This window comes from Carcharodon carcharias, chromosome 3 (genome assembly GCF_017639515.1).
Source record: "Carcharodon carcharias isolate sCarCar2 chromosome 3, sCarCar2.pri, whole genome shotgun sequence".
Taxonomy (NCBI): Eukaryota; Metazoa; Chordata; class Chondrichthyes; order Lamniformes; family Lamnidae; genus Carcharodon; species Carcharodon carcharias.
In genome coordinates, this window is record NC_054469.1 from 105,164,431 (window position 1) to 105,452,788 (window position 288,358).

The 288,358-nt window shown below is 43.9% G+C and overlaps 2 protein-coding genes across 11 annotated transcripts; one reads left to right on the forward strand and one right to left on the reverse strand.

The window, feature by feature from the left end:
* Positions 1–697: 697 nt before the first annotated feature.
* On the forward strand, positions 698–54,993 carry LOC121276571. Of its 5 annotated transcripts, none has more exons than XM_041185140.1 (15): positions 698–764; positions 1,219–1,308; positions 10,812–11,474; positions 14,518–14,743; positions 15,496–15,626; positions 16,167–16,326; positions 18,851–18,990; positions 27,158–27,292; positions 29,782–29,939; positions 32,957–33,083; positions 34,841–35,026; positions 49,129–49,278; positions 51,224–51,378; positions 51,977–52,103; positions 53,727–54,993. In XM_041185140.1, the coding sequence occupies exons 2-15, from the start codon at positions 1,221–1,223 to the stop codon at positions 53,942–53,944; spliced, it is 2,664 nt and encodes an 887-aa protein (XP_041041074.1). In that variant the 5' UTR covers positions 698–764; positions 1,219–1,220; the 3' UTR covers positions 53,945–54,993. The 5 variants fall into 5 exon arrangements, 4 of the variants coding, with proteins under 4 accessions (XP_041041074.1, XP_041041073.1, XP_041041071.1 ...); XM_041185139.1 differs by having other exon boundaries at positions 760–1,062; XR_005942686.1 differs by lacking the exons at positions 698–764; positions 1,219–1,308; positions 10,812–11,474 and adding an exon at positions 12,089–14,015 and having other exon boundaries at positions 34,945–35,026; positions 53,727–53,793.
* A 16,794-nt stretch (positions 54,994–71,787) lies between these two features.
* Positions 71,788–209,581, reverse strand: nfx1 (nuclear transcription factor, X-box binding 1). 6 transcript variants are annotated; one of them, XM_041184281.1, is made up of 24 exons: positions 209,561–209,581; positions 167,348–168,418; positions 163,761–163,922; positions 157,897–157,974; positions 152,205–152,310; positions 139,748–139,819; positions 132,240–132,379; positions 126,107–126,206; positions 122,160–122,377; positions 119,577–119,674; positions 118,687–118,717; positions 117,305–117,387; positions 107,178–107,286; positions 106,237–106,356; positions 100,912–100,991; positions 98,377–98,607; positions 97,507–97,580; positions 96,466–96,567; positions 96,062–96,103; positions 92,719–92,817; positions 90,973–91,039; positions 79,295–79,440; positions 78,290–78,394; positions 71,788–72,285 (listed from the first exon to the last, which is right to left on the reverse strand). In XM_041184281.1, the coding sequence occupies exons 2-24, from the start codon at positions 168,369–168,371 to the stop codon at positions 72,207–72,209; spliced, it is 3,366 nt and encodes a 1,121-aa protein (XP_041040215.1). In that variant the 5' UTR covers positions 168,372–168,418; positions 209,561–209,581; the 3' UTR covers positions 71,788–72,206. The 6 variants fall into 6 exon arrangements, with proteins under 6 accessions (XP_041040215.1, XP_041040211.1, XP_041040209.1 ...); XM_041184277.1 differs by lacking the exon at positions 209,561–209,581 and adding an exon at positions 176,134–176,345 and having other exon boundaries at positions 92,719–92,760; XM_041184275.1 differs by lacking the exon at positions 209,561–209,581 and adding an exon at positions 176,134–176,345.
* Positions 209,582–288,358: the final 78,777 nt, after the last annotated feature.

A 288,358-nucleotide genomic window follows, 5' to 3' on the forward strand; every position in this document is an offset into this window, starting at 1 on the left:
TGCTTCAGTTGTACAGGGCATTCGTGATACCACATCTAGAGTATTCTGTATAGTATTGGTCTCCTTATTTAAAGAAAGATGTAAATGCGTTGGAAGCAGTTCAAAGGTTTACTAGGCTAATACCAGGAATGGGCGGGTTGTCTTGTGAGGAAAGGCTGGACAGGTTAGGCTTGTATCCACTGGAATTTAGAAGAGTAAAAGGCGACTTGATTGAAACCTTTAAGATCCTGAGGGTCTTGACAGGGTGGATGTGGAGAGGATGTTTCCTCTTGTGGGAGAACCTGGAACTAGGGGTCACTGTTTAAAAATAAGGAGTCACTCATTTAAGACAGAGATGAGGCAAATTTTTTCTCTCTCAGAGGTGAGTCTTTGGAACTCGCTCCCTGAACAGGTGGTGAAAGCAGAGTCTTTGAATATTTTTCAGGCAGAAGTGGATAGATTCTTGATTAACAAGGGGGTGAAAGTTTATTGGGGATAGGCAGGAATGTGGGGTTGAAGTTACAATTAGATCAGCCATGATCTTATTGAATGGCGGAGCAAGCTCGAGGGACCGAGTGGCCTACTCCTGCTCCCAATTCGGATGTTAACAATCTGTGAAACAAAGCTTAATAACCAAAACATGTAAAGGAAGTGGCTCTGGATTTGGCTGCTGGAACCGTGCTCCATTTTTAGATTAGGGTTAGGAGGGATTGCCTTTAGGCTTAGAGTTTACAGGAAGCTGCAACTAACAGGAACCATGTCCACAGTTTCACTTTGTTAAACAAGTAAGTACAATTCATAAGGAATTTACTATTTTTTTCTGCTGGGATCGTTTTATATCCCCCTGCTCTCCCTTGTGTCATGTTTGAGTCTGTGCAACGAATGAGTGTCAATTTAAGTTGGGGGCTGTTTCCTGCTCTCAGAATACAGCTCATTAACTCCCGAGTTCATATCAGGATGATGATCCTGCAAGGGGCCGGGGATTCTTCAATCTGCCGCTTCCTTCCTTCACTTCAGCACGACTGTGAATGAGCAAAGCCGGAGTTTCTTCTGGGATTTACCTTTCGCACAGTAATTGTTCAGGTCAGTGCTATTTCAGGATTCTCTGTTTGCCCATTCACATTTCTGAAAGAAAGGGCATCTGTGCAAGATACAGACGATAAAAAGAATTATTTTTGATGCGGTGATGTTCCGCACGTTGTACCAACCCGATCATTAATTCATGTTTTTCCCCATTAGAAATGTCCTTTTTTCTGGCCGTATTGGTGCTGCCGTTCGTCATTGGCTGTGTTTCCTCTCAGAAGTTGAATTGTACTTTCTACCTCAGCAGTAAGTAGTTTAAACACACGCCCGTTTTCTGGACAAACGATGGCTTCTCAGACGGAAGAGATTTTTTCAAATCTACATTCCCCCTACAATATACACTTTAAATGCGTTACTGTTACAATTATAGGCATGAATTAATTGCAAAGCAGTGCTAGTAAGAAAAATTACGACTAAAGACTTTAAAATCTTAAGCAGTTTTTAAACTTGGAAATGAAGGGTACCAGTGAAACTTGTCCGAACTGGTCTTGTAGAACTCCAATATTACTGGTACCGGTATTACTGATTTTTATTGGGATTTGACAATTTTGAACTGATTTTTCCTTCTGACATGACATCATAAAAACGGATAGCTTTTAAAAAGTCCCCTCGATTCATGTGTATAATGAGTGAGGAACAAGTAATCTCCTGTGAAAAGGAAAAGTAATTTCCTGTGAAAGAATCAGATACTCTGAAATCTCACATTGTTTTGATATTCAGGGAGGCCTTGCGTCATTTCGGCCCAACTCTTAATAAAAGCGTTAAAATATATAAAATACATGAAAATAATAATCGTACACCAAACATCACACTGTTAGAGATAATTATTTAAAACAGCAACCATTGACCTGGGCGCGTTTAATTTCTAGTTTATTAGTGCTGTAGCTGTAACTATTTGGTTTGAGCTATCTAGAACCGTTGTCAAGCGAGGCACCAACCAATTTAGCTGCTAATGCTACAATCATAATCTGGACCTGAGACTACCTCTAAAGTTTGCATTTATTTAATCCCTTTAATGTAGAAAAAATGTCCATAGCTGCTTCATAGAAGCATAATGAGGCATAATTGCAACATAACTGGATATACACTGCTTAAAAAAACCTGTATTTTTTGCAAAAGATTAGCCAGCCTTGACTGACAAACTGGCCTTGTGGCTTGGTGACGTCGCCTGAACCTCTAATGGATTTCCACTTTGTATTTCATTTTCAACGGCCCAAGGGCACAGTTGTAATGTTACTTCAGTGTTGCTGTATAGTAGTTTCTGCATTGCCATGACAGTAAGTTGTAGCATGTCACTGAAATGCAGCAGGGTCTCTCCATGAGGCCAACTCCCAAGATGTTTACCTTCAGTGTGTTATCAGGGTTCATCCAAGTTGAACTTTCCTGTATGTTAGTGTGCCGGAAATAGCAAAAATATTCACCCACACTGCATCTAGTTTCCTTCTTTTGATTCTTTGTAACAAAGCAAACATATCTTTACCAATGCTGTGATGATTTTAGCTTCTTAAACTGACTATGCAAATACTCCAAATAGGATGCAGGAATGGGAGTACGTGAAATGGAAGGATTATTGATTGTGGGAATGCTTTGTGTTGGGAGGGTGCCCAGTGATTTCAGCATTGGTAGGCCATATGGTTTCAGAGACTCAGGTTTGTTGAATTGTACCTGTATGAACCTATTGCAAGCGTTTGTGATAATTGAGTGAATGGTTGCAAACACCCTGGTCAAATCAGGCTCCTCTTGCTATCCCTGCTCCTCCTCCTTTGAAGATGCAGCCCAAACCTTTCTCTTCCTACTGTTCCAGTTCCCTCTGCTTTGCAATGATGTACAAGGTACAGCAAACCACTATCCTTTGAGACACCCTTACTAAAGGGTGCTCCAGATCCACGCAGGCACCTGAATCACATCTTCAGCAACCCAATGGCTTCCCCTATTACTGCTTTTGTGCTCATGTGACTCTGATTGCACCTTTCCCCTTCATTGGTTATAGGGTTTCTCACAGGTGTCATCAGTCACATCCTTAGAGGGCAGCCCTTGTTTCCAAAGAGTCATCAGTTGACTGAAAGTGTGAAGATCTGTAGGAGACGTGGCTGGAGCAGAATGAAAGAATCACGTTCACTTCCAATATATCTTTCACAGACATGCATGAATACCTAGAGGCCGCACACCAGCTGAACATTGATGGAGTTGATTCCTTTCGATTGAGGAAAACGCCTGGATGTTCTGCAGGCACCTTGATTGCCACATATTTGCAGCCTATGACGCCCTGGACCTGTGGAAATTCAGCCATTGCAGCAAATCTGAGTGCCCTCGCACTCTGATTGGCGTCATCAGTTGCAAAGTGGTCATAAATGGTGGCTCTGGCAAACATGGCATCAGTAAGCTAGGAGATCGTGAAACCCTATGGATATCAGCAGCAGATCCTTGGATGAGCCGGAGGTGAAGAAATTCAGAGCATGGTGCTCATTCATGTCCATTGGCAATACATGTCTACCTGGTCCGCTTGGAAAGATGTCTTGTCCCAAGAGGCTGCAGGTGTGAGCAGTGACGTGCTGTGAAAGTTTGAGCCCCCTGAGGCGCTGTTGCATTGTCATATGGAGAAAGCTGATTCTCTGTCCATATCCCCTGTGTTGGGGGTATCGTATCCACCGAGCTGGAGGCCTGTGTCCAATCCCCTCTGTCCTGTGGAGAGGTAGTTGGCTGTGGAGAAGTGAGCTGGCGTTGCTCCTGCTACTCCCCTTATTCCTCGGCAGAGATCCAAGGTAGAACTACACAAGCTGCTCGCATGCTGCTGACAAGGCTGACAGCAGGGGAGTGCAGAACAACAGGAAAAAAATGTCCCCAGTAGCAGAAGTGATCTCTCAGGATAAGCCCTGTGAGCAAAAGTCTTCCACTTAGGCAAGGGAGTAGCTGTCATAGTTCAGTATTTAAAGGTATTACAGTCTTTCAATTTCACAGCCCTGTCAGTCCGGCTGTGCTCTCACCTTGTTGACCCTGGCGAGTTTCAGACCGCTCACGAAATTCACGCACTGGCAGTTAAATCCAGAATATAAGGTTAAATCTTTATCATTTGCCACTTTGCATATTATAATCATGACCCGCCAGCCCCACAGAGGCTCCCCGTGTATCTCCAAGTGTGCATTAGATAAATGTAAATGCATTTACGTCAGAATTTTCCAGCCCCTCATGCGGCAGGATCTTCCTGTTCCAGCTGATGTGAATGGAGATTTCAGTGGCTCGCCAGCCCTACTGCAGGGTTGATGTTTAAACCCCGCACACACTGAGAACCATCTTCTGCACTGTAGGTTAAAATTCCCTTCATGCCCATGTAAACAAAGCCAAGGATTTTGTGTGCTTTTTTAGCAGTCTTTTCAACTTGTCCTGCTACCTTCAAAGACTTGTGCACGTACACTCTGCAGTCTCTCTGGGAAGAATTTTACATCCCGCAGATGGGCGCATGCCTGACCTGATCGGGTATAAAATAGCGCGTGATGATGTCAGGCGATCGTCCCGATGTCACCGCGCACTCGTGCAATATTTTGGTCAGTGGGCGCGAGTGGGTGTCAGAGCCGTGCCCGCCATCAATTAACAGGCCACTTAAGGCCATTAAAAAGCCAATTGATGGCGATTTTTCATTGACCGTGCAATTTCTGCTCTTTGCAAGGGCAAAACAGGCAGACGGGCTGCCAACAATTTCAAAAACCTCATCCATGCATGGTCAGCAGCAATGCCAGTGTGAGTAGTGAGCAGTTTGGTAGATAGTTTGCTACTGATGACTTATTGGTACTAGGCTGTTTCATCTCTGTTTGGGTCTTCATTCTTAGCATTTTCAGGCTTCATTTCAGGACTCCTTGGTGCCTCCCAAGGCCTCTGGGGGATTTAGACAATGTGGACCCTTCCAGGTACCAGACTGCCTTCTGTTACCATGGTAATGGAAATTATGGTCTCTGCTGGCGGCACCTCCTCTGAGGAGGAAGAGAGGGGCAGAAGGGAGAGGAGGCCAGGTGTCACAATACAGTTTCCAAGGGAGGCACCTGTGGGAGGAGAGGCGCAGGCACAAGGTGTCCAGGGCCACCAGGTAGTCCAAGGTGGAAGGGGCCGCAGAAGATGTCACTATCCTGCTGCCAGGGTTTACAGGCGGTGATGCAGCTACCTCAATATGCCTGAGGTGCAATGCTGAAGGAGGCTCCTCCTCTCTAGGGGGACTGTGACCTCCATTAGTCCGATGATTGGGCCTGAGATAGCTCCAATTGTGTGGGTAGACACCCCATGCCAGTGGCTCTGAAGGTCACAGTGGCCCTCAACTTCTATGCCTCCAGCTCTTTCCATGGGTCAGTGGGGGATCTTTGTGGAGTCTCCCAATTAGCTGTCCAAAGTTGCATCCAGCTGATGACAGAAGCTCTATTCAGGCAGGTTCTGACCTTCATTCTTTACCATATGGACAAGGCCAGCCAGGCTGAGTGAGCCAGAGGGTTTGCAGCACCGGGTCGGTTCCCCCACGTCCAGGGTGCAATCGACTGCACACATGTGGCCTTCACGGCGCCAGTGGGTCAGCCAAGTGCCTTCGTCAACTGAAAGGGTTTCCACTCCTTGAACATGCAGATAGTGTGTGATCACAGGATGCAGATTCTGCATCTGCAAGGTAACCAGGCAGCTTCCACGATGCTTACATCCTCAGACACTCCCACGTGCTAAGGCTCTTCAGTGCTCCAGCCCAAATGGATGGATGACTGCTGGGTGACAAGGGCTATCCCTTGAAATGGTGGCTCATGACACCTCTCCGCCATTTAAGAGCAGAGGCAGTGCAGGACTCATGCCTCTGCAAGGATGCTGATAGAGAAGACTAAAGGTCTTCTCAAGATTTGTTTCCAATGCCTGGACCATTCAGGGGGTGCACTACAATACCCCCCAGAGCGGGTGTCACTGATACTGTTTACATGTTGTGCTCTCCACAATCTGGCACTGGCAAGAGGGTCCCACTGGAGGAAGAGGATCTTGACACAGCTGAACAGGCCACAGATGATGAATCCAGTAATGAGTCAGAAGAGGAGCACAATGAAGAGAACGCTGAGGGCATGGAGGCAGACCTCGGTAACCTCCAGGGCAGCAGGCACACCAGGGACGCCTTGGTCTAACGCTCCTTCATCTAGGCTGCCAAAGATCAGCTTCATCCTCAAGCCAGGGCTGCTGCTTCCAACCCGGATTTCTGAAATGACCCTTACATTTGAACCCAAAGTCCACTCAGTGCCTGTGCAATAAAATTTAGAGCCACTCACATCCAGCATTACATACTGGCGTACCCTGCACCAAAAAAATAAAAAAGTTGAAGCACACTCAGGCCATGACGACACAAGAAAATTTACCTCATGTTAACACTCAAAACAACTTAACAGAACCTTCACTGGTCTTTAATACCAGACCAGTTAAAATAAACAAAATATTGAACAACAGAAGGTCACCCGTGACCAGTCCCTCTTGTGCTTATGGTGCCTTAAACTTACAGTTGTGGGTGCTACGTCTAGGTGCTCCCCTCTCGCTGGCACTGGCATTGGAGACACCTGCTGACCCTGTTGTCCTGTTGGCCTTGATGACCTCGGCTGTTGCCCTTTGGCCAGTGGAGCCTGTGCTGACCCCGCCTGGGAGGGAGCAGCCAGTGCCATGGCTGGCATTTCCCCAGTCACCACAGCCTCATCAGATGCCATGGTAACTGGCAGCTCCCACCATCCGGAGCACCCTGAGAGGAGCCTGCAGAGATGACAGGCAGTTCGTGCACCAATGTGAGGCCACTTATGGTCGCACTGGTGCCTGGTTCAGAGAGTGGGTGTGAAACAGGTGCTTCTTAAGCCTGGTGGGCCTCTGGCATCAGGGGTGTGTCTTCAGGGTCCTGCGATTGGGTGTGTGGAGGCAAACCTAAGGGAGAACAAGGACATGTCATTAGTTTAAACCATCACACTGACACTGTGCATGCCAGGCACCGTGGTGAGACCATGGAGATCTGCATCATGGTGCCATCGTCTTTCAATGATCAATGTGGAAAGTAGTTTCGAGGTTTCCATCAATGATGAGACTAGACAAGAATGTTTGCAACATCTAAAACTCTCACCTCTGTGCACTGCACTTTTACCTTCGTCTGACACTCCAGCCTCTCCGCAGCCAGTTGACTGAGGTGCGTGGTGCCTCTCCAGCTCCACGCCATCCTGCCTGCATCTGGAAAGGATTAGGAGGTTAACGGGGCCTCCGCTAGCCCATGACCTTTCAATGTTGTTATGGGCCATCCTCTCCCGAAAGGACAGAGGAGCATAGATTAGTCACCTCTCTACCTGCAGCAGTATTGCAGCCTGGCCAACCCTATCTGAGGATCACCTTGCAGGGCACACCTGAGTTGTGGCCCTCGAGCCGCAAGGCACTTAGCCCAAGCAGCCAGGGCTCACCCCTTGGCCAGCGCCAGCATCATTGCCAGTTGGCACTCAGACTCTAATAGCCCTGAGCTCCACGGTGGGACGGCCAGACCATAACACTTCATCACACTGATCCATGCTAACACGGTACTCGCCCTTCCTAAGCGCAGCAGGTTATTAAACCTCTGCAGCACTGGACCCAGGTGCGCTGCACAACATCATGGCTGCTGACCAGCACTGCCACCTCCTCCCAAACTCCTTTCGTTAGGTGCAGTGGCCTCCTCCTTCCATCCCTGTGGACAAGGGTGTCCCTCCTGGCAGCCACCTCCCCTAGGAGGACCACAAGGCACTCATCAGAAAACTGAAGGGCCGAGTGTCCACCCAACCTGCCCCATAGCCTGGCGTCTGCAGCTGCATTACTCTTTATAATTTATACTGGCCTGCTTACAGAGCTGGAGTTCTCCTTACTGCTGCAGCCTGCCAGGGCTTGACTATGTTGGTTTTAAACCAGCTGCCGTGTCACCTTTGGATCCAGCAGCCAACAGGCCCCCGTCCCCGCTTGCCAACCAGTGAAGAGCCGTGTTTCACGCTGGGTGGGCCTTAAGTGTGAAATTGTGGTTGAGGGCCGATCACGGGCTGCAGACCGTTTCTCGCCCACTCCCAGGCCCGCATGCCATGCCCACCCAATGGCCTCAAAATTCTGCCCTCTGTTTATACAGTCCATTTAAAAGCAGCAGTGGCTCTATTACTGACCTCTGGGGTCATCACAGTATAACTTCATTCAGTCTGAAAAACAATCGTTCACCAGTACTCTCAGCTTTCTGTCTCTGAACCCATTTCGTATCCAAATTGCCACTTCCCCTTTAATGCCCCCATAGACTTCAATTTTGTGAACAAAATCTATAATTTAGGTACTTCATCAAGTGCCTTTTGAAAGCCCAGTTACACAACATCTACTGCTCTAGCTTTATGACTCCTCTGTTACTTCAGCAAAGAACAACAATGATGGGATTAAAACAATTCAGTGACTTGTGCTCCCTGTGAATGTGGTTTCCCTGTAGGAATTAGGATCAATTCACAACCCTGAGAAAATCTAAGGCTGAGATCTTCCGGTTCTGGCCGTGGCAGATGCGATGAGGCAGCCAAAAGTCCACTGACTTTGGTGGCACTGCTAAATCGCGCACCAGAAGATGCCGCCATTAGTGATACACTCAATCTTGTGAACAGCTAAACTATTGAATGACACCATTGATTATTTTGTGTTGAAATCCTTGTACTGCCCTCTTGGAAGAGTGGAAAACTGTGCAATTTCAAACTATTGCAATGACTTATATTTGGAAACTAGAGATTGAATCGATGTTATATGATACATGAAGGAGGGGAGGTAATGGCATAATGGTGTTGTCACTGGGCTAGTAATCTAGAGATCCAGAATAATGCTTTTGGGATCTGGGTTCAAATCCTACCATAGAAGATGAAGGAATTTAAACTCAATTAAAAAAATCTGGTATTAAAAGTCTAATGATAATTATGAAATGATTGTTGTAAAAACCCATCTGGTTCACTGTTGTCCTTTAGGGAAGGAAATCTGCTGTCCTTACCTGGTCTGGCCTACATGTGACTCCAGACCTACAGTAATGTGATTGACTCTTAAATGCCCTTTGAACTTGGGTAATAAATGTTGGCCTGGATAGTGATACCCACATCAAACAAATGTTGACCTCTAAGTCTTTTTGCTTAAATGTTTTCTTTTCCATATTGGACCTGTTACTATGTAATTCAAAAGTTCCAAACATAACATGCCTTCATAAAAATAAAACCCTTTGATGTCTGCAGAACAGCAAGCAGTAAAATCAAAATTATAATTGCATTGTGCTTCTTTAGCCTATAATGGAATAGTAATTTCTCAGATTCTACTTTGAAATTAGAATTGGTCAAAAACTACTGTAAATAGATACTATTTGTTAGTGAAAGATTTGTGTATTTTTAGGGTTGTGGAAGTCTCATACTAACAATTAAATTAAAGAAAATAAAAAAGACCATTAATTCATCCTTTAATTCTAAACAAATCTTTCCTTGAAAATGTCTCACTTAAGAATTACACTGCCACCCGTGACAATCTAATTTCAGCATTTTGTTTTTTCAATTTTTAAATTATTAATTTACTAGTAATTTATTTGACAATGCAATTACTACTTTCCTACCAATAAATGCATTACTCATATGGATTCAAATATTTTTATGTGTAAGTGTGTGTCAGACTTTAGTCAGAATTTACAGAACTTTTCGGGGATGGAGGCGAGAAGGCTGCGAAAATGGCTTTGGAAGGTGTTGGCGTTGTAAGGGCAGCTGCCCAACAGCTTATCACCACCATACCATATTGCCAGCGGTGGAAAAGTTGGCACAGCGACCCCCTTGCTGGGAGCCTAATTGAGCCACTTAAGTGGCCAATTAAGGGCCACTTCCCACTTCTCCGGGCATTTTGCCCATGTCAGTATGCTGCCGCTGTGTTGGGCCACCATCCAGTGAAACCAGGTGGCCTCCCTGCAGACTCCTGGGGTGGATTGGGGCAATGCCTCCTTTATGGGCATCTCATTGCCCATGGAAAGGACCCCAGTGGCAATGCTCATCTCCATACCTAACTCTGTGCCACCAGCACAGCGGGGTTGCCTCCTGCTTTCAGCCTAACATTGGACTCCTGCCTTTTAGCAAAATCCAGCCTTTTGTGTGAACTTGCTTATTTTGCAATTTATGTATTCTTGGGTTGATGTGATAAAAGCAGAAGTAGGACAAGAATTCCCAGGTCTCATCTGAACACAACACACCCTGACACCCTATGGAGTTTTAACATATTCTATTTTTGAAAAGCAAAGGCAGGTCCATAGGGAATTAAATACTGAAAAATGTTACCATTGTGTAATATAAACTGAACACTTTATGCTTAACACTGCCATCTCATACTGGAACAAAATCTTCATAAGCTGCTTTACAACTGTGCAACTCATGAGTATTTAAGCTGTTGCCTACTCGTGGGATAAATACAATAACATGACATCCTATATGTGTTTTACATGAGTATGAAACTGTAAGAAGAACAGGGTTTCTAACTGTGTGTCCATTATTTAAAGATGTCTATTTAGTACACATCATTTTATTTTTTTCTTGGTTTCCTCATAGTTAATATTGAAAGCCAATAATGTATATAACCAGACATCCAGGACCTTGACAAGAATTAACTGCAGAACAGTATCATGAAAATCTGGTGACAGTAAATGTCCCCTAGAGATGAATCAAACTAGAACATTTTACTCAGCCTTAATATTTTTAAACCAGATGCTTTCTTTTCTGTAGGGCGTCTAAGTGGTGTTTTTCATTATGATCAACGGATTCGATATTCACTTACTTTCCCTGCTGCTAAACTAGCATGTGAGCAAGACTTTGGCGCTGCGGTGGCAACTAGGGACCAGCTTCACACCGCCTACCTTGCTGGGCTAGAGGGATGCAGAGCAGGTTGGATTTCATCAGGAGAAGTAGCTTATCCCAGGATACACCGAAACTGGAATTGTGGCCAAAACAGAGTCGGCATTATATCATATGGAGTCAAGAAGAACCTTCTGGAAAAGTGGGATGTGTATTGTTACAAACTTGATGATGACTGTCCTGCTTATAATAAATCACAACAATTGGAAGACAAATCTTCTAACAGCAAATCAGTGAATCTGTTATTGGAAGCAGTAATACCTTCCCCTTGGAACAATTTTTCCAAGACACAAGAAATTGCTGAAGCAGACCTGACCCAGATCCAAAACAAAACAACTCAGTTCCCAAATGCAGTAATGCCCAGTTTTCATAGCAAACATACTAATGATCTATATGGCTCAGAAATATTAACTTCAGCTAATGTCACTTTTGGAGAAACTTCAACTGCCTCCTCCACCAACAGTTCAGAAAAAGACAATGTTAAGGAATTAGTGAAACCATTTATGACTGAGAACAATGATAAAAATTCAAATAGTAAGTATCCATTACAAGCAGAAGGAAGAGATAAAATTATTACAGCTACTCAGTTAAGTGCAAGTTGGTCAAAATTTGAAATAATGAACAACTTGACCAATGAGACCAATAAAGGATACTATTCAAACGAGGCAAACAATTCAACTGTGAGTTCCTCTGAAATAACTGCAGAGATGTTACAAATTTGGAATGTGACTATCGATGAACCTAAAACCTATAAAAAAGACAATGATTCAGAACATAAAGATTTCAAATCCCCTCAAGCTTCACTTAAATACAAAAGCAGCCCTGATAGAGGAGGTATTCCCTACATGAATACACCATATCAGTATGAAATGACAACTGTCACACAACAACTCCCTAAACAAACTGTCCTTAGTAAAGTTAATATGACAGAAGCAGATCAAGGAAGTCCAGATCTTTCAAACAAATTTCAAAGCAATACTTATTCAGACTTAACAAATTCATTTTTACTCACTGACCAGAATAAGAAATTTGCATTTGAAGGCAAATATGGTAGTTTGAATGAACTGACATCCACAGAATTTGCCAAACAAATATTAAAACAGCCTTCATCAGTTTATGAAGATCAGCAAGAGTTTATGGTGGGTAATATCTCATTAGTGACTCTTGAATCTGCTAAATATATAGCCAACCCTGTGATTACAAGTCAAACTGTACAACCAAACATGCATTTGGTGACAGGAAAACAAAAGTTTTCATCTCAAATATCATCAGTTACAAAAGGCTCATCAGAAGCTGATGATAAGTTAAGAAGACCGGTAACAAATACATTTGAAACTGAGACATCTTCATCTGTCATAAGCACTGTAACACCAGGGCTAACTTTAGAGTATGCTATCAATGACACAAAAGATCCACATCATCACTCTGTCTTAAAACCCAATGGGAACTCTTTGAACACATTAGGACAGTTCTCTTCATCAGATTCAAGAGATATGGAGTGGGTAAATCAGCATGTTGATGTAATTAACAATACACATTCACTGTTGAACCTGAGGAAGTACGTTACAGAAATGAGGAAAAATAACAAATCAGGTTTACCTTTTCAAATAGAGGGATATTATACTGAAGGGAACATAGATCAACTAGATACAGTTAATATAAAAGAGAAAAAACTTTTGGGAAAGGTTGCTAAGGATATTACAACCCACCAACTGACACCCACTACGCATCTGCCAACTTCACTAAGTATAGTGTCAAGATTAGACAATGCTGCATTGGTAGAGATGACCTCTATAGAGAATAATTTTCATCCTAAAACACTTAAAGTAGATGACATTTCACATCCTACAGAAAAGAAACAGGACCATCTGCTGGATTCACCCAGAAGAGGTGAAACAACCCTTTCAGGAACAAAGAGTAATTATGAGGCAGTGCTGAACCATCTGCAGATACCTGATACAGGTCTTCCACAAAGTGTAGATAAAACAACACAGCTAGCTACACCTAGTCTAGATGTAGCAACTTTTCCAGAGACATCCGCTACCGGCTTAAATGTAGAACCTATAACATTCAAAGCACAAATCTTTTCACAAGCAGCAGAGCCCAACATTGACCAACTGGGGAAAATAAATATAAAATCAAACATTATTTTAAATAATGTTGAAAAAAAATCATTTGTATCCCGAGTCAATGATGGGATTAAGCTAAATATTCCTGTTACACACAATCCAGAATCACAAGCAACAGTCAATACAGAAAGAAATGAGCATGTAGATGCAACCAGTGAAATAAATACAGTTCAACCAATTGCATACAGTATAGATCACACATTTGAACCAGTGCAATCCACAGACAGTGAAAGAATGGAATCTATCGTATCCACTGGAGAAAGAACATTTCAACCAACCATTTCCACTGGAGATGCAAGAAAAATGCAAAAGAATCCGGCCCCTCAAAAAGAAAACAACAATAGCCTTCTTCAGACACTGATACACTCCCTTAGTAATGTACAACAGACCATCACCTCTAAAGCAGAATATAAAGCTCCTGTAAATGTAACAACTACTAAGAATTATTTACGGATGACCAGAAAAGATGGCAAAGTTCAGCCTTCAGTAGACAAAGGTACAAGTACACTCCAGGAAGTTACAACTATTACTAACATCTTTAAGCCATCTTTCAGGCTTAGTGAGAAGAGTGTAGTGCAGCCAAACTCTGCTGGAGGTGTCAGGGAAGCCATTTCACACACATCCACTGGAACACATAGAGATCCGGTGGTAAAAGGCACAGAAGGGGCTCCATTATCAAAAGAAGAAACTAGTCATTATTATGTGACACATTTGACTGATGTGGAGATCTTTTCCTCATTGGATGTAAAAGATGTTTCCAACATCACAGATATTGTCCCTGAGTTTTCATCCTCAGCTGCATCATCTATAAGTCCTGTAGCTGTACAAACACCTGCAGCATATGGGCTGCATCTCCTGTCTACATTAGTCTCTCCTGTTGTCACCACAGAAACACTACCAAAACAAGATAAGGTACATCCATCTACTTCCTCATTTGTAACTTCAGGTAAGTGAAGGTTTATTTAAAAAAAATAAATGAAGTAAATATCTTTTTTTAATTGTAAAGTACCTGATGAAGCAATCAGATTCCACAGCACATATAAACTTCTTTTGATTTATAATTGATCCTGCAGGGTTACAAATTATTCAGTGAGTGTGGAATTCTAATAGGCAACTTGCCACCCATAATATCCAAAATGCCATCAGTTATGTTGCTTATTCTTCACCTTTTCCATAGAATCTTTTTACAAATTCCATCAAAATATTTTGGATTCATTAATTCATAAAGATTATGCTCCTGAGGTAAAATATGTAAGTTCTGTCTCACAAAAGTTTTAATAAGAAAGTGCAGGACAAATTTGAAATCCTGTTATTTGGCATGGCATTAAATATGTCATTGTTAAATGATAATTACTTTCAGTATATCATTTTGAGTGTTATGTGCAATGTGATGGGTTGAATCCAGAAAGCAAGCTGCAAATCTCCTAATGCACTATGCTTCATGTTAGATTCGTGTGGTGGTGTGATGAGACAAACCAAAGGAAGATTTCAGACACCACACTATCCAGAATCCTACCCAAGTAACATGGATTGCACCTGGGTGATTGAAGCTTCTGCCGGATATCTCATCCGTTTGGATTTTATTTCCTTGTTTATTGAAGAACACAGAACATGCAAGTATGATTATGTGGTTGTTTATGATGGCAAAGGACCCGGCAAAGTCGAAATGGGCAGGTAACCGCTGATAATTATTAATTATAAACAAGGAGGGCTATGAGATACCTAAGGGGTGTTCTAAAAACAAATTAAGATATGTAAGAAGATAAGTAATTTCTGTAAAAGAAATGTTGGTTATAAGATTGTGTACTGCCTAATTGCAATGTGTGTAAGGTGTAATTGATTTTCATGAATTATTTATAAATTTGTTAATAACTTCTACTGTATTGGACAATTTTATAAAGCTTAAGAATTCTCGAGCAAAATCATTCACAGCTGTAGTTACAGCAACATTTTGTGCAGCAATCTAATGGTTATGGTGCTTGTGATTAGCAACTCAGAGGCTGTGAACTCTAAATGACAGTGTAGCAAGATATGGAATTGAAATCAATAATCTAGCAATTTGTGAATTGGCACCTGAAAGTGATCATAACATCTGTTTAATTGTTGTAAAAACACAACTTGGTTCTAACGTTTTCAAGAATGGCTTGGCCTACATATAACACTAGTCCTGTGCAACATGCTTGCTGTTTAGGACCTCAGAGCAATTAAGGGTGGGTAATAAATGTGATATTATCAGTGATGCCCACCTCATAAGATCATTTTTTAAAAAAAGCTGGAACCAGGAATTTTTACATTGTATGATGAAGGTTAAAAATGAAACTTTGCAAAATGTGCTACAACTTTTATTAAGTACCACTGTTTACTTGTGCTAAAGTATTAGCTGCAAATAAAAACTCTTCCTTTCCCGTTCAACCTCACTGAATCAGATTCTGTGGATCTGAAGTGCCACCACAGCTCCAGGGGTCTTCCAATACAATGAGCATCACAATGAAATCGGACTCCTCGATGGAACTAGAGGGATTTTCAGCTCAGTTTAGCACTTTTCAAATTCCAGCAGGTAAATGTTATTTTAGTGGACTTCAATTTTTTTATTTGTTTGCTGAAGTAAAAATGATAGAATTTGAGGTTAATCTTTTTATTCAAGACCTAGAAGCTGCCAACTAATTTAGCAATTGCCTGGTGGGGAGATGGTGGTGTAGTGGTAATCTTACTGGACCAGCAGCCCAGGCTAAGAGCATGGATTCAAATCCCACCACGGTAGCTAGTGGAATTAAAATTCAATCAATAAATCTGGAAAATAAAGCTGGTCTCAGTAATGGTTTCATGAAGCTATCATTGATTATCATAAAAGCCCATCTGGATCACTACTGTCCTTTAGGGAAGGAAATCTGTCATCTTTACCTGGTCTGGCCTATAATATGTGACTTCAGACCCCCACAGCAATGTGATTGACTCTGAAATGGCCTAACAAACCACTCAGTTCATGGACAATTAGGGATAGGCAACAGTGACTCACATGTCCCATTACTGAAAAATGAAAAAACTGAAGCTGCTGACCTGTTCATTTTCTTGATCTCTCTGTCTCTGATTCCTCTAGGTTATATCCATCTGGTTGGAGGAAAGAATAAATATAATGGTAGAATAGAAATTGTGTCTGATGGACACTGGGAAGGAATATGTGCTAAACAGTGGACCAATAGAGATGCCATGGTGGTGTGCCGCCAACTTGGCTTCAGTGGACCAGCATTAGCCACAAGGTAAATAAGACATGGGAGCTGAATGGTGAATGTTGTACATGAAAGATCTGTTTCATTGTTTGCATTTACAGAAATAATACGGCAGACCTTGTCATGGAATTTTGGGAGATGCTAGCTCAGAATTAGTTGCTTCACATTCATATGTTCACCTCCAAACACACAGGCCAGAATTTTACATTGAACATGCGGGTGCGTGCCCGACCTGGAATCCCATGAAATCATGCTAGAAGACGCCGGGTGCGCGTTCTGATGTCATTGTGCTCGCATTGCAACATTATGTTTGGCAGGTGTGGTTTGAAGTTGGAAGTGCGCCCACCGAAAATTCAGTGGGCAATTAAGCCTATTAAGGAGCCAATTGGCAGTGATTTTACCTGGCCCGTCCACTTTGTGATTGGTGGACAGGCCAATGGGCCAGGTGACCTTCACGTTTTCATTACAAACTCCATGCAGGGTGGGATGAGATGTCCAAGGTTAAATAAAATAAAATAAGACATTTGAGGGATGATCTGCTATGTAATCTGCTGTCAGGCGCTTGAATTTGTAGCCTTGACACAGCTTGTAGCATTTCATTGAGACCATTTCATTTTAAATTACTGCAGCTCCCTGAGGCAGCTCCACAGCAGCTGTCAACCTTCAGGGAGTGCCTGCCCGCACCCTCACTTCTCTCGCGCCGGCCATCTTCTCACAACCCCAGGCAGCGCTGAGCCTTTCTCAGCACGCATTTCACACTGTCTGCAAGTTAATTGGCCAGCCGGTGTGAAATCGCAGTTGGGGGCGGAATGCGGCCAGGAGCACATATCGCGTCCTCTCCTGGGCCCACCAATCGCATGTGCCCGACAAGCGTAAGATTCAGGCCATAGGAACCAATAGACCCACCTCTCCCACTCCCAGAGCTGTTATCTCAAAAATATGTGGGACACATTAAAATAGGTTTTGCAGGCTCTTTGGGTGGAATTGTCCATGCCCGCTGGCGTACTTGGTGGCGGGGCTGGACAATATGATGAAAAGGCCAAAAATCATTTTCACAATGTTGTGAAACCATTGATGGCAGGGTGTGTTTCCAGCCATCGAATGTCGGAAGCCTCATTGTAATATACCTGCATCTCGTTATAAAGCTAGCCTGATGGACTCACCCCCCCACACTGGATCCCCTGCCCATGCCAACGTGTTTCACAACTACACACGGTGAACACTCCCCTCGGGACTTTGAGGTTTGTTTGCCTACCTTGCTTCGGTCAGCACTCACGGTCATCAGCGCCAGGCTTTACAGACAGCACCACAGCACTTTTAGGGGTTCTCATGGGCAGGTCTCTACCTACCAGACCAGCCATAAGGCAAGGGTGGCTTTTCAATGTTTGCAGGGCTGGGGCTTGCTTGGGGCAGAGGGAGAAGTGGCCTCAGGCAAGGGAAGAGGCTGCAGGGCGAGGGATGTACTGAGGAAGGGGGTATTTCAGGGTTTGTGTGGGGGCACAAGTTGATCTGTGTAAGTGGCCTCAAGATGGTGAGGGCTGAGGAGGCAGTCTCCAAAGGAGATGAGGCAAGATGGAGATATGAGGGTATGTGTGAGAGAATAGGTGGTGATGTCTCTTGAGTTGGCAGCAAATGAGGTGCCAGTGAATGTTTGATGGGCTTACGTGTGTGAGTTTAGAGTGATGAGATGGTTGCCTTACCCTCGTGTCCTGGATGAGGTCATTCATCCTCTTTCTACATTGGATGGCTAACCTCTTCTGTGCAGCGCTGGCACTGACCACCACTGCCATCACCTCCCAAGCTGGATTGATGATGTTGCTGTCCCTCCTGCGGCCAGAGCGGGGGTAGAGGACATCATGGTGGGCCTTCACAGCTCCCAAAAGGTGCTTGAGAAAAGCGTCACTAAACCTGGGGGCTGCAGTCTTCTTGCTTTTCATGGCCATGTCTTATTTGCAGCAGTCCTGGGCTGGAAGCACTGAGAGGTGCACGTGGCTGTACTTTAAATGTGGAGCCCGGCCTGATGAAGCAGCGAGGTGACAGTGTGGTGGGCAAATTGGAGCCCGCCCGCCATGGAAATGGTGTGTTTCCCAAGAATGCATAATTTAAGTGACGGGTTTGGGACGATACGACATGAGAAGCCGCCATTGCGGCCAGTGGGTAAAACATCGTTTTACCCACCCACTATCGCACTTAGTGCAAATCTGGGATGATTCCGCCCTTTGCATCCTCCTCACAGCTTACTTTCCCACCCAACTTTGTTTTATCAGCAAACTTGGATATATTACACTGGGTCCCAGCCTCTAATTCATTGAAAAAGATTGCAAATAGCTGATGCCTAAGAACCCTTGCTTGCTGTACCTGACTCGTTACTGCCTGACAACCTAAAAATCGACCCATTTATTCCTACTCCTTGTTTGCTGTCTATTAACCAATCCTCAAGTCATGCTAATATATATTACCTACAATCACATGAGCTCTAATTTTGTGTAGTAAAGCGGTTTGTGATGGGCAGTTTATGATACTGGGAATAAATTGTGCCTTCTTTTTTTCTCAGATTTAATGTGAGTCGGCAAGATATTCAACAAGCAATTCCATACATTAAATGCAAGGGAGATGAAATGACACTGCAGGACTGTGATATCAGAAGGACTGGTAAATGTACAACCAGTGAACATGCAGCAGTGATCTGCCAGGGTAAGCCATTCTATCCAGCTGCACTCATACCCTACTGGCAACTTCTGAGGTTTGATACTCCAACCTTATTATTGGGATAGAGGATGGGCCTATAAAAACATGTTTAGAAACAACTGTTATCTATTGTTCTATGATGAACAAATAGAACATAGATAATGCTTGAATTAATCATTGCATGACACAGAAACTGATTTTTTAAGAAGTGGAACAGACACATATCTTTTGTCTTATTCAGTGAGTATTTCAGTGCATGAATACAGACTTCTTACTGAGGTTTCTTCCCAATTGTCTATCCATGTTTTCCATAAAAATGAAAGTCTATAGATAAGATTGAACTTGCTATGAGCCAAAACATGTACAGGGTGAACAACCTACACTTATGTTGGGTTATGCAACAAAACTAGAATGGGATAGCACTCTTGCACTCACTGAATTGATGAAGAAAAATGCACATTGCAGACCATATTGTTCTGGCTAAACCAATAAATACATTTATGTGGCAAATAAATGTTTGTAGAAAGAATAAATCTGCAGATTAAATGGCAATATATCAATTATGTTTACTGGTACATGAAATAATTTTTTGCACTCAGTATAACAATACAGTTCAGGTTTCTTAGTCCCTTTGTAGAGTTCTTTAACTCTACATATAACTAAAGTTATATGGCATACATGAGCAATCGTACCATGGAGTTTCCATTCATGGCGGTGATGTGCAGCTAAGTGGATGAGTCCCTTGAATTAAAACAATTGCCATCTGTTGTCATACTTTTTCCTAACCTGAGCTGTCTCAGTCAAATATCAGTCAAAATCAGCACAAGCACAAGGGTAGAAGCTGGCCAAATGAATAGTTAATACCTTATAACGGTATGATAAATTTTCATATTGGGAATTCAGCTGTGCACTTTGTATGATTTTCCGTCCCTTGAAACTAAAATTGTGAGTTCACAACCTACCATTGAAAGTCACGAAATTGAATTCAATAAATCTGGTAATTTGTGGACCAGAATCAGAAAAAATGGCCACTAAAATAGTTGATTGTGGTAAAAGCCTGACTAGCTTCATTCTTTCACAGGCAAGGACAATGACCACCCTTACCAGGTCTGGCTCTTGTTTACATCAAGCGATCTGATTCTTGTTTAAACTTCCAATCAACTCACTTATAAAATAAAATCCCTAAGAAGCCCCACTATTTCCTTCACAAGGCAACTAAAATTGGGCAATAAATGCCATACAGGCCAGTATCACGTCATGAGAACAAACAAAAATGAACTTTTGATGCATTCAGTTCAGCCTTGAAAATGGAAATATACCCCTCCATTACTAAGGAAATGATAATCTGTTCCTTCATACAAATTGTCTGCCCTTATCTAAATGGTTATCAAATCAACAACCCGGCCTGCTTTTCCACAGACATCTGATGGTCTGATGAGGACAGTTTTTAATTTAAACTTAAAGGGTTCAAACATACATATACACCAAAACTTTCAATGAAAAGCAGGGAGGATCCTAAATACGTCTCTCCGACTTTCAAGTTGTTACTTTGGAGATCAGTAGGAATTAATAACAAGGGGTGTTTGAGATGGTAAAATGACAATGAGGAAACTATTATTTTTACGTTCTGTAGTGAATGAACTGTTTGTGTTCAAATGCTGCATTCTGTTACCACGTCACCAAATGCATTCAGAGCAGAACTATGATGGTTTTATAACAAAAGGCATTGATTGAGCTGAATGCAAACTGAATTTGCTAATTTTATTAGTAAAGATAGGAGTTTGGACACCTCAAACCTGTGCATGCACTCAGAAGGGTTAACACTGTTTCCTAAGCAAGGATCACGTTCAGAAACTGTCAGAACTTTTCTAGCTTCCCTCTAACTGCTAAGTGCACATTTATTTAGAAAACTCCCTTTATCAAAACTGTGAAAAAGCTCTTTGATTTATTTGTCTTAAAATCTTATTTCCTCTTTTCCCCTTCCTGGGTATTACCATGCAATGCTCCATTCCCCAGCTGAGAAGATACGTACGTAAGTTACTTGTTGCCAAGATTCGACCATCATCACTATGAAATCAAACGTTGTGGAACAGTAAGCTTAATAACTCACTGCACCATTTGCTCTCCTTCTTGAGCTGTTTTGTTTTCAGTGCTTCCCACAGGAAGCAGAGAAAATTGGAGACTGAATCTAAATGTGTAGAAGGTAGAGAGTGCGTGTTCATATTGCACCACACTGCAGCATTCAGTATTGCGATTCCAACACACTACGCCCTTTTTTGTTTATTCTTTCATGGGATGTAGGCATCGCTGGCTAGGCCAGTATTTACTGTCCATCCCTAGTTGCCCTTGAGAAGGTGGTGGTGAGCTGCCTTCTTGAATCGCTGCAACCCATATGGTGTAGGTACACGCACAGTGCTGTTAGGGTGGGAGTTCCAGGATTTTGACCCAGCAACAGTAAAGGAACGATGATATATTTCCAAGTTGGTGGTAGAGGGAGTGAATGTTTGTGAATGGGGTGCCCACCAAGCGGGCTGCTTTGTGCTGGATAGTGTCAAGCTTTTTTAGTATTGTTTGAGCTGCACTCATCCAGGCAAATGGAGAGTATTCCATCACACTCCTGACTTGTGCCTTGTAGATGGTGGACAGGCTTTGGGGAGTCAGGAGGTGAGTTACTCACTGCAGGATTCCTAGCCTCTGACCTGCTTTTATAGCCACAGTATTTATATGGCTAGTCCAGTTCAGTTTCTGGTCAGTGATAACCCCCAGGATGTTGATCTTTTGATAATTCAGTGTAAAAATTTAAGAAAAGATTAATGAAGAATTGAAATTTGTGTTCCAGTATATGCTTGTGGCATGCTTAGTTTTACGAAACTTGGATTGGTAAACCCTGTGGTTTGGGTGCTATGGGTGTCCTTTGAAGTCCAAAATGGCGACCAAGGTGTGCACAATACTTCTGGGGCAAGTCACGCAGGATGTCATATTGATGGGGGCTTTAGCGCATGTGAAGTGAAAGTCCTGTGGAAGTAAGCACAGTAGGAGCTCATTGTGGAGCTCAAAGCCTCAGCTAACACCATCTGTTAATCATGCATGGCAAATAACATGTTCAGCAGCAGGAAGGACACCCACCCTCATCAATGCTATTTAAGTAAATGATGATCCCTTTAAATAGTATTGGTGGTCCTTTTTGTTGCTGAATGTGTATTCAGCCATGCATGATTAAGAGACGGTTTTAGCTAGAGCTGCAATGATTGCCTTCATTCTGCAGCAGTCTGTTGTGCCATCTACATCTGAGCCAACAAGGCAAACAAATGGCTGGCTACTGGGCAATGAGGGCTATCTGCTGACAACATGACTGATGATTTCCATATGCAACCTGGGCATGTGTGCAGTATGCATACAATGAAAGTAAGCTGCCACATGAAATGCGATAAGGGTGACCATTGACATGCTGAAATGGCCCTTTTGCTGCCTGGACCACTCTAGAGGAGTCCTGCAGTACTCGGAGGAGTGGGTGTCAATATCATCATGATCTGCTGTGTGCTGCATAGCCTGACCATTAGGAGGGGACAGACATTCCCACCAGCTATGTGGTGAGCAGCTCATGAACAGGAGCATGAGGAAGAGAAACATGAGGAGCTGGAAGGGAGGAGGCAAGCTAGAGAGCTCCTTTCTGCCTGGGCATTTGTATATGATACCAGTAACCACAATCCCAATTCCCCATTCACCAACTGTCCCACACCTTCCCTTCCCTCCCTTCGTCACTGACCATCACAGCGTTTGCTTGGCCACAATGCAAAAATAAAAGCCACCATAAAATAAATTTTTCAAACTAAATTTCTAAATCAAATCATTCCATATTGTGTAAAAAATTAATTACCCTTCTGAATGCCCTTAATGCATGTCTTCCATGTGCCCTTGTCATCCTAGTGTTACTGCACGGGTTGCAGCATGGCTGGTGTAAGGCTGCTGACTTGCAGGTGGGGAGATTACTGATGGCCTTGCAGGCCAACTTTGAGCAGATCCAGGACTAGGAGACATGGCTTCCGACTGCATAAGCCCAGTAAGGGCAGCAGCAGTCGGGGATGCATGGCTGAAAGGTAAGGGCAAGAGCACTGGCAAAGTGGGAGAATGAATGGTGTCAACCTGAGAAAAGACAGCAGGTTCACACTTCATGGAGTCACTGCCACTCCCTAGGGGCAACATTTCAGCAACATGTGTAATATGTTAGAGGACAGGTGGCTAGATTCCTGAGGTACTCTGCAAGCCCCTTTACACGCTGGTGTCCCCAGTCAGGATCATAACACTCTGAACTTGTGCGGCAGCAGGCTACCTTGTATGTCTCAGTCTGAACTTCCTCTGTAACATACAGATGTTGAGTGGCTTCTGCTTGTGGAAGCTTAAACTTTGGCAGTTAGATGCTCATTATGGCTGGGTCGCCAAGTGTGCTAATGGAGTTTGCCACCACTTTTACACTCGAAGGTATGGCTCGAATCTCAGAGCAACCTGTGCTATTCGGGGCTAAGCTCCCCCATGCTTCCTGACGTTGCACACAGACTTTCTGGCAAGTCTGTCAATGCACCAAACCTTTTGTTGTGCATACACATCAGCCTCTTTCTAAACCCTGCCCCATTGAATGCTGATCTGTGTCCTTTGCAGCAAAATCCGTGAGTGATTTTGCCCCTGACTTGTGCCTGATGTCTCACCATGTACAGATCTCGCCTCTGTGCTATCCTTTAAATTACTCATAGTTTCAGTATTTGAGCCGGTGGCTGTGAGAGTGGAATCAAGTGACACTGAATCTTGATCATCACTCTGTTCTTGGTGTTCATCCACTGCCTGGCCTAGTTGCACTTCTTAGATATCTGAAAGGAAAAAGGATAAGGTTACAGTGCAGGGAGGGGAAAGTAAGAGGCGTATTTGTAAATCAGAAGAAATTGCGGGGTGAGGGGGAAGAGGGTTGTGAGGAAGAGGATTAGGGAAGAGGATTCGATGCCTCCGTTGGCAATGACCTCAGCAGTAACTGTCCCAATAACGACCAGCACCATCCCCTCCATATATGGTTGGGATAAGCTGGCTCACCTGTTCCCCTTCGATTAGCTCCTGCTGCCTCCAGTTGTGTGCCACCTTCTTCTGCAAGACAAAGAGAAGTGTATAAGTGAGTGTTATGCAATTTGTTTGGCTGATGTGGCAGTCATGGTTGAATAGCTGACAGTGTGAACAAGCTGTGAGAAGTGGGTATGAGGCTTACATCAGTGCTAAGTGTGAGAGACTGCAGTGTAGCATATGAATGTTAGGAGTGAGTCCTGATTGATGGAGGCTGATGGGGGGTGAGTGATGGGGCTGTGGCGAATTGAGCAATATCTGATGCTAGTGGTGCAATTGGTGGAATATAGAATGTGAAGATGCATCCAATAACCATTTGAAATCAATGAACTTGTGGCCTGGGCCTCAGGCTTGACTCTTGGCATTGACCTACATAGTTATCTGCTCCCACTGCCATCTGAGCTTATGTCTGGAGGGTTATGTCTCCTGGATACTTAAGGATAAAAGGCATCTCTCCTTCTTTGCACCTTCTTGACCAAGGCCTCTAGTGCCCTGTCCGAAAACTTTGGAGCCATCTTTCTCCCATGTTGTGCCATTCTTGTATCTTTCCCAGGTCAGAATAAGTTGTAGAATGACTTCCAGCTCCTGCTCCAGCGACAATACACCATCCCTTTAAGAGGCGCAGGCTGATTTTAAGTAGTGAGGTCCAGCTCTAACGTGCTAGCCTCTCATGAATTTGGGTCGTCTTGAGGCATGCAACCACTCAAAAGCACAATGAGCACTGGCTGCACCCTACAATCATATTATTCAGCAGGCACGCTCCAAGTTGGCATGTTGCCTACATCTGTTGAACAGTTACGGATTAACCATGCATTGCAGTTCTTATGCCCGTTTTCAGGAGCTATCAAATTTAGTCTCCTTGGTGCCCAAATCTGATTTTTTAAACCCGTATTTAACCTTGAACTCATTGTGACTTTTGTACTTGGCTTGTCAAAATTGCTGTGTGGAGGAAAGTTTTGCTTTATATTAACATCACAAATATGGTAGGAAGATTTCCTCAAAATTATAATTGAAGGGGTGACAAAGAGTTATGTTCACCATAGTAACTTATAGGAAAAACACAAAACTATATTAATTTCAGGTAAACTTTTGAGGAAATTATGTGGCTGTACAATATAAAGATAGAATTTTTGCACACAAAGTTCAGTTGAAAGTCATTGTTTCAGTCTCTCATACAATGATTGAAGCTATGTGATTTTTCCAAGTTTTTATTCTCAGAATGATTCTTCAGAAAAGGCCATGAAAATCAGCTGTAGTCTGAAGTGGACTTGACCAACAGCTGTTAAAATATCAAAAACAAAATGCTGCAGATGTTGAAAATCTGAAATAAAAACTGAAAATGCTGGAAAATCTTCAGCATGCCCAGCAGACCTGAAACGTTAACTCTGGCTGGAATTTTCCAGCCCCCTTGGTGTTGGGCGTCAAGGTGGGTGGGGAGAGGAAATAGCGAGAAGGCCAAAAATCAATTTCACGCCATCGTGAAATCAGTTTGGAACCGCCTGCTCCACCTGTCAATGGTGGGCTGCGCTTCCCACCGCCATCAGAAACCTAATTTCAATACTTTAGCATCTCATTATAAGCCCTGTTCTCCAGAATCACCCCACCCCCCCACCCCAACCCCACACTGGATCATCCGAACACGCCAGCGTCATTGCACACCGACCTGTTTCACAATGGCACATAAGTAACATGCACCTGGCGAGCTGCAATTCGCTCAGGTTTTCAAGGTTTGTTTGCTCACCTTACTTCGGTCAGCACTCGCAGTCATCAGCACCAGGCTTCACAGACAGCACCATCACTTTTAGGGGGGCTCATGGGCATGTCTTTACTCACCAGACCAGCTATAAGGCAGGAGCGGCTTTTCAATGTCTGCAGGGCTAGCACTTGCTTGGGGAAGGGAGAGGTCACCTCAGACAAGGGAAGCAGCTGCAGGGTGAGGGCTTTGCTGGGGAAGGGGATAAGGGGCGTATCCCAGGGTGTGTGTGGGGGCACATGTCGAACTGTGCAAGTGGCCTCATGTTGAGGGCTGAGGAGGCAGATGAGGCCAGATGGAGATGTGCGGCTGTGTGTGAGAGAGTGAGTTGTAATGTCCCTTGAACTGGCAGTGAGTGAGATGCCAGTGAATGTCTGATGGGCTTGTGAGTGTCTGAGCTTAGAAATCATTCATCCATTTTCTGCACTGGATGGCCGACCTCTTGTGTGCAGCATTGGATCTAACTGCCTCTGCCACCACCTCCCAAACAGGAGTGGAGAGACTGATGGGCCTCCTGTGGCCAGAGCTGGGGTAGAGGACATCACGGCGGGCCTCCATGATATCCAGAAAGCATCCCAGGGATGCGCCATTGATTCAGGGGGCTGCATACTTCTTGGCTTTTGGGGCCATGTCTTCACTGGAGCAGTCGTGGGCTGCAAGCATTGAGAAGTGTGCGCGCGGCTGCAGTTTAAATATGGCGCCCTGCATGAGGAAGTGGCGTGGTAATGGAATGGCAGGCAAATCGGAGGCTGCCCACCATGGAAACGGCGTATTTCCCAGGAATGCACAATTAATGCGGCGAGTTTGGGACGATATGGCGTGAAAAGCTGCCATTACAGCTGGTGGGTAAAATGACGTCCCCCCCCCCACCCCTCCCCACCCCCTGTTACCACACTTTGTGCAGATTTGGGACGATTCCACCTCCTGTTTCTTTCCGCACAGATGCTGCCAGACCTGCTGAGTATTTTCAGCATTTTCTGCTGTTCAAATGTCATTGTATTTTGAAAACAGCAATGTAACAAAAATTTACTTTTTCTCTCGGTGCTGGAAGCCACACATAAGGGATTAGTACTTAATGTCTCACAAAGGATTCTTTAATAGAAAAAGGTACAAGCTTATTGTAGGGAACATAAAGATGGCCTGCAACAGTGATAAGTGACACTGAATCTTAGAAATTATCTTGTGTTAAAAACCCCAAAACATGATAATCACAAATAGACCCTAGTTGAATGCTAAATGATAATGTTAGATTATATTTTTAGAGAAAGCACTAGGATGAAAACATATTCCTCACCTCTTACTTTGAACTTATCACAGTTATGGAGTCGTGTGCAGCTTTAAAGAGTGCCGGCATTCTCGAGTCAGGGGTCTTCACCATAGATCCTGATGGTTTGGAGGATGGAGTAGATCCTTTTCCTGTGGAGTGTGACATGGTCTCTGACTCTGCAACAGGTTAGTAGTCCAGTATAACCAGCTTTTAATTAATATTTTAAATATTTGTAACAAACATGTGGAGCATTCTTCAACAAAAACATAGCTTCTATGTGTTTCCTAGATATTATTTTAAAATGATTATGTGTTGTTGAAGTGGAGTAAAATTTCACTTTACATAGAATTAGTTTGTTGATCAGATTAATTTTATGTCCTTTTTAGCAATAAAATTATTGTTCGAGCTTTGCAACTTTTTTTGGTGGTTTCTGGAAGTAGGCACAACTAAAAGATCAAATGTCACTTTTTTGACACAGAGCGGAGAGTTGTCCAAGTGTTAGGACAATGTTCAACTCTCAACTAACACCAACAAGACAGACTAGCTAGGCTTCCATCTCCTTGTTGTTTGTGGAACATTGCCATGTATAAATTGGCTGTTACATTTCAGTACCTAATAATCATGACTATAGATTTTTATTGAGAGTCAGCCTTGAGTTACATGATGAACAGAACTGACCTCAGACATACCAATTTAGGAGCCAAAACAGAATACAAATACCGTTTCAGCACCTGACTTTTGGGGCAAAATTTTTACCTTGGTGGGCGGGCTCGTGCCTGACCTGCTTGAGTGTAAAATGAGGTACGTTGACATCAGGCGAGCGTCCTGATGTCAGTGCACAATTGTGCGATATTTCGGTCAGTGGGCGCAAGCCGGAGTCAGCAGCGTGCCCGGCGACAATTAAAAGGCCTGTTAAGGTCATTAAAAAAGTACTTCAACGAAATTTTTCACTGTCTGTCCAACCTTTACACTTTTTAGGCAATCACATCCATGGACGGGATGAGGTTTCCAACAGCAAAGAAAAATAAAATAAAAAATTAATAAATTTCATTTATAACATGTCCCTGCTCATGTGACAGAGTCATCTCCCTGAGGCACAGAGCTACCTCAGGGAGATGAAGAATTCTGAAAAACAAAAAGAAAGAATTTTTAAATGTTAAAAAACATGTCCCCTCATGTGACCCTGTTATGAATGAGATGTAAATTTTTTAATTTTATTTTTATTTGCCATTGGAAACCTCATCCCACCTGTGGATGAGCTTTCCTAAGAAGTGCAAAGGCCCCTTGGCCTTTTCGCCTGTCCGCCAACTGCGACTGCGCATTGACATCAGGACTCTCGCCTGAAGTCATCGTACGTCATTTCATGCTTGAGCAGGTTGGGCGCGTGCCCGCCTGCTGAGGTGAAAACTCTTCCCATTAAGTTTAAAGATTTAAAGTATTTTAGCTATTCCTGTCTTATATAGATATAGAAGAGATGTTCATGCAAATTTAAGGATGATTCTTGAGATAGTTCTAAAAATGTGAAACAAATGATGATTAGATTTCTCAAATCTGCTATGTTTTGTCTCTAGATAAATTTGGTAGCAGGCCAGATATATTTAGTTTACTGCAAATCGTAAACTGATTTTGTTTAAGTCAGTACTTTCTTTGTAATTTTTGAAATTTTATCTTGTTGCGTTTTTGGGTCTGCCATTCCTAGCTGATAAAGTAAATAGATGATTTACACATTGTTCAGTTATAATGTGGTGTATCCATGTGGACCAAGGCATTTCTGATCAAAGATTATACTTTATCAGAATTTCTATACTAAGAAAGTGAAGTGGTTTGGAATATTATAGAACTGTTTGGACAAAAATAATGTAGCAGATGTTTTTGTGAAAAGAAGAGCAACACAAGCTAGTTGTTAAGAATTAATTCAGTAGTGAAAACAAACTCAAAGGCCAGGATTTTCCCATTGGTGAGAGGGAGACGGGGCCTGCCCGCCGACGTATAAAATGACGCGAGATGACATTGGGCGGAAATCCCAACGTCACCGCACCCCATTTAAATTTTCAGGTCGGCAGGGGCTCAGCAAAATTAGTTGAGGCCATTGACAGAGTCATTTAAGCAATTAATGGACCTGCCTGTCCAACCTTAAGGTTGGCGGGCAGGCCAGGAGCCCCAGCGGGCATTAGAAAAAGCATGAAACCTCATCCAATGGTTGGGATGAGATTTCATGTAGGTTTTAAAAAATTTAATTAAAGTGTTTTTAAAAGTTATGGACATGTCCCAACTCATGTGACAGTGTCACATGAGGGGACATGTCAGGGATTTTTTTCTATTTTTAATATTTTTTACATTCGAGCCGATCTCCCTGAGGCCACACTTAGCCTCAGGGAGGTGAGTGCACTCTTCCGTGCGCATGCGCAAGAGAGCACTCTTGGGTTTAGGGATTCCCCCTGCCCACACATGGAGCCCATAGCGCTTCCATGCGGATGTCACACTGGGCAGGCCTTAACTGGAGGCGTGTCCCCGACTGGGGGCGCCAACCAGAGGCATGCATCCACGCGCCCGCTCTTCAACTTCCCTCCCGACGGGGGGAAAGTTCTGCCCATACTAACCTTAAAACCAATAGACTATTAAGTTGTCTTTTAAATGAACAGTCTATTGAAAATTACAATCTCTGTTTTTTAAGGCATTACTGTGATAGGTCATGATACAGAGGACCGAATGCGTGTGCCTCCCTGTGAAGATGCAGGGTGCTATTCTCGAACCATTAATTACAATCAGGCATCCTTAGATCAACTTAAGGCTTTAACGGAGACCTCAAAGTACTGTGAACAGTATGTCAGTGTAAGTAACTCATACATCCTACAACCATTTCATAGTAATTGCTATTGCAAAAATAAACGAACAATGTGTGTTAAATAAAAACAGAATTACCTGGAAAAACTCAGCAGGTCTGGCAGCATTGGCAGAGAAGAAAAGAGTTGACGTTTCGAGTCCTCACGACCCTTCAACAGACCCTTCAATCAATGTGTGCTAAATTCCTGTTTCATTTAAGGGTTGTAATTGTTCTACAAAATGAAAGAGAAAAAGATGAAATTATATTTAAAAAGCAATTATTGTCATGACTCACTGGGGACAGTGCGCTGAAATATCAAGCCTCACTGCTTCCTGAGCCCCAACAAATGTGATAAGTTTGATCAAACCACCTAATTGTTTAATTTAGATTAATAGAAAACGAGCACCAGGTTTGTAAACTTAATAAGTAAATAATTGTTTATTGAACAAATTGTCTATAACCAGTATCAAAGTACAAAACATACGTTCTCACACTCAGCTGTAAGACAAGGCCGTGCTTCGGAATAATTCTGTAGAGCCACAGTGTACACTTCCAACAAAGGCAAAGGATCGTCAGAGATTTTCCACGTCCCAGCATACTGTAATAGAGTCTGACAGAAGCGCTGGCAGTAATCTCCGGATGACTGCACAAATGACTGCTAATTTCTAGCTCTATAACCTAAACCTGACCCCTTCTTAAATCCCTATTCACACATATACAAGACACATAATGCAGACACAAAAACATGGATTTTAAGATCGGGATAAAACAATTCAATAGCACCAATTCCAGGGCTAGAATCTTCGGGTCGGCGTGCGGGGCGGGGTCAGGGTGGGGGGGTGGGGGGTGGTGGGGCCCCGCTCGCCGATGCGTAAAATGAGACGTGGGTGATGTCGGGCGTGTTTCCTGATGTCACCACACGTTATTCAGATCTTCTGTTCGGTGGGTGCGCAGCCGACTCCACTGCGCGCCTGCCAAAATGTCAAAGGCCCATTGAGGCCATTTAAAAACTAATTAAAGTAATTATCTGAGCTGTCTGTGTAACCTTAAGGTTGGAAGGCAGGTGAAGAGCCCAGGCGGCCTTCGCATTTATCATGAAACCTCATCCACAGGTGGGATGAGATTTCACAAAGGATTTATAATTCAAATAATTTTTTTTATTAAGGTTCATTGACATGTCCCAGATCATGTGTCACTGCCACATTAGGGGACATGTCTTAAAAATTATTTTTTCTTCATTAACATTTTTAATAATCAAGCTAATCTCCCTGAGGCAGCTCTGCGCCTCAGGGAGATTTCTGCTCCCTTTCGTGCACATGCACGAAATAGCGTAGGCTCCGACTCTCCCTCCTCCCCCCGCCCACATAGGGAGCGCTGAGTGCTTCCAGGTGCGCATCACGCTGGGCGGGACTTAATTGGCCAGCCCACATAAAATGGCTGCACGCCCGCCTGCTCCCACCCAGCACCACCCCCCCCGCCCACCACCCCCCCCACCCCACCCCCCGATGGGGAGAAAATTCTCCCCCAGAGTACAGGATTTGATGGGTTGATTTTGATTGATGTCTTCCAAATTCCTTTCAGTTCTTTGTTGATGACATAAAGTCGTCTTCCCAGCACTTTCAGTCTTTAGTTCACTGGTTGGTTGAGCACTTGCTTTTCAATGGCTCTAATGGTGATTTTTCCCTTTTGCCATTGATAAGGGTTTTTCAGAGAGAGAGCAGGTTATAGAGATATGAGGGAAAAAACCAGCTAGCTATCATTGTAGAATTACTAGAAACTTACACACACATGAGAAAGAGGTTTTAGGTCTTCTCTCTTTTCAGTCTAGGAGCTTCTTCTCTGCACTGCCCTCACACAAGCCCTGGTCACCTGGTTAGGAGCCAATTAAAATGTTGTTGCCAGACAGTTTTCCATTAGACTAGACTCCCACTTGGCACCATCCTGTCTTTCATGGTACACTCTGTTCCAGGACAACAACATTATATATATACCCCTCACACTGTTCCAGTAAACATGTCTTTCAAACTGCAACCATTGTAATTTTATTCCACAGTCCAACAGGAATAAAAATATATGTTCTTTACAACAGTCCAATAGAAATAATATGTGTTCTTTACATTATTGTAGGGATAGTTTAGAAGCATAGGCCCGAAAAGGAAGAATCTCCCCCGGGCCCAAAGGTTTACCTGATAGCCTCGTCATCATTAATAGGCCCCCATCAATCGACCCAAGGCCGGGCAGGCTGCCTGACACCTACTACACTACTGGTAAAATAGCAGAAGCGAATAAGTGACAGGCCGCGCCCACACCCCCCCCCCCCCCCCTCCACACCCACCACCCACTCCACCATCCCACCTGATTTTATGTGCCCCATGACCCCATCTGCCAGGCTGCTCTGGGGTGGGAGGGTGGTGGGGGTTTGTGGGGAGGGTGTCAAATGCCAGCCATCAACACTAAGTTTTGCCAGTTAAAAAATTCTTTATTTGTACTGTTTTCCATTTCTATCTGTTCAAGCCATTTTTCACCTGTTTTTTTTTTAAAAATCTTTCATTTATATTTACTCCTCTGTTTCTCTGGTACCACTCCATTTTAGAGGTGGAAGCAGAAGCTATTTGATTAACTTTAAATTGATGCCAAATGGCAGAGATATCAATGATTGACAGGCTCAGAACATAGATGAGCCAACTTTTGATGTATGAAAACCATTAAGAGGAATGCCTACATGTGTACCTGCTGCAGTCCTGATTGTCCCTTTTAGTAAACTCGACCATGGTACTTGAAGGGTTAAAGTACCTTCAGTACCATTGTGCAGTCCTGCTTACATGATTTGACTCTTGATAGGACTGTTATGTATCAGGGGACAGTATAATGTAAACAGTATAACAGCACAGATAGGAAATGTAACAAATAACAATGGCTCATGTTATCTGCCACACCGCGGTGCAGGCAGGTAGAAATGTGCTGGACTATTTATCCCCATAGGAATATAACCATTAATCAACATTTTATGTTTTGTATTGTTTAGTTGGAATGTCGCCATATCCGCTTCCTTAAGCAGCACTGGGGTTGGTGGGTGTCTCGTGATGGGCGAAAAATAAATTCCTGGGGTGGAGCCTCAACTGACAGTGGAAAATGTGCTTGTGGAGAGAATGGTAAGAGGGTCTATAATTAAAAACAGATAACTTTATCACCTTGTAAATGAATCTGAAACACCCCATTCTTTGTGGAAATGCAAATCACTCTTTCTTTCCTTCTTGCTTCCTCCAATTAAATATTGGGAAAACTGAAACCATTGTCCTCAGCCCCCTGCTCCAAACTCAGTTCCCTACCAGCTCCATCTCTCTCCCTGGCAACAGTCTGAGGCTAATCCAGGCTATTTGCAACTTTGGTGTCATATTTAACCCCGAGATAAGCTTCCCACCAAATATTAATACTATCTCTAAGACCATCACTTTCCATGTGTGTAACATCAGCCCACTTTAGCTCAGTTTTAGTGTATCTGCTGTTGGTACCCTCATTTGTGCATATGTTACCTCGAGACTTGCCTATTCCAATGCACTCATAACTGGTTTCCCACATTCTACCTTCTGTAACTTGAGGTCATCCAAAACTCTGCTGCATGTCTTAATTTCGCACCAAGTCCCATTCCCCTATCACCCCTGTGCTTGGTGACCTACATTGTCTCCCAGTCAAGCAACATCTTTATTTTAAAATTCTTAACTTATTGTCAAATCCCTCCATGGCCTTGCCCCTCCCTATCTCTGCCGTCTCACCTGTCATGATATTAGCTGATTGTGGTTGTAAACTCCAGTATTAAATACTATATGGTACTCTGTACTATACATGGGGTCACCTGACCTGGGGGTTGAAGGTCAGATAGCCCATGTTGGAGCCTGTCTTGATAGAGTGCAGATATGTGGTCATGTTAGGAAAATGTGTTATCAATAAAGTTAGCTCAGCTACAATGTCGATGGCTTGTCTGCATCATTAAGAAACAAGACATCACCCAGCTCCACAATCCTCTGAGGTTTCTGTGCCCATCTACTTCTGGACTCTTGGGTATCCCAATTTTAATTGTTCCCATCAGCTGCCTCGGCCCTTAGCTCTGAAATACCCTTCCTATATTTCCCTGGCTCTTTACCTCACTTTCCTCCTTTAAGAGGTTCCTTTAAACCTACCTCTTTGACCAAACTTTTGGTCAACTGACAATATCTCCATTTGTGGCTCCATGTCAAGTTTTTTTTCAGAGCACTTAAGGCATATTATATGAAAGGTATGATTATAATATAAATTGTTGTTTTTTTATAACTTGTTCATCAATTATAAATGAATTTAATACACCACTTCCCAATGCTTCTTTATTCAATTCCCAGATGATGCTAAAAAACAGAGATGATGTTGAATGTATTCTTGACAATTGGTCACAATTTAAATCTATAATTGGAGAGCTTCTCTAAGTGTTCAGTTTATAAATTTTGATTATTTTAAGTTTGCCTTTCCCTGCTGCATTTATGTTTCAGTGCTGCTCCCAGTAGCCAAAACTTCACATTGCTGATCTATGCAGATCTTTCCCAACTTCCTTGGAAGGTCTGCAGGCAGAAGTGAAAGTTATGATTCTATCTGTATGCTGGATTCCAACCTGCAATATAACTGGAACAGCCTTCAAGCACCAGCAGCATAAAACAAGCAAACACTTCTATTTAAAAAAGTTCTAAACAGTGGAAAAGCTTAATTAGACTGGTTGTATTATTTTAAGAAGTTTTTTTGTATGAATATCCCAGTAGTTAATTGTTAATACACGTACTATATGTTTAGGATTCATATATCTAAAAATGGTAAATCTTACTAATTGGAGAATTGTTTCATTATAGTGAGGCATTAAAAAAATCTAGCATAACTTTCTTCACAGGCAACTGTGCCCTGGGTCTTTCCACATGCAACTGTGATGCAAATGACGATGTTTGGAGACAGGATAAAGGATATCTGACAGACAAATCCATTCTTCCTGCACAGGAGGTGAGATTTGGAGATACGAGAGATGTGCCTGTAGAGATGGCATTTCACAAGATTGGCCCACTTCGTTGTTATGGACAGGGTAAGGCCATCTTAAAAGACAAATGGGAAATGCTGAAGCTGTTTGAAATTCATCATAAAGTAACAAACAGTATAACTGGATAAATATCTGATTAGTAAAGGAACTAGAGGTAACGAAATAGCACAGGTATTGATAACCGACTGACCAGAATCTCTGCGACCACAATCCTGTTAAAATTACTGTAATATCATGTCTGGAATGCAAGTGGTCAGGTTGGATAACATCAGTTGCTACAAGGTCTGAGAAATTCCAACTGAAAACATACGTGTGCACCAAGATTACGTCTCTAAAGATGATTCAGAAAATTGATTGTGTTGTCTGGTTGGAATCAAAGTCAACTTTAGATTGCAAACAGTGTAAAGTTCAGGAACTGCAATTTCAAAGTTGCTATATCAAAATGCTTGATATAGAAATGAGCTACGTGGTGTTCTGTTTCCCGCTTCAGTCATTTGCAGATTTGTTAAACGGGGTGGAGTTTTACAAGCTAATAATTGAACAAAAAGCAAAGCTGCCATGAGCTCCCCTAACAGCTCAGCAAGTTGATCAAGTTATTAGCTGAACTGTATCTGGTAGGAAGGCTCAATCTCCAGTTTGCATTGTATTAGCTGACCTCAGTCAATATTTGCAACAATTGGCTACACTGTGCCTGGCTTAGGGAGGGAGAAATTCAGTCAGATAACATGTTTCTGGTCACTGTACAGTGACCATTGCTGCAAGTTTATGGCCTGAATTTTTCCCTCGTCTGGCATGCTCCATCAGTGGGCCGGAGAGCGGCCGGAAAACAGGCCCCTGACCGCAATTTCACACTGGCTGGCCAATTAACAGCCAGCAAGCATGAAACGCGTGCTGAAAAGTTCAGCGCTGCCGGGGTGGAGGTGGGAGGAGGGCGGGCGACAACATCACTGTGGGCGCGGTGAGCGCTTTGAGAGAGCTCCCTGAAGGCAGACAGCTGCCTCAGGGAGCTGCAGAACTGCAAATTATAAAATTAAGCATGAAAAAGCGGGAAAAATGTCCATACAACACAATCAAGCACCTGAAAGCATACCTCATAAAAATGCTGTCCCCAGATATTTATTTTTATTTTACTTCCTAAGGGAGATTTCATCCTTTGGATGAGGTTTCATGAAAAATGTAAAGGCCGATTGGCTGGTCCGCCAACTGTAAGGTTGGACTGGCCATGAAAAATTGCGTTCAATTGCATTCAATTGCATCATTAATGGGCTAATTGCCCATTTAATTGTCAGCGAGGGCGCTTCCAACTGCCACGCATGCCTGCCAAGTGAAATATCGTGCGAGTGCATGATGATATCAGGACACTTGCCAGACATCATTTCACGTGATTTTACACCTGATCGGGTCGGGTAGACGCCCGCCCACAGGATGTTAAATTATGTCCCATGTGTGAGGAAAGAATGGGATCAGGTGATGTCTGTGTGATAGAATGACCTACCAACACAAACTGTTCAGGTGACCCATGAATATTGTATGCTGGGTGAAACAGATTCGTACAGCACAAAAGAAGACAATCTGGCCCGTTATGCCTGTACCATCTCTTTGTAAAAGCTATCCAATCAGTCTTCCCCCATAGCCCTGCAAATGATTGCTTTTCCCGTATTTATCTCATTTTCTTTTGAACCTTATGATTGAATCTGCTTCTACCACCCATTCAGGCAGTGCATACCAAATCATAACTAAATAGCTTAGATTATGGAATTCATGTTAGGAGTCCATACTGTTGGCGGGGATCCCTTCCTCTGACAGCGCACACCTGAGGTTCAGAACCATACCATGCATAATTTTGTGACCATAATTATGCAACCTTAATGGCTTGAGAACAATAGGTGTTATGTGTCCAAATTTAGAATTTGTCTTGGTGACGGGTGAAGCTCCCACTAATAGGGCAAATTTGGCAAATTATCCTTATGTGCTCAAACTCTTAAAACCAACTGAGTCAAAGTGCCACCATAATAATAGTGTGTGTTGAATGGTATGATAATTATGATATAAAAGTGCACTCTACCTTCTGAAAGCTGCAATATTTCTGTATCCTTAAGGCTGGATTTTTCTCTGGGGTGCATTTATCACAGAGAAGGGTTAAGATGGGTGTTCAGATTGGCACCATGACCCTGTTTACCATGGTCAGGGCTGATTAAAAATCCTAGGTTTTTTCAAAAAGTACCTCTGGCATACATAATGCCAGGCAGCAATCTGGCTGTGTTGCGATGCCCAGAAAAGGAGGTGCAATTATCAAAGACTGTGGATTGGTATGGTTGACATGAGGACCTCGGGATGAGCCAAGAGCCACTTTGATAAAGTTATGGGAATAGGAGAGGAGAAGAGCCCCCACCCTCCCCCACTCCACACCTTCCCTCCAACAGAATTGTTAGCAGGCTTCCTGCTGCTGCTGCTGTGTGCGCTTCCGCCCTCTTCTGGTATTACCTGGAGTTGGCAGTAATCAGTGGGGAAGCAAGGAAATTGGTCGGTTTCCCTAGATCCACCCGCACTGCATCCTCTCCATATCATTTCAACATGATGTGGTGAACTAAGGCTGGTACCAAGATCTTAGTGGGGCGGGACGGGGTGGGGAGTGGTAGGAAGATGCAGCACTGCAAAGCCACATGAGCTTACCACTGGTAGCTCCCCTCAATAAGGTGCAGCTCTACATGTGATTCACAAGGGTTCAAAGCGCTGATCACAAGTAAAAATTGGATCAGACAATTCCAGGGGCTTCCAGGCAATGACGTTAGCCTGGACATTCCAGTAGGCCCCATTTTCACTTCCATTCCCACAAGGACCTATAAGTTGGTTTCTTCCCAAGGCCCAAATTCTGTCCAGGGTAGAAAGGAGGTTGGACCTATGAAAATGGGCAAAGTGATTGCGTTAGTGCGGTATCTTTATGGCACCAGGTATCTTGTATGGGGTGGTCGTATACTCTACCCAGCTTGGATCTATCTCAGTGACTGATCTCCAATGCTCTTCTGTGCAGAGATTTTTGCATCTGGATCCTGCCCAACTTTCTTCCTCCTATTCTGCATTTCTGGCCAGTTTACAGTGGAATGTGTTCAGTTTCATGACCAGCAGAGCAACACTTACATCACAATAGAAAAGGTGCAGTAAGAGGAAGAAAGTTGTGATGTTTAAATGTTTTGAAGTACTCAAGGCAAAAAGCCAGTTTAAAGGATTTATACAACCAATGTTTGATTTTAACTTAGGCCTGAATCTCATGCTTGGCATGCGCACCAAGTTGGGGGGGGCCTGCAAGCAGACATATAAGCTGTTCCCGTGCGAGATTGTGTTTCTAATGCGATTTCAGACTGGGTGACCAATGAAGGGTCACCCATTGTGAAACGCGTCTGCTTAATGGTCATAAGTTCTGGGCGGGGGCAGGAGCCTGTCGAGCGCCGGGTCCAATGGCAACCCAGTGGGGGATTTAAAAACAGCAGAGGCAGCTCCCTGGGCTATCAGGAGACACTTTGTAGCTTTGGAGTTCTTTGATGAAACTTTTTTTTTCAGCTGCAATGGCATCTGCACATGCTTGGCATGCCAGGCAGGAGGGCAAGTCCTGTGAGCATGCAGCCCCCTCCCCGGTTCTCAAATGAGTGCCTAAGAATCCTCATGGAGGAGGTCAGTGCCAGGCAGGACATCATCATCCCCAGGAATGGCAAGAGGAGGACACCACATCTGACCAAGAAAGCATGGGCAAAGGTGGCAGCCCAGGTCAGCAGCCACGCTGTTGTGTGGCACTCATGGGTGCAGTGCTGCAAAACGTTCAACGATCTGCTGTGTTCATCAAGAGTGAGTACCAAGTTGGTATGGATCTGTGTGGAGAAGTGTTAACCCCGTGGTGCTCAGATGTGTAAGAGTCTGAGTGCCAACTGTCAATGACATCGGCGCCAGCCAAGGCGGTGATCTCTGGCTGCTTAGCCTGATTGCTTTGCAGGTTGAGGCCCACGACTCCGATGTACCATGCAAATTATTCCTCAGGTGGGGTTGCCCAGGCTGCAATGGCGCTGCAGGTAGAGAGTGGAATAATCAATGCTCCGCTGTCCTTTCAGGAGAAGATAAGCAATAACAACATTGAGAGGTCAAGGACAGGTGGAGGCCACCCAAACCTGCTCATATTGATGAGGTACAACATGGGACAACAGAAATCAAAGGTCTGTGCGTGATAGAAATGTTCTCAAGTGCATCTATTTCAATGCAAGGAGTATTGTCGGAAAGGTAGATTAGCTTAGGGCGTGGATTGGCACGTGGGATTACGACATTATTGTTATTAGTGAGGCTTGGTTGCAGGAGGGGAAGGACTGGCAACTCAATGTTCCGGAGTTCCGTTGTTTTAGACGTGATAGAGGGGGAGGGATGAAAGGGGGAGGAGTGACATTACTATTCAGGGAAAATAACAGCTGTGCATAAGCAGGACAGCCCGGAGGGCTCGTCTCCAGAGGCCATATGGGTGGAACTGAGGAATGGGAAAGGTGTGACCACACTAATAGGGTTGTATTATAGACCGCCCAATAGAGAGAATTGGAGGAGCAAATCTGTAGAGAGATAGCAGACCGATGTAAGAAACAGAAAGTTGTGATAGTAGGAGATTTTAACTATCCACATATTGACTGGGACTCCCATACTGTAAAAGGGCTGAATGGCTTGGAGTTTGTCAAATGTGTTCAGGAAAGTTTTCTAAATCGATATATAGGGGAACCATCGAGAGAGGATGCAATACTTGATCTCCCATTAGGGAACCAGACAGGTCAGGTGACAGAAGTATGTGTAGGCGAACATTTTGGGTCCAGTGACCACAATGTCATTAGTTTTAAGCTAATTATGGATAAGGATAGGTCTGGTCCTCGAGTTGAAATTCTAAATTGGAGAAAGGCCAATTTTGTGGAAATGAGAAAGGATCTAGGAAGAGTGGATGGGGATAAATTTTTTTCTGGCAAGGATGTTTTCAGTAAGTTGATGTATTCAAAGGTGAAATTTTGAGAGTGCAGAGTTCGCATGTTCCTGTCAGGATTAAAGGCAACATTAACAGGCGTAGGGAACCTTGGTTTTCAAGGGATATTGGCAATCTGGTTAAGAAGAAGAGAGAGGTGTATAGCAGGTGTAGGTAACAAGGAGCAAATGAGGTACGTGTAGAGTATAGAAAATGTAAAAAAATACTAAAAAAGGAAATCAAGAAGGCAAAAAGAAGACATGAGGTTGCTTTGGCAGATAATGTGAAGGTAAACCCGAAGGGTTTCTACAAGTATATTAAGAGTAAAAGGATAGTAATGGACACAATTGGTCCCCTTGAAGATCAGAGTGGTCGTCTATGTGTGGAGCCTCACGAGATGGGGGAGATCTTAAACAGTTTTTTTGCATCAGTATTTACTCAGGAAACTGGCATAGTGTATAAGGAAGGAAGGGAAACAAGCAGTAGTGTCATGGAACATATAGAGATTAAAGAGGAGGAGGTGCTTGCTGCCTTACAGCGAATAAAGGTAGATAAATCCCCCGGGCCTGACATGATATTCCCTTGGACCTTGAGGGTGACTAGTGTAGAAATTGCAGGGGCCCTGGCAGAAATATTTAAAATGTCCTTAGCCACGGGTGAGGTGCCGGAGGATTGGAGGGTAGCTCATGTTGTTCCGTTGTTTAAAAAAGGCTCCAAAAGTAAACCAGGTAATTGCAGGCCAGTGAGGCTGACGTCAGTAGTAGGTAAATTATTGGAAGGTGTTCTGAGAGATCGGATATATAATTATTTGGACAGCCAAGGGCTGATTAAGGATAGTCAGCATGGCTTTGCACGTGGTAGGTCATGTTTAACGAACCTTGTAGAGTTTTTCGAGGAGGTTACCAAGAAAGTAGATGAAGGAAAGACAGTGGATGTTGTCTACATGGACTTTAGTAAGGCCTTTGACAAGGTCCCACATGGGAGGTTAGTTCAGAAGGTTCAGACACTTGGTATCCATGGAGAGGTTGTAAACTGGATTGGCTGTGTGGGAGAAGACAGAGAGTGGTAGTGGATGATTGCTTCTCAGACTGGAGGTCTGTGACTAGTGGTGTGCCTCAGGGATCTGTGCTGGGACCATTGTTGTTTGTTGTCTATATCAATGATTTGGATGATAATGTGGTGAATTGTATCAGCAAGTTTGCTGATGACACTAAGATTGGAGATGTTGTGGACAGCGAGGAAGGCTTTCAAAGCTTGCAGAGAGATCTGGACCAACCGGAAAAATGGGCCAAAAAATGGCAGATGGAATTTAATGCAGGAAAGTGTGAGGTATTGCATTTTGGAAGGTCAAACCAAGGTAGGACATACACAGTAAATGGTAGGGCACTGAGGAGTGCGGAGGGACAAAGGGATCTGGGAGTTCAGATACATAATTCCCTGAAAGTGGCGTCACAGGTAGACAGGGTTGTAAAGAAAGCTTTTGGCATACTGGCCTTCATAAATCAAAGTATTGAGTATAGGAGTTGGGATGTTATAGTGAGGTTGTATAAGACATTGGTGAGGCCAACTTTGGAGTATTGTGTTCAGTTCTGGTCGCCTAACTACAGGAAGGATATCAGTAAGGTTGAGAGAGTGCAGAGAAGATTTACTAGGATGTTGCTGGGTCTTAAGGAGTTGAGTTACAGGGAAAGATTAAACAGGTTAGGACTATATTCCTTGGAGCGTAGAAGAATGAGGGGAGATTTGATAGAAGTTTACAAAGTTATGAGGGTACGGACAGAGTAAATGCGAGTAGGCTCTTTCCACTTAGATTAGGAGAGATAAACACGAGAGCACATGGCTTTAGGGTGAAAGGGGTTTAGGGGGAACATTAGGGGGAGCTTCTTCACTCAGAGAGTGGTGAGAGTGTGGGACGAGCTGCCATCTGACGTGGTAAATGCGGGCTCGCTCTTAAGTTTTAAGAATAAATTGGATGGATACATGGATGGGAGAGGTCTGGAGGGTTATGGACTAGGTGCAGGTCAATAGGACTAGCGGAATAATATTTCGGCACAGACTAGAGGGGCCGAATGGCCTGTTTTCTGTCCTGTAGTGTTCTATGGTTCTATGGATGCGCTGGACATGGAGTGCCAACGCCCAGCTTGGTCCACTGGTTGTGGCAGGGGTCTCTGACGAAGGTAAGAGTGCAGTTCACAGATGCGAGAGCGTTGGAGTGTGTAAATGTTGTTGTGTTGTCTCACCTGTAATGGAAACCTCAAACCTGGAATCCCCATTGTTAATTGAACGACGATGGCAGCATGATGCAGATCTCCATTATCTCACCAGCCTGCCTAGCATGCACAGTGACAGTGTGATGACTGATACTATTGACATGTCATATTTCTCCCCTAGAATTGCCATCCAGCTAATGAGTGCAGGACCCCAAGGAGCCACCCTTCACGCTGGAGGACCAGTGGTCGTCACATGCACCTCCATCACACCCCATTTCTGCACCAGGCAGCAGCACAGATACTAGCACTTCAGTGGGAATTAGATCATCAGCTACAATGTCAGTACACAGCGGTGAGGGCACGGCACACTTGCATGAGGAGCAGACGGAGGCAGAGAGTGCCCAGGGCACCTGCAGTCAGAGGACTGTTGGAGACTAGGACCCTGCTGAGTCCGAGGCCCTGGTGTCATCCATTAGGTGGCAGCTACTGGATGTCCAGTGAGTTGTGCTGGAGGATCTGGCAGAGATCCATGAGGGTACATGTACCATGGTCTCTGTTGTGGAGGAATCCATGCATAGCATGAGCACTGCATTGACCCTCATTGCCGAGCACACTGCCTCCTCCAATGAAAGAGTGTTGACTCTCATGGAGAGGCAGCTCCAGGAACAGAATGAGGTGTTCCTGGGGTTGCGCTCGGACGTGAAAACCTTCACACAGGCAATGACCTCAGAAGGTCTCTGCCAGTGTGGGAGATGGATGAGGCACCCAGTATCTCTGCCAGGTGCCCGTCCATCAATGATGAGCCAGGAGTACAGACCGATCTCATGTTGGCACACGAGTTGCCTGTCGTCTCTGCGGGCTCCTGTCAGGGTGCTCTAAGTGACATCAGCAGCTGTTCCGCCCCTCTGCCAATGACCATGGCACCTGCTGAGGCCACGATGACTGAGGAGTGCCCAGCCGGATTCTCCCTCCTATGCAGGGCCTGCACAGGCTCCATTGGCCAGCTGACAACCGTCAAGGTCATCAAGGCCAACAGAGCATCACAGTCAGCAGGCTGTCTCCAATGCAACTGACATCGAGGGGGTGGGGGTGGGGGTGGGGGTGGGGGTGGTCACCAAGACATAGCACTCGCAAACATAAGTTAACTTGTTTTGTAGCTGCAGGGCACATTTGTCATCCTCAACATGAGTGGCTCTAAACCTTATTGCACAGGCACGGAGTGGCCCTTGGGTTCAAATGAAAGGGTCAGTTCAAACATCTGGGATGGAGGCGGCAGCCCTGGCATGAGGTGGAAGCAGATCCTTGGCAGCCTAGCTGAAGGAGCGTTGGATCAAGGCCTCCCTGATGTCCCTGTTTCCCTGAAGGATCCAGGCGTTTGCCTCCATGCCCTCACCATGTTCTCCCCTCAGCTAGTCTTCTGATCCATCACTGGAATCATCCTCTGTGGCCTGTGGAGGTGCCTCAAGATGATCTTCCTCCCCTTTGCCAGAGCCAGATTGTGGAGAGTGCAGCCTGCAATGACTATCAGAGACACCCGCTCTGGGGGGTATTGTAGTGCTCCCTCTGAATGGTCCAGGCATCAGAAGCACACCTTCAGAAGATCTATGGCCCTCTCCGTCACCGGCCTTGTGGAGGCATGTCTCCTATTATAAGGCTGCTCTGCTTCTGTTCTTGGGTGGTAGAGAGGCATCATAAGCCACCTCTTCAATGGACAGCCCTTGTCACCCAGCAGCCATCCATCCAGTCGGGCTGGAGCACTGAAGAGCCTCGGCACCTGGGAGTGTCTCAGGATATAAGCATCATGGGAGCTGCCTGAGTACCTTGCACAGACTTGCAGATTCTGCATCCTGTGGTCACACACTATCTGCATGTTCATGGAGTGGAATCCCTTCCTGCTGACCCACTGGTGCCTTGATGGCCACATATGTGCAGTTGATGGCACCCTGGATGTGGGGGAACCCAGCAATCGCTGCGAAGCCTCTGGCTCGCTCAGCCTGGCTGGCCTCATCTGTCCAGAAATGAATAAATGTCATTACCCGCCTGAACAGAGCTTCTGTCACCAGCTTGATGCAGCTGTGGACAGCTGATTGGGAGAATCCAGAAAGATCCCCCACTGACCCCTGGAAAGAGCTGGAGGCATGGAAGTTGAGGGCTGCTGTGACTTTCAGCACCATTGGCTGAAACCACCCACACAGTTGGAGGTGATCTCAGGCCCAATTATCTGACAAATGGAGGTCACGGTCTGGAGAGGCAGAGTTTCTTTGGCATCGCACCTCGGACATGTTGAGGTAGCTGCATCGCCGCCTGTAAATCCTGGCAGCAGAATAGTGGTGTTTTCTCCAGCCTCTAACACCTTGGACTTCCTGCAGGCCCTGTGCCTGTACCTCTCCTCCCACAGGTCGCTCCATTGGACACTGCCTACAGACACCTGGCCTCCTCTCCCTTCTGCCCCTCTCTTCCTCCTCAGAGGAGCTGCCTCCAGTGTAGTAGATAATCCCCACTACCAGAGAAACAGAAGGCTGTCTGGTAACTGGATGGGTGCACAGAGTGTAAATCCTCCAGGGACCTTGAAGAACCAGTAACTCCTGAAAAGAAGCCTGGAAATGCAAAGACTGAAGCTCAAAACAGAGATGAAGCTGCCAAGTTTCATGAAGCAACTAGCAGTGAACTAGCCCCTAAACTCCTCACTACTCACCATGGCAATGCTCCAAACCCTTTTTATTCCACACTTGGATGACAATTTGCTAAAAACGTGCTGCTCACCTGCTCATGCAACGAGTGCGAAATCGCACGGGCGACGTAAAATTGAATACAGATTACTTTTTAATGGCCTTAATTGGTGCTTTAATTGTTGGCGGGCGCGGCTCCAACTCCCATGCGCATCCGCTGACCTCAATATTGCTCACGTACAAGACCATGTCGGGATGCACGCCTGACATCATCTCACCCAATTTCACGTGCATTTGGGTCAGGCCCGCACCCAACCTCGGAACGTAAAATTCAGGCCTTAGTTTTAATGATGTGTAAATCGTGTGGAAGTTGGTGCCTCTGATTTGATTACAGTCTGACTCACTGCCACTAGTTTTCCTGACACGTGAGGTTTCTTGCAGCATGAGAAATCCAGCTGTAGTTAATCTTTCCACGGTCAGGAAACATCTAGGATGTAATTGAAACAAATGTTTTATTACTCCCGTGTGCTCAGTGTTTTTTGTGGACTTGCTGAGAGATTTTATGAAATGCAGATGTTCTTGTAAGTTGAGTGATTAGTTACAAACTGGAAACATGATTAGCTACAGAAAGCACAAAGCACATAGCTTAATTTGTAACATTTTTTCCTTTCCTAATAATTCATAATATTACAATGAAGTTATTAAAACCAGATTTTACATAAGGATACATTATATCTGAAGAAACTAATAATTCTGTATTGTCCCTTTCTCAACTTACAGAATTAACAATCATGGTTGTAATTTAACTTTTAGGTACAATTCTCAAACTAAAATTAAAGGGAGGCTGTCTGTTTCCAAGTCAATTCCTTACATTGCTGTTAAACCAATTACTGGAAACTGGACTTGGGTTTAGTTGTCTTTATTTCTTCTCTGGTTGGTTAGTACCTTGATGACAGCTTAGCTGAGATTGGTAGCTCTTTCTGATTCAAATATAGATATATAAAAGATGGTTTGATCACATAACTGGGTATCAGGGATATCTTATGACTTCAGCACTATGTAAGCTATGGACAATCCTTTATCCATGGGTTATATAGGGGAAATACACTTGCAGGATTAGAACATTGGTAACAATCATCTGTAATATGCAACATATAGGGCTGAATTTTATACTCCAGCGGGTGCAGGGTGGCAGGCGGGCATGGAGTATAAAATTGGACACAATATGACGAGATCCATTCCTGGTGCCTGCACACCTGCACCTGCCCCCCGTCACAATTTTCTGCCTGACAGGGTTAATTGAGGCTCTTAGATGGCTAATTAATAGGCACTTAAGAACCTCATTCAACCCCGCTGCTTTCCCATGGCAGGTGGAGGCTAGAACCAAGTGTGAAGCCTGTGAGCTTTCATGGCTTGGGTTGGTGGCAGGCACAGTGCGGGGGGGTGGGTGGGGTGGTACCTGCTTTATGAGCTGTCTTGAACCATCAGAGGCCCCTCCACAGTCTTACCCCCCATTTTCCCCTCCTTGTCGGTCCACCCAACACTGCACTCCATTCCACCCCTCTAGCTGGGGCCTGACCCCGGTGATGCCTCATTTTTATCAATGTCCAGCTTCAACAACAATCTCCATTGTGGATTTGATGGAGTCCCTCAGTTCCAAGCTGGAACCAGAGGCAGGACTTCCTTCCCAGATGGAGAGATGAAAGTCTCACCTCAAGCCAATTAATGGCCCACTGACCATTAAATGCAGGGCAAGCTGCTGGAATGGGGTGGGTGCGCACCTGACATTTACACTGGGAGGCGAGGGGACTCCAACGCAGGGCAAAATTTCACCCACGGAATAGGGGAACACCAACTCCACATTGTCATCATCCCACAGACTGGAAGACAGCCAAGAGTTGGATGGTGAAGTGGGATGGAGTAAATAGGTGACTACCCACAAGGGGAACAGACAGATAAAAAATGAGGGCAAACTCCTAACACTACTTGATAAGTATATGGTTCATCATAGATAAGAAGCAGAGAGTGATGGTGAATCAGGAAGGGTAGCCAGGAATGTTACCATGGCATAATGAAACAAAGGATTATCTGACAGAAGAAAAAAAAGCCTGAACAGGAAGGTCATAGTTATAAAGACTCTATAAATGGAAGGACCAGTTGCTTTTTTTTGCAGTTATGACTAAGAGTCCCACATGGTATGTCGCCTCCCTGATGTAAAAGTTGGGGATGAAATGGAACAGGTAGCGATACTCTTCAAAAAGGTGGATGAAAAGCCACAGGCTTCGGTTCACATAGGAATCAATTATGTATGAAAGAACAGGTTCAAGCCTTTGAAAATTTAGTTTCAAAGGGAAAGGAATAGACTAAGATCTCCAGGGTAATAATGTGGGGATTACTGTAAGTGCCACACTCTGCACTAGATAGGGAAAGACAAATAAATTATGTGAAAAAATTAAGAGACAGTGTAAAAGGAACCATATTACATTCAGACCATATGTAAGGAAGGAGGAAACTGTTCAGTTGGGATTAGTTTCACTAGAGACAACATGCCTCTCTCTTTGCTGAGAAGCTAATAAAGAGTTGCAAAATAAGATAAATGGTCTTATTCTACAGTACAAAATACAGAAGAGTGATTTGCGAACACTGGTGGATAAATCGCTGAAGCCATCAACACTCTGTATAGTATGGCAGCAGTAAAGAGAGTAAAGTAGGACCTTGGGATGTTTAACCAAAGCAATAGAGCATATATCTCAGTGATGGAGTGTATATAGGGCACTAGCCTAGTCCCATGAGAGGGACTGTGTACAGCCAATTATATGAAAGGCATTAAAGCATTGGAGATGGTACAGCAAAGGACGCTAAATTGGTAGCTAGGACCAAGGACAAGTTATGAAGGGAGGTTGTGGAAGTTTTGAATGTGGAGAAGAAAATGCTCAATTTTAACCTTATAGGAAGTCAAGATACTTAACAGCAACAAGACAGCACAGCCTCAAACCTAGGCCAGAATGTTTACCTCATCAGGTGGGCTCAGTGGGGGTGAGCGGGAGCTGTCAGGAAGCCGACTGTCACCTGCGATTGGGCTGTGACCACAATTTCATGCTGCCAGGTCAATTAAGGCCCGCACAGCGCGTGGCAGTGCTGCCTGTGTTGGGGTTGGTGGGGGGGGGGTGGTTTGGTGGAGGAAAAGAGGGTGAGAGCACAAGTCTGCAAAGGGAAAGCTCCCTGACACACACAGATCGCCTCAGGGAGCTGAAGATATAAAAAATCAAAAATAAAGAATTTAAGAAAGTTAAACAGCATATCCCCTCATGTGACTCTGTGAGCAGGGACATGTTATTAATGAAAAGTTAAAATTTTTATTTTATTGTTAATTGCTGTTGGAAACATTTCCTAAAAAGTGCAGAGCCACTTGGCCTTTTCGCCTGCCTGCCAACTGTAAGGTTGGACGGGCAGTGAAAAATTACATTTAGTTGGTACTTTAATGTCCTTAACAGGCCTGTTAATTGTAGGCGGGTGCACTGCTGACTCCTGGGCACACCCGCCAACTGAAATGTCGAGCAAGTGCGCAATGATGTTGGGACACTCCCCCGATGTCATCGTGTGTCGTTTCAGGCTCATTCGGGTTGGGCACGCCCGACAAGGTAAAAACTCTGGCCATGGAAAAGGAGAATGAAAAGACAGTTAAATTTAACTATTTTACACAAAGGTGTATGGAAAGGAGGTAGTAAAAATAAAGAATTGAAAACATACTTGTCACTTGAGTGTATTTCATAGATAGTGATTTGCCAGATGGACAACAATGGTTTTAGCCCTACACATTTTAAATCCTGCCTCAATCACATGTGTGTTTCCGGAATTTTTACTTCAGGAATTATTCCATCACATTGCCTTACATCAGCTACCCATCCAACACCTTAACAATAAAATCGTCTACATTGAAAACTTTCCCCTATGCTTTGCCCAATCTGATTTCAGTAATCTCCTTTCGACCTGTATCTGACTCTTTGACTCGGACCTTTTGAATATTTTCCATTCCTCCCCTTCATCACACCATTCAGCGCAGGGCCTTCAGCCACTGGGGCTCTACTTGCTGGAATTTCCTTCCTGACAAAAGATTGCTAGACAGCCCCATTCCTTCAACGAAGCATTCCGTTCCCCCATCCCTGCACTCCCTAAAAGTAATACAAGGGAATGAAGGTAGAAACCAGAGATGGCAATTCATTTCTGTTAAGGTAATGTGATAGAATATCCAACCAGTTTGAAATCTGGACTGTGTGTTGTGGTTTATAGGTTCCAAAGCTCTGGTGCTGGAGTCCTGTGCTGCACTGAAGGAAGCAGGGTTCCAGGAATCACAACGTTACATCATTGACCCAGATGGAGTTGGATCAGGAGTTCCAGAGTTTGAAGTTTTCTGTGATATGACCTCTGACCAATCGACAGGTAATTAGATTCTGTCACAATGACAAGAGATGTTAGCTAACAAATGATGCTTTATCTGATCACAAGACCACAGTCAACTAAGCTGATTTCAAAATCATTTCAAACCACACTGTTTGTCAAAAACACAGACATTAAGTCACAGTGTAATAACAGGCTGTTTGAGCCAACCAGTCCACATGCAGTTTATCCTTCATGACCACATTTTAATAGCATCATATGTTTGCTAAACTAGAGAATCTCAGAGATAAACTTAATGATGAAATTTAAACTTAAATACTTCAATACATTAATTATTTTAATATATTTTAAATTTGATAATAGCATAGTGGTTGCTAGAGGTACTGTTAACAGAGCAATTATGTTAAAGCATTAACTTTTCCAAGATGTAGTACTTCCACACGGGCTTAGATTTCCAGGGAACATATCATATGGTCAGCAAACTGGTGTATTAGGCTCCATGCATGTCATATATATCTGCATGTGATTTTTCAATCAAAAATAACTAATGATGACCCTGGATGGTGGGATGGAGACCAAGAAGATATGTTCTTGTGGTGGGTGCTTTGGGGGACAGGGCTGCTGCTTTCCTGTGCCAAATATTCAGTTTATTGTTAGTCTGAAGAATACTAGAACCTGACAAACTTTTACCTGGATTAATTTAAACAGAAAGGACATAAGTTTGTATGTCTAGTTGACAAATTTGACATTTCATCTTTGTAAACTAAACGTGGCAAATTTCTAAGACATTGAGTTAGTCCATTACCATATCAACCCGAATCCAAACCTGCATTCCCCCATCTCTGATTTTGGTCCTATTCTGAGTGATGCAGTGACTGGTAGAAGGCTGCATGGTTGGCAGTGTGATACACAAATGCAGCAGTCAAGTTATGTTGAAGGGTAAAAGCTGTAATAGAATCCAGTCAATGACTTGCGAAACACTGAAACAGAACCTGCTTTGAACTGTGTTAACCCTTTCATATCCATCTCTTTCTGAAAGACAGTGTTGTGAGCAGGAACTGTATTCTAATGTGCAGCCCTCATGTCTGATTGACGAAATTCATCAATATGATATTCGGATGAGTAGAGCAGTTTTTCCATCGAATAACTTTGCCGTATTGTGCACGAGTCATTCTACTTCAATAAATAGAAAAAAATGTATAAATGCTGGAAATACATAATGTTATGCTGTATTCATTTTCACAACACTACCTTTCAGAAAGAGATGGATATGAAAGGTTTAACACTGTATATGGCACGTGCTGTTTCAGTATCCGGCAAGTCATTGACAGAATACTATTACAACATTTACCATTCAACCCAGTTTGACTGCTACATTTGTGTATCGCAGTGCTGCCCATGTCACCTTCCACTAGTCACTGCTTCACAGAAAGATGGTAATGTTTCAAATATTGGCCATTGATCAGAACAAGAAACTGGAAGATAAAGCAAACAATTTAATGGGACTAAATGAAACAAAAGGTAGGGAGGAGGGAGGGCGTGAAAAAATAAGTGATGTCTAATCAGATTTTAGTGAAAAGGACACAAATTAGACAACACGAAAAAGTGTGAGGAACACAGTTAACACCCTGAATGCAGACCTGTCTCCCAGAGCTGTAATCTGATATAGGGCCCATACATTACAAGAAAACTTATCCCTCATCCTTTAGAAACCAGTGGACCTGGCATGCTATCCCCCGCTCACTAAGAAAATGGGAGCTAAAGTCAAAGTTGCTAAGTCAATTGTATTGGATTTTATTAATTATTCTACTTCATCAGATGACAATAAACCAGTGGGATCAGCAAATTGTATTGAATATGCCTTTACACCAAAACACATTCGGTTGGCACAAAATCAGCCGTATTGGGAGGAAATTCTTGGCCACAATTTATAACAAAAGTTTTATTTAAGAGTTTTCAATGAAACTTTATCATGTGTTTGGTGCAGCTATAACCATTGTAAGTCACGACAGTGAAAGACGCACAAGAGTATCTCCCTGTGAGGAACCTGGTTGTTACAGAAGAGAGATAAAATATGAAGCGGAACTGATCCAGCTGAATGCCCTCACACGCATTTCTGAATCCTGTGAGCAACATGTCAAGGTGAGAGGACTGTACAAGTCTTAAAGAGCCACAGTTTGAAACCAATGCATTTGTTTTAAAATTTTTCCAAACGCAATTTTCACACCATCCTCCTACAGATTTCAAGTTTTTAAAATCCAGGCTTGCTGTTACTTCAGTATGATTTCTAAGTTTATTTGAGGGCTGACTCCACTGCTGGGCTGTCCTAACACTTTCCAGGAGCATTGACTGGGCAAATGATTGATTTTCCATTCATTCAGCTTTCTAGTCTGCTCTTTTACTCTCTTCAACCCTGTTGGTGCCTCACAGTATGTGCTTTGCTTGTTTACCATTGTTTCTTAACAAGAAAGAGTTGCTTCACTCGTTCTAAAGATATGAATGTAGCTGCACATGCCCAACCACATGATGGAAATAACCCCCTCCTCCCTGCCTCTCCCCAGCCCAAATCATTTTGCAGGATGAGGACTTTTAACTGTTCTAAATGGATTGGAAACTATACTCAAAAAACATCAATATAAAGTATATAATGCAGTCAAGAAATAACATTGTCTGGGGGTTCAGAAATAATTGCTTTATGATTTATGCTGCTCCTACTCAGCAATTTTTATTTTGTCTATAGCTGGACTGTCGCCATATTCGCTTCATCCAAGCAGGCTGGGGCTGGTGGGTGTCCTGGGATGGAAGAAGAATGTTCTACTGGGGAGGTGCAAGTCCAGGTAGTGGTCGCTGTGCTTGTGGAATGACAGGTACCTGAGAAGCTCAAACAAGCAGCTTTTATTCTGGAATATAGAGCACTTTGTTTTAAGGGGATAATTAAAAAATATAAGATCCCACTGTCAATTTATTTTTTCTGTAAAAAGGTATCAATCATCTTTATGAAGGTGTGTCAAAATATTTCCAAATTGACTGGTTCACAATGGGACACAAAATATTTTTGTTTAGTTTTAACTTAACAGCAGTTTCATTGATTTAGCCACAACATATAAAGTTTTAAAAGAGTACCATTCAAAATCAGGCTGATATAAATATTGTAACAACTTGATTGATTTGTCCTTGAAGTTACAGATTAAAAGAGGAACCAAGTCACATTTGAATAAACGCCTGCTGCACAGTTACATTTGAACCTAAGAGACTGTTATTCAAATCCATAACTTTTAGAGGAATGTTTATAAGCTTGGACTGTTCAAATCATTGAGGTGATTTGCAATCTTCAGGAGAGATAAGTCAGGCCAATTATCTACTACATTTGCTGAGATTATGTAAGAAAATAACTCCATTAAATTGAGCTGTAAAATATTTCAGCAAAAAGTGCAAACATTATTTTTCCATTGAAGAGTTAATATAATGTATCTACTGTAAATATGTATGCATTATATTACTGTTATACCTTTCAGTAGTAATCAAAATTGAAAATTAAGCAATGGTATAGTTATCTGTTGAAGAACATCACTTCCAACTTGGGTTAAAGATCTTAACACAATAAACACCTTTATAAATACACATTACAGTAGATGACCTGTACATCTACAGGTTTACATATGATTACAATGTGAATTTTGTGAAATTAAATTCAACTTGAAGTTGTGGATTAAAAATCTAAATCTATGACATGAACATTCAGAGTTTGAAAGGAGGCATAACCTTCATTGTTCAGGATAACAATCTGCCTGTGCTTAAAAAAAATGTTCAGAATGCATGAAGATGAAATCGTTGTTAAGGTAACAATATCCCCTTTCTGTGAAACACAAACTTCTCAAAACAAAGAATTTATTAATTGACTTTAAGTACAATTATTGCCAAAAGAAAATAGAAAATAGTTGCACATCCATTTTTGAAAATACTCTTAAGCTGGTGTGGGGATGGAGGAGGGTGCAGTTAGCTAGAAGAGACTAAAAATGTACTCAGGTAAATTCTGAGGAAGCTTTGGAAGGTAGAGAGAAACACAAGGTGGAGTAGTTTGAGAGTATTCCAAGTGTTGGAACATTTTGATTGTAGTCTTTGCCACCAACGGCGAAGCCAAAAGAAACTGTAGTGGGTCTGAGTTGATAGAATAGAGAGTTTAAAAAGATAAAAGCAAGAGGCAGGGTCGGAGTCATGAGACAGTTTAGTGAAGGATAGTGTTCTGAGCAAATGGATTACATATAGGAGAAAGATTGGTGAGGAGAGCTTTTGAAAAAGCCTGCTATAAGGTAGATGAAGCTATGGATTTAACTCAACAATGAAAGAGCTCCTCTCTGTTAAATACCTGGGCACTTCTGTAACACGGGTTCATACTTGTGTCAAAATATATCTGTTATGGATACTTCAGTTAAAATATATGAATCATTATAGGAATTGATGGTTATCAACTCTTTCTGTTGCTCCTCTAGAATCTTGTTCTATCCCAGGAATGCTCTGCAATTGCGATAGCAATGACCACATTTGGAGAACGGATGAAGGAATTCTACATAATAAATCATCACTGCCCATCCAAGCTGTACACTTTGGTGATACAGAGGGTGCACCATTAGAGATGGCCTTTTATACCGTAGGAAAGCTCATGTGCAAAGGAAAAGCTGGGACACAGAAGATCTACCAATCGTTGTGAAGGCACTGGCAATAGTCAACCAAAGATTAATAACTTATCATATCTCTTGATCCCAGCCAAGAGAGAAATGGAATTTATTTTTAAACTTATATATAATTTTTTAAAAATCTAGTGTAGACTTCAATATTGTTAGGTCTGTGTACACATTTACAGAAAATGTAGCTACCTCTGAAATTCTTAAATAGGATTTACAGTACCTAAACATGTCATTCAGCCCATCTGTTTTATGCTGCTATGCTCCACATGAGCTTCCTTCCCTCCCACCTAATCCTTCTTCATCTAATCCTATCAACATATCCTTCTATTCCCTTCTCCCTCATTTGCTTGTCTAGCTTCCCTTTAAATATATCTATGCTATTCGCATCACCTATTCCTTGTGGTAGCACATTTCACATTCTTACTACATTTTAGCCATATAAGTTTTTTCCTCAATTCGTTGTTGGATTTATTGGTTACTATCATATATTTATGGCCTCTAGTTTTGAGATCACCTGTTAGTCTTCTTTACGATGATCATGTCAAACCCTTTCATAATGTTGAAGATCTCATCAGGTCAATCATCAGTTGTCTCTTTTCCAGTAAGAGGAGCCCCAGCTGTTCAATCTATCCTGATGGGTATATCCGCCTTATGTGTTATTTTATTGTAACCATAGATTGTGTAAATCTAAAGCTTTTTTAAATTATAAATCAACAGAGAATGTTTATTTTTTTTCTGTGGCAATGACAGCAAAGTCAATATGCTGTCTTTTTCAGCTCGGCAAGGAAGGTATCAATAATCTCTGCAACAAACATTATTCAGGTACTTACCATGAAGACTGCCCTGGACACATTCACCAACATAAACTCTTCTGATTTCAGAGATTAACAGAGCAATGAACTTCTTTAATACAGCACAAATATGGACTTGGATGTTTTCTCCCAATGGTACAAGCCACATGCAAGTCTGCCTGTCCAATAGGATCAGTGATTTTCCTCCTGTAATGTAAATTTTAGGATTTGGGTTTTACATTGAGACATGTTAATTTTGCAACAAGAATCTATTTGGATTAGCTTTGGAGTATGAATTATGATGTCTAGCAATGCAAATATACACATAGTTTGCAAATGGAAAATATTACAGATGCTGGAAAACTGAAACATCTGATGAAAGGTCATCGACCCGAAACATTTTAAATCAGTTTCTCCCTCCACAGATGTTGCCTGACCTGCTGAATATTTTCGGCATTTTCTGTTTTTAACATAAATTGACCTCAGCATGTAGTTGGCAGACCAAATGACTCTATGGGAAGAATTTTCGGGTTGGTCCCGCTTGCTGATGAGTAAATTGATGCGTGATGATGTTGGGTGGGCGTCCCGACATCACCGTGCGTCATTTAGATTTTCAGTTTGGCAGACACGCAGCCAAATTGGCTACGCGCCCACCTAACTGTCAAAGGCCTATTAAGGCCATTTAAATATCAATTAAAACAGTAACCTCAGCTGCCCATCCAACCTTAAGTTTGGCGGGCAGGCGAAGAGCCCAGGCGGCCTTCACATTTTTCATAAGACCTCATCCACGGGCGGGGTGAGGTTTCATGAAGAGTTTAGTAATTAATTAAGAATTTTGAAACATTTGATAAACATGTCCCAGCTCATGTGATGCTGAGGGGGCATGTCCAAATAATATTTTTCTGACTTTAATAAAAACTTACATTCCGAACTTAATCTCCCTGAGGCAGCTCCATGCCTTTATTGGCCCGCCCACGTAAAATGACAGCATGGCCCTGATCAGGGGAATTTCTGCCCTATGACTCTGAATTGTACTGGGAATGCTAGTATAAAAATATAAAACAAACTAGAAAAAAACTGATCATAAATATAGTATTTTCTGTTACATCTCCACCTCTAGTCGCATCTCTTGCTTTTGCAATATGCACTGTACAGAGTAAATGTGAAGCACAGCACAGATATTAGATAAACATTGTGGTGGCATATTAACTTTTCCAAAATACCTAAATAAACACAACTTATATTTATGTAGCACCTTTGATCTAAAACAATGCCCTAAGGCATTTCACAAGAGCAATATAAAACAAAATATGACACACAGCACAAAAGGAGATATTAGGTCAAATGACTAAAAGCTTGTCAAAGAAGCGGGGTGTAGTTAGAAATGGACACAGTACTCCAGCTGATGTCAAAACATTGATTCAAAGGCTTAGCCACCTTACTTTATTTTGTACTTCTTGCCTCTATTTATAGAAGACTTATTTTTTTCAAAAATGTCTTCTCAATTTGTCCTGCCCCTTCAAAGATTTATGTATGTGAATCCCCAGATCTTGCTTTCTGCCCTGCATCGCTTTTAAAATTGTACCGTTTAGTCTATATCACCTCTCCTCATTCTCACACATTTCTGCATTAACTTTCATTGGCTCATTTCACCAGTTTGTCTATTTCCTCCTGAAGCCTGCTACAGTCCTCACTGTTTAGTACACTTCCCAAGTTGGCGTCATCTGCAAACTTTGAAATTATGCCCGTACCTGTCTAGGTCACTAATATATATCAAAATGAGTTTATCCCTCTCCTTGGTGTGTCTGTCCAGTTGATGCAAAGCCTCAAGTATGTTAGTATTGGGTGGTGCGTAGTGGTTAGGCTGTTTGTCACGTCTTGCTTTCAGCTCTCACCACTGGCTGGCAGTCAACGATTGTGAAAAGAAAGCCGAGTGTGTAAACCTCTCCTGTTAGTGTATGGCCTCTTCATCAGCAAGCCCTTGTAGTGCCACCCTGTGTGTAAACTGGGTACCTGTGGACCCAGGCCAAACTGCAGGGGAATCGGAGGAGGTCTGGACCCCAGACGTGTGGCTTACAGGCCCACTGGCGTGTGATTATCTTCTCGAACCAGACCCCCAGCTATGGGTAAATAGCCCCACAGCCTTGTGGGTGTCTTGGGAGAGAGGAAGCGTAAGGGAGTAAACCCTGACAGAAAATCTGGAGTGGAGTCCAGATCATCTTTGTATCAGGCAGCTTTCCAGCAACTCGTGCAGCAGAGGTGGCACAATACTGGTTTCATCCTTTCCTTTGGACAATACTAGCAGTGCCGAGAGGGGGCCCTAATTCTTGGGCAACTCAGGGTGTCCATACTATTTGCCTAGGCCCTTGCCCTGGAGAGGGCTCCAGCTTTGTGGTTTATGTTAGCACAATATAGGAAGGATTGTTCACTGGTGATAAACTCTCGCTCAATTGGCATTCAGCGCCTGCACCAGGCATCGCTCTGCCAGTGGGAAAGATCATTTCATCTCATTGGATAGCTACCAACTGCTTCAAGCTGGGCAACTCCTAATCAGTTAGTTGCTGTCCCACCATGGCCTGCTTGCCTCAGTGGATGTGTGGAGCTTGGAGAGTCATCTCTCATGGGCAGGTTGCTAATATGTGCACAAGGTAAGACAAACTCAACAAAGAAGTCACAAGTCTTTTGCATTGCAAGCCAGAATGTGAGGAGCATGCGTTCTGGCCTTACCAAGACTGCTGCAGGTTGATGATGCACACAAGACAGCTGTGATCAACAAAACTTACAAGGTTGAATGTAGACATTGCTGAGCTGCATGAAACTAGGCTCGGTCATAATGGATCCCTTAAAGGGAAACACTATACATCCTTTTGGCAGGGGAAATCTCAAGGCTGGAATTTCAAATCGGCTGGCGGATGTGATCGGGGGACCCGGGATCAGCTGGGAAACAGGCCACCACCCGCGATTGGCCCACGGTCACAATTTCACACTGGCTGGCCAATTAAGGCCGGTCCAGCATAAAAAGTGGCTTCCAATTGGTCGGGAAGGGCCAGAAGCGGGTGGGGAGGGCGTGTTGTGTGCCGGGTCCAATGGCGACCCAGTGGGCAGTTTAAAAACGGCACTGGCAGCCCCTTGAAGGTTGCCGGTGAAGAAGCATACAGTCGGTGTTATGGAGATGGTACTTATGGCCTTGGCAGCAGCTGGAGACACCAGGCAGGAGGGCAGGTTGGGTGGGCACTCAGCTCCTAGCTTTTCAGATGAGTGCCTCGCAGTCCTCCTGGAGGAAGTGGCTGCTAGGACGGACACCCTTGTACCAAGGGACAGAAGGAGGAGGTCCCCACACCTGATGAAGAAAGCTGGGAGGAGGTGGCAGCCTAGGTCAGCAGTCACAATGTGGTGTGGTGCACATGGGTACAGTGCTGCAAGAGGTTCAATGACCTGCTGTGCTCAGGACGTGTGAGTACCGTGTTGGCATGGATCAGTGTGCAGAAGTGTTAAGGGCTGGCCATCCCCCCACCCCAGTGGAGCTCAAGGGTGTTAGAGTCTGAGTGCCAACTGTCAATGACGCTGGAGCTGGCCAAGAAGGTGAGCTCTTGCAGCTTGGACTGAGTGCCTTGCAGCTTGAGGGACACAACTCGGATGTGCCCTGTGAGGTGTTCCTCAGGTGGGGTTGGCCAGGATGCAATGGCGCTGCAGGTAGAGAGTGGACCAATCAATGCTCCTCTGTGCTTTCAGGAGAAGATGAGCCATAACAACATAGAGAGGTCAGGACAGAGGGAGACCTGCTCAACCTGCTGCTGCTGACCAGGTTCGAAGGACAACCTTAAGCTGGAGAGTTGGCGCACTCCCTGTGCAGCCAGTCGTGGAGAGGCTGGGGTGTCAGGTGAAGGTAAGAGCGCAGTGCACAGAGGTGAGAGTTTTGGATTGTACAACCATTCTAGTGTAGTCTCTTCATTGATGGGGACCTCAAACCTGGAGTCCCCATTGTTCATTTAAAGACAAAGGCACCATGATGCAGGTCTCCATTGTCTCACCAGGTGCCTGGCACGTACAGTGACAGTACGATGACTTAAACTAATGGCATATTGTGGTTCTCCCTTAGGTTCACCAGCACGCACCCAATCGCAGGACCCCAAAGATGCTAGAGGGCTGCTGGGCTTCACATGCCCTGTGTCACACCAGCTCTCTGAACCAGGCACTAGTGCAGATACCAGCAGCTCAGTGGCGCTAGATCATCAGCTACATTGTCAATGTACATTGGTGAGGGCACTTCACACTCGCTTGAGGTGCAGGTAGAGGCAGAGATTGCCCAGGGTGCTGGCGGTTGGAGGACTGCTGGAGACCAGGACGATGCTGAGTCAAAGGCAGATGATGAGCCTCTGGAGTCGTCCATTGGGCAGCGGTTGCTGGACGTTCAGTGAGGTATGCAGGAGGGTCTGGCAGGGATCCATGAGGGTATGCGTGCCATGGTCTGTGTTGTGGAGAATTCCATGCGGAGCATGAGCACTGAGTTGACCCTCATGGCTGAGCACACTGCCTTCTCCACTGAGAGATTGGCGACTCTTATGGAGAGGCAGCTCCAGGGACAGAATCAGGGGTTCCTGACTGCGCTCGGACCTGCAAGCCCTCACACAGGCAATGACCTCAGGTGGTCAGTGCCAGTGTGGGAGATGGTTGAGGCGCCCAGTATCCCAGCTAGATGCCCATCCATCAATGGCAAGCAGGGAGGTCCAGAGCGACCTCAGGTTGGCGCACGAGCTGCTTGTCATCTTTGCGGGTTCCTCTTAGCATGCCCTGGATGATGGCAGCAGATCCTTTGCCCCTCTGCCAATGACCATGGCATCTGATGAAGCTGCGATGACTGGGGAGATGCCAGTCGTGGCAATGGACACATCCTCCCAGGCAGAGTCAGCACAGGCACTGGCCAGAGGACGACCACCAAGGACATCAAGCTCAAGACAGCACAGCCAGCAGGCTGTCTCCAATGCCACTGCCAGCAAGAGCGGCAGGGCAGGGGCTGGGGGGGTGGGGGGCGTTGTGGTGGGCGGGGGGGGGGGGGTGCAGGATGGTGGGCACCAAGACCTCACACTCGCAAACAAGCTTAAGGCTCCATGAGCCAAAGAGGGACTGGTCACGGGTGATCTTCTGTTCAGTTATGTTTGGTTTATATGTCTCCTGATGGTGGACATCAACACCAGTATTGGTCATGTCAGTGTGATGTCAAAGTGACAATAACATTAAATTTGCTTTTGTTGTTATGGCCTGAGTACGCTTCACCTTTTCTTTTTGGTGTAGGGTATGCCAGCATGTAGTGCTGGATGTGAGGGCTCTAAACTTTATTGCACAGGCACTGAGTGAACTTTGTGTTCACATGACAGGGGCATTTTGGACATCCGGGATGGAGGCGGCAGCCCTGGCGTGAGGTGGGAGCTGATCTTTGACAACCTAGCTGAAGGAGTGTTGGATCAAGGCACCCCTGGTGTTCCTGCCTCTCTGGAGGTTACCGAGCTCTGCCTCCACGCCCTCAGCGTTTTCCTCACCGTACTCTTCTTCTGACCCACTACTACTCTGTGGCCTGTGGAGCTGCGTCAAGATCCTCTCCCGACAGTGGATCCCCCCTTGCCAGTGCCAGATTGTGGAGAGTGCAGCATGCAACCACTATCAGTGACACCTGCTCTGGGGAATATTGTAGTGCAACCCCTGAACGGTCCAGATATCGGAAGTGCATCTTCAGAGGATCTATGGTTCTCTCTATCACCACCCTTGTGGAGGCATGGCTCTTGTTGTACCACTGCTCTGCCTCTGTTATTGGATGGCAGAGAGGCGTCATATGCCACCTTTTCAAGAGATAGCCCTTGTCATCCAGCAGCCATCCATCCTGTCGGGCTGGAGCACTGAAGAGCCCCGGCACCTGGGAGTGTCTCAGAATATAATGCTCATGGGAACCTTGCACAGACTTGCAGAATCTAAATCCTGTGGTCACACACTATCTGTACGTTCATGGAATGGAAGCCCTTCCTGTTGACAAAGGCTCCCGGCTGACCTACTGGCACGTTGATGGCCACATGTGTGCAGTCGATTGCATCCTGGATGCGGGGGAAGCCAGCAATGGCCGCAAAGCCTCTGGCTCATTCAGCCTGGCTGGCCTCGTTCCCAGGGTAAAAAATAAATGTCATTACCCACCTGAACTGAGCTTCTGTCACCAGCTTGATGCAACTGTGGACAACTGATTGGGAGACTCCACAAAGATACCCCACTGACCCCTGGAAAGAGCCAGAGGCATAGATGTTGAGGGCCACTGTGACCTTCAGAGCCACTGGCATGAGGTGTCCACCCACACAGTTGGAGATGATCTCAGGGCCAATCATCTGACAAATGGAGGTCACAGTCTCCCCGGAGAGGTGGAGTCTCCTTTGACATTGCACCTCAGATATATTAAGGTAGCTGCATCGCTGCCTGTAAACCCAGGCAGCAGGATAGTGGCATCTTCTGCGGTCCCTTCCTCCTTGGAATTCCTGCTGGCCCTGCACCTCTTGTGCCTGTGCGTTGCCTCCCAAAGGTCGCTCCCTTGGAAGCTGCGTAGCGACAAGTGGCCTCCTCTCCCTTCTGTCCCTCTCTTCCTCCTCAGAGGAGGCAACTGTAGTGGAGACCACAATCCCCATTAACATGGTAACAGAAGGCAGTCTGATACCTGGAAGGGTCCACACAGTCTGAATCCTCCAGAGTCCTTGGAGACACCAATGAGACCTGAAGTAAAGCCTGGAAATGCTAACAATGAAGCCCCGAACAGAGATGAAGCTGCCAAGTACCAATAAGCAACCAGCTGCAAACGATATCTAAAACTCCTCACTACTCACACTGGCAATGCTGCTGACCCATTTTATCCCATCCTTGGATGAGGTTTTGAAAATGTTGGCTGCCTGCCTGCTCGTTTTGCCCATGCAACGACCCTGAAATCGCATGGACAACATAAAGTCTTGGTCATTTGCCTTTTTAATAACCTGAACTGGCCTCTTAATTGATGGTGGGCGCGGCTCCAACACCTGCGCACACCCACTGACTGAAATGTCGCGCGAATACGGGTTGACATCGGGCGAGCGTCCCGATGTCATCTTACACAATTTCACATCCGATCGTGTCGGGAACATGCCAGTCCAATCAGTGTCACATTCTGCCCCAACAGAGTGGGTTTCACAGTAAAGAAACACTCTACTCACGATGATTGAACCCCTCCCTTCACAACCCCAGAAGGTTCAGAGAGGCTTTGTACTCTGCTTATATAGAAGCAGAGGCCCAGTTAAGTGCCTGTGCATGTATGCCTCAACATTCACCTCCACTCCAGGTGTCAAGAATCAATTCTATGAGGAACTTGACGTGACCATCAGCAGAATTCCCAGCACCGAGGGACTGTACATTCTAGGGGACTTCAATGCAAGTGTGGGTGCCAACTAAACAGTTTGGCCAACATGCATAGGAAATCAGTGACATAAATGAAAATGGACAATTTGCTGGAGCTATGTTGCTACCATGGACTCTATGTGACGAACAGCCACTTCTAAACCAAGCTATGCCACAAGGTCCTGAGGACACCTGAGATCACACCACTGTCACCAGCAAGATCTCATCATCACCAGCTGTACCACCCTCAATAATGTCTTTGTCACTCATAGTTACCACAGCGCTGACTGTGACACTGTGACCACTCCCTGGTGTGTAGTAAGGCTCAGGCTTCAGAAAAGGAAACTATACCCAGTCCAAGAAGAAAGGTCATCCTTGGAAACTATCATACTTTTCACAGTATTATTGTGGTTTATTGTAAAGTAGGTTTATGAACGTGAGTGTGTACGGTTCTTTTTGTGTGATTTAATTGAATTGGAGTCAGATGGAATGTAAGGTTAAAATTATCAAAAGAAGTGTGGCATAAAAAGCATTTGAAATGCTAATGAGTAAAACATGGATGAGGACAGCATGTAGAGTATAAAGGAAATTTGCATTTTTAGATAAGTGAAGAGTTTTTAGGTTTCAAAGGGATGATAGGATGTTTACAACTAACAAGATAAGCAAGGCCAAGCAGTATGTTTATTTTCCCCAAAGATACTGACCATATTGGCAACATGGAAGATATTATGGGAGAAGTAAATTTCTAAAGATAAATAGAGCAATGGAATTTACAGATTAAAGAGAGAGAAACATATATAAAGCAGGATGGAAGGGTATGTTAGGGGGCTAGGTAAGATCTAAAAGGACAGTGGAAAACAGCCTTGGGGAAATGCATCCAGGCAGTTTTGCAGAAGTCTGCTGTGTCCAGTAGCCAAAATTGGAGAAAAGCCTATGGCATTCCACTGTCGAGTGGGTGCTGTGGTAAACTTGCTGGATTGTCTATTTAATTTTAAAATCTATTTTGGGCTGTTGCCTTAAAGAGGGTGTATAGTTGGGAGTGATGTTAATTAGGAATTTTTGGATTTGTTATAGTATTAAGTAACTGTAATCTTATATATGTGTTTGAAATTTTTTCTTTTGTTAATAAATGTTTTAGTTTAATGTTTTAAATCTCTAAAGGTGTTTGTGGACTTATTACTTGTGAATTCAGTGCACAAATGTTCTTGTAATAAATGCAAATTATAATACCATTGCGATAACGTGGTCAAGTTTCCCTATGGATTTGGTCCACCTGAAATACATCACCTGCCACCCAATAACAAAACTGGGGGCTCCTTGCAGGATTTTTGAAATTTCTTAATTGGCTTGGTGTTAGTGAATCTTAAGGCTACGAGTGTATGGAGAGCATTGAACTCAGGAGTTGGTGTTGAGGGATTTTAAAGCGGTGAGACTGCAAAAATAGCTTTATCCATAGCTAAGACTTTTCTGGGAGTAGAAGATGCAACCTTAGTTGGTTTACAAAAAGTATCTAAGGTTAAGTTAACTGAATTGGCAGATAAGCTGCAGTTGAGGTTAACTGTAGGGGCAAAGAAAGCAGACATCACTGAAGTATTAGCACAGTATTTGAAATTGGAAGGGATATCTGAAACTATTGTGCCACAGCTGGAGGTAGTGAGACTTCAGTTACAAATGAGAAAGCTTGAACATGAACAAGCAATGGAAATGAAAAAATTGGAATTGAAAAAGCTAGAGGCAGAGGAAAAGGAAAGAGAAAGGGTATTTCAAAGGGAGAAATAAGAAAGGCAGGAGAAAAAAAAAACAGGAAAGGGAATTGGAATTGGAGAAATTAGCAATGGAGGAAAGGGAGAAGGAGAGGGAGAGGGAATATAAGCTTAAAAGGCTATAAGTTAAAAAAGAGATCTCAGAATCTGAGCGAGATTCTGAGGATGAAATGATCACTTCCAAACTAAAGTCCAGTGGGGAGATGTTTAAATTTGTGCAGGATCTTCCGAAGTTTGAGGAAAGAGAGGTGGAGGCATTCTTTATTTCATTTGAGAAGATAGCTAAGCCGATGAAATGACCACAAGAAATATGGACACTGATTTTACAGTCTAGTTGGAAGGCAGAGCTTGTGAGGTTTATGCTTTACTTTCAGATGAAGCGTCGGTGGATTATGATGCAGTAAAAAAGCTATTTTGAGTGCGTATGAGCAGAATTTTGCCCTCATTGGGCGGGCTCGGCGTAGGCAGGTGGGAGCAGTCGGGAAGCTGACTGCCACCTGTGATTGGGGCCAGATCATAAGTTCACGCTGGCGGGTCAATTAAGGCTCAGCGCTGCCTGCGTTGGGGGCAGGGGCACAGTGGAGGAGGGCAGGTGCGAGCTTCCGTGCATGTGCACACTGGAAAAGCTCTCTGAGGCACAGAGCTTCCTCAGGGAGATGAAGACATAACAAACAAGTAAAGAATTTCCATGTGTACAGGGTGGAGCAGGCAAAGGTGTTAAAAATTTAAGAAGCACAAGGGCTAGTCAATCCTTAACGTTATGGGATAGTGATATTTGTTGATCAGAGGGTGTATTGCAGGAAAAAGTAGGATTCATGGAGATACTAAACCTATTCCATTGTGAAAGGTAAATTTAAAGAATAAGTGGAAAACAGATAAGTTGATTGTTGGAATAATGGAAAAAATGCACATTGCAGGGGTTCAATTTATTTTAGGCAATAATATTGCTGGGTCACAGATGTTGGTGATGCCTACTGTAGTCAAGTAGCCTGTGGTGGTGCATTCAACAGAAGTGTTGCAGAAGGAACATCCTGGATTGTTTCCAGACTGCGTAGTAATAACTCACAAGTTAAAACAGAAAGAGGAGGAATTTGAAAGGCAGGGAAAAGATGCTGATATTCAATTAGTTGATACTATCTTTGATAAGATTGATCAGGTATAGAGAATGGAGGAGAATGAAGCTGACATGTTTAGCTCAAGGAAATTGGTAGAGTTACAGCAGTTATATCAGGCAGCTTATTTGGAAACAGAGGCAAAATGGATTCCAGAATGTTATTACCTTAAAGGTAACGAGTTAATGAGGAAGTGGAGACCATCTCATCAGATAGTTATACCATCTGGATACAGAAATGAGATATTGAGAGTAGCTCATGAAATTCCAATAGAGGAACAGTAAGGAATTAGGAAAATCAGGTGAAAATACAAAAACATTTCTATTGACCTGGATTGCATAAAGATGTACTCAAATTCTGTAGAACATGTCACTTACATCAGGTGACAGGGAAACCACAAGCAGTGATTAAACTGGCACCTTTAATTCTGATTCAAGCGTTTGAGGGATGTTTTACCAGGGTCCTGACTGGTTATGTAGGGCCTCTCCCTAAGACTAAAAGTGGAAATCAGTACTCGTTGACAATAATGGATGTGCCCTACAAAGTTTCCGGAAGCGATACCTTTGTGAATTATTACAGCAAAGAGAATTGTGGAAGAGTTGGCTAAATTTTTTACAAGACATGGATTACCAAAAGAAATACAATTGGATCAAGGTTCACATTTCATGTCACAGCTGTTTAACGAAGTAATGAACTTGGGGATAAAGCAATTTAAGTCATCAACTTATCATCCTGAATCACAAGATGCTTTGGAAAGATGGCATCAAGTTTTAAAAACTATGATGAGGGCTTATAGTCAAGGCTATCCACAGGTTTGGGGGGATGGGGGATTCCATTCTTGTTATTTGCTATTAGAGATGTTCCTAATGATTTGACAGGATTTAGTCCTTTTGAATTACTCTATGGTTACGAGGTAAAGGGATGACTTAAGCTGATTCAGGAAAAATTGGCATATAAGAAATTGTAAACTACTCTGCTGGATTACGTGACTAACTTCAGAGGAAAATTGAAAAATTGAACAGGGCATAAGAGTTAGCTAAGGAATATTTAAACATCACAGCAAGCGATGAAGGCAAAGGCAGATAAGAAAGCCACAGCTCGTAGTTTTGTTGCTAGGGAAAAAAGAGTTAATTTTATTACCAGTATTGGGTGAACCATTAAAGACAAGGTTTAGTGGGCCTTGCAAAATTGAAAATAAACTGAGTGAAGTAAATTATTTAGTAAATACAGCAGGCAGAAGAAAAAAGCAGAAGGTGCGTCATGTAAATGTTCTTAAAAAGTACTTTGACAGGGAAGATGGCCAAAAGGAGGTGGTAGATAAAGAGAAAGAGGTAGAGATGAAAGATTCAGAAATTGATTTTCCTCTAATCAAATTGGATAATGAGGAGGTTCTTAAAAATTTAAATGTAAAATTGAGTTACCTTCCAGACAAATGTCAAAGTGATTTGGAGAAGCTATAGCAGTCACACAAAGCTATTTATGGGAACAAGCTAGGGAGGATGAATTTAGCTACACATGAAATAAATGTGGTGTTTCAGTTTTGATAAGGCAACACCCTTATAGATTAAATCCAGCAAAATTATCACAAGTACAGAAAGAAATCAAATTAATGCTTCAAAATGACATCATTGAGTCTAGTTGCAGTAACTGGCATATGTCTATTGTTATGGTACTGAAACCGGATGAAACACAAACAGTGTGTGGGGGTTAGCGAAAAGTAAATGCAATGACAAAAACAGATTCATATCCTAGTCCATGGCTGGAAAATTGCATTTAGAAGGTGGGTCAATCAAAGTTTATCACAAAGATTAACTTACTGAGAGGATATTGGCAAGTACCGTTATGGGAGAGAGCAAAGGAGATATCAGCTTTTGTGGCTAGATGGGCTATATTACTTTAAAGTTATGCCATTTGGTATGAAAAATGCACCAACAACATTTCATAGAGTGACAAACAAAGTGATTGCAGGGCCGAGCAAGTGTGCTGTTAATATTGACGACTTGATAGTTTTCAGTCAAACAGTGCAAGAGCATTTACAACATCTGAAAGAATTGTTTGATTGACTGCAGAATTTGGCTAAGAGTGAAATTGCAAAAGTGCAAGTTACATATCTAGGCCATACCATTGGACATGGTAAGGTGAGTCAGAGATGTGAAAGGAAAAGCCATTGTGGATTTCCCCATGCCTATAACAACATGAGAAGTTGTGAGATTTTTGGACGAGTGGATTTTACTGGAAGTTCGTACCAAATTCTAGCAGTGTGGTTGCTCCATTTGACTGAGCTATTATAAAAGAACAAGAAGCTTCAATGGACACAGGAGTGTCAGAATGCATCTGAGTTTAAAAACTATTGACTCGGACACCAGTTTCGGCAGTACCTAATTACGCTAAGCAGTTTAAGTTGGCATTGACGCAAGTGATGTAGGTATTGGTGCTATATTGTTAAAAACAGAAGAAACTGAAATTGAGAAACCAATAGGGTACATTCAACTTTAGTGAAAAACACATCAAGGAAGATATTCAACCATCGAGGAAATGACCCTGGGTCTGGTGTTAGCATTGCAGGATTTTGAGGTTTACATTGCAAACAGTTCGTCAGAAACAATTGTTTATTCAGACCACAATCCTTTAAAATTTCTGGACAAATTTCGAGATCAAAGTGCAAGACTGTTCAGATGGAGTTTATTATTACAAACATTTAATTATAGATTATACATGTGGCTGGACAAGAAAATCTAATTGCAGATGCATTGTCAACAGTTCAAAGCTCAAAGGAAATTGGACATTTAAAACTTGAATACTGTACTAAAATAACCACTATTGATACAAAGGATTTGTATATATTATGTTAATGCATGCACCTGGTAATGTAATAGTTTGGGTACTTAGATAGGTATATCTAAGATGGTTGAGAAAATGAAGCTGTCTTTAAAATTATGATGGTTCATTTTTCCATAAGGGTGGAGGTGTCATGAAACTATCACATTCTTCACAATATTACTGTGGTTTATTGTAAAGTAGTTTGAATTTGTGGCTATGGTTCTGTGATTTAATCAAACTGGAGTCAGATGGACTGTATGGTTGAAATTATTAAAAAATGTTAGGAGTAAGACATTTGAAATGCTAATGAGTAAACATGGAGGAGAGCAGCATTTAGGGTGTGAAGGAAATTTGCATTTTTAGATAAGTGAAGTTGTTTAGGTTTCAAAGGACAATTGGGTGTTTAAAAGTAACAAAATAAGCAAGGCCAAGTAGGATGTTTATTTTTCCCAAAGGTGTTAACCCTATTGATAACATGAAAGATTTTTATACTATGGGAAAGCAAATTTGCAAATTTGTATAGAACAATGGAATTTACAAATTAGAGAGAGAGAAACATATATAAAGAAGGATGGAAGACTATGTTGGGGGGTGGATGGGGAATGTAAGATCTAAAAGGACAGTGTAAAACAGCCTTGGGGAAAATCCTTCAGCCACTTTTGCAGAAATCTGCTGTGTCCAATAGCCAAAGTTGGAGAAAAGCCTTTGGCATTCCACTGTCAAGTGGGTGCTGTGGTAAACTTGCTGGAATGCCTATCTAAATTTAAAATCTATTTTGGGCTGTTGCCTTAAAGAGGGTGTGTAGTTGGGAATCAGGTTAATTAGGAATTTTGGGATTTGTAATAGTATTAAGTAACTGTTATCTTATGCAGGTGCATGAAATCTTTTGTTAATAAATGTTTTATTTTTTTTAAATCTCTAAAGGTATAATGGACTCATTACTTCTGAATTCAGTGCACAAATCCTCTTGTAATAAATATAAATTGCAAAACCATTGTGATAGCATGGCCAGGTTTCCCTTGTGGATTTGGTCTGCCTGGTACAGATCACCTGCCATGTCATAACGAGATCAATATTTGCTGTACCACTGACCCAGAAGTTCCTCAGCATCCTCAGCCAGGCTCTTTCGGACAACAAGCCCAAGGCCAGAGTGTGGCATCAAAGTGGGATTATCTGAGCAAATACATCTATAACTCTGCATGGGAATAGAGATCAGAGGAATGCTGGCTGGTTTGAGGTGTACTGGACTGAAATGGAGCCAATTACTGCAACCAAGAGGAGAGCCCTTAGGGACTACAAGCAAGTCCCCAGCTAATAAAATCTAGAACTTGAGGATTCAAAACGTCAACTCTTTTCTTCTCCGCCGATGCTGCCAGACCTGTTGAGTTTTTCCAGGTAATTCTGTTTTTGTTTTTGTCTTGGATTTCCAGCATCCGCAGTTTTTTTGTTTTTAATAAAATCTAGATGCTCTCAGAGCTGCCAGAAACAAGTCTCAATGCAGGTTGAAGCTCCGGAACAGAAAACAATTTTCCTGCTGAATCTGGGGATGCGAGAGAAATATATGAAGGAATCCAGAACGGAACAGGACCAGCAGCAACCCAATCAGCCCCCTTGAAGCCAAAGACAGAGTTGATCATCACTGAACCTAGCAAGCAGATGAAAAAGTGGGTGCAGCAATATTCTGAATTCTACACAATGGAGAACGTTGTCACTGAAGAAGCGCTCAGTGCCATTCCAGACAATCCTGTCATGAGCAGCTGGACAATGAACCCACCGTAGGAGTGCTCAACAAGGCTATCGACCATCCCAGTGGTAAAGCTCCAAAGGATGGCCGTCCATCTGAAATCATCAGTGGACCTAGCACTGTTGCAGCATCTCCAGGAACTTTTGAGTCTCTGTTGGAAAGAAAAATTTGATCTTCAGTACACGCGTGATGCAAAAATAGTCACCTTGTACAAAAACAAAGAGAATTGCAGTGAGTGTAACAATTACTGGGGCATTTCCTTGTTACGTATTGTGGGGAAGGTCTTTGGCTTGCGTTGCTCTGACCAGATTGCAGACCCTGGCATCACACATCTATCGAGTCTCAGTGCAGCTTCACAGCTGGCAGGTCAACATGATTTTCTCACTTCGGCAGTTACAGGAGAAGTACCACGAGCAGTGCAGCCCACTCCACATTGTCTTCATCGACCTCACCAAGGCCTTCAGCCTTCTCAGCACAGACTGACTCTTTAAACTGCTGTGGAAAATAGGCTGCCCGACTCCTGGGTGTCATTTCTTCTCTCCATAAGAACATGCACAGCTTCATCAGTTACAAAGGAACATCATTGGAAACTTTCAAAATCAGCAGCAGGGTAAAGCAGGGCTGTATCCTGGTGCCAACTCTCTTTGGCATATTTTTCTCCATGCTGCTACTGTACACTTTTGGTGACTCAAATGAGTGTGCCTACCTGCATACCAGAGCTAACGGCAAGCTGTTTAACTTGGTAAGGCTGCACGCCAAGGCCGAAGCTCGTATTGTCCTAGTCTGAGAATAGTTGTTCGGCATCCTAACTGAAGTTCACTTACAACAACTTGTAGATCAGTTCTCCTGGACCTGTAAGGCATTTGGGCTCTCGATCAGTGTCAGGAAGACCAAAGTTATGGGCCAGGATGTAGAGACGCCACCTTCCATCAATATTGAATTCACCCTGGAGGTCGTCGACTGCTTCACATACCTTGGGATCAACAATCACCAACAACCTCCCCTTTAATACTGAAATTAGCACCAGGATTATCAAGGCCGTCAATGTCATATTGGGAAGTTGAGTGTAGATCAACACCAATCTAACTGAAAATACAAATCTCCGTGTGTGCCAAGTTTGTGTTCTCAGCACCTTCCTTTTCAGTGGTGAGGCACAGACAACTTACGCAAAGCCAAGGAAGGTGGCTGAACAACTTCCACCTTCACTGCCTCAGATGAACATTGGGCATCTCCTGCCAAGACAGTGCTGAATATGGAAGCACAGAAGCGTAGAGGGATCCCCAGCATGTTGGCCCTTGAGTTGGCTGGGACATGAGCTGATTGGATGACGGCCACATCCCCAAAGACATGGTCTAGGGAGAGCTTGCCATCAGTATGAGACCAACAGGATGTCTGCAAGCTAGACCTCAAGTTGACTGGGATCAGAGTTGATGCATGGGAAGTTCTCGCTGCTGTCCAGAGTGCCTGGAGACAAGCAGTTAGGGAGCAGAAAAAGTGGAGGGCAAAAAAAATAACCAGATGGCAGAAAAGGGCCTGTTGGAAGGCAAAAAAAATCAGTCGACCTTGGGCCAACGCTGTTCATCTGTGGAAGGGGCTGCCACTCCGAGCCAGCCTCTACAGCCTCAATAGATGATGTTTAATACAAACATATATCCTGGGTGCAGTCCTTCTCCTGAGATGGACAATGCCATCATTCCTTTTTTATCGAACAGGAGTATTACATTTGCGATGCTTCAGTCCTCTGGCATAGACAGGATCAAACAATGTCTATGTTGGTGATGGGGAAAACGACTGCTCTGAATGCTACCCAGAAGCTTTAGTTGCACTTAAATGTCCAGAATCTCAGGTGTAGACAAGGTTAACTTCAAAATGCATTCAAACTGAAAAGCTTGCTGATATTCAGTATGATCATGCATTGAGTATCAGGGATCTGCCAAATTCTTTAGGACAATACTCAAGCATATCTCAAAAGTTTCAGGGAGTGTTTTGGGTCAGTGGAAAAAAAATCAATCAAATCCAAAAGGGGTCATTATATTATCTAAGGATCTCATGTTGGGTTTCCTGAATCACTCACCAAGGTGGCATTTAAAAAAGTTAACAAATGGGGAGAGAAGTGGGTTTCATGTAAGGGATCTATTTTGTGTTTCAACTGCTTGTAACTAATCTCACTGTCATGGCCTTGCTTCTGAAGAAGGTTCATTCACACACAGCTTGTTGTAAAGACAATGTAAATTATATCTGTTGATATTAATTTCATCTTTATTGAGTGCAATTATTACACACCACCTTGAACATTATCTCACTGAAGTTGATTTCTTTCAAAAACATAAACCAAGGGGAAAACAATATTAACCCTTTGTTCAGCATCGTCTACAGCAGCAACACATCTGATAGAAATGCATGGTATACATAATTCATTCCACAGGTTTTGATTTCATTTCTTGTGTGTTTATCTCATGCAACAGTGATATCCTACAGCAGAGACTAGCATCTTACTTTATTATGCAGGTTGAAGTTTAATAGATTGACACAATTGTATCTCCCTACAAATCTTCACTGATTCCTTTTTGTTCACTACTGATCAGGTTATTTATCAGCCTCTGAATTTCTCGAGGATGTGAGATCCAACACTTCAAATGTATTTGAAAATAAATGACTTTCTAGTCCTGTACATCAAAGTAATCAATTATTGGTTCTTCCTTGAATGACTTTTGCAGGGCGACTGTTCCATTGTCAATCCTGTAAGATTTCAAAAAATTATTTTAATTTATGCATTTCCAGTTAATGCAACTAGTTAACAAATCACAAACATGTACGCTTGGTCTCCTTATGCATCATGTAATTCCATTCCATTATGTAATATATGTTGAAAGCTTGCGCAATATTTTCAATGCTCATTATTGGAGTGTGTAACAAAGGTAATGTAATAATTGTGGGGTACTTTAATCTTCAGATACACTGGACCAATCAAATTGGTAAGGGTGATCTAGAACTGAGTTTGTAGAATGCTTTTGTGACAGTTTACTGGAGCAACATGTAGTGGAACCAAATGGGGATAAAGCTATTTTAGATCTACTATTGTGTAATGAGGCAAGGTTAATTAGTAATCTCACAGTAAAAGGTCTGCTGTGAACTTGTGATCATAATACAACTGAATTCCATGTTAAGTTTGAAAGTGGCATATGCCCATCACAAACAAGAATCATAATTTTAATCAAAGCCAATTACATAGGTATGAGGGGAGTCAGGTCCAGACAGGAAATTAAGAGTAGTATTGAATTAAAAGAAGGGGTTTATAATGTTGCAAAGAATAGAGGCATCTTTGATAACTGGAAGTGCCTCAGAAACCAGCAAAGTACCCCAAAAAAGTTGATTGAAAAAGGGAAAAATCGAATATGAGAGCAAATTTGCCATGAGTTTTTACAAATATATAAAAAGGAAGAGAGTATCTGAAGTAACGATTGGTCCCTTAGATTCAGAGACAGGAGAAATTATCATGGGGAATGAGGAAATGAATTGAACAAATACTTTGTATGTCTTCACAGTAGAAGACATGTTATATACCAGAAATAGAGGAAAGCGCTAAAGAGGAAATTAAGATAAGTGATATCAGCAGAAAAAAAGTACTGGAAAAACTTAAGGGACTAAATTCCCAGGACCTGATGGTCTACCTCCTAGGGTTCTAAAAGTGATAGCTGGAGATGCTGTATGATTTTCTAAAATTCCCTAGATTCTGCAATGGTCCTAGCAAATTGAAAGCATCAAACTTATTCAAGGAGGGACAGAAAACAGGGAACTAAAGGCCAATCAGCTTGACATCAGTTGTGGGGAAATTGCTGGAATCTATTATTATGGATGCCTTAACAATGCACTTAGAAAAGCATTGTACGATCAGCCAAAATCAACATGATCTTACAAAAGGGAAATGTGTTTGACAAAATTATAAATGTTTTTTTTTTGGAGGATGTACTTAGTAGGGTAAATAAAATGGAACCAGCAGATATAGGATACCCAGATTTCCAAAACACATTTCATAAGGTGCCACACCAAAAGGTTGATAGGCGAGATAAGGTCCATGGAGTTGGGGGCAATATATCAGCAGGGACAGAGGACTGCTTAGCAGATGGGAAGCAAAGAGTAAGAACAGATGGGGCATTTTCAAGTTAGCAGGTTGAGGCTAGCGGAGTGTTGCAAGGATCAGAGTTGGGGGTCTCGCCTATTTACAATTTATATTAATGACTTAGATGAAGAGACAGGGTAATGTATCTAAGTTTGTTGATACAAAGCTAGGTGGGAATGTAAGTTGTGAGGAGGATGCAGAGGCTGCAAAGAGATATGGACAGGTTAAGTGAGTGGACAGCAAAGTGGCAGATGGAGTATAATGTGGGGAAGTGGGAGGGTATTCACTTTGATCGTGAGAATGAAGTACAGGATATTTTTTAAAAGATGTGAAATGTCTAAATGTTGATATTCAGAGGATCTTGGGTATGCTCGCACAAGGAACTCAAAGATAGCACATAGCACAAGCAACTAGGAAGGCAAATGTCATGTTGGCCTCTGGGATTGGAGCACAGGAATAAATAAGTCTTGCTACAATTGCAGAGGACTTTAGTGAGGCCACACCCGGAATAGTGTGTGTAGTTTTAGTCTTCACATTTAAGGAATGATATACTTGCAGTGGAAGCAGAACTACAAGGGTTCACTACTTTGGTACCTGGGATGCGAGGGATGTGCTATGATGAGTGGCTGAGTAAACTGGGTCTATATTCTCCAGAGTTTAGAAGAATGATAGGTTATCTCTTCGAAACATACAAGCTTGCGAAGGGGCTTGACAGGGTAGACACAGAGGTTATATCTGCTGGCTGGGGAATCTAAAGCACAGCAGCGCAGTCTCAGGATAAGGGGATAATTATTCAGGACTGAGGTGAGGAGACATTTCTTCACTCAAAGTGTTGTGAAACTTTGAAATTCCTTACCCAAGGTGGTTGTGGATGCTCCAACATTCAATGTATTAAAGGCTGAGATGGGCAGATTTTTGGTCTTACAGAGAATTAAGGGATATGCATGGAGTGGCGGAAAGTGAAGTTGAAGCTCAAGATCAGCCATGATTGCATTGAAGGGTGGGGCAGGCTCGATGGGCTAGATGGTTTATTTCTGCTCCGCATTTAGCTAAACATTACTTAATTTTTGTTCCTGAAATTTAGTTGCAAAATTAAGAATCTGAAAGCAGAGGGGGAAAAAGCATAAACGCACCTCTCATGTTGTGGTATATATTTTGTTGTAATTTCACGATACACATGGATACAATTTTAAAACTAGACATGTTTATCTTAGGTTTTAATTATTTTCAGATTGCTACATGGATTGAAAATGCCATATAGTTGTAGTCTATGAACCAGGTTGATTCTACATGGAGATTTGCATCAACAAAATTCACAATTTCAGTTAACCTGGAATTCTAAATCGCTGAAAATATGTAGCTGCCCAATCAGTTCAGTGAATGACACTAACAAGCAACAGCTTTGGAAAGGAGAGGCTTTTGTCACAACCCATCAAATTTGCAGCAGAAGTTTGAAATCCAGGCCAGAATAAGAGAGATCTGCTCTGCTGGAAAGTTGTTTAACTGCACAATTTCGCAGGTTGAAAGTGTGTCTTTTTAAAAAATAATCTTAGGATATGAGTGAAAGTTAAGGTTGGGATGTATTTGCAGCACTGTGCGCACATCCCAGGTTTTGGAACACTTAGTATCCTTGTGGATTGAATTTAATTCCGTTTCTCACAGGCCACAGGCAACCTTTGCTGAGTTGCACTTTATGGCCTAGATCATATTCTGGGGAAACCATAGGAGGGAATGACAATCCTGATCATGGCATATGGTTAAGTCAAAAGCACCGATCCAGATGGTTCTTGCATGATAGAAGAGCTCCATCCACAAGTTGGAATTTAATTTGTCCCATGTTGAAAGTATGGAGAAGGTTACAAATAATTTTGTTAACTCCCTATAAGGCCTCGGGAGATGGCCAGGTGGAAATTCAATAGTTGGCACGTGCCCTCAAAAAATTAAAATAGAATCATTCAAAATTATGACCCTCCTCCTTTCAGCACCTTCCATACCCTTTAAAGATCAATGCAGCAGTGCTTCCATCAAGTAAAATGGATACTCTTCCCAATCATTAACTAGGGCTGACCAAAATATCATCCATGGCTGTTAGGCCTAAATAATAATATTTTGTAAATGTTGCTACATAAAGCATCTTAACCAATTTTGTTAATGGACACTTGTTTTAAGGATGTGGAAGAGTTTGTTTTAGCATCAATACAATTGTTTATGAAGTCATTGAAATTCCAAAGGTGGTAAGTGAAAAATGTCTCCATCTACCCAGTTTTCAAGTTTTTGTTTGGGACGTGGTCTTCTTAGAGCCTTGGGATGATAACAGCTAGAGGTATCTGGTAAGTCAGCTTGAAGGGCCTAGGTTCTACTTCCAAACAATTGAAGTATCATTCAATTCAGATTCATAGTGCAGCAATAAATAGGAAATTATCTTGGCAGAAAAGAGGCATGATGAAAAGACTGTTGGTCAGAATGTCAAGTAAATCACAGAATCTCTCAGTGCAGAAGAGACCTTTCAGCCCATCGAGTCTGCACCGATACGTGAGAAACACTTGACCGACCTACCTAATCCCATTTACCAGCACTTGGCCCATAGCCTTGAATGTTATGACGTGCCAAGTGCTCATCCAGGTACTTTTTAAAGGATGTGAGGCAACCCACTTCCACCACCCTCCCAGGCAGCGCATTCCAGACCATCACCACCCTCTGGGTAAAAATGTTTTTCCTCACATCCCCCCTAAACCTCCTGCCCCTCACCTTGAACTTATGTCCCCTCGTGACTGACCGTTCAACTAAGGGGAACAGCTGCTCCCTATCCACCCTGTCCATGATCCTCAATCTTGAACACCTCGATCAGGTCGCCCCTCAGTCTTCTCTGCTCCAACGAAAACAACCCAAGTCTATTCAACCTCTCTTCATAACTTAAATGTTTCATCTCAGGCAACATCCTGGTGAATCTCCTCTGCACCCCCTCCAGTACAATCACATCCTTCCTATAATGTGACAACCAGAACTGCACATAGTACTCCAGCTGTGGCCTCACCAAGGTTCTATACAACTCCAACATGACCTCCCTACTTTTGTAATCTATGTCTCGATTGATAAAGGCAAGTGTCCCATATGCCTTTTTCACCACCCCACTAACATGCCCCTCCGCCTTCTAAGATCTATGGACACACATGCCAAGGTCCCTTTGTTCCACAGAACTTTCTAGTGTCATGCCGTTCATTGAATTCTTCCTTGTCAAATTACTCCTTCCAAATGATTAGTAACTATATCTTATTAGGCCAATGAGCTATAACCAGAGACATTATAGGACAGTTTTTCAAGTCAGAAAATTAAGGTCATCAGTACTGAGAGGTTTGAAAGAGAGTCCATTAATGTATGTAGGAACAGATTAAGATCCCAACTGGTGGGGCTAAATTAGTAAAGGCAAATTGATAAACATGAATGGAGGCAAATTTTAAAGATCCCTAGACTTTGCTAGATTATCTGTGCACAGTCAGTGCAGATTTCATTTGATCTCAATGTTCCAAAGCTGGATCATGGTGGGGAAGGCTATCACTGATTCCTGACCTTGCCTGTTACTTAGAAATCTTATCTATAAATGACAGGCATGGGACCCAGGACGTAGAAAGGGTTACACTCAATCATGATATTCCCTAAATTGAATAACTTGGTGACATTTGTTGTCTAAGGTCACACATTGAACTACTGGAGATCAGCTACATTCTTCAGAATGCTAAAGCATACTTAAATCCAACGGGATCAACAAATTGTTTGTCTGAGGTAAGGCTCTTAACTGGGTTTCTTACATGAACAAATCATAACTGCATTTCCAAGAAATGAAAACAAATGGGTGTGGTGAATGCAGCAATTTTACAAGGAATGTAGAAAGAATTAAGGTTTGTTTAGTCAAGTACCACTGAACAAATTCTTTAACGTGGAAGGTAGCGAGGAAGAGGTTACGGACTCAGGCAAAAGGTTGAGGAACTCAACAGTCCTTAACTACATTGTGATCCCTGTCACCACATGATCATCTGCAGTTGAGGTCTAAGCCCCGTGAGGTGCGCAAAAGATGATTATCCGAATTTCAACTTAATACTACCTAACATATCAGGTGAGCTGGTGAGAAACTAATAGGTTCAGGGAGAACCCTTCCTAATGAATGTAGTTGTGAAGGTATCTTACGAGATTTTGGTTTTGTGCTATAGTTTAGATCAGGAAGATGGAGATAGCTTGGCAAAAAGTCTTCAATCAGATTGTTGAAATCCGTATGGTTTGGGTGTTGATCAGCCTTGAGTTGGCTTTTGGTTATCAACACTGGATGGATATTCCATTGTTTCCACTGATGCAGCAAGGATGGATGCCTGGCCTGCCATCATCGATATCTTTTTTTCTTTTTAGCAAAAACGCCACTTGTACATGAAGCAGATGTGGGAAATGCCTTAAGAAATCACCTTTCTGTGACTCACTCCTAGGTTTGACTCCAGTAATGTGCAGAGGAAACCACAAAAATATATTATTTTACATAGTTGAGTTTTCTTTGTTAAAGATCTAGCTTGGTTTTGCATACAAGAGCACTTTCCTGTGAATTGCCAGACTGACAATGGTGCTCAAAATGGTACTTACTTAAGTGCCTGCTGCCTGTAATGTGCGATTGGTGGTGGTGGCCTTGCTGCCATCTCTCTTTCAATCAATGAAGTCAGTGAAACATTCGGACACACAGATTTTCCTCTGAGAAGAAAGGTGATTTGTTGAAATAATGAGATAAAGCTAGAACATAAATCATGATCAAACTTTGCTTTTTAGCAGAAAATATAACCAGGTAGGAACTGCAGTCTCTTCCTTATGGTTTACCAGACAGAAAGAACCAACTTGGGAGTAATTGATTTGTCCAAATGTCTACTTTTACAATTCCAACCATTGTGTGGAAGGTCCAGCACACAGAAAGGAGACAACATTAGCATTAATATTAAAGTTATCAGCATGTCCACAATTATTTCTTCGCTTCCTTGTGCTTTTTAAAAATTTTATCTGTATCTCAAATACACACAGAAATTTGCTGCCTGTGCGACTTTGCCCAGTTTGTGAAAATTAAGTTTGCCATTATAACCAGCCTGCTTTTTCAACAAACTTTTCTGATCACCTCTACTTATTCAGTCAGCTACTTTATCACTGCTTTCAAGGGATCTTTAGACAATGGCAATCTTATATCAGAGTTGTGTACAGCAAGGTGTGTCAAAAGGAATGAAATAAATGATAGTCAAGTTGTTCTTAAATCAGTTAACAATGTGTCGCTATACTAATTTTAGAAGAGCGCCTTCCATATACTCATGTGAAATTTTTCCATTTCTGACTGCAATCTTCCTGTGGCCTTTGAGATTGCCAATCACTGCTGAGTCGGGGATAGTTTAGTGCTGTGGGCCTATGCCCAGTAGGGACTAAACTGTCAGAACTCATTTCATCTAGAATCCATTTACCCTCGAAAGGAAAGATAAATATTTCTTCCACTGAGCAAACTGGTTCCCATGCATCAAGCAAACAGAAAAATATAATTCCATTTTTCTTTATGTCAGGAAGGTGGAAAAGAGAAAAAAAAAAATGAAAGAGAGCTTTAGCATCACCAACACTCACTTCACAGCAGTTACAACAACATTACGCTTGGGTTCACTGTCATAACTGACACTTTCAACACTATAGACTTCAGCCAGCTCATGAATGACTCTGCGATGTTCTCGGTTCATTGGGGGATAGCAACGACTTTTCTTCTGCTGTTTGCCCTGGATAAAAAAAAAACATTTATTATTTCAGGAGCGAACGTGCTCGAGGGCAATACGGTCTGAAAATTCTGAGACAAGCAATAATGTTCACATTATAGGTCAATGTGGCAAAGTCACTGCAGCACGAGGGGCTGGAAAATTATTGCATTTCTAATGATCTGTAGTGAAATGCAAATGCTTTGAGGCCATTTCAGATGGATGGAATTATTAGACCTCAAGTGGGTAAAACATTAGTTTTCCATTTACTTATTTTCTATTATCATAAAGACTGGATCAATGTATTTGTATAAAATCACCAAAGTGACCTCACCAGTTCAACATTCAATGCAGTTAGTGAATGTAATATAGGATGAAGTCCATACTAACAACAGAATGTGACCATGAAAACTTATTCATAAATCTTTCAATGTCGAAGTTTAACAAACACTATTTTAACTAACTTTCGTTTTGTTTTGCCTTTTCGTCGATCTGAGATATAAAAGGAGTGACTCAAATCTATCATGCCGCTTAAGAACAACTTGCATCTATGCCTTTAAAGTAAGAAAAAAAGAGCTTCACATAAGCATAAGAGAAAAACTGACACCAGTGCAAAACAAAAAATATTAGAATGGGTGACTAAATGCTTGGTCAGAGGTAGATTTATGGAGGGTCACAAAGAAAGAGAGGTAGAAACACCGGATCGAGGGAGACTTATCCCTTGACAATGTCACCAAGCTTAGTTTGTATTGGTGGAGTAAATAAGTAGTCATCACATCCCCAAGTTAGATACCTTCTCAGGTAGACAAGATAACGGTGCATGTTAGGCCAGAGATTATCTTGACAATGTAAACATTAGAAATAGTACATTGTAAATTATAAATATTAACCTGCACAGGAATCATTGAAACAAAAGGGAAAATTGGACCCCGTAAAATCATCCAAGAGTAAATCACGTCTGCATTGTGAGTAAAGTTATTTTTTATTATATGAGAGCATTTTCATCAGTACATTTGCTGGTGGTTAAAGACAATTTCCAGTCAAATTGCTCATAATGATTTCACAATGTACGGTTGCTCAGGAGGACATTTTATGAACAACTTCACAAAATCATGGGAAATATTCATATCTGATCACATTCTGGATAAGCATGGCCAACCATTTAATGACCACTGGATTAAATAGTTTTGTCCCCTTTTAACTACTGTAAACTGGTATCTTTGGGCGTGAATACCTTTGAACATCACAAAGGAACATCTGAATGCATCAGAACTGTTAATGTACCATGAGATGAATGCAGTTCAGCTCATTTTTGGAGTCCCAATTTAACAGCCACCTGATCTGGCCAGGATGCTGACTTTCCAGTTCCCTCATTATAACAAGTATAGAATATGAACCCTACCAAAGTTTCAGCGACATCGAAATGATGAGATTGAGCTGTGCGTCCTTCATTTGACAACCAAAAAGAACAGATGCTCATGTCGGGCCAGCACATGGCTCAGGGCCATGGAACTGGAGTGCTGCTTTGGGCTATAGTAGAGTGCTTAACTTGGAATTTGGTGACTGAGGGAGTTCAGTGACGAGGGAGCGAGGTGATGCTTTGAGTACCGTGAGTACGGTCGGGTAAGTATTTACTACTTTTATCACTTATAGTTTTTAAGGTCGTTTTTTGTGGTTCATTGTTGTAAGGGCTACATTCTGTAACAGCGAGGAGCAGCGAAGAATGGCCCTAGAGTAATTGATATTATTTGATATTAAGTATCTTCCATAAGGTTTAATTTAATTTAAAGGGGTAAGTCATGGCAGGAGAGCTCAAAGCTGTGGTGTGCTCCTCCTGCTCTATGTGGGAAGCCGGGAACATTTCCAGTGTCCGAGGCCAGCATGTGTGCGGGAAGTGTCCCCAGCTGCAGCTCCTGAAGCCTAGGTTTTGGAGCTGGGGCGTCAGCTGGGGAGACTGTGGAGCATCCGCGAGGCGGAGTATCGTAGATAGCACGAACAGAGAGGTGGTCACACTGGAGGCTAAGAGTCCACAGGCAGGAAGGGAATGGGTGACCACCAGGCAGAGCAAGAGGACTAGGCAGACAGCACAGGAATCTCCTGTGGCTATTCCCCTATAAAACAGATATACTGCTTTGGATACTGTTAAGGGGAATGGCCTGTCAGAGAAAGCAGCAACAGCCAAATTGATTCTGTGATTCTGAAATTTGTTGCACCACAGTTGGCTTTGCTATACAGGGAAGAAGTAAAAAATGTGGGAATGCAATAGTTTTAGGGGATTCAGTTGTAAGGGGAATAGATAGGCGTTTCTGTGCTGAAAACAAGACTCCAGGATGGTATGTTGCTTCCCTGGTGCTAGGGTCAAGGATATCTCAGAGCGGCTAGGGGACATGCTGAAGGGGGAGGGTGAACAGCCAGTGGTCGTGGTACACGTTGGTACAAACTGACGTAGGTTAAAAAAAAGGATGAGGCCCTAAAAGCAGAATATAGGGAGTTGGGAAGTAAGTTGAAAAGTAGGACCTCACAAAGTAGTGATCTCAGGATTACTACCAGTGCCACGTGCTAGTCAGAGTAAAATTGTAGGATATATCGGATGCATACGTGGCTGAAGAGATGGTGTGAGGGGGAGGGTTTCAGATTACTGGGACATTGGGACCAGTTCTGGGGAAGGTGGGACCAGTACAAACCGGACGGGTTACACCTGGGCAGGACCGGGACTGATGTCCTAGGGGGAATATTTGCTAGAATGGCTGGGGAGGGTTTAAATTTAAAATGATAGAGGGATGGGAACCTATGCAAAGGAGTCAGAGGAGCGGGAATCAAGGGCAAGAACAAAAGACAGAAAGGGAAATAGGAAAAGTGAAAGGCAGAGAAATTAAGGGCAAGAATCAAACAGGGCCTCAGTGAAAAATGCAGGACAATTAATGTTTAAAAGACGAGCCTTAAGGTTTTGTGCCTTAACATGAGGAGCATTCGCAATAAAGTGGATGAATTAACCGTGCAAATAGATGTAAACAGGTATGAGAGAATCAGGATTACGAAGACATGGCTGCAGGGTGGCCAGGGATGGGAACTGAACATCCAGGGGTGTTCAGTATATAGAAAGGACAGACAAAAAAGAAAAGGTGGTGGAGTTGCATTGCTGGTTAAAGAGGAAATTAACGCAATAGTGATATTCCAGATATTAGCTCTGGAATCTGTATGGGTACAGCTGAGAAACACTAAGGGGCAAAAAACGTTAGTGGGAGTTGTACATAGACCCCCAAACTGTAGTGGTGACGTTGGGAATGGCATTAAATAGGAAATTATAGATACATGTAATAAAGGAACATCTGTAATTATGGGTGACTTTTATCTGCATACAGATTGGGCAAATCAAATTAGTAACAATACCGTAGAGAAGTAATTCCTGGAGTGTATACGGGATGGTTTTCTGGACTAATACGTTGAGGAACCAGCTAGAGAACAGGCCATCTTAGACTGGGTATTGTGTAATGAGAAAGGAATAAGGCAATCTAAGGAAAGGCAATCTAGTTTTGCGAGGCCCCTTGAGCGACCATAATATGATAGAATTTTTCATCACGATGGAGAGTGATGTAGCTGATTCTGAGATTAGGGTCCTGAATCTTAATAAAGGAAACTATGATGGTATGAGGTGCCAGTTGGCTATGATGGATTGGGAAACGTTACCTAAAGGGATGACGATGGATAGGCCATGGCAAATATTGAAAGAGCGCATGGCTGAACTGCAACAATTGTTTATTCCTGTCTGGCACAAAAGTAAAACAGGAAAGGTGGCCAAACCATGGCTTACAATGGAAATTAGAGATAGTATTAGATCCAAGGAAAAGGCATACAATTTGGCCAGAAAAAAACAACAGACCTGAGGAATGGGAGCAATTTAGAATTCAGCAAAGGAGGACCAAGGGATTATTAAGAAGGGGAGAATAGAGTACGAGGGCAAGCTTGCGGGGAACATAAAAACTGACTGTAAAAGCTTCTATAGATATGTGAAGAGAAAAAGATTGGTGAAGAGAAATGTAGATCCCTTACAGTCAGAAACAGGGGAATTTATAATGGGGAACAAAGAAATGGCTGACCAACTAAATACATACTTTGGTTGTGTCTTCACAAAGGAAGACAAATAACATACCAGAAATGTTGGGGAACACAGGGTTTAGTGAGAGAGGGGAACTGAAAGAAATCAGTATTAGTAGGGAAATGGTGTTGGGGAAATTGATGGGGTTGAAGGCTGATAAATCCCCAGGGCCTGATAATCTATATCCCAGAGTACTTAAGGCAGTGGCCCTAGAAATAGTGGATGCAATGGTGGTCATCTTCTGAGATTCTATAGACTCTGGAACTGTTCCTACAGATCGGAGGGCAGCTAATGTAACCTCACTATTTAAAAAGGGAGGTAGAGAGAAAACATGGAATTATAGACCAGTCAGCCTGACGTTGGTAGTGGGGAAAATTCTAGAGTTCATTATAAAAGATTTAATAGCTGAGCACTTGGAAAACAGTGGCAGAATCGGACAGAGTCAGCTTGGATTTATGAAAGGGAAATCATGCTTGACAAATCTACAGGAATTTTTCGAGAATGTAACTGATGAGAATGATGAGGGGGATGTGGTTTATTTGGACTTTCAGAAGGTTTTCGACAAAGTCCCACATAAGAGATTGGCGTGTAAAATTAAAGCGTGTGGGATTGAGGGTGTGTATTGAGATGGACAGAAAACTGGTTGGCAGACAGAAAACAAAGAGTAGGACTAAATGGGTCTTTTTCTGAATGGCAGGCAGTGACTAGTGGGATACCGCAGGGATCGGTGCTGGGACCCAAGCTATTCACAATATGTATTAATGATTTAGATGAGAGAACTAAATGTAATATCTCCAAATTTGCAGATGACAAATTTGCTGGGTGGAAGGGTGAGCTGTGAGAAGGATGCAGAGATGCTTCAGTGTGATTTGAACAAGCTGAGTGAGTAGGCAAATGCTTGGCAGATGCAGAATAATGTAGATAAATGTGAGGTTATCCACTTTGGTAGCAAAAACAGGAAGGCTGGTTATTGTCTGAATGGCTAGAAATTGAGAGAGGTGAATATACAACGAGACCTGGGTGTCCTCGCACAACAGTCGTTGAAGGTAAGCATGCAGGTGCAGCAGGTGGTAAAGGCGGCAAATGGCATGTTGGCCTTTATAGCGAGAGGATTTGAGTACAGGAGCAGGGATGTCTTGTTGCAATTATACAATGCCTTGGTGAGACCACAACTGGAATATTGTCCGCAGTTCTGGTCTCCTTATCTGAGGAAGGATGTTCTTGCTATCAAGGGAGTGCAGCGAAGGGTTACCAGACTGATTCCTGGGATGGCGGGACTGACATATGAGGAGAGATTGAGTCGGTTAGGATTATATTCGCTGGAGTTTAGGAGAATGAGGAGGGGTTCTAACAGGACTAGACAGGGTAGATGCAGGAAGGATGTTCCTGATGGTGGGGGAGTCCAGAACCGGGGTCACAGACTGAGGAGACAGGGTAGGCCATTTAGGACTGAGATGAGAAGAAATTTCTTCACCCAGTGAGCCAGTGGAATTTGTTACAACAGAAAGTAGTCGAGGCCAAAACATTATATGTTTTCAAGAAGGAGTTAGATATAGATCTTGGGGCGAAAGGGATCAAAGGATATGGGGAGAAAGCGGGAGCAGGCTATTGAGTTGGATGATCAGCCATGATCATGATGAATGGTGGAGCAGGCTCGAAGGGCCGAATGGCCTACTCCTGCTCCTAATTTCTATGCATCTATGAACACTACCATTCCTGGGGTCCTTTTCTAGTTCAGCAGTTTGTGTGTTCAGTATGTGCTGAAACCCTTTATTTAAATTCACTCACTTCCATCCAGTTCTGAAGAAAGTGCCCACTGCATCCTCTGCTTGTACAACAGCAAAACCCAGCACTAACGCCCAACAAACAGGCCTCTCCTCACGAGGAAAGAAAGGAGCTAGGAACTGGGGAATTTGGCATATACTAACTGTTTTGGCGATCTTGAAAGCAGGCAATCAGCACTGGCAATGTGCGAAATCAAGCAAGAGTGGAACAAAACCTGTGCTGGATTACGTACATGTAAAGGGAAGCAAAGGGCTATGAGGAGGGGGAGGTGGGGATTGGAGAAACATTTCAAAGGGTGGAGCTCGATAATCAAAAAGTCAGAATTCTGTCAAAAGTGGAAATTTATCATCCCTGGTATTTCCAAATGTATAAAAGTGCTGACCTGCATTTATCTTCACTGTTGCACTTTAATTTGGTATCATTTTCAATTGGTTAGGAGAGGGTGGAAATATTGCTGTGGTCTTCATCGATTAAGAATACAATAATTCTGCAAGTTAGCTTCTCGAACTATGATATACCATCATCTCATTCAAAGGGCAGCAAGGCAACACATTCTCAAGTCCACGCCAAAGTAGCTTTGCACGGAACAACTGGAAATAGATTACAATGGTTTGCCTTATTTTCTTGCTCCAGGAAAATATCCATTCTCTTTTTGGAACTTTCTGCAGGTGGCTAGGAAGAAACAGTAATTCTAAGGGGGCAAATTCCCCAGGATACTTTGGTGCTAAAGGGCCTTGAGGTGGACAAGGTGGGGTGTTAAGCTAAAATGGCAATCTATCCAGTGCTTGTCACAAGTGACACCTTGGTAAAGGAGTTGAATGACTACCTGAGGGATTGACAAGGGGTTGATTGCCCCCTAACACATGTTAAGGAAGTACATGGCATTTTTCTGGCTAACACCTGACCCAACATCCACGCCCAACAATGATAATTTGATTTGTGGTAAACTAGTTATTGCAGTGGATTGAATGCTGCTTAGAAGTATATAATCTTTTACTGTTCAATTGCTGCTGAGGACACAGCATGTACTTTCTTCAGACATGAATGGAAGTGAGCAGATTTTTGATGAGACTTCCTGGGATATTTTGTAAAGATTTCATCAACACTATCAACATTTGCTCTGGAAATTATAGTCATAGAGGTCTAAAGCACAGAAAAAGGCCCTTCTGTGCCAGTCAAACAAGTACCTAACTATTCTAATCCCATTTTTCAGCATTAGGCCTATAGCCTTGTATGCCATGGCATCGCAAGTGCAACTTCTTAGATGTTATGAGGGTTTCTGCCTCTACCACCCTTTCAGGCAGCGAGTTCCAGATTCCCAAAATCCCCTGGGTGAAAAAATTCTTCCTCATATCCTCTCTAAACTTCTTACCCCTTACCTCAAATCTATGCCCCCTCATTATTGATCCCTCCAGCAAGGGGAAAAATTCCTCCCTGTCTACCCTATCTATGCCCCTCATAATTTTATACATCTCAAACATGTCCCCCCTCAATCTCCTCTGTTCCAGGGAAAATAACCCCAGTCTATCCAATCTCTCATTATGAAAACTCTCCAGCCCAGGCAACATCCTGGTAAATCTCCTCTGCACTCTCTCCAGTGCAATCACATCCTTCTTATAAAGCAGATTCCAGAACTGCGCACAATAATCTAGCTGTTGCCTAACAAGCGTTTTATACAGTTCCAGCATAACCTCCCTGCTCTTATATTCTATGCCTCAGCTAATAAAAGCAAGTATCCCATGCGCCTTCTTAACCACCTTATCTACCTGTCCCACTATCTTAAGGCACACCAAGGTCTCTCTGATCCTCAGTACTTCCTAGGGTCCTACCATTCATCGTGTATTCCCGTGCCTTCTTTGTGCTGCCCAAGTGCCATCACCTCACACTTATCCGGATTAAATTCCATTTGCCACCGATCAGCCCGTTTGACCAGCCCGTCTATATCCTCCTGTAATCTAAGAAAATCCTCCTCACTACTTGCTACCCCACCAATTTTCGTGTCATCTGCGAACCTACTGATCACTACACTCATGTCTAAATCATTTATATATACCACAAACAGTAAAGAGCCCAACACCTATCCCTGTGGAATCCCACTGGACACAAAAAACACCCCTCGACCTTCACTCGCTGCTTCCAGCCACTCAGCCAATTCTGGATCCAATTTGCCAAATTGCCTTGGCTCCCATGAGCTCTTACCTTCGTTATCAGTCTCCCACGTGGGACCTTATCAAAAGCCTTGCTGAAGTCCAAGGAGACTACACCAAATGCATTGCGCTCATCTACACACCTGGTCGAAAAATTCAATCAAATTGGTCGGACATGACCTCCCCTTAACAAAACCATGCTGACTGTCCTTGATTAACCCCTGCCTCTCCAAGTGTAGATTAATTCTGTCCCTCAGAATTGCTTCCAATAATTTCCCCACCACTAAGGTTAGACATACTGGACTGTAGTTTCCTGGTTTATCCCTTCCTCCCTTCTTGAATAACGATACCATATTGGCTGTCCTCCAGCCCTCTGGCACCTCTCCTGTGGCCAGAGAGGTATTGAAAATTATTGCCAGCGCCCCTGCCATCTTCTCCCTTGCCTCACTCAACAGCCTGGGATATTTTTCATCTGGGCCTGGAGATTTATCTACTTTTAAGCCTGTCGGGCCACTTAGAACCTCCACCCTTTCTATGCTAATTTCTTTAATTATATCACAGTCCTTCTGCCTGATTTCCATACCCACGTCATGCCTCTTACTTGCGTGCACCGACACAAAGTATTCATTTAGAACCCTAGCTATGTCTTCCGGCTCCACACACAAATTACCATTATGGTCCTTAATGGGCCCTTTCCCTAGTTATTCTCTTGCTCTTAATGTACTTATAAAATAATTTTGGATTTTTCTTTTGTATGACCTGCCAATGTTTTTTCATGCCTACTTTTTGCTCTCCTAATTTCCTTTTTAAGTTCCCCCCATCACATTCTACACTCATCTAGAGCTTCCGCTGTTTTGAGTCCTCGGTATATGCCACAGCTTTCCCTTTCCCTCTTTAACCAATCTTGTATATCCCTCCACATCCAGGGTTCCCTGGATTTGTTGGTCCCACTCTTTGTCTTTACTAGAATGTGTTGGCCCTGTAGCCTCCCTATTTCTTTCTTGAATGAATCTCACTGCTCTGACGCAGGTTTACCTAAAAGTAGCTGCTCCCAGTCCACTCTGGCCAAGTCAGATCTGATCCTATGAAAGTCGGCCTTCTCTCAATTTAGGACTCTGATTTCTGGCCCAACCTTGTCCTTTTCCATAACAGCCTTGAATCTAATGGTGTTACGATCACTACCTGCAAAATGCTCCCCCACTGATACCTCTACCATTTGCCCGGCTTCATTCCCTAAAATTAAGTCCAGGATCGCCCGCTGTCTTGTAGGACCTTCTACGTACTGGCTTAAAAAGCTCTCCCGGATGCATTTTAAGAATTCCGCTCCCTCTAAACCTATCACACTATGATTAACCCAGTTAACGTTGGGGAAGTTGAACTCCCCCGCTATTACTACCCTGTTATTTTTACACTTCTGAAATTTGCCGACTTATCTGCTCTTCTATTTCTCTCTGACTGTTTGGGGGCCTATAGTACACTCCCAGCAATATGATTGTTTCTTTTTTGTTTATAAGTTCTACCCATGTGGCTTCATTTGAGGAGCCTTCTAAGATGTCATCCCTCTTTATTGCTGTAATTGATTCCTTGATCAATATTGCGATACCCCCTCCTCTTTTACCTCCTTCCCTGTCTCGCCTGAACCTATACCCTGGAATACTGAGCTGTCAATCCTGCTCCTCTTTCAACCATGTCTCAGTGACAGCAATGACATCATACTTCCATGTGTTAGTTTGTGCCCTCAACTCATCTGCCTTATTCGTCAGATTCCTTGCATTAAAATAAATACCATCCAACCTTGCCAAACTCCCTTGTGCCTTAACTGGCCTATAATTTCTATACCTTCCTGACTCACTTGCTCTCTCTTCTAATTTTGGCTGTGCATCTCCCCCCGCTGAACCTCCTCTCAGGATCCCATCCCTCTGCCAAGTTAGTTTAAACCCTCCCCAACAGCACTAGCAAACCTCCCCGCAAAGATGTTGGTTCCATTCTGGTTCAGGTGCAACCCGTCCGCCTTGTGCAGGTCCCACTGCCCAAGAAAGGGTCCCAATGTCCCAGAAATCTAAAGCCGTCCCTCCTGCACCATCTCTCCAGCCACGCATTCATCTGGACTAACCTATTTCTATACTCACTAGCATGTGGCACCAGAAGTAATCCAGAGATTACTACCTTTGAGGTCCTGTTTTTTAATCTGCTTCTTAGCTCCCTAAATTCTGCTTGCAGGACCTCATCCCTCTTTCTAGCTGTCATTGGTACCAATATGTACCACAAACTGTCTGTTTGCCCTCCCTCTTTAGAATGCCCTGCAGCCTTTCAGTAATATCCTTGACCCTTGTACCAGGGAGGTAACATACCATCCTGGAGTCACGTCTACAGCTGCAGAAACGGAGGACGATACCTTAAAAAGAATGCGTTGTGCTATACTCTACCTTAACGGACACCTTACAGAGTTCCCCAGAAGGATCATCAGCGTTGCCCTAGTAATTCCCTCTTTGTCTGCAGGAGAAGGATGTAAGGTCAAGCAGAGCAGCAACTGCTGCTGCAGTTAGCAAGGGGCAAGATGGATTTTCTCCCTTCGCCAGGTACAGGACAACCCCTCCCCCCTCTGACCCTCCAGTGCTGCATCTGAGAACCTGTGTACCCTCTCGTTGGGCCCTTAAGCTTTCTTGAAACATGCCCTTGTGCCACAGCCAGCACAGTTCACACCTTCAGTAGAAGGTGGCTAAGTGGAGCTCATGTATGTTGCTTCATAAAAATCATGTGTAATGACTGCTAAACCTACATTTAGAGAGAAGTCTGTTTTAGCAGTTCTAGGCAAGTTCAAATTACAGTAATCACAAATTAGGACCTAGATTGCATGCTAAAGTCAGATTTTCAAGCATGCATGTCTTATTAGTGCATTTAGAGCCTCTTTCAACCTTTCACCAAAATAATCCCAAAGTTTTTACAAACTAAGCTACAAGACAAAAACTGTGTCTCATTGCTACACAGTACAGCATGGTACTGCATCAATTTTCTGAAGTTTTTCTAGTCTTTAGTTTAGGACATTATAAGGTGGCTAATATAATCTGTTACTTTTGTCTGAACATTAACTTTTTATGAATATCTTATTGTATTTTCACTCGATTTTAGTAAGGCAGAATGGTCTGAAAGACAAGTTTTGAGTCCAATAACCTTAATTTGTGGTAGAGATCCGCAGTGGAAGATTTCTACTCCATGTGAACCCACCATTGCTTTTTCTCTTCATTTAAATATCTTCTGCCATTTTGATTCCTGATGGGTGTGAGAAGGGCATACTTTTACTAAACTTGATAGCATATCCCATCAACTTGCTGGGTGACCATTTCCAAAGCCGACTGTGGCTCAACGTTGAACACCAATGATAATATTTTCTTGCATCTTGTTCTGCTTCAAGAAGATAATGATGAACTGTCGCGTTCTATCTGCCCTTTTGTACACAGACCTTTCAGACAGGATGATGGTTTTGTGGGATTTTAATAATAAAGGCACGTTATTAATTGCAGGACTAACCTTATTAACAGCTTCTACAAGAGCTTTAATTTCTTCTTCCACTTCAGTTACAAACTTCAGATCTTTCCTTTAGTCAGGGATAAAGAAAGACAGGCCCATGTTTAAATGCATCAAGAGAATCAGAAAATTGAGAACATGCTAATACACATATAGTTACAATAAAGTTTACATTTAATCAAGTGAAATTTCCAGGGCATGCCATCTCCTGATGGATTTAGTTGTTGTGACCATTATACATAATTAAATAATTTTCAATTAAATAGACCTTTTTTATATTCTTCATTTTTGACCACTCCAAATAGATTCATTTTTATAGCTAGCTTTTTCACGTTTCATATTAATCCCTAACTATGTGGGCAGCACATGCCCAGATTGTGCAATACTCCTCGGAACACAAAAACCAGTACAATTTCGCAATACCCAGTTATTCACAAAATGTGGAGTAGGTGTGTTTTTTTAAATCTTTCAATGAAAAGAACGAGAATCCTGAACTCAATCATCCAAAGGTAAACTAGCTGCTTTAGGTTTTTCTGTTTTGCTGAAAAACAGACATGCTGTCAAAGCTTTTCATCTTGCACTCATCAGGACAGACACAAGAAAGCCCACATTTCAGAGGGAGCAAAAATTTATACTGCACGAGAAAAGATTGGTTGGCAAGTCGATCCTGATTGGTTGAGGCGTTGCCGTGGAGAATGCATCAAGGAGCGATTGTCCTCTGTATTTTTAATTTTAAAAAAAGGCTCAATGCCTGGACGTGTTCCTTTTGCCTGCAGAGGATGGGTCCCTGAGAATATATGCATGCAACTTCTAGTAAGTGAGCCACATTGCGGCTCCAATTGATATTGGTCATTAGTGTAATTCTTAGCACATTCAGGATTGTTCAAGTACTGTCCAATCATGGAATCACATCTAATGTTAAACATTATGTTCGAAGTTTCGCAAAATGGGCTGATTGACTCAACCCCTGGTGCATCCTCCACGGGAATGTCTCGACCATAAGTCAATTTGCCAACCAATCAGCACCTTTTCTATGCAGCACAAATTGTTGCTCCCTTTGAAATTTGGCATTCTTGAATCTGATGAATGCAAGATGAAAAGCTTCAATAGCATGTCCCTTTTTTCAGTAATACTCATGAACTGTACTGCCAATGTCTATTCTTCTATTTTGTAAAAGAAAATTTAAAGGTCAAAGAGCACAATTTAATTGTATAGTAGCAAAGCGAAAGCTAATGAATGACATTAAATTGACAACTCTCAAGAACATGAACAAGTTCACTTATGTACAAATCATATTTGAGCAAAAAGCACCAGAATTGTCTATGACAAAAAATGTCAGGGTCCCCAAAGAAAATGAAAAATTACAGTATTTGTATAAAAACACTGCAACCATTAACGTTGGCAATCTAAAACAAAAACAGAAAATGTTGCACATATCAGGTGATATTCATCACAAATGGATGAAGGATTTCATCAAAATGTGTCTCTTGCTCAGTTGCTCACTGATCATGTATGAACTTCAGCATTTCGGCCACTCTTTTTGAGCTGCAAAAATTCTACATTTGGCCATGAGTACTGTTTGCCAGCTTAAAGTGAGTCATTGTACTAGCACGAAATATCCATATATTAAAACTAATTAATCCATCAACTTTGTAGCCAGGACGTTATATACCTAGATACAATTTTAAAATTGGTTTTCACATATCTACACCTGATTTTCAAAGCCTCCAATCATCAATCATTGCCTACCTTGCATCTTCCTTCAGACTGTCACTGTATTTGGATCCTAGGCTGCGAATGTGAAATGGATCTGAGGCAGGGTTAATATTTAAAGCATCTGCTACTCGCCTGTTAAAAATATATACATAAAAAAATAATAAGCACTTGGGAACAGCAAGGGGGAATTTAAAGACTTCTGCATTACAGACAGGTTAGCACCAATGACATGAGCAGAGTGGCACAGAAGCTGCAGTGCCTATAAACTAGAAGTTAATGAATCAACTCTATACTCCGCTAGCAGCCAGGTCAACCCTTCAGTGTCAGCTGTGGCTCAATGAAAGCACTCTTGTCTCAGCCTGAAGACTGAGTTCAAGTCCCACTCAAGGATCTTGAGCACATAATCCAGACTGACATCAGTGTTGCAAAGAGGGAGTATTGGACTGTCAAAGGTGCCAACTGTCGGATGAGACGTTAAGCCAAGGCTCCCATGTGCATCTTAGATGGACACAAAGATCCCATGGCACTATTTGAAGAGCAGCAGGGGAGATCTCCTGATACACAGGCTAATATTTATCCTTTATCCAACAAGTGAAACAGGTGGCCATATCATTTATTTCACCCGTTTGTGGGAGCTTAGTGTTCCAGGGAGCTTAGCTTCCAGAAATTACCCTAGCAACTACACTTCAAAAATACTTCATAGACAGTAACTCCAGGCGAACTTATAAACATATAGCCTTGAGGTGAGAATGCTACCATTGAGCTAATGCCAACACATGATATAGGTCAGCAAGGGCAAGGCTGATTGATGAGCAATATTATAGGTTTGGAGAACAAAGCAGAGTTTTAACGAGTTGATGTTTTTGAGGAAGGAAAGGTTGGTTAGGACAGCTTTGGAAAAAGTAGAGACTGGGTATTCCATCAGCAGATCAGGTGAGACAAGAATAGCGATGGGCAATGTTCTGGAGATGAAGAAGGCAGTCTATTTGATGGATAGGAAATGGGGCTGCAAGTTTAGCTGGGGGTCAAATAGAACATTAAGAGTTTGGGGGCTGGGGGGGGGGGTAATTGGATTACATCCACAAATACAGACCTTGCCAAAGGCAGAAAAAATGGTTTTTGAAGCTTGTTTTACAACTTCCCTGATGACTCAGCTGGGTTTATTCAAGGTGTAATTGAGGTTTGATTCTCAGATTATGCTGAATTGGTTCTTAGCCAGGGCAATAGGAAATTCCTTATAATTGTCCTCAATATTCCTGCACTAGGGATAAGGAAAAATTGTCAACTAGAATACCCAATCCTGATCACTACCCAGTGGTGACTGTTGGAAATGGAAATGTGTGTATCTCAAGGTGATAGATTTGGGCTTAGGTATGATGCCAACACTATTAAGAGACACATTTCTACATGGCAAGACATGATTTTTAAGACTTTCAAAATTACTTGCTCTTACAAACCTATTGCCACCAGTTTGTTGGAACCTGGTATGGGCCAGGTTCTGCTGTGAACTGCAAATTCAAGGCAGCAGCCACTCATAAGATTTGCATTAGCCCAAAGGTTTTGTATAGGGTTTCACACAGCAAGTAATTGGCAACCAGACATCCAAATGGCATATTGCCCTTTATGGGGCATCTGTTACCTGAATGAAAAGGGCAAGCAACCGTGTATCTCCTTAATCAATGAGATTGAAGAATCATTAATGAGAAAGAGTCTGAATCATGAAGTTAGAATCATGAATGCAGTGTCAATTAGGTACAGAAACTGAAAGAGGGAAAAAATGGAGTAAGATGAGAATGAAAGTAAAAAAAATTGGATCGGGGAAAAAAACTCCAATAATTAAAATCTGAAAGAATGCAACTCCATGCTTGGGAAAGTTAATTTTCAGTGCCACAGATGTTATTTGACAGTAATTCAGACTTACCACACCGTTAAAATTGTATTTAGGCTGGAATGGACAAATCTTTACTTTTCATGGTGAGTTTAGCTTGCATTCTTGATGCCAGTGCAGGAATTTCACACTATTCAATACATTTCACTGAGGAGCCAGATGGTGAGATGCCTCTTTTGCATAGCTTTTGGAGGGACAGCACACTATGGACAGCAATTTCTGCATTTTTGCGTTTTACTGGGAAAGTGCTGTCCAATTTATTCATATATAAAGTGAACACCATTAGCCTACAGGAATGTTCCTGCAATTTTTAAAACTTTTGTTGTTGGCTTTTTGTTGTTTGCATTACTCAGCATTTGAAATGTAAATATACATAATAGAAAATAATTTGTTACTTGTATTCCATAAGTGCATCTACCCTTGCTTTATGGGTAATCCCCACAAATTAAATTGAAAACTAAAGACAGTGGTCTATTAATGAAACAAAATTTATTTTTGAACATAAGGGAGGCCATTTATTCAACTGATTTCACATCCACAGAAGCTAAGCTAGTCATATCTTTGCACGAATGCACATGTGAAGTAAATGGAATATTAATAGATGAATTTATGCACAAATTAATGCCAAATTATGGTTAGACTTGGAACATAACTGTGGAAATACAGAACTAAGTAAGGAAGGAAAGAAGGAAAGGGTAAAAGGTATGATGCGGATATACAGGTAAAATGTTTTTAACTCTTTTCTTCTCTGCCGATGCTGCCAGACCTGCTGAGTTTTTCCAGGTAATTCTGTTTTTGTTTTAAAATGTATACCATATGCTTAAGAACACTAGAAGAAAAAGATTTAATATTTCTGTTCACCCAGCCTGGTATCCAAATTCAACTCTTCTAACTTTGACTCAACTACCTTATCTAATAGATATTTCCAAGCGTCCATCACCCTTAAGAGTATAGTTTAAATTTACTTTTCACCAAGGTTCATGTCCTCTCCTCCTACTGGCCTGATGAAGCTAGGAGATAACTATATTGTTTCATGTTAGCTAGGGAAGTTATTGATTTCTATAACTCAATGAAGTCCCTTTTCTCTTCCTCCTTTGGATTTCTTCTTGCTAGATTTTGGAATTTAAGCTTTTCTAATCCTTCTTCATAGCTCACCCCCGTTACACTTCTTGCTCTTTTATGTACTTTCTCCAATGAATGTGCATCACATTTGAGTGTTGGCAACTACAGCTGCACACAGTACTTTTTGTGCAGGATAATAAAGCTATTCCTAGTGCTTGAACAAATCAGTCACTGTAACAATGGTGATTTTTCCTCCATTATTCAGAGTGAGCTGAAAATCTATAAAGCTAAATCAGGCTTAGGCAGTCTTATATTAAGCTAAAAGGCAACATTAGCATTTATTTTATTTTACTTATTACCAGAGCACAAATTTAATTTCAAACAAATGTGTCCAAATCCATATCATTGTATTGCTGAATAACCCACCTGTTTCTTTCTACTGTTGCACATTCTTCATCACACTCCAACCTGCATGGAAAAGCAGCAATTTTATACCAACACAGCCATCCTGGCACTTACATTTTATGTCAAGCACTGAATAGCCTATACTACTTTCCAAAAGATATTGATTTGTGAGCAGTAGGATTCCTTATAATTAATACTAAATATATCAATTAAACCTTTTAAACATTGGGGAAAGTAATACAAAAATACGTCCTGATCACTTGGCTAATACAGGCAAATAATTCAAAAACTTTTGAGCCATTTAGGTAAGCTTTTGCAACATATTTTACATTTTCAGCTTGGAAAATTAAACTATTGATTAAAAACTACCCTAATATAATCTAATGTTCAAAAACTACATACAAATGTGTTGAGGAATGATTTACCTGGTCTGTTTCATTTCTTTCCTAGAAATGAGTTTACTGATTTCCACTGAGTCTCCAAGATGCATGTCAGAGAGTTTACTGGCCATGGAAATAGCAGTTATCCTACAAAGAATATAAGCAAAGGACAAGAAAACCATACAACTTGATACATCACCATGTCAAATGATTATTAACACAAACCACAAGTGAAAAAACCCACAAACCAGAGGGAACATGTTCAAATTCACTCTAGTGAAATAACTATGCCACTGTCATCAACACCTGATAGTTCAAAGCATTAAAGAGTAGATCGTTAGGAAGTTTCTCTATCTAGGGCTACCGTATTGATTAGGGATTAGGGCCTGCATATGATCTGGAGCCAGTGGTAAGCATCCCAGTCCCTGTTTCAATTAGTGAGTCAGACTTAGATGGTTGATCAACAGTGTTCTGGAGTACAGCAGACATGTCCAACTCAGGAATCATATTACATCAATAAAGGGTTAATTTGGTTCTGAACTATCACCGGTTGTTGTTTATAATTAGCTTTATCCTGCCTACCTCTCCTTCCACTCCCCAAACAGGGGGAGTGGCCAGCAGCTGGCCAGATTGGCAGGTTGCCAGTCAGGAAAGCCTGTGGTAGAAGGCCATAGTCAGGGATTGTATGCAACTATCCCTGGTAATTAGGAAAGGTCAAAGGTTGGGAGCTGAGGGCTGTCTGACTGGTAATCAGGAGTCTAGGAAAGGTGGTGGGGCATAAGGGTTGGGATTGTGGGCATGGGCGGGGATGGCAAGGGGAGATCGACCAATTGTGATGGAAGGTTTACTTGAGACCCCTGCTCCTTGCTCACAAGCAATGCTCTAAGTTCAGGCTTGTGAAGGGTCAATTTAGTTCAGATCTATAAGTATTTTCATATCAGGCAGTTGTATAAATTAACAAGAAAGACAGCTGAGGCCAGAACACTGGTACCAATTTTAGAAACAGATAACTGATGTAATGGGAAGCGGGTAAGGCTGAAATCCCTTCACACCGCAACATTAGCTGCAACTGGAAGCAGTACAAACCTCTGGTAATTACTCGAAGCCTCACTGCAGATCATGATCTCTTTCCTGCGCTGACAGCTGCAATATAATATCACCTGCAAAACAACAGCTATAATCATTAGCCTAATGTGGCTAATTTGTACACTTACATCTTTATCAAAAGCCAGAGTATCAAATTATTTGTGCAATGATTTAAAATAATCAAATTACTATTGAATTGGTCCTCTATTTCGCATTTTTAAAGAGTAAAGCTAGGATTTCTGCAACACTTTTCCTCTAAGTTCAAAACACTGAGATCTGACAACGTAAGGCTGGAATCAATTGATGCAACTGCTTCCTTCATCTTCATTTTCACAATACTCATACATATATGTATTGCTCTTTAAAAGATGTACAGGCTTGCAGATTAACGTCTTGTCACACACCCAGGGAGATACTGAGGGAATACTACAGTGCAGCATTGTTAGGATAAGATGTTAAAGCAACAGCACAATTCCCTGCTTAAGTGGGTGCAAAATAATTCCATGCCACTACAGCATGAGCTCTCCCAGTGCCCAGGCCAAAATTCTTCCCGTGACACTACCACCAATAATAGATGAACAGGTCACTCATTCATTTACAAAAGCAAAATACTGCAGATGCTGGAAATCTGAAATAAAAAAAACAGGACTTCCAGCATTTTCTGTTTTTATTTCATTCATTCATTACTGTTTTTGGGGCAGTTTTGTACATTGGCTGCCATATTTGCTGACATAATAACATTGATTGGATTTCAAATGTAACTCCCTGACCTCAAGGTGCTTTTGGATGTCATAACATGTTTTGCAATTTTTTTTTTACTTCCACTAACTTATTTGATATTCTGACCAGAGACCATACACCACAACATACCTCAGCATAGCATGGGGTCTTTGGGCAGGGTGAACCTGGGTGGCATGAAGATGAGCAAGGATGATTACAGTCAGGCCGTGGAATGATGCAGGGTTGTTTACATTGTTCCTCGGTAACACAGTCGCCTTTGTGACAAATCTTCTTACATTTGTGCATTCCACAGGGCAAGAGTTTGTTACAAGCAAGCCCACAGGAAATGCCTGTAAGGTGACAAGGAATGTTGTTCCGCATCTGGAAAAGAAAGCATTGCATTAATCCATGTAACATCAGATTCACTGCAAATGTCACTCTATAAGCATCCTAACGAACATTCAATCAAGAGACAGTGCTGTGAATTCTGCAGTTGGCTTTGAAAATGTACAATTAGACATTAATGAGCAGTATAGTATGATTGATTTATGGTTTCAACACACATTGTGACCATCAGAGCAGCACTACAAAACAATGGCAAGCTGGTATCTATAATATATGGGTGAATGTATCCAAAACAGGTAGTTGTTTATAATAAATCATTTTGAAAAATTATTGTGCAATGGAGTAGAAGTAATGTCTGCAATGTATGGACAGTTCTGAGTAAAAACAAAGCTAAACTTACCAATTTCTTAACAGCAGTTACTCTTCTAAAATAAAACAGCCACTTTTGTTTTTAATTACAGGATCCCTCACTAGCTTTACAACACAGCATGGGAAGAGGCTTTGATCTTCTGTACTGTCTCAACATGTCCATTCTGATGTTCTATGATTAACAATCCTAACATTCTGACCCTTACACTCCATTAAATAAATGACATTTGAAAGCTCCCGAGTGAACTTGGATTATTAAAACTGTAAGTATTCTAATACAGTAGCCTGGATTTTATAGTCAGCAATGAAGGAACATCACTTGCCGTCTGTTACAATTGCTGCCCACAGATTTTTTGTCAGCTTTTACACAACCACCTTTTCAGGATGGCACCCTCTACAGGGGACCAATGGTTTGTGTGAGCAGGCCTGAAACTGTGGACTGAATTTACTCACCACAGCTGTGGTGCTATCAGCCAGCACTTCTGGGCACATGGTGTCTAACAGGTGGGCCTCTGCCCCTGCAGGGAGACCTTGCCACATGGTGTACAGCTCCCACCCTCCACAGCCACTGGTAGAATACCAGCAACACTTGGAGGAGGCCTTTAAGTGGCCCTCAATTGGTCACTCAAGTCACGATTAACAATCCTAACATTGTGACCCTTACATTCCATAAAATAAATGACACTTGAAAGAAGGTCATCCTTCACCTTCCAGTCCTTGGTTTACTTGGGAGGTGTTGGGGGGGTTGTCGGTAAGTCAACAGGCTCTCCACTTCGCGCCTTCCCACCAATTATACAGATCCCCCACTTCCCAGCCCGTTTCCGGTATGGGAGGGGGAAAAAATTAAATTCCATCCCGAGTGTCTCTTCAACCAGAATGAAGCAGCCTCACTGAGACAATGAGTATTGAATCATAAAGTATAAATTAGAATATTTAATTCAATGTAAAATCATGTACAGAACACAAAATAGAGAGGGAAAGGAAGTTGAGATTGAGAGATAAAGAAACAAAGAAAACTAAGAATGTTTTGTTTTCAATTTGTTTTAAATCTCCAATTCTGGAGGCAAGTTAGCCAATTATGTAAACACTTTTCTCAGGTGTTATTTCTCTTTCCTTTAAATCTGCTGTCATCACCCCTTTCCTCAAAACCAAACCCATGACCCCACCATCCTTGCACTTGTTCCAGTGCTTAGTCAACCTATTCCAGATGATAGATTCCAATAACTTCCCTGCAACTGATGCTAAACTGACAGGTCTGTAGTTTCTTGGTTTCTCCCTTGCTCTCCTTACATAACAGCGAAGTTTGCAATTTTCCAAACAAAAGGTACAATTCCTGAATCTTGCGATTCTTGGAAAATCATGAATAATGCATCTGGATTTTCCACATGCATTTCTTTTTAATACTCTAGGGGCGGAAACTATCAGGTCCCAGGGTTTATGTCCCATTACTTGTTCCATTACCACATTTAAAAATGCTTCTATTAAATCCATGAAGTTCCTTCCTCTCAACTTATTTTTAGGTTCCCTTGTACCACTGGTATTTTGTTCTCTTCCTCTACTGCAAAAATGAATACAAAGTATTCATTCAGCAAGTGTCCATTTTAGTGTCACCCGTGTCTGTTTTCAATAGGTCCATATTCCCCTTTACCACTCTTCTTCTCTTAACATATTTATAAAAATTTTTGCTGTTTGTTAGCTTCGATATTTCTTTCAAGTTTTTTGTCATTTTTCATTGGTTATTTACATCCTTTGTGTGCTTTTATAAAGTTCTCCAAGTCTGCTGAATTTCAGATGGATTTCAATGGTCAGCAGCAATTGACATTTTCAGAAGAAGTGATTAACTGGTATCACCACTGGATTCGCCAAGATAGCAGAGAAGAGATGGGTGTTCAGCAGTTTTATATTAAATGTATCGTCTGACTAGGAGCAACAAATGTCAAAATAAGTTTAGTTTTCTTCAGCTATACTTACTTCATGTTTCCCCATGCACCATTTCTGAGTGAGGTAGGTACAAGGTGGGCATTTCTCCTCACTATGGCAATTGTGGAACACTAGGAATGTAACAAAATGAACATGAATGACAGTCTAAAATACTTATACACTTCAAAAGCATAGTACAATTTGAAATACATTTTAGGAAATGCTTTAATTACAGCTTTATTGCAGTAAACTGAGTGCCATGTCGAGACTAGAAATTTAGGAGATGAGAACACCAACAGAATGAATCATCCTTACATACATAATAGAAGATTTAGCTTATCGAACCTTCTCCTATGAAAAGGCACATATACCTTCTACAATCATAGAGATAGGGGTTAAAGGCACTAGGGCTGGGGAAAACCGAGGCTTCATTTTTATCCTGGAATCCAGAAATTTGGTCATGCTCTGCTTTCTGACTTATTACTATAGGCTCCTGCTTAATAGTGATGTTACTTGGGGTAAATTCATAGCTTGTGGGGGTGGGCAGGACCCCTTGACTCCAGAGTAGCAGCAGCTTCAGATAAAAGGAATAGAGGCAAGTTAAAAATCAGGGTGGTTAACTCTGATCTGGAGGATTAAAGAGATTCAGCAGCAGAACCCCCACCAGTGAGAATGGTGGGGGCTGGAGGTGGAATTGAGGGATGGGGAAGGAGAGGCAGGTGGTGATACTTGAACTTGGGAGTAAAGGGCAAGAAATATTGGTGGAGGGGCCAAAAAGGAAAGCAGAGAAAAATGCAACATGACATGAGGTCAGTTGTGTCAGCATGAAATAGGAGGTGGGAATGAGCAAGTGGTTCCATAAACCAGCACAAGAACAGATAAGTAAATAATTCAAAAATCACATTTAGCGACAGAAAGTAGCAAAACTATCATAATTTGAGTCATTATTTTCAGTCAGTGGCTGTGGTCTTGCCATTTCATTTTGAGATAGATAAATGATGACAGTCATAACATTTAGAAGATAAAACTGCATTTTCTTGGTTGAAAATATAAATAAGTAGTCATCTGACCCATTCCTTCAACAAACCACATAAAATCTAACCAGTAATGGATTCTATCCCACCTATTTATCTCTGAAGGGAGAGTTGTGCATTAAAAAAGTTTTTTCTTTAAGGTATAGGCAACATTGACAAGGCAGCATTTGTTGTTCATCCCCAATTATCCTGAGGTCATCAAGAATCAAACCAAAGTGTGGAGCTGAAGTGACGTGTAGGCAGATCAGCTAGGAATGGGAGAGCCCTCCAAGTCAGATAATAACAATCCCAATATTGATTAGAGTTTTCATGATTTAAAAAAATCAATTTCACATACATGTAATAAGTACTCTCTGATCTCTAAAAGTAACTGAGTAATCCTTCAGATTACCTTTCGACCCCCACACTCCCTGCCCCTTTTAAAGAAATTCTCTTGGCCAACTTTACTAATTCGCAAATGTTCAATTATAACTCAAGAACCATCAGAGCTGATGCAGGATAAAGAGGAAGATAGAACTGAAGCGACTGGACATAAGGTTGAGATAACAAAGACCAAGCTAGACCAAGCAATGGAAACTTTATTTTGATGGAATTCAGTGCTCCCAAGTGAATTAGAAGTTGTTCAGTCTCAATGCATTTTTCCAGCATGTTTTTTATTTCAGTATGTGAAAATTCACAAAAGCAGTAAGAAAACAAATTTTCAGCAAATTATAATGCATTAACACACTTCCTGCTCTTTATAGTAAAGAAAGCACTGGAGGCTTACCATAGTAGGTATAGTTCTGCATAAATAAAATCCTAAGGAAAAACAATTTCACAGACAGGTATGCATCATACATCCTGGATTCTGGGAAATCAAGGCAGGGGCTTTGGGGAGAGGGTATCAGCAAACTGAGCAGGATTATAAGCATACTATAGGAAGAAAAGTGACATCAGGGAAACATATGGCCATTGTTTTGAAATTCATCAAGGAAACAAGAATGTGAAACTCCTCATCCAGCTGGTACCTTTTTCTTCCTCATCCTCAAACGCCAGTTTGCATTTGAGGCAGGAATTTCCACAAATACGAAGTCCTTAATTGTTTTGCAAGACACCAAAGATTGTGTTGACAAAAGGTGAATGACGGTGGACAGAAAGGGGAAAAGACAAATGGTAGTGGAGGGTGCACAAAATAAAAAGTTACCAAAAACATGGAGAAAGAAAGAAAATATTCAAAAGCACATAAGTGAAGAAAACAATTCGTAGCATTACAAAAATTAGAGAAAGGCAGCAAATTTACCAGTGTTATTTTCCAGTGCTTGAACTTGCTTTAAAAAAGTGAGTTAATTGAAGGAGGCCAGTAATGGCTGCTTAGCCTCTGAACCACAGCAAGGTGCCTCATCAAAAAGGAATGCATATCTGCAAGTTTAATAAATTCAGTTCCTCTACTGTATGTCATTGGTTCTTCCAATCCATTAGAAGCCAATTTTTCACATATTGCAATCTTGGACTCTAGGATTCTTTCATTATCGTTTGTCACCTCTCTCCGTCTTCAAAAAGCTCCAGAGAACCTCTCTCTCTCCCTCTAACTATGCCTTTACTCTTCCCCAATCTCTTGCTCTCCAATTCCTTAACTTCTAGGTTGGCGTCCATCTCCTGCATCATCAGTGCTAAAATCAGCAGCACACAGTACAGTATTATATCATCCTAGTGAGTTAGTTGAAAGTCAATTAGTTAAAAGTCTGAATTCAAAATTGTAAATATAAATTTCAGCTACATTCAATTTAAAACAATTTACTCACAAAACACTTACATCATGAAGAAATTTGTACCAGCACATGGTTAAAGAAAGAATACACAAAATAAGATACAATTAAGGAAGCCTTCCACCTCATTCATGTTCATCCAACTGAAACAACTTAACAGGTCCTCAAAACCCTCTCATCACAGCATCTAATATTTGTTGCTTTAATCCATGGCTTTTACATCTACTACTTTAGTCAGAAATCAATTCCACACAGTGGTTATTTTTACATGATGTAAGCCTTATTGGCATTAAACCTAAATTCATCTTTCAGAACTTGAATCAATGATTCAATGATTATGTTTTAATTTGTAGAGCTCCAAATCTACTTTTTCCATTTAATTGTTTCTTCCCCCTGTGGCACCCTCTCAGTCATCTCCATTTAAGACTGTGAAGTCCCATCTCCAACCTCAGTTTAAGATTACGGAAACAGTTGTTACAACCCAACTTTCTGTCCACTTCTCCCGGTTCAAATCACTTCAATCTGGTTTTTGTCCTACCCAAAGTCCAAAGCTATATTCCATGTACCTATTGTGTGACCACAATGTATCCTTCATCCTCCTCCTCAACCTCACTGCAACTTTCAGCCCTGTTGACTGCACCAAATTCTTCTGCGGCCTTTCCATGGTCCACTTCTATGGCATTGCTTCTCTTGGGTTAAGTACTATATTCCCTAGTACAGCTAGCACATCTACAATTTGGAAGTACAGAGTCAGCGCTAATGTGCACCTAGGCTCCATTGTTGTACCCAGTACACCTATGTATCCTAAATGGTATTGCTGCCGAAACACTCATTCATGCCTTTGTTAGTTGTAATTGAACCTCACCAAAGTCTGAAGACAAAAGCAACATACTGAGGATGCTGGAAATCAAATAAAAACAGCAAATTATGGAAACACTAAGATACAACACTTGCCATTTTACCTCCTCCCTTTCCACCATCCAGGGCCCCAAATACTCCTTCCAGGTGAAGTAACAATTTACTTGTACTCCTTTCAATTTAGTACACTGCATTGGGTGCTCATGATGCAGTCTCATTTACATTGAAGAGACCAAATGCAGACTGGTGACTGCTTTGTGAAACACCTCCATTCAGTTCACGTGACCCTGAGCTTCCTGTCATTTTAATTCTCTGCCCCAATCCCACTCTGATCTCTGCCTCAACTGTTCCAGTGAAACTCAATGCAAGCTCGAGGAACAATATTTCATCTTTCAATTAGGCACTTTACAGCTTTCCAGGTTTAACAATGAGTTTAACTATTTCAGATTATAACCCCTTTCTCATTTTCTTTGGATGGCAGCTGTTAGTGATTCTGCTATGCCAGTAGACAACATCTCCTGACCCACCACTTGTTTCTTTACTTGTCTCATTACTATTTCCTTTCTCCTTGCACCATCATCCTACTTAATCATTTTGTCATTGGTGTTTCCAAAACCCTCCTCACTGGCACACCAAGATTTACCAAACACAAACTTTAATTCACCCAGAACTAAAGACCACACCTATGCCTTCATTTGCTTTTTAGCACACTAATTTCAATATTTTTGTTCTCAAATCCTTCATGGGCTCACTTCTCACAATCTTTGCATCATCCTCCAGCCCATGTTTCTGTCTACACCCTCGACTCTACCAACGTGGGTTTACTGTGCATCACTCTCCCCCCACCAAATTCTACAACTGATGGAAGAGCTTCAGCCATCTTAGCCCCACTTTCTGAATCTCTCTCCCTTAACTTCCACTCTGTTACATCTCATTGCATTATTGGCCACCTCTTGTAATTTCCCTCATTCTCATCTGGGTCTGAGCCAACTGTAAATTGTCTTGGGTTATTTAGCTATGTTAAAAGTGCTAATTAAGTGCAAATTGCTGTTGAAGTCTCCATGGCCCATCTTCATAAATCATTATCTGCCTCAAAGGATAGGTTGCATGGCTCTTCTCTCCAAAACCTTCAAGGGCTAACTGTCTTCCTTGTATCTTAGAGACCAGACCTAGATACTGTTGTTTGTATGTTTGTAATAACAGTGCAGTCTGGCCAATGCACTGTACTGTTTCATTATGACTGCATCAGGCTCCACTATTTCAGATATATAATTCTGTTTACTTTGATTTCAGTTTGACAGTATAGACATGCTAGAGACAAGTTTATTAATATTCCTTGAACTTTCAACAATAGCCCGTAGCATTTAACACCATTCATGAGTCGCCATTTTTCTGCTGATGCGCATTTTTTTTACACTTGTCCGCATCATGTTTCATTTGCCGTCGTTCCAATAATTTCTTGCAGCTCAGGTTTAGGAAGCCTGAAGTGCTCCTGTTTGGACCCCATCAGAAACTCTGGACCCTATCTCTCAGCCCCATTTTCAGTCCTAAATCATTCTGTAGATCTTTGGTATCCCTCTCTTTAAATATCCTCTGCAAATTTAAGTTGCTAAATTGAACTTATCTGTCCATACCATTCATGTAAATGTATGCATTTTAAAACAGTATGCTATGATAGCTATTCCACAACAAAAAGCTTTTAATTTCATGAACAAGCTGATGGAGCTATTCTCTCTTACCTGGATGATCACACTCATGTTCCCTGATGCAGGGGTTTTTGCATTCTGGAGGTCTGGTGCCACATGGTACTGGAGGATAGATCACTGATTTGCCACAATGACATGTTAGTTCATCAAAGCCTAAACAGCAAATGTTGAATTAATTGTAAAATCTAGCTTACAACAGTTTGCATTGCCATATGCTGGAAACCTACAGTCTACATGTAGGCATTAACACATTAAGAAATTGTCTGTTGCACTAATAGAGTGGGATAGACAAAATGGAGAGAAGGGGAAAGAGGGAGAAAGAGTGAATTTTCGGACAAGAGTTTAAATCCAAGTGGGTTTTTAGTGGGGGTTAACTTGCAGCTTGGCAAGGTAAGCAGGAGAGCATGCCAATTTTAACCACTGAGCCTTATTTAAATGCTATCTATCCACTTTACCCCTGTAACAGGCACAGAGTGCAGAGCTGTTTCTGACAGGCAAAGTTGGGTTCCTCTTGGCTACCCACTAGCTTCCAGGGAAGTCTCAAGATTTTGAGAGGGACTTATGGAAGGAAGCAGCAGTCCAGGGTAGGAGCACCCTGATTTTCCGTAAGGGGAGCAGAGAAGCATTCTTGGACACAAAGGATAATGCTGAGAGTTGTCTGTAGGGCTTTTGTCCTCAGACTAGCTGCAATCTATATAATTTATTGTAAGCATTACTCTCTTCTCCATTTTATAAACAATACATAAGCTAAACAGTAACTGAAAATGGTTTTACTATATAAGGCAAATTAGAGATTGCTACCCCAAACCAATGATACTTTCTTCAACCATGAGATCACTGAAGGATTGTCCTCTGATTCACAAGAAAGCATTACAAATTTTGCAGTGCAGTAGATTTAAAAGCTTACTTATTTAAAAGCTCATGGACACTGAATCAAATTACTATGCAAATATCTTTTATGACTTTCCACATACTACTTTGCCAGCAATTCTGACAATTTCCTCGGTGGCAAGGCTCCTCACACTTGTGCTGTCCACAGTTAAGCTTGCGTCCACAGAGGAGGAGGCACTTATGCTCAGTATCCTAAAAATAATGAAATTAACAGGTTACAATACATTATGCATTACAGTCTCTAAAATATTCTAAAAATCCATTTAGCAAACATCCCATCATTCAATTTACTAGTTAAACACTTGCCAAGCTTGGAGATTTCAAAATGATTCAATTAATGCCTTTATGGATCTGTTGTAGTATGCCGTGAAACAGGGAGCAATGAGTAAGGTGTAGGAAGCAGCAATGAGATAGCAGAGCAGAAAATGCAGGCAGTATGCTTTGGGAAGAGAGGAACTTGTGATAAGCTGGTATAGAATGAGCAAAGGGTAAATATATTAAGGCAAAGTCAAGTGTAAGATGGGTACTGGGCTGTATCTTAAAAAGCCAGAAAGTTGAATTGCTCTAATTAAACAACCTCTGATATCTTAAGAGTTTAAATGTTGTCTCGTAAGGGAATTCTGCATATTATAACATGGTGGTTGGTTTCAGGAACACCTAGCATTTTAAGATTGTTATAGATGCAAAATGAAGTCTGAGCTCAGCATGTTAGTTGTAACTTCTAAAAAACATATATGAATAACAAAGAGACCATAGATACCCTGCGGTAACATCAATAGTCACATCAAAACTATTGAACTCAAAAAATAAATTACTAACAGAGAAGATCTGTAAAGTGTGGGAGCCGAGAGCCAGAGGGGAGATTGTAAAGGGCGGGAGCCGAGAGCCAGAGGGGAGACTGTAAAGGGCGGGAGCCGAGAGCCAGAGGGGAGACTGAGTCAGGAGCTGAAGCTTCAGAGATGAGGGGTGGCAGGGGGCACAGTGGGAATACTCAGGAAAAAGGAAAATTCAAAAGCAACAAGAGAAATGTCAAGGCTGTAGAGCAGATCAGCCTTTTGAATAAAAATAAGCAGTGTGTGTCAAGAACAGACTGGAAATAACAAAAGTAACAGGGCATTAGTGACTAAGATAAGTTGGAGGCACCAAATCTGAATGTGTGAAACAAGTTAGATGAATTAATAGCACAGATAGCAACAGTTTTGATCTCAGTCATTATGGAGATATAGTTGCAAAATGACCAAGGTTGGGAACTAAACATCCAAGGAGACTTAACTTTTAGAAGAAATAGGCAAAGGGGAAAAGGATGATGGGTAGCCCTGTTAATAAATAATGAAATAAAGGCAGTAGAGAGAAACTTAACTCAGAAAATCAAGTAGAATCAATTTGGGTGGAGCTAAGAAACAGCAGGGGTCAGAAAATATTGGTGAGAATAGGAACAGAAAATGCAGGAAATACTCAGGTCAGACCATGTACGTGTCAAGACAAACAAGAGTTAACATTTCAGGTCAATGACTGTTCATCAGAAACATTTGTGGGTGTTGTTTATAGGCCTTTTTACTTTAGTTGTAGTGTAGGAAAGAGTATAATTCAGGAAATTAGAGGTAAATATAAAAAGGGTAAAACAGTACTGATGGAGCACTATAATCTTCATATAAATTGGATGAAAAAAATTTGCAGTACCAGTGTATAATAATGGAATATATACAAGACCATTTTCTAGATCAATACGTCAAGGGACCAACGAGAGTATAGGTTATTTCACATCTGGTATTGTGAAATGAGAAAGGGCTAATTAATAAGGTTGTAGTAAAGGGGCCTCTAGGGAAGAGTGAGCATAATGTGATGGAATTTTATATTGAATTAAGACATTAGCTTCACTTTCAAAATCTGAACATTAACTACATAAAGATGAGGGGTGAACTAAGGCAAATCAGGAAACTCCATTAATGGGTATGGCGGTATCCTGTTAGCAAATCAATCCTCTATCCATGCTAATCTGTTACCCAACGGCTATGGCAATGCGTGTGAAGAATTTGTTACGAATTCCTTTAAGGTCTAAAAATCCCATAGAAAAGAGGACCAACCGGAGCTAACATAAGGAGTTAAACTTCTTCCTTTGATCTAATACTATCTTTATGTTGTAAAAAATAGTAAGTGCTAATTTAGTTAGCAAAAGTGGGCCAAGAAATTGATGAAGAAAGGAAAGAAAATGAGAAGAGACTAGCAAGACACAAAAGAAATGCTTTGATATGTAAATGGAAAGAGATTACTGAAAATTAACATAGGCTTTTTGAGGGAGGAGGCAGTGGCATAGTGGCATTTTCACTAGGCTGGCAATGCAGAGACCCAGGGAATTGCTCTGGGGGCCGGTGTTTGAGTCCCACCATGGCAGAATTCAAAAATCTAAAGTTAAAAATTTGCTGATAACCATGAAAACATCTGGTTCACTAATGTTCTTTACGGAAGGAAATCTGCCATCCTCACCTTGTCTGGCCTACATGTAACTCCAGGTCTGCAGTAATGTGGTTATAAATGCCCTGTGAAAAGGCCCAGCAAGTCACTCAGTTGTATCAAACCACTAAATAGCCAATAAAAAGGAATGGAGCCAGACGCATCACCTGGCATCGACCTAGGCCCTGTTGACCCTACAAAGTCCTCCTTACTAATATCTGGGGGCTTGGGCCAAAATTGGGACAGCTGTCTCTCAGACTAGTCATGCAACAGCCTGATGCCAGACGCCACCATCAACATCCCTGGGAGGCGGGACAGTGATAAACAGCCGGGAGGGAGATGCCTTGGGGAGTCCTCAACATCGACTCCGGCCCCCAAGAAGTCTCATAGCATCAGGTCAAACATGGGCAAGGAAACCTCCTGCTGATTACCACGTGCCGCACCCCCCTCAGCTGATGAATCAGTACTTCTCCATGTTGAACACCACTTGGGGGAAGCACAGAGTGGCAAGGGTGCAGAATGTTCTCTGGGTGGGAGACTTCAACGTCCAACACCAAGGATGGCTCGGTAGCGGCACCACTGGCCAAGTCCTAAAGGACATAGCTGCTGGACTGGGTCTGGGGCAGGTGGTGAGGAAAAAACATACTTGACCTCATCCTCGCCAACCTGCCTACCACAAATTCATCTGTCCATGACAGTATCGGTAGCAGTGACCATTGCACAGTCTTTGTGGAGACAAAGCTCCATCTTCACACTGAGGATACCTTCAATTGCGTTGTGTGGCACTACCACGGTGCTAAATGGGATAGATTTCAAACAGATCTAGCAACTCAAGACTGGGCACCCATGAGGCACCGTGGGCCATCAGCAGCAGCAGAATTGTACTCACCCACAATCTGCAACCTCATGGCCCGGCATATCCCGCACTCTACCATTACCACCAAGCCAGGGGACCAACGCTGGTTCAAAGAAGAGTGCAGGCGGGCATGTCAAAAGCAGCGCAAGGCATATCTAAAAATGAGGTGTCAACCTGGTGAAGCTACAACACAGGATTACTTATGTGCCAAACAGCATAAGCAGCAAGAGTTAAGTGATTCCATGTCTAACGGATCAGATCTAAGACCTGCAGTCCTGCCACATCCAGTCGTGAATGATGGTGGTCAATTAAACAACTCGCTGGAGAAGGCTCCACAAATATCCCCATCCTCAATGAAGGAGGAGCCCAGCACTTCAGTGCTAAAGCTGAAGCATTCGCAACAATCTTCATTCTGAAGTACCAGGTGGATCATCCATCTCTGCCTCCTCCAGAGGTCCCCAGCATCACAGATGTCATTCTTCAGCCAATTTGATACACCCCACGTGATATTAAGAAATGACTGAAGAAATGGATAGTGCAAAGGCTCTGGGGCCTGACAATATTCCAGCAATAGTACTGAAGACTTGTACTCCAGAATTGCCATGCCCCTAGCCAGGCTGTTCCAGTACAGCTACAACATTGGTATCTATCCAGCAATGTGGCAAACTGCCCAGCTATGTCCCGCACACAAAAAGTAGGACAAATCCAACCCAGCCAATTACTGCCCCATCAGTCTACTTTTGATCATTAAAGCGATGGAAGGGGTCATCAACACTGCTATCAAATAGCACTTGCTCAGCAATAGCCTGCTCACTGACACTCAGTTTGGGTTCCACCAGGGCCACTTGGCTCCTGACCACATTGCAGCCTTGGTCTAAACGTGGACAAAAGAGGTGAGGTGAGAGTGACTGCCCTCAGTTTCTTTTCCGGCCTTAAAGGCCCACTAAACCTTGCCTTTAACAAATCACCTAATACTGGTAACAAAACTAACACTTTTTCCCCAGCGATAAAACTCTCCTACCTGCCTTCACTTTCATCACTTGCTGTGACATCTTTAAATGTTTCCTAGCTAACTCATACGATCTGTTCAATCTTTCTTTGAAGTTTGGTACATAATCCAGGAGACGGTTTCCGACTCATGACCCAATTTCGCATGAATCAATTTCAGGGGTCCCCTTATCTCATGACCATAGACTAATTCAAAAGGACTAAATCCAGTCGATGCATTATGAGCATCCCTATTAGCAAATGTTATGATGCAGCAGATGATGTGTGCCAGGTAGATCAAACCCATGAGGAAAACTTGGGTTGTGCTATCACAATGGTTTTGCAATTTGTATTTATTTCGAGATGTGTGCTCTGAGTAATAAGTCCATCAAAATTTTTAGAAATTTAAACAAATTAAAATATTTATTAACAAAAGAAAGGATTTCAAGCACATACATAGGCCTACAAATTATTACTGTACTAACTCCCAACATCACTAATTAACCTGGCTCCCAGTTAAACCCCCTTTAAGGCAATTTTAGATTTCAAACAGATCCAGCAAATTAACACAATAACCTGGACAGTGGAATTCAAAGTGGCTCTCTCCAGCTTTGGTTTCTGTAGGCAACAGGCTTAATGCACCAATACTGGAGGCTTCTTGGAGGCGACTTCACATGCTTATTTTAGACCTTACAATGCCTCCTCCTGGCACATAGCCTCATTCTCTTTTATATATGTTTTTCTCCTTTTAATATGTAAATTCCATTGTTTCATAAGTTTTTGAAAGTGTATCTCCCTCATAACATAAATCTTTTCATGTTGTCACTATATACTGTCCGTAACACTTGAGAAAAATAAACACATTCCTTAGCTTAACCAAAAACAGAAAATGCTGAAAAAACTCAGCAGGTCTAGCAGTATCTGTGGAGGGAGAAATGAAACCAGAGTTAATGTTTCGAGTCTGTATAATTCTTCTTCAGCTGAAGAGTCATATGGACTCGAAACATTAACTGCTTTTATTTCTCTCCACAGGTGCTGTTAGACGTGCTCAGTTTTTCCAGCATTTTTTATTTATGTTTCTGATTTCCAGCATCCACAATATTTTGATTTTACATTCCTTAATTTGCTTGTCTAGCTATTTATAAACAACCTAAAACCCTTTGAAATTCAAATCCTGCTCCATCTAACTAAAAATGCAATTTCCCTTTGCACCTTACATGCTAAGGCACCAGCCATGTTTACTTATTAGCATATCAAAGACACTTCTACACCTTGCTTCTTTTGATAACTTCAACTTGCAGACTGCTTGGCTACAAAATGCAATTAAATCACCCACAGACAGGAAAACACCCATAAACCAGAAAAATATTATGAAAATTATTATACTTTAGTAACACTCTAGAACTTGCTGTGACCCTAGCCAAGCTGTTCCAGTGCAACTACAACATTGGCATCTACCCAACAACGTGGAAAATTGTCCATGTACACAGGGAACAGGAGAAATTCAACCAGGCCAATTACTGTCCCATCAGTCTACTCTTGACCTTCAGTAAAGTGATGGAAGGGTCATCAACAGTGGTATCAAGCAGCACTTGCTTAGCAATAACCTGCTCACTGAAGCTGAGTTTGGGTCCTGCTAGGGCTACTCAGCTCCTGACCTCATTACAGCCTTGGTTCAAACGTGGACAAGAGTGCTAAACTCCAGAGGTGAGGTAAGAGTGACTGCCCTTGATATAAAGGCAGCATTTGAACAAGTGTGGCATCAAGGAGCCTCAGCAAAACTGGAGTCAATGTGACTCAGGGGAAAACGCTCTGCTGGTCGGAGCCATACCTCGCACAGAGGAAGATAGTTGTAGTTGTTGGAGGTCAGCCATCTCAACTCCAGGAAATCACTACAGGGGTTCATCAGGGTAGTGTCCTAGGCTCAACCATCTTCAGTTGCTTCATCAATGACCTTCCTTCCATCATTAGGTCAGGAGTGGGATGTTCACTGATGATCGCACATGTTCAGCACCAGTGGTGACTCCTCAGCTGCTGAAGCAGTCCACATCCAAATGTATCAAGACCTGGACAATATCCAGCCTTGGGCTGACAAGTGGCAAATAACATTTGTGCTACACAAATACCAGGCAATGATCATCTCCAACGCAAGAGAATCTAACCATCACCCCTTGACATTCAATGGCATCACCATCGCTGAATCCCCCACTATCAATATTCTCGGGGGTTACCATTGACCAGAACCTGAACTGGACTAGACATATAAACACTGTGGCTACAAAAGCAGGTCAGAGCCTAGGAATCCTGCAGCAAGTAACTCACCTCCTGACTCCCCAAAGGCTGTCCACCATCTACCAAAGGCACAAGTCAAGAGTGTGATGGAATATTCTCCACTTGCCTGGATGAGTGCAGCTCCAACAACACTCAAGAAGCTCATCCAGGACGAAGCAGCCTGCTTGATTGCCACTCCTTCCACAAACATTCACTTCCTCCACCACCAGTGTACAGTGGCAGCAGCGTACACCACCTACAAGGTGCACTGCAGAAATTCATCAAAGCTCCTTAGGCAGCACCTAGCAAACCCACGACCACTACTATCTAGGAGGACAAGGGCAGCAGACACATGGGAACACCACCATCTGGAAGTTCCCCTCCAAGTCACTCACCATCCTGACTTGGAAACATATCGCTGTTCCATTACTGTTGCTGGGTCAAAATCCTGGGTCTGTCTCCCTCTTAACACTCTGTGTGTACCTACATCACAGGGATAAGCAGCAGTTCAAGGTGGCAGTTTACCACTGCCTTCTCAAGGGCAATTAGGGATGGGCAATAAATGCTGGCCTAGCCAGCAATGCCCACATCCCATAAATAAAAATCAAGCAATGCGGATAAAGGAGAACCTGTGGGTGTGGTGTATTTGCATTTCCTGGAGATATTGAACAAGATGCAAGATCAAAGGTTACAATACAAAATAAAAGCTCATGGTTTAGGGGGTAACATAGCAGCATAGATAGACGATTGATTTGCTAACAGAGTAGGGATAAATGGGTTATTTTCAGGTTGGCACGGTGCAACAAGCGGAATGTCACAGGGATCAACAATTTATAATCTAGGCCATTGACTTGGATGATGGGGTTGAATGTATGGTTGTCAAATATGCTGATGACACAAAAGACAGGTAGGAGAGTAAATTGTGAAGAGATAATAAGGAGTCTGCAAAGGGATATATGTAAGTTAAATGAGTGGGCAAAAATTTGGCAGATGGAGTACTATGTGGGAAAACGTGAACTTGTTCAACTTTAACAGCAAGAACAAAAAAAGCAGTATATTATTTAAATGTAGAGAGATTGTAGAAGTCTGCAGTGGAGAAGAATCTGGGTGTCCTGGTACATGAATCACAAAAAGTTAGTATGCATAGGAAGGCAATGGAATGTTGCCATTTATTGAAAGGGGAATGGAACATAAAATTAGTTTTGCTCCAATTGTATAGGGCATTGGTGAGACCACATTTAGAGTACTGTGTACAGTTTTGGTCTTCTTATTTAAGAAAGGATATAATTGCACTGGAAGCAGTGCAGAGAAGGTTCACTCGTCTGATTCCTTGGATGAAGGTGTTCTTCTAAGAAAAGGATGGACAGGTTGGGCCTGTATCCATTGGCGTTTAGAGGAATGAGAGGTGATCTTATTGAAACATTGATGATCATGAGGGGACTTGACAGGGTGAAAGAATGTTTCCCCTTGTGGGATAGACTAGAGTTATGGGACACAGTTTAAAAATAAGACAGAGATGAGAATATTTTCCCTTTCAGAGGACTGTTAGGTCTGTGGCATTATCTTCCACAGAGAACAGTGGAGGCAGGGTCACTGAATATTTTTAAGGCTGAATTGGACTGAATCTTGACTGACAATGGAGTCAAAGTGTATAGGGGATAGGACAGAAAGTAGAAGCCACAATCAGATCAGCCATGATCTTATCAAATGATGCCGAATGGCCTACTCCTGCTCCTAATTAGTATGTTCGTAACATATCAGTCATAGGCAAAATGCTAGAATCTGTTATTGGGGACATGGTAATAGGGCACTTCGAAAATCATAATATGATGAAGCAGAGCCAATAAGGATTTATGAAAGGGAAATTGTGACAAATCTGTTGGAGAGTATTTTGAAAACGTAATTAGTAGGATGAATAAGTGGGAACCAGTGGATGTAGTGTATTTGGATTTACAAAAGCATTCAAAAAGGTGCCATGAGGGGTTATTACACAAAATTAGGACTCTCAGGATTGAGAGTAATACAGGTTGAGTATCTTTTACTTGAAATCCTTGGGCCGATTGCATTTCAGTATTCAGATATTTTCAGTTTTTGGATCTACCATATATACAGTAGGCCTAGGCCTACTTACATTACAATAGCCTAAGCTAGCTACAAATACTAGGCTGTTTCTCCATTTGCCAAATCTCTCACACCCTACTTCTTCCTGTTAACACTAACTTCATCTGTAATATAGGTTTCACATACATTGCCTTATTGACATACAAATTAACTGCATAGACATCCAAAAAATAGTTTGATTTTTTGGATGTAGGGATAAAGGATATTTGACCTGTATATTAGCATGGGTTGGGTATTGGTTCATGGACAGAGAGCAGGAATAAACAGAATATTTTCAGGGCGGCAGGCTGTAATTAGCGGAGTACTGCAAGGATTGGTACTTTGACCTCTACCTGGACCTCAGTTATTTACAATTTATATCAATGACAGAAATGAGGGGACTGAGTGTAATGTATCCAAGTTTGCTGTCAATACAAGAATAAGTGGGAATTCACAAACAGGCTGCAACAGGATATAGATAGGTTTGGTGAGTGGACAAGAACACAATAGAATACAATAGAGGGATCTGGGTGTCCTTGAACATGAATCACAAAGTTAACATGCAGGAAGACAAACTGTATGCTAGCTTTGGTTACAAAGTGATTGGAGTAGAAGAGTAAATAAGTATTACAACAATTATGCATGGCATTGATGAGGGCACACCTAGAGTGCTGTGTGAAATTTGATCTCCTTACCTAGAGGATGATATACTTGTCCTCGAGAGAGTGCAATGAAGGTTCACTAGACTGGTTCCTGTGATGAGGGGATTGTCCTATGAGGAGAGATTGAATAGGAAAGGCCTATATCCCCTAGAGTTTAGAAGAATGAGATGGTCTAATTGAAACAGATAAAATTCTTAAGGTCTCAATAGGGTAGATGCTGAGAAAAAGTTTCCCTTGGCAGAGGAATCTGGAACAGAGTCACAGTCTTAGACTAAGGATTGAGCTGAGGCAAAATTTCTTTTCTCAAAGGGTTGTGAATCGTTGGCATTCTACTCTCCAGAGAGCTATGGATGCTCAGTCACTGAGTATATTCAAGATGGAGATTAACATTTTTGGATACTAAGGGAATCATGGGACTTGAGGATAGTGCAGGAGGGTGAAGTTGAAAAAACCAGCCATGATCTTGTTGAATGGCAGAGCAGGCTGAAGAGCCAAATATTCTATTTCAGCTCCTATTTCTTACGTTCTCATGTCATTCCTATATTCTCTGTATTGTAGAGATATGTTTGCTCCCATTTTGCTCCGTTGTTTTTACTGTTACCTGTTTACTGGTGTCATGGCAGATGGCAATAGAACCATGATAATGAATGATAACTTTGCACTGAAGGATTAGCATTGCAAATTTGTCTTATAATTCAGCTGATTAATGAATATATCATTAATTACATTTACTGTCCTTTAGAATAAAGAGTGACAGAAAGATATATATGCATCTAGATAGATCTATCGAAATGGTGATTGTCACAATATATTTCTGCATTACATATATTTAACAAATAAAGTGCAAAGTACTGAAGCCTCAAACACATTTTGTTCCACTTACCACACAACAAACTTCATTACATTTATGGCGGCCACAAGAACGCTTCTTATTGCAGCGCTTGTCACACAAGAACAGCAGGTCTGCTACATAAGAGAGATTTACAGCAGAGGACACTCAGAGAGGATATTACACAGAAGCTCATGAAGGTTTATCAAAACACAAAGGGCTACCTGCTTTAAGAAATGCAATTCCATTGGTGCTCTAAGCATTCGGTAACAATCTACAGTAAACCAAAATCAATAGCATCTCTAATAACGTTAAAAAAAAAGGCTGCATATTTATAAGGTGATAGACAAAGAGTTGAAAAAACAGAGCAAATTTCTTTCCCACTTCCCAGCAACTAGTCCTTGACATAATTTGTTTGCCATTTTGTAATTTAAGATAACTAAATGCTTCTATTTAAGTATCCACATGAATGCTTAAAATATATGCTCTATATTACCTAAGTGATTAAGCTACAGGTAGTTTATAAACACCAAGACTAAAGAAACTATTTCCAGGATTTTTCACTGTTAGTAGTATGTTCTAATCTAAATTTCTAACCTAAAGTTCTGAAAGTAAACTGGCTGTATTTATGCTGAAGCTATCAATCACCGGCCAGCATCTATGGAACGTGACACAAAATCAACAGACCCTCAGAGTTAAAATGGTGATTGCACTGAAGTCAGTCATAAAACAGATCTGCACATGAATCTTGGGTGCATGCGCTTAACATCTAAGCTTCTGCTTGAAAAACAATTTTAGGAGAGCAGAGGTGGAAGCATCTGCTCTTTTGTAAATTAAAAAAACTCAGATGTGCAACGAATAATTTTTCCACTACAGCTTTGCATCATGCTGGAGTGTTACTGCAGCCAATGAAACTTAATGCTGGGGTCAATACACATCACTGGGCATTAGTGTGCTTGGGAGTTAGATGGGAACCAAAAGTAATGTGTTTTGTTTTCTGCAAATATTGTACAAATGCAGTGCAAGTCAATAATCAAGGGGGGTGTTTTAGTGTTATTTTTTCAGCTCTTAAGTAAAGATTAATTATAAATCATTATGGCGTTCGATCAAATTCAGCACTGGTGCTGTGGGAAGACTTCTCAACAGAGGGGCATGATAGGCAAAAGCAAGCTAGCCACCACAAGCATTTGACAAATACTTTTTAGCAAATAGTTTTGCAATGGCTTTTGGGAACATCTCATTCAAAAATCATACATGGTATGGGGAAACTGAAGAAAAAGGGAAAAACTTAAAATATGAAATCTCATTGGACCTATTTTAATGACTGAAAAAAAAATCAAATTAAGCACAACAATAATCACTGTCCTACCACATTTTACCTGAATATTTTATCACTACCTTAATTTTAACAAAATTGGAAACATCTCTGTGCTTACCTTCCTTCGTGATATTGACACAGGGAACATCCTATGCAGAATGAACAACAATTACTACACAAGCTGAAATTCTTTGGCTCAAAATTATTTTTCTTAAACTGTGCAGTTTTTGTCCAAAATAACGAGGATTAATTTGAAGTTATTATTGTAAAACTTCTTCCACACATCCCAACCATTGAAGACACAGGTATACAGCTCAATAAAGGAATATAATGCACTTACATTAGCCATTGGTATGGTGCCAACAAATGGCAAAACCTAAAGTCATTAGCCAAATTCAGAGATTAATAGTGAGTATATTGTTAAATGGGATACTAATGCTATGCTAACAATTAGTGGCAATTCTAAGAATTTTTCTGCTTTAGAATTTGGCATCATTTGTCCTTAATCTTCTGATTCAGCTGATGTATTGTAACTATGTTCTGGATATTTAGTCTGGTGAGTTATGTCGATGGGGTGGGTGTTGGGTGGAGTTTCAGATGGGAAATCTGAAGACTAGGTTTCCTTGCATGCTAGGAATTGTTTTAACTCCACAGCATGTAGCTTCTCACTATGACAGATTCTCTACCTGGAAGTCAGCCTGATTGACAGGCTTGGCTCCTGGCTTTCAGTCAGGCAGGGAGCAAACTGAAGTAAACCACAGGACCAGTTTAGCTCGATCCTTGACCCTGGGAGCGGGAGTCCAATCTGCAACTCTAGGGGGAAGCTGGGGTCCTGGAGAAAGCATTTCCATTTGACCTGGTCCAAAAGGAGTGCTGCAAAAGCACAACTTCTCCCTGAAGCAGTCCTTGCCATACTGTAACTTCAATGCCAGGAGTGTATTAGTATTGGAAATGAAATAGATAAAGTAGATATAATACATTATTCCACAGGTCTATCCATTTACTCGCCTTCTTTTTAAATCCACACCGACAGCTAACAGTTGAAGTTCCAGCACATGGTCCACATTCGCCTTCATGGCAAAGGTTACTACAAGTGTGAATGGAATCTAGATTTTAAAGACAATCTATATTAATTCTAGCCATGAAGCTGAACCTCAGAAATCCTTCAGCTACAAAACTATCCAAATAATGTTGAAAGGCAGCTGCACTAATCATTCAACAACAGAAATGGCAACAATGCAACAGTGTATTCAGTCACTAAGCCAAACTTCCTTCAAGCCATTGACCTGGAAGCAGGCTATCCACTTTCTTGGCCATAAATAAGAATTTCATACTTTTACAATACTGTTGCATAGAAATAATTTGTATTCTAGACTACAATATGCCAAATTCACATTTGACAAAGAACTACCTGCACAATACTCTTAATGGACTGCATCAGGTCTAAGTCAGGTTCCCAATTTTTCGTACTGGTCACATGCTTAATGTGACTCCTCGTTCTATACCAGAATGTCCGAAATGTCTTTTTGTGTCAGGGCTTCCCTCAAAAGTGTCAGGAGGACTGAGCCTGTCCCACTTCTTGGGCCTCTGCTCTTACTCACTCCCTTAACAACAAGGTTCCTCCTTATCCTTAAACTTCACATAACCAGGTTCACGTCCGTCAGATCTTTCACCACTTAGTGATTCGGCCATAGGAGCAAGAGGCAGCCATTCGGCCCTTCAAACCTGCTCCACCATTCGATAAGATCATGGGTGATCGGACTATGGTCTCAATGCCACCATCCTGCTTGCCCCACCCATAACCCTCTTCTCCCTTGTCTATCAAAAATCTATCTAAATCAGCCTTGAAAATTTAATGGCCCAGTCTCTACTGCTTTTTGGAGCCAAGCACATCTCCTCTGGTCTCTATTTTAGTGACACCATTCAATCTAGGATACACTTATTTGCTCTTCTACTAACCAACAACATTTAATCATCCCAGGCACTTTCCTGCAGAACTGCAGTTGGTGCAATATCTGTCTATTTATCTCATTTAACACCAAATGCAGTGCCCTAAACACATCTTTGATGTGAGACAGTGAAATTATCATGTATTGTAGCCTCTTTTACAACACGGATACCAAATACATATTAGAACACACTTTCTGAATATCTCTATTCTGTATGCAAATGTGACCTCTCTGGCTTGCCACTTCACCAACACACCAGCCCATACCCCCACTCTATCTATCTTCTAACATGCTCCAACCAAACTTAACACAAGCTACAGGAACAGTATTTCATCTTTCTCTAGTTCAAAATACTGACCAATAATTTCAGACTTTAGCAATAAAAAGCTTTTTCTTTAAATCTGGAGGAGCTGAGGGGGGAATAACATCCAAAACAATGTGAATAGCGTCGTCTGCATTTGTGGTGTTGACTTTCCCTCTTTACTTTAAGTCAGCATTTCATTACAAACCTACCACAGGGTTTTCTTCACCTTTTTCAATTTCCTCCATTTTCTCAGTTTGTTTGTGGGTCTCTCCTATGTCTTTTCATCCTCTGAATCATTTCTGCTCTCAATATTTCTATTGCCTCACTTATGATTTCCTACATCATCAAACAGTTTTCTATTTGCAGGGCTAAGGGGAAAAGCGGGAGTAGGACTAGATGAGTTGTTCTTGCAGACACCCGGCACAGACACAAAAGGTTGAATGGCCTCCTTCTGTGCTAGAACCATTCTTTGATTCTAATTAAGCTATTAGCAGGTCAACACATTAACTCCTCCTCTCCGATTCTGTTATTTCTCTTCCTTTCCATTTTTCTTTCTAGCTGTACAAAACTGTTCACCTAAGTTTTCAGTGTAACTTAACTTGTATAATCAGAATTGTTGATGTGTCTTTTCACTTTGCAGATGTACACTGAAGTGCTATGCATTCCTAACATCTTTGTGGAGTTGAGGATTATCAGATCAGCCACAATCTTACTGAATGGCGGAGTTGACTCGATGGTCCGAATGGACTACTTCTGCTCCGATGTCTTATGGTCTTTTGTTTTTATCTCAAATTTGCAATATTTTTGTTTATAATTATTGTACTATGTTTGAGTACCAAATAAGGGTTGTTCTGAACAAAGCAATATGGCCGATAAATATGAAGTCTATGGTAACTGTACCTTAAGTATGGTTCACTCTTTCTTGTTATTAATAAATGAAACCATAATAATGACAAAGCCGTCAGTTAGAATGAGCAAGGGTAGGTTTACTTGCTTTACAAATTTTAATAATTAGCTTTGAAATAGGTTCTTTTGCCATATCATTCATCTCAATATTTTGAAAATAACAGACACAGACATGTAGTTCTTTAGTAACGGAAAAATTACCACAATATAGTCAACAGTTTAGTAAATGTCACAGAGAATGATCAGTAAATGTTATATAGATTTGTTGAGTCACTTATTCATAATAAGTTGTGAATCTACTTTTCAAAGTTTAATCAATAAACCTCAGTAATGATTAACTAACACCTGACAATTTTAAAAATCTCATTTTAAATACTCATTTTTTTACTGATTTCAAAAACACAAGTAATCAAAGCCAACTGTTGTCCTCACCATCAGAACCACAGGGTAGGGGTTTGCCACAAGTCTTCCCACATGATGGTATAGATTCGGTGCAGCTCCTACGCTCAGGGTAACCAAGCTCTAAAAGTTTGCACAAAGGAGTCTGCCCACAAGGGCAGCTGTGCACCAATTTGGGCAGGCGAGGACATGGCTGACATGCAGATGGATGGCACAGCTGGAGGCAGTTATGGTTTCCACAGTTGAGCTTCCTAAGGGAGTGAACATGTTTAGGATCCATGAAACTTTAAGGTGGACAATTGTGTGTAAAAGTTACCACCAGACATGTTATAGAATATACCAGACTATTATTTGCTAATGGTCTTCATTACTGATAACTACAATGATGCCACTCAAATTACAAATGGAAATTACACTATAGAACTTTGAAAGTTTAAAAACAACATTTACAGTAAGAGCATAAGATGCTCGTGATCAAAGTCATTAGAGTGAAAAAAATATTTGTTTGCATTCAAAAACATTGGTTCTATTCACTTATACAACACAATGTGCCACTGGATTTGTGTTAAGTGAAATCTCTCATGCACACATTATATGATTAAGGAATATCACACTTCTGCAAATTAGGTGGCATAACAATGCAGCACAGAAACAAATGTGGAAGGCTGATATTTCACAAACTTGTTCCTCATGGCTGTTGAACACAAAACTAAGAATTGTACTGAAATGCTATGTTACTGATGCAAATCAACAGTAATCACAATAATGAGGTTACACAAGTGACACTGATTATAGCTCCACTTGTGAGAAATACTGGAACTGGACATACTCCAACATGGCATCAAATTCCATGTGACCTTCCCACTTGTAATATAAAAGTGTTCCTTTTACGTTTATCCATCCATTAACAACCTCACCACCACCTCTCCCCAAAAAATTCAGAATGTCAACACCAAAATGTCATCATTTTGTTTTATTTGGGGAAAAAAGGACAATACTTTGATCCTATGCCTTAGCTGTAGAAAATAAAGGGCAACATGTTAATTCTGGAATCACAATTCATTTTCCGAGACAAATTTGGGTGGAGTTTCCATGACTTTTCCAGTGCAATTCATCCAAAAATTGGGCAAGCTAACACAAAAGATTGCGGAATTTCCAGTGGTAATCAAGTGTCCATGATCTTCTGCAAAGGTTTTTAAAAAAACCACCAAGCTAGAAACTGACCCCACTCACAAATCAAATCAATCACCATGACAAGTTTCTGCTCATTGTACCCATTTACAAGCTTTTAGAGACCGACAAAATTAAGCTGATTTTTATTTGGGGCAAGGGCACTAATAGGTACCTTACAAAATTTTTAAATATTAAAAAATATTTAATGCACTATAATTAAACTTGTAAATGGTACCATATCACTTATTTTAAAGTCATTTTCAATTATATAAAATCAGGTTACTCAGATGTGGAGGACTGGACACACTTATTAAATATTTTTAATTTTTTTGTAATAACCCCATTTCCAGCAGTACTAATATAACTGCGCTCAAATACACTAAGGGTTACTTAGTTAAACACAAGAAAAAAAAAAGTTGGCCCAGATTTTGCTTTGCCAATAACAGCAACACATTCAGCGTTCACTGTTATTGCATGATGGAAAGGTTGGCAACTTCTGGAGTGCGTGTATTGCACAAAACCAGAAGTTGCAGCCAGCAAATCAAGGTTACTCCCAAGGCCTCGAAACTTCCATCGCTGAGCTACAGATTTAAATGGAAGGTATGCAGCATGCCAGAATTTGGGCTAATTGCCCAGTAACAATGACCTATTCACACAGAAAAATTTTAGGGTTTTATTATCAGGCATAAAGGAGCCTCTACTCGTTTTGTGAATACTTAATGAGGAAGCCTGTACCAGAAGGGGTATTTTTAATGTTAAAATGGAGTCATGTAAATGATTTTTTAAAACATCAACTGACTTCTTAAATGGTTTAACAAGGTTCATCAGACATTATCTTGTTTTCATGAAAATGCCTTTTTAAACAAATCAGATAAATCTTGTTAAAAGGTTAAAAACAAGAAAACTTACAAAAGGTCTGATGAATCTTTTAAATCGTCACTTAATATCCAAAATTCTGTTAGAAAGTCAAATTTATGTCCTTTTTAGCATGATATTTCAGGCTTTTTAAAGATTTTCATGTATATCAGTTCAAAACAATTTATCTTGACTTTTCAAGGTATTGATCAAGATTAATGCACTTTTAAAACATTTATATTTTTAATTTGTAAAATGATCTCTTGCAAATAAATGATATGATCCTTTGTTCCAATGTCATTTTTACTATAGCAGTCTGGTTTATACAGACCTTGTGGTGCAGTGACTGGAAGCCATGCCCCAAACTATCTACTGTTTTCACCTGCTAGACAGCACTGCTGGGCCTCACTGAAGCCAACACCAGGAAAGAATGCTCCCTCCTTCAACGCAATGGGAATCACAGTTGCTCGATTTGTAGTTTGATTCGAGGATAGTGTTAAGCAATGTTGCTCTGCCAGTGACTGCAAAATCTTGGCTATTATGTTCTAAAATACTGCCAGAATGTGCAAAGTTATGGAAATTCTAACATTTATGAGGCAAATGAGTTTCAGTGGAAATTTGAACCTCAAAATCAATTTAGAAAACTAGTGCATTTCTGAGCACCAGTATTGCCAATTGCAGTCAAAGTGCGAGCACTATTATAACGTCTTGCGCATCATGCACACTGAATCTGTCATCTATATCCTGATTGTCAATTTCCCTGTTTGTCACTGGTTCAATATTTAAGTCTGTGTTTTTCTTCTTTCTAACATAAACAGGGAATAACCAAATCATACTTCATATAAATCAAACCTTCTGGTTCAATTTTCTCCATAACCAGATTCCATTAAAAAAATTCTGATACAACCTGCCCTTGCATGTCATCATGTCATAATTTCCCCAGTACTTTTTGCCTCTCCCAATAACGCAGTTAACACTGGGACGGGGGTGGGGGTACATGTTATCTAATTGCAATACATCTGAACAAGAGGCTCTATGGGTCAACTGTTTTTTGTTTGACCATTTTCGCAAATTTGTGTGCTCATAGCCCAACCAAAAAAAAAACACAATCTTCTTCTCACAGTTCAGAATCCCCTCCTGGACAGTGCAGTACCACTTTCAGAGGCATGATGCAAACAAATATAATAAATAAAGATTCTAAGATGTAATAGTTTAGAATTCCCTGAAATCATACAAAATACGCTCCCACAATCTGCATCATATTGCAAGTGTTTGCTCATTGAAAAAGCAAAACAGATGAGTAACAAAAAGAGAGAGAAAATGAAGGTAGATCAAGCAATACCAAAATAAAGGGCACTTTTTTAAAAACTTACCAATATTCTAAGCAAGGGGGCAGCAAAAGGTTATAAGAATTAACTGGCAAGACTCAGGCCCAAGAAATTTGGAAAACAACAATATGCACACTCGCAATCCCCCTCAATGAAGTAACCTTATACTTTGTTTCAGGTAAAGAAAAAAATGGATGGGCACAGGGCACACCAGGTGGTGCTTATTTTGTTTTTCATTCAACTGCATTTTAGCAGTAAGGCTGGTGGGAGAAATAAAAACGGGAAGTTGGAGACAAACAATTGCTAAGGGGATCCAGACACAGGGGCTCAACACAGAATAAAAGGGATTAGAGAAAAGCAAAAAAGGTAGAGAGAGGGGAAAAAAAGACAAGAGAAAGACACACTTAGAGTTGAGCAAGACACGAAGGAACAAGCAGTAAGAGAAATCCCAATTCCAGAAAGCAATGGAAGAGAAAGAGATCTCTGGCTGCACTTAGCAAGATAACTTTTATTAGCAGTGCACAGTATCCAACAGTATATTCTCTGACTCACTACGAGTGCTACCTCACAGAGGTCTACAATGCTATATAAAAGGTTACATCACACATCTGTGTCTCAATTCACCTGTCACAAGGTTTCTGACAAGAAAAGTAGCCGATGCCATCATATTCTTCTTTATCTGTTCCACATAGCACTTCTCGAAAAGTAGCTCCACAGTAGCAGGCTAGAGAGGCGGTAAATTAACAAGGATCAGATTACTTGATGTCATAATTTAGGTATTTTTTCCTAGTCTACAGATTATCATGCTACTAGATTACTATACTTGAACAGTTTCACAATGCAGAGGAAAGGCTGAAAGAACCTAACAATTGAATCACATCACATCCACAGTATAGTAACAGGCCATTTGGCCCAACTTGGCTATGTCAGTAATAAAATTCCACACAAGTGTCTCCTCTTCATCTAGTCTCATTAGCATATTCTTCTATTCTTTTCTTCCTCATGTGCTTATCTAGTTTCCCCTTAAAGTCATCTATGCTATTTGCCTTAACCTTACCTTGTGGCAACACATTCCACATTCTTACCATTCTGGGTAAACCAAGTTTCTCTTGAATTCCTTATTGGATTTATTTGTGATGATTTCATATTTATGTCCTCTGGTCTTGGATTCCCCCTAAGTGGAGACATTTTTTCTACTCTATCAAACCCTGTCATAATCTTAAAGATCTCTATCAAGTCAACTCTTAGCTGTCTCTTTCCTAGAGAAAGAGTCCCAGGCTTTTCAACCTTTCCTGATAAACACATCCTATCAGTTGTGGTATCATGCCAGCAAATCCTTTATTGCACCTTCTCTGATGTCTCTATAATTATTTTTATAATAGGGAGACTAGAACTGAGCTCAATAGTCCAAGTCCAGTCTTGCCAATCCAAGTTTAACATAACTTCTTCGCTTTTCAATTCCATCCCTTGAGAAATAAACACCACTGCTTGTGATTTTTTTTTAAATAGCCTTACCAACTTGCTGCTTTTAGTGATTTGAATATCTCAAGGCTCTTCCTATTCAAGCAGTACATGGCCTCCTTATTCTTCCCACCAAAATGTACCACATCACACAACATACTGAAACTCATTTGCCAATACACTTCTGACAACAAGTTGCTGAAGGAGACCACCTGAAGTCAATCTTTACTCAGTTTTAGATTTATTCACAAAGTGAAACATTACAACTCTAAACTCCTAACGTTACCACCACTGTCAATAGGTGTTTCTTTGTAACTCTTTCAAGTACAAACAAGTTTCTATCTGTTTCAGATGAAGTTACATTGTTTCATAGTTTGCCATTGTGAGATTTGAACTCTTGATACTCTTTCGAGTACAAACCTGTTTCCATCTGTTTCAGATGAAGTCACATTGTTCCATAGTTTGCCATTGTGAGATTTGAACTCTTGATCTTGGGGTTACAAACCCAGTACCATAACCACTTGGCTATTTAGGCCAAGCAGTGTTTCTTTGTACTCTTTTTAGTACAACGGTTAAACAAATAAACTAATTAACAAATTAACTAATGAATCACCCTTTAAAGGGGCACTGCAACAAAAAGCAAAACTTTAAACAAATCTTTATAATTTAAATTAACAGGACATTTTGGCGGAAGGATAATGCACTCCAGCCTCTGTGGTGCCTCAAGCGTACCAGTGGACACTGCAAGCTTCCACTCTAAGGACATGGGGCGTAAATGTAACCATGGAAGAGGGGCAGACAGTTGGGTTGAACGACTGCCTCAAGCGCCTGCAGTCTGGACCGGTTAATGGCCACCTTGGCCAGGCCCAGGAGCGAACGAATAAGGAGTTCTTTTGATCTGCCTGTCTCCCGCCACACCTGGTGGCCAAAGATCAGGAGTGTGGGGCTGATTTGCAAACAAACCTTGATGAGCAGCCCCCCTCAAAAAATGAAATAGGGCTGCAACCTCACACAACCTGCATACATGTGGAACATGGACTCCTTGAGGCCACAGAAAAGACAAGCGGCCCATGAACCACACTAATCCTTTCTGCATGGGACTGCTGCATGAAACACCCTGCACACCAAATCCCCGATGGGAAAGGGGACGCGATGAAGAGGGCCTCCCAACAGGCACCCCATCACCTCCGCACAGCAGGACGGAACACCATGGCATGTCCGGGCAGTTGACGAGGACAAGGAAGTGGAAGGTAGGCAGCAGCTGTCCGTACAGGAAATCCCTCTATGCAAAGTGGAATGGCATGGGCAGAATTTAGGTGCACAAATAATTATCCAACAAGTGGCTCCCACCTGTATACACTTAACCTTTATTTATAAAATTAACATACATGCCCATTCATAAAGTTGATGAATGACTTCTTGAATTTTGCCACATTCTTTCATTGTGTTGCCTACATCACCTAAACATGTGTTGTTGACAAATTTTTAAATTGCACTTTTGATTCTAAATCATTAAGATAAATTGTGCACAATAGTCCCAGCACTGATCCCTATGGAGTACCACTTCTAAACTTCCATTCGAGTAGCTAACTGTCCCATTGTTTCATGTGCTCTGACTATAGTCATGTTTAAACCACATACTACATCTACTAAATTACCAATCTACTCCGTTCCATCTTCAAAGAAAAAGCATGGAGGGAGGGAATGGGTAACTGCCGGGCAGTCAAGGATGACCAGGCAGGTAGTGCAGGAGGGCCCCTCTGTGCACCTCACTCCCCAACCAGTGAGAGTGATGACTCATCTGGGATAAGCAGCCAGAGCCAAGTCCATGGCACTATGGCTTGCTTAGCTGTACAGAGAGGCACAAGGAATTGTGATAGGGCATTCTACAGTTAAGGGGGCAGACAGTTGTTTTTGCAGCCATAGATGTGAATCCAGGATGGTATGTTCCCTCTTTGAACATACAAGCATACAACTGTCAAGCATACAACTGAGAGGTTGCAGAGCATTCTGGTGGCGGTGGTGGGACGGGGCTGGGGGGGAGATGGGGTGAAGGGATGTGTGAACAATCAGCAGCTGTAGTTTACATCTCTACCGACAACATAACTAGAAAAAAGGAATGTGGCCCAGTAGTCAGTTTAGGGAGCTTGGAAGGAAATTATCTAGCAGGGCCTCAAAGGTTGTAATCTCTGGACTACTCCCAGTACCATGTGCAAGTGAGTATAGAAATAGGAGAATTTAAAAAAATGAACGTGTGGACAGAAGGTGCAGGAGGGAGGGCTTTATTTATTTATTTTTAATTAATTCATGGGATGTGGGCTTTGCTGGCTGGGCCAGCATTTATTGCCCATCCCTAGTTACCATAGAGGTGGTGAGCTGCCTTGTTGAACCGTTGCAGTCCATGTGGTGTAGGTACACCCACAGTGCTGTTAGGGAGGGAGTTCCAGGATTTTGACCTAGCGACAGTGAAGGAACAGCGATATATTTCCAAGTCAGGATGGTGAGTGACTTGGAGGGGAGCTTCCAGGTGGTGGTGTTCCCACTTATCTGCTGCCCATGTCCTTCTAGGTGGTAAAAGCAAAGAACTGCGGATGCTGGAAATCCAAAACAAAAACAAAAACACCTGGAAAAACTCAGCAGGTCTGGCAGTATCGGTGGAGAGGAGCACAGTTGACGTTTCGAGTCCGCATATTCTTCAACAGAGCTAATTAAAAATAGAGAAGGGGTGAAATATAAGCTGGCTTAAGGGAGCGGGTGGTGGGGGTGTGTTAGGACAAGAAGAGCTAGGTAGAGGGCCAGTGATAGGAGGAGATAACCAAAAGATGTCACAGACAAAAGGACAATTTTGTGTTGAAGGTGGTGATGTTATCTAAAGGAATGTGCTAATTAAGGGTAGAAAGCAGGACAAGCAAGGTACAGATAGCCTTAGTGGGGGTGGGGTGGGGTGAGGGAATCGAAAAAGGCCAAAAGGTAGAAATAAAACAATGGATGGAAATACATTTAAAAATAATGGAAATAGGTGGGAAAAAAATCTATATAAATTATTGGAAAAAACAAAAAGGAGGGGGAAAATCGGAAAGGGGGTGGGGACGGAGGAGATAGCTCATGATCTAAAGTTGTTGAACTCAATGTTAAGTCCGGAAGGCTGTAAAGTGCCTAGTCGGAAGATGAGGTGCTGTTCTTCCAGTTTGTGTTGAGCTTCACTGGAACAGTGCAGCAAGCCAAGGACGGACATGTGGGCATGAGAGCAGGGTGGAGTGTTGAAATAAAAACAAAAAACTGAGGATGCTGGAAATCCAAAACAAAAACAGAATTACCTGGAAAAACTCAGCAAGTCTGGCAGCATCGGCGAATGGCAAGCGACAGGGAGGGCTGGGTAATGCTTGCGGTCAGACCGAAGGTGTTCTGCAAAGCGGTCACCCAATCTGCGTTTGGTCTCTCCAATGTTTCCTCTAGTGGGGGATGCAGTGATGGTAATGCCATTGAACATCAAGGGGCGATGGTTGGATTCCCTCTTGTTGGAGATGGTCATTGCCTGACACTTATGTAGCACGAATGTTACTTGCCACTTGTCAGCCCAGCCTGGATATTGTCCAGGTCTTGTTGCATTTGGGTATGGACTGCCTCAGTATCTGAACAGTCACGAACGGTGAACATTGTGCAATCATCAGCGAACGTCCCCACTCCTGACCTTATGATGGAAGGAAGGTCATTGGTAAAGCAGCTGAAGATGGTTGGGCCAAGGACAGTACCCTGAGGAACACCTGCAATGATGTTCTGGAGCTGAGGTAATTGAACTCCAACAACCACAACCATCTTCCTTTGTGCTAGGTATGACTCCAACCAGCAGAGAGCTCCCCCCGCCGATTCCCATTGACTCTGGTTTTGCTAGGGCTCCTTGATCCCACATTCGTTCAAATGTTGCCCTGATATCAAGACCAGTCACTTTCAGCTCTCTTGCCTATGTTTAGGCCAAGGCTGTAATGAGGTCAGGAGCCGAGTGGCCCTGATGGAGCCCAAACTGAGCATTAATGAGCAGGTTATTGCTGAGTAAGTGCTGCTTGATAGTACTGCCATGACCCCTTCCGTCACTTTATGACGACGGAGAGTAGGCTGATGGGGTGGTAATTGGCCGGGTTGGATCTGTCCTGTTTTTTGTGCACAGGACATACCTAGGCAGTTTTCCACATTGCCGGATAGATGCCAGTGTTGCCAGCTGTACTGGAACAGCTTGGCTATAGCGCAGCTTGTTCTGGAGCCCAAAACTTCAGCACTATTGCCAGAATGTTGTCAGGGCCCATAGCCTTTGCAGTATACAGTGCTTTCAGCTATTTCATGATATCATGTGGAGCAAATTGAATTAACTGGAGACTGGCACCTGTGATGCTGGGGACCTCTGGAAGCAGCAGAGGTGGATTATCCACTCTGCACTTCTGGCTGAAGATTGTTGCAAATGATTCAGCTTATTTTTTGCACTGATTTGCTGGGTTCTCCCATCGTTGAGAATGGGAATATTTGTGGAGCCTCCTCCTCCAGTGAAATGTTTAATTTTTAAACAGTATAGTTCGCTGACATTATTTCTTTATAAAATGTCTCTGCTAATAAAAGCTCATGGCTTCTCTGCCACACAAATGGCAAATAAAAGTCCACCTCCACAACCACTGTTAAAAGGGGCATGTTGTGGAAATCTTGCAAAAAGAAATTATAATGATACAAGAATTTGAATTATTGAAATTGGTTTGGAAATCTCTCACGTCGGTAATGTATAAAATGTATTTGCATTGAGCAATTTTAATAAGCATACTGCAAATTGAGTATTTTGTGCAAATGCAAACTTCTCATCATACTAACTTTTTGAATCAAGTTTTTAAACTAATCCAGTGCCTATGACCAATTAATAATTGCACTAAAATCTATAATCTTAGACATCAAGACAAAGTTTGCAGACAGGATTATGAATATAACTATTAAAGTCTAGCTTCTTGATCAAAAGATCCAAGACTCGAATATAAGTTACTCATCAACCGATTTAAGGTCTGTGATTAAATTAAAATGCCAAATCACCTCCTTAAATGTCCACAAAAAATTATTTTCCAATTAGTGACATTCCATTTACTCTATGCATCCTGACGCAATCTTTTACGATTTCTAAAGCTATAGTAGCAAACTTAACTTCAACCAAATTCTCCACTGCATTAAATGACTGTTACCTGAGGGGATAAAAAAATTAGCTCATGAAAATCTGCTAGCTAACTATCAGAATATTGTATCGGGAATAAAGACTCTGGCTACTTACCTTGCTCAACTGTAAGAGGACATGGCTGGCACTTCCCTGCATGGCATACCTGGGCACATGTATGCTTTCCACAATTTAGGAGATTATCACACACGTTACTGCAGTGAATGGTTCCAGGCTGACCACAACGAACTGACTGGCTGTGGAGAGGGGGAAAAATTAAACTCCTCTGAAAGGATTTAGAAGCATATGATACAGAAAATAAACAAAATACTACTGAAGTGCCAGGTTAGTTATGAAATATCTTTTAAAAATCTGGCACATCTAAATATTGTCTCATTTTTGTTTTTGTTCATGAAAGTCAACAAGGATATCACTAGTGCAAAATCTAAGTTAGATGCTGTAACAAAGAAATAGCTGGAGGTTTGACCAGTCTTTAAATGGGTATCCATCACATTTCTATACTAATTAAGGAAAGAGCTATGAAGATAAATAAAACATTTAACTTCTTTAAACAAAGCTTTGTTCATAAGCCAGATGTTTTTTTTCTGATCACCAACTTGGAGTATTGTTTTCTCAGATACTCCTCCTCCAATGTATGCTTCCAAATTCAAGGTTCCTAAAATTCTACACATTTTCCAAGTATGGCTTTATCAATGAGTTACAATTTGTTTTGACTCAAACACCCACAAGGTGCATCCAATACTTAATTTCTAGAGACTTTTTTTTCCCTTTCAGCAGTATAGTAAATATAGGAATAAACAGCGTTGAATGAAGGGACGTTTAGAATTGGTTGTAATGCTTCACATGGTTAAAGAATGGTTGCTTGGGAAAGGTATCAAAGGGCTGCTAATACCCAGACATCACTTTCAGGTTAGGGCAGAATGTTTGAAAGGGAGAAATGCAGAACAGGTAAGCCTCTAGATTTAGGCAAGGCTGATTTCAATATGAGGAAACAGAGACCATCCACAGTAAACTAGGCAAGCCTGTTAATGGATAAAATGACAGAAGGGAGATGTTCCAAAATAAACAGCGATCTGGCAGAACTTGTTTATGCTCATGACGGACAAGAGCACTTGTTGCCAAAAAAAATGCAACATGGATGATGAGGTTAGGAAACAACATAAAACTAAAAGAAAAAACAAAAATGCAAAAAAAAAGAACCTGACAAATGGGAAAGGACAGCAAAGGATAACAAAATAAATAATGAAGAGCTACAAAGTGAGAATGAAAATAAACTTGCAAAGGATATCAAAATCAAAAGAAAAATTACAATTAGGAAAGAGGGTCATCAAGAATGTGGGCCACCTGACAACTGTTAACAGTGATATTATCAATGAAAATAAGGACATGACAGACATGTTGAATAAGTACTTTGTATCAGTCTTTCCAGTCGAGGAAGAGGTCAACATGCCAGAAATTCGATAGAATGCAAGCAAAGAGGCGCACAAGGTGGAAGAAGGGCAGGAGGGACGGAGGTGGGCAAGAGGGGAAAAAGGGCAGGAGGGAGGTGGGAAATGGGGTAGAAGGGTGGTTGGGAGGGAGGTGATTGAAGGGGAAGAAGGGTGGTTGGGAGGCAGGAGTGAGGTGGGTGAGGGGAAGAAGGGCAGGAGGGAGGGAGGGAGGCAGGCGAGCGGGAGGGTTGGTGGGGGGGGGGTCGGGTCTGTGTTGAGCCCTTAACTATTCACTGTGTTTATTAGTGACTTAGATGACAACTAAATAAGTCCGCTGGCACGGTGTGGGAATGTCATTCCTTCTAAGTGCACAAGAACTGGGGACAGCGGATGAGGCAGAAGATCCTAACAAGTTAGTAAGACAACAGCTCAGAAGGCAGCAACCAGCAAGGTACTGACACATCCAGAACACAGTCATGATGCTCAGGAGGCAAGTGGCCATCACCTTACACAGTACAAGTGCCATAGTTAAACATGGAATGTCGGAGCATGACACGCTATGACAGCAGATCTCTTGGTAATAGCTACGTGCAGGACAGGAGGAAGAGATGAAGGGATAGAAACCACATATCCAAATTTGCAAATGACACAAAGATAGGCAGCATTATAAGCAGTGTAGGTGGAAACATCATCTATCCATATCTTTTTGCAATTTTACATGAATGGGCAAAGCCGTGGAAAATGGATTTCAATTTAGACAAATGTGAAGTCTTCTACTTTGGACCTAAAAAGGATAGAAATATCCTTTTAAAATAGTGAAAAACTTGAACCAGTGGAGGTGCAAAGAGGCTTAGGGGTCCAGGTAGATAGATTAAAAATGTTATGAACAGGTACAAAAAAAATTTAAAAATTCAACAAGGCTGGCTTTCCTACCTGGAGGACTAAAATTCAAGGGGGCACAAGTCATTCTTCAACTATACAAAACACTGGTTAGATGATACCTGGAGTACGGTGAGGAGATCTGGGCATTACAACTTGGATATACTGGCCTTGGAGGGAGTGCAGTGTAGGCTTCACAGTATGATATCTGGATTCCAAGGGTTTTATTGAAGGAGAGATTATACAACTAGAATTATATTCCCCAGAATTCATAAGGTTAAGGGATGATTTGATCAAAGTTTTCTAGAAGTTTTCAGGAACAGGTCGTGTAGAGACATGAAACAATTCCCACAGGTTGTGGTGTCTATGGTTTGGAGGTAGAGTCTAAAATTAGAGCCATCCCTTTCAGGAATGAAGTTAAAAAACATTTATCAAAAAAGAGTAGTATAAATTTGAAAATCTGTCCTGCAAAAAGCCGTTGATGCTAGATCAATTGTAAATTTTAATTTGAGATTGATAATATCTTTGTGTAACAAAAATCTGTCATATGGGCCAAAGGAGTTAGGTATTAAGTTGTTAGGTCGTTCAGCTACGATGTCAGTGATGATGGAACAGGCTCAAACTGCCAAATGGCCTATGCCGGTTCCTAAGAATGGAGGGCAAAGAGGCATTGTTTACAAACTTATTTCCCTTTAGATCTTGCTTACTGTTACCATTCTGCTGTCTGCACTTGACTAGTATCATTATAGCATTCACACTTTAAACTAGACTCTTGCATGACTTTTTGATAAATTGAGCAGCAAGGAGACAAAATATCAAATACACTTAGAAAAAGTCTCCATAAGCCAATAGAAGGCATTTTAAATAGACCCTTCACTGTTAAGACTTTTATCAGAAAAGTTCAGAATTTCATAATTCCTTTAAACCCCGGGTTTAACAACTTGAAAGTTCAGAAAAGCCAGAAGTTTGGTTGATAACAAGTGCAGGGTATTGTTGGCTGGTTTCACTTTATTGGTTCTTATTTTTCAGAAGTAGAGGTAACATTAATGGAGTTATTTCCATATCAAAATGTTTTACATTTTCCTCTTCAAATTAAAGAAAGGTTCTGAGAAATTGCAAAGCTGTCAACAATATGAAGAACAATACTGATATCCTTTCTGAACACTTTTCAATGAAATGGAGAGTCCACGAAAATCTAACATCTTTCATGGAACATTAAATTGTGTGTTGACAATCTATTTTTTTCCAAAACATCTGCCAAGTTCTGATGAAGCAGTTTATAAAATTTAATAAAGATCATTTTACACACAAATGAAGCACAATTGCAAATGCTCTGAAATAATCCACAACCTTTCTTGGGTCTCTAGTGCTGAAAACTGCTGCAGTAATGATGAGAAAAAATTATTTGAATATTTGAAAACTCGTGTCAATAAGTGGATGGCCAATCAGCTGGTAGGAAAAGGCAGGCAGTGGAATGCAGAGTATGGCATTCACCAAGAGGCTTGCAGTATCAAATCCCAGAGAGGATAATGGCACCCCTGACGGAGTGCACTGCATGGTAGTGCAAAAGACTATACAGGACAGGTTGCAGGGTGTATGCAGCGGTTAGTGGTGGTGAGTTGGTCCTGAAACAGCGAACTATAAGATTGCAGTGGTTATTGTGGATTCAATAGTTAGGGAACTAGAGGTGTTTGACAATCCATGATGTGTCTCTCACATGGTGTTGCCTCCCTGGTGACAGGGAACAGAGCATGGTCTATGCAGGAAGCAATTATGTAGTAAGGAAAGGGGGTTAAGGTACTATAATCAGCATTTTAGGAGCTACAGAGGAAGTTAAAAGGCAGTATATTAAAGATAGTAAATTTCTGGATTACTCCCAGCACCATGCGCTAGTGAGTATAGGAATTGTACGATAAGAAAGGCTAACACAGCTGGAGAAATAGTGTAAGATGGAAAGTTTCAGATTTTCAGGGCATTGGGATCAGTACTGGAGCAGGTGTGAGCAGGTCAAGATGGATAGGTTACAACTCAACAGAGATGTGGGAAGGTTAACCAGGGCTGCAGGGGAGGACATTGTGCTGAAACATAAAGAAGATTGAGAGAGACCGATTGAGAGAGACAAATAACACAGGAGTAAAGAGTAGATCAGAAATAGGGGAGACCAGACAGAGCAAATCTGAGGCAGCCTAAAATGTGCTTGAAGGGCATGTTCATAAATGCACATAGCAGGGAATTAAGATTAGTGAGTGAGTTGCATGAACATAACATGGTAATTAAGATTGGTGAGTTGCAAGCACAAGTCAATACATGGGGCTATGATATTTCAGCAATAACAGAAGCAAAGCTCGAAGGGGAAGGTCTAAAGATATAGAGATTAACATAAAACAGCAAAAGAGAGGCTTATGGCAGATGTAAGGTTCATAATATAGAAGTGAGCCCGAGATCTAAAAAAGGGAATGATGGCCAAAGAGAGTATGAGAATAGATTAGCAGCAAACATAAAAGGGGACTACAGGCTATTTTATAAATATTAATAATGAAAGGATAGTCAAGGATAGGGTGGGGGCAATTGGGATAAAAAAAACAAGTCTTTTTTTGGAAGCCGAGGGTATGGCTTAGGTACTAAATAAGCACTTTACATCTGTTTTCACTAAAGAAAAGGATGCTGCCAAAGTATCAATAAAGAAGGAAGCAGTGGTGATATTGATTTGATAATAATAGGTAAAAAGTACTTAAAAGGTTGGAAGTTGTCAAAGTGGAAAATTCACCTGGGCCGGATGGGACTGATCCTTGGGTACTGAGGGAAGTAAGGATGAAATTTTTGGAGACTCTAGCCACATTCTTCCAATCTTCCTTATATATGAGGGTACTATCAGAGGAATACAGGATATATGCCTATTCAAAAAGTGGGGAAAGGAAAAAGCTGGCAATTACTGGCCAGGGAGCCCGATGTTGCTGGTGGGAAACTATTAGACAATAATCCAGTACAAAATTAACTGGCATTTTGAAAAGTATAGGCTAGAATAGCACAGATTTGTTAAAGGCAAATTTGTGTGTTAACTAACTTGACTTGAATTCTTTGATGAAATAACAGAGGGTTGGGTTGATAAGTGTAGTGCAGTTGAAGTTGCGTATATTGACTTTCAGAAGGCACTTGGTAAAATGCCACATAATAAAATTTGTTTGTACAAGTGAAGCCCATAGAATTAAAGGGACAGCGGCAACACGGATACAACATTGCTTAAGGGACAGAAAGCTGCAAGTAGTGGTGAACTGTTGTTATTCAGACTGGAAGAAAGGGTTGTTCTCCAGAGATTTTATTTATTCTTTCATGGTATGTTGGCATCACTGGCAAAGCCAACATTTATTGCCCATTCCTACTTGCCCTTGAGAATGTGGTGGTGAGCTAACTTCTTGAACTGCTGCAGTCCATGTGGTGTTGGTTCACCCACAATGCTGTCAGGAAGGGAGTTTCAGGATTTGACCCAGTGACAGTGAAGGAATGGCAATGTATTTCAAAGTCAGAATGGTGAGTAACTTGGAGGGGAAGTGGCAGGTGGTAGTGTTCCAATGCATCTGTTGCTCTTGTCCTTCTAGGTGGTCGAGGTCGTGGATTTGACTCTTAAATGCCCTCTGAACAAGGGCAATTAGGGATGGCCATTAAATGTTGGCCTAGCCAGTGTCACCTACATCCCATGAGTGAATAAAATAAATTTGGAAGATGCTGTTGAAGGAGCCTTGGTGAATTGCTGCAGTGCATCTTGTAAACAGTAGACGCAGCTACCACTGTGCATTGGCGATGCGGGAATGGATGTTGAAAGTGATGACTGGGATGCCAATCTAATGGGCTTTGTCCTGGATGGTCTTGAGCTTCTTGAGTGTTGTTGGAGCTGCAATTATCCTGGCAAGTGGGGAGTATTCCATCACATTCCTGCCTAGTCATTGGTGGACAGACTTTGGGAAGTCAGGTGGTGGGGAGTCAGAATTCCCAGCCCCTAGCCTATTCTTGTAGCCACATACATGGCTGGTGTTGTTCAGTTCCTGGTCAAAGTCAACAATGGGGTATTCAATGATGGCAATACCATCGAGTGTCAAGGGGATATGGTTGGATTCTCTCTTGTTGGAGATGGTCATTGTCTGGCACGAACCACATTGCTGTAGGTCTGGAGTCACGTGCAGGCCAGATAAAGACAGATTTCCTTCCCTGAAGGATGTTAGAATGGTATAAGGACTATTGCTGTCTTAAAATGCATTTATTGACCTGGGTATAATTGGGAAACTTTGAAATTATGCCCTATGACTTGAAACTTGGAAATGTAACAAACAATGAAGAGGATAGTAATAGACTTGAGCAGATGAAATTTTATGCAGTGCTGTGATACAACACTGATTGTGTCACAACACTGTATTTGGCATGAAGAATGGAGAGGCAATATAAACTGAACGGAAACATTTTAAAGGCATGCAGGAATTGGGAGGTAGTGTATATACACAAATGTTTGAAGTTGGCAGACCAAGTTGAAAAAGCTGTTAAAAATATATGGGATCTTTGGCTTTATTAATAGAGGAACAAAGTACAAAAGCAAGGGAGTCATACTGAATCTATATAAAACACTGGCTAGGCCTCAATTAGAATATTGTGTTAAATTGTGACACTTTGGGAAAGATGGAAAGGCATTAGAATGGATGCAGAGAGATTTACAAGAACGATACTGGAGATAAGAAACTTATATTGAGAGGTTAAAGAAGAGCAACTCCAATTTCTCAAGGAGCACAGAGGGTTATGGGAAGATCTAATATGGACATGCTCAAAACCATGAAGGATTTTGTCAGAATGACAAGAAACTGCTCACAGTGGCAGAAGGGTCAGTCACCAGAGGACACAAATTCAAGGTAACTGATAACAGAGGTGGCATGAAGAAAAAACAAATTTTAACAGTGAGTTGTTGTGATCTGGCATGCAATGCTTGAAAGAGTGGTGGAAGTAGATTCAATCATAACTTTCAAAAGGGCTTTGAATAAATACTTTGAAGGCACATTAAAGAAACCAAAAAAAGGGTTAAGCAAAGAGCAAGCGAGTGGATTAATTGAACAACTCTACACAAGCATGATGGGCAAAATGACCTACTTTTTGCTGCATCACTCGAAGTTTTGATAAAGATGAAAAAGTACAAAATTTAAGCCAACAGTTATCCTTTATTGAGTATCTTAAAGAGGACATTCAAAATAGTCCAAAAAAATTGAAACGGACATCACAATGCTCAGAAAATGAGAGCCACCTAATTGGGTGTCTTACCTTGTTCTACCACATTCGCATGTTTTTGTCACAAATGCAGGACACGATGGGCATGGTCCAGGATGGCATAAGCTGGAAGAAAAGGTTCTGTTTCAGATAGTTTTATTTGAAAAAAAGTACAAAGCTAACTTCACCCTGCTGAAAAGTAATACTTTTGATAACTTTTGAAATAATAGAAGTTAAATGTTGCTCTATTTAGTGGGAGAATGGTTCAAATGACATTCATACTTATAACAAATACCCTACAAAGGTTACAAACACTCTGAACATTATCCACAAATCTGATATTGTAATTTAAAATTCTGCCAAATAAATTGAATTCATTCTCACTTATCAAGTTCTTTCTGACTTGATATAAATTAATCAGATTGACTTGATCACATTGTACATAACACAGAATCTCAGTGCAAAAAAGGCTCTTCAAGTCTGCAGTGACATGTGGGAAATACCTGACCTACCTACCTAATCCCATTTACCAGCACTTGGCCCATAGCCTTGAACGTTATGATGTGCCAAGTGCCCATTCAAGTACTTTTTAAAGGATGTGAGGCAACCCACCTCCACCACCCTCCCATGCAGTGCATTCCAGAACATCACCACCCTCTGGGTAAAAATGTTTTTCCTCACATCCCCCCTAAACCTCCTGCTTCTCACCTTGAACTTGTGTTCCCTCATGACTGACACTTCACTAAGGGGAACAGCTGCTCCCTATCCACCTTGTCCATGCCCCTCATAATCTTGTACACATCGATCAGTCTTCTTTGCTCCAACGAAAACAACCCAAGTCTACCCAACCTCTCTTCATAACTTAAATGCTTCATCCCAGGCAACATCCTGGTGAATCTCTTCTGCATCCCCTCCAGTGCAATTACATCCTTCCTATAATGTGGCGATCAGAACTGCACACAGTACTCCAGCTGTGGCCTCACCAAGGTTCGATACAACTTCAACATGACCTCCCTACTTTTGTACTCTATGCCTCGATTGATAAAGGCAAGTGTCCCATGTGCCTTTTTTTTACCACCCCACTAATATGCCTCTCAGCCTTTAGAGATCTATGGGCACACATGTCAAGGTCCCTTTGCTCCTCAGAACTTCCTAGTGTCATGCCATTCATTGAATACTTCCTTGTCAAATTACTCCTTCCAAAGTGGATCACATCACACTTTTCAGGGTTAAATTCCATCTGTCACTTATCTGTCCATTTGACCATCCTGTCTATATCTTCCTGTAGCCCAAGACACTCAACTTCACTGTTAACCACCCAGCCAATCTTTGTGTCATCTACAAACTTACTCATCCTACCCCCCACATGGTCATCTGTGTCATTTATATAAATGACAAATAATAGGGGACCCAGCACAGATCCCTGTGGTATGCCACTGGACACTGGCTTCCAGTCACTAAAGCAGCCTTCTGTCATCACCCTCTGTCTCCTACAACTAAGCTAATTTGAATCCACCTTATCAAATTACCCAGTATCCCATATGCATTTGCCATCTTTATAAGTCTCCCATGTGGGACCTTGTTAAAGGCTTTGCTGGAATCCATACAAACTACATCAACTGCACTACCCTCATCAAACCTTGCCTCTCCAAGAGGAGATAGATTCTCTCCTTCAGAATTTTCTCCAATAGTTTCCCTACCACTGTCATGAGACTCACTGGCCTGTAGTTCCCTGGCTTATCTCTACAACCCTTCTTAAATAGCGGAACCACATTAGCTGTTCTTCAGTCCTCTGGCACCGCCCCCGTCGCCAGAGAGGAATTAAAAATTTGAGTCAGTGCCCCTGCGATCTCCTCCCTTGCCTCCCTCAGCAGTCTGGGACACAAATCATCCGGACCTGGAGATTTGTCCACTTTTAAGCCTGCCAACACCTGCAATACCTTGTCAATTTGCTCAAGAACCTCGCAATCTTTCTCCCCAAGTTCCATATCTTCATCTTCATTCTCTTCGATGATGTATAACAAGAGATTGTAACCCTTAAAATTTCTGAGCTTCATCTAGCCTTGAGTTGATTTTCAGTCATAGGTTAAGATTTTCGATGTTGGTTCAAACAGGGTATATTAGAAATAAAGCAAGTGTTAAAATAAATATTGGCAAATGAGCAAGAAGGGAATGAGGAAAAAAGGCAAGGTGGTAGTTGAAAATGTTTTGGTTCATATTTTAAATTGTTCACATGTGTATGTTTTATTTTCATAAACCTAGTCTTGAAAATATCAAATTTTCTTTAAACAATCTAGGATCAATGTACAAGCCAAAAGACATCAAACATTGGCCCAACTATTGGAAGATCCATGAATTTTTTGGCATTCTAAGGGTTACCCCCTCCTCCTATATACACTAATGAGCTCGGTAACAAGCTTTACCAACCACATGGGTAAGCAAGGATTATCTGAACAGAGGAAGGGAAATCAAATTCATTCACAGTGGTCTTTAATGCAATGTTAGGGCCAATAAGCACACTGCGCTAGAATTACTGGATGGATGATGAGCTCCAGTAGTTTAAACTTGGCAGTTACTTAACCTGGATCAATCTTCTTCTGTAGAGATCATATTTCATGTGTTACAAAGTAGCAGTGTCAATAAATTGAGAATGCAGTGGGAATCTAACTACCAAGATAAAACATGAGACATTATTCAACACTCACTGAAGCTAGTCTAACTATGAGAAGTTATTTTCTGCCAGATTTTCTGAAGATGGTTTATTAAGAAGTTCCCTCAATTCTCTGTCTCACCAGTTATGACTCAAAAGCTCTCAGTATAGCGGAGACTCTGGCTGATCATGGCCTCTAAACTTTATTAAAATTGGACTGATTTTTAAAAAAAATCAACTTCAACTGGTTATTATGAACATTATTCAGAAATCTAACTCTGTAAAACGTTGCTAACTTTCAGCCTTAGTATTAAACATACAATTGCTCAAAATTGTTGTTGCAGGAGTTGGGCGCCAGGACAGGCTTTCAACCTGAGCAGGAGTCAGTTATTTTGCTTACCATTTGAAATGCACTAATGTGGGGTCAGTCGAGCAGAATGAGTTGAGAATATCTGTAGGAGTGAGTGATGTCACTCCCACTTTGGCATGCAACACTAACTTCCATGGCTGTCACTTTCTCCTTACTTTGGGGTCTCCACAAATGGTTGGAGAAGAGCTGACTGGATGAATGATTTGCACATTTGCTTATTATGAAGAAAAGTAAACAACCCAGAAACATTGAATAAGCATTAGATTAAAATGTGTAAACTTCAAAAAAGCTTTGATAATCTAATATTGAAAAATATTCCACAACGATCTGGATTTTGAAAGAACAGAAACACAAGTATTTTAAAATATTGGCACCATCCATTTGGAATCAGGTTCCAAGGTTAAATTAAGAGGAGAAATTATTGTCTTGCCTGGAATTTGGAAGGTTAAGGGTGGATCATAGTTTTCAGGATAAGGAGAACAGAAAAGGTAGAGTGTGTGAAACTATTTTGGAAACTATATGCAAAGCCTAGAACAGGGGAGCATAGACTAAAAATTAGAGCCAAACCTTCCAGTAGTGTTAGGAAACATTTCTATACACAAAGGGTGACAGGTTTGGAACTGTCTTCTGCAAACACCAACTGAGGCTTTTATTTTAATCATTCATGAGGTGTGGGCATCGCTGGCTGGGTCAGCATTTATTGCCCATTCCTAGTTGTCCTTGAGAAGGTGATGGTGAACTGCCTTCTTAAACCACTGCAGTCCATGTGGTGTTAAGTACACCCATAGTCCTGTTAGAAAGAGAGTTCCAGAATTTTGACCCAGTGACAGTGAAGGAACAGCGATATATTTGCAGGTAGGATGGTGAGTGACTTGGAGGGGAACTTCCAGGTGGTGGTGTTCCCATTTATCAGCTGCTCTCGTCCTTCTAGGTGGTAGTGGTCGTGGGTGTGGAAGGTGCTGTCTAAGAAGCCTTGGTGAATTCCTGCAGTGAATCTTCTAGATGGTACACGCTGCTGCTACTGTGCGTCGGTGATGGAGGAAGTGAATGTTTGTGGATGTGGTGCCAGTCAAGTGGTCTGTTTTGTCCTGGACGGTGTCAAGCTTCTTGGGTTTTCTGGGAGCTGCACTCAACCAGGGAAGTGGGAAGCATTCCATCACACTTCTGACTTGTGCCTCGTAAATGGTGGACAGGCTTTGGGGAGTCAGGAGATGACTTAGTCATTGCAGGATTCCAAGCTTCTGACTTGCTCTTGTAGCCACAGTATTTGGATGGCTAGTCCAGTTCAGTTTCTGATCACGTTGACAGTTCATAGTTCAGTATGTTGAAAACAGCTGGTGGTCTCCCAGAGCGGGATTGGAAGGCAGTGCAATAGGAGTAGCGATTTTAAAGAGTGAGGAGAACCAGGCAAAAAACCAGAGTGGGACACAGAGGTAGCGCAAGAGGGGTGACGGGCTTGTTAAGATTTAAAAAGAGTGAGAGCTGAGGGTCAGAGCAGGAGTTCCAGGGAGACTTGGGGCTGAAAGTGGCGCAAGGATAGAGCGAGAGTTCTGGGAGACTCTGAGTGGTAAGTAGGATCAGGTGAGTACTTCTACTACTTTTTCTGCTGATTAAACTGCTGCAGTCCATTAGCTTAAACAAAATAAGGTAAGGACTTTGGACTGTAGTGGGAGTGTTTAGAGTGGAATAAGGCCCCTAGCGTAATTCGTATCCTTTAAAGGGAGTAACTAACAAGCTTTAATCTAAAGAGAAGTCATGGCAGCAGAGCTCGCACCTGTGAAATGCTCCTCCTGTGCTACGTGGGAAGTCATGGACACTTCCAGTGGCCCCGGCGACCATGTGTGCAGGAAGTGTGTCCAGCTGCAGCTACTGGTTAACTGCATTTTGGGGCTAGAGCTGCAGGCGGATTCAGTCTGGAGCATCTCTGACGCTGAGATTATCTTGGACAGCACGCTCAGTGAGGTGGTCACACTGCAGTAAGACTGAGCAGGCAGAAAGGGGATGGGTGACCACCAGGCAGAGTAGAGGAAGGCAGGTTGTAGAGGAGTCCCCTGTGGCCGTCCTCCTCTCTAACAGATATACTGTTTGGATACTGTTTGGGGAGACGACTTCTCAGGGAAAAGCAGCAGGGGCCAAGTCCATGGCACCATGGGTGGCTCTGCTGCATAAGAGGGGAAGAAGAAGAGTGGCAGGGCTATAGTGATAGGGGATTCAATAGTATGGGGAACAGGCAGGAATTTCTGTGGCCGCAGAAGTGACTCCAGTATGGTATGTTGCCTCCCTATTTCCAGGGTCAAGGATGTCTCTGAGAGACTGCAGGGCATTCTGAAGGGGAAAGGTGAACAGTCAGTGATCGCGGTACATACTGGTACCAACGACATAGGTTAAAAAAAGGATGAGGTCCTACAAGCTGAATATAGCGAGTTAGAACATAAATTAAAAAGTAGGACCTCAGAAGTAATCATCTTAGGATTATTACCAGTTCCATTTGCTAACAAGAGTAAAAATAACAGGATATATCAGATGGAACATGTGGTTGAAGAAATGGTGTAGGGAGGAGGGATTCAGATTCCTGGGACATTGGGACCGGTTCTGGGGAAGGTAGGACCAGTACACACAGGACGGGTTGCATCTGGGCAGGATCAGGGCCAATGTCCTATGGGGAGTGGTGGTGTTTACTAGTGTGGTCGGGGAAGGTTTAAACTAGAATGGCAGGGAGATGGGAACCTGAGAAGGGAGACAGAGGAGGGGGAAACAAGGATAGAAGCAAAGGACAGAAAAGTAAGAAGCAAAAGTGGAAGGCAGAAAAAACAAGGGTGAAAAACAAATGGAGTCATAGCGTCAAATAAAGCGAAGATGGCTAACGAGGTTAAAAAGACAAGTCTAAAGGCATTGTAACTTAATGTGCTGAGCATTCGCTATAAGGTAGATGAATTAACAGCGCAAATAGATATAAACGGTTATGACATAGTTGCAATTACGGAGACACTGGTGACCAAGCATAGGAACTGAACATCCAGGGGTATTCAATATGTAGGAGGGACAGACAAATAGGGAGAGGTGGTTGGGTAGCACTGTTAGTAAAGGAGGAAATCAATGCAATAGTGAGGAAGGATATTGGCTCGGAAAATCATGATATGGAATCTGTTTGGGTGGAAATAAGAAACACCAAGGGGCAGAAAATGTTGGTGGGGGTTGTCTATAGGGCCCCAAGCAGTAATGGAGAAGTAAGGGAAAGCATTAAGCAGGAAATTAGAGACAAACACAATAAGGGTACAACTGTAATCATGGGTGATTTTAATCTACATATAGATTGGACAAACCAAACTACTGTGGAGGAAGATTACCTGGAATATGAGTTTTTAGACCAATACATTGAGGGACCAACTAGAGAGCAGGCTATCCTAGACTGGGTATTGTGCAATGAGAAAGGATTAATTAACAAACTTATTATGCGACAATAAAATGATAGAATTGTTCATTAGGATGGAGAGTGAAGAAGTTGAATCTGAAACGAGGGTCCTGAATCTAAATAAAGGGAACTACGAGGTATGAGGTGTGAATTGGCAATGATAGATTGGGGGGCCTTACTAAAAGGGTTGACAATGGATAGGCAATGGCTAATATTTAAGGAACGTTTGCATGAATTACAACAATTATTCAAACCTGTCCAGTGCAAAAATAAAACAGGAAAGGTGGCTCAACCATGGCTTACAAAAGAAATTATGGATCGTATTAGATCCAAAGAGGAGACATATGAAATTGCTAGAAAGAGAAGCAAGCCTAAGGATTGGGAGCAGTTTAGAATTCAGCAAAAGTTGACAAAAAGATTGATCAAGAAGGGGAAAATGGAGTAATAGAGTAAACTTGGAGGGAACATAAAAACTGACTGTAAAACCTCCAAAAATATGCAAAGAGAAAAAGATTAGCGAAGGCAAACGTAGGTCCCTTAGTCAGAAACGGGGGAAATTATAATGGGGAGCAAAGAAATGGTAGAAGAATTTTGGTTCTGTCTTCACAAAAGAGGGTCGACGACAGGTGGTGAGGGAACCAACAAGAGGGAAAAACATACTTGACCTCATCCTCACCAACCTGCCTGCCGCAGATGCATCTGTCCATGACAGTAGCAGTAGGAGTGACCATCACACAGTCATTGTGGAGATGAAGTCCCGCCTTCACATTGAGGATACCCTCCATCGTATTGTGTGGCACTACCACTGTGCTAAATGGGATAAATTTTGAATGGATTTAGCAACTCAACTGGGCATTATGAGGAACTGTGGGCCAGCAGCAGAATTGCACTCGAACATAATCTGTAACTTCATGGTCCGGCATATCCCCCACGCTACCATTACCATCAAGCCAGGGGATCAACACTGATTCAATGAAGAGCGCAGGAGGGCATGCCAGGAGCAGCACCAGGCATACCTGAAAATGTGTCAACCTGGTGAAACTATAACATAGAACTACTTGCGTGCCAAATAGCATAAGCAGCAAGTGATAGACAGAGGTAAGCAATCCTACAACCAAAGGATCAGATCTAAGCTCTGCAGTCCTGCCACATCCAGTCGTGAATGGTGGTGGACAATTAAACAACTCACTGGAGGTGGCTGCTCCACAAATATCTCCATCGTCAATGATAGAGGAGCCCAGCACAGCAGTGCAAAAGATAAGGCTGAAACATTCGCACCAATCTTCAGCTAGAAGTGCCGAGTGGATGATGCATCTCAGCCTCCTCCGGAGGTCCCCAGCAACATAGTTACCAGTCTTCAGCCAATTTGATTCACTCCATGTGATATCAAGAAGTTGCTGAAGGCACTGGATAGTGCAAAGGCTATTGGCCCTGACAACATTCCGGCAATAGTACCAAAGACTTGTGCTCCAGAGTTGCCACGCCCCTAGCCAAGCTGTTCCAGTACAGCTACAACACTGACATCTACTCAGCTATGTGGAAAATTGCCCAGATACGTCCTGTACACAAAGGACAAATCCAACCCGGCCAATTACCACCTCAGTCTACTCTTGATCATCAGTAAAGTAACGGAAGGGGTTATCAACACTGTTATAAAGCGGCACTTACTTCGCAATAACCTGCTCACTGATGCCCACTTTGGGTTCCACCAGGGCTACTTAGCTCCTGACCTCGTTACTGCCTTGGTCCAAACATGGACAAAAGAACTGAACTCCCCAGGTGAGAGTAACTGCCCTTGACATCAAGGCAGCATTTGACCGAGTGTGCCATCAAGGAGCCCCAGCAAAACTGGAGTCAATGGGAATCGGGGGGAAAACTCTCCACCAGTTGGAGTCATACCTAGCACAAAGGAAGATGATTGTGACTGTTGGAGGTCAGTCATCTCAGCTCCAGGGCATCACTCAGGAGTTCCTCAGGGTAGTGTCCTAGGCCCAACCATCTTCAGCTGCTTCATCAATGACCTTCCTTCCATCATAAGGTCAGAAGTGGGGATGTTCGCTGATGATTGCACAATGTTTACCACCATTCTCAACTCCTCAAATACTGAAGCTGTCCATGTCCAAATGCAACAAGACCTGGATAATATCCAAGGCTTGGGCTAGCAAGTAACATTCACGCCACACAAGTGTCAGGCAATGACCTCCAACAACAGAGAATCCAACCATCACCCCTTGATGTTCAATGGCATTATCATCACTGAATCCCCCACTATCAATATCCTGGGGGCTTACCATTGACCAGAAACTGAACTGGACTAGCCATATAAATACTGTGGCTACAAGTAAGGGGCTAGGAATCATGCGACAAGTAACTCACCTCCTGACTCCCAAAGCCTGTCCACCATCTACAAGGCACAAGTCAAGAATGTGATGGAATACTCCCCACTGGCCTGGATGAGTGCAGCTCCCACAACACTGAAGAAGCTGGACACCGTCCAGGACAAAGCAGCCCGCTTGATTGACACCACATCCACAAACAGTCACTCCCTCCACCATCGACGCACAGTAGCAGCAGTGTGTACCACCTACAATATGTACTGCAGAAATTCACCAAGCCAGCACCTTCCAAACCCACGACCACAACCACCTAGAAGAACAAGGGCAGCAGATAAATGGGAACACCACCACCTGGAAAGTCCCCTCCAAGTCACTCACCATCCTGACTTGGAAATATATCGCCATTCCTTCACTGCCGCTGGATCAAAATCCTGAAATGCCCTTCCTAACAGCAATGTGGGTGTACCTACACCACATGGACTGCAGCGGTTCAAGAAGGTAGCTCACCACCACCTTCTCAAGGGCATCTAGGGATGGGCAATAAATGCTGGCCCAACCAGCAAAGCCCACAACCCGTGAATGAATAAACACAAATAAGTTCCCAAAAATGTTAGGGCCAAGGGTCTAGTGAGAGGGAGGAATTGAAGAAAATCAGTATTAGTAAAAAAAAATGGTGCCAGAGATATTAATGGGGTTAAAGGCTGAAAAATCCCCAGGGCCTGATAATCCACATCCCAGAGTACTAAAGGAAGTGGCCTTGGAAATGTTGGATGCATTGGTGGTCATCTTCCAAAATTCTATAGACTCTGGAGCAGTTCCTGCAGATTGGAGCATGGCAAATGTGACCCCACTATTTAAAAAAGAGAGAGAAAACACAGAGATTCACAGACCAGTTAGCCCAACATCAGTAGTGGGGAAAATGCTAGAGTCTATTATAAAAGATATGGTAACAGAGCACTTGGAAACTATTAACGGAATTAGACAAAGTCAGCATGGGTTTATGAAAGGGAAATCGTGCTTAACTAATCTATTGGCTTTTTTTGAGGATGTAACCAGTATAGATTAGGAAGAACAAGTTGGTGTGATGTATTTGGATTTCAAAAAGGTCCCAGATAAGAGGCTAGTGGACAAAATTAGAGCACATGGGATTGGGGTAATATACTGGCATGGATTGAGAATGGTTGACAGACCGGAAACACAGTGGGAATAAATGGGTCTTTTTCCGGACGGTAGGCGGTGACTAGTGGTGTACTGCAGGGATCAGTGCTTGGGCCCCAGCTCTTCACGATATATATATATATATATATATATATATATATATAAATGATTTGGATGAGGGAACCAAATACAATATTTCCAAGTTTACTGATGACACAAAACTGGGCGGGGCTGAGAGTTCTGAGGAAGATGCAAGGAGGCTTCAGGGCAATTTAGACAAGTTGTGGGTTTGTGTGGGCAAACACATGGCAGATGCAGTATAACATGGATAAATGTGAAGTTATACGCTTTGGTGTGAAAAACAGAACTGCAGAGTATTATTTAAATGGTGATGTATTGGGAAATGTGGATGTACAAAGGGATCTGGGTGTCTTTGCACACCAGTCAATCAAAGTAAATAGGCAGGTGCAGCAAGCAATTAGGAAGGCAAGTGGTATGTTGGCCTTCATTGCAAGAGGGTTTGAGTTCAGAAGTTGGGATGTCTTACTGCAGTCATACAGGGCCTTGGTGAGACCACACCTGGAGTAATGCATGCAGTTTTCGTCTCCCTACCTAAGAAAGGATATACTTGCCGTAGGGGGGAGTGCAGCGAAGGTTCACTAGGCTGAAACTGGGGATGGCAGGACTGTCGAATGAGAGCAGCTTGGTTTGACTGGACCTGTATTCACTAAAGTTTAGAAGAATGAGAGAGGATCTGATTGAAATGTATACAATTCTAACAGGGCTAGACAGATCTGATGCAGGAGGATGTTTCCCCTGGTTGGGCAGTCTAGAACCAGGGGCCACAGTCTCAGGATTTGGGGAAGGCCATTTCGGACTGAGATGAGGAAAAATTTCTTCACTCAGAGGGTGGTTAACCTGTGGAATTCTCTACCACAGGAGACTGTGGAGGCCGGATCACTGAATATATTCAAGAAAGAAATTGATAACTTTTTGGATATTAGGGGCATCAAGGGGTATGGAGAGAAAGCGGGAATATGGCGTTGACATAGAGGATCAGCCATGATAACAAATGGCGGAGCAGGCTCGAAGGGCCAAATGGCCTACTCCTGCTCCTGGTTTCTATGTTTCTGTGTTTAGTGGGGACTCAGTGATGATAATGCCATTGAACATCATGGGGCAATGGCTAGACTTTCTCTTATTGGAGATTGTCCAATTGTTTAAAAAAAAAAATCAAAGGTTACGGGGAGAAGGCGGGAGAATGGGGTTGAGAAACTTATCAGCCATGACTTATCAGCAGACTCGATGGGGCGAATGGCCTAATTTCTGCTCCTATGTCTTATGGTCATTGCCTGGCAATTATATGGCGCGAATGTTACTTGCCACTTGTCAGCCCAGGTCTGGATATTGCCCAGGTCTTGCTGCATTTGTACATGGACTACTTCAGTATCTGAGCAGTCGCAAATGGTAAACATTGTGCAATCATCAGTGAACATCCCCACTTCTGACCTTATGATGGAAGGAAGGTCATTGATGAAGCAGCTGAAGATGGTTGGGCCTAGGACACTACTCTGAGGAACTCCTGAGTGATGTCCTGGAGCTGAGATGACTGATCTCATCAGCTACAACCATCTTCCTTTATGCTAGGTATGACTCCCACCAGTGGAGAGTTTTCCCCAATTCCCACTGACTCCAGTTTTGCTAGGGTTCCTTGATGCACACGGTCAAATGCGGCCTTGATGTCAAGGGCAGTCACACTCACCGCACCAATCAATTGCAAATTTTACAACTTGAGATTGATAGATTTTTGCTACGTAAAGGTATTAAGGTATATAGGACAAAGGCAGGTATATGGAGTTAGGCCACAGATCAGCCATGATCTCAATGAATGATGGAACAAGCTCAAGGGACTAAACAGCCTACCCCTCTTCTAAAGAATGTTTTTAATAAATCTTTTTGACATACATTAGGTTCATTTTGAAACTCCTAAAAGTGAAATTTTGCCCAGCTGAAAGTTTCTAAACGAAACATTTAAGGAATGTGCAGAACCCCAATTTATTATAATGACACTCATAACCTCACTAAGTTCCTTTATCTGGTCAATCATTTCTAACAAGTGCATTAGATGAACCAATCCTTCATTAGACAAGATAAAATTATTTTAAGAGCATTTATGTACTGTTCAAAAAAGCTTCCAGTGCACTTTATCTTAGTGGGACTCTCAAGTATCTTCCAAAGTCTATTTTACAATCGGGGCAGTGAGCCATTCACATTAGTAGATAATTGAAGTTCCACTGTGCTAAAGTCACCATAGCAAATACAGTATTGGCCCAAATTCATTTTGCACAAGTCTAAAAGAGTGGTGCCAATGAAAGTCGGAACCGAAAATTAGTAGCATGCAAAAACTGATTTCTATTAGAAGAATGGGACGTAACTATATTTGGTGGTAATGCGCTCTTATGAAAAGCTCAAAGAAAGCTTGCCCAGAGTACCCATGTTGCAAAGCCATTGAAATTAATTATCAAACGTAAACCAGTAACAAGGTAGGGAGATGAAAACATTCTTTTATGTTTTTTTGTGCTTACATGTTACACGAGTGAGGACAGTCATTGCCAGATCGTTTCTTTCCACAAAGCTCTCCGCAGCTGTGAGGTATTTCATTCCTGTTCCACTCTGGATTGTTAACCTTACCTTACAAGTACATAAAATAAAACATTACCAGAAGCATCAACTTCAGTTGCATTCATGATCTTCTGACTCTTAAAAACAAAACAATTGCAATTGGAGGGCACCTCAACAGCATACCTCAAGAAAGTGCAAATTCATAGCCAAGGGTTGCATCCATCATTATTAATCTCAGCAAAATAAATTATCAGAAAATAGCTTCATTGAATCTAAAAAAGGGAAAATGCTGCTCAAAAAATCTCGACAGTTGTGAAGAAATTACAAATAAAATAGGCAGAAAAGCTCCAATGATATTGTTTAATTAGGCTTCTGCAAAGTTGATGACAAGAACCCAGGTTAAAAAAACTCTGCTTCAACTACAGGATGTGTTTTGTGTAAACAAGTGTGACAAAAAGCTAAAACAGTAAACTTGGAACAAACGAAATAATGTATAGAATCGGTAATGTGCATATAGTGCAGCATAGATCCTGAGACAGAATAATAAGTTGGGTTATGAATAGAAGAAATAGGGTACTTCTGAGAGATGCAGTGTCAGACTAGGGAAATTCAGATTAATTATGTAGTTAAATCAAGTTTTTGGTTTCATTTTTCTATTTTGAAGCTCATTCCACATGTTGACCACTCATTGTGCAAAGAAAAATTTCTGATAGTGGTTGTAAAGTTACCTTTTACTAGTTTGAATTCTTGCAATTTAACTTAAAGTAATAGTCCAGGTTTACCTTTTCCGCACTTCTGTATGATTACCTTTAAGGCACACTCTTTCCAAGCTGGAATGTCTAAAGTCCTCTGGTCTTTACTTATAAATCAGGCCTTTTATTCTAGAAGCCTCTTGACTTCACTGCCTCCAATGCCCAAACATTTCTCTTTCATCTTATTGGCTAGAACTGGGCACAGTACTCAAGATACAGAGCACTGTACTATTACAGGCACAACCTCCTCCGACTTATACTCTGTTATGTAATGGAATTCACTATAGGATCAGGAGTAGGCCATTTAGCCCCACAAGCCTGTTCTGCCATTTAGTTAGACCTTGGACAATCTATCTCAATTCCATTGACCCAATGAGTCCATACTCATTGCCAAATAAAAGCAGTCACTCAGTCTCAAAAATTTCAAATAACCTAGCATTCATAGCTGTTTGAGGAAGAATTCCAGATTTTCACTACCCTTTAGTGTTCAAAAGTGCTTCCTGATTTCACTCCTGAATTGCCTAGCTCTAATTTTAATATCATTCCCCTTGTTCTGGATATCTCCTCTCCTCCTCCCCCCGGCCCCCCGCCCCATCCCCACTAAAGGAAATAGCTTCCCTGTATCCATCTTGGTGCATTCTTTTATCATTTTAACATCTCATTTAGATCAACCCTCAACTCAAGGCAATACAAACCAAGTTTGTGCAACCCAGCTTCATAATTTAACCATTTAAGCCATATCATCCTGGTGAATCTGCTCTGTATCTTTGTCAAGGCCAATTGATCTTCTGGAGGCCAAAAACTGACTATAGTACTTCAGATGGGGTATGATCACGATTCTATGCAATTCAAGTATAATTTGTATCACATTGAGATAACAGCCATATTTCATTAGCCTAATTATTTTTTATAATGGCACTGTAGTTTTTGGTAAAATATGCACATGAACACACAAAACCCTTTACTCTTCCACAGTTGCTAGTCTCTCTGGCACAACAAAAATTTTCCCAGTTCATATTTTCTGGGTGCAAAGATGATTACCTCACAATTTCCCACATTGAACTTCTCCTGTCACAGTGCCCACTCACTTAATCCCTTTGTAATTCCATGCTATGATCTACATTACTTGAGGTGATGATCATGTGGAACATTAACACGAATCAAAATCTGTTAGACTGAATGGCCAGTTGTGCTGTCATTCTATCCAATTTACTACGGCTCCTAACCTGATGTCATCAGGAACTTGCACAAACAGCTCTATTAATTCATTCATACATGGATATATTATATGTGCTCTACTGGAGCCGAGGTCCCAGTACAGATACCAAAGGAGCATCACATCTCACCAATCAGAGCACATTTCCTTTATCTTTACTTGTGGTCTCCCATCTCCTTACCTAATATCTCCATGTTTCTTTTTGTCAATAAACTTGTGTGGAACTTTAAATGAGTTCAGGGAGCCTATACAGACAACATCTACTGCCAATCCCGTTGATGACTAAATCAAACAATTTAACTGGATTAGTCAGACATGACCTGCCTTTTGCAAATACATGCTGATAATCTTTGATCAGCCCATACTTATCCAAATGCTCAGTCATTCTTTCCTTGATGAGACATTCAATCTGACAGGTCTATAATTTCCTGGTTTCTCCTTTTTTAAATAATGGAGTGATATATACAATTTTCCAAACCAAAAGGCACAAATTCCGATACAAGTATGGAAAGTTATGACTAACCCAACTGTAATTTGCCCCACCTTTCCCTTCTTGCCTAGGGTGGAAGCCATCAAGTTCTGGAGATTTGTCCATCTCAAATTCTATTACTTTCTACATAACCTTTTTTTTAAGACAGGATTGGGAGATTAGAATTCAGCAAATGAAGACCATGAGATTGATCAAGGGGGGAAAAGTAGAATGAGTGTAAACTTGCAAGGAACGATTAAAAGCTTCTATAAATATTTTAAAAGAAAGAGATTATGAAGACAAATGTAGGTCCCTTAAAGTCTGAAATGGGAGAATTTATAATAAAGAACAAGGAAATGGCAGAACAATTAAACAACTACTTCAGTTCTGCTTTCACAGAGGAAGACACAAATAACTTCCCAGAAATGCTAGGTAACCAAGGGTCTAGAGAGAAGGAGAAATTGAAGGAAATTAGTATTACTAAAACAAAAGTGCTGGAGAAATTAATGGTACTGAAAGCCAAAAAATCCCCAGGGCCTGCTAATCTACATCCCAGGGTACTAAAGGAGGTGCCAAGGAAATAGTGGATGCGTTGGTTGTCATCTTCCAAAATTCTGTAGATTCTCGAAGAGTCCCAGCAGATAGGAGGGTGACAAATGTAACCCCACTATTTAAAAAAGGAGGGAGGGAAAAAACAGCCAATTACAGACCGGTTAGCTTATCAGTATTAGGGAAAACGCTATAAAGGATGTGATAACAAGACACTTAGGAAACATCAACGGGATTAGACAAAGTCAATATGGATTCATGAAAAGGAAATCATGTTTGACAAACCTACTGGAGTTTTCTTGAGGATGCAACTAGCAGAATAGATAAGGGAGAACCAGTGGATGTGGTGTATTTGGATTTTCAGAAAGCTTTTGATAAAGTCCCACATAAAAGAGGTCAGTGTGCAAAATTAAAGCACATGGGATTGGAGGTAATATATTGGCATGGATTGAGAATTCATTAGCAGACAGGAAACAGAGTAGGGATAAGTGGGTCTTTTTCAGAGTGGCAGGCAGGGACCAGTGAGGTACCACAGGGATCAGTGCTTGGGTCCCAGCTATTCACAATATATATCAATGATTTGGATGAGGGAGCCAAATGTAATATTTCCAAGTTTGCTGATGACAGAAAATTTGGTGGGAATGTGAGTGCTGGAGGAGAATGTTAAGAGACTTCAAAGCAATTTAGGCAATTTGAATGAGTGGGCAAATGCATGGCAGATGCTGCATAATGTGGATGTGTGAAGTTATCCACTTCAGTAGGAAAAACATAATGGCAGAGTATTATTTAAATGGTGATTGATTGGGAAATGTTGATGTACAAAGGGTCCTTTTATACCAATCCCTGAAAGCAAGCATGCAGATGCAGCAAACAGTTAAGGTAAATGGTGTGTTGGCCTTCCTTGTGAGAGGACTTGAGTCCAGGAGCAAGGATGTCTTACTCTGGCTGTACAGGGTCTTGGTGAGACCCCACCTGGAATAGTGTGTGAAGTGTTGGTCTCCTTATCTAAAGAAGGATCTACTTGCCATAGAGGGAGTGCAGTGAAGGTTCACCAGACTGATTCCTGAGGTGGCAGGATTGTCGTATAAGGAACGACTGGGTTGACTCGGCTTGGATTCACTGGATTTTAAAAGGATGAGAGGGAATCTCATTGAAAGGTATGAAATTCTGACAGCGCTGGACAGACTGGGTGCAGGGATGATGTTTCCTCTGGCTAGGGGATCTAGAATGAGGGGTCACAGTAACAGGATATGGGGTAGGCCATTTAGGACTGAGATGAGGAGAAATTTCTTCAGCCAGAGGGTGATGAACCTGTGGAATTTTCTACCACAGAAGGCTGTGGAGGCCAAGTCACTGAACATACTTAGGAAGAAAATAGATAAATTTCTAGGCCCTAATGGTGTGAAGAGGTGTGGGGAGAGAACAGCAGTATGGTGTTGAGATAGAGAATCAGCCATGATCATAATGAATGGCGGAGCAGACTCGAAGGGCTGAGTGACCTACTCCTGCTCCTATTTTCTATGTTAATCAATTTCTCCTCTTGCCTTGTTTTTCTTTTCTTCTACTCTAAAAACTTTTCTTCTACTCTAAAAGTAAATTAGCAACATCAGTGGCCCCAACACTGAGTCCTAGGTTACATCACCAAGTATTACTTTTCCCCTCCCTCCACCTTGACATTACTTCTCTAAATAGCAACAGACATGTCACTTCAAAGAAAATTAACGTGAACCAATAGCTTTAATCATAACCACATACACACAAGTTATACAAAATAGTTCAATTATTTGCTAAATATTAAACTTAACAATGTCAATGAGCCCCAAAAGTTAAGTAAGGTGCACAGACATGAGTTACTCTGTTCACTTTTCCTAAGTCATCAAGTTCCGATGTACTTTTTTTTATACCATAACTAGATTGTAAACTTCAGTTGAAGTGGATTAAAATGAAAAACAGGACAGCTTCTTTTCAATCAACTTCCTACCGCAGAAGTGGCTTGGTTGCATTATAGAAGAGTTAGTTGACAAAGTGGAGAACAAAATTTGTATCACAGATAATCGAAAATGATGTAAAACAGGCAGTAGCCAAAGAACCAAAATCAGCATCAGACGGATGCATTAACAAGGAGTCAGGAAAGGAGATTTTGCATGCACAGGCAGGAAAGTTTATATAAGCATTGAGTGAAATAATACAGTAGTGAAAGGCCTATGAGAGAATAATAATGAAAAACATTAAATTGTAAGATATTTGATGTGACAAATAGATAAACAAGAATACATTTTTCCTATTAAAAGCTAGGCAGCTTTTTCTTGTCAATGTAATTTAGTGCTCAGTTTCATTAGCACTAGAGTCTCCAAAGTGTAAGAGTAACTACTGTAATATCTGAGTAATCAAATATTCCAAAGCAACATCGGGCCATAAATAAACCACAGTCCTAGAGTTCACACTATTTAGAGGTATAGGTTAAAAATCAAGCCTTAAAAATTGGGCATATAATTTGCACCCCAGATCTATCGATACATATCAGAATCATTTTCATTTAACATTAAAAGTAAACAAATTACATACGACATTTCATATTATCTACAGATTCACAAAACACTCATCTATAGACATTTTTCAAAAACAATTTACAGTTGATTATGTTCAGTTCATAGACTTTTTATACTTACCACAAAAACACATGTAAGAATTAGGTACTCGTACAGAAACGTTCTGGCAAGCAGGGCATCGCCAACCACCATTTCCATCTAGCATGCAAAATAAATGCAAATATTTTATTCAGCACAATAGTAAGAACAAACTTAATTCCCATAACATTTCAATTCACACAGTTATTCACTGCATGAGAACACAAATTTGCTCGGAACAAAGGTGCTCCTGTGCAAATTCCTGACTCTGACTGACTACAAACAGCTTCTGAAAGGTTTATTATTTTTCTTTACTTTTACACAGTGATTTGGATGAATATTGAATATAAATACAACTTGTCCTTAAAACAAAGCCTACAAAAAAAAAAATCCAGGAAAATGCATCGACCTTTATGCATGGCAGCTTATTCTAACAGATGGAATTTCAGCAGGGGATCTCCTGACCACCTTCCATAAGTTCAACAGAAACTCCAGAGATAGGTGATTATGGTGCTCTGCCAAAGTTTCAGTTGGAGCTCCCCCACAACAGTCCAGGTGACAATTTCCAAGTACACAATTGTGAAAACATTCATAATATACTGTAAGTTTAAGATTTAAACTGGGACTAAAGCATCAATTTGAATTAGCTTGTGACTCTCATAGTCTTGGTTCAGTGAGGTAAAGTTTTCTGAACTTTGCATAGGTAAGGCTGCAGGTTCTTCCGCTGGAAATGGTAAATTATTTTTACCATATCAAGTCCTGCTTCTGTGTCAGTCATGGTTCAGTGGTACCACTGTAGCTACACCTTAATACAGAGCAGAAATCAAGAAATAATGGCAACTTATAAAGAAAGATACTACATCAATCGTGGATGATTTTAATCTTCGTAAAAATTGGACAAATCAAACTGATAAAGGAAATATGGAGTCTAAATTCAAAATGTATTCGGACAGTTTCTTAGAACAATCCTGGAACCAATCAGGGAACAGACTATTTTAGGCATGGTAATGTGTAATGAAACTGGATGAGTTAATGATCTCATAGTAAAGGATTCTCTTGGCTAGAATGATCATAACATGATGAATTTCACATTCAGTTTGAGGATGAGAAACTTGTATCTGAAACTAATGTCTTTAATTTAAATGAAGGCAATTACAAAGATATGAACACAGAGCTGGTGACAGTGGACTGGGAAAACGGATTAAAAGTCAGCAGATAAGCAGTGGCAGATATTTAAAAAGATATTTCATTATTTTCAACAAAGATAGAATTGAACTAAAAGACTGTGGCCAGCGTTTTCCAGCTCCGTGAGATTCAGCGACACAGCCAAAAGTCCACTGGCTTTCGGCGGTCTGGACAATCTCGGCAGTGGGCGGGGCTGGAAAATCCCACCCTATGAGAAGGCATCCATGGCTAACTAAGGAAGTTAAGGATGGTATCAAATTAAAAGAAAAGGTATACAATGCTGCAAAGATTAGTGGTAGGCCAGATGACTGGGAATATTTTAGAAACAAAGGATGACTAAAGAAAATAAGGAAGAAATAAGAATATGATAATAAACTAGCAAGAAATATAAAAAGACACTAACAGTTTCTACAAGTATACAAAAAAGGAGGGAATAGCTAAAGTAAATGTTGGTCCCTTAGAGAATGAGGCTGGTGAATGAATAATGGAAAACAAGGAAGTGTCAGACTGAAAAGTATATTGCATTTGCCTTCACAAGACAACACAAAAAGCATTGCGAGGAAAGTAGAAAATCAAGGAGCAAAAGCAGGGGAAGGAACTTAAAACAATCATTACCACTTGAGAAATAGTACGAGGAAAGCTAGTGGGATTAAAAGGTGACAAGTCGCCTGGACCTGATAGCCTGCTTCCTGGGATTATATAAGTGGTTGCAGAGACAATGGGTGCATTAGTTGCAATTTTCCAAAATGTCCTAGATTCTGGAAAGGCCCCAGCCGACTATTTATTTATTACACCTCTATTCAAGAAAGGAGGGAGGCAGAAAGCAGGAATCTATAGACGAGTTAGCTTAACATCTGTCATTGGGAAAATGCTGAAGCCCATTATTAATTAAGTAGCAGGAAAATCACAATAAAATAGTATTGACTCTACTTGATTGTATGAAGGGGAAACCTTGTTTGACAAATTTATTAGAATTCTTTGAGGATGTGACCAGCAGGGTGGATAAAGGAGGTCCAGTAGATGTAGTGTATTTGGGTTTCCAAAAGGCATTTGATAAGGTGCCATATAAAAGGTTACTGTGCAAGAACTCATGGTGTTGGGGTAATATATTAGCATGCAAAAATGCTTGGTTAACTGACAGGAAACAGAGAATCAGCATAAATGGGTCATTTTCAGGTTAGCAAACTGTATCTAGTGGAGTGCCACAGGGATCAGTACTGGTGCCTCACCTATTTACAATCTATATTAATGGGTTGGATGAAGGGACCAAGTGTATTGTAGCCAAATTTACTGACAATACAAAGATAGGCAAGAAAACAAGCTGCAAGGAGGATACAAAGGGTCTGCAAAGGGAAATAGATGGGTTAAGTGAGTGAGTAAAAATTTGGCAGATGGAATATTATGTGGCAAAATGAGGAGCTGTTCACTTTGGAGATAAGGATAGCAACGCAGAAATAATTTAACTGGAGGTTACAGAATGCTGTGATAGAGAGAGATCTAGGTGCCCTGTTACATGAATCACAAAAAAGTTAACATGCAGGTTCAGCAAATAATAAAGAAGGCAAATGGAATGTCAGTCCTTACTGCAAGAGGAATGGAGTATAAATGTAGGTAAGTCTTGCTACAACTATACAGTGCATTGATGAAGCCACACCCAGAGTATTATGTACAGTTTTGGTCTCCTTATTTCAGGAGACACATACTTGCATTGGAGGCAGTTCAGAGTATGTTAGCTTGGTTGATTCCTGCGATGAAGGGATTGTCTTTTAACTTGTCTTGTAGGGGAATCAAGAACCAGGGGGAACGTTTCAAAATAAGGGTTCTCCCAATTAATAAATGGGAAATTTCTCCTTTGAGGGTCAATACTTGGAATTCTCAAACCCATTCTTACCGAGAGATCAACTTAAGGACAATGTGATGAAACAAGATCCCTTGAATTCCAAAATAAAATCGGGCAGCATTCTGGAAAGGGGGTTAATTGGGCTTCTTGGGCATGACATCACTTTAGAGAAGTTAAACTCTAGTTGAGGTTGCTATGGACAATGAAAGGTTAAAGGAAAAAGAGCTAATTAAAGCTAATTGGAGTCCAGCCTGTTCAATGCAGCTGAACTCAGTTGCAGAACACAGAATTCATGTGAGGTGAAGCAAACAAAGCTCTACAAAAAGGTCAGTTTTCAGTTTGGCAGCAAGAAGAAAATTGGAATTCAAGAAGCTCTTGGGGAAACAACGTATGAGAGCGCTAAAAGTGACTGAATTCTAAAAGCAGCGTATATAGCTCTGGCATGTGAAAGAGCTAAGATCAGAGGCCCAAACTGTGAACTGGGTATCATTGGTTGGTTGGTTAAAAAGGGCTCCAGGAAAGCTATCAGGACCTGATGTGACCTGAGTGAGGGATAGGTCATGGACATGTGCCTTGTTGGTGTTAACTGTATCCGAGCACCTTGGATAGAAAATGGCTGCCATTGAATACGACTCGAAGGCTGAATTGATTGAGTGGGAAAGCAATTGCTAAGATCCTACATACTGGAAACTGAGTTAAAAAACTGTGGGACTGCACGAGGTGCCATGTTTGTGGGGAGTGATGTCGATGTTTGTGGTTTTATAAGATGTAGCTTTATTATAGTGACTATTCAGAGTGAAATTTACCTTTTTATTTGAAGTTTCATTTGCCTATTAATGTTTGAATTATGTTGATTTTAATTTGATTGTTATTGTAGAAGTTTTAAAAAGTGAAATCTTGTCCAACGGTTTTCTTACTGTTGGCCTCTTAGGGATTACTTTCTTTTAAAAAAAAGTTATCAATCTTTATGAGGATGGTAACAAGCAGTTGAGATGGCATTAGTTGTGATCTTAAAGTACTTAACATGGCTGTGAGAAGGAAGACACCACCAACCTCTGGGACACGAAAGGATCTAGTTGAATGCAAGTGTCTTAGCATTATCAGGATAGTTTTGAATTAGATAACGGACATCTATAGTGCCACCTATAGGTGCAACCTGTATTGCAGGTTCAAAACAAAAACAAAAACAGAATTACCTGGAGAAACTCAGCAGGTCTGGCAGCATCGGCGGAGAAGAAAAGAGTTGACGTTTCGAGTCCTCATGACCCTTCGACAGAACTTGAGTTCGAGTCCAAGAAAGAGTTGAAATATAAGCTGGTTTAAGGTGTGTGTGTGTGGGGGGGACAGAGAGAGAGAAGTGGAGTGGGGGTGTGGTTGTAGGGACAAACAAGCAGTGATAGAAGCAGATCATCAAAAGATGTCAACAACAATAGTACAAAAGAACACATAGGTGTTAAAGTTAAAGTTGGTGATATTATCTAAACGAGTGTGCTAATTAAGAATGGATGGTAGGGCACTCAAGGTATAGCTCTAGTGGGGGTGGGGAGAGCATAAAAGATTAAAAAAAAACATTTTTTTAAAAATAATGGAAATATGTGGGAAAAGGAAAATCTTTATAATTTATTGGAAAAAAAAAAGGAAGGGGAAACAGAAAGGGAGTGGGGATGGGGGAGGGAGCTCACGACCTAAAGTTGTTGAATTCAATATTCAGTCCGGAAGGCGGTAAAGTGCCTAGTCGGAAGATGAGGTGTTGTTCCTCCAGTTTGCGTTGGGCTTCACTGGAACAATGCAGCAAGCCAAGGACAGACATGTGGGCAAGAGAGCAGGGTGGAGTGTTAAAATGGCAAGTGACAGGGAGGTTTGGGTCATTCTTGCGGACAAACCGCAGTGAAGCCCAACGCAAACTGGAGGAACACTTCATCTTCCGACTAGGCACTTGACAGCCTTCCGGACTGAATATTGAATTCAACAACTTTAGGTCGTGAGCTCCCTCCCCCATCCCCACTCCCTTTCTGTTTCCCCCTTCCTTTTTTTTTCCAATAAATTATAAAGATTTTCCTTTTCCCACATATTTCCATTATTTAAAAAAATAATTTTTTTTTTTAACAATCTTTTATGCTCTCCCCACCCCCACTAGAGCTATACCTTGAGTGCCCTACCATCCATTCTTAATTAGCACATTCGTTTAGATAATATCACCAACTTTAACTTTAACACCTATGTGTTCTTTTGTACTATTGTTGTTGACATCTTTTGATGATCTGCTTCTATCACTGCTTGTTTGTCTTTACAACCACACCCCCACTCTACTTCTCTCTCTCTCTCTCTCTCCGCCCCCCACACACACACACACACCTTAAACCAGCTTATATTTCAACTCTTTCTTGGACTCGAACTCAAGTTCTGTCGAAGGGTCATGAGGACTCGAAACGTCAACTCTTTTCTTCTCCGCCGATTCTACCAGACCTGCTGAGTTTTTCCAGGTAATTCTGTTTTTGTTTTTGTTTTGGATTTCCAGCATCTGCAGTTTTTTTGTTTTTATCTCTGTATTGCAGGTTTGTGTGTACACTCTTTCAATATGTTTCGCCATTGACAGAAGTGAACACCAGGGTTCTTGGTGATTCTTCTACCTGCAATCACCTACAATTTGGTCTGCAAAAGGCCTGAAATGTTTTAATCTCCTGAGAGGGGAGAATTGTATACAATATATTTCATAAAATAAGCAAATCAGCAGAACTCAAACGGTACAAGTAAACTAAACAGCAACAGTAATAAAAATAGAAAATGTTGAAATACTCAGTAGGCCTAGCAACATCTATGGAATGAGAAACAGAGTTAATGTTCCAGTCCATGATCTTTTGTCAGAAACCAACAAACTAACCTTCAGCCTGAGAAGCCGGTGATCTTGCCCATTTCTTAATACAATTCAAATGGAAAACATGATAACAGCTCTGACAGCTCCAGACAGGTACCATCACACGGATCACCTCACAGCAAACCATACATTCATATTTCTCAGCTGTAAGCTGTTCAATCAGTGATCCTAACAAAAAAAGAATAGCTAGTTAGACCAGATAATAGTATTGGTTGCTGAAAACAAAAGATTGGAAGGGACCAGACGAGAAAATAGAGCTAAATATTTATTGAATTGAAAAATATGAATATTTTAGAATATTATATTGCAATGAGTTTTATCAGCTAAACGATATAAAAGTTATGACAGATATGCAAGTGTTATTATTTGGCTTATTGCTACCCATTGCTGTATTAAGAAAAAAAGAGGTTAACTAAGACACATTCTAAAGCTATATCAAAACATAGCCAGTGAGATACTCCAAAATCAACAAATTAAATTGCTCCCACCGCGACAAGTCGCAATCCTCTAACCAAGTAATTTCACTCTTGTGTGCAGAGATTCAACTCAGAAGCGAGCATGCAAGTTGAATATGGTGAATTGTGGCTGGCACCAGATAAAATAACCATGAAAGCTGCAGGTTGTCATAAAAACTCAACTGGTTCACTAATTTTCTTCAGATAGGTACTTAACACTCCTACCCAGTCTGGTTTGCACATGCATGACATTAGTCGTACACTACACAGTTAACACTTCGGGCAGAACTTTACCAGGCAATGGGCTGGCAAAGTGTTATGGAGTGCCTTGTCATTTTTCAAACAGCGTGAAAAATAGCACTTCTGCTGTCTGCCCAGAGGCCAATTGAGCCACTTAAATGGCCAATTCAAGAGCATTTGCCGCCTCACCAGGTATTTTGTCTATTTCCAGGAGGCACCGTCTAGTGTGCTCCAGGTAGGGTGGGGGGGCCTTCATGGGGCCACTGCATGGCCAACAGAAGCACCCCTAGGGCAAAGATGCCCCCACAGTAACATTGTCGTTGCCTCACAACTCCACCCACTGACCCCATTTACCCCTCTTTGAGCCATTGAGGTACCCTTTCCTTACAGATGCTGCCTCAGCAATGGTCACCACTAGTGCTGGCACTGCTGAGCTACCAGTGCATTAACGGTATGTTAATTTTATTGTTAAGATAAACAGGTGAAGGGCATTGTTTAATTAATTACTTAGAGTACTTATAAAGAGAGACTGACCAGCTGTGATAGCTGAGTGTTAAGGTGTTGAGTTTGAAATCAAATGGTGTTAGCCCACAGGCGTTCGAGCCCTGCTCGTGGTGGACCTGAAGGTTTGATGTAATAAAGGGACACTGCTGGGGCACAGGGGTAGTAGGTAGTAAACAGACATGTGTAATACTCCATTTTGTAAATAAACCTATTAGTAAGAAAAACATTAGTATCTAGTTTTGTATTTCACCTACTGGCTTGAGTTAGATTTAACATGACTCATTGATGGGGCTTGCAGACCTTGGGGTAGACTGCCGTTCTTATTAGGGATGGCAGCCACTTAATTGTCCTCTGCCAGGAATATGCCTCCTCAGGCCCTACCACCGGCCAAAGCGGGATCGTCTCCCCCTTTCAGCACCAGCAGCGGAGCTTCAGCAGTTGTGCCAAAATTCCAGTCTTTATGTCCTAAGGATAAATAGGGGTGGGCAATAAATGTGGTCATGCCAATGTCACCCACACCTCAATAAATAAGAAAACAAAAAAAAAATCAAGATAATGTCAGCTTCCCAAACATAAGTGCTCTTAATTTTAAAATGCTGTTAGTTTTAAGCAACAGACTTAAATGTCTGAAAGTCAACAGAAGAGAAAAAGGCAAGAGTCTATGAGAGCATCCCAGGCTTTATCTCTATTATTAGATTTGCTCATTTGGTGCTGAGGAACCAGATGGTTAGACCAGATGCATGCTGAGAATTTCTTCCCACAGGTTAACATCCTATTTGTCTTTACTCAAGAGTTTAGTTAGTAGTGCTTTGACTCCAAGTTTTATTAGAGCCTTCCCAACATAACACCCATCTACAGCAACTTAACAGTTAATTGGGCAACCTGGCCTAATTAATTGAACAATGGTAACATGCGGCTTATGTTCAGACTGGCACAAGAAAATGCATGAAACCAATATTTGAAACCACATGCCATGGAGGGGGGAAAGCTTTACCATGTGCAAAACCCTGATTTCCTGGGCAAATGAGTAGGTATTGTTATTACCATTTATGTTGCCTCAAGCTCGTTATTGAGGAATTTCATGAATTCTACAAGAAGGTAATCAGTGAATGATGCAGCACAGGAAGCTGCTACTTGACCCATCATGGTGGTGCTTTTGGCCCAATGTCCAACATTCCTCAAAATTTATTCCCTTCAGGTAGTTTCCTCTGAGCTGCAGGGCCACACAGCAGCCTGAAAGTTATGTGCAGCCGTACAAAAAAATTCAAAGGCACCACACATTTAGCCACAAAAAAAAGGATGTTGGCTTCAAGCATTTATGAAATTCCTTTTTGAAAGTTACTACTGAATTTGTTTCCACCACCCCTTTTAGGCAAATGCATTCCAGATCACAACAATTTGCTGTGTAAAAAAAAATGCTCATATTATCTTTGGTTCTTTTGCCAATCACTTTGAATGTGTGTTTTCTGATGACGAGCTTTTCTGCCACTGGAAACAGTTTATCCTATCAAAATCCACCATAACACTCGTAAAAAAAATGTCCTCAACCTTCTTTTCTCAAGAGAATAGCATCAGCTTCTCCAGGCTCTCTATATAACCAAAGTATCTCATCCCCACTGTCATTCTGGTGAATCTCTTCTGCATCCTCACTTAAAGCCTTCACATCCTTCCTAAAGTGTGGTGTCCAGAATTGGATACAACTCCAGTTTAGGTCTAACTAATGTTTTATAAAGATTTAGTGCAACTTCCTTTCTCTTGTACTCTATTCCACCATCAATCCTCAAAGATTTATGCACATGCAACCTCTCAGACCGCTGGTCCGACATCTTTAAAATTTTATCATTTAGTTTTTTGGCCTCTCAAATTTGTGCCAGATTTGTTCACTTCACCATATATCTCATCAACCATGTATGTAGCCATTTCAGCAATGTTTTGAATATTTATCATGCTGCATGATCAGTAAAAATGTTCAACTATAAATGGCTGAGAACCTTTCACCTCTCAAGGTTCTAAAAGCCTGCTGAAATTTCACAAAATAATTGAGCAAATTTTAAAGGTTTATTTTCTCACATTTTAAAGCTTTACTTCACCTGTTCCTCATGGCCACTTTGATGAAACAGAAGAAAGACAGATATATTCTAACGGGGGAACTTATTGACTCTACAACCTGCATTATTCTTTATTTCTTGGAAGCAATTTCAATGGTATATGCTTGCACTGTACAAATCTGCTTGGATTTGAGAGTGAGGACAAGGTGAAATAAATGTTTAAAATGTCTAAAATAAGACAACTGGTAAAATTCAAGAGTTTTTCCACAATACAATCTTACTTCAATTATTTGTAAAAATGTATTTTTTTTTAAACGTTTTAATCAATGAGGCTTATGAAGCTAACCTGTGTGAGTCTCCTTGCTCTTGTGCACTTCCATCTGTTTTTTCCAAAATGTCTTTCTTCCTGAATCAAAAGATTTTTTTTGCAGATCTTGTGGTCGTTTTCTTCTTCTTTCTACTTCACTCACTTTCCATGTTTGTGTTCGGTGGCTCAATCGTTCCTGCAATTTGGGATTCACTCTCTCATCAAGATCAGTCTTGATATCCATTGCTGAAGCAGTCATGGAGAAATTAGCATCTGTCCTAACACTGTTTGCAGTCCGACTTCTGTACACTTCATTGTCAGAGTACTCTTTTCTCCAGGTGAATTCTCTCTGACTATTTTTATTTTTAAGAAACTTTCTCTGTGACTCATCATTGTATTTTTCATCATTTTTATCCATTACAGAAGGTTCACTAAGTGTTTCAGTTTGATTAGCCTCTAGTGGGCTCAGATTTTCAGTCATTTCATTGGTTTTCTTTCCAAATACTCTATTGTCCTTTTCAAAGGTCAGTCTTCCTTGGTTAACCTTTACTCGACCAGGCTTGTGCACATGCAGGTTAATTTTCTTTGGTTTGGCTCCTCCTCTACTTTCTGGTGCTCGCCAATTTTCATGTTCTAAATTATGAATCTTTCTGTGTCCCACCCATTCTGCTCCAACCCCCAGTGTGTCTTTCTGTGTAACATCTTCCACCAAATCTTTTTCCAATAAATTTGATTGCCAGAAGTTTCCAACAGTTTTCTGCTGTGACTCTTCAGCAAGCCATGTTTCTCCAGGACAAGACTTGTCTTCTCTCATCCGGTGACGGCGCTGATTTTGAAAGCTATGCATACCGGTTTTATTTTGGTTGGTCCTCCGTCCCTCACTGTCTGTCCTGGGATCAGGGATAGGGTCTTCCTCATAATGATTCCTTGATTGCTGAGATTCCCTCTTGTGTGTTGAACCACAACGATAGCTACGAAATGGTTGCTGCCTTGATGATGGTAGATTTGTGTTGTTATTCCTGCTAAAATCCTCTGGCTTCTTTTTTCTCTGGGTTTCCTGCATTTCCCGAGGAATGAAATCTGCAGCATCTGGATTAAGCTCCAGTCCACCTGTTGAACACAGATACATAAAAAGGAGTTTCATGTGAGCTACTGGAAAAAATATTTGTCTCAGAACTTCCTCTTCTCTAGCATCATTTAATATAATCTAAACAATATGACCATCAATAAGGCTGAGGATAAAGGAGAAAATCTCAAGTTCTGAGACTTTTGAAATAAAAACAGCATGAGAGTTTCAACCACCATCTGAATATTATATTGCATTTGTTCGCAAGATTAAAGCCGATGGAATTAAAGAAACAGTGGCAGTCTGGATACAAAATTGCTAAGGGACAGAAGGCAGAGTGTTGAACAGTAATTTTCCAGACTGGAGGAAAATAGGCAGTGGCATCCTCTAGCAGTTCTCATGAGGACAACTGCTCTTCTTAATATATGTTAACATGAAGTACATAGATCCTGTACTAAGCTATAGTTATAGCCAGGAAATTACAACAAATATATTTGAGGATAATTACCTGCCTGCAAATTCTTAAGTGGTTTAAAAGATGGTAATCCTTTTTTTTTAAACCATTTTTTCCTTCAATTTTCCCCCTTCCTTGCAGAAGAAAGGCCATCTGCCCTTTAGTACCTCACCTATCTATTAACAATTAATTGTCACTAGCTTCAGAAAAATAGATCACTTTAGACCAATGGCTCCAAGGTTTTCCTCACCTCATCAGTTTTAGATGAATTGACAGAGATTAACTGTGGTCATTAGTCATTCATTTCACTATCATACCATGGCCAGAATAGTAGATGAACTTTTTATTTGTCTAGCATTTCCTACATTAACTTAACTGCTGGGCAATTGAACAATAAAACAGTAGGAGACTGCAGACTGAACAGCCCCATCCTCAATGTTAGAAGAGCCCAACACAAATGTAAATAACAAGGTTGAAGCGTTTGCAACCATCTACAGCCAGAAATGGTGACTGGATCATCCATATTGGTGCCATATAGACAGGGTCCCAACCCCTGGTGGGTCACAGTCAGGATTGGCTTCAAGGGCCCCTCCCATCCGTGCATCCAATTTTTTTTTCTGGCTGAGGTTCAGTGGGTGGGTAGGAAGGAAATGAGCTGAGATTGCATCACTGTCTCCATTAGCACCTGCCACATGCGTGACCCAATGCTCTTTTCTAGCCACGGTTCACTGGGAGTGGAAGCAACAGTACCTTCAAGTGACCCCATGCAGGACAGGGTCATATCAAACAATGGGGACCCTGACTGGAATACCAGTGACTGGGGGGGTGAGGGGGTCATGCTGTAATTGGAGGGTTGGGGTGAGAGGGAGGCCTGGAAGGAGCCCCTGTGCAGAAAGTTCCAGAGCTCCTGATTCACCCGGTGTTTCTCTAATCTGCAGCTCATCAGCCTGAGAGTCAGTTTGATAATTGTCAAAAACTTACTTCTAACATCATGAACAAATTTTTATGAAGTTTCTACCTCCAGAAGCGAGTCTTCTGACTCCAGTGAAAGTGAAAAACAAAAAGGCAAGGATCATGTTCATAAATATGATGAGGCTTTCCTCGAGTATGGGTTTATGAGTGTTTTTACCAAGTCTAAAGAAAAGCCAAAATGCTTCATTTGTCTCCAAGTGTAGTCTTGCCAAAGCATGAAGCCAAAAAAGCTTAAGGGACACTTAGAGACCATTCACAAGGGATACGCAGGGAAACCACGATCATTTTTCAAAGGGCAAAAAGAGGCGCTTTCGTAGCTGGTTCCGTTTAAGAGGAACTTAACCATCTCCAAATGAGCTTAAAGAGCATCTTTTGAGGTAAGCTACAGATTGCACAGACAAAGAAGCCTCACACGAGTGCAGAAACTTTGGTTTTACATACTTCAATCAATATGGTTAAAATCATGTTTATGGAGGTAGAATCAAATGGACTTGCAGCTGTGCCCCTCTCAAACAACATTGTGAGGCAAAGAATTGAGGCAACTGCAGCTGATCAGGAAACCAGGCTGGTGGAGCACCTGAAATCCACACGTGCTTTTGCTCTTCATATTGATGTGTCTTCATATTACTCTTCATATTGAGAGGTGTATTGCACACATATTGCTTGTGGGCTAGGTGTGAAAGAATAGGATCTTGAAGGCATTGTGTTCCGTCTCCTGCTTCCTGACCACAAAATGGCACAGGGAATATTCAATGTTTTACAGGGTACATGGATGACAAAAATATTCCCTGGGATCTCATGGTTAGATTTTGTACTGATAGTGTTCCAGTTATGTCAGGCCACAAGTCAGGTCTACATGCTGTGGTGAAGAGAGTTGCTCAGTCTGCTGTTTGGACTCACTGCATGATTCACATGGAACAGCTTGCAAGTAAAAAACTGAGCACAGAGCTAGGAGAAGTATCAATTGTGAATTACGTTCAACTTCACCCACTTCATGTGCATCTGTTTGCAAATCTGTGAGAAAAATCAGAGCCTGATCATGATGTGCTGCTGTTTCACACAGGTCCACTGGTTGTCAAAAGGAAGGATACTGCAAAGGTTTTTTGAACTGAGGTGTCAGCTGCTTGCATTTGGACTGCAAAAAAAGAGAATTAATTGATTTCCTCTACTATGTCACAGACATATTTGAGAAGCTAAATGAACTGAATGCAAATATGCAAGGAGAGAACACAAACCTACTTCAACTGAGTGATCGACTCTCAGCATTCATGAAGAAATTTGCATTTTGGAATAATACGAAGTTGAATTATGACTCTTTTATCCAACTTTCCAAGTTTTTGTCTGACAATTAAATTGATCAGTGTCCCACTCATGATGACCAACCATCTCAGCCACCTGAAAGCGCAAACTGATGGAGCTGCGGGCTGGCATGTCTCCAGGTCCTGATGGGCTTCACCCTAGGGTCTTAAAAGAGGTGGCTAATGTGGTGCGTTGGTGTTAATTTTTCTGGAAAGGTTCCATTAGACTGGATAGAAGCAAATATAACCCCTCTATTCAATAAGTGAGGGAGGCAGAAAATAGGAAACTATAGGATAGTTTCCTGAGGAATGTGTCAGAATCAATCACTAAGGAGGTTATAGCTGCGTGTTTCGCAATGATGATAATGCCAGAGAAACTCAAGGTAATTAGTAAGAGCCAGCATGGTTATGTGAAAGGGAAATCATGTTTCACCAATTTATTGGAGTCCTCTGAAGGAGTAACATGCACTGTGGATAAATGGAGCCTGTAGACGTACTGTACTTGGATTTCCAGAAGGTATTTGATAAGTGCCACATCAAAGATTACTGCAAAAAATAAAAACTCATGATATAGGTGGTAACATATTCACATGGTAGATGATTAGCTGGCTGGCAGACAACAGAAAGTATGCATAAATAGGGCTTTTTCTGATGAGCAGGATGCGATGAGCGGAGTCCCGCAGGAGTATGTGCTGGGCCTCAACATTTTACAATTTATATCAATGACTTAGAGGAGGAGAGTGAAGACATTATTGCTAAATTTGCAGATGACACAAAGATAGGTAGGAAAGTATGTTGTGAAAAGGACATAAGATGGATACAGATAGGTTGAGTGAGTGGGCAAAAATCTAGCAGATGGAATATAATGTGAGAAAATGTGATGTTCACTTTAGCAGGAAGAACGAAAAAAGCAGACTATTACTTAAACGGAGATGGCTGCAGAGTTCTGAGGTGCATAAGTCACAAAAAGTTAGTATGCAGGTACAGCAAGTAATTAAGAAGTGGTGGTGGTTGGGGGGGGGGTTTAATGGCTAATGGAAGACTAATGGAATTCTATCCTTTACCACGAGAGAAAGTGAACATGAAAGTGAGGATGTTATGCTTCAGTTAAACAGGGCATTGGTGATAGCACATCTGGAATATTGTGTGTAGTTTTGGTCTCCTTATTTAAGAAAGGGTGTAAATGCATTGGAGGCGGTTCAGAGGAGGTTTACTAGATTGATACTTAGAATGAGCAGATTGTCTTATAAGGAAAGGTTACATAGGCTGGGCTTGTTTCCATTGGAGTTTAGGAGAGCGAGGAGTGACTTGATTGAAGTGTGTTGGATCTTGAACGGTATTGACAAGTTGGAAGTGGAAAGGATGTTTCCTCTTGTGGGAGAGTCCAGAACAAGGCACTGTTTTAAAATTAGGGGTGATCCTTGTAGGACAGACGAGGAGAATTTTTTCTCTCAGAGGGTTGTGCAACTCTGGAACTCTCTGCCCCAGGTGGTGGTGGGGGCAGGATCATTGAATATTTTTAAGGCTGCTCCTCTCACTCTCTCTCACTGTCAATGCCTCCCGTTGCTCCACTCGCCCTCCCTTGCTTTTAATGCCCACCACTGCTCCTCTCACCCTCTCTCGCTGTTAATGTTCTCCGCTGCTCCTCTTGCACTCTCTCACTGTTAATGCCTCCCGCTGCTCCACTCACCCTCTCTTGCTGTTAAGGCCACCCACTGCTTCTCTTACTTGGTAATGAGCAACAAAACAGAACTTAACCACTCTCTCCTGATTTTCAACAGCATTACCATTGCTGAAACCCCCACCAGCAACATTTTGGGAATCACCTTGGACCATAAACTTGCCTGGACCAGCCATAAAAACACTGTGACTCCTCCAGTCAGTCAGAGGCTGGGAATTTTTCGATGAATAACTCACCTCCTGACTCCTCAAAGCTTGTCCACCATCTATAAAGCACAGATCAGGAGTGAGATGGAATATTCTTGCGTGGATAAGTGTAGCTCCAATAACACTCAAGAAGCTAGGCCAAGCAGTCCACTTAATCAGCACCCTATTCACCACCTCAAACATTCAGTCCTTCCACCAGCTACAGACAAGTGCAGCACTGTGCACCAATTACAAGATGCAATGCAGCAACAATCCCCACCAAGGCTTCATCAACGGCACCTTCCAAACCTATGACCACAACCACCTAAATGAACGAGAGGAAAAGGCGCATGAAAACACATCATCTGCAGGTTCACCTCCAAGTCAAGTACCATCCTCACTTGGATCTATATTGCTGTTCCTTCATAGTGACTGGGTCCCTTCCCTTACAGCACTGTGGGTGAATCAATAACACAAGGCTGCAGTGCCGCAAAACAGCAGCTCAGCATAATAACAAAGACAAAATACTGTGGATGCTGGAAATCTGAAACAAAAACAAAAAAGTGCTGGAAAACTCAGATCTGACAGCATCTGTGGAGAGAGACAAGGAATCTGTAAAAGTGTCATATGGACTCGAAACGTTATCTGTCTCTCTCTCCACAGATGCTGTCAGACCTGCTGAGTTTTTCCAGTTTTGTTTTTGTAGCAGCTCAGCATAACCTTTCGGAAGGGCAATTAGGGATGGACTATAAACGCTGACTTTGTTAGCGACAACCACATGCCAGGAACAAATGAAAATTGAAGATAGCCACTGTATATTTGTAAAATTGGTATATACTTAAAACTTTTCACTTGCCTATTATTGCTTGAATTTCTCTAAAGATGAAACATGCATGTAACTTTTTTGTAGCGATTTAAAATTATATTGGTCTTGAGGCACAATGATTGTAACATCACTGGGTTATTTCCTTTGGAGTGAACTACAGTAATCACATGTATACACACAGGAATCATTTTGCTCTTTGGTGGCTGAGACAACAGAGCATTGTCTGAAAACCGCCCATGATGCACTGTGGTGCAATCTAGTAGAGGTACCGATCCTACCTCTCTGCTACTGTCTTTTTGCTTCATGAGTGCTTCTGTGCAGAATGACTGCTTCGCCAACAAGTCATGAGTAAAACCATAACCTTCTTTAGCTGAACACTAGCAAGGCTAATGTTGTGTCCAGCTTCAGCCAAAACTCCCAAAGTCTACTACCTTCCCAGTTGCTCACTAGGGCCAAGCCTGATGGTTTTTAACCTCAAACTATGTCACCTCAAGCTGAGCGACAAATCTCAGATTTCAATCATCAAAACTGCATAATTCCATTTCCATGCCTTCATTACCTCCTGTAATTATCTTCGTCATCTTCTTAAGCTCCACATTACATAAACTTCAACTTGTTCAAAACTCCTTTGCTCACACCCCACCTCGCAATAATTGCCACTCACCCATTACTTCATCCCCTCAACTCTCCCTTGGCTCCCTTCCCCCACCATATCAAACTCAAATCCTCATTTACAAAACTCTCCAGTTTTACCCCACCATCTTAGTTTTGCACCCGAGGTTACACCCAGCACTTTTCCAAGTCTGGCGTAATGTATGTATTCTCTCTCTCTACTGCGGCATCAGGAACAGAACCATCAGCAGTTACATTTTACTAGTCCCCCTCCTAGTCACCTTGGAAATATACCGCTGTCCCTTCATCGTTGCTGGATCAAAATCCTGGCACTGTGGCTGCACTTACACAAGGACTAAAGCAGATTCACCACCACCATCTCATGGGCAATAAATGCTAGCCTTGGTAGCAATGCCCATGTCCTATGAATGAACAAAAAATTATGACATCTCTTCCTAAAACCATATTATTGCTGCATCTCTCCCCTATTTCAAAATACTCCTGAAAACCTAGCTCTCCTCCACTACACTTAATTAATTTTACCTCTTACTCAGCATTCATTCTCCTTCTTTTGTGAAGTGCCTGGAGACTTGTCAGGGCATTAAAGATGCTCCCTAAATGACTGTTTTGACAACCAAATATGTTAACAGAATAAAAGTTGACCAGTTTATGCCTGTAACCTGAACCATAGGAGTGAAATATTGCATGGCATATTCACAGAAAACTTGGTAAATAGAAAGACAATTCATTTTCTTTAGAATTACTTTCTTGTATCTGTGGCACTCCATTACCATCTGAAGGTGCTATTTGGCTTGAAAATTAATTTATATGGAGCTTTTGACATAGGGATAGACAAGTAATCTTTGACAGGAGTACATTCGCATTATGTGGTAAACTATGCAAGGGGTATCCACATTTATAAACACATCTGGTGTGAACAGGTCATCAATGATTCCATCATTCAAATGAGGACCTTTAAGAGCTTGTGCGATTTGTTTGTGTGTTTAAAAAAAAAATATTCACAGAACTTACAACACAAAGTGGTCTGTGTCCAGTTTGATATACCAGATGAACCTCCTCCAACTCACCTTATCAGCATATCCTCCTTTTCTTCCTCATGTAATTATCTTGCTTCCCATGAAATACATTTGTACTTTCCACTTGAGCTACCGCATGTGATATAATTCGGTACAATTTAGGTTAAGAAATTTCTGAAGTCCTTACTGAATTCATCAGCGATTTTCTTACATTCATTAGAACATTTGGATCCTAATTTTGGACTCCAAAAGTTGAACCTTATCTACATCTAATCTATCAAATTCCATTATAATTTACAAGACCTTAATTAGGTTACCTCTCAACATTTGAAGTATTTAATGATCTGAGGCAGAAAGTTCCCTCATATGGACGACATCACCTTCCACAGCCGGGAAAGAAACGGTGCCGGGTGACGACTGGACTGACAGACCTCACCCCACCCCCAATAAACCCGGACCCGGACCCGGACCCCGAGCCCGCACCTCCCAACATCCCACAATCACCCCACCAACACAACCCGTGGAGCCCGCACCGCCGTCCGCTCGCCACACGGCCAAGAACCAGACCCTTCCCCCACGCCACGCCCCACCCCGCTCCGCCCCATCCATTCCCCACGCCTCCCGACCCCTCAGCCCCCACCCCGTCCCCTGTCCCCTGTCCCCGTCCTGAACCCGCTCGGGCCCGGCCCTGTACCTGGCGGCTCTCTCGCTCTCGGAGCTGCCATCGTATCCCCGCGGCTGTCATTCACATCCTCGCCTGGACAGACAAGGCCCAAAGCCGGCTCTCGATCAGACCGAACAAAAACCAAACCCGGCAGCGACAGAAGGAGGCGGAAAGGGAAAATAAACGGAAAACTCTGGCCCGCTTTCGGTCCAACTCGGTCCTGCCTAATGCGCATGCGTCTCACCCACAAGACGCCCACACGTCAAAACAGCACTTCCGGCGACGACAGAGGGCGGTGTTTAGCGAAGGATGGGGAGCCAGGGGGCGGAGTTCGCAGGGTGGTGGGGTGGAGTGTAAGAAGGGAGGAAGGTGGGGGGGGGAGTGTAGAGAGGGAGGAAGGGGGGGGGGGAGTGTAGAGAGGGAGGAAGGGGGGGGGGAGTGTAGAGAGGGAGGAAGGGGGGGGAGTGTAGAGAGGGAGGAAGGGGGGGGAGTGTAGAGAGGGAGGAAGGGGGGGGAGTGTAGAGAGGGAGGAAGGGGGGGAGTGTAGAGAGGGAGGAAGGGGGGGGGGAGTGTAGAGAGGGAGGAAGGGGGGGAGTGTAGAGAGGGAGGAAGGGGGGGGGGAGTGTAGAGAGGGAGGAAGGGGGGGGGGGAGTGTAGAGAGGGAGGAAGGGGGGGGGAGTGTAGAGAGGGAGGAAGGGGGGGGAGTGTAGAGAGGGAGGAAGGGGGGGGGAGTGTAGAGAGGGAGGAAGGGGGGGGGAGTGTAGAGAGGGAGGAAGGGGGGGGAGTGTAGAGAGGGAGGAAGGGGGGGGAGTGTAGAGAGGGAGGAAGGGGGGGGGAGTGTAGAGAGGGAGGAAGGGGGTGGGGAGTGTAGAGAGGGAGGAAGGGGGGGGGGAGTGTAGAGAGGGAGGAAGGGGGGGGGAGTGTAGAGAGGGAGGAAGGGGGAGGGAGTGTAGAGAGGGAGGAAGGGGGGGAGTGTAGAGAGGGAGGAAGGGGGGGGAGTGTAGAGAGGGAGGAAGGGGGGGGGAGTGTAGAGAGGGAGGAAGGGGGGGGGAGTGTAGAGAGGGAGGAAGGGGGGGGGAGTGTAGAGAGGGAGGAAGGCGGGGGGGGAGTGTAGAGAGGGAGGAAGGGGGGGGGTGTAGAGAGGGAGGAAAGGGGGGTGGGAGTGTAGAGAGGGAGGAAAGGGGGGGGGAGTGTAGAGAGGGAGGAAAGGGGGGGGAGTGTAGAGAGGGAGGAAGGGGGGGGAGTGTAGAGAGGGAGGAAAGGGGGGGGGAGTGTAGAGAGGGAGGAGGGGGGGAGAGTGTAGAGAGGGAGGAGGGGGGGAGTGTAGAGAGGGAGGAGGGGGGGGGAGTGTAGAGAGGGAGGAGGGGGGGGAGTGTAGAGAGGGAGGAGGGGGGGGGAGTGTAGAGAGGGAGGAGGGGGGGGGAGTGTAGAGAGGGAGGAGGGGGGGGGAGTGTAGAGAGGGAGGAGGGGGGGGGAGTGTAGAGAGGGAGGAGGGGGGGGAGTGTAGAGAGGGAGGAGGGGGGGGGAGTGTAGAGAGGGAGGAGGGGGGGGAGTGTAGAGAGGGAGGAGGGGGGGGGAGTGTAGAGAGGGAGGAGGGGGGGGAGTGTAGAGAGGGAGGAGGGGGGGGAGTGTAGAGAGGGAGGAAGGGGGGGGAGTGTAGAGAGGGAGGAGGGGGGGGGAGTGTAGAGAGGGAGGAGGGGGGGGGAGTGTAGAGAGGGAGGAGGGGGGGGAGTGTAGAGAGGGAGGAGGGGGGGGAGTGTAGAGAGGGAGGAAGGGGGGGGAGTGTAGAGAGGGAGGAAGGGGGGGGAGTGTAGAGAGGGAGGAAGGGGGGGGGAGTGTAGAGAGGGAGGAAGGGGGGGGGAGTGTAGAGAGGGAGGAAGGGGGGGGGAGTGTAGAGAGGGAGGAGGGGGGGGGAGTGTAGAGAGGGAGGAGGGGGGGGGAGTGTAGAGAGGGAGGAAGGGGGGGGGAGTGTAGAGAGGGAGAAGGGGGGGGAGTGTAGAGAGGGAGAAGGGGGGGGAGTGTAGAGAGGGAGGAAGGGGGGGGAGTGTAGAGAGGGAGGAAGGGGGGGGAGTGTAGAGAGGGAGGAAGGGGGGGAGTGTAGAGAGGGAGGAAGGGGGGGGAGTGTAGAGAGGGAGGAGGGGGGTGTTGAGAGGGGGGGAAGGGGGGTGTTGAGAGGGGGGGAAGGGGGGTGTTGAGAGGGGGGGAAGGGGGGTGTTGAGAGGGGGGGAAGGGGGGGTGTTGAGAGGGGGGAAGGGAAAGTGGGTGGGTGTTGAGAGGGAGGAAAGGAAAGGGGTTTGTTGAGAGGGAGGAAGGGAAAGGGGGGGTGTTGAGAGGGGGGGAAGGGGGGTGTTGAGAGGGGGGGAAGGGGGGTGTTGAGAGGGGGGGAAGGGGGGTGTTGAGAGGGGGGGAAGGGGGGTGTTGAGAGGGGGGGAAGGGGTGTGTTGAGAGGGGGAAGGGGGGTTGTTGAGGGGGTAGGGGGTGTTGAGAGGGGGGAAGGGGTGGTGTTGAGGGGGGGGAGGGGTGCTGTTGAGGGGGGAAGGGGGGTTGTTGAGAGGGGGGAAGGGAAAGTGGGTGGGTGTTGGGAGGAAAGGAAGGGAAAGGGGGGGGTGTTGAGAGGAAAGGAAGGGAAAGAGGGGGTGGTGAGATGGAGGAAAGAGATGGGGGGGGTGTTGAGAGGGAGGAAGGGAAAGGGGGGTGTTGAGAGGGAGGAAGGGAAAGGGGGTTGTTGAGAGGGAGGAAGAGAAAGGGGGTTGTTGAGAGGGAGGAAGGGAAAGGGGGTTGTTGAGAGGGAGGAAGGGAAAGGGGGTTGTTGAGAGGGAGGAAGGGAAAGGGGGGGTGTTGGGAGGGAGGGAAAGAGGGGGTGTGTTGAGAGGGAGGAAGGGAAAGGGGCTGTTGAGAGGGGGAAGGGGGTGTTGAGAGTGGGGGAGGGGGATGTTGAGAAGGGGGAAGGGGGTTGTTGAGAAGGGGGAAGGGGGTTGTTGAGAAGGGGGAAGGGGGTTGTTGAGAAGGGGGAAGTGGGGGTGTTGAGAGGGGGCACGGGGGGGGTGTTGAGAGGGAGGAAAGGATAGGAGGGTGTTGAGAGGGAGGAAAGGATAGGAGGGTGTTGAGAGGGAGGAAAGGATAGGAGGGTGTTGAGAGGGAGGAAAGGATAGGAGGGTGTTGAGAGGGAGGAAAGGATAGGGGGGTGTTGAGAGGGAGGAAAGGAAGGGAAGGGGGGGTGTTGAGAGGGAGGAAAGGAAGGGAAGGGGGGGTGTTGAGAGGGAGGAAGGGAAAGGGTGCGTGTTGAGAGGGGGGAAGGGAAAGGGGGATTGTTGAGAGGGGGGAAGGGAAAGGGGGCTGTTGAGAGGGAGGAAGGGAAAGGGCGAGTGTTGAGAGGGAGGAAGGGAAGGGGGGGGTGTTGAGAGGGAGGAGGGGAAAGGGGCGGTGTTCAGAGTGGGGAAGGGGGGGTGTTGAGAGGGAGGAAGGGAAAGGGGGGGTGTTGAGAGGGAGGAAGGGGGGTGTTGAGAGGGGGGAGGGGAAAGGGGGATTGTTGAGAGGAGGGAAGGGAAAAGGGGGCTGTTGAGAGGGGGGAAGGGAAAGGGGGGCTGTTGAGAGGGAGGAAGGGAAAGGGCGAGTGTTGAGAGGGAGGAAGGGAAGGGGGGGTGTTGAGACGGCGGAAGGGGGGGTGTTCAGAGGGGGGAAGGGGGGCTGTTGAGAGGGGGGAATGGGGTGGTGTTGAGAGGGGGAAGGGTGGGTGTTGAGAGCGGGAAGGGGGGTGGTGTTGAGAGGGGGGATGGGGCGGTGTTGAGAGGGGGGAAGGGAAAGGGTGGGTGTTGAGAGGGAGAGCGGGGGAGGTGATCAGAGGGACAGAGTGGGTGTGTTCAGAGGGAAGGAGGGGGGGATGTTCAGAGGCAGAGAGGGCGGGTGTTCAGAGGTAGGGAGGGAGAGAGGGGCTGTGTTCAGAGGGAGGCAGGGGGTGTTCAGAGGGAAGGAGGGAGAGAGAGGGGGTGTTCAGAGGGAGATGGGGCGGGTGTTCAGAGGGAGAGAGGGGGTGTTCAGAGGCAGGGAGAGAGGTAGGGGGGGTGATCAGAGGGAGGGAGGGGGTGTGTTGGGAGGGAGGGATAGAGGGAGGGGGCGGTGTTCAGAGGGAGAGAGGGTGGGGGGATGTTCAGAGGGAGGGGGGTGTTCAGTGGGAGGGAGGGAGAGATGGAGGGAGGGAGAGGGGGGGTGTTCAGGGGGATAGAGGGGGGTTGTTCAGAGGGAGCGAGGGAGAGAGTGAGGGCGGTGTTCAGAGGGAGAGGGGGCTGTTCAGAGAGAGGGAGGAGAAGGGGGTGTTCAGAGGGAGGGGTGGTGTTCAAAGGGAGGGAGGGGGGTGTTCAGAGGGAGAAAGGGGGGGTGTTCAGAAGGAGAGATGGAGGGAAGGAGAGAGAGGGAGAGAGGGGGATGTTCAGAGGGAGGGAGGGAGAGAGGGATGGAGGGGGTGTTCCGAGGGAGGTGTGTGTGTTCAGAGGGAGGGGTGGGTGTTCAGAGGGAGGGAAGGAGGGGTTGTGTTCAGAGGGAGGGAGGAGGGGGTGACCAGAGGGAGGGAGGGGGGGGTGTTCAGAGGGAGGGAGGGAGGAGGGGGTGACCAGAGGGAGGGAGGGGGTTGTGCAGAGGGAGTGGGGAGGAGGGTTGTTCAGAGGGAGGGAGGGGGGCGTGTTCAGAGGGAGAGGGGGAGGGGGTGTTCAGAGGGAGGGAGGGGGGGTGTTCAGAGGGAGAGGGGGAGGGGGTGTTCAGAGGGAGGGAGGGGGGGTGTTCAGAGGGAGAGGGGGAGGGGGTGTTCAGAGGGAGAGAGGAGGGGTGTTCAGAGGGAGGGGAGTGTTCAGAGGGAGAGGGGGAGGCGGTGTTCAGAGGGAGAGAGGGGGTTGTTCAGAGGGAGAGGGGGAGGGGGTGTTCAGAGGGAGAGAGGAGGGGTGTTCAGAGGGAGAGGGGGAGGCGGTGTTCAGAGGGAGAGGGGGGTGTTCAGAGGGAGGGAGGTGCTCAGAGGGAGGGTGGGAGGCGGGGGTTCAGAGGGAGGGAGGGGGGAGGGGGGAGGGGATGTGTTCAGAGAGAAGGAGCGTGGGGGGGTTCAGAGGGAGTGGGTGGAGGGAATGTGTTCAGAGGGAGGGCGGATGTTCAGAGGGAGGGAGGAGGGCTGTTGAGATGGAGGGGGGTGTTCAGAGGGAGGGAGGGAGGGGGGTGTTCAGAGGGAGGGAGGGAGGCCGTTCAGAGGGAGGGAGGGGGAGGAGGGGTGTTCAGAGGGAGGGAGGGGGGTGTTCAGAGGGAGGGAGGGGGGTGTTCAGAGGGAGGGTGGGAGGCGGGGTTTCAGAAGGAGGGAGGGGGGAGGGGACGTGTTCAGAGGGAGGGAGCGTGGGGGGGTTCAGAGGGAGGGGGGGAGGGAACGTGTTCAGAGGGAGGGCGGGGGGGTGTTCAGAGGGAGAGGGGGAGGGGGTGTTCAGAGGGAGAGAGGAGGGGTGTTCAGAGGGAGGGGAGTGTTCAGAGGGAGAGGGGGAGGCGGTGTTCAGAGGGAGAGGGGGAGGGGGTGTTCAGAGGGAGAGGGGGAGGGGGTGTTCAGAGGGAGGGAGGGGGGGTGTTCAGAGGGAGAGGGGGAGGGGGTGTTCAGAGGGAGAGAGGAGGGGTGTTCAGAGGGAGGGGAGTGTTCAGAGGGAGAGGGGGAGGCGGTGTTCAGAGGGAGAGAGGGGGTTGTTCAGAGGGAGAGGGGGAGGGGGTGTTCAGAGGGAGAGAGGAGGGGTGTTCAGAGGGAGAGGGGGAGGCGGTGTTCAGAGGGAGAGGGGGGTGTTCAGAGGGAGGGAGGTGCTCAGAGGGAGGGTGGGAGGCGGGGGTTCAGAGGGAGGGAGGGGGGAGGGGGGAGGGGATGTGTTCAGAGAGAAGGAGCGTGGGGGGGTTCAGAGGGAGTGGGTGGAGGGAATGTGTTCAGAGGGAGGGCGGATGTTCAGAGGGAGGGAGGAGGGCTGTTGAGATGGAGGGGGGTGTTCAGAGGGAGGGAGGGAGGGGGGTGTTCAGAGGGAGGGAGGGAGGCCGTTCAGAGGGAGGGAGGGGGAGGAGGGGTGTTCAGAGGGAGGGAGGGGGGTGTTCAGAGGGAGGGAGGGGGGTGTTCAGAGGGAGGGAGGGGGGTGTTCAGAGGGAGGGTGGGAGGCGGGGTTTCAGAAGGAGGGAGGGGGGAGGGGACGTGTTCAGAGGGAGGGAGCGTGGGGGGGTTCAGAGGGAGGGGGGGAGGGAACGTGTTCAGAGGGAGGGCGGGGGGTGTTCAGAGGGAGAGGGGGAGGGGGTGTTCAGAGGGAGAGAGGAGGGGTGTTCAGAGGGAGGGGAGTGTTCAGAGGGAGAGGGGGAGGCGGTGTTCAGAGGGAGAGAGGGGGTTGTTCAGAGGGAGGGAGGGGGTGTTCAGAGGGAGAGGGGGAGGGGGTGTTCAGAGGGAGAGGGGGAGTTCAGAGGGAGAGGGGGAGGGGGTGTTCAGAGGGAGAGAGGAGGGGTGTTCAGAGGGAGAGGGGGAGGCGGTGTTCAGAGGGAGGGAGGTGCTCAGAAGGAGGGTGGGAGGCGGGGGTTCAGAGGGAGGGAGGGGGAGGGGGGAGGGGATGTGTTCAGAGGGAAGGAGCGTGGGGGGGGTTCAGAGGGAGTGGGGGGAGGGAATGTGTTCAGAGGGAGGGCGGATGTTCAGAGGGAGGGAGGAGGGCTGTTGAGATGGAGGGGGGTGTTCAGAGGGAGGGAGGGGGGTGTTCAGAGGGAGGGAGGGAGGCCGTTCAGAGGGAGGGAGGGGGAGGAGGGGTGTTCAGAGGGAAGGAGGGGGGTGTTCAGAGGGAGGGAGGGGGGTGTTCAGAGGGGGAGGGGGGTGTTCAGAGGGAGGGGGGTGTTCAGAGGGAGGGTGAGAGGCGGGGTTTCAGAAGGAGGGAGGGGGGAGGGGACATGTTCAGAGGGAGGGAGCGTGGGGGGGTTCAGAGGGAGGGGGGGAGGGAACGTGTTCAGAGGGAGGGCGGGTGTTCAGAGGGAGGGAGGAGGGCTGTTGAGATGGAGGGAGGGGGTTGTTCAGAGGGAGGGAGGCTGGGGAGGGAGGGAGGTGTTCAGAGCGAGGAGGGGGGTGTTCAGAGGAAGGGAGGGGGGTGTTCGGAGGGAGGGGTGTTCGGAGGGAGGGGTGTTTGGAGGGAGAGAGGGAGGGGGTGTTTGGAGGGAGAGAGGGAGGGGGTGTTTGGAGGGAGAGAGGGAGGGGGTGTTTGGAGGGAGAGAGGGAGGGGGTGTTGGGAGGGAGAGAGGGAGGGGGTATTTGGAGGGAGGAGGGGGTGTTTGGAGGGAGGGAGAGTTGTGTTCAGAGGGAAGGAGGGAGAGTTGTGTTCAGAGGGAGGGAGGTGGGGGTGTTCAGAGGGAGGGAGATGGGCGTTCAGAGGGGGGGGGGGAGGGGGTTGTTCAGTGAGTGGGGGAAGGAGGGGGTGGGAGAAGGGGTGGGAGGGGGGGAGATAGAGGGGGAGGGCGGAGGTGGGAGGGGAGGGGGCGGGGGGGTGGGGAAGGGGTGTTCGGAGGGGTGAGGGGGGATGTTCAGAGGGTGGGGGCATACAGTGGGGGAGGGGGGGATGTTTAGAGGGGGGGTATTCAGAGGGCGGGGGTGTTCAGAGGGGGAGGTGGGGTGGGTGTTCAGAGGGGGAGGCGGGGTGGGTGTCCAGAGGGGGAGGGAGGGGTGTTCAGAGGGGGAGGGGGGAGAGGGTTGTTCAGGGAGTGGGGGTTGTTCAGGGAGGAGGGGGTGGGGTTGTTCAGGGAGGAGGGGGTAGAGGGGTGTTCAGGAGGGGACAGGGGTGTTCAGGGAGGAGGGGTGTGTTCAGGGAGTGGGGAGGGGGTGTTGAGGCGGTGGGGGGTGAGGAAGGGGTGCAGGGGGTTGTTCAGGGAGGGGGTGGTGTTCGGGGAGGGGGAAGGGAGCGGTGCTTAGGGAAGGGGGGAAGCCGGGGGCGGTGTTCGGTGAAGTGGGGGAGCCAGGGGGTGGTATTCAGGGAAGGGGGGGAGCCAGGGGGTGGTGCTCAGGGAAAGGTGGGGAGCCAGGGGGCGGTGTTTGGGGAAGGGGGGGAGGTAGGGGGCGGTATACTCTTAAGATAATTATCTAATACCATTGAAAGCCATGATTGAATCTGTCTCTAATACAATCTCACTCTGTGCGTTCCAGATACTAATCACTTGTGTAAAATAATTTTTCCTTCTCATCATTGATTCTTTTGCCAATCACCTAGCTGGTGTCCTCTGGTTTTTGACCCTTCCGCCAATGGCAACAGTTTTCCTCATCTACTCTGTCCAGCCCCCTCCTCTCAACCTTCTCTAATAATTTTTGCATCTTCCCTAAAACATTCACATGCTTCCTAAAGTGTTGTGCCCAATACTGGACGCAATATTCCAGTTGAGGCCAAACTAATGTTTTTCAGAGGTTCATCATAACTTCCTTGCTTTTGTACTCAATGCCTCTATTTATTAAGTCCAGAATCCTATATGTCTTTCTAACCACTTTCTCAACCTGTCCAGCCACCTCCAATCATCTGTGCATGGAAACCCTTTTATCTGTTCCTGTACCTGATTTATAATTGTGCCCCTTATTTTATATTGACTCTTCTTATCTTTCCTATCAAAATGTATCACTTCCCAGTTCCCTGTCTTAAATTCTATCTACCACAAGTCTGTCCATTCCGCCAGTTTGTCTATATCCTCTTGAAGTCATTCACTATCCTCCTCAGTTCACAATACTTCCAGATTTTGAGTCATCTGCAAATTTTGAAATTCTGACTTGTACACCCAAGTCTAAGTCATGAATAATATCAAGAAAAACAGTGAGCCTGGTTTTCCTTCCTCCAGTACCAAAGTCAACCATTTACCATTACTAAGCTAAACTTAAGTAAAATGTGATCATTGTTCCCTAGATGTTCCCCTACTGCCATTAAACATTCCCTTTAAGTCCTCTCTAAGCCTCTTACCACAAATCTATGCCTCCTTGTTATGGAGCTCTCTCAATCAAGGGCAACAGGCCTTGCTCCCCATTATCTCGACCTCTCATAATTTAATACACAACAATTAGGTCTCTATTCAGCCTCCTTTGTTCCAAAGAAAACTACCCTAGCCTATCCAATTTTTCCTCTTAAATATAATTCTCCAGTCCAGATAATATTGTTGCTAATTTCTTCTGTACCCTTTCTTGTGCAATCACATTTTTCTTATAGTGCGGTGACCAGAGCAGCACACAATACTCCAACTGTGGCTTAACTAGTGTTTTATATGTTTGAACATAACCTCCCAACTCTTACATTCTATACAAAAACAAAAGTAAAAATACCTGGAAAAACTCAGCAGGTCTGACAGCATCTGCGGAGAGGAATACAGTTAACGTTTCGAGTCCGTATGACTCTTCAACAGAACTAAGGAAAAATAGAAGAGAGATGAAATATAAGCTGGTTTAAGGGGGGGGGACAGGTAGAGCTGGATAGAGGGCCAGTGATAGGTGGAGATTGCCAAAAGATATACACAAAAGGACAAAGAGGTGTTGATGGTGGTGATATCAGCTAAGAAATGTGCTAATAGGTGACATTAAGGGCAACAGGCCTTGCTCCCCATTATCTCGACTCCTCATAATTTAATATACAACAATTAGGTCTCTATTCAGCCTCCTCTGTTCCAAAGAAAACTACCCTAGCCTATCCAATCTTTCCTCATAAATATAATTCTCCAGTCCAGATAATAATATAAGATCTTATATTCTATGCCTTGGCTAATAAAGGCAAGTATCCCATCTGCTTTTTTGACCACCTTATCTACCTGTCCAGTCACCTTCAGCAATCTGTGATCATACTGTCCAAGGTCCCTCTGTTCCTTTGCACCTCTCACTATACATTTAATGTGTATTCTCTTGCTTTATTAGCCCTTCCCAATTATATTACCTCACACTTTTCCAATTGAACTCCAGATGTCACTGTTCTGCCCACCTGTAGTCCACTGATATTTTTATTCTGTTCACAGCTTTCTTCTACATTATCAATCACAAGGCCAATTTTTGTTTTGCCTGCAAAATTCTCAATTCAAAGTCCCTATATTCAAATCCAAATTTTTAATATTTATCACAGAAAGGGATCTAGTAATGAGGCCTGTGGAAACCCACTGGAATCAACCTTCCAGCCACATAAACACCCATTGACCATTAACCTTTGCTTCCTGACTCTGAGCAAATTTTGGAACAAACTTGCCATCGTCCCTTGGATCCCAAGAGCTTTTACCTTGGTGACCAGCCTTCAATGTAGCACTTTATCAAAAGCCTTGCTACAATCAATACAAGCTGCATCAAATGCACTATCCCCATTGACCCTCCTTGCTACTCTTCAAAAAATTCAATGATGTTAATCAGACACAATCTTCAACAAATCTCTGCTGACTGTCTTTAATGAATTCTCACATTTCTAAATAAAGATTTATCCTGTCCCTCAGAATTTTTTAAATGATTTTTCCACCAGTGAGGTTAGGCTGAATGGCCTGTAATGACTTTGTCTATCTCTTTCTCCCTTTTTGAACAATAACTATCCTTCAGTCCTCTGGCATCACGCCTATAGCCAGAGAGAATTGGAAAATGATGGTCAGGACCTCCCCTATTTCTTCTGCTTCCTTTAACAGCCTAAAATATATTTTGTATGGACTTGGGAATTTATCCACTTTCAAATTTGTTAAATCCCTTAATATGTCCTCTCTTACTATTATAATTTCATGTAGTATTTCGCACTCCTCCTCCCTGATGCAATGCCTGTACCATTCCTCTTTTTTTGTGAAAACAGACGTAAAGTATTCATTAAAGAACCAATGTCCTCTGCCTCCACACACAGGTCATTCTTTATGCTCCTGATGAGGCCATAATCTTTCTTTGAATTTTAATCTTTATGTATTTAGAAATATCTTTGAATTTTCCTTGATCTTACTTGCCAATACTTTTTCATGCCCTCTCTTTGCTTCCCTAATTTCCTTTTTAATTTGACACCCATACTTTTTATACTCATGAAAATTGAGCCCATGGTATCTGTCATAAGCTTCCCTTTTATCCCTCATCCTCTCCCTTAGGTCTCTTGCCATCCAGGGGTCTATGGATTTGTTAGCTCCACCCTTTTTCTTTCAGGGAATATACTCTTGCTATCTCTTCCTTGAATGCCTCCCGCTGATATGACACTGATTTAATTTCAATTAGCTGTTTCCAGATCACTTTATCTCAATCACATCTTAGCTTTGTAAAATTAACTTTTCCCTAATTGAGAATTTTTATTCCTGGTCTATCATAGTCCTTTTCCATAATTACCCTAAACCTAACTGAATTATGATCACTTCCACCAAAGTGCTCCCCAACTGATACATCTTCTGCCTAACTTAATTCCTTAAAACTAAATCCAGAATCACTCCCTCTCTTTTTGGGCTTGCTACCTACTGGCTAAAATGTTCTTCTGAATGCATTTTAAGAACTCTGCTCCCTCTGTGTCTTTCATTTAATTCTGTCCCAATTAATATTAGGGTGGTTGAAATTCTCCACTATTACCACTGTTTTGTTTTTGCACTTCTCAAAGATTTAACTACACATTTGCTCTTCTATTCCCTCTGACTATTTGGCAGTCTGTAGTACACTGCCTGTAATTTGATTCCTCTTTAATCTTCCTCAAAAGCCCCCAAAGAATCCTGGAAAATTCAATGAGGGGGGCGTCAAATGAGAGGAAAGTCACCCCATAACGGGAGAGACAGAATCTGTGAGTAGCTGCTCCTCCAATCACAGATTCTGACTCCCCAATATTGCTGCTCCTCCAAAGACAGAATCTGTGATTGTTATAGATTCTGTCCCCCTCAATCATGCTGCTTCTTCAAAGATAGAATCTGTGATTGGAGGAGCAGCAAGGATGGGAGACCTGGGCGCGAATATTTTTTTCAAAAAACTGCTCAATGGGACAGCATTAACTTGGGGGAAAAAAACCGTGACCTGAGGCCCAGATGTCTTTTAAGTACTATATCCTGTTACTCTTTTTCATTAGCCTGACTCTATTTCAAGGTCACCAGTAAAGTTAGCTCAGCCAATTTATCAACAGCCAGCATGCCATTATCAGGTAGGAATTTTTCACTCAATTCTGGCTTCAGTAGCTTTTCTACTATTGGAAGAGTAGTTTGGGTGCAACGTGACGTTAGTCTTCGGACTGGACTACTTTCCATGCATTTGGTTGGTATGTTTCTCTCAACTCGAGGATTGCCCTGTATACATCTGTGTTAGATTAGCTCAATTTCTTGATGATTCCTTTGGTGATTCTCACTGCTGTCTCAGCCTTTCCATTCAATAGGAATAGTGTGGAGATAATGTACAGTGTTGAATCTTCCAATCCTTTGTGAAGCAGCTAAATTCTTCACTCGTGAACTGAGGGCCCTTGTCAGTCATCATTGTGTCTGGAATGCTGTGATAGCTGAAGTGAGCTCTCAGGCATTCTACTATCTCTCCTGTCATCATTGAATTCAGTTGGTCTAATTCAAAGTAATCAGAATGGTAGTCTACAGTGACAAGATAACCAGTTCCTGCAATAATGAAGAGATCCACTCCCACCTTCATCCATGATCTGGGATATCATGTGTCATCAAAGGCTCTCTAGCGTGTTTACGTTGGTACTCGTTACAAGCATTGCAATTTCTCGATGGCTTGTCTGGATCCGCTTCAGCATCCCCTCCTCAGGGATGATGACTCTATTTCCTTTGTACAAGATGCCATCTTGGGGCTGCCACTTCAATTTAGTATGCCTGATATGCTCTTGTGACCACAGGTGTGTCCTTGATGCTCTTAGGCCATGCTTTTATCATGAATTCTTGCAGCACTTGGAGAGTTGCATTTGGTTGGGTAGTTCACTTGATTTGAACAAGGCACTTGTCTATCAGCTTCAATGTCTCTGCTGGGTTGATGACTTTCAGAGCATGTTGAGCTGTTGCTTCATGTTGAACCTGGAAGATTTCACATTCTGTTGTAGTATCCTCAACTTTCTCCATGGGGAGTGCTGCTCTCAGCAGAATGTCTGTGATGTACATCTGTGTCCCTTGCTTGTATGTTACATTCAGATGATATCTCCGTAAACAAAGGAACATTCTTTGCAGACACTTTGGAGCAGATAGTAGAGGTTTGAGAAAAATGCTTTGAAGTGGCTTGTGGTCGGGCTCCACTGTTACCTTGTCTTTCCCAAGCAGGTATTAATGAAAATGCTTACAAGCAAAAACAATAACCAGGCACTCTTTCTCAACCTGAGTGTAGCGTCTTTCAGTTTGCGTTAATGACCTGGATGCAAATGTGACTGGTTGTCCTGGCTGCATTAGGGTTGCCCTAAGACCTGACTCAGCGGCATCAAGGTGACTTCATCATTGATATCATAGTACTGCAGCACTGGCACTGTTGTCACTAGTTGTTTGATTTTAGTGAATGCTGCTGTTGTTCTGTGCCCCAATACACTGCATAACATTGACAATGAGCTTACGTAATGGTTTACACTCCAATGACAAATTAGGCAAAAATTTTATGAAATAGATCATGAATCCAACAATCCGTGTACTGCTTTCACATCTGTCGGTTGCTGCATTGCTGCTACCTCACTCACCTTGTTAGAATCTGGGAGAAGATCTTTTGCTGTCAGTATATGGCCTATGTACTTGACTTCAGGCATCTTCAATTGCAATTTGTTCTTGTTCGGCTTTGGATTCATCTGGCGAGCTCTCTCTAGCAGTCATATTAAATTCTGATTATGGTCAGCTATGACTTCTTCCATGGTCTCTCCACATCCATAGACTAGTAGATTATCCACTATGACTTCCTCTCAGGGAAGATCATTGACTATCTCATGTTATCTGCGTTGATACTCTCCTGGAGCCTGGGAAATGCCAAACGGCATGCACAACCATCTGCATCTCCCGAACAGCCTTGAGAATGTAGTAGAAAGCTTTCATCCAGCTTCACTTTCCAGTAACCATCCTTTGCATCTAGGGTAGTAAAGATTTTTGCCTTTGCAAATTTCCTTCAATTGTTGGCAAGGTGTAGTGAGATCTCTTCAGCGCTTTATTTAGTTCCTTTGGGTCTAAGCATATCGCAGCTTTCCAGGTTGTTTCACAGCTACCATGCTGCTAATCCAGTCAATAGGAATTGTCACTTTCTTGATTACTCCCTTCTTTTCCAGCTCTTCTTGTTTTTTAGGTTTGACTTGAGGGCAGCTGGAACTCTTCTCGACAGATGCTGAATTGGTTTTACACTCTGATCTACTTCGAGGTGATTTCTCCTGGTAGAGATCCAAACCCTGTAAACAGATCTTGGTACTACTCTAGGATCTGTTCTGCCAACAATTGTTTTATGTGCAGCAATACTTTGTAAATCTCCATTGGCATGTTTAGGGTTACCTGTCTAAGCTTTAGACTTGCTCCAGCTGGGATGAGTAGCCGTTATGTCCTATCTATGATCTGGAACTCCAGATCTTCATTCTTGCCATTGCATTGGGCTCTCAGACTAATTTGTTCTCTCAGTGTGAGTATCGTGCCATCATACTGCCTCAACCTTACTTTCAAGGGCTTCATTTTTGGTTTGCCACATTGAGTTACTTTGCACAGGTCTGTGAAGGTCATAATATTGCGTGTTGCACCGGTGTCTATCTGACACTTCTTGTTCACTTGCTGCCCTCCTCCTGTGGTCATCATTCTAACAGTCACAAACCATTTATCGCCTATAGACTTGACGGAAACCAATCTGTTGTACGTGTATAGTGCTTCATCAGACTCTTCACCTGATATTTCTCCAGTGGCCATCTGTATCAGCTCGTTTTGCCTCTTTCTTGCCAAACACTTGTGTGCAAAAGGATTTGGCTATTTGGAGTTCCCCTATGCTGTACAATCCTTCTTTTCCTTTTGTATGATGCCCTCCGCAGTATTTGCAACCTGCCTTTTGTCTGTGGCTGTTTTGCTCTTTCAACCTGGAATGTCTCTCAGCATAATGTATCTCCTGGTCTGCTCTGCCATACATTTGCTCTAGCTGATGTTTTACAACCTCCATGTTTCTGTATACTTCTATTGCTTTCCTGACAGTAAGTTTTTCCTCTCTCAATAGACTTGCTCTCATTTTTGGATCTCTTATGCCAAAGACAATTACTATCTCTAACGAGATCATCTTTAAGTTGCTCAAGTTCACATAATGCTGCAAGCTGTGTTACTGCAGTCACATACTGATCAATGGACTCTTTTTCACCTTGAGCTCTAATGTTGAACATATACCATTCATAAGTTACATTCACTAGGGGTTCAAAGTGTGCCTTCAAGGCGCTCAAAGTTTCTGCAGTCTGTTTTTACTGTTCCTTGAATAGATTTAGGGTGGAATACAATTTATAGCTATCTCTGCCCAGCAGTGTTAACATTTTTGCTGCTTGTATCAGCTCCGGCTTGTTCATTAAATCTATTGCAATCTCTTTGTTTTGCCATTGCAACTGGAAAAATTGTTATTTCTGCTACGTATCTCCTTTCATTTCGACAGGAGTTGGGAAAAGAAAATTCACAGCCGTTTTTGTCTCAGCCTGTATTTTATGCAGCCTTCAGCTTATGTTAGCTTTTCCTTGTCTTTTTTTTTCCAGCAGCTTTTAGCAGGTTGGAACATTTCTGTGTTCCTCTTTCAGTAGCTGTGGCCTCTCTTCCAGCTTTACAAAACTTAATCTCAGCTCCATTCCTGACACCATGTTATGAGTTCAAAGACGAGGCTTTCTGGTATAATGTCTTTATTGAGCTGAATGTACATAGTTGCCCAAGATATTCCCTCATGGCAGAGATCACATGACCTTTACAAGCCAGTTAGGACACTTAGTAATGATTGCATTTCAAAACCCAAACAGTTCTGACGTTTCAAATGGGGATTAGATTTTATAATGCATGCTCCTGGCTTGGGGCTTTTGTGAGACAGGAATGCCTATTGGGTGTGGAGGTCGCGCAATCTTTGGGACTTCTTGTTTTAATGGATAAAAAGTCCTAAATTTTAAAAATGTACCTTTTTCCCTTTTCATTATTTTATTAACATGACCAAAATTGATTAATATACAGTAAACTAATGTACAACACAGAGAAATGTAATTTCCATGATATATTGAAATTGTTTTTTTTTCATGCAAGATGTGAGTTTCGCGTGTGTGGTCTAAGTTACTTATGAATGGGAATCTTATCTTTAAGGTACTGTGATGTAATCAAGAGTGGCTTTTTTCTCTTTATGCCATTACCTCTCTTGTGACAGGGAGGCCAATTTTGATCTTCTTGATTGATTTTGACCCAATTTAAGACATGGAGTCATAATTAGTGCCAGATTACAATACATTTACACATTGCTCTGCCAGTGCTCTTCATAGAATCTTCTTGAGTGAGTTTTGGGGTGGTGGAAAGGAGAGTGGTATGGGCTTCTTCACTTAGTTTGAAAGTGTCAATCCATTTTGAAAAAGGAAATAATTACAATACGTAACCAATAGCACACACCTTCCTTTTGCATGTTGCAAAAGGAAAAGTACAGAGTTTGTCATGTCACTTTGAAGCAATCAAGTAGCACAAAAAGAGGTGCCAAGGAAGAATTTTGGCTAATGTTCTACTTTAATGCTCCTGGTAAATTAAGTACCCTTGACACATAATGTTCTGTCCACCAGGGAGAAGCAACAATGTTTCGCTTTTGGTCTGGAAGCATCTGAAAATATCTACCTAAGTGTTTGTGGACGTCTTTTCGAGCCTCCTTCCAACATCAAAAACTATACATCTCCTTTTGTAGAGCAGGGGGCTGGTGCGGGATGGTGGTGGGGGAGGGGGTGGGGAGGCACTTTCCAGTGGATTGTATTGAATTGTGGAATGAAAGAATGCAAAATTAATTTGGGTAGGGTCAAGCCATGGAGGGATTTGAAAACATTGATGAGAATTTTAAAATCAAAATGATGTTTGATTGGAAGCCAACAATGGTTAGCAAGGACAGGGGTGATAGGGGAACGGAACTTGCTGCGAGTTAAGACACACGGGCAGCAGAGTTTTGGATGACCTCAAGATTAAGGAGGGTAGAAGATGGAAGACCAGGCAAGATTGTGTTGGAATAGTTGTGTCCAGAAATAATGAAGGCATCAATGAGGGTTTCAGCAAGTTCTGAAGTTAAAAGCTTTAATAATATATATAAAACAGTCTTTGGTATATATGTACTAACTTATCTATCTAAAAAGGAACCCTAAAAAGAATTCAACACAAATACGGAAGGTACTATGTGACTGCACTACCTAATAGAAGAGTTAGTGAGAATGAAAATGGAGCCCCTGAAAACCAAAAAGTAGCCCCTTAAAAACAAAAAGTAGCCCCCAGGAAAAACTTAAGAGCCCTTGGAAAAAAAAAATTAGTTTGACCCCTGCCAGCCGCATATTCATCAGTTCTATCTTCCTATCCCTGTACTCACTAGCATGTGGCTGTGGGAGTAATCTGGAAGTTACTACCTTTGAGGCCCACTTTGCAGCCTCTCTCCTGACTCCCCTCAAGACTGCATCCCCCTTTCTGCCTATGTCACTGGTAACTCCTGGCTGTTCAGATTTAGCAATATCTCCTTCCTAGTTGGACTGAGAGCATACTGATCAAATAAGTTTTCCTGAACACATTTCAGAAATTCCTTCCCCTCCTTTTCCTTACTCTAACACTATTAAAGCTCTTCAATATCACCACTCTATATTTTATCCAGTGGGGTTTTTTTATTCATTCATTCATGGGATGTGGGTGGCACTGGCTAGGCCAGCATTTATTGCCAATCCCTAATTGCCCTTGTGAAGAAGGTGGTGAGCTTCCTTCTCAAAACATTGCAGTCCATGTGGTGCAGGTATACACACAATGCTGTTAGGGAGGAAGTGCCAGGATTTTGACCTAGTGACAATGAAAGGTGATATATTTCCAATTCAGGATGGTGAGTGACTTGGAGGGGAACTTTCAGGTGGTGGTGTTCCCATCCATCTGCTGCCCCTGCCCTTCTAGATGGTAGCGGTCGTGGGGTTAGAAGGTGCTGTCCATGGAGCCTTGGTGAGTTCCTGAAGTGCATTTTGTTGATGGTACATACTGCTGCCACTTTGTGTCGGTGGTGGAAGGAGTGAATGTTCATGGATTGGGTGCCAATCAAGTGGGCTGCTTTGCCCTGGATGGTGTCAAGCTTCTTGAGTGTTGTTGGAGCTGCACCAATCCAGGCCAGTGGAGAATATTTCATCACACGTGAATGTCAAGATGCGATGGTTGCCGCTTGGACTAGGACCCCGGTGGCTGGGGTTCAGTCACCTTCTTGGCAGCATTAGTTTGTAGGTTTTCAGGTTGTAAAACGTCCTTTAACAGGAAGACCATTGAAGGTTGCTGTTTTCCTCCGTCCTCACACTGGCTATCTTCAACATGTATACCAGTGACCTTCCTCCTACAGCTCTTCGCAGATGCTGACAACTTGGCTCTTTCCAGCCTAAAGAGATTAAGAACATTGAAAAACACTCCCTGAAGATCTATGTGCTCTGGAAGCCCACGTTAGAAAATGAAGACTTCGACCAATCACTGCCAAGACTATCATTCAGCCTAACAACAGAACAACTAATAGACAAGGGAAGAGCTTCATGTCCGGTTCTGTGGCTGACCACTGACCCATGACCCAGTGCCAAAGTACCTTGACAGTACAGTGACCTACTAGTAATACCTCCAGAACACCAGAGCCAGGTGAAGTCAAGAGTGAACCTCATATGGAAATTGGCAGATACCACCTGGGGCAGCAGAGCCAAGACACTACACATTGATTCATTCACTCTGGTATTCCCAACAGCAGAGAAGCTCTGCTCAACCTGACTCAGGAGCCACCACAAAAACATGGTAGATATCTACCTTCGGGAAGTCATGAAAACTATTTATGGGTTGTTTAGAAAAACATAGCTCGAGTGGCTTCCTGTGCTAGTACATATTGAAGCTCCTGATGTCCCCAGGGAGAAACATCCTCCTCAAAGAACACCACCAACTGACAGCAAACAAAACACTCCCATTGACACAGGACCTCAAAGAAAATCCACACACTTGTCTGAAATCTCTAAGTGGAACATGCTCCACATCCGACAAACTGATGACAGCCCCACCTCTTGATGGTGCATCTCCTATTTGACTGCAAGCACCACCAACTGCAACTTGGTAACTGACCCGAATGGTGAAGTCCCAGGTTTAAATCTTCCACAGAGAATCTGGACACCCCTCAACTGCTTGAGAGCAGGCCAGGGAAGATGTGGTCACTTGGAACCCAAGGAACAGTTCAAACTGTGACTTTGGCCGTCCAAGTAAGCCCACATGTTGAACTTCTGCCCTGAGAGATCCATTCCTGGTGGCATCACAGCTATTCACACTGCCTCCACTGAACGTGTTGAATGGAACCTCAATATTTAATTATAACTACTTCCCCAGCCACATGAATAACAAAAGTAAACTATGGCTGGAATTTTCTGCTCCCGTTCCCGGTGACTTCAGAATAGTATGATTTACAACTGTCTTCAAAAGGCGTGCACCTGGCGAGCTGAACTATGAGGGGAACTCGGAGGTGAGTGCACACAACCTTGCGCAGTGCTGGCAAGGATTTCCCCTAGGACATCAAGGAAGAGGCACCATGCATTTGTTGGGGGCACAGGCAAGTCGCTTTTACCCACCTGGTTTTCAGTGCAATGCTAGGGCAAGGGCTGTAGTCTGAATGGGGCCAGGGGATGCAAGGTAGCACAGACTGATAGGAGTACACAAGCACATGCTGGAGGGTGGTGGGAGGTGGAGGGGGAGGGAAGCGTCCACGCACTTGGCAAAGCTTGTCAAAAGTGTGCATTCTTCCGCAGTTGAGACCGTTCAGCCACAGCTCCATCGACATGCTTAGTTGGGCCTCTGAAGCATTCTGCCCACTCAAGCAATGCAAAAGCATGAGTGTGCCATCAAATGCTCCAGAACCTTTCACCCCTCAGGTGCATACTGAACATTAATGTGTGTTTGAGGGGGCTGCAGAACAACTGGATGACTGGGCAAGTTGTAAAATCGCCTTGTGAAAGGTGGCCATGGCACGGTCACTGGTGGAGGCACTCAGAGCCTCTTGCAATGTCTTTATGAAGGTTTGGACCTGTATCCGTCAAGCTAACAGTGCAGCCTTGCAGTGTGGGTTAGGAGAATGCCTGCGCCTGTGCTGAGAGTGCAGCATGCAGTCCAGTGGCTGAAGGTGCCGCCAATCAGTCAAGTGGAGTGAGGTGGAGGTGGGTGGAGTTTCGGACAGCCAATGAGCGCATTACACAATAGAGAAGAGTGCATCGGAGGTGCCTGACTCACCAATGGGAGGAGCACCTACCTGAAGATGAAGGTGGTGTGGCCTCCTGCGCTTGTAGCTCAAGATTCACAGAGAGCCGTTTCTTGTAGGCACCTCGCTAGATCCAGGGTCTATAGACAGCGCTCTTCATTTCTTTAGATGACTGAGAACCAGAGTCTCAGAAGACTGCACATGTCTAGGGAACTGGTCGGTCACAGATACCACCTGCTGCAGGATTTGCCACAACGGGGGCATGGAGAGCATTCACTGCCTGTGGCTGTGAAAGTGACCACAGCGCTCAATTTTTATGCAAGTGGCTCCTTCCAGGGCTCCACAGATGTGGGATCTCACAAACCTCCACCCACAAGTGTATCCAAGAGGTCACAGATGCCATCGTCGCGAAGGCACAGAACTTTGTGCCTTTCGCCCAGGATCAGACAAGCCAGGAAGCAAAAGCACTGTGATTTGTACAGATCTCTGGTTTCTCACAGGTGCAGGGTGCCACTGACTGCACTCACATGGCGCTTAAATATCCATGGCAACAAGCAGTCCATTACATCGACCACAAGCGTTTCCATTTGCTGAATGTTCAGCTGCTCTGTGACCAGCACAAATGCGCACGATTCCTAGGAGCTTTCCTACATCCTCGGCACGTCTCTGATCCCTGACATCTTCCAGGGTCCACAGAGGCTAAGGGTTGACTTCTCGGGGCCAAGGGCTACTCACAGGGGTTGTGGCTGATGACACCCATGTGATGACCTCAGACTTCAGAGTGATGGTATAATGAGGCTCATGCTGCAACCTGGATTTTGGTGGACCAAACTATAGGCATATTGAAAATGAGGTTCCAGTGCCTCGACAGGTCCAGTGGAGCACTGCATTACAGTCCACAGAGGGTGTCAAGCATCATTGTAGCTTGCTGCGTGCTCCACAACCAGATGCAGCAATGGGGGGAGGACCTGGCTGAGGAGGAGATGAAGAGCCGCATGTGTCCTCCGATGAGGAGGATGTCAAAGGCGATGATGCCGATGCGGTCCTCAAAGGTGAGGATGAAGACAATGAGGCCATCACACCGGCCAGACAAGGCAGGCACGCTTGTAAGGCCCTAATAGCACAAGACTTGTGGCAGATGATGACGAGATGCAGTGAGGACAGTCCTGGCACCCTCACCTTGCATCTGTGAACATTTGACTCCTGTGTGGCTGATGGTAGTGCAGATACCTTTAGTGCTCAGGCTCGTATCATGGAGATCAGTGGAGGCCATAATAGTCACAAGATTCCAGGAGGTTGATGACGACATGCAGTGAGGACACTCCATTGATCTTCACATTGCCTCTGTGAATATCTGACTCCTGTCTGCCTAAGGGCAGTTTGCTTGCGCTCTGTGATCAGGGTCATATCATGAAGACGCAGCCGTGAAACCTTAAGAGTACCTGATCCTTTGTCAGCCTGCAGCACCAGACCTCTTCAGGACTACACCATCACTGAACACACATGCTGAAGAGATGGGAGGTGGCAGCCCCACCTCAAAGGTGCTCATAGCACACAGAGAGAATGTCATAACTCTATGATGCCTGGCAATGACATTCTGGCAGCAATAGAAGCACCATCGAGGTGCAGGCATCACTGATGTGTCCAGTGAGCATGAAGCCAGACCATCACTGTGGTCTGAAGGTTACACACTGCACAGGGAAGAGGCCCTGGACTGAGACACTTGCCTTTGTCTTGTGCAGGAACCAAGGTTTCACATCTGAGTGACATGATCACTGCTCATCAAAGCAAGGAGACATTCTTGAGAGTTTGTTTACAATAGTAAACATTATGTACTAGTTATTAACACCTGTGCCCATCCTGTGCCACTCCAAAAGAGTTACATCTTAAACTTCCTAACTCTGCTACTAAGGCTTGGTGCTCCACTGACATCCACAGTGGAGGTGGAGGTGGAGGCAACCTGTTGACTGCTATGCCCTGTTGTCTTTAATGATTTTGGCAGGCATCCTCTAGAGGGCCAAGACCTGGAAGGTCTCAGCCTGCTTTGGGTCTCCACATCTGGGTCAGTTGCACCCTCCTCAGCCTGTGGAACTGGAAATGATGGGGGCACAGTAAGAGGGGATTTGGGTTGGCTGGACATTCCTGGAATCACCTGGGTGAATGGCCCTTGGGTGTCGAGCTACTGGTCCTCCTCCCTGTGGCTGCCTGACGGCCCTGACTCCTTGAGGAGAAGAGGCAGCTGGAGTGTGATTGAGCTGCCCTGCACCCTTCTTTTTGACACTGTTGGAGGCTAACTGTGGTGTCAGCGATGGAGTTCAGTGATGCAGTGCAGGACCGATGTCCTGGATCATGGTCACCAACCTACCAGTGTTGACTTCAATAAGTTGGCATGCAAGTGCTATCAGCTCAGACTGAAAGCGGACAGACTCCTCTATCGTGCCTTGCAATATGAGGAGTGCAGCAGATATACCTTCCTGATGTTCCCGTGATTGACTTTGCAGCTCCAACAATTGATTGAGGATCAAGTCAAGAGGCTCATTATCTGACTCGGACTCAGCAGATTCCTTGCCTCCAGCAGTCCTCCGAGTGCCGGCGACCTCGGATGTCCCTGCCTCCACCTGCTGTGGAGCAGATTGTGTGCTGTGCTCATCAGATTGTGATCCCGAGGCTGCTCTACATCTAGGGCCTGCTGAGGTGCGTGCCGCTGCGCTGGTGGAGGATGTGGTTGAGCCATGACGGGTCTTCAATGGTGCTGCCCTCAGGGTCCTCATCCAAGGTGCTCTCGGCACTGGGGTTGGGTTCAAGGTTTTCTGAGGGCGACCTTTCATATGTGCTGAAGAGAGAAAGTGGAGATGATTAGTGCTTGGCAGCCTCGTTACACACGGAAAAGTTCTCTCAGAGTAGCGTTGACAGAGGGATAATCTGGTGCAGGATCCTCACTTGGATGCTTGCTGCTGATCTCATCATTGCCACAGGAACAGTCCACATGCTCTCCAGCCAGTTCCAACACGCAACTCTTGAATGGAGTAAGCACCTTGATGTCTGGCACTCCACCTCCGGTCTGGGACCTCTCCTGTTGAATGTGGGTGATCTTGTCCTGAATGAAGACAGATGGAGAATGTATGACCATTAAGAAGGATGCCAGTCATACATGTGTGCTGAGTGGAGCCATGGATGGTATGAGGAGATGCTCTCCAGAGGAGATGAGGCCATATGGAGATGTGAGGGTGTGTGTGAGTGTGAATGGTGATGTCCCTTGAGCTGGCAGTGTGTAAAATGCCAGTGAATGTGTGATGGGCTTGTGAGTGGATGAGTCGAGATTGATGAGGTGGTTAACTTACCATGGTGGCATGGATGAGACCATTCATCCCTTTTCTGTTCTGGATGGCTGACCTGTGTGCAGCATTGGCACTGACCACCACCACCCGCTTCTCATGCTAGAGTTGTGAGACTGATGGGCCTCCTGCGGCCAGAACGGGAGTAGAGGACATTGTGGTGGGTGTCCAAAATACGTCCCAAGGAAGCGCCACTGAATTGGGGGACTACATTCACACAATTGTAATGGCACAGAAGGAGGCCATTCAGCTCATCGTATCTGTATCAGCTCTCCAAATAAGGATTATGAGCTAGTGCCATTTCACTGCTTTTTCCCGAACAATAGAAACATTGTTTCTAATCAAATATTCATCTAATGTCCTCTTGAATACTCTTGGCTTTTGGGGCCATGTCTTCACTGGAGCAGTCCTGGGCTGCAAGCATTGAGAACTGTGCATGCGGCTGTAGTTTAAATATGGTGCTCGGAGTGAGGAAGCAGCGAGATAACGATTTGGTGGGTAAATTGGAGGCAGCCTGCCAGCAATCCAGTGTGCTTCTTGTGAATGCATTATTAATGAGGCTGAACATGCTGGGAAGATTTTCACGCTGCGAAAATCTGCCATTGCTGCTGGCAGGTAAAATGTCATTTTTCATGCCCACTACTGCACTGAGATGATTCCACCCCATAATTCTCTGTGATTTTCCTGCTGAATTCTTGCAAGAATTCTCACCTGCAGTAGACAACAATTGGCTGTATTTGGTAACGGCTGAAGGCATTGGATACAGCAAAGGTTATGGGCCCCGATAACATTCTGGCAATAGTACTGAAGACTTGTGCTCCAGAACTTGCCGCGCCTCTAGCCAAGCTGTTCCAGTACAGCTACAACACTGACATCTGCCCGACTATGTGGAAAATCACCCAGGTATGTCCTGTACACAAAAAGCAGGACAAATCCAACCTCACCTATTACCGCCCCATCAGTCTACTCTCAGTGATCAGTAAAGTAATGGAAGGGGTCATCAACAATGCTATCATGCAGCACTTGCTTAACTATAACCTGCTCACTGATGCCCAGTTTGGGTTCCGCCAGGGCCACTCAGATCCTGACCTCATTACAACCTTGGTTCAAACATGGACAAAAGGAGTGAACTCCCAAGATGAGGTGAGAGTGACTGCCCTTGACCTCAAAGCAACATTTGACCGAGTGTGGCATCAAGGAGCCCTATCAAAACTGGAGTCAGTGGGAATCAAGGGAAAAACTCTCCACTGGTTGGAATCATACCTAGCACAAAGGAAAATGGTTATGGTTGTTGGAGGTCAGTCATCTCAGCTCCAGGACATCACTGCAGGGGTTCCTCATAGGCCCAATCATTTTCAGCTGCTTCATCAATGACTTTCCTTCCATCATAAGGTCAGAAGTGGGGATGTTCACTGATGATTGCACAATGTTCAGCACCATTCATGATTCCTCAGATACTGAAGCAGTCCATGTCCAAATGCAGCAAGACCTGGGCAATATCCAGGCTTGGGCTGACAAGTGGCAAGTAACATTCGCGCCACACAAGTGTCAGGCAGTGACCATCTCCAACAAGAGAGAATTCAACCATCGCCCCTTGATGTTCAATGGCATTACCATCACTGAATCCCCCACTATCAACATTTTGGGGATTACCATTGAGCAGAAACTGAACTGGACTAACCATATGTATACTGTGGCTACAAGAGCAGGTCAGAGTATAGGAATCATGCAACGAGTAACTCACCTCCTGACTCCCCAAAGCCTGTTCACCATCTACAAGGCACAAGTCAGGAGTGTGATGGAATACTCCCCATTTGCCTGGATGAGTGAGCTTCCAAAACACTGAAGAAGCTTGACACCGTCCAGGACAAACATTCACTCTATCCACCACCAACGCACAGTAGCAGCAGTGCGTACCACCTATAAGATGCACTGCAGGAATTCACCAAGGCCCATTAGACGGCACCTACCAAACCCACGATCGCTACCGTCTAGAAGGACAAGGGCAGCAGATAGATAGGAACACCACCACCTAGAAGTTCTCTCCAAGTCACTCACCATCCTGACTTGGAAATATATCGCTGTTCCTTCATTGTCGCTGGGTCAAAATCCTGGAACTCCCTTCCTAACAGCACTGTGGGTGTACCTACACCACATGGACTGCAGTGGTTTAAGAAGGCAGCTCACCCACCACCTTTTTAAGGACAACTAAGGATGGACAATAGATGCTGGCCTAAACAGCGAAGCCCACATTCCATGAATGAATTTTTTTAAAAATTGGAATTTCTTCAACAAGCATTTGGTGTGGCATTACACAGAAGCAAAAGACCAATATTAGCAGACACACTTAGATAGGAGCAGGACTGAGGAGAAGGGCTCCATTGTGTGATGATTTTTGGATGCAAACACTCACACCTTGACTGGGATCCCAAAATGCTGATTGTCAGAATTAAACAATGATAATTGGCATATATGTATGACAGACAGGATTCTCACTTCTATACCCCATCTTTTCAAGCTGAGTTGACTGCAGAGGTGAGAAAACTCCCATTGTCATGAATAGGGATGTCAGAGGTGCGCATCTTAATAGGTGTGTGAAGTTCGACATTAAATAGCTTATGTGCCAATCAAGAAAGTTCAAACAAAACAGACCAATAGGATGACAGTTGAAAAGCAAAACTAAAATAAGCCTTATGACATCTGAAGACTGGAGTGGTTTTTACTGGGGGGAACAGATTACCCACATCCCCCTCCCCAAATTAGAAGTTGGTTGGCATCTCGCTGACCAGAAATCTGGCTATTACGCTGGGGGCGGCCTTAATTGGGTTAGAGTGGGACTTCTGCTCTCATCAGGGAGGAAATCGTGCCATAGGGAGTTGCTGGCCAAATTGAATGCTGGCAGATCTGTAGTCTACAAGCTCATAAGAAAGTAATGGCCACTGCTGGGACTACAAGCAGTCCCAAAGAAGAAGTGATGTCTCCTGGACTTCAGTTAAGTCTGGAGATTTTGGGTGGGCCCTGCTGGGAGACCCCAGGGAGTGGGGATAGTGGGCTGAGAGGGTGGTGGGTACATATTGAGGGGGAGTATGATCTTAGGGGAGGGGCCCCCAATGGGCAGAGGTGACACTGCAAAGGAGATACCCCCTACTTCCTGCCTGACAGCAGCCCACACAGTGAAAGCTGCTTGCTGCTTATCTTGCCCCTTCCTTTCGAAGCAGACCTAAAAATTGTGGTGGAAGGTGGATTGAGGCTCTTAAACGACAGTTAATTTGCCACTTGAGGGCTTCAATACACCAGTGGGCAGGCAGGCTGCCTGACACCTTGCTTGGCCCCTGAAATATGGGGGACAGTTTGGGGGTGGGTGAGTAGGCTGCGAACTCGACACCCGCTTTATTTTACGAGCCGTCCCATCTCCTTCAAATACGTCAGCGGGAAAGGACGTAAAATTCTGCCCCAATAATTAGAATGAATAGACAGTGTGAAATGAACCTTAAGCTGCAGATGTGCCTGATCTGTACAGTTTTATTGTATTTATACAACATTTGCCAATCCTAACTTTTAAAAACATTCAGATAACCAACAGTGGATTACACATAAAAGGCAATTGTTTGAGCTAGGAGTTACTCACCAATGAAAACTTAGAAGAACTCATGTTCTAGTAAGCTTAGAACTCAGAATTTCATCTGTGGATTTATGATTTCAAACGAGCTCAAGTAAAATACCAGCTTGTAATGAACTCCCGAGCAACCACTAATGCATTTAAGAATAAAATAAGCATTCTTTATTCCATGACAGTTTGGGGTCCTTATTTTAGTAATGTCAGTAGATATGATTTTAAATGTGGTCTTGTTACTGAAAATCCAGTATTTTAATATTCCCAAGTGATAAGTATTACATCCATACACAGGTAGTATTAAATCCAGCTGTGCCAGAGCAGCCCTCTTCAGGATTAGTTCTACACACACCAGTAGGGGAAGGGGCTGAAAACGATATCCTAAAATTAGACTGCCTCACTCCAAACCTGACTGGAAAACTGCATCCAGCTGGATCATTCTACCATCAAAACTTACAGAAACAATTAAGGTAGGATCTTGGAATCAGGTTGTTAATGGATAACTCAGAATGACCTGCAAGAGGTACACAATAGAGGCATGTAAGCTCTGACATTGACATAGTAACCCTTGGTGCAGTTGAGGGACAAAAAAAATGTGAAGGTGGCTGTCTGTACCTTTCTCTGAAAAGGGAAGTCATGAGCAGAATTCTTGGAGTTAGTTTAGCCATCAATAACTAACTCATGGAGAGACACCACGGATCCTCTGTTTGGATCAATGAACGTCTCAATCTTAAGCTCAAAGGCAACAATGATCAGTGCTTATGCACCTACTTTGGACTCTGAAGGTGAAGTGAAAGAAACCTTTTGTTCCAACCTACTGGCAACTCTGGCAGCTGTACCATCACAATCAATGATCATATTTCTCGGTGATTTCAGTGTCAGGGTGGTGGCAACCATGCCCTTTGCTAACCACCATTGGAAAGCATGCAGTTGGACAGTCCAATACCAATGCTGAACATGATCTTGTGATCACTAAAGTCCTTTTCTACTAAATAAACCATCAAGACATTCTGGCAACATCCAAGATCAAAGCACTGGCACATAATAAGGTTGTGTGGTAGTCGGGAGCAGGGATCGAAAATATGTTTCATGTGGTATTGTTACAGCTAACAAATGCTGAACAGATCACCAACACATAAGCTTGGTAGTGGTGCCTGAGACAACCCCCAAAAGGAACCAGAAGCCACATCAAGTACGGAGAAAGTTTGAGGATTCTGGCCTGTTAAACAACCCCAAGCTCAAGGAATTTCAAGAACAAATCAATCAGAAACTACTGGAACTGCTGATCACATCAGCAAACAACATCCAGGATGGGTGGCAATCATTGAAATCCATATCACTCATACATGCCAAGAAATCCTTGGACACATTGCTAAAAGACACCAAGAGTTGTTTGATGAGAATGATACAGAAACATGCTAACTCATCAATTGTAAATTCCAAACTTGGCAACAGGATTCAAACTCCACAGAAAAGAAGCTCACCTATCAGAGAGCCAAAGCTGAAGTTTAAAGAAGAACTTATGACGCGAAGAACAAATGGTGGACAGAGAAGACTGAGGAAATTCCACATGCTTTTTTCAAGGCAACCAAAGAAGCCTATGGATCCTCAACACATAGACTAACACTGTTAAGATCCAAAGATGGAAGGACTCTCTTCATAGACACAGATAGCATCAACATCCACTGGAAAGAGCACTTTGTATGACTACTTGATCAGAACACCACACTGGACATGCACCTGCTGGAAAACCTCCCACAACAAACAATCAGAAGTGAGCTGAACGATGATCCAATGCTTGATGAAGTGATAGCTGTTGTCAACCAGATGAAAAGCAACAAAGCTTCTGGTCCAGACAATATCCCTGCAGAAGTACTGAAACATAGAGGAGACATATGATCTCTCGAATACATGCCCTATTTGTGAAGCTCTGGCAGGGTGAAGAAATTCCACGTGACCTTAGAGGCCCCATGATGATCATAATCTTCAAGAAATGAGACAAGTCGAAGTGTAGCAACTACAAGGGGAAAGCATTGCTGTCAATTGTTAACAAAATCCTGGCTAAGATACTTCTTAATCATCTGTCACCAATTTCAGAGGAGACGGTCCTTCCAGAGTCCCCATGTAGCTTCCAACCTGTCAAAGGAACAATTGGCATGATCGTCATAGCACACCAAGTTCAGGAAAAGTGCAGAGAGCAGAATACCCCTTTGCACATGGCTTTCTTTGATCTCGCAAAAGCTTTCAAATCGGTAAATTGAACAGCCCTTTGGAAGATGCTGCAGTGGTATAGATGCCCAGCTAGGCTCACAAACATTATCCTTCTCCTGTATGACAATATGAAAATAACAGTACAATGAAATGGCTCCACTACAGACTCCTTCACTGTCAAAACAGGAATCAAGCAGGGGTTGTAATTGCACCAACGCTATTCTGAATATTTTTTGCAGCAATGCTGCAGATTACTACTGACAGCTTCTCCCAAGTGTGGTAATAACTTATCACCACCACCTTCTCAAGGGCAACTAAGGGATGGGCAATAAATGCTGGCCTAGCCAGCGAAGACCACATCCCATGAATGAATAAAAAAAACTGGCTGAAGGCCAAAAAAAGACAATAACCACTTCTGTCAGAACTACAGTGTGCTGATCGTGCACCAGTTCATGCTGACTCTGAAGAACTACAACAGATATTTGATGTATTCGCAAAAACCTACAAGAGCATGAGACTTGCTTTGAACACCAGAAAGACCAATGTTCCCTACCAACTCACATCAAATTGATTAAATTCAGTGCCTTTAATTGAGATTCATAGGCCTAGATTTTCATCTTCAAAGCATGTAGTGGAAGTTGGGAAAGTACCGGGCTCAATCACCTGCCTTGGGAGAAAGTGCCGGCAAAGGTGAGATCTTCATTGCCGTGGGTGCAGGTGCAAGCTGGAGTCAGGCTAGATGACCTGAGAAGAAGTTGGGAAGCAGCCATAGGCATTACTGTGTGCAGAAACTGGCTGTTTAAAAGGCCCGCCTCGTTCCTGTTAAAATAAAGACAGAGACTCTGCAGCCCTTACCCGTCACACACTCTCACACTTCAAGCACTACCCATACCCTATCCAGGCCATTTCATTCTCCCACCCACTCCCTATGGTGCCTCATGCCCTCTATGCCAAGCTCTGTCCTTCCACTCACCCCTCCCCATGGCCCCCATGCCATGCTCTGCCCTTCCGCTTCTAAGGGATATGTGGAGTGGGCAGGAAAATTTAGTTGAAGCTCAAGATCAGCCATTATTGTATTGAATGGCAAAGCAGGCTCAGTAGGCCATGTGGTCTACTCCTGTTCCTATTTCTGTGTTCTTGTGTTCACCCATCCTCTATGGCTCCTCATGCTCCCTTCGCCAAGCATTGGCACTTCCATGCCCATTGACCCACTATAGGCTGCCTGGAATCAATGAACTCTGTAGTGACAGTAGGATTTTCAAAAAAATGTTTTGAATAAAAGTAATTCATTCATAACTTTCTCCTTTGTTGAAAAAAAGTAATTTCACTCCAAGCTAATAAAAATGTCAATCATCCATAACAATAGACACAAATTCTTGAAACCACTTGTTGTGTAAACAAACATTGTGAGGTTGACAGCAGTAGAGATCAGAAAAACTGAGCTGTCAGTCAAACAATGTTTTCCCTGGGGCGCAGCTGTTTCAACAAGCTTAATGGATGTCTGGCCTCTCAGCCAAGCCTTATGTAGACGTGAGTCAGTTCCATAAAAATAAGATGCTCGACGCATGGAATTCACAATTCTACGGCATGCCCTAATTTGTAATAGCTGTAATTACTTAACGGTGAACTTGACAAAGTTACACAAGCTGTAATGTATCGATTTTTTGTCCAAATTGTGAAAGACAAAAATCCAAACATATTTTCTGTCCATATCCGAGAAGTAAATAGAAACAAATGTAAATAATAATTTTATAATTCATATAGTGGGTTGAAAAGTTTAAATTTAGTTGAGACAAACATGTTGCTAAATAAGGTAGAGCAACACATGCAATGATATCATTGAACACGTGACCTTAACCCAAAATAATGGAAAACGTTATTGTTTCTGCCTTATTATCATGCCTTTGTTTGCAGTCTTAATTGGTTAGATTGGGGCTTCTGTGAATTGATGGCAGTCTGGTTGCTGGAATAATGTTTGTTGTTTTTTAGCACAAGATTTTGAGCCCTTGAGTGATCAAATAGAAGAATCCCTGAGATACATACAACGTTTAGAAGACCATATTTTTTGAGGAAGTTGAAACTATCAGGTGTTTTGCTGTTTGGTGTTTTGAAGTTTCTCTGAAGACTTCTCCAGTCAATTTTAGTGAGTATTGGTAAAAGGTGTTTTTTTTGACAGGAGAAATGGATTTCACAATGGAAAACTCCCTTAGTTGGGATGAGGAAGATGAGAAGGAGATTAAAAAGGTTAATTTGGCTGAATTTAGGGTGAGGCATCACAGAAGATTCTTGTTTCAACCCACTCAATAGGGCTTACAAGCCAAGTGGATCTTATTTAGATTTCTCAAGGGATTAAGGGCAGCTGCTGGCTGCATAACCAGCCTACCTTAACAAGGGAAAATCCATGATTCTGAAAGTGACCACTGCTGTGAATTATTTTGCTACTGGATCTTTCCAGGTAGCCTCCAGTGACTATTGTCAAACTGTCAGGAAGTAACACTGATGTCCTACACTGGCAGACTCACAGTTTATTACCTTCTTCATAGAACCTAAGGAACAAAGAGATTAAGCAGCCCAATTCTATTGACTGGCAGTATTCCTATAGGCCAGGAGCAACTGATGGAACTTATGTGGCACTGAATGCTTCATATGGCAACCTGTTCATTTTCATGAACAAGAAAGGCTTCCTTCAATCAACTCACATTATCCTGTATGTTGCTGCATCAATCTGCAATACCAGCCATGATATCTCAAAACCCCGGGTCAGTATTGTTGATTGGGGACCAGGCTTCTCCCCTGCTGTCATAGCTTATAATTCTAGTAAGGAAACGCAGACAGAGGGAGAACACATGTATAATTAGGTCTAGGGGACTACAAAAGCTATGCTGGACAGATTATGAGCATTCTGATGTTTCATTTCAGATGCCTCAATAAATCTGGTAGAACACTTCAGAACACCCACTAAGGGTCTCTGAATCATTATAACTTGCTGTGTATGACATTTTATCACTATGTAGAAAGGCTCCCATCCCAAAATGGTGGACAAGCTGCTGATTCTATTTTTTACTATAACTCTGAAAATGTTGGTGAGAGGACACCTCCATTTTGGAGCATCCTCTCCCTCATTTACATGTCATCCTGTGGCTGCTGCTTTCAAACTGGAGGCCCTTCAATTGGCCCTCCAGCTTTGAGAACATGCCCTCTGTCCTTAATTAGAAGCAAGCCCGCCCTCTGGCCATTAGTTACCTAATTTGGGGAAAATCACAGGTGAGTGACTGTTTCTCACATGATGCGGGCTTCTGACCTCCATTGGAGTCTGATGGTGGGGTTCAGAAGCTAGCACAAAAATCTTGTGAAAGGCTTTACCTGCATTGCCAGCTTCACCATGCTGCAAGATGCCATGTTTGCTAGTACATTGTGATACATACTCCCCATGAGAACTCTCCATCACTAGAAAGTTGTTCCATTACCTTTGTACAGTTGGGTTTGCAATAACAGGCATTGTATTATGCAGGGTTGTGCCTACTTTCCTGGCAGCAGTCATGACTCCATCATTTTGTGGCGAATTCCAACCAACCCTCCAAAATACAGGCCTGCTATTGGGTGACAAGGGTTATCCCCACCTGACATGGCTCATGACTCAGTCAGGAGTTCACATATACCCGCACAGCAGGAGCACAATGAGTGCCATGCTGCCATATAGAACCTCTGGAGTACAATGTTTCCACTGCCTGGACCATTCAGGATGAGCTCTGCAATACTTAGCTGAGCAGGTATTCATATTTGTGGTTGTATGCTGCATGCTACACAATGAGGCATCATGAGGGAGCAATCCTTGCCTCTACCTGCCAGCTGAGGGTACGTATGAGAGGGAGTAGAAAGAGACGCTATAATCTAGATAGCCTTTTTCTAGCAGGGCTCATTTAGAAGAGCTTTTACCAACCTCAAATTGATCTGTCAAATCATTGTTAGTCCCACACTCCTTACCTTTTATCTCTCAATAACATCCGTTGGTCTTCTTTCTGTCAACAATTATTCTTGCCTCCCTTGCCAGATCGACATTAGCATGATGAAACAAATACCCTCCTTTCCTGCTGCATTATTCTTCTCCTGTGGACATAATACTCAATGCCAAATGTAAAATAAAATCCAAACTTAGCAATTAAAGATTGCATAATGCATACAAAATTAAATGAATCACTCTTGAGCATTCCCTTCGTGCCGAGCTTTTGTACGCCTTCCCCTATCCTAGTGCACCTACAAGTTATTTCACTACAGGGTGGGTCTTGGGACCTGGAAGACTGCTGAGTTTTAATTGGGGAGACTGCACACAGCCTGAGCTGCCACTTCTGGTAACATTGCATTCAGGTGGGTGGAGCCATACACCTGGCATTTACTTTCCCTGTGACCTCTTCTCACTGCCTTGCCATCATGTATCGTGAAAACTTCCTGGATATTCCACCTCCTGTACCATGGCCTCCAGAGCAATATCAGATAATCTTTATACATATTTTCTGCCAAATTCTCTCATTCTTCAAGATATAAGTCAAAGTTGCATTTTCAATTGCAGTCACAATACACCTCCCTTTGTAAAAGGTGCTAGCTCTCTTAAAGTAGCATTCTGCTCTTGCCATATTGAGCTATCTCCTCAAGCAGCTTATCAGCAGCATGGGCAGCACAGTCTTCATGCAGCAATCAGTTCAATCAGCAGGCAGCACAGATTCTGCCTGCTGCTGACATTGCAATACACAGGCACAGTTTAATTGTGTACCATAATCCCTGGCCCATTTTCCTATGATATTGAATTATACTACAAGTGGTAGCAATATGATTCCAAAGATAAATAGATTTCTTTTGAATAAGAGAAAATGACATGGGACAATTCAAGGAATGAGGATTGGAGGTATGTACCTGCAGAACTATAACTATAGTAACTTGCACTTTGAACTGAATGGCTTCCTTCTTTGTTATAAGTTCTCTCCTCATAGCTGCAACTTTCCAATCGTGGTATCACCCTCATAAATCTCCTCTGTACTCTCTCTAGTGCAATAGCATCCTTTCTATGATGGGATGACCAGAACTGCACACAGTACTCATGTTGTAGCCTAACTAATGTTTTATATAGTTCAAGCATAATGTCTCTGCTCTTATAATCTATGCCTCAGCTAATAAATGAAAGGATTCCATATGCCTTCTTATATGTGTGTAAATATTCCAGGTTTTCAATAGCCTGTGTTCAGTATTCATTTTTTGCAGTAAAAATATGCCAGCTTGAAGCAAAATGTTCAGTTTCAAATATATTGGACAAAAAAACAGTTATCAAACATTATTTTCTGTAATTCTCAATGTGGTCACTCAAACATTGGCCATCTCTTTTTGTTAGGAAACCTAGCCGCAAACTGTTATACCAATTTGAATGTAGAGATCAGAAAGATGATGATGATGACTGCCAGCACAATTACTTTGATGAGTGCAAATGGTAAGCAATCATCTCTTAAATCATGACTATTTTCTAGCTTCATTAAGTCAGAAATGTTGGAGATAGGAACAGTAGGTAAAAACATCATGAGACTAGCAGGCAGCAAAACAGGTCAGAGGAATGTGACAATGTCACATCAGGAATAAATACAGGTTTGATCCTCATGAGAGGCACATTGGCAACACTGACGAGTACAAAAAGGAGACAATAATGTAACAAAATGATGAGCTGAGTTTTCTTAGCAACAAGCCCACTGATGACATAAAAGTCACAGAGAGGTCAGCGCGAAGAAAACCTGTTCTCTTTCCTTGGGAAAGCTAATGTGATCTTTCCAACCAGTATTTCTGTCTAGTTTTGGTTTGATGATTGTCCCTTTAAAATAAGTCACAGTACATAAGGGACCTGAAATTCCTCAAAGTTTAAGGGTGGAAGTTGTGCTACTTTGACATGGAAGGTTGGAAATTGAGGGGTATGTCACCCTACCCAATGTTTTAAAGTAAATGTTAAATTTCTTTGGCTCTAGGTACTTGCAGCAGACGTGCCTGCCCCCAAAGCGGTCCAAATTATGGGAATATGAGGGCATAAACTTCTGTCCCAAGAGATCCCAATACTTACAGCAGAATTGCACCTGACTCAAGTTAATCCTAAGGGTTTGGAGTTTCTGCATGTGTTCCATCCAGATATTAGCCCAATCTAGATGAAATTGACTGAAACAGCACAAAAGATTGTAGAATTTAAAATCTATGTGAATTAAATCCAGGACCATTTTCAACAAGTGTCTGCAGCTTGAGGAACTTCGGCTCAGAGTTAATGATGTGATGCATCAGGGAGGATGCAAGTTACAGAGATACTTTGTTCCAGGAAGCAGTCACACCCCTTAGCTTAGGTACTTGAGAGATTTGGTCTGTGGTAAGAGGCAGAAGGGTGTGACTACATGTGAGCAGGTGTGGGATCCAGAAGACAGTACCGGAGGAGCCTTCGCCCTTGCTCTTGTCCAACTGGTTTGAGGTTCATGCAGCCTGGGTGGACTAATTGTGGGCAATTTTAAACTTCATTTAGATTGGACGAATCAAAGTGCTAAAGACAGCCTTGAGGATGAGCTCATAGAGTACATTCTGGAACTAACCACAAAGGTAATAATCTCTGGATTTCTACCTGAGCCACAAGCAAGTTGGCATAGGGTAAATAAGATTGAAGAGTTGGATAGGTGGCTCAAAGATTGGTGTGGGAAAAATGGGTTTTGATTCATTGCCCACGATTATTGCAGTAACCTTTTTGCAAGTCCCCATTATTTCTTAGTTTATACTATGTCCTGCGGTGTAGCTACTTTAAGGGGGCCTATAAGCTTCTCCCAGCAGTTAGTTCCTCCCCTTGCTATTTCTTATGCTCACCCAAACTGATCCTACATCTTGATCTTTTGAGTCAAGATCATTTCTCACTACTGTACAGATCTCATTCTTTATTAACAGAGCCACCTCACCTCCTTTTCCTTTCTTCCTGTTTTTCTGAAATGTCAAATACCCTTGAATATTCATGTCCCAGCCTCAGTCATTTTGCAACAACATTTCTGTAATGACTATCATATCCTACCCATTTATTTCTCTTTGTGTTATCAATTCATCTGCCTTGTGCTGAATGCTGCATGCATTCAGATAAAGAGTCCTTAATTCTGTCTTTTTACAATTTGCTGGTGCACTGTTATGTTTCTGCACTCTGTTCCTTCCTGTCACACTCTGGTTATGATTACCCATATTATTATCCTGCACTATTGCCTTGTCCTTACTTATTAATTTCTATATCTCCCTTCATGTGAACCCTCACTCTTACAATCTTGTTCAAAGCCCTCTTGAGAGCCCTAGTTATAAGATTCATTAGGACACTGGTCTCAGCCTAGTTCAAGTGAAGGGCCATCCCAATGGTACAGCTTCCTTTTTCTCCAGTGCCCCATGGATCAAAACCCAAATCAAATTGCCAAAGGCAGCTTTGAGGATGAGTTGGGATACCGGGGAAGGTGGTAAGTTGGATCCAAAATTGGCTCAGTGACAGGAAACAAAGGGTAACAGTTTATGGATGTTTTTGCAAATGGAAAACCGTTTTCAGTGGTGTTCCACAGGGCTGGGGTCCTTGCTGTTTGTTGGATATATTAATGTTTAGAACAAAGAACAAAGAACAAAAAAAAGTACAGCACAGGAACAGGCCCTTTGGCCCTCCAAGTCTGCGCCAATCATATTGTCCATCAACTAAAACATTTTGCACTTCCGGGGTCCGTATCCCTCTATTCTTATCCTATTCATGTATTTGTCAAGCTGCCTCTTAAACACCACTATCGTACTTGTTTCCACGACCTCCTCCAGTAACGAATTCCAGATACTTACAACACTCTGCGTAAAAAAATTTGCCCCGCACATCACCTTTATCGTTTTCTCCTCTCACCTTAAATCTATGTCCCCTATTAACTGACTCTTCCACCCTGGGAAAAAACTTCTAACTATCTACTCTGTCCATGCCACTCATAATTTTGTAAATTTCTATCAAGTCGCCTCTCAATCTCCATCGTTATAGTGAGAACAATCCAAGTTTCTCCAACCTCTCCTCATAGTTAATAACCTCCAGACCAGGAAGCATCCTGGTAAACCTCCTCTGCAACCTCTCCAACACCTCCATATCCTTCTGGTAATGTGGTGACCAGAATTGCACGCAATATTCCAAGTGTGACCTAACCAAGGTTCTATACAGCTGTAGCATTACTTCCCAGCTTTTATACTCAATATCCCTGCCAATGAAGGCAAGCATGCCATATGCCTTCCTGACTACCTTATCCACCGGCGTTGCCACTTTCAGTGACCTGTGGACCTGTACACCCAGATCCCTCTGCCCGTCGATGCACTTAAGGGTTCTGCCATTTACTGTGTTAATTCATGCCTGTATTAGACCTTCCAAAATGCATTACCTTGCATTTGTCCGGATTAAACTCCATCTGCCATTTCTCCGCCCAAGTCTCCAACCAATCTATATACCGTTGTATCCTTTGACAATCCTCTTCACTATCTGCAACTTCTCCAACCTTGGTGTCATCTGCAAACTTACTAATTAGCCCAGTTACATTTTCCTCCAAATCATTTATGTATACCACAAACAGCAAAGGTCCCAGCACTGATCCCTGCGGAACTCCACTAGTCACAGCTCTCCATTCAGAAAAGCATCCTTCCACTGCTACCCTCTGTCTTCTATGACCAAGCCAATTCTGTATCCATCCTGCAGCTCACCTCTGATCCCGTGTGACTTTACCTTCTGTACCAGTCTTACATGAGGGACATTGTCAAAGGCTTAAATGTGGGAGGCATGATTGGGAAATTTACAGATGACACAAAAATTGTCCGTGTAGTTGATAGTGAAGAGGATAGTTGTCGACTCCAGAATGGTATCAGTGGTTTGTTTGAGAGGGTGGAGAAATGGCAAATGGAATTCATTCTGGAAAGGTGTGAGGTAATGTATTTAGGGAGGACAAAAATGCAAGGGAACACTCAATAAATGGGAAGTTATTGAGAAGGCTTGAGTAAGTGGGAGAGACCTTGGAGTGCATGTCCACAAGTCCTTGAAAGTGGCAGGACGGGGACAAGGTTGCCAAGAAAGCATATGGAATACTTTCCTTTATTGGATGAGGTACGAATACAAAAGCTGGGACGTAACGATGGAACTGTATAAAACACTGGTTAAGCCACAGTTGGGAACTCAGAGGCAATCCTGGACGCTGGGGGTGGGAAGGAAGAGGTCAGGGAGGTCAATGTGGATGGGGGTGGGACTCTTAGGAAGGTAGGGAATTGCATGTTCACCTGGACATCCTGGTGTGTCAAGGGTTCAGGTTGGCAGGTGACAGTGGGGAGCTGGAAGGTGATGCGGCGGGGGTCGTCAACGATGGGGGAAAGTTCATGGGAGATTGTGGGAGGGGTAGGACAGGGGAGCTAACAATATATTTGACCACGACCATGGTTGTTGAAATTGAAAGTGAGCAGAGCCTCATGTTGGACGGACACAGGTGCTGCATGGGAGTGTGATCAGTGAGTGGGCGGAGATGCAGGTCAGTTCAGATAGACAACTGAAAGTGAACCCCAGCAGACAGCATTGCAACTGTTCAGGACACTGAGATGAGTGCAATGGATGAATGCTCTGCTTGCGTGGGAAAGTGCTTGCATGAGACTTCGAGAGGCCCTGCCATGCACACACTTCTCCTTCCAGAATCACTCGTGGCCCAGCTGCATGCAGCTGAACTGCTAGTGGGGGGTGGGGAGGATGCAGTGGGAGGACTCAATGGTTGGCCCTGTTGCCTTTGATGACTTTGGCGCCTACTAGAGAGTTGAGACCTTTAAGGTCCTGGCTTGCTTTGGTTGTCCTCCTGTGGGCCAGCTGCTCCCTCTACAGTGACAGAGGACAAAGTTGAGGGGATCACAGGCAAAGAGGACTCGGAGGGAGCGGACAGCCTCCGAGATTCCTGAGTGGATGACCCAGGGGTGTCATTGCACTGACTGGTGAAGACGTGGATTGCATCTGCGGCGACAATGAGGTTGACTGTGAACACCCACATGAGGATTCTGCACCACATCATCCGCTCCTCCTCCCTTCGGGTGCCCGAGGGCCCTGTGTGATGTTCCCCGCCTTCTGCTGACTGTTCACGATGAGTTGGAAGGTCGAATCTAGAGGCTCGCCATCTGACTCGGGCCTCACAGATGCCCCTTCCCCAGCAGTCCTCTGAATGCCAGGGACCTTGGCTAAACTTGCCTCCAACTGCTTCGGATGCATGTCTGTGCGGTAACTGTCAGATTGTGAAACTGAGTTTGCTGTAGATCTAAGTCCCACCAATGTGTTTATCACTGCATTGGTAGAGGGTATGGGTAAGTGCTGTGATGGGTCTTCAAGACTGATTATTTCCAGCTCTTCGGTGGAGGAGGTGTCCTCTTTGCTGGAGGTGAGGACCTGGATGGAGGTGAGGACCTGGATGGATTAGAGGGACTGGCTGACTTAGGGCATCAGTCGCATGGCAGATCTTCCTGTTAACCAAAGTAGAAATAATTAGTGCATGGCAGCAGAGTCAGAAGCAGGAGAGAGAGAGAGAGAGACCGTGCAAAATTGCATTGAGAAAGGGATGATGTGGTGCAGGATCCTCATGTGGGTGTGCACAGTCAACCTCATCGTTGCCGCAGACATAACCCACATCTTCACCTGTCAGTGCTATGTCATGCTCCTCCCAGTGAGTGAAGGGCCTAATGTGGGCCACCCCACCCTGGTCTGGGACCTCTCCCTGCTGTTGTGAGCCAGCTTCTCCTACATGAAAACAGATGGAGAGAGTGTGAGTAGGATGCATGGCACTGTGTGGAATGTTTGTGCGATGAGTGAAGTCATAGCCAGGATGAGTGTATCAGAGTTTGTGGTGTTGCCCCTTGAGGCGTGATATCCCTGTGGATGTGTAATGGGTTTGTGAATGTGTGAGTTGAGAGTGATGAAGTGGTTGCTTTTTCCTGGCGGAACGGACAAGACCATTCATCCTCTTCCTGCATTGGATGGCTGACCTCCTCTGTGCTCTGGTGGCCCAACTGCCACTGCCATGGCCTTCCAGGCTGATGAGTGACTCTTGTGGACCTCCTGGGGTCAGAGCGGGGGTAGAAGACATTTTGGCAACCTTCCATTGTGTCCAGCAGGCGTCCCAGAGAGTCTTCACCAAATTTGGGAACTGCCGTCTTCTTTTCTTTTGGGGCCACCTGTCACTTGGAGCAGTCCTGGTCGGTAGACATGAAGTAGGCTGCATACTGGTGCACTTCAAATATGGTGCCCGGAGCGAGGAAGCGCTGATGTCACGGCATGGCAGGCAAATCTGAGCCCGCAAACCAGCGATCCGGCGTGTTTCCCGTGAATGCATTATTAATGAGGCCGAATGCGCTTGGAAGGGGATGATATGGCGCAAAAACCCGCCATTGCGGCCAGCAGGTAAAACAACTTTATTCACACATGCTACCGCACTTAGTGCAAATTTGGCAAAGCCCCATCTTCACACTGAGGATACCCTCAATTGTGTTGTGTGGCACTACCGCCATGCTAAATGGGATAGATTTTGAACAGATCTAGCAATTCAAGACTGGGCATGCATGAGGTGCTGTGGGCCATCAGCAGCAGCAGAATTGTACTCAGACACAATCTGTAACCTCATGGCCCAGCATATCCCCCACTTTACCATTATCATCAAGCCAGGGGTTCAACCCTGGTTCAATGAAGAGGGCATGAGGGCATGCCAGGAGCAAAACCAGGCAGACCTAAAAATGAGGTGTCAACCTGGGGAAGCTACAACGCAGGACAACCTGCGTGCCAAACATCATAAGCAGTAAGTTAAGTGATCCCACAACCAACGGATCAGATCTAAGCTCTGCAGTCCTGCCACATCCAGTATGAATGGTGGTGGACAATTAAACAACTCACTGGAGTAGGAGGCTTCACAAATGTCCCCATCCTCAATGATGGATGAGCTTAGTACATCAGGGCAAAAGATAAGGCTGAAACATTTGCTACAATCTTCAGACAGAAGTGCCGAGTGGATGATCCATCTCGGCCTCTTCTGGAAGTCCCCAGCATCACAGATGCCAGTATTCAGCCAATTTGATTCACTTCACATTATATCAAGAAATGGCTGAAGGCACTGTATATGCAAAGGCTGTGGGCCCTGACAATATTCCAGCATTAGTATTGAAGACTTGTGCTCCAGAACTTGCTGCACCCCTAGCCAAGCTGTTCCAGTATAGTGACAGCACTGGCATCTACCCGGCTATGTGGAAAATTGCCCAGGCATATCCTGTACACAAAAAGCACGATAAATCCAACCGAGCCAAAACTGTCCCATCAGTCTACTCTCAATCATCAATAAAGTAATGGAAGGGGTCATCAACAGTGCTATCAAACGGCACTTGTTTAGCAATAACTTGCTTACTGATGCACAGTTTGGGTTCTGCCAGGGCAACTCAGCTCCTGACCTCATTACACCTTAGTTTAAACATGGACAAAAGAGCTCAATTTCCGGGGTGAGATGAGAGTAACTGCCCTTGACAGCAAGGCAGCATTTGACTGAGTGTGGCATCAAGGAGCCCTAGCAAAACTGGACCTAATGGGATTCAGGGGGAAACCTCTCTGCTGTTTGGAGTCATACCTAGAACAAAGGAAGATGGTTGTGGTTGTTGGAGGTCAGTCATCTTAGCTCCAGGACATCACTGCAGGAGTTCCTCAGAGTAGTGTCCTCGGCCCAACCATCTTCAGCTGCTTCATCAATGACTTTCCTTTCATCGTAAGGTCAGAAGTGGGGATGTTCGCTGATGTTTGCACAATGTTCAGCAACATTTGTGACTCCACAGATACTGAAGCAGTCCATGTCCAAATGAAGCAAGACTTGGACAATATCCAGGTTTGGGCTGACAAGTGGCAAGTAACATTCACACCAAATAAGTGTTAGGCAATGACCATCTCCAACAAGAGAGAATCCAATCATTGCCCCTTGATGTTTAGTGGCATTACCATCACTGAATCCCCTACTATCAACATTATTGGAGTTACCATTGACCAGAAACTGAACTGGACTAGCCATATAAATACTGTGGCTGCAAGAGCAGGTCAGAGGCTAGGGATCATGCGATGAGTAACTCACCTCCTCATTCCCCAAAGCCTGTCCACCATCTACAGGGCACAAGTCAGAAGTGTGATGGAATACTCCCCACTTGCCTGGATGAGTGCATCTCCCACAGCACTCAAGAAGCTTGACACCATCCAGGACAAAGCAGCCTACTTGATAGGCAACACATGCACAAACATTCACTCCCTCCACCACCGATGCACAGTCACAGCTGTGTCTAACATCTACAAGATGCACTGCAGGAATTCATCAAGGCTTCTTCGACAGCACCTTCCAAACCCACGATTACTGCCATCTAGAAGCTTAAGGGCAGCAGCTACATGGGAACACCACCACCTAGAAGTTCCCCACCAAGCCACACCATCCTGATTTGGAAATGTATCACCGTTCCTTCACTGTCGCTGGGTCAAAATCCTGGAACTCACTCCCTAACAGCACTGTGTGTGTACCTACACCACATGGACTGCTGTGGTTTAAGAAGGCAGCTCACCACCACCTTCTCAAGGGCAGCTAGGGATGGGCAATAAATGCTGGCTCAGGTAGCGAAGCCCACATCCCGTGACTGAATAAAAAAAGCAGCATTCAACTGAAGCCACTGATTAGCTTGTTTGCGCAATTACCTGAACACATTCTCAGTTTAAATGATTTTAAGTCAGTAATCTTGAAGCACCATTTGCCACGTTCAAGTCAATAATCGATTGTGTTCAATAACACCATGTGATTGTGTTGATTCACGAGAGATTTTACATTTAGACTTATGCAAATTAGTTTGAGTGGAACTCTGGGCATGACTTTACCTCAGTCTCAACCCGGAACCCTTGCTGCATGACAATGTATCTCAAGGTTTGGAGAAGGAAACAGCCTTCCACTGCTGGACATGCATGTGCATATCCTTACTCCTGATGGTGTCAGTGAGAGATAGACTTCAGCATGCAGTCTTCAGTGACAGTGGGAAGAACTGCTTTCATTCTGTTAACATTTACATTGAGGATTTTAGTGTACAAAAACTGAGATTTTTCAGTGTAGTGTTACGTATTAAAAAGGTGTGTAATTTTGATATGTACAGTAGTGTCACCACAGTGAACCCGTGAGTGATCAAGGCGAGATGGTACCCTGCGTTCGCGAATGCTCCTACGATGTGCCCCCCATGTTTCCTTGGAGCAGTGAAAGCAGGCTGCTCAACTGTTATCCTATATGGCATTGAGGATCATAGTGGCCGGTCTTGTTATGCAGGGACTAGTTGGGGACCTACCTCAGACTGTGGCCTCTGCATTTTTGAAGGGCCAGCAGTCGTCACTGACACATGTGGAGCAGACGAGGGCTCTAGCGAAGGGGCTTTGGAGTTAGAAGAAGATGAGTGCGCTGAGATGCTCTCAGTACCTTCATGCTCCTCACTAACCTCCACAGTCCTAGGTTGGCTTTCAGATGGGTCAGCTGGGGCTGACTTCTGGGGTGCAGTCATCCAATCCAGTAACCCTCTGCCACCAGTGTGATTGTACTGTTAAGGGAACGCAGCTCCTCATGCATTTCCAGGATGTCAGTGCTCATACTCTGAATGAACTGACCCAGGTTACTGGCTGAGCCTTGCGCTCCTTGCAGTGAGTGACATTGCTCTTGCATCCACTCCAGGTAAACCTGCAAGCGTCCCTCATGTTTGTAGCTCATGTGGTTGAGCCCCTGAAACAAGGTAGAGCTCACTACTGCCATGGGCTCCTCCACTCAGTGCGTGAGATCACATTTCCTCAAGGAACTCTGCCAGATGTCCACACATCTGCTGCTGATGCTCAAAATATTGTGCCCCAAGATGGACTCCTGAGGTGTCTTTGCCCCCTGGAGCATCATTGTGACTTTCCTTGCTCCTCCGAGGGAGACTGCACAGATGACTCTGACTCTGACACTTCCTCCTGCATACTGGTGCAGTGTCCTTCACCACCTGCTCTAGATGTGTGCTAAAATGCTCCGATGTGCTAGTGTCTGTTGGCAGAGTGTTAGCTAGTCAGATGTGATGTTGCCTCCTTGGACATCTCTTCCTCCTCCTGATAACCGAGTAATGAGCTGGCCCGGAGGGGGTGAGCAAGCAGCGCTGATAGCTGTGTGAGACACAAAAGGAGTTAATGAAATATAGCCCTTTACATTGTGGGAGCATGTTTTGATGCAAGCCATTGAATTTAACCATAATCGTGCTGCCCTTATCATGCAACCCAACCTTCACACTCGCTCTTATGCCAACATTCCCTTGTGCTCAGTGAACTGACAACATCACCTCCACACTAACACCATGGGCGGAATCATCTGAGATTGGCACTGTGTGGTAAGACAAATACATTTTACCTGCCAGACACAATGGCGGCTTTTCACGTCGTATCATCCCAAACCCACCTTATTAGTTATGCATTCCTGGAAACACGCCATTTCCATATCGGGCGGGCTCTCATTCGCCCATCACGCCATCACCTCATCAGGCGCCATATTTAAAGTGCAGCCACGCGCACACCTCTCAGTGCTTCCAGCCCAGGACTGCTGCATGGTTACTTCACCACTACCTTGAAAGCTGTTTGAAAGCACTGTCTCCTTGGTCATTGAGTATGTCGTGGTTTGGGCATCTTGCATCATTCGACCCCGTTTCCAATGACTATTACGTTGAACACCTAGCATTCTTCTTTACTGCTAATGACATTGTGGGGGAGGACAAGAAGAGGGCAATTCTTTTGTCCACATGCGGGAGCAAAATGTATGGACTGATCCGCAGCCTCACATCACCTAGCACCCTTGATATGAAGACTTTTGACGAGTTAGTAAACATTGTAAAAAAAAACACCTGAAGCCAAAGCACTCAGTCACTATGCAGCATTTTAAATTCAATTCGAGGAATAGGCTTCCAGGAGAGACAATCGCTGGCTATGTAGCTGCTTTAAGGGAATTAACGGAATATTGTGGGTTCGGAACTTCAATTAATGACGTGTTGAGATACCGATTGATATGCAGAATCGTGGACGATGCTATTCAAAAGTGATTACTATCTGAAACTAATCTAGACTTCAGTAAGGCATTAGAATTGGCAACAGCCATGCAGAGTGTTGATAGAGACTCGGAGGCAATAAAAGACACACAAAATGGCGCCATCCCTCTTGTAGGACGGGGAAGACTGATAACAAAAGGTGCAAAAATATCGGACTCCGCAGAAAGGCGGGGAACACCCACTCTGTACGGACCATAGAAGAACAACAGTACTCAGTGAAAACCCACAATGTTAATAAGAGAAATGCATCTAGGCAGCCTGCAGGCAATCGACAGTGCAGAAATATCGCTTTTTTTGCCACCGCAATGGTCTCATAACGCAGCACTGTCAAGATAGCCTGAGACAGTATTTTAAAAACAAAGATAGAAATTGTGAAATCTGTCTCGTTGAAGAACCAGAGGAAGCAGAATCTAACATCTATTCATTATACAACCTGAAAGTGGGTAGAACTGAGCCAATCCAGGTAGTCATTAGAGTCAATGAACAGCCCTTTAAGATGGAGGTCGATACTGGGGCATCAATGTCTGTCATAGGAGAACATACGTTCAGACACTTGAATAAATGAGTTCATCCTTTAAGTTTGGAACAATCGGACACTAAATTAAAAACATACGGGCGAAGAAATAAGAGCGAAAGGGATATGTTAAGTCCTGGTGCAGTATGGGGATCAGTCTGCAAATTCACCCCTTATAGTAGTAGCTGGGGCATGCCAGCTACTGGTCGCAACATTAAATTGCAATGTGCCGAGATTTTTCAAATCAGAACGAGAAATTTACAGGAATTGTTACAAAAGTATACTTCCATTTTCAGTGACGAGCTAGGAAGGATTTGTGGGCTAAAAGCCAAAATCCACGTAGACCCTAACACAACTGCCAGATTTATCAGAGCCAGACCATTCCCTTATGCTCTACGGGACAAGGTCGAGATCAAGATAAACAGGTTGGAAAAGTTGGGTATCTTATGACCGATGCAATTTTCCGAGTGGGTGGCACCCATTGTACCCATACAGAAGCCAGTCCAAAGTGTTTGTTTATGGAGTGACTATACATTAACTGTAAACAGGGGCCAAAGTTGTTAGATGCCTGATGCCAAAGATTGAAGAATTACATTCAAAATTGGCAAGGGGCAATACATGTTCAAAACTTGATATGAGCCAGGCCAATGTCAGGTAGAGTTGGAAGAAGACTCTAGGTATTTGTAACCATCAATACTTATCGAGGGTTATATCAATATACTCAACTACCCTTTGGGGTCTCATTGGTGTGTGCTATTTTCCAGCGTACCATGGATAATTTGCTTCAGGGATTGCCCAATGTCTTAGTTTATCTGGATGATGTCTTAGTCACTGGACAAACTGATGAAGAGCACTTAGCTAATTTGGAGGAGGCTTCTCACAAGCAGGGGTGCGCTTGAAGTGAGAAAAATGTCTTTTCCAAGCCAAAGAGGTAGTTTGCTTGGGCCATAACGTGCAGGACCTGCATCCTGTAGAAGAAAAGGTCAAGGCTATTCACGAGGCACCTGCACCGAGAAACACTACAGAATTAAAGTAAAGGCAAAATACTGCGGATGCTGAAAATCTGTAACAAAAACAAAAAATGCTAGAAAAACTCAGTAGGTCTGACAGCATCTGTGGACAGAATGATCGAATTAACATTTCGAGTCCGTATGACTTCTCCAGAGACTCTTCTCCAGAGACTCTTCTCCAGAGACTCTTCTTCAGAGACTCTTCTTCAGAACTGAAGGGCTTCTTAGGCATGATAAATTACTAACAGCAATTTCTCCCAAATCTATCAACCATACTGTCACCGTTATATACATTGCTTAAGAAAACCATAAATGGATTTGGCAAGCTCTGCATCAGGTTGCGTTTCTGAAGGTAAAGCAATTGTTAAGATCATCGGTTCTACTGGTCCACTTTGACCCAAAGAAAGAATTGATTTTAACTTGCGACACATTCCCTTAAGGAGTAGGGGCTATACTTTCACATCAGATGGCGGGTGGCTCTGAATGACCCATTGGTTATGCATCTCGCATGCTCAGAGTGACGATATTCTCAAATTGAGAAGGAGGGCTTGTCTGTTGTGTTTGGTGTTAGGAAATTCCATCAATACTGCCACGGTCACCATTTTCACATTATATCCAACCACAAGCCTCTGCTGGGATTATTTGGAGAGGATAAGGCAATACACCCCCATCGCATCTGCTCACATCCAGAGGTGGGCACTGATATGGGCTGCTTACAAATACACCTTTATTCATCATTCAAGAAGCCAGACCAGACATGCTGATGCACTGAGCCGCTTCCGTCCGCCAGATAAAAACGTGAAGGTTCCAATTCCCCAGGAACTTGTTTTGGTACTAAATTTTTTTTGGATCCCTCCCCAAAAAATTCGTGAGTGGACAAGCCAAGATCCACTTTTATCTCACATCCAGGAGCAGGTCTTGAATGGATGGTCAGGTGAGCCAAAGTTGGGTGGTATGAAGCTCTATTTCAATCGCAGGTATGAGCTCACCTGCCAGGATGGCATATTGCTCTGGGGAGCAAGGGTTATCGTGACCCCGAGAGGCAAAGGCCATTACTGGTGCTCACCCTGGCATTAGTAGGATGAAAATACTTGTGGTGGCCAGGGATGGACGTGGACATCAAAATCCTAGTCAAAAGTTTTCTTCAATGCCAGCAGATACAAAAGCTACCCTGCCCCAACTTAGCTCCATAGCACCCTTGGGAATGGCTGGGGCAGTCATGGATGTGGCACATTTGCTGTGGGTCTGGAGTCACATGTAGGTCAGACCAGGTAAGGATGGCTGATTTCCTTCCCTAAAGGGCATTAGTGAACCTGATGGGTATTTACAACATCATTAGACATGGTAGGATTTGAACCCAGGTTCCCAGAGAATTACCCTGGGGGCAGAATTTTGCCCTTGGTGGGTGGGCGGGCCCGACTGGCTTAGTGGCGGGCAGCCGATCGCCGCCGCTGAAGCGGGCCAAGCTGCCATTTTGAGTGGGTGGGCCAATTAAGACCCACCCAGCTGGCCGCCCGACGGGAAGCGCTATGCGCTTCCTGTGCGGGGGTGGGGGGAGGGATTCCCCAACTGTCAAAGTGCGCTCTTTCGCGCATGCATGTGAAAGAGTGCACCGCTCCCTGAGACTAAGTGCTGTTTCAGGGAGATCACTGACAGTGCTTCAAAGTTTAAAAATAGAATAGTAAGAAAATTATTAACGTGTCCTTCTCATGTGACAATGTCACATGAGATGGGACATGTTAATAAATATGACTTAAACATTAATAAACTTTTTAAAAACAGACATGAAACCTCATCCCGCCAGTGGATGAGGTTTCATGTTTTTTTCAGAAGCCACTGTGGCTCCCGGCCTGCCTGCCAGCCTTAAGGTTGGATGGGCAGGGCCTTTAATTATCTTAATTATCCTGTTAATGGACTCAATTGGCCATTGACAGGTCGGCGGATGGACAGCTGATTTGGCTGTCCGCCCGCCTTCCTGAATATTTAAATGGACCGGGATGATGTCGGGGGTTCCGCCCAATGTCATCGCGTGTCATTTTCGCATCGGAGAATGGGCCACGCCCCCAACTCGCCGATGGAAAAATTCTGGCCCGGGTCTTTGGAATACCAGTCCAGTGACAATTCCACTACACCACTGCCTCCTCCTGCAGTGCATCTTGTAGATGGTACACACTGCTGCTCCTGTGCATCAGTGGTGGAGGGAGTGAAGGTTTGTGGATGTGGTGCCAATTAAGTGGGTTGCTTTGTCCTGCACAGTGTCAAGCTCCTTGAGTGTTGTGGGAGCTATATTCATCCAGGCAAGTGGATGAGTGCAAGACATGTTTCTTTTTTCAGCAATACTCAAGAATTTTCTTACTCTGGGGTTTAGTATAAAGTTTGAATCTCAATAAATGCTTGACAAGAATATTCAGCGATCACTGAAAGAAAAACATCTTTTATTCACAATGGATAGATCCTGTGAGTGAGAAGGTCAAAACAAAATGTAAGTATTGCAGCAAGAATCTTTTCCTCTAATCTAATGCAGTGAAAGCAATTGTGACACAGAACTCTTATCCATCACCAAACCATTTCATTTAACATTTTTAATTGTTGGACCTTCAAATCTAATGGTTGTGCAAGACAGGATTAATGATAAATTTAGTCTTCATTTTCTTTATTACTGATAATTGCATTCAAATCTGATTGGATGTGGAAATTATTTGAAAAATTATTATACTTCCTCAGAAACTCATTTTTTATCTTCTTTTTACGCTGCTTTTGTATTACAACACACGGGCCATAAGATACACCAAATTTCACAACTGGCTGTGGATCATAATGATCTCAATGACAAAGGAGCATGTCGGGATGGTTTGGCGGTTGAGTGGCAGCTATCTCTCTAAACATTAAAATTATTCTACTGTAGGCTTATATGGTGCCAGCCTGTCCAATATACTTGTCAGACAATTTAATACCTGGCTTGACACCAGGCTAGAGATACACTTCCACCAGCATGAAGCCCAAACAAGTGTGAAACTGTCCACCACAGTTAGTTTCACACATCATACTATCGGTGCTCTTGGGAGTTAGATAGAACACAATTAGTGAATTATATTATTATTCATAAAGCAGTGAATGTCAAAAATTATTTTGGTGTTGACATAAAGTGGTCGTTTAATGTAACCTTAGATATTCCATTCAACATTTCCATCCCTCCTCATTATTCCACAATGCTCTTCCAGACCATTGTCAATGCTGTTTGGATCTGGTGTTTGGGTGGTTTCCAAGAAAAGACCATGGGTGCCTAACCTACTAATATTTTTCTATTGCCCTGTAAGGAACCTCTGATCTCTGCTCTATTCTTGTTCTTGAGCTGCAACCAACATCTGAATCTTGTTGCTTGGGAAGTTTCAGTCGGCAATGATTATTATAAAACAGCACTAGTTTGAAAAACCTTGTACTAAAATATTAGCTAAATCTTTCTGCCCTTTGATTTATGGTGTCCAATAATAGCCCAGAGGCAGGTTCTCAGTGGGGGTGTGGGACAATGAGGAGGTGTAGGATAGCAGAAACTAAAGCAGAAATAAATGTCAGTGCCTGAAATGTCAGTGAAATCAACATCTGATTTCAGCATGGTATGTAATTATAATTTACTTCCACGTTTCAGATTGCCAATGCACACGAGCGAGCATGGTGTGCATCCGCATGACAAAGCTCAACTTCACTATTTAAAAGCCAATTCAAGGGTGGCATCTGCAGGAGTTAGGAGTTGGTGGAAAGATATAGCAAAGTTTGAAGATGGATTCAGGGCAGTCAAGGGCTGTGCCCCAGTTCAACGATGCAGTGAGAAGCCAGAAGAAAATCATTGTCCCTGACAACAGGAGGAAAGCGTGTTGCTGTCACCAAGAAGGTGTGGTTAGGGGTGGCTGAGGAGATCATCAGGAGGAACATTGTACCATGCTCCTGGATCCAGTGCTGGAAGTGTACTAATGACCTAACCAGATCAGGAAATTTAAGTACAGTTACATATTTATTTATATTTCCACGTGTACACCATCTCTCCCCTCCCTCTGTCTTGTCAAGCATACTCCATCACATCAATCTTCACACCCACCCAAGGTTTGAAAAGCATAGATTGTTCACTTTCTGTGCACTTTCTTACGTCCTCAATGAACCATCCACCACTGACACATAAATACTCCTATAATACTCAACTGTCATACACAACAACATCACACATCTGTGGCTAAATACAGAAATCTGGAAGTTGCTGACAGATGCCCTGCCCCTCTACAAGGTGCACTGTTGCTGTCATTTTTGATAAAATTCCTGCAGACATCAGCATATTGACATGAGCTTGGTTCATTGCCACTTGTTCCATGGTAAAAAGGACAGAATAAAAATGTTCTGCCTCATCTGAGGAGCCTGTTTTGTTGCCATTTAAAATTCACACGTATTTAATAATTGCAGGATTCAGCTGGAAGCAGATTTTTAGATGGAAGAAAGTTACACAAAATGCCAATGAGACCTCGGTACCTGACTTTTTCAATTTTTTTTATATTTTATAACATTAATTTTTTGTTCAAATTTGTATAATTTTTCAATTTTTTTTTTCACATTTATCGTGTGATATCCTGGAACTGCTTAAAGACAAAGCCTATGGGCGGAATACTCCCAGATTTGCACTAAATTCAATACCGGGGGCGAAAAAGTCGTTTTACCCGCTGGCTGCAACAGTGGGTTTTTGTGCTGTATCATCCTATTCCCGGTGCATCCTACCCCATTATTAATGCATTCATGGGAAGTACATCAGATCGCTGGTGGGAGGGCCTCTGATTTGCCCACTCTGCCATCACCTCAAGCCTTCAATAATCCAGGCACCAGATTTAAAGGGCCCCCCTTCACAGAACTGGCACACTCTAAGGGATCAAAAGATGCTGGAAAGTCATGACTGCCAAAGGGAGGAAACATGCTGCCTCCAAAATTTAGCAACACTTCCTTTGGGTGCCTACTGGACGCAGTGGAGGCCCGTTGTGAAGTCCTTTACCCCCGCTCTGGGCGAAGACCAGCAAACAAGGTCACCAATCCCTCATGGGAGGTGGTGGTAGCGGTGGTCAGCACCAACACCCTGCAAAAGAGGACAGTCACCCAGTGCCGAAAGTAGATGAATGATCTCCTCTGTTCCACCAGGGTAAGTCACTCTTTTCATCACTCCCAACTCACACTCACAAACCCATCACACATCCACAGGGATCTCACTCACTGCCAGTTCAAGGGACATCACCATTCACTCTCTCACACACACCTTCATGTGCCCTGTGGATTTTGTCCTCATCCTATCCATGGCACTACTCGCCACCCATACTTGTCAGGCATCCTTCTCACCTGGCCTGGCAGGCATCCTGCTTACACTCCCTCCATCTGTATGGAGAGGACAAGCTGGCTCACAACAAGAGGGAGAGGTCGCAGACTGGTGGAAGAATGCCTGAAATCAAAGTCTTCACAGACTATGAGAATAGTCATCCAGCTGGATAGCGATGATCTGGACCATTCTTGTGCTGATGGTGAGGTTGGTGGTTCTCTACCGACTGAGGATCCAGGAGTGCAACAGTGCTGTGAGTGAGTTCCCCTGTTCCTCAGTCCCCTGCCATGTATGAATTATCTCTCCTTGCTTTTGCAGGCACATCTGGGAAACAGCGAAGGCAGTCCATGAGCCAGGTCCTTGACTCAAGCCCTGAAGACACTTTGGAAGAAGAGTCTGATGACACCCTAACTGAAGACCTATCACAACGCTCACCCACAGCCCACCACCAGCACAGAGACACACACCTTGGGACAATCTGATCCACAGCAGGCAGAGGCAGGGACTTCCTGGGTTTCTGGCTCTCTGAGGACTGCTGGAGGCCAGATCTGCTGAATCTGAGTCAAATGAGGAGCCTCTGGACTCTGTTGTATCCCAGTTGCTGGAGCTGCAAAGGCACCTCTGATTAATCAGGAAAGGATGTCCACTGTACCTCTCACATTGCAAAGCAAAATGGAGGAGTCCGACCGCCTTCAGTCTGAGGTGATAGCGCCAGCATGCCAATGCATCGAGGTCAACATTGATGGGATGGCAGCCACCATGGCGACCTTGCTGCAGGATATCAGTCCTGCACTGCTGCACGGGCTGAATTCCATCGCTGACATCATAGTTGGCCTCCAACAGTGTCAATTTGAGAGGGGTATGGGGCAGCTCAATCTCAATCCAGCTTCCCCTTGTCCTTAAGGAGTCAGCCAGAGGCCTTGGGCACCCACAGGGAGGAGGATCAGTAGGGGCACAACCCGGAGCCATCCATCCAGGTGACTCCGGGAATGTCCAGCCAATTCAAATCCCATCTTCCTGTGACCCCTGCAGCTCCAGCTTAACAGGGTGAGGAGGGTCCAAAGCTGGACACTGAAAGTAGGCTAGGGCCCTCCAGGTCTCGGCCCCCCAGAGGGCACCTACTAGGGTCATCACAGACAGGGTGTAGCAGTTAACAGGCTGTCTTCACCTCTGCTGTGTATGTCAGGGAAGCACCAGGACATGGCAGCAGGGTTAGGAAGGTTAAGAAGATGGAACTCTTTTGAGTCAACCAAGTAAACTAAATTAACAAAATCGGGGACAAAGTAAAAGGCAGCCCCCTAAAGGGAAACTGCAAAAACAAAGACAAAATTTAAAGGAAACTTGCAAACATTAAACCAAAATGTGATTAACAAGGTCAATAAAACACCCCAGTCCCTGTGGTAATCAGGGCAAAATACTGCAGATGCTGGATATCTGAAATGAAAACAAAAAATGCTGGAAAAACTCAACAGGTCTGACAGCATCTGTGGAGAGACAGACAGAGATAACGTTTCAAGTCCGTACAGACTCAAAATGTTATCTCTGTCTCTCTCTCTCCACAGATGCTGTCAGACCTGCTGAGTTTTTCCAGCATTTTTTGTTTTCATTTCAGTCTCTACGGTGCCCACCGAGTACGGAAGGCCTTGACAGTTCCGGCAGACACCGTGTGCTCCCTGTCCAGGGACACCTGGCCGTGAACATAGCTGTGGAAGAGGGGCTGACAGTCGGGTCAGACGACCCCTTTGATCGTCCGCTGCCTGAGCCTGTTAATGGCCAACTTGGCCAGGCCCAGGAGCAGGTTCACGAGGAGGTCCTCCTCCCTCCTGGCGCCCCCTCTGTCCTGGGTGCCCATAGATCAGGGGTTTGGGACTGAGGTGCAAACAATACAACAGTAAAAGGCTTTTTAAATAACTGAAAAGGGAGTGCAGCTTATAAGACCCTTTTTAGACATGATCCATGGACTCCACAAGGCCGCAAAAGACGCAGGCATCTTGGGAGTCCGTGAGCTGACACAACCTATAGTTGTACGGGACTGCTGCATGCAACACCCACCACACCAGGTCCCCGATGGAAAGTGGGAGGACATCTCTATAGAGGGCCCCCAATGGGGACCTCGGCCACCAGACGGCAACAAGGCACCCCAGGGTGTGTCCGGGTGGCGGGCGAGGACAAGGAAGTAAAGGGTGTGCAGCAGCAGCCCATACGGGAAACTCCTCTGCCCTTTGCTAAAGGCCACGGAGGGCATTTCCGCGAGGTGATTCAGGTTGAGGGGCACTGGCTCCCGAGGGAGGGTTCGGGGCTTGGGGCCAATGTGGAATTCCGTCCAAATAGGGGTACGCTCAGATGGAAGACCACCATGCAATTGTGCCATCTTGAGTCCCAGAATGACGTCGGGACCAAGCACCACTGTCCTAATGTCTTGAATGGCATTGGGTGCAAGCGGTTGCACAATACGCCAACTCCTGTGGTAACATCCAGCCCGCTCCTCCACCACCCAGTACGTCCCCCATCCTGGTCACCCCGGCAGCCACGGCTGTCTTGTCTGCCGGCCACTGAAAAGGATGGAGGGGCAGATTCCTGAGCAGCGGCTCTCTGACGATAGCTGCTACTCCTGATGGTGGAGAGCTGCGTCATGAGATGACCATGTTCCAGACTTTGATCAGGTCCTGGTAAAAGACGGGCAACGCCTGCAAGGAGCCACATGGGCCCCTCTGGTCTATAAATCGGAGCTGCACGTCATAATTCAGGCCGTGCACTTGGCGGGTGAAATACGTCACCAGGGCACACCATCTCGGAGGAGGCTCGATGTAAAGGTATCGCTGCAGGGTCTGAAGGCGGAAAGTCACCATCTGGGTGTATAGGCACACCAGCGCCTGACCACCCACCCTAAGCGGGATACTCAGAACCTCAGCAGCAACCCAGTGCAGCCTTTTGTCCCAGAAGAAGTGGACGAGCATTCTCTGGATTTTTGTGCCAATGTCTGGGAGAGGGGTCAAAGTGACCAGCCAGTCCCACAACCTGTCAGCAATCAGCTGGTTTATGACCAGAACTCAACCCCGGTAAGACAGCACTTACAGCAGTCCTGTCTAGCACCACAGGCAAGTGGTGACTTTGGTCTCCAGCTCCTGCCAGTTGGCCAGCCAGGATTCCTCAGCAGGGCAGAGGTGGACCCCCAGGTAGAGGAGACTGGTCCTGCTCTAGGAGAAAGCCCTGAGCTCCTCGGGTAGGGGATCCATCTGCCACGGGTCGACCAGGAGACCAGAACACTTGTTCCCTAGTTGATCCTGGCAAAGGACGCAGCACAGTAGACCTCCTGGCACACGCGCATCCTCTGCAGGTCAGCTGGGCCGGTGAACATGAGGAGCACGTCATCAGTGTAAGCTGAAAGGACCACCCCGATGCCCGGCCTGCACAGAACCAATCCCAACAACCTCCTCTGCAGGAGGTGCAGGAAAGGCTCCACCCACATAGAATACAATTGGCCAGACAGGAGGCAGCCCTGACGCACTCCTCTCCCAAAGTGAAGGGGATCTGTCAGGGACCCGTTAACCTTAGCTAGACACTCTGCAGCACCCGGGCAATGAAATGCATCCTGAACCCAAATACTTGCAGAGTCCTGAATAAACATTTGTGATCCAGCCTATCGAACGCCTTCTCCTGGTCAAGATTCAGGAAGGCGCTTGACAGACCAGTCCTCTGGGAAAAGTGGATAATGACCCGGACCAGATGGATGTTATTAAAGATGGTGCGGCCTGGGACCATGTAGGACTGGCCAGGGTAGATCATGTGGTCCAGCATGGTGCCAAGGTGAGAAGACATTGCCCTGGCAAAGCTTTTGTAATCCGTGCACCAGTTCTTAAGGTGGCAGAGATCCCCCTTCTTTGGCAGCAGGGCAATCACAGCCCTGAGCCATGAGAGGGGCATCTCCCCAGTAGTGATACTCTCCCCCAGGGCCCCCACATAGTCGCTCCCCAGGATGTCCCAGAGCACCCTGAAGAACTCCACGGTCAGCCCGTCCAGTCCTGTGGATTTGCCCCTGGAGAGACTGTTGAGGGCGCCGGTCAGCTCCCCCAGACTTATAGGGGAGTCAAGCATTCCAGCGCCCTCCAGGCCGACCTGCGGCAGGTCCTCCCACAAAGCTCTGCCAGCATCCTCGCTGGACGGATCCGGAGAGAACAGGGCAGTGTAATAGTCTCGGGCAATGGCCCTGATGCCCTCTGGATCTGAGACAAGGGATCCATCGTTGACCATGAGCGTAAGGAGCCCGTGCCTTTTTTCCAGCGAGTAGAAGAAGGGGGGACCACGGTCCAGGTCCTTGAGGAAGCAGATCCGCGACCTCACATACACGCCCTGGGACCCAACGAGTTGCAGGTCCCCCAGCGCGCCCTTCTCCTCGTACACCAGCTGCAGGACCAGGTCTGCGTCGGGCTGACGGTGGCGTGCCTCTAGGTCCAGCACCTCTTTCTCCAACTCCTCGACCCTGGATTTCCACCTCTGTGTCGACTCCCTCACGTACTCCTAACAGAGGACGCAGACGTGAGTCTTGCCCACGTCCCATCATAGCCTCAAGGAGGGGAAGCATCCCTGCTTCCTTCTCCAGCCGGCCCAGAAATGACGGAACGTGTCCAGGAACCGCTCGTCCTCCAGCAGCAGGTTGTAAAGTGCCAGCACACGGACCCTGTCCCAGCACAGAACGGAGTGAGCTCCGCCCACACCAGACACTGGTCCATGCACGGCACCTGCTGCACAGAAGCCGACGGAACGCAGGACAGGTACGCCTTCAAAAAGTAAAGTCGGTCGAGTCTGGACGCTCTGACTCCAGGTAACACAAAAGTGAAAATGCTGGAATCAGAATGGAGATTTCGCCAGACATCCACCAAGTCGAAGGACCCGACCAGGTCCCGTAACTTACTCACACTGAGTGAGTGTTGCTGGGCATTGTGATGGACCCTGGCCCTGAGGGTACAGTTGAAATCCCCCCCCGAGGACGATGCACTCGCCCGCGTCGATGTAGCCGGGATGAGTGGACACTTCTTCAAAGAAGCTCGCTTGCTGCTGCGCACCGAGGGGAGTGTACACATTCACAAAGTGAAGCGCCGTACCCCCTAGGCACACAGTCAGGTGCAGCAACCGGCCTGGCACCGTCTCCTTGACCCCCAAGATCTCCGGCTGAAAATATGGGGCCAACAAGATAGCCACCCCGCCAGAATTGGAGGCTTGATGACTCATGTAGACCCCCCCTCGCTACTCCAGGAGCCACGTAGCTTTGTCCCCTGGAACAGTATGAGTTTCCTGCAGGAAGCACAGCGCATACTTCCCGTCCCCGAGGACTGAGAAGTTCTTGAACCTGCGCTGCGCGTCCCTGCTGCCACTGATGTTGAGGCTGGCTATGGTAATCTCATTGCCAGAAGAATGTGTTACCAGCATCTAGTGCAAAGTGCAAGAAGGAGAGGACTAATTTTATATTTCTTCTCCTTCAGGAGCCCAGCGAGAAATGTGTGGACCCTCCTCTTAGTGTTCCTGCCCAGCCCAGGAGCTTTGAGGGCCTCACGGGCAGACCAGGACACAAGAGGAAAAGAATGCCACCGGTCCAGGGCCGACTGGCCCCTGACTCAGCGACTGCGATTACTCACTAAAAAATCCTGGAGTTCCTTTAAAGGGTTGAGGGGGGAATCGATGGGGGGCACCAGGAAATCCACCACCTCACTCGACAACGACTCTAAGTCGTCCCCGGTGCTCACCACCAAAACTCCAACCTCCTCCAGGTCGTTGCATCCAGCTCCAACCCCTCCTCCATATTGAGTACGGGAGCTGGTGCAGAGCTGTCAGTTGGCTCCATCTCCACCTCGATCCCACCCCCAGGATCAAGGGCAGGGGGGTCCTCTCTGGTCTCTTGGGGATATGGGCCAAAAGGTGGTGGTGGCTCAGAGCCTCACTACCCCCCCCAGGCACCGGGTCACCCAGTGAGTCTGGAAAGATCTCCGGACCTAGGAAGGAGGTGTTCGGCGCTAAAAGTTGGGGGGGAATGGGGTGGCCCTCCTCACCACCGTTGCCCGATGATCCAGTTGTCAGGGCCATGAAGGGACTGCTACAGTGCCTTGGGAGGCCAGATGATATCTCGGGGGGGTCAAAGTGGGTCGCGGTGGGGCACCACTGCAAGGGTGATACCCTCACCGACTCCCGAGAAGCCCTGCTCAGGGGACTGCAGCAAGGGAACAGGGGTTTGGGTCCCCACAGAGGGCAGAGCAAAGACTTACAGGGTGGAGGCGCTACCACCACTTCACTGGGGGAGGGGGCACATCTAACCTTGTGAGTCACAATGTCCTCCCCCTCCAAGGGGTGGCTTCTCTTCCTGGGTAGGCTAGGGGCTGGGGAGGCCTCCATCTGTGAGGCCCACGCTGCCTCGTTCAGCCCCTCTGGATGTTCCTCCCTCTGGGGTTTGGGCAGGTCCACTCTTTCTAATAGGACCACCGGCTCAGGGTCACCCGCCTCCCCTGCCGCTGAACCCAGGAACCCGTGCGGGTACAACACCGGGCCCAGCACATGGCGCTGAGGTGCACACGGCCCCGGGAGCACACGTGGGTACGACACGGGGCCCAGCACATGGCGCTGAGGTGTACACAGGCCCAGGAGCACATGCGGGTACGACACCAGGCCGGATGATTTTTGTCCCCCTGAGCCAGTGTATCCAGGGGTCTGAGTGGGTTTGGAGTTTGTGGGGTCTGGGGGGGTTGCCTCCAGGTAGCGTGTCTTCCTCCGCGCCTTCTTACGGTGAGGTGTCTCTCCCCCTGCCTCGCCAGCGGCCGAGATGGCGGTGGCTGCTGACAGCACCTCCCCTTGCGGGGAGGGAGACGGACCAGTGGCGGGGGAAGGAACGGTGGTGCCAGCTGCAGCCACCTGGATGGTATTGGTGGCCTTGGAGGCAGGGAGTCCTTCCTCATGTGCTCACCCCCATGCAGGCATGGCACCGCACGCCATCTGCCTACCAATAAATGCGGTAGGCGGCCCCCTCAAAGACAACGTCAAAACCCCCCCCGGTGCACTCCCCCGGGCCTGGTGTACAAAAACCTGGCGCCAGAAGGAGTACACGTGACAGAGGCTTCAGGCCGAGCATGATCAGCTACATCCCCCAGATGACAGTGGTGGTGGAGGGTGAGCCCATCGGGGAAGAAGGGCTGGACATTTGATAATATTAGCCTCTGGGCGGTGGCCTCCAGAGGGTCTAATGCCAGGAACGTCCCACATACCATGAGTCCCCTTTTGAGGGCAAGATGCACTGCCCATGCGGCCTTTGAAAAGAATACAGCCTTCCCGTATAATTTTGAGGCTGCGACTATGGCCAAGGGGCCAACAACCCCAGCTGGAGCCTTCACGCAGGCCTCGATGGTCATTGTCAGGTGGGTGAAGTACTTCACCCCAAGCTGACATGTCAGCAATTTTAATGGTGATGGGGCTGCAGGAGATGCAGGGGCCGAAGAGACTACCGACCCTGCATAGGTAGCTTGGGCAGGCCCTGCCACCAGCGAAGATGGTGCTACCATCGGGGAGTGCTACAGCCACCCCAATACAAGTAAAACAGAAAAGCCTGGAGCAAAGTGGAGTGGGAGTAGGGGAGAGCGAGAGGGAGATGGGGTGGGAGAGAGGATGGATAGGCAAATGCCTCGATGTTTCCAGAGGTGAGCGGTTGGGGGTGGGTGGGGCAGAGACAGAGTCAACGTGGTTTTGTGAAAGGGAAATCATGTTTAACCAATTTATTGGCATTCTTTGAAGAAGTAATATATGCTGTGAATAAAGGGTAACCGGTGGATGTACTGTACTTAGGTTTCCAGAGGCATTTGATAAGGTGCCCCATCAAAGGTGCAGAAAATAAAAGCTCATAGTGTAGGGGGTAATATATTGGCATGGATAGAAACGTGGTAGCTAACAAGAGACACAGAGTAGGCATAAATGGGTAATTTTCTGTTTCGCAAGATGTAATGAGTGGTGTGCCACAGGGATCAATGCTGGGGCCACAACATTTTAAAATCTATATAAATGACTTGGATGAAGGGACCGAAGGTATGGCTGCTACATTTGCTGATGGCACAAAGGTAGATAGGAAAGTAGTTTGTGAAGAGGACCAAAAGGAGGCAACAAAGGGATAAAGATAGTTTAAGTTAGTGGGCAAAGATCTGACAATTGGAGTATAATGTGGAAAATGTGAAATTGTCCATTTTGGCAGGAAGAATAAAAATTAAGCATATTATCTAAATGGTGAGCGATTGCAGAACTCTGAGATGCAGAGGGGTCTGGGTGTCAGAGTGTATGAATCTCAAAAGGTTAGTATCCAGAGGCATTTGATAAGGTGCCCCATCAAAGGTGCAGAAAATAAAAGCTCATAGTGTAGGGGGTAATATATTGGCATGGATAGAAACGTGGTAGCTAACAAGAGACACAGAGTAGGCATAAATGGGTAATTTTCTGTTTCGCAAGATGTAATGAGTGGTGTGCCACAGGGATCAATGCAAATAATTAAGAAAGCTAATAGAATTTCATCATTTATTGTGAGGGGAATTGAATACAAAAGTAGAGAGGTTATGCTTCAGTACTGGAATGCTGCGTACAGTATTGGTCTCCTTATTTAAGGAAGGATGTAAATGTGTTGGAAGCAGTTCAGAGAAGGTTTACTGGACTAATTTGTGGAATGGGAGTGTTGTCTTATGATGAAATGTTGGACAGGCTAGACTTGTATGTGCTGGAGTTTAGAAGAGTAAGAGGCAACTTGATTGAAACCTTTAAGATCCTGAAGGGCCTTGAGAGGGTGGATGTGGAAAGGAGGTTTCCCTTTGAGGTAGAATCTAGAACTTTGAGTCATTATTTAAAAATAAGAGGGTTCATTTAAAAATGAGTTGGAGAGAATTTTTTTCCCTCACAAGGCATCATGAGTCTTTGGAACTCTCTTCCTCAAAAGGTAGCGAAAGCAGAGGAGGAATCATCCCATCCCATTGGCGGCGGGCGTCATGGTAGGCGGTTGGGGAACAATATGATAAGAAGGCCAAAAATCAGTTTCATGCCTTCGTAAAACCAGTTTGTATTGTCCGCTCCACCCATCAATGGCCAGCCGCATTTCCTGCGTCGCACATCAGGAACCTAATTTGAATATCTTAGCATCTCATTATAAGCTCTGCTCGCTGGAATCGTCCCCCCACATTGGATCATCCAGCCACGTCTGCGTGATTGCATATTGATGTGTTTTCACAACTGTACATGAACTGGTCTCAGATGCTGAAGAGAAAGGGGGCCAGCCCCACCTCAAAGGTGCTGAGAGCACACAGAGAATGATGGAATTCTATGACTCTGCCCATAATACTCTGGCAGCAATGACCAGCACCATCGAGGTGCAGGTATCACTTACCTGGCAGGGGAGAGACCTTCATTGCGTTTCTGCCAGGGAAAGAGCAATGGCTATAACCAGTCAAATCCCTTACCATGGGGTACCTAACACCATCCGAGTCATGGTGAAGGGTAGCGAGCAAGGAACAGGAATGGATAGGACCTTCTACACGAAGAGGATCCTATTCAAGCTGTGTGGTTTTGAGGCTGCGGATATCTACTGCCTACAGGAATTCCCCAGCGCTTGTTTCTTTGATGTGACCTTCAAGCATGTGGCAGCTTGTGTCAAACTCCTGAAGGTGTTTGAGGAAAAGAAAGACCTGCCAGAAATGAAGATCCTGACTGCGGAGCCGCTCTTTGTTCTACTGTTGCATCGTGAACGGGTTGCGACGGTGCATCTGTACAACCCCTACGTCCCTGTCGCTGATGTGCTCACCTTCCTTACCAGGTACTTCGATAAGGTTGGGAGCTGCACTGAAGTTAAAGATAATTTGGGGATCTGGACATGTAAACGCCAGGTTAAGGTAACGCTCAAGACCAACGGTAAGGGAGCTGTTTTCCACCCCCCTTCCAGATTCACTATCAGGGGAAGCCGTGGTTACCTTGTCTACGCTGGGCAACCCAAACTTTGTCGCTCATGCGGCAAGTCTGGTCATGTGGCGGCCAATTGCAGTGCTGTCCTCTGCAAGAACTGCAAAAAGGAAGGGCTCCAGACAAAAGATTGTAAACGGGCTAAGTGCTGCAACCTGTGTGGCGAGGCAAGTCACCTCTACAAGACCTGCCCCAAACGTTGCCGTACTTATGCACAGGCAGCTAAAGCCAACGAGGGGGAAGCAGAAGAAATGCCTCATGTCACACCAACCACCAAGGCCCCCAGGGAAAACATCGGGACGAAGGAGGACACAGAGAGAGACAAGGTGGAGGAAAAAATTGAGGCAGCAGACAGCCAGTCAACAGCACTGCCCCCTGAACCTCCCACTCCTCAGGAGAGCGAATCAACGGAGGAGGAGGAGGCAGCAGTGGGAAAGCAGCAGGGGGAGTGGCAGCTGGTGAAGAGAGCCAAAAGGAAGAAGGGGCTAAAAAGAAACCAAGCCACTTCTCAGACAAGAGTCAAGAGGCGTCTCCTATCCGACACGGATAACAAGAGCAGCAGCTCTTCGGACGAAGAAGTGCCAGGGCAGCGCCAACAGAAGAAGCGGCAAAACGCTAGGGAGTTGGAGGATGAGACACCCAAGCTCCAGAACATTGGAGACAATGAGGAGACCAGCGCACCCCAACTTGGCCCACAACCCAAAGAGGCCAGTGCACCACAACTCCAGGAATCTGGGAACAGTGAGGCGCTCAGCGCTCCCCAGCTCCGGGAAGCCGGGAGCAGCAACGCCCCAGAGGGGGAGAGGATTGGAGAAGCTTCTCCAACAGAGGACATTTCAAACCCCACTCTCTGCATGGACCCCCAGATGCCACCTGAGCAGAACATCTCCAATGGGGAGGTTCAGGACGCTTTCCTCAGCCCATCCCAAGTGAAGCAATTTGAGCACACCACGGGCATGAAGGAACTCTCAGAGACAACAGGTTTGGTAAGCGACTAACTGCTTTAAAATGGGTGTAAAGATTGTATCCATAAATGTGCGTAGCATTAAATCTACTACGCAGTGTGTTGCGACCTTGGACTACCTTGCCAAGGTCAAAGCTGACCTACTGTTTCTACAGGAGTGTGCGATACCGCACCTCAGCTCCTACAGGCAATGGTCACGATGGTGGTCCCATGGGCCATCGATCTGGTCGGGAGGAAACGACTCTCGTTCCTCCGGCCTGGGGATTCTGCTGCGGGGAGGCAGCTTCACCGTCTCCCAGGTTAAGGAGGTGGTGGGCGGGCGCCTCCTCGTAGCAGACGTAATGTATAAGAATGCTCCACTCCGGTTAATTAACGTCTACGCCCCGTCACAAGGGGCTGAGCGGCTGGAGGTTTTTCAGCAGCTCCCACTGCTGCTGGCAACCTCCAGGCTGGTCATTCTGGGCGGTGACTTCAACTGCATCATCGATGCAGCTGGACGATCCGGCAGGGCCGACAGCAGATTGGACGCTACATCCAGATCCCTGATGGAAACAGTAAAGGATGCCAAGCTGCACGACGTCTTCAGCAACCCTGCAGATGGAGCGCAGCGTAGGTACACCTGGTCGCGGCCTGACGGGTCCGTCTGTTCCAGGATAGACTTCCTGTTTGTGTCCTGCACATTTGCAGTCAGATCCACCGACGTCAAGCCGGTGTTCTTCTCTGACCACTGCTTCCTACTGGCTGACTGTCACTTAGAGAAGGACCAGAGGGTTGGCAGGGGGGTATGGAAGCTAAACGTGCAACTGCTGACCCCAGAGAACATTGAGGAGCTCAAGGGGGATTATAAAGGTTGGAGAACCATGAAACCCCACTTTGAGTCACTGACACACTGGTGGGAAGCGATCAAGGGAAACATCAAGAGGTTTTTCGTCCTCAAAGGCACCCAGAAAGCTAGAAAGGAACAGAGGGAAATGTCCCGACTCCAGAAAAACATGCAGAATCTGCTCTGGTTGCGGTCGATGGGGGTGGATATCAAGGAGGAACTCCAAGAGGTGAAGAGCCAGCAAGCCTTGCTCTTTGCCTCGGAGGCCTCCATGATCATCTTCCATTCCAGAGTCCGCTCTGTAGAGCAGGATGAGACGTGCTTACGTTTCTTCTTCCAAAAGGTACACAGAGAGAGCTCTGTGATCAGCAGCCTGAAGGAAGAAGACAGCTCAGTTAAGTCATTGAAATCTGACATTTTGAGGATTAGCAAATCCTTCTATGCCGGATTGTATGACGTAAAACCCACAGACAGCTCGGCCTCCCAGTCCTTCCTGTCCTCTATCACGGAGGTCTTAGATGACAGTACACGGGAGAGTCTGGACAAAGCGCTAACTCCTGACGAACTGACTGAGGCCCTTGAGTCCTTCGAGAAGAGTAAAACTCCCGGAAGCGATGGCTTGCCGGCGGAGTTGTCTTCGGCTCTGTGGGACTGGATCGGCCCAGACCTGCTAGAAGTGTACGACAGTATGCTCCTGGCCGGCAGTATGTCAGAATCCATGAGGAAAGGCATTATCACCCTCATCTACAAGCACAAGGGGGAAAGGGAGGAAATTAGAAATTGGTGACCCATTTCACTGTTGAATGTGGACTATAAAATTCTGTCCAAGGTCATCGCCAACTGGGTCAAATCCGCTCTGGAATTGGTGATCCACCCTGACCAGACCTGCACTGTGCCGGGCAGGAAGATCTCTGACAGCCTTGTGCTGCTCAGGGATACGATTGCCTATGTACAGGACAGGGGTGTGGACACCTGCCTCATCAGCCTGGATCAGGAGAAGGCCTTTGACAGAATATCGCACACCTATATGGTGGATGTGCTCTCCAAAATGGGGTTTGGGGAGGGAATTCGCAATTGGATCCAACTGCTCTACACTAACATCAGTAGTGCAGTCTCAATCAATGGGTGGGAATCAGATAGCTTTCCTATTAAATCTGGAGTCAGGCAGGGCTGCCCTCTCTCGCCTGTTCTTTTCGTGTGTTGCATAGAACCCTTTGCTGAGTCCATCAGGAAGGATCCGTGCATAAGAGGAGTGACGATCCCAGGTAGTGGAGGCACTCAGATCAAAGTCTCCCTGTACATGGACGATGTCGCCATCTTCTGCTCTGATCCGCTGTCGGTGCACAGACTTATCCACATCTGCGACCAGTTCGAACTGGCCTCAGGAGCCAAGGTAAATCGTGGGAAGAGCGAGCCATGTTCTTTGGGAAGTGGGCTGACCGATCCTTTGTCCCCTTCACTGTCAGGGCTGATGGCCTGAAGGTGCTGGGAATATGGTTCGGAGGGACCAGGCGTTAGAAACTGGAAGGAGCGAGTGTCTATGGTGAAAAGGAAACTGGGCATGTGGGAGCGACGCTTCCTCTCCATTGCGGGTAAGAACCTGGTCATCAGGTGTGAGGCACTCTCACTGTTGCTGTACGTGGCACGGGTCTGGCCCATTCCACACTCCTGTGTGGTGGAGATCACCCGAGCCATCTTCTGCTTTATCTGGAGGTCGAAAATGGATTGTGTCCGCAGGGACACGATGTACAAGCCTCTAGATAAAGGGGGAAAAAACGTGCCCAACATCGCCCTCATACTGATGGCCACCTTTGTGTGCGGCTGCATCAAGCAGTGCATAGACACTCAGTATGCAAACACCAAGTGTCACTACATGCTGAGGTTCTACCTATCCCCGGTGTTGCGAAGGATGGGTCTGGCCACGATGCAGCGGAACGCTCCAAGTAGTTGGACTGTGCCGTACCACCTGTCCCTCTTGGGAAAATTTATGCAGAGAAACACCTTCGACCACAAGTCCGTCAGGCAGTGGTCGGCACGTAACATCTTAAAGGCCCTGAGGGAAAAGGAGAGGGTGGATCCTGTGGGATGGTTCCCTGAGCAGACTGACAAAGTCATTTGGCAGAATGCCTCATCACCAGAACTTTCCAACAAGCACCAAGATGTAGCTTGGCTGGTGGTGAGAAATGCCCTCCCTGTAAGATCCTTCCTACACGCCAGGAGTCTCACCCCCTCTGCACATTGCCCTCGAGGAGGCTGTGGTGGGGAAGAAACCATTGTTCACCTCCTTGTAGATTGTGTCTTTGCAAAGAAGGTCTGGAGAGGGATTCAGTGGTTGCTGTCAAGGTTCATCCCGAGCAGTTCTGTGACAGAGGACTCTGTGCTCTACGGGCTGTTCCCAGGGACACACACCGAGACAAACATCAACTGCAGCTGGAGGATCATCAACTCGGTGAAAGACGCTCTTTGGTCTGTCCGAAACTTGTTGGTTTTCCAGCGCAAAGAGTTGTCCCCGACCGAGTGTAGCAGACTAGCACTTTCCAAGGTCCGGGACTACGTGCTGAGGGACACAGTTAAGCTTGGGGCAGCCGCCGCAAAGGCGCAATGGGGAAGGGTCGCTGCCTAAGACCTTACTGCCACAGTGCACTGGGGGGCTGGGAACTGTAAAGAGCCCCTCAGTCTGTACAGATTAAAATGTATGTCTGCCAATGATTGAAATATTCATTGTTTTTTCTGATACACCTTGTGCTTCAGTTTGTAAAAGTTGAACCTGTTTATATTTTTGTAATGGTGATTTAAAATGTTCGAAATGTTTTTGAAGATTTATGAATAAAGTATATTTTTGCAAAAAAAAAGGTGCAAGTATCACTGATGTGTCCAGTGAGTGTGAAGCCGGACCATCACTGTGGTCTGAAGGTTACACACTGCACAGGGAAGAGGCCCTGGATTGAGACACCTGCCTTAATCTTGTCCAGAAAATTTTCACATCTGAGTGACATGAACACTGCTCATCATAACAAGGAGCCATAGGCAAGGAGACATTTTTTTTTTAAGATTACTTATTTATGTTTATTGTTCCATTTTGGCAAAAGCTTTGTGAAAATGTCCATAACTAATTACTTCGATAACAGCTTCAGCTGGCATCAGTTTTGACAATCTGTTATCATAATCTTCTTGCTTCACACTCAGATTCCAAATGTGTGAGCTCATCTCCCTCATGGACTGGTCCTTTCAGACTGGTCCTTTCATATTTTAATGATGGATCAATTGTTGTCACCCATAAATTCCAAACGGACCTGAGTACACTGTCCCTGGCATTCCGTCCTTCCAAGAATTTTAGTAACCCGGGCCAATTTGAGGGTCTCAGTCCGTGGACCCTCTGTGATGGTGGCAGCGGTGGAAAAGGAAGTAATTCATGATCATTTTAACACTTTGCACGAGGTCAGTGAATCAATATTCCCTGACAGGAATTGAACCCAAGCCACAGCAGTGAAAGCACTGAATCCTAACCACTAGACCACCAGGTAAGCTTAATAAGTTTTCATTATTAGACTTTTAATTCCAGATTTGTTTATTAAATTTGAATTTCACTATCTGGTGAGGTAGGATTTGAACCCAGTCCCCAGCAGATTACCCCAGTCATCCAAAGTACTGGGTCAACACTGCTATGCCACCACCATTCTTTTTTCGTAGCTTGGTAAACCAGCATTTAATGATAAGTAAGTCTTTCAAAAGGAGCAACTGTATCTGTGCCTTTCCTCCAAACTTAATTGTACAGCCATTGACGCTAGACATCCATTATGTCCTCTGATTAGTGGTGCCCATTCTGCTCGTCCTTCTGTATTGGTGGAATAACTTCTCCATCTCCAATATTGTGTCACCCAGGAAAACCTTTGGTTTCACAGTCACAATGCCATATGGTTTAGCTTCAACATGGGACTTCACATAGTAATAGACAACCCAGACAGGGATCAGCCACCAAGTCAAAGTCCACCAGCCTACGTTGCATGTCTTACAGGTATAAATTCTCCAGAGGCTCCGCGGCTGTAGGAATCCCTCCCAGAACCGTTCTTAGTGAATATTAGATACACCTGTGCCCAGGATGTGCTTCCTGATTGGTCTCAACTGCAGTTTGTTACTGCTGAGCTATCGCTGTTGCTGTGGGATTTCCTGTGGCTGTTCCTGCTGCTGCAGTATTCCTGTGGCTGTTCCTGCTGCAGTATTCCTGTGGCTGTTCCTGCTGCTGTGGGATTTCCTGTGGCTATTCCTGCTGCTGTGGGATTTCCTGTGGCTGTTCCTGCTGCTGTGGGATTTCCTGTGGCTGTTCCTGCTGCTGTGGGATTTCCTGTGGCTGTTCCTGCTGCTGTGGGATTTCCTGTGGCTGTTCCTGCTGCTGTGGGATTTCCTGTCGCTGTTCCTGCTACTGTGGGATTTCCTGTGGCTGTTCCTGCTGCTGTGGGATTTCCTGTGGCTGTTCCTGCTGCTATGGAATTTCCTGCTGCTGTTCCTGCTGCTGTGGGATTTCCTGTGGCTGTTCCTGCTGCTGTTTTCCCGTGGCTGTTCCTGCTGCTATGGAATTTCCTGCTGCTGTTCCTGCTGCTGTGGGATTTCCTTCTAGTTCTCAACTGAAGCAAGAAGACTGCTGCCAACAAGGCTGCTGCTGATGCTGCTATTGTATCCTGCCACTGCAGCACGGGGTCTTGTAAGGCCCAGCAAGGCCTGAAGAGCCTGGGAGTGGGAATTCACAGAGAGTCGAGGGGAGAGGACTCCACTACATCCAGAGGGGGAGGACTGCTCCTGTGCTGGAGGTGGATGCCTGGGGGAAAGTAAAGTCTTTCATTCCACTGCTTGGTTGTCTGTAGGGGGAAGAAGGAAGATCTAAGGAGGGAGGGCTGCAAGAGACTGCACTTGTAAGGGGAAGAGAAACCGGTATCCCACTCTGCCCTCCCTTGCCTTGCCTGGGTTAGCTAGTACTGCCCAGAGCCAGCTGCATCTGAAGACATTCAGATCTGATCCCGAACTGTGCTTAGGCAGTGCTAGCTGCCCAGGGGAAGACTCCTCCCAGGCAGCTGAAGATTGGAATATACCACCACCACCATTGCATTTTTTCAAGTGCCCTGCTATAACATCTTGAATAATAGCTTTTAACATTTTCCCTAAGACAATGTTAAGTTAACTGGCCTGTAGTTTCATGATTCTGGTCTCCCCCACTTTTTGAATAATTGAGTTGGATTTGCTATTTTCCACTCTAATGAGACCTTCCCCGAATCTAGGGAATTTTGGAAAATTAAAACCAATATGTCAACCATCTCACTAGCCACTTCTTTTGAGATCCATCAGGATCGGGGACTTGTCAGCCCACAGCTCCAATAATTTGTTTAGTATCAGTTCCCTGGTGATTGTAATTTTCTTGAGATCATCCCTCCCTTCCATTTGCTGATTTACAACTATTTCTGGGAAGTTACTTGTATCCTCTATGGTGAAGACCAATGCAAAATACCTGTTCAATTAATTTGCCATCTTTTTATTTACCCTTATTAATTCCCTAGACTGTCTTTCTATAGGATCAACGCTCACTTTATTAACTCTTTTCTTTTTTATATATCAACAGAAACTCTTATTATCAGTTTTTATATTTCTAGCTAGCTTTCTCTCATACTCTAATTTTTCCCCTTTATCAATATTTTAGACATTGTTTGCTTTTTTTATTTTTAGTTAACCATGAATGGTGGATCCTCCCTTGGAATTTTTCTCTCTAGTTTGAATGTTCTAAGAAACTATCCTAAAAATATTCTATGAACTCCTCATCTAGGCTACCTTTGTCCATCTGATTTTTCCCATCTATATGTAGAATAAAATCCCTCATGATTATCACTGTACCTTTCTGACAAGCTCTCATTATCTATTCCTTTATACTCTGTTGTAGAGTGTGGGTACTGTACAGAACTCCCCCAAGTGAATTTTTGCCTTTATTATTTCTCATCTCTACCCAAACCTTTTTGACAGCCTGCTGTCCTGAATTTAGGTTATTTCTCTCTAATGTGCTAATACCATCATTAATTAACAAAGCCACCCCTCCACCTTTTTCTAACTTCCTTCCTAAATGTCATGTACCCTTCAACATTCATTAGATTTGTATTCTGTGTACTTTCTTGTTATGGTCTGTTTATTAGTTCCCATATTAATACTTTTCTATCTTGCCTTGTCTCTATTTCATTTACCACACCTTCTCAAATTTGATTCATTGCCTCACTATTTAGTTTAAAACCCTCCCTACTTCCCTAGTTATGCAGCTCTCTAGGACACCAGCCCCAGCACGGTTCAGGTGTAGATCATCCCAACGGTACAGCCTCCACTTTCCTCAGTATTGGTGTCAATGCCCCACAAACCGGAACCTTCTTCTTCCACATTGGAATTTGAGCCATGCATTAATTTCTCTAATTTTATTTTCCCTATGCCAATTTGCACGTGGCTCAGGTAATAATCCAGAACTTATTACCTTTGAGATTCTGCTTCTTAATTTACTATGCAGAACCTCCTTCCTCGTTCTGCCTACGTTGGGGGTACCTACATGGACCACGATGACTGGATCCTTCCCCTCCAACTGCAAGTTCCTTTCCAGCCCTGAGCAGATGTCCCGAACCTTGGCACCAGGCAGGCAAAACAGCCTTCTGGACCCACTACCATTACATTACACCCTGCTTCCCCCACTTGAATGACTTCCTGTACTACTGTGCAATGGTCAGTTAGCTCATCCGCCCTGCAGCCCCATTTCACCCAACAAATTGAAAGAACCTTAAACCTGTTGAACAATTGCAGAGGCTGAGGCTCCTGCTCTCTGGGACCCCTTATCTGCCTCAGCTGCTATCATACCCCCTTATCCCTGACCACCTTCCAAATCAGAAAACCCTATCCTAAGGGATGTGACCATCTCCTGGTACAAAGTGTCCAGGTAACTTTCCCCTTCCCTGATGCATCACAGTGTCTGCAGCTTGGCCTCCAGCTCAATGACTCTGAGCCAAAGCTCTTTAAGCAGCAAACACCACAGATGAGTTTTCCCAGATCACACTGGCATCCAGGAGACCCTGCATGCTGCAGCCGTGACACCTCACCTGTTCTGCCATTGTTAATGTGTTTTTAATTAACTACTTAATTTTGTTATTCAATTATTTATTTTTCTTTTTATGTATTTTATTAACCTTACAACAAGTTCCTGTACTATTTTAAACCTTGGGAAGAGAATAGACCTTAACCACTTACCAGATACTCACCAAATAGCTAGCTTCTTCCCACAGGGATCGGAGCTGGGACCTCCCTCAACTGTTTACAATTCATATAAATTACTTGGGTGAAGGGATTGAAGTGATGGTTGCCAAATTTGCTGATGACATAAAGATAGGTAGGAAAGTGAGTTGTGAAGAGGACATAAGGAGGCTACAAAAATATATAGATAGGTTAAGTGAGTGGGAAAACATCTGGCAAATGGAGTATAACACGGAAAAATGTGAAATTGTCCAATTTGGCAGGAAGAATAAAAGAGAAGCATATTATCTGAATGGTGAGAGATTGCAGATCTCTGAGGTGCAGAGGTTTTTGGGTGTCCTATTGCATGAATCACAAAAGGCTAGTATGCAAGTACAGAAAGTAATTAGGAAAGCCAATAAAATATTACCATTTATTGCTGGGGAAATTGAATACAAAAGTAAGGAGTTTATGCTTCAGTTGTACAGGGAGACCACATTTGAAGAACTGTGTACAGTATTGGTCACCTTATTTAAGGAAGGGTGTAAACACGTTGGAAACAGTTCGGAGAAGGTTTACCAGGCTAATACTTGGAATGGGTGGGTTGTCTTATGAGGAAAGGTTGGACGGACTAGGCTTGTATCCACTGGAGTTTAGATGAGTAAGAGACATCTTGATTGAAATATGTAAGATCCTGAGGAGTTTTGACAGGGTGGATGTGGAGAAGATGTTTCCTCTTGTGGGAGAATATATAACTAGGAGTCACTGTTTAAAAATAAGGGGTCACCCATTTAAAATGGAGATGAGGTGAATTTTTTTCACTCAGAGGGTTATGAGTCTTTGGAACTCGCTTCCTGAAAAGCCGGTGGAAACAGAGCCTTTGAATATTTTTAAGACGGAGGTGGATATATTCTTGGTAAGCAAGGGAGTGATAGGTTATCAAGGGTAGGTAGATCTTCCATGACATTATTAAATGGTGGAGCAGAATGTCTAACTCCTACACCTTGTTCATATGTTCCCCTGCAGAAGTGTAAGAACTAATTCCTACAGGGTGAAAAAGTTAGAAAAGCAAAGGAGCACCTCCTTCCCCTCCTCACCAAACTGCCAGTACTCGGTTCAAGTCACACTCAGTGCTAGGTCACACCGAGAGGCCTGAATTTATATGTTCTGAAATTAAAGAGATTAGCTGAACCCCAGGAACAGAAAAAAACAGTTCAAGCTGGTTTCCTTAATTAACTAACTGCAGCTACTCCTCAGTGGATAGCTTCTATCTCCCTGCTTAGGCTCCTGGATGAGATTGACAATTTCAACAGTACTTTCCTTTAAAAGTTAAATACAAACCAAATTAGATTTTTAAAAAAGATTAAGATTCCTTCAACTCACCAAACTCTCAGCGCTCAGTTTAATTCGTGCTCAGCGTGGTAGTGCACTAGATAGGCACTCCCTGTTAAATCGATGCAAAAGCCTGAGGTACTTGTCTTGCCTCAGTATGAGTGACAAACACGAAGGTATACAAGCCAGGCTCACTGGACTGCAGAATGCATTTAAATGTAGGCATTGGTGGACTTAAACATTTCTTTTGGAATGGCCACTGAAAAGAAGGCTGTCTTAAGTAATGAAAAATTCCAGCATTCCGGTCTCCTTCAGCAGTGCCCTGAATGCTTTATTGTGTTCCTTCGTTCCCACACAGCAAAAGTGCCCAATGCATCTTGGATAGCCAGCAGGTCTTACTGAGGCCTACGAACAATTCTTTGCCTTTTGTTCAGGGTTCTTTGACCTCCTTTAAATCCATGGGTCTGCCTCATCAAACCACCACAAGTTTTGATAACCTCCTGAGGCAGACTCCTTCTTGATGACGGAGATGTTGGCTGGAGCCTGCTCTACAATACAAATTAATTCCAACCCAGAATAATTGGGTCAGTGTTAGAGGGGTGGGTAGAGGTTTCACCCAGTTGTTACCTCACAGTGAGAAGAAAAATCTATTCCACTGTATCATTCAGGATACTTTGGGCCAAATTTCTGAGACCCTCATGCTTCACAATGTTAGTGGGCTACTGTGAAATTACGGAATGGAATGAAAAACACAGAAGCGCAACCATAATTTTCTGATAAGCTATTCATTGTGACAGCCCTCTACATCAAGGCAGCATTTGACTGAGGGTGGCATCAAGGAGCCCTGGCAAAACTGGAGTCCGGTGGAAAACTCTCCACTGGTTCGAGTCATACTTAGCACAAAGGAGGATGGTTGTGGTTGTTGGAGGTCAATCATCTCAGTTGCAGGATATCACTGCAGGATTCTTCAGGGTAGTGCCCTCGGCCCAACCATCTTCAGCTGTTTCATCAGTGACCTTCCCTCCATCATAATCTCAGAAGTGGATATGTTCCCTGATGATTGCACAATATTCAGCACCATTCAGAACTCCTAGGATACTGAAACAGTCCAAGTCCAAATGCAGTAAAACCTGGACAGTATCTAGGCTTGGGGTGACAAGTGGCAAGTAATATTCATGCCACAGAAGTGCCAGGCAATGACCATCTCCAACAAGAGAGAATCCAGCTATTGCCTCTTGACATTCAATTGCATTATCATTGCTGAATCCCCCACTATCAACATCCTGAGGGTTACCGTTGACCAGAAACTGAACTGGACTAGCCATATAATACTGTGGCTACAAGAGCAGGTCAGAGGCTAGGAATCCTGCAGTGAGTAATTCACCTCCTGACTCCCCAAAGCCTGTCCGCCATCTACAAGGCACAAGGCATGAGTGTGATGGAATGCTGTCCACGTGCCTGGATGAATGCAGCTTTAACAAAACTCAAGAAGCTCCACCCTATCCAGGGTAAAGCAGCCCACTTGATTGGCATCCCATTCATTCTCTCCAACACTGGCACACAGTGGCTACAATGTGTACCATCTACAAGGTGCACTGCAGGAACTTGCTAAGGCTCCTTGGACAACACCTTCCAAACCCACAACCGCTACTATCTAGAAAGTCAAGGGCCGCAGATGCATGGGAACGCCACCAACTGGAAGTTCCCCTCCAAACCACTCATCGACCTGACTCGGTAATATATCACTGTTCCTTTACTGTTGTTGGGTCAAAATCCTGGAACTCCCTCCCTAACAGCACTGTTGGTGTTCCTACACCACATGGATTTCAGCGTTTCAAGAAGGCAGCTCACTACCATCTTCTCAAGGGCAATTAGGGATGGGCAATAAATGCTGGCCTAGCCAGTGACACCAAGATCCCATGAACGAATTAAAAAAATGGCTGAATGTATGTTTGTCTGTGACCCCTGAACAAAATAAACTGTCTGGCAGTATTAGGGAAACTAACACATCATTATCCCTGGGGAGCCACTCATGACCCACTGTGGGCTGCAGAGGCCAAAATCAAAGACAGCAATACAAAGGCTATCTGCATTTCATAACCCTGGCTGGCCAACAGGAGTCTGCTAAGACCAAAGGTCCTGCAACCTTCCTTTCGATTCTTAATGGTTAAGACATTTAATAATCTTGGGGACCACCTTTCTGCTTATAGACGGATGGTGAGAAGAGAAATTAGTGCTGTTTAAAGTAATTCCCCACCTGTCCATAATAATTTTATATAATTGCCCTTAAGAAGATAGTAGTTGAATATTGAGTGTTGTTGAAGCTGCACTCATCCAGGCAAGTGGAAAGCATTCCATCACATTCATGACTTGTGCCTTGTAGATGGTGGACAGGCTTTGGGGAGTCAGGAGGTGAATTACTCACTGCAGGATTCCTAGCCTCTGACCTGCTCTTGTAGCCACAGTATTTATAAGGCTAGTCCAGTTCAGTTTCTGGTCAACGGTAACCCCCAGGATGTTGGTAGTGGGGCATTCAGTGATGGTAATGTCATTGAATGTCAAGGGATGATGGTTAGATTCTCGCTTGTTGGAGATGGTCATTGCCTGGCACTTGTGTGGCATGAAGGTTACTTGCCACTTGTCACCCCAAGCCTGGATATTGTCCAGATCTTGCTGCATTTTGACATGGACTGCTTCAGTGTCTAAGGAGTCACAAATGGTGCTGAACATTGTGCAATCATCAGGGAACATCCCTACTTCTGACCTTATGATGGAGGGAAGGTCATTGATGAAGCAGCTGAAGATAGTTGGGGATGTGAGAAAATTCCTCTTATAATCAGGTGGCAATTCACCTTTGATTTCAATTTTGTATATAAACAATTTTTTTAACCTAAAATGCTTTTGGTAAATATGTTCATCAAAGTCAGGGATGGTCACTGCTCAGGAAGAGTGCACTTTAGTACTTATTTACATCTGATATTCATATCACGTGCTTCCAGTTCAGACATACCACAGCAAGATACAGGTTAAAGCTTGCTTTATACATCCCCAAAAATTCATGCCTTACATCTGGGGTAAAAATGTTGCTTTATTGTTAAATCTCCTTAACCTCCATGTACAACTTTCATAATAAAACAATATGTTTAATAAAGCTTAATTTTTATGCAGATTTGAGTAAGGGTTCATATCTGTTGCAGAGTATCAAATTAAAGACACTCAGTGCTTACCTGTAAGTAAATCAGGCAAAGTTTATCACAAGTATGCACACAGGGGAAATCATCTCTTGGCAGTGCCTGGGAGGCGACTCAACTTACATTCATTCAACGTATAATACAGCTTCCTTTGTTCTACATATCAGTTAACCATACCAAGGCCATCTAGCTGTGTCTACTCATTCAGTCTCCTTCTTTGTTTCACTCCCCTTCCATGGTCATGTCTTGTTCTAAGTTTATCTTGAGCATGACTCAATATCTCACACTTCTCAATAATAAATTGCAATTATCAGTTATTTACATTGTTAGCAGTCCCCAGCCTTTATTTTATAAATTCCTATGGTTCCCCATATTGTCAAGTATCCCATCCCATGCCTATACAAGGAACCTTCATAACTACACCACTTATTTTAAGATTAGTAACGCATTTTAATATTAACCCTACTCCTTTAAACCCCCAGTTCCCACTTCAATACCCAAAACATCACAATCTGTCTTTATCTTTTACTGACTTGCTGAGTGTTTCAAACATTATCTTTTCCTTTTCGCAAATCAATCATTAACATTTTTCCTAAGAAACATATTCTTCTGTAACATGTAAACAATTGATTGAACATCAGACACAACCATACAACTTCCAACTGTAGACAGAATGGTGATGGTGACATTATAAATATTTCTTATGTCTCTCTTATTCTCTGGATTTAAACAGTGACAGTGTGTTATTCTGTAGACCCATGTTTCCTCCTGCAGGTGGTACTAGTGATCTTGACATCAGCTGCTAGATCTTATACTTCTTATTCAAGTCATAAAAAACCCAAATTAAGAAATTCAGAAGAGGTTAACATGAGGTATAAATGCAAAGTAAACTTCAGGCTATCTCACCCAATTTATTTACTTTAACCCCAGACTCTGAGAGTGGTATTTAATTGAGGCAATAGTGGTCTTGCCCTCCAGCTAGAGCTGGCAGGGGCCCATGTTGCCACTTTTAGGGAAGGCCCGCCAAATAAAGTGCCACTCAGGTACTTAGCTACACTGAGATGGGCCTTTCCTGGGATCAGGGACCGCAGTGATGGAAGTCCCACCAACTGAGAACTGTTGGCCAATCAGTTGCCGAAAGCGCTATTAAACAACAACACCATCAGGATGGCAGTGGTTGCTGCCAGTATGACTTCCACCCAAGGCCCAGGGTAATCACTGGATCCCAGGCCACAGGTGAATGATGACGAGAAGGGTTCTCAGGGAAAGTGGGGAAGTAGGCCAGTAGTAAGGGTAGGGCAGTGGCTCTCAATGAGTCTCCCTCTTTCCGATGCTGGGTCTCTCGATTACTCACTGAGTGCCTTTAAATAAGGGGAACCTTGGGAGCCCGTTAGCAACCATGCACAGGTTAATACCAGCATTAATTGACCACTTAAGGGCATTAATTGGCTGCGGGGCAAGAAGGCAGTCCACAGACCTTTCCACCACGGACTTAATCGGGGTGGAGATAGAAATGTGGTGGAATCCCCACCTACACCCCTCCTGCCTAATTAAATGCCCCGTCACCAACCTCACCATGCGAGAGCATTAAATTCCACTCTGAGAGCCTTTTAACCACAATATGGGGCCATAAATACAAATGGAGTCCAAATATACCACATGGCATCCTTTCTCTAACACTTAATCCCTCAAACTGAAGAAGTTGGTTTTGTGCCCTCATCTTAATGAATTTCGGGCTCGGCACGATGCTGAACTCTTCTTCCGCCGCCTTCGTCTCTGTGCTCACTTCTTTGGGCAGGACTCCTCTCCCCGTTCAATGGATCCTTTTATCTTCTTCCAATATTCTCCCTCCACTTGGACCCCTCCCTCTGGATTCTTACCTTCTCTTGATCTTTTCATTGAGAACTGTCGGCGTGACATCAGTCGTCTCAATTTCTCTGCTCCTCTCACCTACTCTAACCTGTCTCTATCTGAACTTGCTGCACTCTGTTCTCTCAGGTCCAACCCTGACACTGTCATCAAACCTGCTGACAAGGGTGGTGCTGTTGTTGTCTGGCGCACTGACCTCTATATCGCAGAGGCTGAGCGTCAATTCGCAGACACTTCGTCCTAACTCCCCCTGAACCATGACCCCACCAGTGAACATCAAGCCATTGTTTCCAGGACTATTACTGACCTCATTTCCTCTGGAGATCTTCCTTCCACAGCTTCCAACCTCATAGTCTCCCAACCTCGGATGGCCCGCTTCTACCTCCTACCCAAAATCCACAAACAGTACTGAACCGGCAGACCGATTGTGTCAGCCTATTCCTACCCCACGGAACTCATTTCTTGCTAACTTGACTCCATTCTCTCTCCCCTTGTCCAGTCCCTTCCCACCGACATCCGTGATTCCTCTGACACCCTGCATCATTATCAACAATTTCCAGTTCACTGGCCCCAACCGCCTCCTCTTCACCATGGATGTCCAATCCCTCTACACCTCCATCCCCCACCGGGATGGTCTGATCGGTCTCTGTTTCTTCCTCGAGCAGAGGCCCGAACAATCCCCATCCACCACTACTCTCCTCCGTCTGGCTGAACTTGTTCTCTCACTGAACAATTTCTCCTTAAACTCCTCTCACTTCCTCCAAATAAAAGGTGTGGCTATGGGTACCTGCATGGGCCCCAGTTATGCCTGTCTCTTTATGGGCTATGTGGGACATTCCTTGTTCCAGCCCTACTCCAGCATCCTCCCACAACTCTTTCTCCGGTACAGCGATGATTGCTTCAGTGCTGCTTCATGCTCTCGTCTGGACCTGGAAATATTTATTAATTTTGCTTCCAATTTCCTCCCCTCCATCATTTTCACATGGTCTATCACTGACACGTCCCTTCCCTTCCTTGACCTCACTGTCCTGATTTCTGGTGATAGACTGTCCACCAATATTCATTACAAGCCTACTGACGCCCACAGCTACCTTGACTACAGCTCCTCACACCCCGCTTCCTGTAAGGAGTCCATCCCATTCTCTCAGTTCCTTCGCCTCCGTTGCATCTGTTCTGATGATGCCACTTTCAAAAACAGTTCCTCTGACATGTCTTCCTTCTTCCTTAACCGAGATTTTCCACCCACGGTGGTTGGCATGGCCCTCAACCGTGTCCGGCCCATCTCCCGCACATCCGCCCTCACACCTTCCTCTCCCTCCCAGAACCATGATAGGGTCCTCCTTGTCCTCACTTATCACCCCACCAGCCTCTGCATTCAAAGGATCATCCTCCGCCATTTCTGCCAACTCCAACATGATGCCACCACCAAACACATCATCCCTTCACCTCCCCAGCAGCATTCCGCAGGGATCGTTCCCTCCGGGACACCCTGGTCCACTCCTCCATCACCCCCTATACCTCAACCCCATCCCACGGCACCTTCCCATGCAACCGCAGAAGGTGCAACACCTGCCCCTTTACTTCCCCTCTTCTCACCATCCTAGGGCCCAAACACTCCTTTCAAGTGAAGCAGCATTTCACTTGCACTTCCCCCAATTAAGTCTTCTGCATTCGCTGCTCCCAATGTGGTTTCCTCTACATTGGAGAGACCAAACACAGACTGGGCAACCGCTTTGCAGAACACCTTCGGTCTATCCGCAAGCATGACCCAGATCTCCCTGTTGCTTGCCTTTTCAACACTCCATCCTGCTCTCATGCCCACATGTCCGTCCTTGGCCTGCTGCATTGTTCCAGTGAAGTTAACGCAAACTGGAGGAACAGCACCTCATCTTCCGACTAGGCACTTTACAGCCTTCCAGACTGAATATTGAGTTCAACAATTTTAGATCATGAACTCTCTCCTCCATCCCCACCCCCTTTCCGATCCCCCTTTTTTCCAATAATTTATATAGATTTTTCTTTTCCCACCTATTTCCATTATTTTTAAATGTATTTCCATCCATTGTTTTATCTCTGCCTTTTAGCCTATTTCGATCCCTTTCCCCCACCCCACCCCCACTAAGGCTATCTGTACCTTTATTATCACATTCCTTAGATAATATCACCAGCTTCAACACCTCTTTGTCCTTTTATCTATGACATCTTTTGGTTATCTCCACCTATCACTGGCCCTCTATCCAGCTCAACCTGGCCCACCCTCCCTTAAACCAGCTTATATTTCACCTCTTTTCTATTTTTCCTTAGTTCTGCTGAAGAGTCATATGGACTCGAAACGTTAACTGTGCTCCTCTCCGCAGATGCTGTCAGACCTGCTGAGCTTTTCCAGGTATTTTTGTCTTTGTTTTGGATTTCCAGCATCCGCAGTTTTTTGCTTTTATCAAGTTGTTTTTAATGTGTTCTAAATTAACTTTTCACTAAATTCTATTTATCTCCTCTAGTCTTGGTACATTTTGCAACATCAGACTGTTTTCTTTCATTTATTTCATTTGATATTTTAAATAATTTAATGAAAATCCTTTAACACTCCTAGTACTAGATCAATGTTGTCTAATATGATTTTGTGCTCACCAAACTTGCGGCAATCAGGTCATTATATTCGCCACTTTCTTTTTATTCATTCTCGGGAGGTGAGCATCACTGGCAAGGCCAGTATTTATTGCTCATTTCTAATTGCCCTTGAGCAGTTGGCAGTGAGCCACCTAAACTGAGTGATAAAAACAAAAAACTGCGGATGCTGGAAATCCAAAACAAAAACAGAATTACCTGGAAAAACTCAGCAGGTCTGGCAGCATCGGCGGAGAAGAAAAGAGTTGAAGTTTCGAGTCCTCACGACCCTACAGCAGAACTGAAGGGTCATGAGGACTCGAAACTTCAACTCTTTTCCTCTCCGCCAATGCTGCCAGACCTGCTGAGTTTTTCCAGGTAATTCTGTTTTTGTTTTGAATAAACTGAGTGGCTTGCTAGGTCATTTCAGAGGGCAGTTAGAAGTCAACTACATTGCTGTGGAGTCACAGGTAGGCTGGAGCAAGTAAGAATGGCAGATTTCCTTCCCTAAAGGACATTAGTGAACCAAGTGGATTTTTACACAACCCAGTAGTTTCATGAGCACCATTGCTGAGACTATCTTTTAATTCCAGATTAATTAATTAATTTAATTTAAATTCCTCCAGCTGCTGGGGTGGGATTTGAATGCATGTCTCCAGATCATTAGGCTGGGCCTCTGGATTAGTAGTCCAGTAACATTACCACTATGCTACCATCCCCTTGATACAAAATATATGCAATATTAATAAAATCAATGTGCAATCTTTTGAAACTAGATTTAAGGTTTTAAACTGTCAGAAATCAAGATCAATCCACTCACTGCCAGAGCCAGGAGAACAGCTTCAAAAAGGTTTTGCAGTCCAGCTATTCCATAAAACAGGCCTGCTGTTTACCCTCTCAAAGTGTGGTGACAATCTCTTATCCAAGTGTTCTTTTTTTATTCATTCATGGGATGTGGTCTTTGCTGGCTGGACCAACATTTATTGCCCATCCCGAATTGCCCTTGAGAAGGTGATGGGTGAGCAGTCCACCCACAGTGTTGTTAGGGAGTAAGTTCCAGGATTTTGACCCAGCGACAGTGAATCTTGCGCACGATTCCTAGCCCCTGACCTGCTCTTTTCGCCACGTATTTATATGGCTAGTCCAGTTCAGTTTCTGTTTCTGTGTGTTCCAGTTTATTTAAAAAAAACAAATTTCTTCAAAATTAAGCTGCCTCAATTTAATCAGAATTGACCTATTAGGAGACTTTGGGAGGGAAAAGAATCAACAAGTTTCCACATATTGGTTTCTGCGTACTGACTCTTGCCTTGCTTATACTCTGTTGCCTGTCATTTCCAAACACAGCATCCGTTCATTGAATAAATCTTTGGTTCAGAGCCAACCTCCTGCAATCCCTCCTTTTAGGTCAATATATTACCATTCCTTTCAATTGCTCATTTCAACAGATCTGTTGGGATGAAAGCTGAATACCTTTGGTTGTTGCTGCACTGTCCCAGTTTGCCAAAATTGCACATTTCAATCCCTATTAGCAGCCATGCAGCGCTGCCAGTTGCTCACATACCTCAATTGTCTGTGAAACCTGCCAATTACCAGCCAACCAAAACCAGGTTCTTCAGTTAGTATCCCTTGTGTCACTACTTTCCCCCCCAAAATTTTGAGAGCAACCAAACAGCTGTCCTTCGGAAGGCCAACCCTGCTTTCACAGTACTTCACAGAGTGGTCCTGCAGGCCTTATAGAGGCTCTTTTTGACACCCAGTGAGAACAGGTAACAAATGATCTATTATTTTTCTTGTTTCATTGAGCAAGTGGCTCTTTAGTTTCCAGATCACTGGAAATCGGCCAACTGAATTATCCTCTGATAAACGTAGTCGCAGTCTGATATATATCTTCTGTCTAAGAGCAAAATAGTTGATTCTTCCTTGCTCAATTAGGGATGGGTGACAAATAGTGACCCAGTGAGTGACACCATTCTCATGCCCACTACTGCAACTTTCACACAACTTAAGTATTGTATGGTTGTGATAATGAACAGCATAAAATTCACCACGTGGCAAGTGAACTGCACAATACTGTTCTAGATTGTTAAGCTTAAGTTCGCTCTTCTCTCCCCATAACTCATCACTTTTATATTTAGCTCTGATGTAATCTTATCTTTTTGTTGAAGAATTGGCTGAAAGTGAACAGAGAGAAGCCAGCACACTGTGATGGTGAAGTACAACAGTTCTTTCACAGGCATGAATGAAACATGGCTCACATATAGCACAAGAAGTGAAATTATCTAATTGGTTGAAACGGCAACATGTATACTTTTAAAATTGGATCTCAGCATAATTTGGATTTGAATTAAAGATGATCGATTCATAGTTTTCATGATTCAAAGTAAGTGTCAGGCTAATTCATATGTATAATGAATTTCTAATATGTTACATAATTAGACAGGGAAGCTGAAAATAAACTCAGCCCTTTTACCTCAAAAAGATTTCCTGGTTGTCTTGTACCTCACTTTCTTTATCAAACTGAAGCAAGGTAAATGAGGGGAGGTACTACTGCCTCTGGAAGGTTCAAAACCCACCAAAAGAGATGGTAAACTCTAGATGTACCAGCATTATAGTTACTTTCATCAGAGACAGCATACACTTTGGACTTGGTAGATTGAGCAGTCTAGCTGATCGACATAGGCTAGCTTGCTTGCCTTATGGAACTTTCTCAGTTTTTAGCTTCACTAGTTTGTGTGGATCGGCTGTTTTTCTCAGTTCACTTACAATCTGAAAATATTACTGCTGATATGAATATTTATATTGCAGTCAGGACAATGACACATTGCCAAAGCAGAAACAAACATTTTTGGTGGGTCTTTAGGGGAGATATAGCAGTAAGAAATGAAATAGCAATCTGTGACTTTGAATTAGTTGTCCTTTTTCTATTCTGAATGTTGTGGAATCCACTCTGCATCAGAACCGAAAGCGAACATTGAACAACTTCCTCCTGCACTGATCCTACAAAATTGTGCCAAAGTGCCTTAGAATTCTTCTGAAACTCATCTCTACTTGCAAGGGTTAAACTTTGTGATTTTTAAAATTTCAGTGGAATAATCTTCAACACTTCCCCAGAAACTTATGCCTTGTAAAATCTTGCAGCATCATGCAAAACTGGCTGACAACAGTCAAGACTTAGGGACTGCGAAGTCTATGCAGGTGAATTCTGAAGTTTAATCAGCTAAACCATACAGCCTACCAGCATAGTTTTTTTAGTCCATCGAAGAATAGCCTACCCTTTAGACATTGCAGAACTATCTGGAGCTAAGTGAGAAGAATCCCAGATCCTGGTTGCAGATCTGTATCTCTGGGCACCGTTAATGAACTGGGTTGACTTGTAAATCATCACCTCACCTTGGAGTACTATTGACCTATCTGTTAGCAGGTATCTGATTTTGACACTAAGAGTTGACTTGGTTCCAGTTTTCCATCAGTCCTGCCATCTTGAAGCCTTATTGGCCTTAAGTATTCCATTTAACTCTCTTCCAACAAAGATAATGCTAGTTGGCTACTAGATAACTAATGAATGTCACTGTTTTAGGCAGTAGTTTCTGGAAAACACTCTGAATTATACTAGGACATTATTTCAATGTTACATATATTCCATATAACATAGTAGGAAATTGCCAAGTAATCAGAGGTACTGTGCATAATCCTCCAGTATTGACTTTCCACTGTAGTTCATATATAACAAGTTTAAGGAAGGTCACCAGCAGGGGCCATTATCAAAGAGGCAGTTACCTAGACTTTATTTGAATTGGAAAAAGATGTCCGTAATTTTTCCGAGAAGGGAATCAGGTTTAATTAGATCATTTTTGCTGGGTGGCAGTATGAGTACTCATAGCCTTTGTGCCCAAGTTAGTGAAGGAAAAATTAACCAGAGTTCCCAATCCTTATCACTTTCCATCAACACCTGCTGGAAGGTGTGTGCTGTGCATATATGTGTCTGTGGATGTTGGATGAGAACAAGATCAGGCTTGGCTCTGATCCCTATCCTGATTAAAAAATAACCAACAATACTTATTGTCAAGGCTTGGACATGAATAATGGGCATAGGCGTGAGGTATGTGAAGGGTGCCCAATTCCTCTGGCACAACCTTCAACACCATTAAGAGGAAAGATGAGAGACAGGGGAAAACTTGGCAATGGACAGAAAACTTATGCTTGCAAATGGAACTTTCAGTCAATTTCATAAAAAACAACTAAATTATATTTTGTGTGTTCACATATATGTATTTTACTTTAACATTGCTGTCTCCAAAAGAATCTGGGGCATAATCTTAAGGTCAGCAGGCATGATCAGTGGGTCTGGGAGTGGCTAGGGAACGTACCACCGACCATGTTCAGCCCCCGACCGTGATTTCATGCTGGCTGGCCAATTAACAGCCAGCCAGCGTGAAGTGTGTGCTGAGAACCTCAGCACTGCAGAGGTGGGGGCAGAGGCGGGCGAGCACTGACAGATAGCTCCCTTAAGGCAGAGAGCTGCCTCAGGGAGCTGAAGACCTGAAAAGCATTAAATAAAGTTTTTAAAATCAGGAAAAAATGTTCAAGCATCACAGTCACCTGAACATATACACAATAAAAATGCTGTCCATACATTTTTCTTTTTCTTTCATTTAATAGTGGAAACCTCATCCCGCACTCGGATGAGGTTTTATGAAAAATGCAAAGTCCGCCTGGCCGATTCGCCCATCCGCCAACTGTAAGGATGGATGGACCACGAAATATTGGAGATAATTGCACCTTTAATAACGTTAATTGGCCTTTTAATTGTTGGCGTGCTGCATCCGATTTTTGTACACACCTGCTGGCCGAAATATCATGGGAGCGCTGGATGACGTCATGACGCTCACCCAACATCATCTCAAGGAGTTCACGTCCGATCGGATTGGGCACCTGCCCACCCGATCAGCATAAAATTCTGCCCCTGGTTTCCAGCTGCTTCTACAGAAAGGCAATAGCAACACAAATAATGAAACAAAGAATAAGAGAGAGCCTTCCATCTTAATAATAGGCCATATCCTGAATCATGAAATAAATAAAAAGGGAAATCAATGTTATGGCATCTGAGAAATCAGATTATTATTCACGTGTAAGGCTGAGGATACTTCTGCTTGGTCAGTCAACATCATACAGTATTATTCCTATTTCACAGCTACTTGTGACACATTCATAAAGCAGAATAAATAAAGCAAGCTCCAGTTAACACATTTATATGGGCTATGATTTCAAATAGCTTTTTGGAGAGGGAAAGCTGCACTCAGGATTTAAAAAGAAACATGAACCACCTAATAATTTGCAGTAGTGTGATAATTGAACTCTGTATCAGCAGAATATCGAAGTTTAAGTATTTTTTATTAGCTAAAACCTTTAAATATTAATGAGCTGTCAAATGTTAGGTTTTCCTTAGTGCTGATTAGAAGGTGCTGATGTGCTAATGATATAAGCAAATGTCAAGATTATTGCATAGCAACCATTTACTGTAGAACCCTTGAATTTGTTAATAGAGGAATGCTGCTGCCCATTTCAAGATCTTTTTGAAGCTGAGTGCTTTTTCCATGTTAAGAGCCGAACTGAAATAAAATACTACTTGCTCTTTACCTGGGTCAGGAGAATTTTATTGTTTGCTAAACCTCTTTTGAGGGAAGGAAGAAGGTTACCAATTTTTTTAAATCTTGATCCTAGAATTTTGAAATCGAGCTTTGCTAAAACATTTGTCAGTGTGTACATATGAGAACTGTTAGGGCCAAAACTTCTGACTTGTGTTGGGAAGTGCTGGCTCACAGGAATTAGAAGAAATAAATACCTGGAGCAGGATCTTTGCCCTGTTGGAGGGGTTGTGCGGGAGTGAGCGCAAGTGGGCGGGTACCCGATCGGCACTCCCAGTCGGGGGTATGGCGCCATTTTACGTGGGCGGGCCAATTAATGCCCGCCCAGTGTGACGTGCATCAGGAAGCGCTATGCAATCCCTGTATGGGTGGGGGGGGGGATTCCCTGAGCCGGGAGTGCACTCCTTCGCTCATGTGTGCGGAAGAGCGCATGGATCTCCCTGAGGCAAAGTTCTGCATCAAGGAGATCGGCTCAGGTTCCAAACATTGAATAAAGATGAGAAAAAAATTATTGACATGTCCCCTCATGTTACACTGTCACATGAGCTGGGACATGTCAATTACTTCTATTTAAAAATTCTGGAACATTTTAAATCCCTCATGAAACCTCATCCCGCCTGTGGATGAGGCTTCATGTTTTTTCTGAATGCTGCCTGGGCTCTTTGCCTGCCTTCCAGCTTTAAGGTTGGACAGGCAGATGCATTAAGTGTTTTAATTACTTTATTAATGGCCTTGCGTGGCTGTTGATAGGTTGGTGGGTGTGCAGCCGACTCAGCTGCGCGCCCGCTGACCTGAAAATTTAAATGACGCACGGTGACATCGGGTTGCACGCCCAATGTCATCCCGCGTCAACTTACGCATCTGCGAGTGGGCCCTGCTCCGCTTGCCAGCCTAAAATTTCTCCGCCTATTCAGCTGCCCTTGAAAATTAGATTGACAAATCCATTCACCAGAGCTGCTTGGGGCCCTGCATTGAAAGACCCCTCGCAGGCCCCAGCAAAGTCTAGCTCCAGCGAATTCAAGGAGGCCATGCCCCTTTTTTACAGCACTTGCTGCAGTAAAGCAGGTCAGTTTAAAGGGCCAGGGAAATTGACAGGCCAGGCCAGGGAGGAGATATGTATCTAAGGTAAGTGGATAGGATTGGGAGGGGTGGGGGGATCCAAGGCCTGTCCGGGGGGATGGGTCGGAAGTCCAGAGGGGTGGGGGAGTTCGGGTGGAGGTCCGGGGTGGTCAGATGGTGGGGGGGGGTCAGTCTGAGGTCCAATGGGGGTAAGGTCGGAAGTCCATTCGGGGGAGGGGTCTTGAGGTTTGGATGTTTGGGGGTGGGGGATTCGAGGATGGAGGCGGAGGTCAGTCGAAGGTCCAGGGGTTGGGGTGTCCGAGGTGAAGAATGGGTCGGTTGGCAGGAAGGGTGAGCAGTGTTGGAAGTCAGAGGGTTGGGGGGGTGTCGGCGCTCGAGGGAGTGGGGGATTGGAGGCCAGGGCTGTGGGGGATCAGAGGTCATGGCTGCAGGGGGAGTGGAGGTCAGGGAGGTGGGGATTCAGAGGTTAGGGGTTGGGGGTGATGGAAGTTGGGGAGTCAGGGGTTGTCGGAGGCTGGTGGGTGGGGTGGGGGGTGGTGGGTATCGGAGAGTGGGGGGTACCAGAGGTCAAGGGACTGTTGGGGGTGAGTCAGGGGTGTGGGGGGACTCCTGTGAGGGGTGGATGAGGGTGTTGGGGGAGTTCTGTGGGGTTGGTGTGGGTCTTTATAATAGTTACTCAGAAGTTAGAAGAGGTTTTAAGTCTTCTAACTTGTTCTGAGTAACTACTGGCATAAATGTAGGGGAACCATCTGAAGTTTGCGATTTAAACCGCATTTTTGGATGGTTCTCAGTGCAGCAAAATTGTCCAGAGGAAGTATGCACCTCTGGGCAATTGCCGTGCAAAACCTTAACTGGGAACTTCCCAGAGGGATTCCCCAACGCATCTTTGGGGTACCCTGCAAATCTGACATCGGGGAGCTCAGAAGCTACAGGCCTTAAAGTAATGAGAAAAACAAAAACAGAATTACCTGGAAAAACTCAGCAGGTCTGGCAGCATCGGCGGAGAAGAAAAGAGTTGACATTTCGAGTCCTCATGACCCGACAGAACTGTTCTGTTCTGTCGAAGGGTCATGAGGACTCGAAACGTCAACTCTTTTCTTCTCCGCCGATGCTGCCAGACCTGCTGAGTTTTTCCAGGTAATTCTGTTTTTGTTTTGGATTTCCAGCATCCGCAGTTTTTTGTTTTTATTTTTTGTTTTTATCTTAAAGTAATGAGAATGCATTCATGGCTGAGTAGGCAGTAAACAAAAGCTAATGATAACACCAGCTGTGTTTGGATTCTTATGTTGGGTTGGGGGGCTTAATAGGCCATTAAGTTTGCATTCAGAAGAAGCGCCAAGTTTGAATGCAGGCATTCAACTGGACTTTGTCCAGTGGTGCTTTTGCCAGCTCTTGGCTGAGCTGTTAGATTAAACATTTACACGTAAGTGCAAAACTATTTTGGTGAGGGATTGGGGCAGATTGCTATCAGGATCTTACATATGCAAACATTCTGTTGATGAAAGTTTGACTGTAATTAACATTGGCACAGACTCTTCTTTCTCCCCGGAAGGAAAAAAATATTGTAATGGCAGGGAGCAGTAATTTGTTGGTGATGAAGAGTAATTTTTATTTCTCCATTAGATTTCAAATTGGCAAAGAATATATAATAAATAGTTCATTTATTTTGGGAAAAAAACAAAACTTACTGAGAAAAATGGACAATCAAAATATTTCACTAGTGTAAAATAACCGTATGAGAATTTTTTGGAAATAGGTAAAGGCCAATATACTAGATTACAGAACACCCCAAATCTCAGGAAATTGACAGTTCTTGTTGATTTTACACAGTTTAAAATGACTCCCTATGTTACTAATACCCCCTGGGGAAAAGTGAGTGGATTGGATCAGGTGCCAGTCCAACTGTAATTTTCATTAACTTCACAATGGCCTCCTTTTTGCTCTAAGTTTCATTGATTCTATGATTCTGACATTGAAAGCTGTGCAACAGCCAATTATTGGGAACTGACACCATTAAGACGAAATTAAACACAAGTTAAAATATCTAAATCATATGGAATTCCATTAATTGTGTCTATATGTATGCGTGTGTTATATTTATATATCAAATTAAACTGCCTCAAAACACTTAATGAATTCATATTGCTGAGCATTGAATTCCTATATTTATTGGATTCAAGTAATATTTATAATTACTGAAAACGCCACAGTATTGTGGCAGATGGAGCATAATGTGGGAAAATGTGAATTTGTTCACTTTGCCAAGTAGAATAAAAAAGCAGCATATTGTTTAAATGAGTAGAGATTGGAGAACCTTGAGGTACAGAGGGATCTGGGTGTCCCGGTACATGAATCACAATAAGTTAGTATGCAGGTACAGCAAGTGATTAGGAAGGCAAATGGAATGTTGGGCTGAATTTTCTCCCTGTCAAGGGGGTGGGGGTGGGCGCGAACCCGATTGGCACCCTTGATTGGGGATGTGCCGCATTTTACGTGGGCGGACCGATTAAGGCCCATCCAGTGTGATGCTCGCCTGGAGCGCTGAGCGCTCCCTGTGCGGGCGGGGGGTGGGGGGGGGGGTGCGGGTGTGGATTCCCTGAGTCGTTCCCTGTGATCTTTCGCGGATGCGCGCAAAAGAGTGCAGAGATCTCCCTGAGGCATGGAGGTGCCTCAGATAGATCAGTTTGACATGTGTAAATTTAAATAAAAGGAAATAAAAACTTTTAAAACATGTCCCCTTATGTGACACTGTCACATGAACTGGGACATGTGAACGAAATATTTTAAAATTTTTATTGACTTTTAAAAAACTTCATGAAATGAAACCTCATCCTGCCCTTGGATGAGGCTTCATGAAAAATGCAAAGGCCGCCTGGGTTCTTGGCTTGCCCGCCAACCTAAGGTTGGATGGGCAGCTCAGCTAATTGAATTAATTGCTATTTAAATGCGTTAATAGGCCTTTGACAGTTTGGCAGGTGCGCAGCCAAGTCAGCTGGCGCCCGCTGAACTGAAAATCTAAATGAGACTTCAGGACGCCCGCCTGATGTCACCGGGTGTAATTTTACGCGTCAGCGAGTGGGCCCGGCCCCCGCTCGCTGACTGGAGAATTCTGCCCGTTGTCTTTATTGCAAGGGGAATGGAATATAAAAGTAGGGATGTTTCGTCACAGATGGATAGAGTATTGGTGAGACCACATCCAGAATACAATGTCCAGTTTTGGTCTCCTTGGTTAAGAAACGACATAATTGCATTAGAAGCAGCCAGAGAAGGTTCACTCGACTGATTCCTAAGATGAGGGGGCTTATGTTATGAGGAAAGGTTGGACAGGTTGGACCTGTATCCTTTGACATTTAGAAGAATGAGAGGTGATCTTATTGAAACATATAATATCCTGAGGGGAATCGACAGGGTGGATGTTGAGTGGCTGTGGCAGAGACTAGAACATAAGGGGTCTCCCATTTAAGATGGAGATGAGGAGAAACTTTTTCTCTCAGAGGGTTGTGAGTCTGTGGAAGTGCCTTCCCCAAAGAGTAATGGAGGCAGGGTCAATGCATATTTTTAAGGCTGAGTTAGATAGACTTGATTGACAAGGGAGTCAAAGGTATAGGGGATAGGAAAGAAAGTGGAGTTGAGGCCACAATCAGATCAACCATGACCTTATTGAATGGTGGAGTAAGCATAAGGGGTCAAATGGACTGAGCTGAGGAAGAAGTTTCTCCTCAACTCAGTCCTAACTGGTCTACCCCGTAGCCTGAGACTGACCCCCTAATTCTAGACCCCCCAACCAAAGGAAATATCATCCCAGCATCAAGTCTGTCCATCCCTGTCAGAATTTTGTATGTTTCAGTTAGATCCCCTCTCATTCTTCTAAACTCCAATGAACACATGCCTAGTTGGCCCAATCTCTCCTTTTACAACAATCCTGCCATCCTAGGAACCAGTCTGGTGAACCTTCACTGCACCCCATCTATGGCAAGTATATCCTTTCATAGGTAAGGAGATCAAGACTACATAGTACTCCAGCTGTGGCCTCACCAAGGCCCTGTACAGCTGCAGTAAGACATCTTTGCTCCTGTACTAAAGACCTTAGAATTCAGTTTAGAATTCAGCAAAAGTGGACAAAAAGATTGATCAAGAAGGAAAAAATGGAGTATGAAAGTAAACTTGCAAGGAACATAAAAACTGACTGTAAAAGCATCTATAAATGTGTGAAGAGAAAAAGATTAGCAAAGATAAACGTAGATCCCTTACAGTCAGAAATGGGGGAAATTATAATGGGGAACACAGAAATGGCAGAAAAATTGAACACATATTTTGGTTCTGCCTTCACAAAAGAGAATGCAAATAGTTTCCCAGAAACGTTAGGGAACCAAGTGTTTTCAGTATTAGTGAAAAAATGGTGCAAGAGAATTTAATAGGGTTAAAGGCTGAAAAATCCTCAGGGCCTGATAATCTACACTCCAGAATACTAAAGGAAGTGGCCCCGGAAATATTGGATGCATTGGTTGACATCTTCCAAAATTCTATAGACTCTGGAGTCATTCCTACAGATGGAAGGTAGCAAATGTAACCCCACTATTTAAAAAAGGAGGGAGAAAAAAACAGAATTACAGACCAGTTAGCCTAACATCAGTAGTGGGGAAAATGCTAGAGTCCATTATAAAAGACTTGGTAACAGAACACTTGGAATGCATTAATGGGATTAGACAAAGTTAGCATGGGTTTATGAAAGGGAAATCATGCTTAACTAATCGACTGGAGTTTTTTGAGGATGTAACTAGTAGAATAGATAAGGGGAGAACCAGTGGATGTGGTGTATTTGGATTTCAAGATGGCTTTTGATAAGGTCCCACATAAGATGCTAGTGGACAAAATTAAAGCACACGGGATTGGGGTATTATACTGGCATGGATTGAGAATTGGTTGACAGATCGGAAACAGAGAGTGGGAATAAATGGGTCTTTTTCTGGGTGGCAGATGGTGTTCTGCAAGGACCCATTCTTGGGCCTCAGCTATTCACAACATATATCAATGATTTCGAAGCGGGAACCAAATGCAATATTTCCAAGTTTGCTGATGACACAAAAGTGGGCAGAGTTGTGAGGAGGATTGAAGGAGGCCTGAGGGCAATTTAAACAAGTTGTGTGTGTGGGCAAGCACATGGCAGATGCAGTATAATGTGGATAAGTGTGAAGTTATACACTTTGGTGTAAAAAACAGAAAGGCAGTGCCTTGATTAAATGGTGATATATTGGGAAATGTGGATGTACAAAGAGATCTGGGTGTCCTTGTACACCAGTCAATGAAAGTAAATAGGCAGGTGCAGCAAGCAATTAGGAAGGCAAATGGTATGTTGGCCTTCATTTCAAGAGGATTTGAGTTCAAGAGTAGGGATGTCTTACTGCAGTTATACAGGGCCTTGGTGAGACCACACCTAGAATATTGCGTGCAGTTTTGGCCTCCCTACCTAAGAATGAATATACTTCCCATGGAGGGAGTGCAGCGAAGGTTCATTAGGCTTGGAAATATTACATTTGGTTCCCTCATCCAAATCATTGATATATGATGTAAATAGCTGGGGCCCAAGCACTGATCCCTGTGGTACCCCACTGGTCACCACCTGCCACTCCAAAAAAGAGCCATTTGTTCCTACTCTGCTTCCTGTCTGCTAACAATTCTCAATCCATGCTAATATATTAGCTCCAATCCCATGTGCTTTAATTTTACACACTAACTTCTTGGGCTGAATTTTGCCGTCATCGAGCATGGGGCGGGGACCACTCACCGACGCATAAAATGATGCGGGATGACATCATCCTGCCCCATTTAAATTTTCAGGAAGGCAGGCCAGCAGCATAATCAACTGCGGGCCCACCGACCTGTCAATGGCCAATTGAGGCCATTGACAGAATCATTAAAACAATTGAATGACCTGCCCGTCCAATCTTAAGGTTGGCGGTAGGCCAGGAGCCCCAGCGGGCAATAGAAAAAACATGAGGGATGAGGTTTCATGTAGGGATTTATAAAGTTTAATAAAGTTTTAGTGTAATTTATGAACATGTCCCATCTCATTGTCACATGAGGGGGACATGTTAAGGAATTTGTTTTCTATTTTTAACGTTTTTAAAACTGTCAGCGATCTCCCTGAGGCAGCACTTAGCCTCAGGGAGATGTGTGCTCTTTCATGTGCATGTGTGAAATAGCGCACTCTCGCTTTTGGGGAATCTACCCCCCTCCCCCCCACCACTGTCTGCACAGGAAGCGCATAGCACTTCCCGGTGGACATCATGCTGGGCGGGCCTTAATTAGGCCAACCACGTAAAATGGCGGCAGGGCCCGCTTCTCTGGTGGGGATCATCTCCCCACCCGCCGGAGATTGGGTCAGGCCCGCCCACCCGGTAGGCAGAAAATCCTGCCCCTTATGTGGGGCTTTATCAAAAGCTTTCTGAAAATCCAAATACACCACTGGTTCTGTCTTATCTATTCTGCTAGTTACATTCTCAAAGAACTCGAGTAGGTTTGTGATTTCCCTTTCATAAATCCACGTTGACTTGGTCTAATCCCATTGATATTTTCTCAATGTCCTGTTATCACATCCTTTATAATAGACTCTAGCATTTTCCCTACTACTGAGGTTAGGCTAACCGGTCTCTAATTGGCTGTTTTCTCCCTCTCTCCTTTTTTAAATAGCGGGGTTACATTTGCCACCCTCCAATCTGCTGGGACTATTCCAGAATCTACAGGATTTTGGAAGATGACAACCAATGCATCCGGTATTTCCATGGCTACCTCCTTAGTTGCCTAGGATGTAAATTATCGGGCCCTGGGGATTTATTGGCTTTCAGTTCCATTAATTCCTCCAGCACTATTGTTTTAGTAATATTAATTTCTTTCAATTTCTCCTTCTCACTGGACCCTTGGTTCCCTAGTATTTCTGGGAAGTTATTTGTGTCTTCCTCCGTGAAGGGAGAACTAAAGTAGTAGTTTAATTGCTGTGCAATTTCCTTCCTTTCCAACATAAATCTTCCCTTTCAGACTACGAGGGACCTACATTTGTCTTCACTAATCTTTTTCTTTTTACGTACTTATAGAAGCTTTAACAGTCTGCTTCTCTGTTCTCTGCAAGTTTACTCTCATACTCTATTTTTCCCCTCTTAATCAACCTCTTAGTCCTTCTTTGCTGAATTCTAAACTGCTCACAATCCTCAGGCTTGCTGGTTTTTCTAGCAACTTTATATGACTTCTCTTTGAACCTAATACTATCCTTAATTTCATTTGTCAGCCATGATTGGACTGCTTTTCCTGTTGTGTTTTTGTGCCAGAAAGGAATGTATAATTGTTGCAATGCATATATTTGTTCCTTAAATATTAGTCATTGCCTATCCCTTGTCATGTCTTTTAATAAAGCCTCCCAATTTATCTTAGCCAACTCATGATTCATACCTTCATTGATGTGGTCATTGCTTGAGCTAAAGTGGTATGAATGTTACATGCCAAACTAGATGTTGTCTTACTCCTGCTGTAGGTCAGGCATTGGCTGATCTATTCCACTCCTGCAGCAACATCCTAAAGCAACAACAATTGGCCTCAAAGAACCATGAACACTTTTGTTTGTGTCAGTTATGATTCCAGTTACTGGTGGGTTTTTACTATGATCTCCATGGGCAGTAGTTTTGCAAGGGACCTTTGGTGCCATATTTGCTCAAAAGTGGACATTCAGTTCTTATTCCCACACTTGGATCAAGACTACGACAGGGTCTGATGCCAAGTGGTTCTGCTGGAACCTGAATTTTTGCCAGACAACTTAAAGAATCTTCCTTGGACAGTGACTTACTGGACCCTGAGCCAACATGAAACAAAAATTCTTATTTTTTAGTGGTCTTTGCCCTGTGCCTCCTTCTTTCCTTTATCCCTCATTTATTGTGTAACTGAACCGGGGTTACATAGCGACATCCCCTCCCGGCATTTTGAATGTGTATAAAATAAACTAACCCTCTGATTTTACCCTGTCTCAAGTTTGCTGTGGGATTATTAACAGTGGATTGGATCACACCAAAACTGAAGAGTTGAGGAAAATACACCCTGACAATATTCCAGCAATAATAATGAAGACTTGCACTCCAGACCTTGCTGTGCCTCTAGCCAAGCTGTTTCAATACAGCTACAACAGCGGCATCTACCCGGCTCTGTGGAAAATTGCCCAGGTATGTCCTGTACACAAAAAGCAGGACAAACCCAACCCAGCCAATTACTGCCCCATCAGCCTACTCTCGATCATCAATAACGTGACGGGAGGGGTCATCAGCAGTGCTATTATGTGGCACTTGCTTAGCAATAACCTGTTCACTGATGCCCAGTTTGGGTTCCGCCAGGGTCACTCAGCTTCTGGCAACATTACAGCTTTAGTTCAAATATGGACAAAAGAGCTGAACTCCTGAGGTGAGGTGAGAGTGACTGCTCTTGACATCAAGGCTGCATTTGACAGAGTATGGCATCAAGGACCCCAAGAAAAACGAGTCACTGGGAATCAATGGGAAAACTCTCTGCTGGTTGGAGACATATCTCGGACAAAGGAAGATGTTTGTGGTTATTGGAGGTCAGTCATCTCAGTTCCAGGACATAACTGCAGGGGCAGAATTTTCTGCCTGTTGGCGGGTGGGCCTGACCCAGTCTCCGGAGGGCAGGGAGACGATCCCCACCAGAGAAGCGGGCCCTGCCACCATTTTATGTGGGCGGGCCAATTAAGGTCAGCCCAGCATGATGTCCAGTGGGAAGCTCTATGCGCTTCCTGTGCAGGTGGGGGGGGGTGGGGGGGATTCCCCAAAAGCGAGAGTGCGCTCTTTCACGCATGCGCACAAAAGAGCGCACATCTCCCTGAGGCTAAGTGCTGCCTCAGGGAGATTGCTTACACTTTTAAAAAGATTAAAAAATAGAAAACAAAATTCCCTAACATGTCCCCTTTGTGTGACAACGTCACATGAGATGGGGCATGTTCATAAATTGCAGTAAAACTTTATTAAACTGTTTAAAACCCTACATGAAACCGCATCCCGCCGGTGGATGAAGTTTCATGTTTTTTCTATTCCCCACCGGGGCTCCTGGCCTGTCCACCAACCTTAAGGTTGGACGGGCAGGTTCTTTAATTGTTTAAATGATCTTGTCAATGGCCTCAATTGACCATTGAAAGGTCGGCGGGCGGACAGTTGATTTTGCTGTGCCCCCACCTTCCTGAAAATTTAAATGATGCGGGATGACGTCGGGGGTTCCGCCCAATATCATCCTGCGTCATTTTACGCTTTGGCGAGCAGGCCGTGCCCCCTGCTCGCTGACGGCAAAATTCTGCCCCAGGAGTTCCTCAGGGTAGTGTCCTAGGCCCAACCATTTTCAGCTGTTTTCATTAATGACCTTCCCTCCGTCATAAAGTCAGAAGTGGGTATGTTCGCTAATGATTGTACAATGTTCAGCATCATTCGTAACTCCTCAGCTTCTGAAGCAGTCCATGTCCAAATGCAACAAGACCTGGGCAATATCCAGGCTTTGGCTGACAAATGGCAAGTAACTTTCACACCACACAAGTGCCAGGCAATGATCATCTTCAACAAAAGAGAATCTAACCATAGCCTCTTGACATTCAATGAAATTACCATCACTGAATTCCCCACTGTCAACATCCTAGGGTTACCATTGACCAGAAACTGAACTGGACTAGCCACATAAATACTGAGACTGCTAGAGCAGGTCAGAGACTAGGAATCCTGCGACCAGTAACTCACCTCTTGACTCCCCAAAGTCTGTTCACCATCTACAAGTCACAAGTCAGGAATGTGATGGAATACTCCCCACTTGCCTGGATGAATGCAGCTCCAACAACACCCAAGAAGCTTGACACGATCCAGGACAAAGCAGCCGGCTTGGTTGGCACCCCTTCCACAAACATTTACTTCCTCCACCACTGGCAAACAGTGGCAACAGCATGTGCCATCTACAAGTTGCACTGCAAGAACTCACCAAGGATCCTTAGACAGCAACTTCCAAACACATGACCACTACCATCTAGAAGGATGAGGACAGCAGATGCATGGAAACACCACCACCTGGAAGCTCCCCTCCAAGACACTCACCATCCTGACTTGGAAATATATCACCGTTCCTTCACTGTCTCTGGGTCAAAATCATGGAATCCCCTCCCTAACAGCACTGTGGGTGTACCTACACTGCATGGACTGCAGGGGTTCAAGAAGGCAATTCACCACTACCTTCTCAAGGGCAATTAGGGATGGGCAATAAATGCTGACCCCGCCAGCGAAGCCCACATCCCATAAATGAAATAAAAAAAGCTTATAAAGTGAGAAATCAAAAATCAAAAATACATTTCTGTTTATAGATAGGTGGGGAGAGGTGAAATCAGGGCTGTTTAACTTAAACCCCACTCTTGTCCGTAACATTATCATTTAACTGTTAACTAGCAATGTAAAACTGTGATGTGCATTTCAGGTACACAGAGTTGACCATAGTAAAGTTGTCTATAGCATATCTTCAATCTTTCTATATCTTAAAGCAGGAACACTCCTTTTATATAGAACTGTAAAACCATAGGAAAGTTACGGAGCAGAATGAGGCCATTCAGCCCATTGTGTCCGCACAGGCCAAAAAGAGCAAAAAGAAACTAGTCGTTCATCTTAATTCCATTTTCCAGCACCTGGTCCATAGCCTTGCAGGTTACAGCACTTCGGATGCACATCCAGGTACCTTTTAAATGAATTGAGCATTCCAGCCTCAACCACCAACTTAGGCAGTGAATTCCAGATGCCCACCACCCTCTGGGTGAAAATGTTTTCCTCATGTCCCCTCTAATCCTTCTACCAATCATTTTAAATCTATGCCCCCTAGTAATTGACCCCTCAGCTAGGGGAAACAAGTCTTAGTAACACATTTGATGAAACTGGCTATTAAAAGTAATAATAAAGTTCAGCAATCAAAATAGTGCTTACAAAACCTAGGGGAGGATATTTCCCTCGTCGGGTTGGCTTGGTGGGGCTGGGCGGTGGCGGTCAGCAAGACAACCGCTGCCCACGATCAGGGCCTGACAGCGAAATGCACACAGCAGCGTTGCCAGCCTGGCAGGGGAGGAGGGCGAGTGCGAACTCCGCGCATGCGTGCAAGTATGTGCTGAATAAGCTCCCTGTGGCACAAGGCTCAGGGAGGTGAACATTTTTCAAAATAAAAATTAAAAATTAAAAAATGTTATAAAACATATCCCCTTATGTGACTCTGTCACATGAGAAGGGGCATGTTATTAATTAAATTTTAAAATTTTTATTTTGTTTTTATTTGCTGTTGGAAACCTCAACCCGCCCGTGGGTTTCCTAAAATCTCAGAGGTTTCCTAAAAAGTGCAAAGGCTACTTGGCCTTTTTGCCTTCCCGCCAACCGTAAGGGCAGCGAAAAATTTCTTCCAATTAACTTTTGAATGGCCTTCATAGGACTTTTAATTGTCGGTGGGTGTGCAGCCGACTCCGGTGTGCGCCTGCCGACTGAAATATCACGTGAGTGCGCAATGACGCTGGGACGCTCACCCAATGTCATCGTGCGTCATTTTATGCTCGATTGGTCAGGCTCGCACCCGCTTGCCAAGCTAAAAATTCTCCCCCTAGGTTTTAGATGCATACATTGTGGACAAAGGGGGATTAATTTAAACAGCATTAATTCCTCCTTTCACCACCAGTCTGTAAACAGAAAGGTTTGGTTTGTTTTCCTCATTATAAGCGATCGGGTATTTCCCAACCCCTCAGTTTTGGTGTGATCCAATTTTCTATTAATAACCCCACAGCAAACTGGAGATAGGGTCACCTCAAAGGGTTAGCTTATTTGCATACATTCGAAACGTGGAAGGAGAGTCACAATATTGCTTCACTTGCATTCATACAGTAAAAGAGGGATAGAGAAAAGAAAGGTTTGCAGTGCACAGACCACAGAGAAAAGAAATATTGTTTCACATGGGTCCAGAGTCCAGAATCAAAGTCCAGTGAGATATTCCTCCATGGAGGTCAGCGGGTTGAAAACCAATGCTGTACAATTCACTTTTCCGGTGGTGTGCACTTCAGACGATGAAATAGGCATGCAGTCTTTTGTTTGAAGTCGCAGGCAGACATAGATTCAGCCATTTTACAGCCTGTTTGCAATTTTTGGAGATAGCAATGAGCATATCTCTATATATTTTATAGAAAAATATACAGGGCGAATTCCTCATACATACCAAAAGGTCAATATTCTTCAATGTTGTGATCTATTAACCCATTAGTCATTTCCATAATTATCCTTACAAATGTTTAATGCAAAACAACAACTTGTATTTATATACTGCCTTTATTGTAATAAAATGTCCCAAGGTACTTCATAGGTGCATTACAAAACAAAATATGACACAGAATCATATAAGTGGATATTAGCCTGATCTACCTGTCAGAGGCAAACCTATGGCTTATGCTGCTAACTGCTTGGTCTCCCATCTGCAGCATGGATCCATTGTTGAGGTAAATAGGGAGGCCAGGTGGCAAGGTGCAATTTGAGTGAAATTACGTGTCCTTTGATGTCATGAGCTGAAGACGTGCTCCTGGAAGTCAACACAATGACCGATGTGTTTTTAAGTGCTTTCAAGGTTTCCATTATTCAAGTTTTAATTCTAGCTCTTGCACCTCCCCCAACACCCCCCACCCCCCCACCCCCCACACACATCTAGAACCCCTGGCTCTGCTCACAACACCCTCCCTGGCCCCTCCGATTCATCTCAGCCATTGGTGTGACTGATGAGCTGGGGTGGGGTGCGGGGGTAAATAGACCCCTAAAAAAATCGCTGTAAAACTAAAGTAAGTACAGGACAAACAGCCCAAATTTATGCACTGAGAGGTCCTGATGGGACCATCAGCCTTGGTTCCCCTGGACCCCAAATAGGAACCTTGAGTTCCAGATTTGAGCACAAGTTGGCTCCTCAGAACTTGCGCTGCTGTTACGGTTCCCAATAGCAGCAAACATCTCACCTGTTGACTTTTTCGGGCCTGAAAGATCTGGGTTATTAGGCCAGATGATCAAAAGTTTGAACAAAGAGGTAGGATTGAAGGAGTATCCTAAAAGAGGAAGGTGAAGTAAAGAGGTGGAGAGGTATAGGAGTGTGTTGGACTAGTCAGGTATAGAACTGAGAGGCACTGAAGGCATAAATAACAGTTTCAGTAGCACATGAGCTGAAATAGGTGAAGGGAGATGATGTAGCAGAAGTGGAAATAGGTGGTTTTAGAGTTGACACGAATATGAGGCTGGAAGCTCACCTCGGATGAACTGGAGCTCTCCAGACTCTAGAGAATGTGACAAATCCTCTGGACTTGATGGCTTACATCCTTACATAAGAGAATGTTGGAGAGATAATGGGTGCACTAGCTGTGATCTTTCAAAATTCCCCAGACTCTGGGATGGTCTCAATGAATTGGAAGGTTGCAAATGCAACACTGCTATTCAAGAAAGGAGGGGGAAGAAAACAGAGAATTGCAGGGCAGTTAGCTTGACATCAACCATCAAGGATATAGTGAAATCCATTATTAAGGAAGTGGTAATTGTGATGATGCTCAGAGAGCCAGCACGGACATGATGAGCTGAATGGCCTCTTTTATGTTTAACCATTTTACGATGAGGTGGAGTTAACACAGTTTTCTGAAAGGGATATCATGTTTGACAATTCTATTCAAGTCTTTTAAGGATGTAAATAGCAGAGAAGATAAAGGAATCAGTGGATATGGAATATTTGGATTTTTAGAAGACAATCAATGAGATACTACAAAAAAGGTTGTTGCTTTTTAAAAAATTCATTCACGGGATGTGGGCTTCACTGGCTGGGCCAGCATTTATTGCCCATCCTAATTGCCTTTGAGAAGCTGGTGGTGAGCTGCCGCCTTGAACCGCTGCAGTCCCTGTGGTGTGGGTACACCCACAGTGCTATTAGGTAGTGAGTTCCATGATTTTGACTATTGACAGTGAAGGAACAGCAATATATTTCCAAGTCAGGATGGTGAGTGACTTGGTGGCTAACTTCCCTGTGGTGGTGTTCCCATCTATCTGCTACCATTGTCCTTCTAGATGGTAGCGGTCGTGGGTTTGAAAGGTGCTGTCTAAGAAGCCTTGGTGATAAGGTCCCATGGGGTTGGGGGTTGATATATTAGCATGGATTGGTTAATGGACAGAAAACAGAAACTAGGAATAAATAGGTGATTTTCAAATTGGCAGATTGTTACAAGTGGGGTACTGCAAGGATCACTGCTAGGGCCTCTGTTATTTACCATCTACATTAATGATTTCTGCGAAAGGACCGAATGTAATATATCCAAGTTTGCTGGTGATACAAAGTTAGATGACAAAGTATGCAGTGAGGAGGATGCAAAGTGTGGTCTTTTCTCACCTTAGTCCCTGCAGAAACAGCAGGATCGTTTGCAGGTCGGGAATCAATTTACAGCTGGAGTGGGCTTTGTTGAGGCCCTTTAACTGAGCCACAGCATTAGCACCCACCTCCAGTATCCCCTGCTGATCAGGGAGGGTGGGCAGGATGATGTCCCAATACTGTCAAAGGAAGGATTCCTAATTAAAGAGACCATGGGGTAGGTTACAATGGCTCAACTGGACATGGATTTTTGAGGCTGCAGCAACTACAGAAATGGAGAGGAGACATACATACGAAAACACAAATTAAGAGCAGGAGTGGCCACTCGGCTCTTCGAGCCTGGTCCACCATTAAATAAGATCATGGCTGATCTGATTGTAACCTCAACTCCACATTTCTGCTTAACCCTGATAGCCTTTCACCCCCTTGCTTATCAAGAATCTATCCACCTCTGCCTTAAAAATATTTAAAGACTCTGCTTTCACCACCTTTTCAGGAAGAGAGTTCCAAAGACTCACAAACCTCTGAGAGAAAAAAAATTCTCATCTGTTTTCTAAATGGGTGACCCCTTATTTTTAAACAGTGATGCCCTAGTTCTTGATTCTCCTGTAAGAGGAAACATCTTTTCCACATCAACCCTGTCAAGGTCCCTCAGGATCTTATATATTTCATTCAAGTCACCTTTTACTCTTCTAAGCTCCAGCAGATACAAACCTAGCCTGTCCAACCTTTCCTCATAAGACAAGGAAGGCTATCTCCCGAATCTCTCCATCGTACTTGGAGGTGCTGCTGAGAGATCTATGGGACAGTAGTGAGGTGAGCTCTCCCGTGGAAGAGAGGAGGAGGAGGAGGACAGTATCTCTAATCAAGCAGGTGTAGATGGAAGTGGCTGTGGAAGCCAGCTGCAGAAGTGTGATCCCTCCCACCTAGACACAATGCATCAGGAAAGCAGGACTAATATAGCAATTTCAAGTGACAAGACAAAGCTCTAACTTTCCCAGTATTCTCCTGCACAGCAATCCTCAGGACAACACGCCTTGTAGCTCCACTCATTCCTCTCTCTCCAGGCATCTTACATGCCCATCTAAACAGCTAATGCTCACACCCACTCTCATCTCATTGCCCTCTCACACCCATGCCTCACAGTCACCCTCCACAAATGTTGCCCTTCCCTGCTATCCACACAAGCCATTATGGACACTTGCACCACCCTGCTTACTCTCCTTGCAGAAGAGAGCACACTTTTTGGTCAAAGCCAGAGGCATTAACTGCCACCTTCAAGGCCACTGGCAATGCTTCCACCTGCTCCACTGGGGAGAAGGTCTTGTTCCAGGAGTTTGCAGATGTCAGCAATATCTGCTGTGAAAACCTGAGGTCAAACAGAACAAGGGAACTGGTCCTCTGCCTGTAGGCCCTGTGTGTTGGGGGTCTCACCTCCCTCCAGCTGGATCTCTGTGTCCATCTCCTCTGTGGAGGTGCACGTGGCTGAGAAGCTAGCTGGTGTTGCTCCTTCTGGTGTTGATGTTTCCGCTCCTCTTGCTTCTTGTCAGAGGTTCCAGATGGAGCAACATCAGCTGCTTCAATGCTGTGATGAAGCCTGGCAACGGGGAAGTGTAGCTGAAGGGGAGTGAAGTGCAAGGCAAATGAAGCGACTACAAGAATTATCACCTGTCATGCAGATAACACTGCTGAGTGAAGAAGTATTGTGAGCAGCATCCTCTCACCTGGGCATGACTTGAGCTGTCCAGTTTTGCTAATCAAAGGCTTCCCAGCTTGTCAGTGACACTGAAGAATTCCTTCCAGCTGTGCACTTGCCATTGTGATCCTGGCAAGTTCCACAAAGCTCAGGAAATAGGCCCACTGCCTGTTAAAAACAGAGTCTTTGGTTAAAACAGCAGTTAGTTGCTTATTATAATATTTGAATGCCACACCTAACAGGTGGTTCTCCGTTCACCTTCAAACCACCTGGGTGAAACCTGGGAGACAGTGCAGTTTTCTTGGGATCCCAATCCTGTGTCACTTTTCAGGGATACAAATCCCTACACACATCAAAACCCACGTCCCCTTGCCTAGAAAACTTTCCCAAAAGAGTCTGCAAAGAGAGAAAGATAGGTTAAGCAAGTGGGCAAGAAGATGGCAGATGAGGAACAATGTGGGAAAATGTGAGGTTGTTCACTTTGTTGGAATAGCAAAGCAGGATATATTTTAAAATGGTGAGAAACTATTGAATATTGGTGTTCGAAGAGATTTGAGAGCCCTTGTACAAAAAACAAGTTACAATTGCAATTAGGAAGGAAAATGGTATCTTGGCCTTTATTGCAAAGAGGTTGACGGATAAGAATAAGGAAACATGGCTGAAAGTGTGCAGAGTTTTGTTGAGACTACACCTGGATTACTGAGTACAATTTTGTTCCCCGTATCTAAGAAACAACTTGCCTTACAGTTTCTCTAACAAAGTTTCACTGGATTGGTTCCTGGGATGCGAGAGTTGGCCTATGAGAAGAGATTGAATGGAATGGGCCAAGCTTGCTGGAATTTAACGAATGAGAGGTGATCTCATTGAAATATACAAGATTCTGAGGGTAGAAGCTGAAAGATCGTTTTCCTATGCTGGAGAATCTCAACTCAGGAGCACAGTCTCAGGATAAGGGGGTGGTCATTTTGGACTGAGATAAGGAGAAATTTCTTCACTCAGAAGGTTGTGAATCTTTAGAATTTTTTTTTTCCTCAGAGGGCTACAGATGCTTAATCACTAAGTATATTTGAGGCTGAGTGATAGATTTTTGAACTCAAATAGTATCAAAGGATGGAAAAGAGCAAAAAGCGGAGCTGAGATTGAGGATTCACCATGATCTTAATTGGCAGAGCAGGCTCGAGAGATCAAATGGTCTACTCCTCCTCCAGATCATCAGTTCTTAGGTGTTGGTTGAGGGATAACCTACCCCCCCTGCTCTTTTTGAACAGTGTCATGAGATGTTTTGCTCCTGAAAGACAACACCTCACTCCAGTGGTACATTGCTGCCTCAGTGGCACTCTGGAGTGCCAGCCTAGATTATGTACTAGATTATGATTGAGCCAGGGTTTACTAGTCGGCACGGTCACTCTCAGTCCATAGAGAAATGAAGATGTGGTACTGGTCATCAAAGGTGGTATTCCATGAGGGTAAAGGAAAAAAATATATACTATCTTGTAACTGTGTATGGTTAAATATCTCCACACATGAGCCTGATAATTCACATGGGAGTTGTTTATCCTGCTTCATTTGCAGATCTATTTGCATCGAATGTTGTCTTCAGCAGACTTGTCATAAGGAATATTATTTTAAAGAGGAGGCTAAACCAATTCCTTCATATAATATGAAATAATTATCATGATGAATATTTCACAGCAGCACATGAATTTTTGAAACAGGTCTGTTTTTTAAATAAACTCTTACTCTATTCTGTATTTGGATCTTAAGAAAAGGTGGTGTAAAGCAAACTAAACACATCTAATAAATGAACAAAATATTGTAACCTACATTTAGTTTCTTGTGATGCTGACATTGGTCATGTTGCTGTTTTTTGTTGAGGTATCTCCTCCCTGATCCTGTGCTGCATCTTGTAACAGGCACCACCTCCAGCTGAGAGCAGGCTGTACCAGGCTGTCATCGAAACTATTGTGGATAGGTGTGCAAAAGATACCGAGAATGACTCTTCCTATGAGTTCTTTTCTTCCTTTGGCGAAGAACTGAGTTTTTGTTGGTGATGACCCAGTTTGGCATGATTGAAATTGAGAACTTAGCATCTGGAAAAATATGGAAGTGCATTGAACTGTGATGCCATTTTACTGCCTCCCATTTTAACAGTGTTTTCATGCCAATTTTAGATCCTTCTTTGCAGCATTCACTGAATAAAAGGGTAGCCAGCCAATTTTCTGTCCGAGTTAGAAGAATGTGATTTCAGGTCCCATGCTAATAATGTAAATTGACATTCCAGTGCAGTACTGTGGGAAGGCTGCTTTATTGGAATTACCTTCCTCTGGCTGCCACTTCCAATAGCTTAGGTTGATTCAAATTAGAGATCAACAGATTTTTGGATACCTAGGGAATCGAGGGATATAGGGATAGTGTTGGAAGGTGTAGCTGAGGTAGAAAACCTACCATGATCTTATTGAATGACAGAGCAGAATTGTGCTGCTTCTATTCCCTATGTTCTTATCTCATTACATTATTTGAAAGAGGGGAGAATTCTCGAGGCACTTTGTGTAACTTTCCTTCATTTACCAAAGCTACCAAAAAAGATTTTACTAGTCAATCACCTCACATCAGTTTGTGGGATCTTGCTATGCATAAATGGCTGGCACTCTTTCTTTTAAGATGAGTTACTGTACATCAAAACAATTCATTGTAGGTTGGGTGCATTACCATGTTTCTAACTGATTCAAAAAGTTGGCATGTTCATTGCCAGTGCTCATTGATAACTCTGCTGTACCTGACCTAATTTACACCAGATCCTGTTCACATATTACCCTTGTGCTCATTGACCTACATTGCCTCTGGATTCAGCAATACCTCAAATTTAAAATTCTCATCCTCAATTCCCTCAAAGTCCTCACTTTTCCCCATCTCTCTAACCTCCTTCAGCCCCAGAGCCTTTTGAGATATCTGCGATCCTATAATTCTGGTCTTTTGTGCATTCATGATATTCTTTGTCCCGCAACAGGATTTCTCCTCCTGGCTCCACACAACACCTCTGTCAACCACTGTTGTTTCTTGCCCTGCTGCCTCTCACTCTCAAACTCACCGCAGGCCGCTGCTGGTGAGGCTGGCGGTCCAAACTTTATTCACACAGAAGGTCGAGCACTTGTGGAAGCATATCAGGATTTGGCTAGATTATTTGGATAAGGCCTGAAGCCCAATTTCAGGTCGGGGTCAGTCCTCCTGGTCCAAGTGTGTACTACTTAATGCGTTGCATCACCATGTTTAAAAATGGCTCAGTCAAAGTTCTCTCAGCATCTCTTCAGTATCAGCATGGTCTAGTAACTGTGAAATACAGGGATATTTTAAACAAGAAAAGCAATTGTCATATAGTTCTTTGGAACCACTGCTCATGTTTTTCTTACTCAATTTGCTTATATGGGTTTGTGGGGTTTTGAAAATGCAAAATTTGGTGGACATTAACTACTTCGATCTGGAATGCACTGCCTGAAATGATGGCGGAAGCAGTTTCAATGGTAACTTGTAAAATGGAATTTGATAAATACTTGAAAGAGAAAATTTTGTAGTTCTAAATGGAAAGAGCTGTGGAATGGGACGAATTAGACAGCTCTTGCAAAGAACTGACACAGGCACGATGGGCTGACTGGCCTCCCTCTCAGCTACATGATTCTATGATTATTCTGTACCTCACTTGTATCTCCAGAAGTTCTTCTGGATTTGCACTACATTTGGAGTTTAAATTAATTAACAGAACAATGTCCCAAGGGGCAGAATTTTCAGGGTGACGTGCAGAGGGCACACCCCGCATGTCAGCAGGTGAAATGACCTAGCAGTGACGTTGGGCGAGCATCCTGACGTCAGCGCGCGGCAACGCGATATCTCGCTGGGCGGGCGTGTAATGAAGTCCAACGCACACCTGCCATTGTTTAAAGGGTTAGTTAAGGCCCTTAACTTGGCAATTGATGCCAATTTTCAGGCGCCCATGCAATCTTCACCTCGGCGCATGGGTGCAACGGGCAGGCGGGTAAGCGACTTTTTAATAAAACTCATCCACGGGCGGGATATATGGGCTCAGTGGGGTTGTCAATCTGGTCTGTGAAGTATTTATTGCAGAAAGTGTTTTAAACTTTCTGTGTACTTTGAACCTTCAGCTCTGCAGTCAGTAATCTTTATTGGGCATGCAGCTTTCCGGAGGTCTCCCTTTAGTCTGGGTATGGGTTCTGACATGTCCACTGGAGGCGGCTCCCTCAAGGAGGAAGAGAGGGCTAGAATAAGGAGGAGGCCAGGACTGGACAATCAGCCTCCAGGGGAGCCACCTTTGGGAGGCCAGGCGCAGGCACAAGGGGCACTGGACCAAGAGGTAGTCCAAGGTGGAAGGGGCCGCAGAAGACGCCACTATCCTGCTGCCAAGGTTTACAGGCGGAGAAGCAGCTACCTCAATATGACTGAGGTGCAGTGCTGAAGGAGGCTCTGACTGTCAAGGCAGACAGTCAGCTATATCTGTCAGATGATTGGCCCTGAGATCCCCTAACTGTATGGGTGGACACCCCATGTCAGTGGCTCTGAAGCTCACAGTTGCCCTCCACTTCTATGCATCTGGCTCCTTCCAGGGCTCGGTGGGTGATCTTTGTGGTGTCTCCCAATCAGCTGTCCACACTTATGTCAAGCAGGTTACAGACGCTCTGTTCAGGCATGCATGGACCTTCATCCACTTCCGCTGATACCAGGAAAGTCAGCGAACCAGAGGCTTCACAGCCATTGCTGGCTTCCCCCATGTCCAGAGTGCAATAGACTGTACACATGTGGCCATCAAGGCGCCAGCAGGTGAGCCCGGTGCCTTCATCAACAGGAAGGGTTTCCACTCCATGAACGTGCAGATAGTGTGTGATCATAGGATGCAGATTCTACAAATCTGTGCAAGGTACCCAATGACGCCTACATCCTCAGACACTCCCAGGAGCCAAGGCTCTTCAGTGCTCTGGCTCAGCTTGATGGATGGCTGCTGGGTGACAAGGGCTATCCCCTCAGAAGGTGGCTCATGACACCTCTCCGCCATCCAAGAAGAGAAGCTGAGCAGCGGCTCAATAGGAGTCACAGCACCACAAGGGCTGTCGTGGAGAGAGCCATCAGTCTTCTCAAGATGCACTTCCGATGCCTGGACCACTCAGAGGGAGCACTGCAGTACCCACCAGTCATGTTTCTGTAATAGTGGTAGCAGGCTGCGCTCTGCACAATCTTGCGCTGGAAAGGGGGGACACAGTGGATTATAAAGACCTTGTGATGAATGCGGCTGCACATGATGACTCCAGCCGTGGTTTGGAGGATGAGGAAGCACAGGGCAATGACGAGGGGCTGAACGCTGACCCGGCACTACACCAAGGAGTTAGGGACACCCGGGAGACTTTAATCCAACGAACCTTCAGCTAGCTCCACACAAATGGATCAGCAGGACCAGCCTTGCCTGGCGCATCCATACTTTGTCAGCTGCAACTAAGGGCTTTGCACATAAACCTCAATGTGCACTCAAACACTCATGACATGTCTGTGAAACATACAAAGGAGCCACCCTCAGCCATGGTAACACATATGGATTTTATTTTGATCCATCATATGGTCCAACAAAATGAATTCCAAATGTTGTTACAACTTCAAAAAATAATAATTCCCTAATCTAGGGCCAACACAAAATCACCAGTGAGAAACCCGTGGTGCCTGAGGTGCCTTATGCTTACGTTTGCGGGTGCTATGTCTAGGTGCTGCCCCATCGCTTGGAGTTCTCTGCTTCCTTGGCTTCTGAGACAGCCTGCTGACTCTGCTGTTCTGTTGGCCTCGATGACCTTGGCAGACATCCTCTGGCCCTTGGAGCCTGTGCTGGCCCCACCTGGGAGGGAGTGGCCAGTTCCACAGCTGGCATCTCCCCAGTTGTCGCAGCCTTAACGGATGCAACTGTCACTGGCAGAGGGTGGGAGGAGCTGCTGCCCTCATCTGGAGCACCCTGTGAGGAGCTCGCAGCGACGACAGGCAGCTGCTGCACCAACGTGAGGTTGCTTTGGACCTCCCTGCTCATGGTAGATGGATGGGCACTAAGCTGGGACACTTGGTGCCCAGACCATCTCCCACATTGGCAATGACCAGCTATGGCCACTGGCACTGTGAGGGCTTGCAGGTCTGAACGTATCCCCAGGAGAAGCTGGTTATTCTGCTGGAAGCCTCTCTCAAGGAGAGGCACCACTGTCTCCAAGGAGGAAGCATAACACTCATGGCATCACTCATGCTCCACCTGGATTCCTCCACCACAGAGACCAAGTGAAGCATACTCTCATGCAACACTCCCAAATGCTTCTGTGCACCCGGCTGCTTTTCCTGCCCCTGCTGTGTCGCAGACGACCCCAGAGGCACATCATCACAGCCTGACTCAGCAAGTGCCTGGTCCCTTGCAGTCCTCCAGCTGCTGGCACCATCAGCACTCTTTGTCTCTGCCATCACCTCCAGCAATTGTGAAGTGCCCTCTCCACTGTGCCCCGGGACACAAGCCGATATAACAATTCCCACCGATGTTCTAGTCTCTGCGCTGGTGCCTGCCTCACTGAAATGGTGTGGCACATGTGACAGTTCAGGCCCCTCAGGTGTGAGAGGGGTCATCTGGGATTACTCCTGGTGGCCATGCTCTAATGATGCTGAAATTAACAACAAGGACAGTGCATCAGTTAGCCTTCAGTCAGTAACACACCTCATCCCTTTCCCCCAGGCTCATAATGCACTCACCCTTCCAGAACCTAAGGAGACGAACATTGTGGGGTGGCAAATAGTCAGGAAGAGGTCCAAACCTTACAGGTGGATCAGACAGGCTGGTCAGATGGCCTAAGGAATGCCAAATAGAATGTTATGTGGATAAGTGTGAGGTGATACACTTGGGCAGGACAAACAAAGTACGGGAATACACGAGGAATGGTAGGACCATGGAAAGTAAGGGCGATTAAAGGGACCTTGCTGGGCATGTCGACAGGCCTGTTAAGGTAGCGGTACAGGTACATAAGGTGTTTAAGAAAGTAAATGCCATACTTGCCTTTATTAGCCGAGAAATAGAATGTAGCAAAAGGGAGGTCATGTTGCAAGTGCAGAAAACGCTGCTGAGGCCACAGCTACACTTCTGCGTTCAGTTGTGATCAGCGCTTCATGGGAGGGATGTGATTGAGTGGGGAGAGTGCAGAGGTCATTGACCAGGATGCATGCTGGCCTGGAGAGTTGGAGTTATGAGGACACATAGCATACACTAGTGAAATTTGCCGTGGAGCACATGAGATTGAGGGGTGACATTATTGAGCTTCATAACAATATGAAGGGCATAGATCGGGAAGACACAAAGCAATATTTCCCCTTGGCGCAGGGATGACTAACCTGGTGGCATTTATTTAAGGTAAGGGGCATGACGTTGACAGGTGAGGTGGTGAGGAACTTTTGCACAGAGTAATATGAGACGCACTGGCTGAAAGGGTGGTGGACGCAGAAACCCTCCTAAGATGAAATAAGTATTTGGATATGCAATGGCGATGCCATGGCATACAAGGCCATGGGGATAGTGGTCAGAAATGAGATAAGGTGACTTTGGAAGGTGCTAGACATGCGCATCTTCGAAAGGCCAAGGGACCTTTGTCTATGATCCACACGTCTGACTCTATCAGTCTGTGAATGAGCAGTATTGCTACATTAACGATTCCAACAATCATCAGTGCATTGGATGGTGGGAAGACAGAGTGGATGGGACTGTGGGCCTCAAATACCTGGTCGCTCCACTCCAGCCTCACCAACACCTGTGGACCTGGGCATTTGGTGCGTTTCTAACTCCAGGGCCTCCTGCTCAAAACGGAGTCAATATTACGAACTGGACCTGGCCGCCTCCAGTGCGTGAACGTTCATGCGCATTATGCACATTGATCTCCTGCAAAACAGAGAGGAGCGTTTATTGGGGCTGATCGCTCATGTACTCTGCACACGCATGCCACACCCCAACCACAGTGCCCATGTGAGGCCTCCAGTGCCTCCTGTCCACGCTACTGGTAATCGGTCACAAAAGTATAGTATGGCTGCTCCCAATGGCCACCTTGGACACATTCTGTGTCCATCACTTTCAGAAACACACGGTCTTAGCTTCCATGGCAAGGAGGCACAACTAGATGCAGCACCAAGGGCATCAGATGGCTCTTGGCCATAAGACCTTGAGTCTCCTCTTCCACCATCTCATCACCGTGAATAGGACATGTGTTGAAGTTCTGAGTATGCGCCTAGCTGCATCTCCTGCAGGTTGCCCCCAGACTACTCATGTGCGACTAAGACCAACACATGGTGCGGGAAGAACCCATCTTCTCATGAACCAATAAAGCTGATGTAAACATTAGCACTACATGCTTGACCACGCAGTGTGTGACAAATGCCCAACATGAGTCAATGCAGTCACGACACTGAGCCTTGAAGGGGTGTGGCGGGGAGTGGGGGGCGGGGGGCGGTGGGGGGAGGCCTCAAAGAATAAGGCTACCTGTTGGGTTAAATGCCCAACGCCAACATGGTACTCGCCCTTCCAAAGCGCAGCAAAATCAATAAAATGCTTACGGTATTGGATCCAGGTGCACTACACCACGTCGCGGAGCTCACCACCTCCACCACTTCCTCCCAGGCACTCTTCATCATGTTGGGGGGCCTTGTCCTCCCATTCTGGGGAAACAGCACCCCCTGCTGTGCTGCCATCTCCTCCACAAGGGCAGCAAGGCAGTCCTCGGAAAAGCGAGGGGCACATTGGCCCTCTGCTGGCCTACCTTGCAGCCTGTCCTGCTCCTGGCCCACATCCTGCAGCCAGCTCTCCTCTTCTGGCCTTCCCTCTATGATGGCCTGCTGTGCAGACACGCTGAGGTGCCACCTGCAGCTGGCCATTGCG

Coding starts and splice junctions, on each gene's coding strand:
- LOC121276571 (XM_041185137.1), top strand. CDS start 12,164: ATGCATTTGGTGACAGGAAAACAAAAGTTTTCATCTCAAATATCATCA. Junction 18,991..27,157: donor TGCAGCAGTGATCTGCCAGG/GTAAGCCATTCT, acceptor AACTTATCACAG/TTATGGAGTCGTGTGCAGCT. Junction 52,104..53,726: donor CTGTGCTTGTGGAATGACAG/GTACCTGAGAAG, acceptor TTGCTCCTCTAG/AATCTTGTTCTATCCCAGGA.
- nfx1 (XM_041184275.1), bottom strand. CDS start 176,338: ATGCGCATTAGGCAGGACCGAGTTGGACCGAAAGCGGGCCAGAGTTTT. Junction 119,675..122,159: donor CCTACCCTGTGGTTCTGATG/GTGAGGACAACA, acceptor TTTAAAATCTAG/ATTCCATTCACACTTGTAGT. Junction 106,357..107,177: donor TCAGAATTGCTGGCAAAGTA/GTATGTGGAAAG, acceptor TTTGCTGTTTAG/GCTTTGATGAACTAACATGT.